Source organism: Ammospiza nelsoni, chromosome 2, assembly GCF_027579445.1.
Source record: "Ammospiza nelsoni isolate bAmmNel1 chromosome 2, bAmmNel1.pri, whole genome shotgun sequence".
Lineage (NCBI taxonomy): Eukaryota > Metazoa > Chordata > Aves > Passeriformes > Passerellidae > Ammospiza > Ammospiza nelsoni.
In genome coordinates this window covers 54,917,089-55,205,446 of record NC_080634.1, presented here as the reverse complement: position 1 = coordinate 55,205,446, position 288,358 = coordinate 54,917,089, and the positions used below count along the sequence as shown (strand labels likewise).

Sequence of the window (288,358 nt, the reverse complement as noted above, 5' to 3'; positions counted from 1 at the left end):
CAGCTCAGCAAGCTGCAAAACATCAGCAACTTCAAAGAATCAGGGGCTGCTGTTGGTTTGCTGTGTTCAGTGGGAGTGCTTAGTCTGCTCCAAGGATCAGGCCTGTTCCTGTGACAAGAGCCCACCAACCCCATCAAACCTGCACATTCCCAACTCCCTTTTTGTATCTCCTGGGTTTTTTGAAGCTGCAGCAGCAGAAAGAAAAGGGTGCTGGGGAATGCCTGTGTCTTCTGGGTTAGTAAGCCTGTTTGAGGAAGTGAGAGCCACGTTAACCTTTACAGTCCCTGTAGAGACGTGCTGACCTCTGCCAGCTGCCTGTGGCACCAAGCTGCTCTTTGTCAGCTCTTGTGCTCTTTGCTGTGTCTTGGAAGGTCCCTGCTGGGGAGTTCCCCATGTCCCTGGTGCAATGCAGACATCAAATTGCAGGTGCCACCAGTTCTCCCTGCAGATGCCAGGGAGGGAAGTAGAAGCACATAGGTCCCAGTAGCCGATCCCATGAGGATTTCCATGTGACAAGAAGTAACAGCAGTGAATCCCTGGTGGCAGCTGTGGTAAAGGCCTGAGGAAGTTGGGGAGTGTATCTCCAAGGCAGGGTGAGCTGCTGGGCAGGTGTCTGTCTCACTGAGGTGAGAGGTGCAGTGGAGAAGAACAGCTGGTGCTGCAGAGCTGACTGCTCACCCTGCTCGGGAAGATGCTCCAAGTGGTGATCGCACACAGAATCATAGAGTGGTTTGGGCTGAAAGGGACCTCTGAAGGTCATCTAGTCTGACTCCGCTGCAGTGAACAGGGACATCTTCAACTAGATCAGGTAAATGTTTCCATCCACATGGATTTGAGCAACCTGTGCTATTGGAGGCAGTCCCTGCCCATGTTAGGTGTGTTGAATCCAGGTGATCTTTAAGGTCCCTTCCAACCTCACCGTCCTGTGATTCTATGTCCAGCAGTCATGCACTGCAGGCACATGCAGAGTGCTTGGGCTGTTACACATCCTGAAATATGTTTGTTTAAGGGTTCAGCCTGTTCACCATGGTTCAATGCAAAAATTATTTCAATCTTCCATCCTGGCATGAAATTTTTTCTTACCACAGCCTGCCCTTGCAGGTGTTGTGCAGCAGTGCTGAGTGCTTTGTGTCCAGAGTGAATCATCTGGGATGGAAAGCATGGCACACACATGGGGCTGTCTGGCATGCAGCTTTAGGCCCCACTGTTCAATTTCATGCTACATAATCCTCTGCCCTGGTGCTGCAGAGCTGCAAGGAGGCTCTGACACACACCAGCACTTCACCTGTTTGCTGATGGTGCCACACTGGAAAAGCTTTTTAGGAGAAACCACCTGCAGTGCCACCTTGGGTTTTTGGAAGCTGTTGAACATTACGTCCACATTGCCAGGAAAACACATGGCCCAAATTTACAAGCTTAATAATCACTTTAGCCCTCAACCACGACTGATAGTGGCTTATCTTCTCAGGCTCATCTACATTGCCTACTAAATGATAATCCTAATAACAGCCCTAATTATGTTTCTGCCCAGAATATTTGTAGATAACCTTAACTCTTGATCTGTTTAATCTAGTTTTCCAGGTGGCAACAGATTTTAAAACAGGTTTTTAAAAAAGATATGACTATTACATTTCTAATAATAGGACAGTGTGATCTCAACATTGCCTGTTATTTAGTGACACATGGTATAATCAGTTGACAGTGGTGGTTGTGAACACAAACTCCTAAATACAAATTCATTTTTAAGTTATTATCCATCTGTCTTGCCTGATTTAACTCTTTGCATATTGAATTAAATATCTTTTTGTTTTTTCTGAAATATTCTTATTTAAGATACTTTTGGTCTTTTAGATTCCTTGCTTTGAAGCTCTCCCCCCGAGGAACCACTCAGCATTCCTGGGGAACTCATATCTTTTTCATCCCAGATCTTTAATCTCTTACAAGAGCATCTGAAGCAGAGCCACGTTCTCATGGGTTCAGCCCTCACTCTCCAGAGGTTCTCTGCATCCCAGGTCATAACAGGAGCCATAAAAACGTTTTGAGGTCTAAGAAAAATGCTGTATAGGGAGACCTAGGTCTGTTTATCCAAACTAAGGCTTAACTGCAACCTGGTTTTTGGAGAATAATCATAATAGATACTGTTGTTCCTTGGGAGGGCAAAACATCACATGGAAAGGGCTTTTGATTTGGTTGAAAATTCAGGCCAGTGTACAGATATAGAAATCAAAAACCTTCAGATCATAAAGGCCAAGGAGACAAATAAGGTTAACCAGTGGAACAAGATATGGAAAGATATGGAAGATATGGAAAGAAGTGATGGTTTTGCCATTTCTACATATTATTCTGAAAAATAAGCATTTAACCAGACCCAAGCATTGAACTACCTAAGGATGAGGAGGTTATACTTCCATAGGCTATTTCAAAAAAGGTTTTTTCTCATTTTTAGAATCTCAGAATCTCTTATCTAGGTGCAACATGCTGATATAGTACTGTCTAAGACTGAACAAACTCCATTTCCATCCTTTGAGCTGGTATACTCCTTCTTTGTATGATTTAGAGTCACATGATAATAACAATTGATGGTGTTTTTCTTTCTCTAAAACACACAGTACACATTACTGTACCACTCTTTCTCCCTGCCCTGCACCCAAATTCCTTCCACAAAACACTGCCATGTTGTGCAAAACTGACCAGCCCAGACTGGCTGCTGGAAAGGGTGATAATGAGTTTAATTTCTGCAACTTTTCTGTACCTTAGCATGCCTCTGAGCCCTCCTGCTATCCCATATTGAGTTAACAAACTGCTTTGAGGTCTGTTGTAGACTCATCTGTCTTGTGGGATCTGGATTAATCTCCTTCAGAAGTGGCATGTGCAGATCTGTGTTGGAGGTTACCTTTGTTCAGTCCTTCAGGTTGAGGAAGGTTTTGAACAGTTTGTATTAAATGATTGGAAATTAAATCCTCTTCATGCACCTCCCTTGAACATGGAAAAGGAATTGCTTTTGTATTTGCTCTACTTCAGTGTCAATTTGTAAAGCTTGTTACATTACGTTCTTAAACAGAAGGAAATTTCATTTCACATGAAGTTTTTTATCTGGCCCCAGCCTGATGTTCAATTCATTAAACAGCCCTCCCAGAAAAAAAATCTCAGAAACCCTATTCTAAAGAATTTTAGTGTGAACCACTTAAGCATCAGTGCAGATGCTGAAGGAAGTGCTTTCAGTTACTTCTGCTCTGTCTGTGCCTTAGAGAACCTGTAGTTTTTAAACTTGTCCCAACAGCTCAAGCAGGCTAAGGCAGAACTCTTATTGGCTCATGCCTCTCTCAACATACTGACTTACTATGTGTTAGTTTGGGGTTATGAAGTAGTATTTGTCAAGGCACTTGAAATTTTTGTGACAGATTTTGAGGGGCAACTAAATCATAATGTGTAATCATCTGTAGGTTATTACAACTACATACTAGTCCTTAAAGCCACAGAAATTTTGGTGGCTTCAGTAAAAGTTTTCAGTGCCCAGAAGCTGATCAGCAGATCAAATGAAAGATTTAAGCATGTGAGCAATAGGAGTGTGACAAGGTCTCAGATCCCTTAGGGACTCTGCTAGCGACAGAGTGAGAGCTGGTCTTTGCACCACAGACCACAGCATCTCAAAATTGAGCAGCTCCTTCAGAAGTGAAAGTTTTTATGTCTGTAACTGAGGCAGTTGTGGCAGAGCTGAGACAACCTCCTCTCAAGTCTCATGCTGTACTCCCAGGCCATATATTTTCCTATGAAGGTGGAAGTCACAAGTTCTCAGCTAATATCAATGAGAATAGGTGGCTGGGGTGATGATGAAGAAGCACAGATGACCCTGTGGACATTCCATTCCTCCCAGCAGAAGGTTTATTCCAGTAAATTCCATTACCTTAGATTTGTCCAGACATGATAAGCCCCTATCAGTTAACATTTAAGAAAATCTCTATTTTCTCTTTTAGGGAAGAAAAGAAGTAAGCATTCTGTTTCAAATATGACCTTCATTGCAGAGCTGCATTCTCTGTTTCTGTGCCTTTTGTTTTGTTTCCAGTGTTGGTATCTCCATTAACACACTAGGTGCAGGTCTGATAGACAGCTGCTATTCTTGGTCCTGTTGACACATTTCACTGTAGTAAAATGACAGTCACAGCTGTGACTTCTTACAAGAAAATGGCCTAAATATAAAATAAGGGTTGGGTCAGTAAAACCACAACAGTTAAAAAGCGGCAAGGACTAATAGCTTGACTGGAAACAGGTCTAGTCTTGGTGCAACAAATGAAAGAGGTTGCTGCTGCTGCTGCTTTCCCTGTCTTCCAAATAAGTATAGAGTCAGACTTTCCAAGAAAAGGTTTCTCTTCAAGGAGTGAGTCTGTCAGCCCTCCCCAGGTGCCTTCAGGCACCTGCAGACTTGTTTCCTGTATGTGCCTAAGCAGAGTGCAGAAACAGGCTGAGTTATGGCAGGAAGATAACAAAGTGACTATGTGCACCCACAGTTTTGCTCTCTTTTTATGAGAAGTTAGTCACACTTTACAGTAGAGTGCATTATTCATTAATAGATAAAGAAATGATTCTTACACCTTTTAATAAATGACTAATTTTGTAGAGTCCAACACGTTCTGAGTCACTTATCAGAAGAACTTTCAACCAGCTTTAACACTCTCTCTGTCTGTAAAACTGCCTTAAAGTCTTCCTGTTCATGTCTGCAGCACTGTTTATGAACCATTCTATTCTCATATCTAAAAGAGAGGCCAAAAAACATTGACAACCTAGTGGCAACAAGTGGTTTTTACGCAGGCTTCAACATCGTGGGTCCTTGAATTCTGTATCCACCCCTGCTAGTGACTCACTGAATAGTGCTGTCTGAGGAGTCATTTCATTTTCCATGGGCCCCCAACATCAGTGATCTGGGGATCCATTACAAGGTGTACAAAATTCCTTCAATATAAATAAAGGCTTGAACTTGGGGCTGTGGTGAAAATTCCTGGTTTTTTTGAGGATATTGTAGAGCTGTTTTACAAAGTGAATCTACTAGTCTAACACTCTTCAGCTCTAACTCAAACCTAAATAGTAAAGCTGTTCTCCCATTTACCACATGTCACAGAAATTTTGGATACTGCGAGGAGTTTGCTGTGACTATGGCACAGGAAAAAACTGGATGTAGGATTCTCCTTCTGCTCCAGTCCTTCTGCTTAAATATTAGACATTTGCAAAGGCTGTAGGTTCTCCACATATTAATCTCTGATATAATATACTGTGGAGGGGGAGAAACAAGGGCAAGGGATTTCGAGGTAAAGCTGAAGAGAAGCACCACAGGACACAGAGCCTTGATAAGTCATGTAGCTTGCTCCCACACCACCACCACACCAGAATGGAAGTCCTTGTCTTTCCTTGCAATTGTTGCCCTAAGCCATTCCCCAAAACCTTTCAGGTCCAGGTGTGTGAACACTGCCCCATGCAACCCCTTATTTTAAAAGGGGAGCCAGGTAAAATCTCAGCAGGTGCAAGGCACAGGCTGGATCTGGTCCTCGTGGAGCAGTGTGTAACACCACAGGGGCTTGCTGGGTCTCCATCTGCACAAACAACCTGAAGGAAGGGTGCACCAAATGAGCAGCCAGACCTTTGTCAGCAGGGTGAAAGCTGTCATAGTACCTTGTTCCTGAGCTGTATTAGCAACAGGTCCTCAAAATGGCCAAGGTCAAATCTTTCTCCAACAGTTCAGCTCTGGCCAAACTTACAACAATGACAGATGCACAGCACATAGCTTTGAGGTGCCCTGAATGCTGAGGGTACCATTGGGAGCAGCCTCGAGTCCAGGGCTGGCTACAAACACACAGCAGTGAGTGACCCAGCCTCCTCACCTGGCAGCCACCTCCTCCTGCACAAGGTTCTCCTGCTGCTGACCAGGGGCAAGAGCACAGTGAGCCCTGCAGGGTCTTACCCCACCACTCAGGAGTGTATTCTTCCTTTTAAGAGCAGAGACTCACTATGGGAGATCAGAACCAAACAGGAAAAAAAGCCTAACCAAAAACCAAAACCAAACAACCAAACAACCAAACAGCCAACCAAACAAAAAAAACAAAACAAAAAAAAAAACAAAAAAAAAACAAAAAAAAAAAAAAAAAAACCACAAAAAAAAAACAACCCCCCCCCCAAAAAAAAAAAAACCAAAAAAAAACCCACAAAAAACCCAAACCAACCAAAAAACCAAAGACTTATGCTTTGTAAGAGACATAAATAGCCTGCTTTATGTAAGCTTCCTCAGCAGTGTGGGAACTTCTCTGCCTTATCCTATCTCTGCTGTGTATCTTCTCTTTGCAGCAGACGATTAGCAGAATAGCCAAGATTTATGCAATTTTTCTAAAAAAGTAAGAATTATTTGAGAGGAATTTCCACCCCATTATGTAGTGTAACAACCTGTATCCTAGTGCCTGTGTGACATTTCCTGTTCTGCTCAACCTTAATGCAGCCATTCAGGCTGGTGCCAGTAAAGTGACATTGCAAACACATGGCAAGAAAGATGGAGGGATTGTCCTGTGGAAAGTGTGGGCTCATGTGGAGCCTGGTTTTCAGGTTAAGGTACTGTTATGTGCCTTACTTTGAGCACAGGGATTGGCCTAGAGGATCTCCAGAGGTTCCTAACAAATTCAAAGATTCAGTGATGATTCTGTGATCAGGAAAAGTCTGCCAAACACTGGGAAAACAGGTAAAATGGACAATTTGCCCCATGCTGGTTTTGTGACTTTACCCCTTAGTTGTTGGTGTTTTGCTGGTGTGTGTTTTAAGGCTTTGGGGGAGTTGGTTTTGTTTTGCTTCATTTTTTTTTTTTTTGCTAAAAATAAAATGAAGTGAAACATTTGGTTTCTGATTGAGCTCAATGTTTTTTTTCAAAAAGAAAATGAAATATTTCAGTCTTTTATTTTGCCAAGAAAGACTTGAAAATATTGGGTTTGGCTTTAGCTGTGTTCTGCCATTGGACTCCAGAATCAATTATTTGCATAGCCCTAAGTGTAAGGTAAACCTCATCAATCTCCATAAAGTGAAGAAACTTAACAACCAAATCTTTTCAATGAAAGGATACATTTACTGTCAGAGGTGCCATACATTAAGATTATTTTCCAGCATTTAAGAATCCTCAAATTCTGCAAAGCATGTGAAAACTGATAGCGGAAGGCAAAGGAGCTCATGTGCTGTAATAACATAAACTACAAATATAACCTCTGGAACTAAATATGTCCCTTTGGATGTTTTCTTCCTGAGGCTGCATCTGCTGCTAAGAGAGAAGTAAATAGGAATCTCCAGTAACAAATGTATCCCTGACACAATCTTTGAGTTAGGATCAGAGGGATGAAATAAGATTTTGGCTGAGGCCTAATGCCATGGACTGTCTTTAAAAAGGTCTGAAAGTGGAGGTGAAGTGCAGAGCTTCTACTTTGGATAAAAGAGTGGCTTGAGAGCAAGAAGCTTTGCTATGACATGAGTTGCAAACCAGTCAATTGATTATTGGCTGGGATCATCCCAACCCTAGTCCCTGGGAAAGCACGGGAGCAAATTATTTGTAAGGCATATCCAGACATAGAGAGAAAGAGAGAAGGATTACTGACCTGGGATCTTGATCATGGAATTATCATCACTTGATAGAGAATAATAGAATATCCTAAGTTGGAGGGGACTCACAAGGGTCATCAAAGCCAAACTCCTGGCTCTGCACCGGATGACCACAATTCGTGTCCCTGGACATGGCTTCCAGGAGAAGCCCCAGTACCAAGGGCAAATCGTGCCTGACCTGTCTGATTCTGTTCTTTGATGAGATTACTTGCTCAGAAAACAAAATCCTGTTAGCAAGGCTTTAAATGCACTGTCCCATAGCACCATTGTGCTCAAATTGGGAAGGTCTGGATGTGGAGGGTGGATCACAAAGCTGGTGAAAAAAAAATCTATCTGGGCTTTCCCACTGAAATAATAAAAGCCAGTAGCTTGAACTGATCACCAGTGACATTCTTCAGTGTTTGATAAAGGGCCTGATACTGTTTGATATCTTTATTAATAGCATGCATGATGGAACAGAGTGAACCCACAGCAACTACACCAACAACACCAAAGTGGGGAGAGGAAATAGAAAGTAGGGCTCCTGTTCAATGATGTGTCAGCAAGCTCATGAAGCAAGCTGGCAGCAACCTCATGAAGTTTAATGAAGATGAGTGCAAATGTGCAAAAATCCCAACCAGCACTATGGGTTGTGGACAAACTGCCTGGAAAGCAGCTCTACAGACAGCAGCCTGGGGGTCCAGGAGGACAAGTTTGGGTGAAGAAGGTCAGGAGGATCCTGAGCTGTATCAGCAGATGCCAGCTGGTTCAGGGAAATTATTTTCCTCAACATTTCGTGCTTGTTAAACCACTTCTGTAGAACTGGATCAGATTGTCCGAAGAGCCTGGGGAAATCTACATCCTTGGATATAATCACATCTTGGCTTACAGGACACCCCACCCTGAAATCTAGCTTAGAAATTGGCTCCCCTTTCAGTACAGGGCTGGATGAGGTCACTGCAGTGGTCTCTATCATTCAATCTTTTTTCTATCAATGTCTACTTAGCTTTTCAGTCAGGTATTGTTGTTTGAACTCCAGTTACAGTATTGTTTCAAATGGCTGGTGGTTTTTGAGGATGAAGTGCTCACAGATGCAGAGGGTAAGCAACAGATTCTTCATTGTGTAGGATTATTCTTGCCTAGAAGAGTACTGAATGCCTGAGTACAGGCTTTAGCTGCCTTAAAGACTGAGAAAAGTGCACCAAAGGTGGTGAAAGGCATTCTGGACCAGCTTGAGGAGGTTTAAATCATCACTTCCCACTGCCTGGGAAAGAGCTCTCTTCACCAGGTTATCTGCTACTCTTGGTTTAGGCACTGGGAGTGAAACCAAGAGGTCTCTAGGAAACTGAGGCACTTCCAGCCCACATGATTGTTGGATCAGGCCTTTAGTGCCATCTGAATGACACATATCTGAAGTGCTCAGATGAGTAGCAAATGAAGCATATTTTAGCACAGTACTGCAAAAATGTCAGTGACACTTGATATTCTCATCTGTCAAGCAAAAAGAAAAATCAGCAATAGCTCTTGAGAAAAAAATGCTCTTTTATATCTACTAAAAAACCCAAATGCCTGTGCTTTATATCACCAAAACTAATTTTCCTTGGTTTTAAAGTGTTAAAAAGAATTCTAAGACTTTAGCTCACAAAGAAATTAATAATTTTCTTTTTAATAAGCAGTTATGGCATTAGTCATCTCTTCTGATTCACAATGAAAGCTACAGGGCGCAGTGGGATGTATTTACCCAGAGAGGTGTTGAATTTTGTCAGACATGTAGACTTTCTAAAGTATTATTACTTTAAGTTTTATATGTGAAAGAAGAAAGGCACAAAGGCTTCAAAACTGGAAATGCCTGCGTGCAGCCCAACAAATGGTGTGTCAGAAAGAAAATTCTCCAGAAAGTCCTGGCCCTTCTTGCGTCAAAGGTCTTTTGTGGGTTTTTCTGCATATTTGTACCTCCTTTAAAACTTCCATGAATGACAGCTCTGGCCCTCCTTCTCTTGGCAGGAGCCTCCTAGAGGATGTCTCTCAGCCACGGCTCATCAGGATAATTGTCCTTGTTTTCCTGTGCTTTCTCTCTAGCTGCTACAGGTTGCTCAGTGTTCACTTTCCTGGCTGTGCAAGAGTTCAGTGTTGGCCACACGGATGAGTTCTATTCAAATAACTCCCAGTAGGACATGTAACTCCTGGGAGCCAGGTTTAAAGACTCTATGAAGGCACACCCTCCCACCTTCTTTCAGGGGTGCCATAACCCCCAGATTCAGTACCTCCATCAGGATATTTGCAAAGGGCCAGGGTGCTGGTCCACTTGCAGGAGGTCTGGATCATGTTGTGATGAGGATCTGTAGCAGACCTATCTTTATGAGCTCTCTGATTTCTTGCTGATGCATTGAGAGGAGTTTCTAAACCCAAAATTTAGCCCAGACAACACCAACTTTTACTCATATTATGTGTAAGTTTGTGTGTACCACTATCATCCCTTAACTTAACATGGTACCTCTGAAGCTAAATTGCCCTTTTCCATCTATGTGTGGTTTTGAAGAGGAATAAAAAAATTCCTTCCACCTGTAGATAGTATGGAAAAACAGCTGAATGAAAACTACTCACAAGACTTAATTGTCTGAAGGAAAGGAAACCTGTGTAAATGAAGTAAATTCTAAAGCACAGTTCATGTTGCAATGAATTTGGGTTTTTTGTATTGTTTGCTTTAAAGGAGAGAGTGGTACCCTCTGAATTAATATACTTTAAACACTACAGATCAGAGCTCAAATTAAGAAAGAGGCTGGACTGGATTGCAGCTAAGAAGTAAATCCCTGATTAAGTCAAGTTAGCAAATCACCTTTAAAACAGTATACATCTGTATAATGCCTCAAACATTCAAGGTGTAAACCTTCAGTTTTACTCTTGTACTGTTAGTCTTAAATTGACCCAGTTTTTTCTCTTTTTCTTTTTCTTTTTCTTTTTCTTTTTCTTTTTCTTTTTCTTTTTCTTTTTCTTTTTCTTTTTCTTTTTCTTTTTCTTTTTCTTTTTCTTTTTCTTTTTCTTTTTCTTTTTTTCTTCCTTCTTTCCTTTTACTTCTTTTTCCTTCTCCCTTACCTGTGTTAAATTTTTTTTAAGGCTTGCCTGTATTACCATGCAGACATTTTAGCTGGTTAGTCAGTTGAAAATCCGCACCTGAAATTTTGGAGTAGTTCAACAGCTGGCAAAGAAGTTTAATGCTTATAAAAATGAAAGAGCAACAGCACTGGCCTGACTCATACCCTGTAGGAGTAGGTGCTAGCATAAACCTCCCTACATATATCTGCTGGTTCATCTCTGGCCTTTTAACAAGCTGCAGCCTGTATTAACTCATTGCGGTGCAGTAATTGCAAGCTTTGGTAAGGCAGTCTTTCTTTTCCTGGCGGAAATCAGCTTTTTCAGCAACTACTGAACTGAATTTTTACCATCAGCAGTTTTTGTTATTGTATACTGCTTGAGCCAAAATATGACAGATTTTCTGTTAAAAATTACTGCATGTGTTAGTAAATGTATAGCTCACCACCCCCCTGCTAGGTTTGGGGTGGATGTGGTATTTGCAGGCAGTGTGTTCCCTTGCAGGCAGTATGTTCCCCACCCCTCTAGTCTCTGCTGCGCCCTAGAGACGCAGCCTGACTTGTGACAGAAGCTCTGTCTCAGGAATCTGATCAAAAGTGAATTTCTGCCCAACCATGCTGTAGATGGGAACACACAGGTGCAAGGAAAGGAGCGCTCTGCCGAGCCTCTGCCCTGCTGGTGCTGCAGCAGGCACTGGCAGATGGCTCTCAGCTGCCCTCTCCCCATGCAGAGGGCTCTGGGTGTCAGGGCATGCCAGGTCAGTCGTTATGTTTGGCTTGAACCTATATTCTTCCTCTTGCTGGCACTGACCAGCAAGGAGTATCTATTGTGGATACCGCCGTGCTGCTCTGGTCTGTGTCCAAGAGACAAAAACAGGAGGAGGACCAGAAATCCTGTGCTTTGCTTTGAAAGTTCCTCCATGGTTGCGTTTCCTCTCCAACAGGGCCCTAGAGGAGATGAGATGAGCATATGTTTATGTTTCCCAGTTATTTTCTGAAATGGTCTTCACTGGAATGTTCATTCCAGCTTCGTTAATGAATTTTTATTTTGCTACTCAATGTGTTCAAAGTAATTTTCCCTCCTCCCCCTTCCTGTTTTCCCTTTTTTTTTTTTTTTTTAATTTCTTTTGTGGTGCAAACACAAGTTTTTGTAATTACTGAGACAATTCAAAAGTTTAGTCTTTCTACTTGACTTCCTAAGTCCCTGTAGGACCGGTCTAGAGTGTGGAAATCCACAGGTTTGAGAAAACAGGTGTAACAAAGGATGCTTGTTTAGGGCACTGTGGGGTTCAGGAAGATCAAGGGCCCAGATCACTAACAGGAGTGAGGTAACTAAATGGTTTTAACAGCCTTGTCTATGGAGCTGTGCAGCACCACAGTATGTAATGGGAGACAGAGTGGCAGAATCTTGTCCAAAGTCACCTAAGATACTTCTGAGTTTGTGAACCATTCATGTACTTAAAAAATCCCAAACAAACAAACATGCAAAGGCCTGGAATGGTTCTTAGCAGATCTGTGAACAGCCTGCTTCAGCATTACCTCGATTTTCTCATACTGATAACATCTACAAGAACAGGGTGTTGGAAATGAGAGCAGATCATTTTTCAAAAAGAAAAAAAATACATTCATTAATTTGCAAGTGATATAGCTTTTTTTGGTACTTTCCCTTCAAATTAAAAACACTTGTCAGGCATATTTCCAGCATGGCATGAGGTGAATTAGTAGCAAGATTATGATGAACATAAAGAAAACACTGTCAGGTTCAATTCTGCTCTATATTTGGGGCTTGGGAAAAAAAAAGCCAACAAAACAAGGCACCAAAACCAATGGAAAGATTTATGGCTGGTTTGTTTTTCAACTTTAACAAAAATGGTTAAGGAAAATCATACTGGGGCTCTGTGCTGGTGCAGAGGCTCCCCAGCAATGGGATGAGGTCCTCCTGGAATGCAGACCACTGCAAAGTCTACGTGACACAGCACAGGCTCAGTAGCTATGGCTTCCTCTGGCATTACCTCTCCTTCCCTTTCCCAAAAAATAGCTCCATAGGCACCTGTCTGAAAAACATCTTAAAAAAGCTGCTTGGCTAGCAGCCACCTTCTCCTCTGGGAGGAGCAAAGGAGAAGGTAGGGGGAGTTTTACAGTGAAATTTAAGTGTAAGGTTTGAGTGCTTGTTAATAACAATCAAACCAGCCGTAATACGAGCTGCGAGTGCACTGTGCAGGCAGACCTGCCCATGATATGTAACCTCTGAGCAAGCCCCCAGAAAGCAGCATGGTCTGCTGGGGACAGCCTCAGGTGACAACAGCCCAGGGTTTGCAGCAGCAAAATGTTTCTCTCATCAGCAGATACTGGTATGTTAAACCTAGCCCTCCCAGTGTTTATGAGAAGCAGAGGAGAAAGCTGGTGAGGAGAAAAACCCTCCACCGCTTTGGAGAGACCACACTCAGCCTCCTGAAGCGTTTTTCTGTGTAAAAATAGTGGCTGATCGCTTGGGTTGTGTAAGTGGGTCAAGCTATACTATTCAAGTCCAATTTTAATGAGCTGAGCCCTCGCAGTCAGTCAGTCAGTCCATGGCCATCCTGTAATCAGTCATGGTTATTTTAAAAGCCGACAGCTCTGGTGGGGCAGAGGCAGACATCAATTCAGCCACTGTACCTTTCCCAGCCCTGGCCAAGCATCCCAAGGTGGGCCAGGAATGCACTAATTAAAAGAAAATACAGCAGCCTCCAAACTCAGAATGCTACAAAAAGGACATTAAAGAATCCACTGCATAACCATAAGTGAGCAATTTAAAAGACAAATTCAGAGTCCTAGGGCGGAGAGAGCCAAATGTTCCTTTTCCTGTCATCAAATGTTATTTACTCTAATGTGCAAACAATGAACAGAAGCTTTTTTCCCCTTCAGAACTGTGTAAATTACTGTTTAAAAGAGTTTTTCAGGGCTGCTGATCAAGTCCATACACAGAGTTAGAATACAGCCCACCACACTGCAGCATTTATTCCTCTTAGTACCTGAAGCCCTTCTTCAGTGAAATCCACAAACTAGACTTGTTATTTGTCAAAGAGAGCCTTTTGTCTTCTCAGCACGCACCATCAATCTGATCCTTTAAAGATTGCATGCACCAGTCAATTCACCACCCTGAAAGTGTATTCAGAAGAGCTTAGCAATAGGAGTAAATAAGATGTTTTGCTCAAGCTGTTAATTATGTCCAGGACAGGCTAGGAAATTCTTCACGATAATCGTCAATATTGAGTGCTTGAAAAATAGCTGCTCAGGATACTCTCCTGCAATTATCACCAATGTATGTGAATGAGAATCATGTATGCCAACAGACACCCCATTACTTGACAAATCAAGACATTAAAAATCAGCTCAGTGAGATGCAATTTTGCTTGTCTGGCTCATACTTCACGTATTATGGTGAACAGTCTCGAAATAATAATAATGAAGAATATGATCTGTTGTGTTACCACTCTGAAGGTCACTTGAAAGCACTTATTTCATGCAAGGTTGCTAATAGAATGTGTTTATACTCTGTTGCAGACTCAACAATATCAAGGCTATCATATTTTGGATGGTGTTTTAATGGCAGCAAAGAGTTTTATTTTATAGCAGAAGCACTTTAAAAACGTGACAAAAACTCAGTGACCTCTGATTTTCTTCTTGAACATTCTGCATTTTTAAGGTTACATGCTGATTTCTTTTAAGCCAAGAGAAAAGCTCTTTGACTTTCACAGGTGACCTCTTTCCACATTTTTAGGGTACGCTGGGGGATCCTAGGTATTTGTACTACATCATACTTCTCTGAAATAATAATTATATTGTTATATATCCAGTCTTGCATCTGATTCTGTGTGAAAAAACTAGTGCCTGTCTGAGGAGGGAGTTGTTGGGAAGATCTCTGGAATAATGTGAAACAAGCATGACAATTCTGATGTTTTCTATATACTGCAGTTCAGGACACCTTATTTGGCTGCAGTTCAGAGCATTCAGACACTGGTTTTTTGATTGTTTTGATTACAACAATTCACACCACACCATTTAATCATCCACAGGCTCCTACACAAACTGGGCTGCAAGCTTGCTGTAACTTTTCTGTAAGTTTGCTCAAGAACCCCTGCAGTGCTCAAAACTGTCCCTGCAGCAGAGCTCAGCTGCCGTGGCAGCTTTCTCGGCCTGGCTGCAGACATGCTGCTTGGGAGGCACGAAGGGCAAGGGGTGGGAAGGCAGAAGAGGGGCCCAGCAGGAGCAGCGATGGCTGTAACAGAGCTATAGAAATGTTGGGTGTGACCAAGGGAGCTGAGGGCTGCACAACCCCTCTGAGACAAACTGAATGTTCCCAGTAAGGAAAGCCACATACTAGAGAGGAGAAAGCAGTCTGCTGTGGTTGGGCTGAGGGTCTCCTGTGGAAAAACCCAAGGGGGAATTTAGTCTGCCTGTCAAGAGTACAAAATTTTGACACTACTGCCCATGGTTTATGCTGCTGCAAGCAAGTTGAGGTTGCAGTGGAAAGAGGCCACGATGATATCTGTGATAACCACCTGAAGGGCGTAGTAAGTAGCCTGCTAAAAGTCTTATGTCTGTTAATTTTGTGTCCAATTCATTTTGCAATAGGCCTAATGGGCCATTATTAGGAACTTGTGAATGAGAGAAATCTGGGGTGCAGGCCACCCCAAACAGAGGTACTGCCAGAAATCTGAGTCAAGGACAGGACTTGTCTAAGCCCAAATTTCCATTTGTAACAAATTGCCACAGGAACTTTCTACAGAACTGGAGGCAGCTCAGGCATTACTCTCTTGTAACCCAGATGCTCTCCTGCACCCTAAAATGAAGCTCATGGATCCTAAGTCCTACTTGAGGACTGGATAATCTGGGTACTCTACTTGGGCAATCCCATTATAATGATGAAACAGGTTCAGGAAGAGGAAAAAACACAAACTATGAAAAAAGTTTTCCCCACAGGCTAAATTTCAGCTTGCTCTCCTTTATTACAAAACTTTTGCTTGGTAATCTATCTTATTTGGAGGATTATCTCCTATATAGCTCTTAAATTAAATCATTGTCTCTGAGATTTGCTGAATAATCTACTCCACTTAATAGTTTTTAAGAATTACAAATAGAATACCCTACTGAATTTCATTTGGCAGAAGAGTTCATGCACATGGTATGAATTTCCCTTTCTTTAAACTATATCTGAAGCAAGACAATAGTTGAGGAATTGCAAGAAAATAAGATTTAGGTCTAATCTACATGGGGAAATGACCAACAGATTACATGATTCCATGATGGTTCCCTAGGTAGACATTATGTTCTGAAATAGAAGGGAATTTATGCTGGAATAATTACTCCACTCTGATTCTAAAATTTAGTAGAAAAGGTCAAATATTCAGGGCTAGATACTCTTTGTTGTTCTTGTATTTCTTGTGCCCTCTAAGGATTTGGATAAGGGGAATTTCTTCCTATTACAATTATAAGGAATTATCTTGTATAAATAGCAGTTAATTGGTCAGGGCTTTGCAAGCCAAAGAAAGGTTAAGCTCTCTTTCATAAAAACTTCAGCGAGATACAGAAGGAATGAATGTGCATCCCTTGGTGACTGCCTGCTGTTGTCTGCTTGCTTCCTAAATGTAGTCATATGGTTGCCTGCAATATCCTTCCAGAATATTTAGAAATATTTTGGTCAGGGGAATGGAAGGACAGAAGATTTTTTTAGTGACTCCCACAGGAGGCAGTGGGGTGGGCTGTGTGTGGCTACAGCTTTCTACTCCAGAATAAATTGTCCCAATGCACACAAAGCATTCTTATCTGATGAATAATTGCAAGCAGGATTGTATGTTACCAGGTTGGAAGGACTGTTGGATTTTGGCTTTGTTTTTCACTGGATATTCAAAGGGCTTTTAACTCTAGTTGCATTGATTTCTTCAAGTTAGAAGACCCTCTTGCCCTATTTTAGCAACTCTCTTAAAGATGGAAGGTGCATGGGGGGCCTGTTCTCTATGGTGTGATGTGGAGCGTTCCTGTGGAAGAGCAGGGTTTGTGTGAAGTAGCCTGGCCTTATCCTGACACCAAGAGTGGGACCACCTTGGCAGACAGAGGAGGCAAGCAGATATGTCTGTATTTGGTCTCCTGACTCCTATTCCAGGGCTTACAACATGATATTGGTATAATAATGGTGTTCTGCTCTCCTCCTGCTGTCTCATGCTCTGCTTCATGACATCTGTCCTTGAAAACAATAATTGTTGTACAGTAGAGCTGAAATAAAAGTCAAGGTAAAGTCTGCAGGTAGAGATACGTTCTCTTATTGGACAAACAATGTAGCTTGAAAAAGCCAACAGGCTGTCAGATAGACAAGAGGTTTTTCAGGCTTTATAGAGAAGCAGCAAATTTCAAAGCTGAATAGGGATTGTGAACAAATGCCCTGAGTGTAAGCAGGTATTTTTCAGAGGATTGGAAAGGAGGTTGTTGGGATCTGTAAAGTAGACTTAATTTTAGCAGGAAAAGAGAGACAGTCTCCTCATTTATGCCTATGGGACAGGGAGAATGTGGTGAGGAGAGGAACTTATGAAATGTTGTAAAAGCAGTATCTCCAACAAATCCACAGTATTCAATACCCAATGAAGTTATGAATCTCTATTCCCAGGCTTAGTAGGAAGTGGGATTTGAGGTCAGAATGAGTCTGCTATGAATGAAGAACAGAGATCTAGAAACAAAAGTGTGCACCAGCAGAAGCTTATGCAGAAAAGGAAATTTAAATTAAATTACTTTTAAACCAGTTTTTACTGGAAGATCTTTATGGTAGAAACACTCCCTGAAATATATTCCCTCTGTTAAAAAGGGCTCTGTGGGAACAAACTTTTTACATTTCAAAGGATAGTTGATGTTTCAAATTTTTTTTGCTTTTTGGGAATGGAAGATGAGAAAATGACAAAAAGAATAAACCATTTAGAAGACAATGTTGAAAAGAGAAAAATAATGCTTCTGGTCAGAATAAGTTTTGGGAAAAAATTAAAATGCTATGTTTTTCTGGGACTTAGGACATCTGAAAAGTTCTTAATACAAAATAGAAAAGTTGCTTTGAAATGGAAAATAAAATTTCATCTCAAAAAGGCTGAATAGGAATGCATTTGACTGATGGCTTCTGACAAATTTTTTGAAAATAACTTGCATGCAAAAAACCAAAATTTTCAAAAAAAAAGAGGTTGTCTTAATGCAAGCAGCAATTTCCAGTGAGAGACATTTCACTGTAGAACCAGATTAGCTCATGAAATTTAAATCTCAGCCTCCTGATTGACAGGGGCTGGTTTGGAGAGCAGGCACGAGGGTCCTGGGCTCAGTCCCCCCGCTCGCCGCTGTCAGCTGCCCACAATAGCAGGGCACGGCGCAGTTATAAATACACACGGAGATGCCTGCAGCCCACCCCACCTCCTGGCAGCACAGTTGCCAGCACTCACAAGTGCAGACAAGTGTGACCAAAGCTCCATGGACAAATTAAATTATCTCCACAGCTGGCGCGGGGAAAAGCCGCGTGTAGCGCATGGTGGGGGGGTTACATCCCAGCCACGGCCCTGGGCTGCTCCCAGCGCTTTCCATGGCTCTGAGGAACACACAGCCCTGAGACAAACAGCTCTTGTGCCCGCAGCAGGCAGATGCAAAACGGCAGCAGAGGCTGCAGATGAGTGAGTTGGAGGGATGGCAATGACCACGCAGAGCCCTTTGCTCCAGCTGTCGTGGTCAAACACGGCACTCGCCTTGCCACCGTCATTTTTTGTCAGGGGCCTTTTTATATTTAGCCTTTTTAAATGTATCTGTTAATTAATGGCCAATAAAAACATGTGCTACCACCACTGGGCCAAGCAATTCAGCAGCTAAGTGGTTTTCAAGTTTCTCTCCATGTATTTTTGCTGATTAGAGTAAGTGAATCATCTGTTCAGGCTTAACTATTCAACCAGTATAGCCTTCCAATCATTCCCTAATTTCTGGGAATTTGTTGATTATTTTTAAGGATTACAGGAATGTTCTTTCCTGTAGGTTGTTCCTACCCTGGATTTTTACATGTACAACAGTTGCTCTTAATGAAGTGTAATCAGTCACTCAAGTCATGCAGTATTTGTCCTTCTTTAGAAAAATGGCATTAAATACATTTATATATTAAGCCATTAAATACATTGATATATTTTCACTAGAAATAACATTTCTTTGAAACAGTAATATTTGAAAACCTAATCTCTGAAACTCTTGAAATTTACAAGAAGGCTCTGACATTGCTATGGCATAAAAATACCATGATATTGCACAGCCAACTACTTTGGTTTCCTTTCCTTTTCATCCTTCTCCCAGGATTCCTGCTGCTGTTTGAGGCCACAGCCATGAGCCCCTCATTCTGTCTTGAACTTTGTGGTTTGTACTTCAGTTTGAGATACAAGAGAAAAGGGAGGGGAGCATCCATAAGCAATTTTCACCACTTCATACAAGAAGAGCTCATGAAGGACATGAATAAGGACAGCTTCTGTTCCCTGAGCCATAGATAGCTGGAATTTGGGAGAGTACATCTGAGAAAGTGCCTTCATATTTTCCACTTTGGCTGAGGAACTGTGGGTTGCAGTAGCAGGGATGGGGTGCTGAGGAAGAGGGAGCTGTGGTCAGGGCATGTATGGCTCAATACTGCCTTACATTTTACATGCTACAATTAACAGATGATACTGAATGAAAACATCACCAAAACTTCTCCTATTGGTTTGACACACTTCTCACCATCCTCACTAGTGAGTAAAACCTTCTGGAATATCACAGTTGGCTGGTCCCCTTTTGAGGGGATAAATCAAAACAAACAAGTGCCAAAATGAAATGCTAAACCAGACCTTGAAATTTTGGAAAATCTCCCTGATGAGGCTACTTCACTTCACTGCTGTTTCTCGGTGAATGTAGGGCATTGCCTACTCTTATGTTTTCCATAATGTACATTGTGGGAGAGATGTAGAGGGAGGAGATATATAACAAAATTGCAGCAAAGGCAACTTTTCCCTGGTGACAGCTGCAGCAGTAGTGCACCCACACAAGAGGGGACCAGCATTGAGAGAATCTCTCTGAGCTACCAATAATCCATTTCTTAGCCTTGGTGCTGCCTGGCATCTGCTGCTACTTATTTACAACTGGGGAGGTGCTTAAGTAACCAGAACAATAACAATCAGCCTTTAGGGGGCATAGATGCTATGAGTGTCCTTCTGCATTCAGAGGTCAGAGAAATTATTGTCTTGAAAAATCCTAGAAACCCTTTGTTGCTGCCTGTCCCAAGGAGAAGATTCCCAGCCTATATCCATCACAGCCTTCTCTGTCCAGACTGCCTTTGTGGTCAGGCAGACATGCTGCAGCCTGGTCAGCATTCCTGCACGCACTCATTGCATTGGTATTTTACACAGCTGATAAAAAATATTTATACTCCAAAGACTTTTGGGGAAGGCCATATCCAGTCTCCTTGCTGGTTGTGGTGAATCTTTCGCAACTCACTGTCCGGCAGCAACTTGTAAAATTATGTTTTCATTGCCAAGCTCCTTGCCACTGGAGTAGTGCATTTAACCTTTTTGGACTTTTTTAGGATCATTGTGGTGAAATAAGTGATGGGGCAACATTCTGATTAAAAGAAGATGAAACACATAGGTGATACTGCAACTGATTAGCAGAATTTTGCAAAATATCTCTCTGAAGTGTTCAAATTGTGCTTATAAAACACAAACCCCAGCATCATGGCATCAAAGAGTGTTTGAAAGCATCACGGCACTCAGCTAATGCAGTATCAGCTTTCCCACTGCACAGCTCTCAGTGTTAGCCTCACTTTTGGACTCATCCATCCAATGCAGCATCTGGTTCTGTGTGGTCCTGAACTCTCTTAACCCCAGAGGCTCAGGCCCACAGAGATTGCAGCGATAAGATGCGGCTGAGCTCACATGCCTGGGGAGAGCAAGCAGGAAGAAATGTGAGCTCCCGTCCAAGCAAGCCTGCCTGTCCTCCTGTGCTAGGGGGGAAAGTGAGAGGCAGTATTCACTTGGACAGAGTTCAAGTATTTCTGCTGGGAAATAAACCCACAGCACTGTTGAAAGGTGTAAGTCTGCCTGCTACCTCAACAGCTGGGCCAGCTGAGTTGGAGCTCTTGCAGTGCAGTGCAGTCAGTGATCTGTCTGGCTAAACTAAATTTCACTGCTAATCTTCTTGACCTCAGACATCTTGCCTTTCTTAATCCCAGTTTAAAATACACCTGTCTACCCAGCCCTGGAAGAAAGCACAATGCAAACCAAGACACAAGGGAAGCTTCCTAAGCTGTGGCTGCCAATGGAGAGGACAAGTTAAGTTTACTTCTTCCAGGAAAATTATTAGTACAATTCAGGAGAAAGTTCTTGTTTCCAAAGCTTTGAGATGCATCTCTATTGCCATCATATTGTCTTTGGCTGTTGGACAGTGGAATGGGCTGTTTTTATTTCTCAGCAACTTTGGCCTTGACCTGCCTGCACTGTAGGAGCCAAAAATGTAGATGGGTCCTCCTACTTTCTGAGTGTGGTACAAGTGAAGTCCCTAAGGATCTGAGTCTTTGATGCAGAAGTCTCCAAGGTTATTTTAGCATCCTGCAGGAGCTTTTGTGGCTTCTGGTATGAGGAGGCTGGAAGAGATGTCCTTGTGCTTGCTTCAGTTCCAAGTGGCTTACCACAGCTGCTGGCAGCAGCATGAAGTGGCCAGAGCTTCCCTCCAAGCACTCCATTTCTCATTGATTTCTAGAAATTGAAAGAATGAAGGGTCAAGTCATATTTAGAAAACAGATATTTGCAATAAAACCTGCCTAGCACTTGATGGGTGATCAAAGAGGGAGAGAAGGGGCTGCTGGAGAGGCCAATGGTTCTGGTTTTGCCACGTTCACGCCATTGTATCCCGGGTTTGATGTAGCAGTTCTTCAGGAGTAAACCCCAATGTGAGAGGAATGCAGTGCCAGACTGGGAGCTGGGTTGTGCCCAGGAGAGCTAAGGGATGAGAAATGAGGGTCTCACTTGCCTTCAGCCCACTGCCACCCAGATGACTTTCACAACATCTGCTTCACCCTGCCCTGCACCAGGGAGCTGTCTGGCCCAGGTTGTGCAACCCCTGGTCACACAGCCCCAGCACACACAGGTCACAAACACCCCTGGGGTTGTCCCAGACACAGATTGCTCAAGTGCCACTGGCTCTACGTGCAGATGCTTCAACCAGCTTGAGAAAGACACAAGATGTCTAAATACAGGAAAACAGCAGGATGCTTTTCCCTCCCTTGATTTCTTTCACAAGTCACAGCAGGAGTTCAGACCAGAGGTAGAAAGTGACATGTCCATCCCTCCCATCCAGACCAATCTAGTTTGACGGAGGGTGCCATCATTTTGCCTCTTTGTTTGTACATGACATTTGTGAAGGTGATTTTCACATCTATAGGTGATGCAAGAATTTTCTCTTCCTACGGCTCCAGAAGTTCATATGTAAGATGAAAGAGAATGAAAAAAAAAATAAAAATGTGCATATCCCCACACACACACAGGGGCAAAACAAACACCAGTGTTAAAGTCTTACAAAGATACATACAGACAAACTTGATCCTCAGAACCAAGCTCAGAAGATGGACACAGGTAGATTTCCCAAGCTGTCAGAGTACTAAAGGATCAGATTATTAGGTGTCAGCACACGTGGTACAGAGGATGGTGCCAATTCTTCTGGAAATGGACAAGCTTGCATGACAGACCCATTTTTGGGTTTGTGATGCTGGTCTCCTCTGCAGACTGCATGCACAGGGCTATGCAGTATCCCTTCATGGGCTTCTCCCTTTCTCTAGGACAACCTGTAAAGAATATGTTTGTTCATCTTCAAATGCTGGGATTTCTTGGGCAGTTGATTAGCAAGGGAAGGTACTGTGAAATCTGTAGTTCATGGGCTGAATTGCCTGTGAAGGCTGTAAGTCTCTGTCATATGGAGCCAGCTCCATTGGTGTAAGTCACATCAGAAATACTGCAAGGGTGGACTGTCTCCCAGTGTTGGAAAAACAGAAAGCAGAAAAACAGAAATGAAGACAAAACAAGTACATGAACATAACATAAAACAAAACAAAAAACAAACAACAAACAACAAAAACCCAACCAATCAACCAAATAAAAAACCCACCAAATCCAAACAAAAACCCTAACAATGACAACAACAGTAAATTAAAGTTTAAGAAAACAAACAAACAAAAAACCTCCCCATATCTATTTGGGCTGTCATCAGAAAGACGATGAAAATGTTAAGTAATTCAGGGAAATTTAAATTTCCCCAAATTTGCTACTAATAATTGGTCATGCTCATTGCTGTAACACATCAAACCTGGATGTGCAGTGCTGTGGACCCTATAGCTCCCAAGATTTGCTGCTGTTGGACAGCAAGCTTGTATCTCTGACCCTCAGTGCCTCTGGAGGCACCCTCTGGCCCTGAGAAGCACTGCAGATCCTTTTGCACTTTTTGCCCTTCCATCAGCCATAGGGTATCAAGGAGTTGGATAAGTCCATGGGCTTCTCTGAGAAGAGACAAATTCCCAACAGGATGGAGGGCAGGGTAGGGATCAGACTTAAAAGAGCACTGCATCTTTGCCATGAGGAGGAGTGTGATACAAGGCTAAGGAGGTAGGGATGCAATTTTCCCCATATACGGTCCAAATAGCTTTGGGAATTTGAGTTGTATGAAGTTGGCATTTCAGGGCACTAAAAAGGCTTCTCAGATGAGGCTGTGCTGTATGAAGTTCATATGTGACCTAAGGTGCCCTGGGGTTAAAAAAACAAATTAGCTGATGGAATTTTAGGTCCAGGTGCATCTGGCAGGTGCCTAGTTAGGGCTGGCACGTACATGCTGTCATTTATGTACATGGCAGCTACGAGCATTAGGCCACAGAGCAATTTCTGTGAGGTCTGGCTTGACGACATAAGAGGGTTTTGCAGGATGGTACAAGTTCAGTGGTGAATCAGGCAGTCTGAACTTGCAGACTGAAAGGCTGTGTGGTCATGAGAGCAGGCAGAGGTGGGGATGCAGCATGTAACCCAAAAACATGCTGTGTGTCTGTCACCAGCAGTAGGAAGGCTGTGTGGGTGCCATCGCCCTGTCATCCCCACAGCTCTGTCACTCTCAGCTGCTTGGGCCACAACTGCATAGAAGCTGGGGTGGGGAGGCGATGGGGAGAGGAGGGAGGAAGCCCAGGCTGCATGCCCAGTGCCGCTGTGCAGTTGGAGCCCAGCATTGCTGTGTGCCCTGTCCCTGCCCAGCCACGGCGGGAGCTCGTCCCCAGCGCTGTCTGCAGTGTGTGCTGGAAAATGGTCGCTGCTGCTGATCCCTGACATGTGTCTTACTCTTCCTGTTAGCATTTGCTGCAGAACGTTTGAACCAGAACAGCCCCACAAGCAGATCATAAAGCTCTTTTTTTTCCCAGCCCAGAAGCTGATTTGTCTTTGCTGAATGAACTGCTGTAACCTCGGTGTTGCCCTGGAGAGAATTCCTCTGTATTTTGCCTTGCAAATAATTCACATGAGTTGACACAAAGTTCTAATCTGAGTGCAGTATGCAGCATTTGGTACAGTATGTGGTTCCTTGCTAAGCACTATTGCATGTACATGTCTGGGATCAATTATTTTCATTGAAACAAGGGAAGCCGTGTGATGAGTAAACCTCTAAGTATGACATTTTATTCCCACACTTGGTGGATATATACAACAAAATATATTGCAAAAGAGCACTTTAAAAGCATCCTTTAATGTCAAACCCACCAACCTCTTATTTTGTCTTTGGAAAAAGAACTATGGTGGATAATAATGCCTTCCCTCAACTCACAATACCTAAACTTTAGGGGCAAAAAGAGCTCTCCCTCCAGAGCAAACTCCAGTTCCAAAGAGTGACTTTGTTGCTGTCATTTTTCTTTCTTCATATTCCAGTCAAAGCTACAGGCTCTAGCGAGTGTGGGGTCTCTGTCATGCCAAGCAGGGTGAGCACACATACTGGAAAACAAACCCTACACCCCTGCAATTGCTACCCTAAAACACTGGTGACATGAAACTCTGGCACACCCCTGTTCCAAGATATGGGATGAAAGGAGCATTGACCTTTTCAAACAGCCCGCTGTCATGCAGAGGTTTCATGAAAGTGGGCACCATGAACCCACTTACATCTCATTTCTCCCAGAAATGAGAAATGTGAAATGGGAATGAAAGGGAACATGTTCCCATGCCCATGATGCCCAGCACCATCCCACTCCTCAGGGACAGGGGCCAGGGAGCCTCCTCCTGCCCCTGCTCCCAGGGGGATCCTGCCTGGCCACTGAGGATTTTCTGAGGAGCCGGAGCTCCTTGCCTTGCTAGGTGTGCAAGGCATGAGCCCCAGGTGCCATCAAAAGTTCCTGCCTTTCCTCTCCTTCCAGTTTGTCAGGCTGAGTGATCCAGGGTGTATTTTTGAAGCATTAAAGCCATAAGAGGCTTAAAGTGATAAAGGATTTGGCTAGGATTTAAGTATGTTTAAGCCTTTGAATAGGATCAAGCTGTGTGCAAGGTACCAGCAGCCTGTGCAGGCACATGATCTTATCTCTGCTGCCCTCATTATTATAACCCTCTTCATGCTGATAGTGTTATAATAAGTGTAATATGAATAAACAGAAAGAAATATCACTTCACCAGGAAACAAGTCCTCTGCTTTATTGTATCCATGGCACCTATTAACACCTCTATCCCAGGAACTCACTGAGATGTGTGTTCATACACCAAAAGACATTTTTCACTTCTGACTTTGCACTCCTTACAAGAAATTCATTCTTTCCAAAGAGTTCCAAAAGCCGGAAACTATCCAGTTGGTTACAGTTAGGACTCTGAGATGCTATGGACCAGCCCTTGAAAAAAATATGACTAATTCACTAATCTGCTCCCATGAATAAATTTGAGATGTAAAATCCCACTTAGCAGCTGGCTCTCTGTCCCTGGGTAGCTCTAGAGCTGGTCATGTTTTGTGTGTAAAACAACAAGTCAGATAAAACCAAGCTGAGATCAAGAAATTCCATTTCTATTACATCTTGGTGGTGAGAAGTTGGCAAGGGGCCTTGGACTGATTTTACAGGCCAAAGAATGGCAGATATCATTTATTCCCTGCCTGCTCTGAGCTGAAAGCATCTTCTCCTGCAGTGCTGCAACCCCCTTGACTGCCTTTTGCCAGGGTTGTGCTCTTCTCAGCTGAAGCTGTCCCACTGTCCAGACACTGAAGGGGCAGAGGGCAGGGGAGGGTGGCTCCAAGCACATGGCTAAGGCACAGTCCAAAGGAAAAGCATACCTGCATATTTGTGCTCAAGAACCAAAACAAACATCCCTTAGGAAGTCAATTTAACTGCAGTCTTACCGGTCCTGACAAGATCTGCTCACAAGAACCATTTTTCTTCTGTCTCCCCCTTAGACCTCTACATGAATTATTAACCATATATGAGATGTCTTGCTCTTTGCTCTTCTTGTTGTGTTCCACAGAACCATGAGATGCTCAGCTGTCTCCAGAGCCATGATGCTGTGCACCTTTCAGCATGTTTACAAATACAGAGGCAGCAACATGCTTGTAGTCAGGGCTACTCTGTTTTGAAACTGAGATCCAAATCAATACAAATCCCAGCACACTGGAAAAGCTAATGCTTATGGTGGCAAGGAAAGGCCAAGAAAGGTCCATAATCAGCTAGAGGAAAGAGGAGATGGAGCTCCTCCTAATTTTATGCCTGGGAAGAGGACAGAAAAGCCACTGGTGTTGCCATAGCATCATAGGATCATTTAGGGTGGGAAAGATTTTCAAGATTGTTCAGTCCATTAACTCAGCACTGACAAGCCACTTCTAAACCTGTCCCTCAGTGTCACATCTGCACATCTTTTAAATGTGTCCAGGGATGGTGACCTCATGACTTCCCTGGGCAGCTTGTGCCAATGCTTGACAATCCTAATATCCTACCTGAAACTCCTCTGGAACAACTCAGGGCTGTTTCCTCTTGTCGGGGAACAGCTGCAGTAAGGCATGGCAGGAGGTTCCTAATTACAGATAGAGTCTCTGTCCTTCTAGGAATTTGTGTCTAATTGCCTTGGGTGGATCCCAGAGACATTGCCCAAGAAATGAACCAACAAATACCCTCAAAGGTGTTGGCTGCCTACTCTGTTATAGTATTCTTCCTTAAATCTAGAGTTCTGTGGCTGTTCATCCAAGGGATAAGAAACTCAGGACATACCCTCACTGTGACTTACATTTGGCTTCAAATCCATTTCTCTCTTTTTAATTCTCCTCAGCCATCTCTCTTGTAAGAGACCTCAGAAGCATACCTCTCTGACTTAAATATTTATCAATAAAGAATAACTATTCAATATTTAAACATTAACTGAGAGATGAGGACAGAAAATCCATAGGATGTGTAGACTGTCAGCTGGGGACCAGGGTCTGCTTCAGTGATTACTGAAATATTATATATTCAGTAAATTACTCCAGAAATAGACACCAGGATCAGTAACTGAAAGTGTTCCCCAGGTGGTTGTTGCCACATTGCTCAAGGAAGCAGCCAAGGCAGGTTCAAAATTTTCCAGGCAGACAGAGGTAGTAAACCTGGAGAAGCCCAAAGTACCCTGGAGTATGAACAGAAAAAGAAGTATCAGTTTCTTTTAACTATTAGAAATACACTAATTTCTTCATTTCACTAAATGGTACCACAGACACAGCACTGCTGAAGCACTCTCATGAACTGATGGAATTGAAGGGTTTGATGTGACCTTAGTTTGCTTTACTGGGTCAGACCCAGTGGCCTGCATCTGTGAAGAGCACTGGCTTTTTCAGTGACCACCAGTTCACAAAAATCCATTTGTGCTGCTGTAATCACCTCGCAGGAGTATCTACAAGGAGCTAACAAGTGCATTTCTGGCTGCCTGCCTGTGGGCTGGTATGTGATGAGCTCTGTGAATGAAAGCTCCAGAGACAGCAGGCAGCATCATCACACTGCAGTTGTAATTCCCACATGTGCAGGGCTTGCTCCAAAACCTCTTAAAATTAATGGAAAAGATTGCACCCTTATTAACTTGGCACAGAAACAAAGTTTGAGGCAGAGCAGTGAAGTGACTGCATACCAAGGTGAGCTGAGGTGAAAATTGCAGGAAAGTAGCCAATTACTTGCTGTCCTGTCGATACAGGGCATGATTATACCTTACATTTAATTCTCTAGTTGCACTGAGCCTTACTTCATTTAAAGTAATTAGTTTCTTATTATAAAGCAGCACTCAGATATTACAGAGAAAATCCCCCTCTCTGAGCTTGCAGCAAGGGAATGAACTCCTAACTCCCCCAGAATAACGCAAGCCTGACCTCAGCCATGCATGGAGCCTTCACAAAGGAGAGTTCCAGGCCTTCAAGCACATTCACCTGGCAGAGCATTAGACTTTCCCAGACCCCGGGTGGCTCCAGTAGTGCCCAGCTGGCAGGAGGAGCAGTGGCCCAGGATGTTTTGGTCTATCTGCATCCCTGTCCCTGCACAGCACACTGCAGCATCCCCTGGGAATGGTGAATTTCAGACCCATGCAAAATCATGGCCAAAGTTCCTGATGAATAGAGTTTTCACAGACTCTGGGCACCTTATGGCCCAGTGGATTTCTTGCCCCAGCCACATAGCTGGGGAAATGTCCCTGGTGTTAGCTAAGACAAATTTTCATTGGGTTAATGGCACAAAAACAGGTGTGTGGTGAAAAGAGGGGAAGATCTAAAGGATGGTGCTGCATGTCCAGCTCTCCAGTGCAGTGTTAGCACAGCAGGGCAGTGTGATGCCTTGCCATGATGGTGATCCTGCCATGGACAAACAGATGGTGTTCTCCAGGAGTTGGCCATCCTGAATCCATGCTGCATGAAGGGTTTGGACAAGGGAATTGTGTGGATTTTACCTACATTTGTTGACCATGCTGATGATCTCCTTCTCTTACATTGCATGGCTGGACAGGAGCTCACTGTGCACCCCACTGCTCCCCTCAAGTGCAGGGAGATTTTGTCCTTGACTTCAGTGACATCACGAAGTGGGGAGCTGTGCATGTGTTTGTGCTCATCAGGGAGAGGAGCAGGCAAATCCTCTGCTATTTGTATGGGTGAAGATATACAGCAAAGATTCCTCTTAGCTAATGGAATACACCCTGCTAGGTTTTTCAGTAAGAACTTCTGATTTTAGGAATAGCTGCTGTACCATCTTCTACTCTAGCAGATAAATAACTCTTTTTTGCTAAGGTTGATACATAATCTTAGAAAATTTACAGGCATGTGTGTGTCTCTCCTGTCTCCATAATGCGTGAATCCAGTGGTTTCATTCTTCCCTTTAGATGAGAATTATCATGAAGGGAGGTGATGGATGATAAACTCATTCTTGTCTGGACATCAGAGAATCAGAGAATCCCCACAGGCAAGCAGTGCTGGCAGGAATGTTAGTGCCACGGATGTGTGAGATGGTCCACGCCTGGTTAGTGACATGGATGTGTGAGATGGCCCGGGCTATCTCCTCCCTCTCTCTGGGCAGCCATTTTGAATTTGAAAAGGTAATTTCAAATGCATAGATCTCAAAGTGATCTTAAACCCTGACTGCTTGTTGGGGTGAGGTTTTTTGTTTTTTGCTCTGTGTAAGAGGTTTCTGTGTAACGCGATGTTACTGATGAAAACACCACTGAAAACTTAGCAATTTAGACATCCCATTTAGATAGAGATGTGTGTACTTAGACAGGGCCAGCTCCAAAATGTTTTCACTTTCCCCCCTTCAGTTGTGAAACAAGAGCCTCAATCTCTTCTAAAGGTTGGCAAACAGCCCTTGTCCAAAGAGCACTACATCACATATTTAACTGGTGCACGTGACAGTGAGCAGGGCCCGAGGGTCACCCTCCCAAGGGACCCTGTGATGTGCCAGTGCCCATGGGAGAGCAGGGCTGCGCTGCTCGCTTACCTCAGTTCATAGAACAGGGAAAGCTCATGGCATTGGAGGTTCCCACTTTATGGAGATTCGGCTGGGCACCCTGTGAGCCATGAAAGAGACAGACAAACTGCCTTCTGCCGACTTTGTGCCTGAGAAATGACACAACAGGTCTACTGCAGAAGCTCTGTAGGACAAATTATGTGTGTTATATACTGATACTGGCTTGGAAAGAAAGGGCAAGATAGAGCTGTGGACCAGGCTCACCAGAGGTGTGAGAGCCAGTTCAATCAGCTTCAGCTTGGCCAACAGTGTGCTTTCCACATGGCAGCTCTGAAAAGTAGACAAGGGCACATGAATGTCTGATAAGCTGGCTGGGCCCCACAAGTTTAGGATATTGATTTTTTACATCACTTGGCAGGGGGTCCGGCCATAAAAATATTGCTAGTAGCAGAAATCCAGAATACAGAGACCTCTACCCATCTGCCTTCTGTGGTCTGAAGGACAAGAAGAAATGGGGTTGTTTTCTTTCCCCAATCTCTGAACTAGTGTGTTTGCTCCATGCTATTCTTCTGGTCTCCTAAATTATCAGAATAAGCACTCTTAAAACCATATAAGCAAGTCCCCACTTTGCCGTGCTGTTGTCATCTCTAGCATTTGTTGCTATCTATTCATTAAGGCACATCCTCTTAATAAAAACATCCAAGAAACCAGCTTTTGTTTGCTGATTATGCATTCGGGGATTCCAGATTTATAGCATTCATTTACCTTAATTGAAGTTTATGACGAGTACAAATTTTCTGCTGAAAGGAAAAGACAAAAGAACAGAATGGTATAGGACAGAGTTCATACAGAGATAAAGCGATGGTTGTGTCATTTGTTTTGGAGGGTATGTTTGCTATTAAGCTGAAGTATAAAGTAAGGTACATTGATTTACAGGAAATAGCTCACTTACACACATATTAGACATTTACAAACCCTACTTCAGAAGCCCCTGAATACTGATAAGCCTTTGTGATTTCAGCCAAGTATGTCATCAATAACATCAGTGTCTGTTTATAAACATTTTTTCCCTGATTCAGGTAGTCAAAGTTCAGGAAAATATTTGTCTTTGGTCTCTGCAAATGAATGGCTTGAAATTCAGTGAATTTGTCCTCTTCAAAGGGAACCGAAGGAACCCAGTCCTGTTTCCTAGAAGAGCCTCAGAGGAGCAGGAGAACCAATGTGATTTCCAGAGAAGTGGCACCCTTCTTTCTGTTTTTGCCATTTCATGGAAAAAATAATTATTTCCTCTTATTGTGTCTTTGCATCTTGGAAGCTTTGCAAAGTGCTTTTTTGACCTCATGGATTAGTTGTGGAAGAGTTATATGTATGACTTGAAAGAATGCACTAGTAGATAAAATACCTTCCTATAATTAACACAAAAAATTTGGACCTGGCTAGTCCCCATCTGATTGCTGGCATTGAGACCTTTTTCCTGAAATGCCTTTGGCTCCACTTGAAGGTCCTGATTTAGCAAATCATTTAAGCACATGCTGCTGTGAAGTGGATGTGCTTAAGTGTTGCTGAAGTGCAAGCCTACTTGGGTGAGGTTTTGCTCATCCTTCTGTGTGTAAGACTGCAGAAAGAAAATCTGGCTTTTTTTCTGTTTTGTGCACTGGGAGAGTAAAGCACCTTCAGCAAGCAGGTGGTGTCCCTGTTACATTTCAACACAGAGAACACAGGGTAATAGTACTTGGCACCAAGGCAAAACACAAGTAAATATCATGTGGTGCATCTATCTGCTACTCTAAAGCAAACATTAGGAAATGAAAAGGGTAAATAATTATGCCCAAGAGGGCAGAGCAAGGCCCACCACAATAGGGACTTCCTCTGCTCAGAGGCAGCCGCTGGCTCTGCAGGGTTTCCTTCTGAGCTGGCTGCCCTCCATCCCTCCCTGCACGGGGCAGAGGCCCAGAAATACCCATTTTCTCTGTTGGCTCTGTAAGCAGCATGGGAACACTTTTCCCACCGGGGACAGGATGCTAATTTATTTGCTCTGCTGAGTTTCCACACCTGATTCCCACCCTGCTGTTCTGTGCTCACCTTCCAACTTCTGGTGAAGCAAAAATTACTCCCCTCTGCGCCCATCCTGAAGAAATTTGGCTGGCACCAGCAAAAATCCCAGCAGAACCAGTGGTAACCAGTGGCTCTTTTGTGGACAGCTTTTGTTTTGTGGCAGCTAATGCTCTAGAGAAGTGACCTCTCCTCAATGCTGTGGTTATGTTGGAGTTTCTCCTGACAGTGGAATCTCATCCTGACAAAGTGAAAAATGGGGTTAACATCAGGAGCATGTTATATACCTGGTTGCTGCTGGTTTTATCACTACAAACTCTGAGGTGCTGCAGGTGTAGACGCATGATAGTTTCTCCAGCTAGCCCTCCTTGTCACGGCCAGGAAAGGAACAGAGAGGTGCCAGGGGGTCTGACAGCAATGCAGGGGACACAGAGCTCACAGCCACGCTGCTCTGGCACCACCCGAATGTCTCCTGCCACAGCAACACTTGCTTCACCTGCAAGTGAATGAGAGCGGGCACAACAGCCACAGCCGCTGAGGATCTCCTCTGGATGCCCGTGAGCTATGAGCCGGGCTTTCCCCAAAACCTGAGTGCTTCTGTGCCTAAGCTTTTCATCTTGTATCACAGAATTACGCATATTTTCACTACCCGTGTTGGTGCCTCATCCTCGTTGAGTAGCACAAGCTATTTCCCTCTTACTGCCCAAAAAAGGGGCAGGGGAGGGAGGGAGGGAAGGAGGATAAAGGAGGGGAGAATTTGTGGTCTCTTAGCTTGCCCTCCTGTCAATCGATCAGCAGCAATTCCTTTTAGATAATAGCACACAAATTTTCTGTGCAGCTCAGCTGCTGCTCTGCCTCTGTGAGAATCTGCTGGGACCAAGCTCGAAATCAGCGAGTTAATGAGCTGTGAGAGCCAAGGAGAAGGGGGAGAGGAGAGAGGGAGGGGGGACAGGGACAGAGGGAGGTAAGTCTGAATATCCAGCTCCTGCTGCAGCTCCGCTGGGAGTTAGGTGCTCTCGTAAGCTGCACCTACAGCATCCCAGCTCTAGAGCCATGAACGGGGACCCGCCGTGGCAGCACAGCAGCTGGGTAGGAGCAGGCAAGGCTGAGAAAAGAGGCAAAGCACTCGCAGTACCTGCTGTAGCCACATCCTGCCGAGGTCTGCCTGAGGTCTGCCTCTCCCCACCGCCTTGTTTTACCTCTTCAGACCATCACTTCGTGTTTAAATGCCTCCATTCTAAAGCAGATGCGACTTTGCATCTATGTATCTATATATGTATAGCTCTATGTGATACATACCTACATGAATTGGAATGTGCAGAAGTGATGCAGCTTTTGACAAGCAGTTTTGTGCCCAGTCCCACCTCTGTCATGAGGAGACGATTTTTGTGACATTAAAGGTTTGCAAAATGTTATCTCGGGGTCCCAGCAGGGATGGCCCCCCATGAAATGACAGCAGCTCCCCAGGAGGCACAGGGGCATCACCTGGATGCCCTGCTGTCCATGGCTTGGTTGTGTATAAGGGACACCAGATTTTGGAGATCACCTCCCCCATTTTTCAGGCAGCACAAAAGAAACGCAGAGTTTGTTGCTTTCTCAGCTTCATAACAAAGCTATCCAGTTCTAAAATTATCAGAGTGAAATGGAGGCTTGCTTAATATGTGTGTGGGTGTTAATGGAGAGAGAACCGCTCTTATAACTGCCTTAAAAGCTATTTCATAAAATAGTGTCATTGTCAGGGACTTTAAACATACAGGATTAATATCTTAACTGACTGTGCCTCATTTTGTATTATCTCAAGGACAAATTTATAAGATGATACACACTATTTAGTCTTTATAATGCTTGCATCTGTAACTGCCATGCTTTGGGTGAATTTTACCATCATTGCTACTTACAGAAACATATTAACTTGCCATAAACAACTAAAAATAAATTAATCACATTCACAAGTATGTTAAGGAGTTAGCTACTATATATAAACTGCCGAAAGCAACCTGAAATCTATATGAAATGAGGCAAATATTGCTTAAATAACACATGTATAAATCAGCTTAATTTAAAGCATCATTGAAACTACTAATGCTATTTTGACTTGTAACATAAGGTTGTGTGTTTTATTAAAATTCTTCTACTGAAAAGACATAGATTTAAAAAAATGTTACAATTATTGTATGGATTTTCCATTTATTGACATTTCATTTTATGAATTGGAATTGGATTTTTAGGACATCTATCAATTTTAATAGGTAACCTCAATGTGTTAAGAAGAAAAAGTAAAAAATGCTGATTATAGGATGTCTTAAACCACAGTATTTTTTAGAAATGTTTCATGCCTGTTACTTTTCTATGCACATCATAGGGATTCCTTGGCTTCTCCAAGCAGAGTTCTCACAGTATGGGATGCTTGAGGGAAAAGAGACCTTTTCTATGAATGGACAGAGAAAGCTGTCAGCTTGTTTAGTCTTGCAAATTGAAGGCAAAGAGTAGATATGTTTGTTGCCTGAGAATGTATTAGAGTAAAATTCTCTTTCACTGAATGGAAAATATTGGCATAGAAATAAATACAAGCCTGTTAAAGAGGAGAGAATTGACAGATGTGTGCAGCCAGAGATCCTGTTTCTCATGTAGTGACACTTACCTAAGGAAGAGTACAAAAATGTACCCATTCTAAGCTATCCCCAACACTCCTCAAACATTTTGAAATATTATGGAAATCAAGAAGGGTATCAGAAAGCTCTGAGATTAAAGAGGGAATGCGATGCCCCAGTTTTCTCAGAAAGGTGAGGTACGCTATTCTTGTCTCCACAGTTCACCACAGCACCAGACACATCTCTACTTTCTCTTGGCAGCAGTTCTCCAGAGCCCCAAAGGGAAGAGCAGTCACTTTTCTGGCCTGAAGGAGCTGGGTGGTTCTACAGGAAATGCATCAACGTTCCTGACAGTGGGAGGTGAACAAAGGGAGGGAAGATGCAGCAGGACTGATGCACGCCCTGTGGTTGATTAGCTGTTCAATATTTAAGATACTGGATTCCCTCTGAAGGGTCTTTCTGATCCATAGTGCTGGACCTAGGCACTGGCTCCATCCCCACTAAGGACAACAGGCACCAATTTATCCACGACTGCAATGTATATGCTGGGAGTTGAAATAAACTGCCTTTGAGGTTATGGATCAAACTGAGCCTGTTGTGGCTCAGTTGTGCCTGTGGTGACATTCCTGTCACCAGTGTCCTCTGGAAGACACTTGCACACATTGCTGGGGAAGACTGTATAAACTTTGAAAAGAACACTGGAGAGGAGATCTACTGGTAAATGGTGTCAGAAGAAGGCATGCCCTTGCTGCAGACACAGCTCCTCATTTTCATGCCTTGGTACCCTTTCCTGCACAGACTCATCCCTCCCTGTGTGACACAGACCCTGCTCCATCACTGCTGCCTTCTGACTTTTTGGGGAATGGCCTCCAAACCAATTTTCTCTGCTTAAGTTTGGACTACACCAAAAAGGTGTAGCTGATTCATGATTGTAGGTGCACACGCCATGAGAAGGAGAGGCACCTCCAGGAAACTGTGGTTAATTTGGGAGTTTCATTCTTCTCTTTCTTCACTGTTGGGATGTTAAGGCAATTACACCCCTAATTTACCAGCTGCACTTGGTGTGCTAATTGTAATGAGGATGACTCAGGCAGAGTAACATTGAAGGTGTTATCAGCTGTCAATCATATGTCACTTTGGTGGCAACTTTTATAGCTGAAATGGCTCCAGCCAGACAAGGACTTATGTTCCAGGCTGCTCTAAAGACTGGCTTGCAGAAGGTCTGCTTAAACCTCATGTTGCCACATTGCTCCCTCTCCTCTCCCCACTTTGGGCAAGGCCTTAGCCCCACTGAGCAAGCTGCTGTGTCTGCTAGTCCTGTTTTGCACCCTAGTCCCATCCCTGTAAATGAACATTAATTAATTGCTGGAAATTATTTCCAAGTGTAGAATTGTTGCATTGCAGTTGTCTCAGGTTTGAATTGCTTTTGTCTTTTTCATGACATGATGGTTTTGTTGCACCAAGAGTGCTTTGCAAAGTAGCTTTTAGGTGACCACAACCTTTTATGCCTGAAGCTCTCAACAATTTGAAGATAATGATAGACTTAACTTCACAAAAGTTATAGGTAAAACATCTCCTTGAAAAAGTCCACATTGTCTGAATGATACAAAAAGGGCAGAGAATAAGAAAAAGGCAGTTGTTCACCTTTTCAAAGCTATGCCTTCTAAATGGTCTTCCATCTTTCTGTCCTTTACCTCTGGTTTTGTATGTATTGGTGTTGTCTAAGCCTTGCTTTGAACTCACAGACTTTCTTTACAGTCTGCATCAATCATCTGGGAGAAATCTGCTCAAACACAGAAGACTCAGAAATCTGAGCTCTTGTGGAAGGCCAAGGCAAGAGATTTGGAAGGTAAGCAAGGAACTGGCACACTGAGGGAGAGTTGAGGTTAGACACTGATAGCAGCAATAGCTACCCTCATCTAAAAATACCTTGTAAGATTACATTGAGCCTGAGGCCCCTGTGTGAGAGCTATTGTCATGTGAAAACCATGTCTGTGGCTTTCAAGGCAAGTGTATTTGTTGTTTTGCAAAACGTTCATCTAAAGAGCTTTTCTATCTTCTCCTGTTGCCTCATGCTCTCAACTTCCATCATGTTTTTGTTCTTTCCAATGTTTAATGTTTATCTTCCTTTGCAAAAATAGAAGTCAGACGGGAAACCATCTTTTCTGGGCATTCCCACAGTGCATGTTTGCATTTTAGCAGTATCTCAACAGCACGGTGTTCTTAAGATAACCTGAAATCACAAGGGTTGTGCAGGTAGCAATCACAATACTGTGCACAGCTGTGCCTGACTATTCTGAGCAAAAATTAGCAGTGCAGATACAAAACAGTCTTACTGAAAGTACAAAGGTTAGATAGCAACTTTACCCCAACAAATACATGCAGTCCTGCCTCCTGTAATCTGTAGGTTAAAGGAGTCACAGAGTCATAGAATGGACTGGGTTGGAAGTGACCTTTGAGATAATTTAATTCCAATCCCCCTGCCATAGGTTCCATCCAACCTGGTCTTGAACACCTTCAGGGATGGAGGACCCAGAATTTCACTGAGCCAACTGTTGCACCCTCACTGTGAAGAATATTTTCTTAATATCTAAACCTACTCTCTTTCAGTTTGAAACCATTCCCTCTTGTCCTGTCACTAAATGCTCTTGTGAAAAGTCCCCTTCCTTGCTTGCAAGGTCCCTCAAGGTGCTGAAAGGTCTCAGTTAGGTCCCCCCAAAGCCTTCTTTTTTCCAGGCAAATCTACCCCAATTCTCTCAGCCTTCCCCATAGGAGAGGGGCTCCATTCCTCTAATCATCTTCATGGCCCTCCTCTGGACTCACTCCAAGAGGTCCATGTCCCTCCTGTGCTGGGGACCCCAGGGCTGGGTGCAGCATTCCAGGTGGGGTCCCATGAGAGCAGGGGGGCAGAATTCCCTCCCTCACCCTGCTGACCACACTGCTTTGGGTACACCCTGGACACTTTTGGCTTTTTGGTCTGGGAGTGCCCATGGCTGGGTTGTGTCCAGCCTCTCCCCTGCCAGCACTTCAGGTCTTTCTGGGAAGAGCTGGTCTGGATGTGTTCATGCCCCAGCCTGTGTAGATGCTGGAGGTTGCCCCAAGCCAGGTGCAGCACCCTGCACTCAGCCTTGTGGAACCTCATGAGGTTTCCCGGGGCCCCCAGGGGTTGTCCAGGTCCCTCTGGATGGCATCCCATCCTTCAGTGTGTCAGCTTTACCAGCCTGCTTGATGCCATCTGCAAATTTGCTGAGGGTGCACTCAATAATGACATCCTGGGGTGGGGATCTCTTTCTCTGCTGTCCAACCACAGTGAATTTCAGGCTATATTTTACAGTCCTTGGGTAAAAGGAGAGAAAGACATCAGTTTCCAAGAAAGTCTTTAATCTGAAAATGTTTCAAAAGCCTCTGAAAACCTTCATGTAATCTGACAAATTGCAGCACCTCCAGAGGGTTTGCTCAACTTGAAACATTTCCTTTTTTTTTATTTATTTATGTCATGGTGTGTAAAGGTGATAAAAGTGCCTCCCTTCCCCTTGCTGAAATGAAAGGTATCCAGTTTCTCCAGTGCTGATGTTCTGACAGGTCGAATAGCAAGGGAAAAGGAATTGAGGAGTGTTTGTTTGTTTGTTTGTTTGTTTGTTTGTCAGATTTTTTCTTACCTGCATGAGGGCTGGGACTGCATTTAAAGAGACACCATCAAATTTAGATGATAGAAATGCTCTACAATAGAAAGAAATGACAGAAATATCAGTGGTGAGGGGATTTATTGCTGGGGCCAGCCCATCTCTGGATGGGTCTTAATTAACATATGCAGATGGAAGATTTCTGTAGGGGAGAAAGATGTTAATGCAAGCCTGTGCCACAAACCAGGAGTCAAGCATCCTCTTTTACAACCTCTGGCTTGTGTCCAGCCTTTAACCTCCCAAATTCCTGCAGATTCTCTGTGTGGAGACCAGCAATGCCTGGCTCTGGCTGAGACTTGGATAGCTTTTTTGGACAACTTTGCTCAGCAGCACTGATGCCTGCAAAAATCCCTGCCTCAAGGTTTTCCACTGGAACCACTCTTTCCTGGTGTCTTGTTTTCTGATAAATTAGAGCTAAGCAAACAGCAGCCAAAACAGATTTAAAGGAGCCCCAATATAAACAGGAACATTTTGCTGCTGTTTTCACTTGGCTGGACCAAACACAGCTGCCTGTTGGACTGGGTAAATAGGGAGCAGGGTAGTATTACACTTCACCTCTTTATCAGGGTTCAAGGCAAACCTTTCTCTCCTTTTTTCCCCTATGTTGTGCATATTTTGGAGTTCTTTTTGTAAGTCAGTTTTATTTTAAGTTTCAGTTTGGGTTTCTGGAAAATGATCTAGCTGAAGCTGATTGTGAAATTACTCCCTAGCAAAAGGCAAACAGGAATCATGCAGAAATGCTGACAGTGGGAAGAAGTTTGCACCAAAAAAAAAATATCTGTTTTTTAGGGGATTATCCTTTGGTTACTGATTATGTGCTTGCATGTTTTAACATTCTCTGTATTACAAATAAACTGGAGTTGCAAGTCTTCCATCCTGGACCAGATCTAAAGTTGAGCTGACTCCCCTCCTGCTTACAATTGTCCTGGAGAAGGGCCAAGCAGGGTGGCCAGGATTTCATGGAGGGGAGTGGTAGGAGATCCACCTTCACACCAGCTCCCAGCTCCGTTACAGGCTGGAGATTTTCTAAACATGAAGTATATTATGTCTTGCAAAAGACATACATTTGAATAAACAAAGTTTGTTCACCGTGACAAACTTCTGATATTCACCTTGCACGTGCTCAATGGTGTTTAAAACCTCCATGTTTCTGATTCCCCAAGGTTGATTACACACAACACACAAAATGCTTCTCTTTCTCACTAATGATTTTCCCACCTTATAACATCAGTGGATGTATTTACTGGATTTACATACTCTGACATTACAGCACATTCATTCAAAGGGAAAAGTACTTATAGAATAGCCTTACATGCTAAATTAAATCATCTTTCTCAGGTACTAGATACAAAGAGATGGTCCCTGGCTGTAACTGCTCACATTTTGGGCAGACAAGGTTAAAGACGAGGGGGCATAGATATTGTTTTCAAAAATTACAGATTGAGCAGCCCCCATCAGCCCATACAGGAAGGCCTGGTAAAAGCAGAAATTTGCTTTTATAATAAAGTATCCTTTTGTGTACAACAAATTTTCTCTTTAACACACAGCAGGTCTGTTTCGTAACAGCTTGTAGGAGCACCATATATTTCCTTTCTGGATTATTTTCATTATCACTACAACCCACAATGATTTGCAGCAGGGCAAAACCACAAATCAGTTTTCCTTTCTTGCAATTTTTGTCTGACAAGATAGTTTGGTGTAGAAGGAGACTCATTTGCATCACATCTTCCCTCTGCCTTCCCCTGCTGAGCATCCCAGTGTCTCAGTCTCACCGAGCCCTCAGTAATTTTGCTGACTCCTGTTAACTCTGCCATGCTCTGAGCATTCATCCTCCCCAAAAGGCCACACTCCTGCTCCTCTTTCTTCTCTCTGCATGGGGCTGCTCCTGCTGTTTAATGATCTCTAGCAATAAGCAGGGAAGGCAGGAGAGTGCAGGGAATGCCAGATCAGATCAGATCCATGTCTGTGTGTCCTGGCTCTCTGGGCACAGCACACAAGCCTTGGTGTCCCTCAAGGCCCACTGTCCATGTAATGCCCCACACAGATATTACAGAATTAGGGGGGTTAGAGGAGACATCCTGGCTTATTTTCTTTAGAATCTGTTTATTGATCTATTGTTCATTACTTTTTTCTCCAGTCCCTTTGCATCTTATGGTACTGTCCATCTTCACAACCTCCAGCAGCAACAAGTTCCCAAATTTCTCTATTTGCCATGTAAATTTTTTCTTGATACTTTCTGTTACAAATTCATTCAAATTTCATTGACTGCCCACACTTCTGCTATTGATGGAGAGGTGAACAAGAGCTTTTTATTCCCCTTACAGTCCCCTTCATGTTTTGTAAGCTTCTGTCATATCCTTCCTCAGCCTTCTCTTCTCCAAATCGAGGCAATCCAGCCTTTTCAGTTTCTCTTCATGTGCAGTTTGCTCCATGCTCCTCATCATTTTAATTGCCATTCTCTATAGCTTTTTTTTATTCTACTGCATCCTCTTTCAGATGTGGAGAACACAAATTCATCTGTGTGAGATCCAAGGGTGCACCAAGGTCTTACAGGATGGCTGTCCCCACCCCAGTATGAGATGTAGGTTCATTCTACTGAAAACAAAACAATTAACCAAAACAAAACAAAAACAAATTAAAAGCAAAAACAAAACAAGTACAGCCAGCCTGAGAAGGTCATCAACATTCTATAATGTCTGTAAGTAAAAGCAGTGCTGAAGAAGAAATAGAAAAGCCACTAAAAAATGAAGATGCAGCCTAAAGAGCACAGAAGGAAGATGGTGCTTAGAGCAATCAGAGATTTGCTATTGAGGCATTAGGGAAGGCACTCCTTGGCACAGTGCCATGTGGTAAAGAAATCCCAGGCAGCTCCGGGGGGCAGGGATTCGAGGGATAGAAAACAGGAGAAAGGGCTTGAGCAACTTCTGGATTTAATTTCCCCCTTCTTCCCCCTGGAAGAGGGGGAAATGAAAGCAAAACCTTCTCTTCTACGTTTTGTGGCTGTTAAAAGAAGCAAATAAACAAAAACAGAAAATAAAAACAAAACAAAGGAAAAGGTCAAAAAGAAAGCCTATTTTCAAGAGAATACACTTTAATGGTCTTCAAAATAAAGAAGTTAGAGGAAAACCCACCCTGAACCTGATTTTTAACAGTGAAAAGTAACTGATTGAAAGTAGTAACAACTGAGAGTGGAGCTACTTAAATTTAGATTACCACCAGGTAAATTCCCAGTGCAAATGCCTATGATTTTATGAAAGCAATCCAATTAGTCACAAGTGACTGGGACTAAGGATTAAAATCAGCCACGATGGGAAAAGGCTGAAAGATACAATCTGCAATTTGTGGTAGAAGATGATGCTCCTAGAAAAGGGCATAAAGGCAAAGAGGCTTCACAAGGGAAGGGAGGTAAAAGAGGGAAACTGCATTAGCAATAAAAGAAGGGAGTCAGAGTGACAAGATAATGAAAGTCAGATGATTCTGATACAGAAAAGATAAGGGCAGAAGAGAAGAAAATAGGAAAAGGGTGTATAATGTAAAAAAACTCTTCAGTTAGGCAAGAGATTTTGAGTATTTATAAGGACAATCTAGGTGAGGGTAAATATCTGTGCTATCTCTACTCCCATCCCTCATCTCTACTCCCATGACCAGCTTATCAATGTGTTTGTAGGATGAACCAGCAGTATAAGCGGCTGGAGAAAGTCAGTCCTGCCCCTAATATACAAGAAACAATTATTTAGACAGCAGACACAGCTCTCAGTGAAAAATTTCATCTGGCTAGGTGGAAAATGAAGAAATATTCTCTTTCAATAAACATGAACAGCAACAAAAATACAAGCAAAACCTTAAAGCTGCAATTACTGTGGGTGAATTCTTGGACAGGGCCAAAACTGTGGCTCTGTAGGTGTTTATAAGCCTGGAATTGTCCTCCATGGGCACATATCCATGCTTTAGACCCAAGCTAGCTTCTGAATAATTTGATGCTAGGCTGCTTGTTCTGGCTTTAGGACCTCATTTGGTATTTAAGCATGCAACTATTCTTACCACTTTACTACCTCATAATCTTTGCTAAATGGCGTTTCAGATGAGGGCAGAGATCTGGCATCCATCTACAACACTGCCGGAGAGGCAGAGTAAGAGGGGCAGGTGAGCGAATTCAATCTCCTGCTGCAAGCAGGTGCAAGGGGATGCAGGAGGAGGGCCGGGCAGAGCCCTCTCCTTGCCTTTCTCCTGCACCTTGTGGCTGGATAGCAGGGCACAAGGAGAGAGGAAAGATTCAGATTAGACTGCCAGCATCAGGGCAATAAAATATCTGCCTGTTCAGAGCTGCGGTTTTGGATGCGAAGCGCAGCAGAGAAGCCCATTCCTCCCACGTGTGTGTGTGCCCAGGCTCCTCCCGCCCCGCCGGGAGCGGAGCCTGTTCCTGACTCCAGCCGAGAGCTTACAGCACCCGGGGTGGGGGAACTGAAGCACAGAGATTAAGTGACCTCCCCACCAGTGGTGACAACCACGAAAAAACCCAGATTTCCTGCTTTGCTGTTTCCACCACAGGCTCTGCAAAGCTCTCCCTTGCTTGTCCCCCTGCTCCAAGCAAACCTCTCCACATCATCAGCAAACAATGGCATCAGGGTTGCTGGGGCTCAGGCAGGGCGATTTCCATCTGTTCTTCTCACTTCCCTTTCTCTTCCCACAGACCTCACTAACTTCTAGTGCCGGTGCCAAAAGCAGAAAGGGTCCCACTGGCCGAGTGGATCCCTATTGCCTCTCCCAGGCATCCTCCAAGGCTCTCCAGAGCCCCTCCATCTTCTGCACAGGGACAGGGGACAGGCACAGACCCACCTGTGTCCATCACCTGCAGGCTCCATCATACAGCCTGTGGCACTGCAAATGGGAACAAGGATCCTGCCAGCTGCGGGTTTTGGGGCTTATGGAAAGGTGAACGTGGCTCTGGTGTTTTCTAAAGGAAGGGGGTTTTCTTTGTGCTTGACATGTGAACATCTGCAATGCACTGTGCTGATGTTTCTGACATAGATAGGCCTGTCTGAACTTTCATTACCTGAAACATGAAAAGCCTTTATTCTTGCCTGCCATTTCTAGCACATGGCAGGATCCTTCACTCCACAGTGATCACTGGCTCCCCGTTAATTTCTCCTCTCTGTTTCACTGCTCAGTGAGCATCCTCTGATCTTGCCGCTCACTTGCCCTCCCCACCTCTCTGAAATGCTGGCAGTGAGTGCCCTGCTGCCCACAGAAACACCTTTCCCTCCTTCCCTGTGTCCTGGCAGCCTCTGCACAGTCCCTGTCCCCCCCAGACAGGCTGCAGCCACCTCCTTTATCTGAGCTTGCCAGCCTTTCCTCTGCCTCTCACTCTGCCATCAAGGTCTAGAGCAGCTTCCTGTCATGTTTTCTGAGCCAATTGTATCTTAATTTCTGCCTCAAGTAATCTCTCTCTCCTGTGAGCATTTTCCATGTCATGTCTTTCTCCAAACTGTATCTTTCCTTGCTCCTGTCCCTCACACTTCCTCTGATTCTAGGGAATCTCTTCTTTACTAACCCGTGATTTTAGGGTTTTCTGTTCTCAGGAGCTGGGATCTACAGGCAATGAGATACAAACTGCCAAACCAAATTGCTTTCCACCTTCTGATTAAAGTATTTAAGCTAACTCTTGCTCTGTTGCATTTGAAGTGTACACTGCATGCATTGTTTTCTCCTGCTTTCTTTCTCCATCAGGATTTTTGGACCAAAACCTGCTTTTGATCATTGCTGCAGTTAAGACTTTTCACAAGGAATCAGCCACAGGCAACGCATTTATCCACAGCTTAACTCTAACATAACAATGTGTATATAGGAGAGTCAGAAAGGATTTGCAAATGTTCTGTATTATGTCTTGAAACTAGAAAGAATGAGTATCATATAAAAATGTGGATCTAAATTCAGAGCACTCCATGTATTTCCACTTGCATAGCAAAAATCAGGATATACTGTGAAGATTGAGCTTTAAATATGTGGACTATTGAAAAGTATGGTTTAGAAAGCAGATAAATGGAAAAGAGGTGTGCTGGGGCATTTCCATGTTCTGTGCTCTTTTAACACCAAGCAGCATCAATATCAAAGTTACACAGTTTATTATTAAATTTGTCTCTTTTTTCTTTTAGGAGGGGATAAAAAATTTAGTGAATGATTAGTTTTAATCTATTAAATCTGAGGTTAATGGGAGATTCTCTCAAAGGGTGAACATTGGCCAATATACATGTATACATTTTTGCTCATGTTTTTAACACACTGAAATGCAGAAAGGAACATTTTTTTTCTACTGGTTTGTTAAAATCTCACTGTCAGTGGTCTTCTCCATGGAGAGAGCGGGATTTGGAGTTTTCCTCTATGTACATTTTCTGGATTCAGCCCTTGACCAGAAGAATGTTATTTCTCTGTCTTCGGTTGCAGCCAGAAAAAACTCAGGTGTGATGGTAGACTCTTAAAGGTTATTTCAGGATTGTACCTCTGCTGAGAGACCAAACTTCAAACAAATGCAGCCTTTCATGTGCCTGTGGGATGGAGGTCACGAGAACAGACGTGTGCACGTGTCCCCTTCCTTTAAATTCACCTGCTGAATTTGAAATATATCCATGCAGTAGGATTACTTGCGTGCTGAATTGTGTGTAGAAACTTCTACAGCTTTGGGAACTCAATGGAACAACAAACTGAAAAAATCAGGCAGTCCCATGCTTTACCCTCTGCTGCTCCACCCACTTCAGTCACCTGTCACAGAGCTCTGAGCTGATTCTGGTTTCCATTTAGGCAACACTTGTAGCAGCTTTTCTGGACCAAGAAGGTGACTACAGAAAATGTATCCAGGGTAAGTGCATGCGGGAAGAGAAAAACTTTCTGCTTCTGTAAATCTCAGTACCCAAACAGCACATTTTAAATCCACTGCATTTCTGCATCCAGAAAATCAGTAAAATCAATCTCAGAAATGCTGGTGCTGCTCAGGAGCGTGCACTTGCTTGCCTGGTGAAAAAATATGACATCAGGGGATGGGAGAAATAAATGCCTACTAAATCATGTAAGTCATCTCTGCTCAGGAATTTGGGGTTTGCACTGCCTGTTGGGTTTTTCAGGGGGAGGAGACAGAGGCAATTAGGGGGTGTCAGCCTCAATTTTGCTGTACCAACTCCTGTTGCTGTGGCTGCAGTCAGGGTGAGCACCTGTTGAATGAGGAGTGTGGAGCAGCAGGCTGTTCATGAGCTGGGCTCCAGGCTGGCACTTGCAGAACTTAGGTCTCATGGCATCCTGGATGTGCTGAGGAGGATATTGCTCAAAAATATCTGGGAAAGGTTGCAGCCTACACATGCTGTCCAGAAAAATACAGACAGGAGTGTGTGTATGTACCTGGCTGGGTAAGTGCCCATCAAATTATTTTGTTTCTGCTGGGATTGTGGAATTTAAGGGTATTTTAGGCCATGCTGGAATCTCTAGTTACTTAAAGCTATGCCAACCCAAACAAACTCAGTTTCCAGTTTGCAGATAGCTGTCTCCAAACTGGTCACCACTGTGGTGTCTGTGGGGGGAGATAAGCAATTCCACAGCACAGTTAATCTCTTCCAGGCAATTTTCTTGACCTGATCACAAAAGCATCACTCTGAGCACCAAGTCCTGTGCTCCTGACATCAGTGTGAGTCCTCAACAAGAGATGTCTTTTGGCCTCAAGCACCTGTTGGACTCCAAGTAAAGTACATGTTTACATTCCCGTGAAGTCATTTGGTCTTAATCATATGCTGAAGAGTTTTGCAGAGTTTAGCCAAAGTTTGGGTGTTTGGCGGTAACTGTAAAGACTTACAACAGAAAGTCAGAAAAAACCAATCAACTGCTCTTCACATAACATTAACCCCCTAATTAATTTACAAATCTACCTGACAGATGCAATTTTTATTTTCAGCTGTTTTACTTGTGATCTCTTGAGCTGTTTTGTTTCCTGTAGCCTGAGTAAATATTTGACTTTGTCCTCTAAGTCACTGCATACCATCGTCTAACCTAATAAAACCTTTTATTTCATTAGCACCAGTTTATCTAATGTTCCAGACTAATTGAGAGTGGATTTCCAAGAAGAAAAAGGAAGAACATGTTCACAACCACAGACACCTCCTCACCTGTTTATGAAAGACAACACGGCTCTGCAGGACAGAAAAAAATACCGGTAAAAAATACTACATCTCACCTTTCTGCAATTTTCTCAGTCCATATCAATTCCCCGAAGTAGAAGCCAGGTCATTCATTCAGTGTTTACATAAAAATGTGAGCTTGAAAGGAAGGTCACTATTTTCCTCTGCCCATTAGGGATTACTGGAACAGACTCTGCACTTCCCTGTGTGGAAATCACCTCTCTTCCCGGGCTCTGCCTTAGCAATCAGAGGGGGGAGGTGCTGCTTCCAAAAGTCCACGTTGTTCTTATGCTGGGGGCCCCAGAGCTGGACACAGCACTCCAGGTGGCATTTCACAAGAGCAGATTAAAGGGGCACAATCAACTCCCTCACCCTCCTGGCCAGGATGCTTTTGATGCAGCACTGGGTATGCTTGGCAGTTTTCTGTCCTTTTGCCATTCTGGATATAGAAACATAAAACTCAAAGGACTTTCTAAACTGATCATGTTTAATTAGAAATCTGACACATTGTTATCACTACTGTGATATTCCTGACTGCTGCCAAGAAGGCCTGGGGAAGAGGGTCAACAGAAATTCGTGTATTTTATAAAATAACCAAATGTTGCATGAGTGTGTTCAAGTAGAAAATATTACTGCTGTGAGAAGCCATCCAGTCTGTTCTGCTTGGGTAGACTGGAGCACCAGACCTGAGGCACAGGTTTCTCTCTGAGCCAAAGCTGGGGATGGATCTTCACAGGGATGAAGTTTTGTTGTTTCTACAGCATTTAGGTGTGAGGCAGCAGGGCCACCAGATCCAAAGGCAGAAGGGTTGAAGCGTCAATGTGGGTTGACAGATTTCTGACTGAACGGCTGCTGAAGTGAAGGTTTTATTTCACCTTCACAAATCAAATAGCTTATCTGGTAATTTTCCTGTTCTTTTGAGCTGAGGAGGAGATGGACAGCCCTATCCCAAGCTGTGAATTGCACTCAGGACAGAGGTAATGGAGGCTGCAGAGAACCTGTCCTTTGTGTACAGGGGCAAGTCTCTCCTGCTGAACTAGGCAGGTGTCCTCAGAGAACACCTTGCTCTGAGGACACCTGGGAAGGGCTGGAGAGGGCAGATGCGCTCTACAGTCTCTCCAGTGGGGCCTTGGGAGCTGGATGTGTGACCAAGGCTTCTCACCTGTGTCCAGATTTTAAAACCACTGGATGCAGTAATTCATGATTAGAAATGTTGCACTTGGACAGTTTCTACAACAGAGGGTACAAGGAGAATCAAGAAACTGGGATGGCCATGCAGAACTGCTACAGACAGCCAGGAAAAGACCATTAAGGATTTCCCTGTAACTTGGTCCTTCTGAGGAGCATTTTTTGAGACATTTCTAAGGGAGAAGATCTTTAAGAGCTTAGCCAGTTTTTTAAGAGTCATTCTCTGAAAATCATTCATAAATTCCTATTAAAAGTTCATGAAGCTGCCAGGCTACAAACAAGGATACCAAAACACTAAGGAAAAAAGGAAAAATTATTAGAATAAAATATATGCCCTCTTCTGACTTTCTGATCTTTCAAGGTCAACTGCAAATCCAAAGAATGATCTCATGTCCTGCCTCTACAGCCTGGCACTGCTGCCAGGACCCCTCTCAGAGCCAAGACTCAACAGAGTTTCAGCCCCATGCGCTGCCCCTGCAAAACTTGCCCTCACCCAGCAAATGTGTCATGGCTGGCCAGGGATCGGCACAGGATGCACCCAGACAGCTCAATTTTCTTCCCTTTTCACTTTCTCCGTGACTCCTGGAATGTGTTTGCACATGGTGGAAAAAATGCAGAGAGGAGGGAGAAGCAGCCAGGAACATCACCCTCCCTGCTGGCGCTCAGCTCTGGGGTTGGTGGCTTGTGCCAGCATTGGTAGCCAAAAAAGCTGGAGGAGACCCTGATGCCTGGAGCACAGATTAGATTAATTTTTGGGGGTAATCCTTTACTTTTAAATTAAAAAGAAAAATGTATAATCTGCACAAACTCAGTTAACACAGGCTTGCAGTGAGAGGCGAAATCTGTTTTGATCAGAAAACTGGCTTGTAATGAGTACAAAATTTTTCACAAACTTTCAAACCCATCTTTTCCTCCCCTTTTTCATTAATGGGCATCTTTTATCCTGTCCTAAGCAACAGCAACCAGACTAATTAGTTTAATGAGTACAACAAATGGTTTTATTGACAAAAAAGGACCCTTTGAAATATACATTACATTCACAGAGGATTAAATTACACCCTATTATCCATTTTCCATAAAATAAAGATTACTTTGATAAATCACAACTAATGTTATCTTTGGCTGATAAGAACTCAGTACTTATTTGTGTGGCTTCTATAAATAGTGTGTTCTGATTATTTTTCCTCCCTAAAATAGTCAATGATACAGTCTGCCAGGCATTTTCCTGCAATTTGACAATGCCACATCTGTGAACAAAACAGCAAGTGAAAGCTTCATTGTCTGAATATGAAACATGCAACAGTCTCTTTCTTTTTCACCAGCTCCTCTGCAGTAATCTATCAAACACCTTTCAGCCATATCTTGCTCCATCAAGGTTTTCTTATTACTAAAGCAAAGAAGTCAAAACAAACTCCTTTTGTTAAGAGCAAAGCCTTTGTGGTTCATCTTTCCATTGTATGCAAAGTCAGCGTGACAACTGTAGCATGAGGGGGTTGTGCCCTCATTTAGGCCTTAATGCACACAGGATATGCACAGTAATGTACAAAAGCGTGCATTTTCAGGTGTAAAGGGCTCCTTTGGGCTTTGCCTTTCCTTAGCTTTGCACCAGAGGATTCTGCAGATTGCTGGAAATCTACCGGCACCATCTCCAGGTGGGTAAACAGTTGGTGGAGGACCAAGCCAGGAACAATGTCCTGTGTTTATTCAGACCTGCATTAGCACTGCACAAAGTGGCTCTTTACTGAAGGAAGGAGATAGTTAGGACATTGAAAAAGGATCTTTGTGTGCCAAAAGTTTTACCCACCTTTTGAGCATTTGGTAACAATGCGCACCAGGAAGGGACATCCCCACTGGATCACAGCTCAGCCACCTCGCTGGGCAACCAACAGCTTAGCACAGCACAGCAGCACACCAGCACCTTTAAAAACTTCCAAGGAGTTTGATTCTGAAAAGCTGAAGCCCATTTCCTACTGTGTAGTGGACCACCAGAGAGATCTGCCCTGCCACATGAATGGCATTGCCTCTCCTACCCCTCAGGACAAATATCCAAGTTCAAATTATATTAATTTCCCATTTTTTGAAATTCTTTCAAGAAACACATTTGTTCTGAGTTCAACTACTGCTTTGTATGCACTGGCTGACTCAAAGCATCTCATTTTACTGTAAATATTCAAGGGTTAGAACTCGTGTAGCAGTTGCTGGATCGGCTTGAAATAAAGTTTGTAAAGTTCTTAAGACTGGTGGGGAAAAGATGTAGCAGTTCTGGAAATCTTTAACAAGTAAATTCAATATGTGAGTCGAATATACAATTTTTGAAAATCCTCTGAACTTCTCAAATATAACATCAATTTAACATCCATTTGCAGCATCTAACCCTAGCTGGGCCATTTTGGATGGGTGTTCTCATCATAAGCAAACGTCTCTTTTCCCACATTCTCCCTCAGAAGCAGGTGGCAGTAAATTTCAAATAAACCCACACCCATGTCTGTGTTCCTTTCTGGAGGGTGTGTTTTGTTAATGGAAATATGTCTAACCTCTCTGTTTAATTTTCAAAATTTTATAAGTGTCCCACCCCCTGGGTTGCCCACAAAGTGATTCAGCAAGCCAAGCAAAGGGATCAAAGAACAGTTACATTTTTTTTAAGCGAATGGAAAAGTTTAGCAGTTCTGAAAGTATTTTCCCTGAACACATATTTCAAAACATTAATAAAAATAATTACAGCTGAGTCTAACAGACAAAATGCAGGGCTAGAGTAATAAATTTTAGAGAACAGGGAGGAGCACTCTGAAGTGCCGCAAAACAAATAGATTATTGCCTTTCCAAACCCCTGCAAACTTCTCTTTTCCTGTAATAGAAAATAAAAAATCACCATGGCTGGGCTGCTGCTTGCTTGCTGTAAGTAAAACAACTTTAATATTGTATTTCCTCAGTGGTGTGCACATTTATAAAGCAGGAAGGAGGAATTTGTACATGTAGGAGTGAACGCATAGGAATTGCCACCAGCACCGACCAATCACCTTGGGTCCAACCCAAGCCCAACTCTTTATCTTGATGCTCACTGGATACTCTGTGGGTGATAAAGTCCTGGGAACCTGATTCTGTTTCAGGGGCTCATATATTGGAATCAAAGATAAGGTCCTGATGTAACAAATGGAGGAAGATCCAGACCTTGGAGGTCTCAGAGACCCCTTATGTACGTGCCACAGGGCCACACTCCTCCTTGCTTATTCCATCTCCTGCCTCTCATATTTTGTGTTGATTTATGCACAGCTGCTGAACTCAAAAGAGAACAAGCAGACCTGCCCCATCTCCTACTACACAACAGTCAGAGGGCTGGGTGCTTGCCAGGAAGATGGGATATGTTGATTCCCAACTCCTTTGGCCCAGAACCCAGCTCTCCTACTTCCCAGGAAAGTGCTCTTTGTACCAGACAACACATCTGTTCTCAGAACGGGGCTGTCAGGGTGTCACAGGCAGGGAGTGCTGCCTGCTGTGGGCAGTGTGCAAACCCCTCTCTTTTCCCACCTTCCCCCCTCACTGCCCAGCACAGAGTGGGGAGTTTGCTCTCTCCAGGAAAAGCCACGTCCCTCCAGGAAAAGTGACAAGGACCAACAGCAGAAGGGCTGACTGACTCAGCCCAGCACGGGAGCATCTCTTCTGGCATGGGATGCTCAAGTCAGAGCTGCAGTAACTGGTCTGAAAACAGACCAGGTACCAACACCCAGAGAGATTTCATTTACTGCAGTGGATCCTCTAGCTGATTAGGGGACTGCAGCTTCAACGTTCCTAGTGTGGAAATCCGGGGAATTTGTAAAATAAAAGGGTCAGAAATGCCAAGATGGAAAAGGCAGGTCAAAATCTAATCACATTTTCCTTCCTACTCATAGGAAGGCAAGCAAGAGAAAGTAAAAACATGGAAGACAGAGTCAGTAAGTCAAATATTTTTATTTATGCCCTTTCTTATTTGTGACTATTGGTCATTAACTTTAATTGCACAGACCAAAATTAGCAATTGACTTTAATTTTCCTAAACTACAACTTTTATAGCTTTTGCATTTTTACCAAGAGAAGACAAAATAATGAGTAAGTCTCTACATAGAATCAAAGATAGGAAGCAACTTGTTACTAATCCTCATGCAGGCTACTGATTATTGGAGGCTAAGGTCGAGCGTTATTTCAGGAGAAAATTCACTCTTATGAGTATGCTCTCAAGCTAATTTATAGTCCTTTCACAACTGATGTAATTTTATATATTAGATAATAATTACAGGCATATTAAGCAATATTAACATTATTAAACAACAGTGAACAGCCACCTGAAGGTATAATATGGCAATGCAAAATCTCAGTAATATAAAGAGACTTACCTGGTAATTTTCCATTAGAGCTTTTCTAAGCTTCTGGAATTTTTTGTCTTATAGGTCTAGAGATTTTAAACAGATTAAATTTAACATTCATATTTACAGAAAGATTTATGCCTGGCCCAAGAACTCCAGGGACACTTACACTTTCTATACCAACAAATTACTCCCATTTGGAAAAGGAGCTATTGCTTTATTGTGGCATTACCACAGAAGCTGCTTTCTGAGTGCACTGAATGCATTTTGTGCAATGAGTCCTCCAAAAGGCTAAAATGTATTGCTGCTGCTCTTTATATCTTGCTCTTTTGCAAGCATACACTAAGCTGCAGACTTGGCTGCCACTAAGTATGTATTTTATATGTGGACTATTACTACTAATAAAAATAAAATAAGTTATTCAATATGAATGACTGCTCCTCTCCCTCTTGATGTACATAAAAGAAGCCACATATAATGTGAGACTAAACTCAGGCAACTGTAATAACTCTGTGGCACTCCTACAGTAACAAAGAGAAGAAAAAGCAAAATGCTTCCAACAAAACAGTTTGCTTAAATTATCCTTTAAATGAAACAAAAAACCTAGTCACAAATCCATTTTACTAACTTTTTGTTTCCTGAAGGTTTCTCTTTCAACAATAAAAAAAAAAAAGTAATTATGTTTAAGGAATTGGCATACAATTATCACAAGACCCAAAGGAGAACAAATATCCTACTTATTTTCCTCTTTTCCTGGAAGCAGGAGTCCCCTAAATCATAACTCTGTAATATCAGAGCTTCTACACAGGCAAGCTTCAGCTTGCCCCAAAGGAGGAAGGAAATGAAAGCTTCACTTATGGCTTTCTATGCATCAGACTGGGACTTGTACACTCCTCAGCTCTCCTACAAAATCCCAAGTCATGCAAACCATGAAAATCTCTTGGTGGATTATGAACTGAGTAAATACTTGCACTAGAGCAGATGGATTTTTTCCGTATAATAAAACAAACAAAACAAAAATCATGTACACGTGAGGGAGGAATGGCCATACTGCTGTACAAACCACTTTCCTAACCTACATTGTTACTGGTCCCAGCCTTAGGAGATCAGCATGTTTCAGCTGATACAAGGATTCTCACTGAAAACAATTGCACTAAACCAAAACTCTTCCAGTAAAACAGAATTATAAAAATAATTTAAATCATTAACTTCCAGGTTATGTACAAGCATGTAGTTCAAACATTTCTTTTCCTGACAGAAAACACCAGATAATATATTGCAAAAACACCACACAAATTTTGCCTCAAAGATTTTATCAACAGGATTTGCAAAAGAGCATCAAGTACTCTGAAATGATTTATGAGCTGCAAAGTGATGCATGAGTCATTCAAAGTGTATCAGTTGTATTAAAATTTCAGTTATCGGTCTTTACTGATGGCAGGCTGAGAAAAAGAGTGAGAGAACAGACAATAGAGCAAATAAAAATATTTGTGAGGTCATAACAGACACTGGTTAAACCTGTAGTTGAAAGGATTATGTACAGCAAGGAAAAAAGCTTTTCTCCTTTTTCAAAGAGATTGCACATTGTCAAGGTCCACTTCCATCAGAGAAATACATTAAAATAATTTTCAATCTATATTCTATTTTCTGGCCTATTGAAAGTATTCAAAGACACAGGAAAGACTAGACTTCTGCGAAGCAGATTAAAGAGAACTGCATTCCTACATATTTTAACTGTACAGTTACACATCCAAATTCAAAGCAGAAAAATAATTCAATGCAAATACTCAAGAAATACAGAATTATGGATTCTGATTAATCTGGGGGACGCAAGACTATGACAGGAGTGCCTGAACTTGATGAGGAGATCTGTGTAGGATGGTCTCTGGATCCTTGTATTCATTTGAAGGATCCATCACAGCTGCATATAACTCACTGTAAGCCCTGCAGACGAGTTCTGTTGACTGTTTTATTATCTGCTCTCTAAAAACCAAAACAAAATAACATAATTTGCAACTTGTAGGGAATATAACTGTAGTACAAATAAGGAATTAAAGATATACATTAAAAATTACATTAAAAATAAGCATTAAAAATTTAAAAAAAGAGGGCTCTTTCTCTCATTGTATCATACACAGATAAACTCACATCTATGACCTGATAACCATGACAGGAGTTTCTTTATTTCTACAGTCAAGCAAAAGCTAATAGAAGGATTTAATTTGCAAACATCCGTTTCCCACCTGCACTCACCTGTATCCTTTAAAAGACTGATAAACTTAGTGATCTATCTTCTACCTCCAGTGGCTTCTCACTGTGTTTGTAAATACACACTTCTTTTTCATCTATTAGCAAATATATTATATTTGCTTTATCTTGGCAGCAAGATTCCATTATGATTCCACAATCAGACAAAAAGTAGTGATAGTGGTCAGAGATTTAAAACACAACCTTTTACCAACAATGCTATGAAGTCTGTGTCCGATTATTTTCTCTTGAGATAAACGAGGAAGAACACAGAGACTGAATGCTAAATTTAACTGGAAAGTTTAATATTTTTTAAAGACAACCTAATATTTTTATTTTACATTGCCCATTGAATCAGTTTACTTTAATCATCATGGTGATGGTGCTTACAGTAGCAGATTAATTTTTATTTATTAGGAACAGCAGCTGCAACTATTTTACAGCCAAACCCATGCAATGGGAACTCCAGCAGAAGCTGAAGAAACCAAGGTAACCAGAGATTCAGCCCTGCTGTAATACACAGCAGAGAAACAAAGACAACAAAATTGCATCCACTAAAATCAGGGCTCAATTCACAGACTGTTGGGAATAGACAAGTTAAAGAAATTTCAAAGATCAAATACAAAAGTCTTAGTCTTTACAGGAAACATTAAGGAACAGAAGCTATGAGAAAGCAGATTAGAAGATCAAACCTGCATTTTATTCTGACATACAGTATCCAGTTTTTTTAAATACAGCCTCAACTGCCAGTACTACTAGGTCATTAGAATACCTGAAAAATAGACTGTCCTTATAATAGCAAATTCAAACCCACTATTATAAGGGAAACATATTCAGGGTGTTCAGGTAAGACAACTATCTCTGACCTCAGCTTGGGATCACTAAGGTACTGTAACATGACAATCTTTTATGAAAGCATTGCACACTGAATTTGTGCAGAACTAATGCACCAAATGAAAAAATAAAAAAGTTTGTTAAAATATTCAGAGAACAGAACAGAATCACATGTGTTGTTCAATCAAATAATGTCAGTGTCATTAATCAGTACATTAGGATTTCAGTTGCCATAACAACGTGATACATTTATTACTAACACAAATGGCAGCACTTGCTAAAATTAGTAATTCCAGCATTCAGTTTCTGTGATCCAACACAAATGAAAAGATCTTTTCAAGACCAACAACCATATGAATACATAGCTTAAGGCTTTTTAAATGAGTGAAGGAATTTGAAAGACAAGAGCATGCACTGGTAATGTTGGAAGGAATGTTCTTCACAGTTGCAAAGCTTAAATGACATTGCCCATGAGTATATAATACACTGGTCCCTCATCAAAGCATGTGGTCTGATTCTGAGAACCAAAGCCCTCACAGGTTACAGATCTCCATTATCTGATTTCAGAACAATGTCTTCAAAAGTGAAAATTTCAATTACTATAGAGAGGGATTAAAATTATAGCATTGGTAAAATGTTTTGCTTGAATTTTGAGAAAATTCAGAATTTTCAAGGCTTACTTACTATCAAAAATATTGACTATCAACACTGATTCTACAAGCACCTCTGGAAATGGGTATTTAAATTTCAGAAGGATTGCTTGTGTTTTAAGCTAGTTGTTTGAAGGCTAATGGGCTAACCGATTTGTTTTCATTCTGAGCAGAACTTGACCTACAGCACTGATCATAGCAGGTTAATAAACTTCTGCATGTTAGCTGAGTTGAAGCAGCTGTAGCAAGCACTCTCACAAAAGGCTTCCCTCTTACCTCTCAACTGTCCCCTGCTGCAAGATGATATGAATTCAGCTTAACATGTGCTGAGAGGCTTAAAAAGCTTATCAATGGGATAGGCTAAGAGTGCCTACATAACTACTTTATCTTGGTTCCTCTGACAGAAGGATTGATTAAGTTCAAGTAATTTCACTGTGCCAGAGTCATTATGGTAGCATAGAGTCTACCTCTTAAAATTGCCTCTGTGTTAGCAATGAAAAGTTAAGGCTTTCAAAATACATTTACTCTCATTACAATTCTTAAATAGACCTACATTTAAGAAAATATATCAAGAGCTAAAATACAGGTTTAATGCCCTGACACTGAGAAGTAGAAATTGTGATGTTTCAATGGCATACTGGTCAAGCTACTCTGTTTGATCTGTACAGAGAGTAGAGCTCTCCCACAACAGGGTCAGCTCTGCAGCTGAGCTGTGGGAATGGTAAATCTGGCAGAGACACTCAATGCCAGCTGAAAACCACCAGCATTCCCTGTGGCCTGCCATTGCTCTACCTGTATGGTGTGACACTGCAAATCTTTGGATGAAGAGAACCTGAGCAATGCAGCACAACAACCTGGCAGCTGGACTAGTTGATCACTGTAGGTCATTCCAAACAAACTGTTCTATTCAATTCCCAACAATAATTATTTTTCCCTTGACACATCACTTTTTAGTTGCAAGCTGCTGTAATACAACCCCAGTGAGGACAAGCACTAATAATGAAACTCCAAATACTGTTGCATTATGTAAAATGTGATGTACTTGTCTCAGTTTCTGGTATATTTGGTTACCTGCATTCTTCACAAAGTGTGAAAAATAATGTCAAGGAAAGTTTTTGATCAGTGCAACATATAATTCTCGAGTTTAAGTACCACAGAAAGTCTTCATGTGGTTCACATTTAATTGGAAAGAAATTCGTGGCACTTTCCCTAGCCTTAGGGTTCAGTTATAGTCAAAAAACAAAGTAAGAGATAAATAATAAAGTTCTTACTTCCATACTTCAAAGAAGAAATCTCTAAAAAAATACATTAGGTGAAAAGTAAAATAATCTCAGCAAAATATTCAATGAGACAGAATGCCAATATTCTACAGCAGAAGACAACAAAGGTGAAAACTCTAGAACTGACAAAGCAGTGGGATAAAAGAAAACTTGGAGAATTATATATTTCACCTGTCTTTGGAAAGCTTACAAAATAGTTCTAAACCAATTTACAACTAAGTTGACAAAAAACCGCTGACACAGCAGAGTATGTTCAAAATGTAATTCATCTTGATGGTGTCTCTTAAATCAAAGGTAACTACTTCAGAAAGTTACAGAATTAGATACTCTTCACTGCCTGTTCAAAAAGAGGAGAGTCAGAGCACAAATGAATTGTGACCTGAAGGACAATGCAAATAGTATCACCACCGATAACTTGAATTCTCATCATGATTCACTAAAACCTAATCAAATTCATCTTTGTGATTGCGATCATTATTCAGGCATAACAGAAATTCAGAGGCAAGGTACTTACTTCACAGTGGCACTCAGAAGGAAATTCAGCTGGGACATGAACAGACTATCTGGAGCAGACAGATAGCGATCAAACTGAGCCTGCGAGAGGAGAATATGGGATCAACATTGCTATGGGATCAACACCTTGCTATTACACAAAAATAGGTAAAACCACAATTTCTGAAAACATCACTGATTACATTAAAAGACAAAACTTAATTGTCCAAAACAAATTACTGATTTCAGTGCTTCTGCCACCAAAATTTTGTTTCTGACTCAGAGGCATATGAGTGGAGGACAAATAATGAGAATCCAGCTTCTATAATTATCCATCTAAGCTTCCTATGCATGTGGTGCAGGTACTTATACATCACTGAAGATCACACCGAGTCTATTCGATGCAGAGGGAATACAAGACAGCTTCAGAGCTATCTTCTATCAATTCTGTTCCAAATTAGACATGTTGCTTGATTCTTTTTGCATGTTTCTTTTTACTTTTTGGCAGGGAGTTGCTGCTTATGCTTGGAAAAATAAAAAGCAAATCCTTCACTTCAGGCTTCTTGAACTGCTTCTAAGCCTACTTCTCTTTCTCACAGAATATAGTGATAAGAAGAGCAGTGCTTTGATTCTAAGAAAAAAACATTACTCCCATCTTCAACAGTCAATTAGAAAAATTGTGACTGCCCCATTCCTGGCAGTGTTCATGGCCAGGCTGGATGGGATTTTGAGCAACTTGGTCCAGTGGAAAGTATTCCTGGCCCGTGGCAGGAATGCTGGAAGAAGATGGTCCTTAAGGTCAGCTCCCACCCAAACCATTCTGTGACTGTGTGGTCAAATGGGTGACTACTGAGAAGATAAAACCTTCTTCTCACAGGTGAAACTACAAGGAATACTGAACACATTATACACTAAGAAGCATTTAAATTAGATAGTGAGAGAAAAAATTCTTATCAGAAATGTCATCAAATATTGAACAGATTAACCAAAAAAACGTGTATAAAATCCTTGGAATTACTCACTAAGACAAGGCCCTAAGTAAGCTTATCCAGTGATGGCAACCTTCCTGTTCATTCATTCACTGAATGAATATTCTCAAGCTGGTAAATCCTAAAATCCCCATCAATCCATCATTCAAAACATAGACAAAAATGAGTAATGAAGTCACAATTCTTACAAAATAATTTTTTGGGATTTTCTGTCCTTGTTTGGAAAGCAAGGGAGCTTTTGCTGAGAGGGGTGTGAACTTAACAAGCACCCCATTTGCAAGCATGCATGAGCAACTCAGAAGGCTGGAACCTGAAAAACTTTCAAGCATAAATGGGAGAGTGAATCTGCCTGCAAGTACTCCCCCCGGTTTAAATTCTGAGAAGCCAATAGATTTGGCTGATAGATGGGATTTATGCGGGTTTGATTTCAGCATACTTGGTTCCATTCTGGTTAAAGTGTGTTCACAGAAGATGATGTTAAGTAATGAAAAAAATAAACAGCTGGATTCTTGTCTTAACTATTCAAGGGAAATTATTATGTACTACTACAGATAATAGTGCTACTTATGTATAATTTAAAGAGAAGGTCCCCAGGCTGCAGCCTTTAAATTTGTTGTTAGTCTACAAGACCATGATAAATAGAAGATATTTTAAATGCAAAATTCCTAAGTTTTAATAAAAATGCATGCTGATATGAGTAAACCATTGAGTGCTCTGTGCCAGAGCCCTGTTCATCCAATCAGCTTGGGAATTACTGGTTTAAATCCTGAACAGAAAAAAAATGGGTTACACTATCATAGTTGGGATGCATTCAACATACAAATTTTTTAAAAAATCTTTTAAACTCTCTTTTGTTTCCATGGGTGTGTACATACACTGTTGTATGAGCAGGTCTTTACTGTTAAACTTTTAGAATAAAGCTAAATTTGGCTAAGGAGGAAGAGTGAGACATTATACATTATTGCCTACTAAACTGTGGTATTGCTATCTCTATGCAAAACAGCCTTCACACACTCTAAGAAAAAATATCAGCTGATAATTTGCTTTAAAATACATTGTAGCTTTCAACTTAAAAAACCCGTAACTGTGACATATACCCAGAATCTAACTTCTGAGTAAAGCTGAACTATTTGCATAAAATCAAAGCCTTAGGACTAAGATTATAAATGATAGCAGAACCTGTATTTCAAAGCATAGAGGCAAAAAAAGAAACTTTGGTGATTAAAACTAATTAGAGCTAAGTATTTGCTTTTAGCAATTTAAGATGACTCATGGGACAGCATTCTTCTAAGTAAAGATCTGCTTCTCAAGGCTTAGAAAATAATATTCTACTACGACCTCTTCAGAAATAATTTATGTATTTATTACTTCAAGTGGTCAAATTACTACAAATGAAGAAAGTATTCCCAGACATGCAATTCATCTATTCCTAAAGACTAGGACTGATTAGATGAATATCTTCTACAGATGAATATCTTCTAATCACATAATTAACAGTATTCTTTACCATGTCACAGCTATCACCACCATAATATAAAAGTTATAAACGCTTACCATTGCAACCTTCAGGGACACGGAATCCATACTTGACAAATTTGAAAGAGGACCCTAAGAATCCATAAGCAAACAAGGGGATAAAAAAAGGTCATACTAGAATATAGAAAAAGATAAATAATAAAGTCTACAATCGATTCAGTAGTTAATTTTTATTTGGTCCTGCTACAGGATCTTAATGTTTGGAAACTATCACAATTTCAGTACTGAAATGCTGTTAACAGCTCATTTGTATTCTACCATTCCCTTAAATTAAAAGCTGAGAATACGGAATTCTCAATATGTCCTTTCAAAACCTTTTCTTCCTTCTTCACCATTAAATAAAGCAAAAAATAGCCTTCCACAAGGTCTAGAATTAAAACTGAACTGCAAACTGGTTACATCCCCTTGAAAATCAGGACTTAAGAGACAACAACCTTGCTCTATCTATCTGTTCTTGGACCATGAAGAATTCAGACCTGCTTCCCAGTAAACCTTCTGTACTGGTATGGCAGTACAATGCACAAACGCTGCTTAACCCCCTAGGAAATTCTGCAACATCACCACCTCTGCAGCCAGGCAGCTGTACAGAGAGAAATGAAAATTGCTACATCCCATTAACAACCTGCTCTAGTCAACTTGAAATTGGTTTTAAAACAGGAGCTAGGCTTGTGAATAGAAAACCAAGTTGAGTTATTAATCAGATTATTTACACATTTATTTATTCATCTTTATGTATAAAAATCTGTTGAGTTAAGGCACTTTATGCAAAATTATTAGCGGAATAAACAACATAAAGCTTTCCAACAGAGTTCTGCTTTCTCCAGAAAACACTATTTTTTAAAATCTACAAAAGATCACAAAAGGACATAAGCACAGCTGAAGGGAAGAAGGGCTGTATTAACACCTACCACACTGCAACTGTGCTTCACAAGAAAGGGAGAGCGTGAGCTCTGAATTCCAGTTTTCAGCTCCTCTAAGAAATCTCAAGTTTTCACTTTGAGAATCTCACTGTCTTGATACTAGAATAGCTACAGCAACAAATAAGAGCGAAAGAAAAAACTATTTCAAACTACTACTAAACTCATCTGCCACTTTTCCACAGAAGAAAAAAAGCAGCAATTACCAAATGCATGCAGCTATCTATGGACTCCATGCATGGAAGCAATGAAGAAGCTGAATGCTGCTTACACACACAGCAAGTCTAACATGTCCTAGGTGCCATGGGAGTGTTGGTATTCAGACCCAGAGTGTACAAGACAGGACTGTTGCACACCAACTCTGCTAGGCCTCCTGAATACACAGTGAAAAAAGCTGTAGCTGCAAGGTGCCTGTGTCTGATAGTCCTGGTCCCATGTGAAAAACAAACATTACCAAACCTTTGCTTTCAGAGGAAGGTCCATTTGCAAAAACAATAGTGCCAAAATTCTACTAGTTGGCAAGTGTGTGGTACCCCCTTTAACATGTAAATTCTGTAAGCTCACCTGCTCTGGTTTGTGCTGCTGCAGAGCGTTATAAATGTAACTCAGACCAGCTCTCGTTAGCACGTAGGAAGCTTGCTCATTTATGAGTGTATCTAAATGAGCTTCAATCTGAAATGTTAAGCATAAGGTATTTATAAAGAGCGTGTGAGAATATTAAATGTAACAAGTTCTGGGGTTAAAACGTCTAGAAACACAAATAAGAAGAAAAAAAATAAATAAGGAGAGTGATCAACAAACCAGGAAATACTACAAATACATACAGCGTAATTATTTTATCCATTTAACATCTTTCATATTACAAGCAACTAATAATAAAAATGCAGAGAATTCTTTCATGTCTGACTAATAAAAGAACCTATTTTTTTGTATTTGTAAATACAACACCACCAAAAATGAAGACTGTAGCCTTGATCTTAAAAATTCCTATATAATTTTATTTTGCTATAATTCTCTGAAAGTATGTTTTAAAAAACATTCCATTCTTATTGAAAATACTGACAATAACATGGCAGTTTTACAATAAACCAGAAACAGTCTTTCACAAGGAAAATAAAACTGAAACTAAATCATACTCAGAATTCAATACTGATAAACATGTATTTGAAAAAAAGTCAACTGAAAGAACAATAGACAACGATATTACAGTTATCTGCATTGTTTTAATTATCTTCATATGAAAAAACTTGTAAGAGTATTTTACATTCTTAATATAACCTTTACTTTGCAGGAAAACCTAATGCCTAAATCTAGTCACAGCAGCAGCAATCATTTTTCAGTTTGAGCAATCTCAGACATTTGGTTATATATACATTATTACTCCATTTTACAGATAACTACCCCACAAACTTTTCTTCCAATCCTAAAGAAAAGAAAAATATATTAAAGTCTAGTAAAAGGTAAGATTCTTTTGTCTGATACTTAGAGAGTTCACCTTTTTACTTCCTAAAATTGTTTAGAAGAATACACTTTACTTTTTAAATCAGAAGGGAAATCTTAATATTTCAATTTGTAGTTTTTAACTGTCTTAGCGAGTTATTTTTCTATGAAAAGCATTTCTCCTATTAAATATGCCATTCTAACTCCACTTCAATAACCTACTTATGTATAATCTTAAAGATTTTTTTCAGTCTGTTCCTGTATTTGTAAAATGTTTGAAGAAAGTAAATGGTATTAAAAGTGTAAGCTTCAGCTCTACTGCTTTTCTGAAGAATAAATCAATTGCAACATTTACTGTGAAAGGAACTCTGATAAAAGAAATTAGAAATACCCAGCCAGTTTGGTGAGGTTGTCTGTTTGCTTGTTTCAGAGCTAAAAGTGCTAGAAATTCTGATTAAGATTAGAAAGTGAAAAATGGCTCTCAGCCAATCCTTGCTGATCCCTTCAAATAAGAATTTGTGACTTTTTTCAAGCCCCTCAGCTCCCAAGGCTCTCCTGAGATAAATTGCAGACATATTCATGTAGCAAAATATAAATGGGCAGTGGCCAAGTTTTTTTAAGTCAATAGTTTCTAAATTTTGACTTCCATTTCAAAACTGCACTACATATGAACTACTATCCCAGGATGTGAGGGGAAACCAAACAAATGAGAAAAGAGAGGCAGAAAGCAGGACTGAAGCAGTAACTTCAGCTACACAATATCCTACTACAAAATAGATGATGATCTTACAGTAGATGATGAACTAACTGCTATGTTATGGAACTAACTGCTAATATGATGGAATATAGTCAGCCATTTGGCTGTGATTACAATTTCCATTTGCTTCTTCTCATACAGTTTGCAGATAAATATTAGAATGATTATGATAATGAAAATATTCACTGGTCTGGGTTTATCTGCAACTAAACCAAACAAACCCAAATCTTGTACTAATTTTTTGTCTTGCTTAAAATGAAACATGCTATCTGCTCATGGTCTCTGATAAGAAGCCCTCTTAGTCCATTTCCCTGATTTTGATAATGTTGGCTTTGGGCTGATTTTAAGATAAATATATTCACAGCACAACTTACAGTGTGCAAAAATCAGGAATGAATTAATTTTATTTTGGGGGTGCTAAAGCTTACCTGAAACTGCAACATCTCTAGACGTTTGTCAGTGAATTCAAAGAGAGCCAGAGTAGTCTTCATCATGTAAAGTGAATTTACCATGTAGGTTGCCATATCAGCTGTGCCCAAATTACTAGCAGACATAGTACACATCTGTAACAGTGGATCTAGCACACAAGACAGAACCTAAAACAGCAAACACACAGAAAGGAGGGAGGGGAGGGAGGAAATCATGTCACACGAGGCTTCTAACCTCATTCTGTCTCTTATCACATATTTATTCCCCAAAGTAGAATAAAGAGGAATGAGAGTTTCCAACTGTGAAAGCAGTTTTCTACTGGATTTGTCAGCAGGTGATCACCTACCACAGAGATGGGGAAAGTATAAAAACCTGACAAGAACAGATTCCAGCCTAGCAGGAGGAAGAATAACCCAGATTAGATAATTGGTAATTGTGCAATCTTGAGGGTGTATTTACTTAATGGAGTAGTAATTGGATAACTGAATTTAGATACTGTGTCAAGAGTAGCACTCCATACTCAGCTGTAATTATCCATATTGTTAGTCACCCTGTTATGCACATTACAAACTCTGGTTTGACAGAGAGCTCCAAAATGGGACCAGACAAAAAGATTCATGCTCCATCTACCTTTGTGTACTGAAGCTAACTTACACATTCTTTTTTTGCCCCTCTCCCTCCTCTTCACACACACAAAGCAGTCAAACATTCTTGTACCTGCACAAAGTCAGCCTGACGGGCATCCAGTGGAATAACAGATGAGTCATGAGATGCCAGAACCTCCCGGAGCAAGTTAAGTGTCTGATTTAGAGCAGAGCTTGGGCCAAGATCGGGAGGTGGGAGCTCAACCTGAAAAACAAGATTATTTGTTTGTCAGGACTTTTATTAATCTCATTTACAGCAAATACCATCCAGTCCGTCAGCACAAATGCAATGAGCTAATAACAAAATTACATATAGGAATACAGAAAAGAACTTTAATTTGTCACTGGACAAATCCAGCACATTTCAGACAATAACTGCCGGCAGCTTTCAGTACAACCATATAATTCAGTGCCAAACAAGCAACACTGAATTTCTCATTTCATTCAGACTATACCTACTTCACCATTTGGAGAAACCCAAACTCTACTCATTTAGGCAGTGAAAAAAAATACTTTTACTAGATTAGGTGCCAAAGAGTAGCCACCTTGTTGGCACCACCGAGTTCACTTTAAGCAGGACCTCCTGCAAACACTTCACAATGTAGTGCAGGCAGAGCTCTGGGAGATGAGAGCCATGCTGCAGCAGTTCTTGACAAGACTGCACAGCTCCTGTGATACTGAGTATGAGAGCTGCAGTCACAAATGCAACAGTCTCAATCCTCATCAAGCTCACACCTTGTCTACTGCCAGTACACAAATGAACTTCACACAGGCTAACTCATGTAGACCTATATGAACAGCAAAGAGACTACACAAACTGACGTGCTGGCTTATGCAAAGGTAAGAAGCAGGTAATGCAGATGTTTAAAAAAATAAAGAAACAAAGTTTGTATATAATAGATAAAAAATATAAACTTTCCAAGTCAAATTATGAAAATTGGACCCCTAAATGGACTGAAACACTATACTGTTTTTAACCCAGGCTTATATACTTTAGCCCTTTCTTTGAAACAGGCAGATACTCATTAAACACTTAACAAAACATTTGTAAAAGATCTAGCACCTCTTTTTCCCAACACTCATTTCTTAGGTTCTACTCCAAACATAGCTGCATCTTTTTGTCTCCAATGCTGCCTCAAACTGGCTTTCTGCTGCCTCCAATCCCTATCACCTCATTTCCTTCTGCAAACAATCCACTTCCACCTTCTTCTGTTCTGCCCATGCAAGGGCAAACACAGATGTGGCTGGATCATGTGGGAGTAAGGAGACCCTCAGCAATACAAAGTAAGGTAAGACTTAAAGGCATTATCTCTCCAGAAGGAGGTAGGAAGAAGTTAGTTTGGATGGGACTGGCCCATGTGAATCAGTCTGGGAGTCTGGCTGGGAGTCTGGCCACAGCAGAGCAATGCAGCATGCACTTCTGCAGCGCTCATAAGGCTCCAGCTCTAAAGAAAAGGCAGCAGCTTTGGATGGCTCCAAGTCCTGGGCAACATGTTCCATACCTTACCAGATGAGAAATACTGATACATGGCATAGTAATATGGATGCTTGAGTCAAGGGGCAGAGGCTAATGGCCAAAGAAACCAAGGAGAGCACAGCAAATATCTTTAGAGCAGAACATAAGAGTCTTCTGGAAATGAATCTATACCTGATGAACATGCAAGCAAAGAAAGAAAAAAAACATCGCTCTCTTTGAAACCAGGCCAAACTTCACACTTGGGCTCTGAAACATTTGAGATACCATACATGTCCCAACACTGTTACCAAGACAGATTTAATGAAAACTTTTTTCATCCTTCTGAATGGAAAATGTTCCTCTATTCTCACTTTCCAAAAGAGAGTATAATGAACTCAAAGAACGAATGGAAAACTAATACTAATAGGTTCAGAGAACAGTTGTTCAGTCCAAGCAATCTTGAAAGCATGAAACAAATATTCTAGCAATAAAGTAACAGTAAGAGGCAGTCCAAAAAGAGGCACTTACTCAGTGCTGATCAGCAGTAAAGTTTACTGAAATTTACAGCACTGAATGACTTTTTCTTTCTTCTTGTTAATATTAGGGCTGTTGATTGTTTCCTGAACACCCCATTCTCAGCCTTGAACTGGACTGTGTTCAGCAATATTTTTGCATTATTTTGAGACTAGAGTTTGATGGAGGTTTCACTTCCAACACGCACATAGATCATGGCAATTATAATTCCAGGCTGCTTTGCACAGAATTTTTGTCTCCTGAGGTAGCTAGTACTCAGAAGCTCTTAAATTAGCTTCATCTTTCACTTCGTTGTTCCTTTACTGTCCACTGTCTTCTAGGTAAGCGCAAGGAACAATAAAATGGAAGAAGTAAATATGGCAAGGAAAAAAGATTCATTTTAGATCACTAAATTTTATTTGGGTTACCCTGAAATTCCTGACTACTGCAATAGAGACAATATATCAGTAAGTAGAAAAAGAATCAAAGTAGTGCTATATTAATTTTGAAAATTCTAACTTTTGACAGATGAATACAAAGTGAGGGCTTTTTTTTTACAAAATCAAAAAAGAAGATTTAAAAACTGACACTTCAAATTTATACAGGAACCTACGGACTCCAACTCATGAGCACTAATAACTATTCTAATAAAAAAATAATTGATGCCCTGAATGTTTTACAGGCACTAAGAGATCATTATAATTTATCCCATTTCCAGAAAAATAGGTTTCAAATACATGCTGAGTTCTACTTTTGAAGTATCTCTTTCAGATGCAAGCTAGACAGCAGCTAACTAAAACATGATTAGGGAAGTTCTGCAGCAGCAAGTTCAACTGCATTAAAACATACTCTAACACAGTATTAAGTCTCTAATTTGTTTTGACTATCAGTTCAGTCATACAGAAATTATGCCAAACAGCTCTTCAGCCTTTCAAAAAACTGAAGAAATTGTCCATTTTTAAAATCTAACATACAAAACTGAAATGAATTCTGAAATGGGTACTGAAAGTTGTACGTAAGCTTTAGTCAAAAATTTTTATCTTCTTTTCTGCATATTAATCAGTGGGGAACAGATACTACCAAGCCAGTAATCTTCCTCCAAACCTATAACAGAGCAGGTTCCTCTGTCTATAAGAGCAAGTAGCTCAAAGGATGTCTTATAGAATTTTACAAACACCAAAGGAAAATACAGAAAAAAGAAAAGGCAGCATCAACAATTGAGAAGTGTGCATGTATGTTGTTTCCCTTTTTCATTTACATTAAAGGTTTCATTTTAAAAAAGGGCAAATTTTCTTCTGAAAATACTGCACAGTTGATCAGAACTTTATATACTGCAGTACTTTAACATTAGAAAGTTAACAGTTACAATGCTCAGGAAGGGAATGGAATACCTCCCACACAAGGAGAGGCTGTGTTCTGCCTGGAGAAGAGAAGGCTCAGGGGGGATGTTGTAAATGTGTATAAATATGTGAAGTGAGGGATCAAGATGGAGCCAGATGCTTCTCAGTGCTGTCCAGTAACAGGTCAAGAGGCAATGGGCACAGATTAGGACACAGGAAAACAATTTTTTACTGTGAGGTTAGTCAAGCACTGGAGACAACTGCACAGTGAGGTTTTAGAGTCTGTACTCTGTGATATTAAAACTTCAGCTAGAGCAAGTCCTGGGGAACCTGCTCTAGCTGACGGTCTGTGTCATGAGCAAGATGGCCGGACGAGATGGTTTCTAGTTTCCTGCTGAACTCATCCATTCTTTATTTCTGTGATACTACTACCAAATAAAACAAAATGGTAATTTAAAACACAGAACTCCACAGAGAAAGCCCTACTTACAAGTCTCAAATGGAAGGTTAGTGGCTTTTATAAGAGCCTAATCAGCTTTAAATACAGTCTTTTAAAAAAACCCACTGCCTGGGTCCAAAGTACTACAGAGGAGAACCTTGCAAAAATGTTATGAATTTTTCATGCTGTCAGTTAACACCGAGCAGCATCAACTGCAGAGTCCATTCTCCTCAGCTGAGACAATATTCACCACCACTCCAAGAAACCTGAGCGCGTGTCATATCAGAGAAGTTGTTTTAAGATTTTCTGGTCCTATTAGGATCCTACAGAGGTCAACAAAGTAGAATGCCTAATGGCATGCTTTTCTTTTCAGCTATCAAGCTGGTCTTGGAGAAAAAGATAACTAGGTTTTGCTTTGTTCTCATGGATCCATTTAAAAGCACAATAGCATTCAGAACACAACCATAATAATCAGTCTTATTCAATCTGCCCCACATCTGATTTCCCAGAAACCTAATAGGTTTCATTCTGGCAGGAATCAAATTATGAAGGACAAGTTTACAACTATTCCCATGCAACGTTTTAATATCTCTCTCACTGACAAACTTAAAAGATAATGCAATCACAGCATTTAATTAGCATACATCTACTCTAAAAAGAAGAGCATTAAGGAATAACAATCCCAAAACTTAATTTGGGATACTCTACTAATAGTCTTCTAACAGCTCAGACAGCAGATGACTGGAGTTTGGCACAATCTTCATTAGTGCCCTTATGATAATTCTCATTCCATTTTATTAAATGTTTGCAATTATTCTTTCCTTTAATAATTGTTCTGGAACACTAGCGAAACCAAAGGAAGGACATGTGGGTTTGAAAATTCCCACTCTCCTAATTTAACAGGTGGTCCAATAAAACATGCTGACATCAGTTGGTCTAACACACTTGTTAAAATGCCTCACCAATGGATTCATGATATTAAATAACTCCCATACTGAGGGGACTGCAAGAGCAGTCCATCCACTCCACTCCATTAGGTACTCTGAACTTTACTTCCAGTTTCATTGGAACAGTTTCTGTCATTCTGATGATTATTTTCATTTACTGTTTTCTCCTGGATTTATAATCTTCTGTAAAGAGGTCATCTGTAATGGGCTGTTCTTAGAATCAGACAACGAGTAACACAAGCAGAATCCTGAATTCCTATACATTTGTTTTATAAGCACAGAGTGATAAGAAACATGGAAAAGGATACATAAGGACTTTAATGATAATTCTGATCCACTTCACTAGCACTCTTGGTAGACCCATGGCTGGGTCCAAAAAAGCTAAAAAGTAACAAATACAGACACAATTTTTCAGCATAAGGACCCCAATACTGGCAAAAAAACATTCTAGTTCAACCAAGATCCAGAACAAATCAATTGCTACCAGAACTAGAAAGTACTGGCAAGAATGCCCAACACTGGCTCTGAAGGGTAAGAACCACTAAGGCAAAGGAGAGACAGCATCTGCAGTGAGCTGATGCACCAAACCTTCAGTGACACAGGAGGAGGCTGGCGATGCACAGCTTCTGTAGGATGTCAACAACGAGCTCTACAGCAGCCTGAGAGTCTCAAAGCCAGGAATGGCATTTTAAACCCTAAAAAAAAAAGTGGCTTTGCAACAACTGTTACCAATCTTTGTAACAGGTTCCAAGAAGTGTCAGAACCAAAGAGACTCCTGCATTTCTTTGATAACAATGGATCTGCTTTCCAGCAGTCTGCTGAATATTTCTGTCACAGGGATTTCAGCTCAAACAGAGTTACCTGAGAAGCCAGAATGAGAACACCATAAAAAAAGCTTTCTCAGAACAAACAGTTTGAAGTTTAGAGCTGCTGACTATTTTATTTTCAGATTCCAACCAGGATGCTTGAGATTTTCTTACGTAATGAAAAAAAGTTCATAGCAAAGTGCTTCTGGGCAAACCAGTAAGTATTCTGAAGTAACCAGGGATTTCCCTCTATCATTTATACCGATGGCTTGACAACCAAGAGAGAAAATCCTGATCTAAGACTGCCTAAAAGCTTCCATACACCTCCACACTAGTGACACTCCTTATGTAATATGGGACTCTTCTCAAAAATAGATGTGAAGAAGAAGCTATTTTCTTGTCCTAGAAAGAACAGCCTGAAGTCTCAGTTTCCCACTGTGATTTAGAAATTAAATCCCAGGCAGATTGAAGACAATGCTCAACTCAGGATAATCAATAATCTAGGGAATTAAATTGTCTGTGGCGATGAGGACATACAATTACCACCCTGTCATTTGCATTCTAAGGCTGGAATCTTGAGGAGTTAGCATATTTAATGAAACCTGCTTTGTCTAAAAAATGTTCCAAACTAGCTATACTTAAGTGAAAGATTTGCTTAAATCATATTCTGGTCTATCAACTACTAGATACAATGTAGATATTAAAAAAGAGAATTATCAGCAACAACAGATTACATTGAGGAAATATTACTGTTAAAATTGTCTACTTGACAGGCTATTCACCATTTTCCAATAATCTAAACAGAAGAGGCACCTAAACATATAGAAATAGAAGTATTTTTACTTCAGAATATTCCATTTGCATATTAATGTATTTCCAAAATTATTCAAATTACCTTAAGGATCATATTTTAATCAAAGTATTGGACAATTGTTATTCTTTGAAACAGGCTTATCAATGCCTTAAGATGCATAATCTAAATTGAAGTAAGAAACCATAATTCCCAGACTGTTCGAGTGGAAAATAATTTACTAATTTTCCCAGCGAATATTCTCTAGCTGCACAACATGAACAGCAATGAAGCTTCTGTAACTGCCTATGTAAGCACAAAAGGTCTATCTTCCAGGGGGTAATCTTCTCTGAAAATAAAAAAATTATCTGGAAGCAATTGCATTACATTCATAACAGGCAAGAAGCTGGAAAAAGGCTGGGATGTGAAGAAAATCCTAATACATATACACAATTTTGGTCAGAACATGCATTAAAAAAAGCACGGTAAAAAGCAACCTTCAGTTTCTTCAAAATGTAAAGGCATTGTGACATTCACTACTAAATTTACAAAGACAAATGAAAAGGCATAAAACCTGCTATCTGTACACTAACACAAAAACTAAGTAACAAGAGAATTAAATTTATGATAAAAGAAACATCTTTATCACATGGAAAATAATGTTTCTCTAAGTGTAATCAGTCTATAAATTTTGTACTTTTTATGAAGAAAAACTAATTTCAGTCATGAAGAGATAAGACATCATTCTATCAATTCAGTAATCCACTCACAAAGGGTAATAATATGAGGTGCTACGGAGGACTATCAAAAGCTCAGTTACAAGGACTACACATTAGAACAGGAAGACTTCTTCTCAGACATAGAGTTACCTCACATTTAACCTCACATTTATTAACAGATTAATAAATAATTGTGGAAGCCTTCGTTACCCATATATCTAACAGTCCTCTAAATCTCTTTAAGCTTTTGACCTCAATTATATTCTGAGGAAAGATCTTCATAGGGCACAAAGGCAATGTAATATTGTCGACATTTCAGATTTGATTTATAAATGTGTTTCTGAGAAAGAGCAATATTATGATCTTTCCCCATTACATGGTAGGCTCGCTATGTCATTCATTACTTGTAATAAAACACCACTGAAGGTGGCAGGGCAATCACTGCCTTCATTTAGGGCCAGTAAAAGCAAATTTGACTACTTTATAAAACAATGACAGCATCTAGAACCAGTTACATCCAGACTGGGGGCTAAGGGAAGGGGAACTAGAAGGGCAAAGAGGAATACACAACCTTCTCACAGTGACAACAGAAAGAACACACACTGTTGACTAGGGGATCATAATTCCTTTATCATCCTTCTTCTGATTTCTACACATTTCCAAGCTGAAAACAGTGTATCACCCAAAACAACACCTCACAGACTGTGAGTTACACAAGTAGGAAAATCATGCTGGATCTTAATTAAGTATAGATGTAATACTCAACAGGATAAATAAATAAGAGATGAATAAAGAGATGTTTTCAAGCCAAGAATTTTTTTTTTAAGCACTTTGTAAGCAAAGAGCAGTCACACATTTTTGCTATGGTCCATCACTGATTTCTTTTCATATATGGAAAATTTACACAACTTTATTCTAGCTTACGTATTAGGAAATAAAATGTTTTTTGGTAAATTCATGTTGTCCTTGTCCATTGCATGCTTTAGGAACAGCTTTAGCTGATCCTTGAAGAAGCATTAATAGCAAAGGAACTATAAGATCCTGCATTCAAATGGAAATACCTGACAGCAACAATGCATTAAGAAGACTTTAGCAGTATGGACTGTGGGTGGTAGCAGCTAAGGAGTAACCAGTGAACAAATGAAACCACTGAAAGGGGTCACTGGGGTATCTGGGATAGAAGAGGAGGAACAACTGCTTCTTTGAGAAAGTCATTCCCCATCTCCTGCAGAAAGACAGGAAATTAGGACCAGACAAACTGTGCTGAATGAGAAAATTCATTTGGAATCACAGAATAATAATGAGAAAACTCAGAAAACCTAACTGAGTGGCCACCAAATTACAAGTCTGCACAAAGAATAGTTTCTGGAAAATGAAGATTTTTTTTCCATTTTTTTGTAGGTTAAATAATTAAGAAATGCATTTACAAATGTTACAGCAATCTTCACGTGATTTTATAATAGACAGAAAAGCCAAATTTATTTTTTTTTTACTTAGCTTATCATTTTGGGATATACCTTGAAACTTCAAAAAAGGAATGATGCACAATTAACTAGTGATCTGATGATGCATTAATACAAATGATACAGCTTAATCGCCTGACTTTGCTCTATTGCACTTAAGAAAATTTCCTACTTTTGTTTCTTCTTGTAGATTTTAAAAATATGTAAACTGTTCTGCCAAAGAATGTTGCTAACCACAGGATTTTAGACACTTATCTACAAAACCTCCACCATTATTAGAATTAAAATATAAACAGCAAGTTTGTAATGTAGTTCTATGACTAAAATATTGAAAATACAAGATTTCAACTTTAGGAAAAGCTGACATATAAACCAGCTATTTACCTAGTAATCTTACTAGACAAAAGGGAAATGCAAGCATGTTTTGAAACATGAAAGATGTACAATTTTAAAACAAACCTTGTCCATTAGTTTACTTGCATGAAGACTCAGGCTATTAAAGAATATTTTCTTGCTCAACAAATGCATTTCTTCAATTGTTGTCAACAGTGTGGCTGCATTGTTTCCTACAATACCACTGAAAAAAAAAATTAAAACTATTTAATGAATCTAAAGGGGAAACAACATGATAGTCAGACACTTAAATATGATTTTAAAAAATATTATTTTCAAAGTTTAAAATTTAGAACAAATAATTACAGGGAACAATTCTCCATAGTGGCTAAGAGATAAGCTGACTGTAAGAACAAGCATCATCAAGTATGTCATTAAGCAAATATTAAACACAGGCTATCAAACTGGCACACTTTTTTGTAGAGCACTAAAATTTACCAGATTTTTGCTTTCTTATGCAATAAATCTACTTCTGTTATCAAAAACAAATTACACAACAAAAAGGGTTAACAATATTCTATCATACTGCCTGTTAGGCATAGCATTACCTCTCTCATTTCTGCACTGGGATGCTGGGTAACCCCAAAACTGTAAGAATTAATGCCTTGCTATTCTGAGTGTTAAACTATCACACTTAGCACAGACACCACATAGGCCTCAAATGGCACTACAGGACTATGCTCCTCTCACAGATATCAACCTCCCTCTGGCTATAGGAATTGCACTTTTAAGTCCCAAACTGTCAGTGAAAATTCATTGGGTCATAATAGGACTAAACCTCTATCTCAATTTTCAGATTGCAATCTTGTGTTTAATACATAATTTTTCAAACTGATTTTTCCTTTTATTAGTAAGATGCACCTTCCCTACGCAGAGGAAATTATTCAGCTAGTAGAAGGTACTTCAGTGGTCTTTAAACATTGTGCTGTTAACAAGACAGAAACCAACAGATAAGACTGACTAAGATCTTCCATTTTAACATCATATTTTCAATTGCACCAAGCTTCATAACCATGGGGAAATGCTAATTTTGGAGATAGAAAAACAAGACCAAAATATTCCAGGATTTTTGTACAATAAAATTAAGAATAGGCATTACATGTGTTCTACAATAGTCCTGCCACCACAGTTGAGGAATTTAAATAAGCTGGGAAGTGCCCAAGAACCACTTATCCCAGTCTGCCCAACATCTGAAGTATTTTCAGATAGAGAAGCTCAACTAGTAATATTAATGCTTCAAATTCTCAGCAGTTCAGTCCAGGGCTGTGGAGGGAGATTTTTCTCCTACTGCTCCTTCTAACCAACATGAACTACAGCATATGCCACAACATATAAATGATATATAAATTAGCAGCTCTGGCTTTCCTCCAGTTCCTGTATTCCTAGTGGTCTCTAAGAGGTTGGAAGATGATCAGCACATCTTCAACAGTGAGATAAGGGAGTACATAATTAGGGAAAAAAAGTTATCAAAACACAACTATTTAAAACAAAACAAAACAAAAACATCAACAAAAAACAAACAAACCCAAAAAAATCCCAAAAATCTGAAGAAATTTTATTTAGTAACATTTGCTCAAAGGGGACTTTGTCATATGAAATGTTGTGGAGAGTTTTTTTGTACACTATTTGAATCTACACAGAACAATGAAGAAACAGTTATTGTGCCAAATTTATGCTGTATTCCAAAGCAGTTTTGATATGAATTGAGGAATGGCAATGGGTAAATGGTTTCTGCTTATTATTCCATATGTTTCTACTTGATGTCATAGTGGAGAGCAGCAACTAAGCAACAAAAGTACTCTTCCTAGCAGGTTTGTTCTTACATATACAATTAGGGGGAAAAGGCATTTTTAACGTATTTTGTAATTTTGCATACCTGATTGTATGGTGGTAGAACTTGAGCAAATTAGAAATCTTGTACAGTAAAACTGCTCCTGGCTCGGCAACAATCACCTGCTCAATTCTAACCTGTAGCAGGAACAAATACAAACATTCTTCTGGTCATAAATTCTGAAAGCCAGCCTTCTATGACTTTATAGGCAATATATCTCTGATTTTTGAAAAATAAATTCAGTTAGAAATAAATTTTAAAAGAGAATGTCCAGTTAACTTTAATGTTTGGCTTGAACTGAAGTGCTTCTGGGCTGCCAAGCATCTGGGCAGAAAACACAAAGGTATATGCACACTTAAAAAAAGAAAACCTACAAATCCAAAAACCCTTCCAAAAATCCTACAGTCCCTACAGACTTCTGATGTTATTGGAAATTTAAAAATACTGAGAGAATTTTATGGATTAATACCAATACATACATACTACGGAGTCTTCCCCAGCACTGAATAGCAAGAATAGCTGCAATGCTGCAGAATCATTAAACTACAGCAGTAGATTTCTACCATCATGCAGAAATTCAGAACACCAAAATATGAGGTATTTTGCCTAAGAAACAAATTTTACCTGGATGAATAAATTCTTCCCTGAAAGGAGAGCATATATATCTCCTACCAGTATTTAGTTAGAAATATTTATAACTGATAACCCGCTATGTTGATTGTTCATCTCAACCAGGATATGCAGGCTACACAACAAAATGGTGCTGAGTGTCTTTACAGTTGGACAGCTGATGTCTTGTCTCCTTTGTCCCCTTGGTACACACAGTCTCAATCCAGTCCAATAGAAAGCTGCTCCAGGGTCAATCTTTGTGCACTTGCGAAGCAGAGCAGACAGTGACTTATACCTGCACTGCTCTCCCACGTGCCTGAGTGTGAAAGGGCTACACACAAATCAGCAGCCACCACCCACTCTACCAAGTTATTTTCTGTTCAATAGAACACAGTGTGCTGCAGTCCCTTCTTAGAGCCAGCTGGAGGGAGAACCAACCAAGATTATGTTCTCTCAATCCTTTCAGTTTGCATCTAATTCACAGCCCACCAGCAAATAACTCTTATTCACAATATTCAATGCACAAAGTTTATTTCAACACAAAGGTGAACTTTGCTCTTCAATGTGTTTGTATATACAGAGGTCTATATACAAATATATGTCTCCAGTGTCACCTAAAAGTGTCTCCAGTGTTACCTGTGGGCATGAATACTGAGTACATTCTAGTTGTACAGCAAAAGAGAATAAGGCAGGCAGGGGAAAAAGAGGGAAAACAACACATTAACAAAAAAAAAAGGAGTAACTGAAAGTAAATAAAATAATTAAAAAGTGAACAAGAGAACAGGCAGAAGAAAATGGAAAAAAAAAGATTTTAGGATCACGAGAGAAAAATAAAAATTAAAAAGACAAAGTGGGAAAAGAAGAACTGCTGCTTCCCATATAGAAGTCTTCACTGCACTGGAGAGCCAAAATTTGCAAGTGATACAACCTAATCTGTTTGGGGAAGCTTTGGATTCAGAGCTCTTACTATTTTTCAGTCCGATATGTCCTGTTCTTAGCTGACCATAAAAGACTACCTGCAGTCCACATAGGGCATCAAAGACATTTTGCTTTGAACTCATCTTAAATGTTATGGAAAAGCTGAGGAGTTTAATATAAATGTTTTTTAGGATTCTCCTACCTCCAACTGAAATGAGAGGCCTGTGCTAAGATTTACCACTAGGGAGTATTCAAGAGTCACTTAAGTGCCTAAAACACAAATCAACTATCAGTAAGAAATGTGGGCAATTTAGACTGCATGTAAGCATAACCATTCTACAATATATTGTAGAAAAGACTCCTCCAAACTGAATCAGTTACTGTTGTTCCTCTGAACATGGGGGCTTGTAATTATCTAATTACCTATTATGCATTGTCTCAAGGCTCTTCTGCTTGGAGGCTTCTCAGGCAGGATTTTTTCTACTTTTTTTTTTTTTTTCCTTTCCCGTCAGGAAACAATAAGTGTTTCATACTTTTTACTGGAAAGTCAAGACTGTCAGCGAATTAATGTAAGTTGCATTCTATTAAAATACAGAATACAATGGGAAGTCTTTAATTGTTCTTTTAGGATTTTTTTTACTAGCACAGTAACTAACCAACAACAATATTTCAGGGGATTATTTCTAAAGAGACTACCAGCATTAAGTGTAAAGAGTTTGGCAACTGAAATTAAAGTTACTGTATATTTAACTATAAAAATCATAAGCACTCAGATCAACACCAAAACTTCCTCTGACTTACACAGGAGTTTCATTCCTAATTACTTTGCTGGCATGCACAGAAATACTGAACTCAAACATCAGCATTCAGTATTAACAGAACTGATTCAAGAGTACAGAAAGTTTGGAAATATCTTCCAAAAAAACAAAGCTGTGGTGACTGTCCTATTAGGACAGGCGTCTTCCAACAGACCAAAAACAAAAAGGTTGTGAAGGATGATCATAATTCTGTAGCAACAGGCACAAAACTGAAATACAAGAGATTCTGTCTGAACATCTGGGAACACTTTTTATTTTACTGTGCAGGTAGGTGGCTGAGCACTGGCATATGCTGCCCAGCGAGGCTGTGGAGCCTCCATCCTTGAAGTATTTAAAAGTCACAAGGACATAGTCCTGGGCAACCAGCTCTAGGTGGTCCAGTCTCAATTGGGAGTTTGGACCAAGTGACCTCCAAATGCTCTTTCTAATCTCAATTCTTCTGTAATTCTCTGACTTTCTAAATGGCACTTTTTTGAATTTTACCTCTCTCCAGACCTTATCCTTTTCTTATCACAAACTTATGTGCAATATCCAAAAACTAGCTGCTCACATTTGAAACTGAGTATTTGTCAAGTGGATACGGTTGTTATAGTTACAGAATCCTAAGAGAAATTTATTATAATCATATTGAGGCAGAGTAGCTTTTGCTTTAAACCACCTGGATTTATACACTGCACAGTCAGGCAATAATTGGTATCAGCTTCATCACTTTGATTACTTCAGTGCTTAAGTGAAGCACATACAATAGACAAGTCAGGCAATCATTTGATGGATCATCATTAACGATTTCTATCACATATGTCCCCTAAACTTACTAAGGCTGTAGTCTGAAAAAAAGACAAGTATAGAAAGATGTGACAAATACAAAAAACTGAGGTAGCATAAAGATGGTAATTAGGAAACAATTTTTCATGGTGTCTTTAAAATACAAGAGCAGGAGTTATTAAAACAAACCCAAAAAAAACACCCCACAAACCACAAAAGGAACTGGCTTTTCACACTAGAGCTGAAATGTTCACTTCCCTCCTGAACGATACGTTGTGAATATCAATAGTTTATATCAATTTGACATGTTCATGCAAGTAAACATCTACTGAAATCTATTATATACAAAGAAGTTATGGCTCAGTAAGTCCTTAGCATATTCACAAACAGGCAAGGAAACTATCCTACAGAAGTCTGGCACAACTACACAACCTGTACACTCTTCCCTAAGCATAATGATGACTATGAAAAACATGTTAGTAAATTACATGGATTTTTCATTTGACTACTACCACCACAACAGCTATTCCCATACACTTACCAAAAAGCTGTAATTTTATACATCAGTACTCCTCAACATAGGAAAAGTAAACCAAAATCAAGACTCAAATTTAGCATCCTAGTATCCCTCCTTATATGACTATTATAAACCAGACATCTATGAACAAAGGAATCTTTAATTTGAGAAAAAATCCTTCAGAAGTCAACAATCTAATTCTTAACCAAGGGCAATGAAAATACACTGAAGAGATGGGAGCACAAGTTCCGAAAAAACATGACAGAACAGCTTTTGTATTTAGAGTGCTAAGGAAAACAAAATACTTCACCTTTAGAGGCCTGCAGACACCTTCTGTGATGTGCCCAACTACTTCTTGAATATTTTCTTCCACACCTATAGTTAATGCAAACACATGCTAAGATTATGCAAATGTAATTCTCTTTTCTTCAGATTATAAAACAAATAAACAAATGTAGGAGGTACTCCTCCATAAAAAGCATTATGAACTGTGTGTTCTTTTCTCCACACAGCTAGTTCACACCTCCACTGTACCTCCAATCTAACCATTAAGAAATAGCTGCACGGCAAAACAGTCCTGGAGTCATTACCTTTTGCTGTGCAATTGCTTCCTAGGGCAACACAGTGCGTGGGAATCTGAGGTAGAAGCAGCAAGGGGAAGAATAAATGATTTAGCAAGAAGCTATCTCAGTAAGGCTCAATATTAGCACTTCATGAAATTAAACTAGAAAAACACCCAAAAAACCACCAGGCTGGTGAGACACTCGAGGAGCAGCAGCACAGCCCGTTTGCAAGGCCTGACTGGCAAACACACGTGTCTGTCAGCGCTGCTTACTGACGAGCTCGTGGTGCTGCTACTAATGAAGTGACATGTGTACCTCCATCCACACTGCTGCGTGCTGCAGCGCTGGCAAACGCTTCCTCCCCAGCAGCAATTGAAACTCATCTTCCACAGAACTATGTACAAAGGAGAATATTGCCCTATCTTAGCACGAAACACAAATGAATTGTTGCATGGCAACCAGTGCTGTCATAAATCAATCAAGCTGAAAGCAACAGATCTTCAAGCTCTCACTTCAGTAACAACTCAGAACAGATTTATGGAGAAAGCAATACTTTAATTCTAATTTAAAACTTGTCAACAGGAGTTCATCTTCAGATGGGACCCATGCAATGAAAGTAAACAAACTGACTGTGACATGTGACAGAAATCAGGTGACCCGAAGCTATATTTTGCTTATTTCAGAGTGAGACAGATTAACTCAGAGAGTAAAAATAATGAAAGATCAGAGATCTGTGCCAATGCCTCTTTACACCAAGTTACATGAAAAGCCATATAAGCAGTAACAACTGAATTCAGTGTGGTGGCTGTAAGAATTTCAACATACTGAATTGGTAAGGTAATAAAAATACACTTATATACTTGAGTACTGATATCAAGGCAAAAAGCAAGTTTACAAACCACAGCGTGCGCGCTCTTTTACCTAATGGCTAGCTCCCAGATAGACCTTAACAATTGACACATTTTTAGTAGGAACAGTCACACTTCACTTGTACTGCTCATCAATGTAACAAGTACCTAGCACATATTTGCAATAGTGTATCTAGACCAGATTGACTTAAAAACAAGTTGTTTGGTATGAAAATTTTAGCTCAAAAAATATACAAGCTCGAATACTAAAGGACATGGAATAAAAATTTTGAGATACCACATGCTTGTGCCTTCGCATGTATTTTCATGTCCAATTAGAATTCTGGATTCCGAAAGCAGTGAAATCTTCCAGCAGAATGGGTTATATAAGTGGTGCAAGTTTGACATAAAAGAACTACAGAATAAACAATTCTCAAAGGTCCAAAATAAGTTTTAGAATACAGCTCATAACTAAAGATACACTTCCAACTCCTTGCTACACCATATATAATTTTTCTCTGACTGTCCTTCTATAAAAGGAGAGATCTTTTTTTTGACTTTGTTTAGCTTCTGTTCTCCATCTGGGTTCCTGTAACTCCACAAAGAATGGGTTTCCACTGCATCTCTTAAAATGCCTGCAATTCTCAATTCCTTGCAAGAGAAGATTTCTCTTGGGAGGCTCCTGCTAGCTATTGAATACCTAAACTCTGAAGAGGAAAACCAGGTGCTTTATGCTTGTCCAGCAAAAGAGTTAAACTTCTCTGAATGTGTTTTCAGCACTTAAAATTTTAATAGCGTTTTCGGTCAGGTTAATCTGAAACAGCTAATTTTTGCAAGCTTAACATTTTAAAACTTTTCAAAAAACCATCCTTGCACACTCTGCTTATGGGCTACATAGTTTGGTCACTTTAAAGTAAAAACTGGGACAGAAACGTTTCTCAAAAAAAGAAGTTCCACATGTACAATCTGAATTCAGTACAGACAGACACACCTGAAGGAAAATAACAGAAGTGGTTCCATCTGTAAAAAACTACTAAAGTTGAAATTGAAGTGAAAACATATGACTGACCTAACTTCAGACAGCCAAGTAGGTGTTTTATCTATGGCAGTTGCTTGGGCTCCCTCTATGGGGGAATGGAAAAAATCCCAGTTTGTGATGAAAGTCTCCAGAAATGCTTACATTAGATCTCAAATTTTGTTAGGAAGCACTGCACTCTGAAGATGCATATCTCTATCCTTATCTCGAACTGCAAATAAACGAGATGTCCACTTGTTAAATAGCAACTTGAAATTAACTCCATTTTTACTCTAGTCTGCACAGCCAGACACCTAAAGACTGCACAACAGCACAGAAAATTCAGCTTGAGTTTTTTAGTACCAGAGATGCTGTTCTAACTACCAACTCAGGACCTGAATTTATAAAGAATAGATAATCTCAGGGTACTTTGGGGTTGCACTGCCCATAACTGTTTCTTGTTAAATCCAGTGGTATCCTATTAAGTACTGTTTTGTCTTACAGACCTTATCACATCACTATCCTTGTCATCAAAAAAATTTCCCCCAAAACACAGAGGAATAGTTACAGACAGCATCTCCTAAGCTCCCAGTTTGTTGCTCCCAGCATGAAAGGAAGAATTCCTCTTCATATTTCTTGAAAACTGTGCAACAGTGATAGCAGACCCACTCCAGGAGAGCTTAGGAAAACATATTTTTCCTTCAGACTGAAATACTGAATCTCTTGTTTATACCAGTCTTTCCAGAAAAAGGTTTTGTCCTGGTGACTTTTTGTTGAAAATCTCTCCCCCAAATATTTATATTCTCTATATTATCAAGTATCTTGCTCTGTGGCTGAAATGCTCTAAATATATCTCATTCAATGGTCATACCACCTCAGGCCAACATCCTGTCAGGAGGCCAAAGAACTTCACAGTTAAGCAAAGCACTACACAAAGAAGTGGAAGAATTTCAGAACAAAGCACAGCAGCAGAAGCCCAGCCCACAGCAGAACCAGACACATTTACACACTCCATGTAAATGGAGCTTGTCCTGAAGGGCTCCTCAGTTACAGCAGAAGCATTGGTCAGTCATCTACAAAGAACTGCCATGTCTTTTTCTCTACCATAAAACCATCATGAGGTCTGCTTTCCTGTCTCCCTGAAATACTGTCAGCAAACAGTATTCAATTCACTTCCACAGTACACTGTAACTGTACCTAAAAACCAGCATTCCTCCAGTTTGATTTACAACAGTTCCTGAACATCCTCCTTTTTTCATATAACAATAATAAGGGAAGGCAATTAATACTTACAGCAGTAAGGAAAATCAGAATACATATTCACTTTAAAACCCAGAGTAGGATTGAGACATACAATCTGAAGAGCTCATCAGATATTTATCACATATAAGTTCTTACAATGAGTTTGTTACAACTGAGTACACATGCTAATTTATAAAAAAATATCTTTGAAACTATGGTGGCAAATCATACTAAAGCTTCTACAGGATAAAAGTCTTTAAAGTATAGCTTCAATCTACTGAAAACAAAGCAAAGAGGCTGAAGACTAAGCATGAGAATTTGCAGTTCTGAACTGAAGGAGAGTTTTCATATTAAAAAGCTCCACCTATTTGTGAGTGGCTTATGTTAACCTCCATAAATCTGGAATGACGTTAAATGACAGATGAAAATTCCATTTTCCCTGTAGAACAAAGAGACTCGCAGAAACAAGGAATTATATTTTTAAAAAGAAAAACTAAACAAAAGAGTAAAGGCATAATGAAAATCCTCAACATAACATGCAATGTTTTCAAAGAGATATGTATTCATATAAATGACAAAAAAATTCTGAACTCTCAACTACATCCTAAAATGTCCCTTTGTAAATCTAATGTAAATCTATTGTAAGTACAGTAAAATAAAATGAGTGCATTTTGAAACACTATTCTTTTGTTACAGGCCCTCTTTTGGTAGAATGCAACCACCAGCTATTCTGAGATTATTTTTAGGAAAATTTAAACTCAGACTTGTAACTGAAGCTCAGCCTAAGAAATCAGTCACACTTTCTTATCACAGACTTACTATCACTTCACAATTTATGTTTTAAAACCGGTACTACCTTGAATAGTCACAAGCTTTAACATAGCTTCTAAGTGTTCTTTTTCAGATGCTGTAGCTTGATGCAACCAGGCCAGCATGTCTCCTACATACCTACACAAAGACGGAAATTTCTGTAATTTAGTGGTTTATGGTGTCAGGAATTCAAAATGCCAACAAAATAAGGATTATTTCATTACATTCTTGTTAGTACTGTACCTCAGAGGATCGTGAGAGTGCATTTCAATAGGGCGGGGAGTACCTCCCAGACCTCCTCTAGTAAGAGCATCTATAAAGCCACGGACCACAGCACTCCTTCTAGCTGTCCCAAACTCATCCAACGTGTATCTGTTATTGAAACATGAAAACAGGTTAAAAAAACCCCCCAGTCTGCCTCACCACAGTTGATTAGTTCAGCCTCACAGCTAATTCAAGTAAACATTTTTATAGTTCTAGAAATCTTGCATCAATGCTTCTACTATAAAGCATTCAAAACCATGTGATGATGTAAGAATTTCTATCATCCTGCTCTGTCTATGGTACATCTGACAAATAGGAGAAAAGAAGACAAATTTTATGTTGTCACCTGCCTGTCTGCTCTAGAGCAAATGTGTAGGATGAGGTAGGATAAGACATGACTTCTGATATTGCAGACAGGTGCTGCAATATATAGTCTTTTATATATATATATATATATATATATACACACACATATATATACATATACACACACACACACAAATATACACTGTCCTTTTCTTCTTTCTTGGTTGGATAGCTCTTAGTTTCCACGCTAAATTAATTACCTGTCAGATCATTATTTGTGGAGTTTTTCTACTGAATTTGAACATTTTTTCTAGTATGCCTCCTCTGGTACCATTGCAAAATAGACTGAAAGAAGTACTTGACATTGTGTTTCCCACACAGGAGCATTGGCAGAGGCCACAGTCTTTCCAGGATCAGGTTAATATTACTGAAGAAAGAAAAGGGCGTGAGAGAAGAAAGCGAAGTGACTGCTTCTGCAGTGTCCTGCAGGGCATCAGGCACTGCATTGCCAGCCAGGAAAGGGAGGGGATTGTCTCACTCTGCTCTGCACTGAGGCAGCCTCACTTCAAGTGCTGGGGGCAGTTTTGGGTGCCACAATATAAAGAAGACATAAAGATGTTAGAGTTTGTTCAAAAGAGAGCCACAAGGATGATGAAGGGCCTGGAGGGGAAGCTGCATGAGGAGTGGCTGACATCACTTGGTGTGTTCATCCTGGAGGAGACTGAGGGGAGACCTCACTGCAGTTACAGCTTCCTCATGAGGGGAAGAGACAGGCACTGATCTCTTCTCTGTGGTGACCAGTGACAGGATCCAAGGGAATGGCCAGAAATTGTGTCAGGCAAGGTTTTGGATGGATATTAAAGAAAAAATTCTTCACCCAGAGCATGGCTGGGCACTGGAAGAGGTTCCCCAGCAGAACTGATCACAGCATCGAACCTGACAGAGCTCAGGAAGTGTTTGGACAATGCTCTCAGGCACATACTGTCACTCTTGGGGATGGTGCTTTGCAGAGCCAGGAGCTGGACTTCATGATCCTTGTGGGTCTCTTCCAACTCAGCATACTCCATGATCTTCTTGATTCCTCTCAACAGACACTAAAGAGAACTGCTCCTTGACTCTCCCATTCCCTTACCCCCAGAATTAAATACATGAAAACTCAGCTTTTCAATTTTTGTACACATAAGCATATTTGACAGGTGTGGGACTCCTGTTTGCGTAAGATCCAGCTGACTGACAGACACAGCAATTTATTGCACTGCAACACAAGGCTTCTACCTTCTAGGCTACCACATGGCTAAGGGGAACAGACTTATATTCATCTGACAGTTGTTCACTGATTTTAATCAAAGCAAATGTAGCTGGATATTTAATGGATGAACAATTATAGCCCAGAATGTATTATCTCAAATGGCTTGCTGGTGGTAGAGGAGGTGCTGATAACTACACATGGCTAATTTTTAGAGCAGGCTACCTTTCTGTTGACATTGAGGCATGAAAGCAAGTGAAGGATGGGAAATGAAAGCTGGTAACATCCCAGTTATATCTGCAAGCCACAGAACACTTCTATTTTTTTAAAACTAATTTAAGTTTGTATGTTTGAAGAACATACAAACTAAAAAGGAGAGAAAGAAAATACACATTACAATTTATTTTTCCAATGTAACTGAAAATTGTCAATGAGTGAGCATGGTGTCACTTACCAATGACACTCAGCAGAGGTATATATATATAAAATAATACTAATAAAAATAATTTTATTCACTGACTTATTTAAGTCTGCACTTAATAAGCAGTACATTCACTTTTAATAGATGTAGAAAACAAAATATAAAAGAAAACAATACATGGCTTCAAAAATGTTTGGCATTAATTCAATTAGATTTCTACTCTGCTATAAAAAGTCAGAGGGAACCTTCAGTTTTGTTCTTTTCAATCCTAATTATTCTATTAAAGAGGTGAGGAAAGAGCATACTGAAAAATCTGGAAATTTCTGTTGGAAGTGTTTTTCCTCATACACTGTACTTGCTAAGCTGGAGAGTAAATATCTGCAATTGACAGAAGTCTAACAAAAATTCTAATAAATTAACTACTTACAAAAATAATGCAACTAAAAGTAGAATAGATCTAGCATCTGACAACTGCCCACTATCTAGAAGGAGCAGTACTGGAGTGAAAAATCTCAAGCATCTCTAAAAACCAGTTTGCCCTTTTTTTCCTCTCTAACAAGCAGCTATACAATAGATCATTAAATATACAGCCATGAAACAGATCTTGTGATCATTATTAGTTCTGAAAACAGCATTCAAAATGATAATTTTGTTTTAAAAAGGAAACTACTAATTTTCCCTTTGCTCTCAGTAGAACAGGGTATAACCATTATAAAACGCTGCATGTTAAAAAATTTGGCAATAACTATTATTTACACTAGAACACAATATTTACTACTATGTTATTACACATATTCATGTTCAGAGAAGAAAACATTTGGATGTTTTTCAACCCAGCTTTAATGTTTAAAATATACAGTAATGATCACTGGGGAAAGAAGAAAAAAAGAAACCTTTTTAAACCTGTGTGGATGATGGAAGAGGAACACTGCTTTCAGCTATGTCTCCGTGCATTTTCTAGGAAACAGTTCTCAATTTTTCTGTTAGAGCCAGGAAGTGAAAACCTTTTTGAAATGTTTCTTTTACATCCCCTACTGACTGCAGTTCCAAAAAGTCCATCCATAGTGTAGTCCTTCTGACACTTTTAGTTGGTAAGTCAATATAAGGAAACAAGAATTTGTAGAGTTGGTTCTAAACTCTCATCCTTCTCCATCTTACTCACTTTCACCCAAGTGAATCACAATCTTTATCAGAAGCAAGGACTGTGATTTGGAGGGAAAGTGTTTAGTTCACACAAGAGTGCTAATACACAAAAAAAACTAATTAAAATTATTTTCTCCTGTGACTTAATTTCTACATTATGAACTCAGCAATTTGTTACTTAAAGGTATACAAAAATTTTTGTAAGGGAATAAACTAAATCTTGAGATTTAAAATGTAAAGCACCAGTGCTGCAATTTTGATAATATGCTGTAGCAAGTAATTAAGCTTGATAATCTAAGATGAGAGACACGTGTCTGCATCATCTACAGTAACAGGGTTTTTTGCCCTTTTGGCGGAGGAAAGGTCTTAGCAATCAAATTCTATCTTTGTTAATACTATTACTGTGTTTGTGACAGAAGTGTCAGAAAAAAAATAATTATCTTTTGCAGACTCATTTTAAACTGGCCAGCAGTGGATTTATGCACAAGATGGGGTTTTCTTCCCTTGAAGTAAGAAAGCAAAACAATGATTTTATGAAGTTTCAAAGTATCATAATTCAACGAAGTATTTATTACAGAAAATAAAACTGTATCTAAAAAGAATCCTATAAAATGTTGCGAACATCATAGTGACTGATCTTTTGGAGCTATAAAGAGGGTGTAGGGGAGAGAATGCAAGAGACTGCAATTCCCAGCTATGGCCTGAAGTACTGCAACACACCATCCAACAGCTGGGGAGGATGTGGAAGCGACACCACTTCTCCCTCATGTTAGCCATGAGAGCTGACTGAGCATGTCCAGATCTGAGCTTTCTCTCACACTGACAGCACTTTTCAGGTCCACATCCCCCATGCACTTTTCCTGTGAAGGGTTCCAAGAAACTTTACAGCATCATGTACCTACACCTTCACACTGACACTCCTAAAGACCGGGATGCTCCTTTGAAAGGCTGCCCTGGATATCTGTGGCTGAAAGCAATTTTTCAATGGTAGCAAAATGTGATGAATGCATTAAAAAAAAAAAATAAAAACAAAACAAACCAACCAAACAAACAAAAACCAACGAAAACCAAAAGCCCAAACCCCAAAGAAGTGCAAATAACCTCTTCAGAGATGGTTACCCCAATAAACAGTTCTTACAGTGCCACCTGGTGGCTCACTCTCCTAAGTACCATTTCATTTACTTCAGCAAATTCAGAATAACAGGAGTATTTTACACAGATACAGAAATATAAATACCTCTATACTTTAGAGGTCCATATGTAGAATTTTTTAATAGATTACTGTATAACTCATAATGGAAGACATTCTTACTACCACAGGCACTTCAGTAAGAGCTAATTAGCCTTTACCAATTTTTTACTTTGGGGACTCAAAAGATACAATCACATGTTTTGAACAGGATTTTTTTACTTCAGAAAAATCCTAGAATGAGAGCACAGGAATTCACAATTAATTTAAATTAAAACAGTCTGACATTTTACTTTAATTAGAAACTTTTAAGTTAGAAAAGTCCAATGACATTTCCTGTATCATAATTACGTCAAAAAGACTTCTGAAATTTAAAACAGTCAAAATACCATGTTTTATAACTTAAGTTTCTGGGTAGTTTTGAATTTGGCACAGGAACAAAGTGCCACCAGTCTTGGCACTGTAATTCATGCCCGTCTTTAAGTTTTATAAGCTCAAAATACCAGCTTCTGTTAGAGATAACAAACACTTACTTGTACAGGACAGGTCTATCTTGTAAGGCTTCCATGGCTTGAGCAAGAACTGGAGAAATGTCACATGATTCTTGTGTCAATGTCCTGCATTCATCTATAAGATACCAACACAAAAGCACATTCTTTACCCTGTAATACATTTTATACAAGCTGTCAAACGAGAAAACAAGTTAAAAACTCATAGGCTTTTCATTTTGAAGACTTCAGAATATGCTACCTGGGCTAGTTAGTGTTAATACAATTAAAATCCCCCGCAAACAGTACTGTAAAATGCATGTCCATCACCAATTTCAACAATAAAAATGATTAAAGGAAGCTTACTATTTTTTCATGCCCACATACAAATGTTGACTCATTCAACCTTCAGAATTTTATTGGGCTCCTTTATAACTGTTTACCACACTTCAGGTAAAGTATTAAGAAAAAATGGAGCAACTAGTTAGGCAAGCTGTTTGTTTTGTCATTTCATTCTGTTATTTTTTCTTTCATCAAAATAACTATATAATCTTTTATATTCCAGGCAAGAATGTGGAAATCATATAAACTAGATCAAACATTGACAGAAAAATTATGACTTTTCATAAGGGTGTAACCACAACTATTATTTGAGGTTTCAGCATCCACTGAAGAACAGCTAATGAATATAAAAATCACACTGCACCAATTTTTCCCCATGAATCTTATTGTCAGTGACACAGTCTTTTGCTTTTGAGAAGAGCAATTATATTTGATGTATTTGAGGCTATCAAGGTGTTGGATGACTACAACCAGAGTACATATAAAAAAAAAAAGCCTACTATCATTCAAAAGAGCATCCTGACAACAGGATTTTTTCTTTTCTAAAAGTAACCCACCACCCCTCCCACTAAACTAGATCCTACTATCAAATCATTAAAACCAACAACTTCCCTCTAACTCACAAGAAAATGAAATTCAATACAATTAAAATTTTGTTTGGACTACCAAACTGTAGTAGTTTTCTTTGTGGAAAACCATCTACTAAAAACACAAATAAATAATCCACTTTTATAATAATGAAATTGACCCAAAAACCTAGAGAATTGCCAATTAACAGTTTGGCTCCCTAAGAAGGAAACCAAAATGTTAATATATCTTGGAAGGGGTTTGTGCTAAGTTCAATGCACATGAAGGAATTATAGGAATCATCATCATAATAATCATAAACATAAAAACATTCTTAGTCCTACTTTGAGTCCATCTGTAAAGTCGTTCATAAGATGTCTCTTGCAGTAAAGCCATCTGTTCCATAATTTCCAAGCTACAAGACAAATAAAATGTTTATTTACAAATTCTATTTTAGACAGTACTAGCAAAGGCACTTCAAGTAAAATTCAACATACCATTATTAAAATTTTGAGTATTTAAAATTTTTTTTGGTGAAATATTCTGCATATTTCTGTATATATTCTGTCATATGAAGCAAAGAATGAGAGTTTGTTTTAACTTCTGCTTTTAATTGTAAATGATTCTCTTGCACTCATTTAAGTAGGACTCACCCTGCCCTTTGCTGATTTGTTCGGAGGAGAATCTTGACATCATCATGAATTTGCTTTACTCGTCCCAGAGCCTTGAAAAAATCCTAAATAAATTGAAAAACAAAATACAAGCAGTGTTTAAAAGCAGTAATTTCTATTCAAATCTCTAGCACTCTATACTCCCTCTTTCAAAAAAAAAAAAAAAACAAAAAGCACTTGAGACATGTTTTTAACCCGTCTTGACCTGTCCTGTAAAGTATGTGTTTTTCACACTCATTAACTCTAGGGAGATATTTGAGGACACCACTATGCATTACATCACTGTCTCCCATTACTGTTAGAAACTACGGAGCAAAATGAAACATTGTAAAGTACAATGATTGCAGATCGATATTTTTTGTACTCATGAAATGGGATAACTATTTCTTTAAAAAAAATTAAAAAAAAAAAAACATTTGCAATTGACTAGACTAAGGTTTTCCACAACAACATTTCTCTGTGGAGTAAATCAACAGCAGCAGTGAAAAAAAAAAAAGAAACAAACCTAAAGCCTAGAAGACAAGTACATATAGCTAAAAAGGTTACTTTGTTAGTTTCAGAGTGCAAATAGAAAGCCAGTAACATTTTCAAACAGGCCTTCCTATGAAGACATATTTAAAATGCCTTGGAGGAGACCGGCATTTCAGATATAACTGTTTGTTACATCTTTTCTGATTTGAACAGTTTGCTCAGGAACGTTCATTCTGGTTCAAGTCACATAAAAATAGACATATTCTAAGTAAAAGAGGCCAGCAATTTAATCTACTGCCTTACATCAACTGTGTTAAAGACCATGATTATAAAAACCCAAAGCACTCTTGTCGCAGACATTTCTCCACAGAAATCCTTTATTTCACATTTCTGTCTCTTCGGGAGCCAGAGGCCCCCGAAGAGAAGGTAAACAATTATTATCAGCTGCTGTGGAATGCAATAGGATTCACCTTGATTGGCTCATTTTCTATGTTTATAATTAAGGGCCAATCATCAGTTCAAGCCAGGGGACTGAATCCTTGGCCACAACTTTGTTGTGGGTTCTTTTCTATCTATTCTTAGCTTAGCTAGCAGCTCTGAAAACCTTTCTCTATATTCTATTAGTATAGTAATAATGTATTATATATCATATATTAATAAATTCAGCCTTCTGATCAAGATACAAGATTCACCGTCTCTCTCTCACCAGCAGCGACCCACTCAGGCCGCTGTAATACACTCTTCCTTTGGGATAAAAGAAAATTTCCAACCTGCAAGTCTGACCAAAGGTGTTTTGAGGACATTAGTTGACTCTATCCTAGGGGAAATGCACACACATGATGTTAATGAAGTCTACCAACCAAAGCAGAAGAACTGTTTTATCTCAGTTACTTATGCACGTTTTTAGATTAAGTTCCAAAAGGACCTCGCTGGCTGCAAACTAACCACACAGTAACTGGCACAGCGCTGCTGTCATTGCTCCCTGCAATAGGTGCTTCCTAGAAACCTGAATATTCTTTCCTGGCAATAGTAGTACAAAAGCATACAGCAATTACTCAAGTGCACAATTATTTAGCACATTCTATTTATGCTTTCATTAGCACTGTTTATGGTTATCAGTTCCATGTTTTTAACAGTGCTTTTAATGCAAACAGGATGCCTGTGAAAATGAGATAAATCTGGACTACCTGCTGATAAACTACATGAAGCTTTCCATGCAACTACAATGATAAAAAAGTCTATTTGGTATACTCAATTCTTTCATTATTCAGTTTGCTTTTACTGTAGAACAATTTTCCTTTTACTGTGTCTTCTTATTCAAACCATGTCATATTCCAAAACCTATTTTAGAAGGTGGCTAAAGTGAATCGGCACCTAGTACCTTAGCAACCAAATAACATTGAGGGATAGCCTGAGCTCCTACTGCCTCAAGTCACTGAATACCTATATACATGAATATGCAAAATGTACACACACATGCACAGTGGCAGTACTAGAGAGCTGCAAGCTTCTCATCTGCTTTGAGTGCATGAAGTTTTAAAATGTCTTCACTGAAAATTCAGACTTCATAAAGGTCTTTTTGAAGTGTAGAACCATATGAAAACTACTTTGCCTCAAACTGATTACATGAGAGCTCACTTGCCTCAAACTCATTACATCATTACACAACCTAGAATTTAATGATGGTTTTCTGTCTCTTTACTTGAATCTTTCATCACACATTTTAAACTCATCAGAAATTCACCATTCTCTAAAAAGGTACATTCTTCCATAAAAAATTAAATTGCAAATGGAAAATAATATCTCATGTACAATTCAGTTAGGGCATTTCTACATTTTAGTTCAGGGTGAAGATTTTAATGTTCATTGAGCTACCTCAGTAATTGGCTCATCTTTTGTGCCTCGAAGCAGATTCATTTCATCCGGTGTCAGCTGGAATTTTGCTATGAATGCATCTGCAACTTGTGCTTTCATTTCTAATCTCTGACTGTAATAAAACAAAGTGAAGAGGATATCAGCTTTTTATGCTTATCTCAAAGACTTATTTTTCATATTTATACCTTCCAAAATACAACCAGCACCAGAAATTATTATTATTAAATTATAATAGCACATTCTTGCCATCAAACACTTGAGTTTCTTTTTCACATAAGACTTTCTATTAAGATTACACATATTATTCAGTAAAGACAATATAGAGGTATTTTAACACATTTGAAAATTACTAAGTTCTTCAAAATAATATTTCTTCAGCATTTGCACCATAAGTTATCTAATCCAGATACTTTGTGCTTGCACATTTGTAATGCTTGCAGTTATTACCTTTCAAATTCACTAAGGAAAGGAAAAGCCTATAGCATCCAAAATTACAAAATTAACCTTACATTAACCTACTTTTCTGCAAACCAGATCCATTTCTTTGTAACACCATGCAGTTGGTATATCAATTTACTAATGTCACAAGCAATCAAAATGCAATGGCTAATTCTCTTGTTTCTGAAATAAACACAGCCAGGATGCAATATGCAAACACCATCACATAGGCAGCATTTTCCTGCACATGTTTTGTCACACTCCTTACAACCACAGGAGGACCCAAATGGAATGGACTGGGATTCCTGTAGCAACAGAAAATTTGCTTGAACTGTGGTTTGAGCACACAGTATTCCTGGAAATAAAGGAACTTTTTCAGGACATTGAGAAGGCACCAATTAGTTATTTGCAGAAGAATAAAGCTCAATTCCATTAAGATCATTTCATCTTTCAATGTGATATAATTACTACAAGACAAATACATCATTATTACAGGGTGGTAAGAGGGGCAAGTATACTTCTATATACTGTACAATTAAATTTCCTTGCAAGATCAAAGCTTGAAAAGAAAGCTTTCACTTACTCCTTCTCTACTATCCAACTCGTGTCTGAACTTCATTCAGCTACTGATTACGGAAAACTGGCTTCCCTTCTGTAGACATGGATGACTTTCCTACCCTGCAGTTCCACAAAATCTTTTAGAGATCAGATTAAATTTTTGCAATTGTCAATGCTCTAGCACATTGAACAATGAGAGTGAAAGCAATATAAAATCCAACAGTACTTTAACAGTAAAATCTATGAAATCAAAGATGAAAGTAAGCCAATACTTCTAAGTTACACGACAGAGACCTAATCAAAAAGGAAAACCAAAAACTCATATGCTTTAATATCACATCTTGAATTGATAATTCAGGCTTCACTGGGGTCCTAGGCAACTATAATGATTTTATCTTTACATTGACAGTTTTGCAATGCTTAAAATAAAACTATTTAATTTTCTCTAGGTAAACTCTACAATTCGAAATTTTGAGTCTTCATGAAGCCAAATGTTTCTCAGGGAAGGTACAAGAGTAATGCAGGATCATTTTAACCAACTCTACAGGCAGATGCGTCCATGAAAAGTCCAGGCATTTTCCAACACAGTGGAAGGGGAATGGAACAAGACAATTTGGAACAAATTCAGTAAATTTTCAGCCAGAAGATTTATATGGTGAAATCTGAAGAGAGCAAGTCATCCTGTAAGAGGCAAAAAGACAAGTGGTCTACAGAATGTACAAGAAAGAGACAAGAAGATATTAACAAAAGAGTATTTTAAAATCAGTATTAAGCCTGTGAGAGATGTTTTGAGGGTAACTATGAAATTCTCACAACAGATGAAAGATGGGGCAGGTCTGCTCTGCACTAATATACTCACTGCAGTGATGTGTAAGCCATGCTACTCAGGCTGCCTCAGCCAGCCCTGCTCATCCCTGACCTGTACTGACCTTCCAGGACCATTGTTCACAGCATCATGTACTGAATGAGATCAGGGAACAAATCTGGCAGGAAAAAATCCAGAAGTTCTTACTTCTTGGGGGTGGAGATTACATGCATTTTCTAATTCAGTTTACCACAGCCTGTGCTAAGGGACTGGGGTGTGCCAGCACCAGAAGCTGTCACAGGCAAGAGGCACTGACCTCACTGCTGCTACAAAACTCTCACAAAAACTACACTTCAGAACTCCTCTGGAGCATAAGAAGAGCTCATTTCAATCATCAGTTACAACTACTAATAATAATCAAAATTATAAATATTATGAGTCAAGAAAAACCTAGAGGCATCTCAAATGGCTCAAGATGGCTACTCAAATTGAAAATCAGCCAAGGACACTTAAAAAATTTAACACAATGATGCTGCTTTCAACAAAGCATTCCTCTTTCACACTTTTTGCTGAGCAAGTCTAATGCCTCACCATCACCACCACTGTATTTTGTTTAAACAACAGAAAATGTAAATCAGAGAATTAAATAAATTAGTCTCAATTTAATATAAATCCACAAAGCTGAAAATAGACAGGACTACCCCTCCCTTTAGGTAAGAGACAATCACTTTAGCAAATAGATGAGAGAAGGCAAATGCTAGGTGTTCTTTGGGTTCAACTGAAATAAAGCTTCCACAAAGAGAGGAGCAGATACAATGCTGAGAAACTTTTCTGTTCTTTGAGCCTGTGTATCTCCTAAGTCCATAAACTTTAAGGTGCTCTTACAGAAGATTTCCATTTATTATTTTCTGTTCTTCAGATTTTTTGAATCTATACTTCCATTAAACTGTGGATGGGAGGAAATCTGATTTTAAGAAGTGTAGCATACTGGGCATAATGGTTTTCTCCATTTTCAGGTGGAAGTAGGGTTGTGGTAGAACAAGAAACAGCGTTAGGAACTGTCTAAACAGCATGCTCATGAGTCAGTCCTGGAACTCTGTGCCCTGTTTTACTCCTTCTTCATAAAAAAAAGAATTATCTTGCTAACCAATATCTCTCCTTCTGCAAGTCCTCAGTCTTTACAATCCTCCCTCAATTTTTGCTGCTATGGAGAACAAGGTGTGATCAAACACTGTACTTTAAAGCCATTCCCATCTCTGGCTGTGTCTTGGGCTAAGGCATGGCATGGCATAACTGCACACTGACAGACTCTATGCACTCCTAATATAATTAACTTTTATAATACAGAGTCAATACATTAAACTCAAGTACACTGGGCAAGCTAAGCTTCACAATGTACACAGAAAATAACAACCTCAAGGTGGCAGCAATGTTTCATCCACTTTTCTCAGGACTGTGATTGGAAAGTGGTGACAAATATCTCTCCTAAACAAAAGCATGTGTCTGAATTTTGATAAAGCTGTTTCTGTTGGGCTCTTTACAAAGCACACAGGATTTCAAAGAGCTGCTCCGTTTCAGAACCCAGGTTAGCCAGTTCTGCTTGAGATGACTGTGAAAGTTGCCTTTATTATCAATCTGCACAAGAAAGAGACTCTATAGCCTAGATGATGGATTAGGAAAAAAATATGTAAATTGTTCATACCTTTGATTTTTGCCTGGCAGTGTACAGTATTACTGAGACCAATACACTCAGATTTGTATTCATTTTTTTTCATATATATTTATTTATGCATTTATTTCCTCACATACAAGCTAGCAGATATTTAACTAGAATTTAATCTATCTTGCTAAGGGAGGGCAATGGATTAAAATGTCACTCAAGGTTGCTCAATCATTTTACTACAGTAAGTGCCTAACAAAACCCAATGCAGGTAACAACAAAAGTCAGTGTAAGTCTGTCTTACATATAACCCACAGCAGTCGGTACCTGTGTGCAGACAACAGGACATTTCAAGACTCACTGGCCTTTCTGTAGATATAACAATTTCTAAATTCTAAGCAGTCCAGTACAACTGAGGAAAGGCCATACCATGTTGTTGTTCCAATTTTTTTTTTTTTCTTTTAACACAGTTAATCCTGCATAAATGAATGAAACTAACAGCTTATGGGAACCCTGCACTAATGCAAAAGGGGAAGTGCCAAGTGTTGGTAGAATTTAGAACTTGGGCAAAGGACAGGATTCCAACAAAGAGCAATTCCCCCAGTTTTAATCGTTACCAGGGAGACAGAATTCTTTTGCAAGAGAACTCAAAAGGCTGGGAAAACTATGCACTTCATGCACTTTTCCCTTGAACCAAATACAAATGTGCACTGTTCGTTAGGATTATCACCTCGACAGCTCAAAAATGAGGTGGAGAAGAAGCAGACTTTTCCAAAGTTTAATTTTATCTTGCGAGCACATACAGCATAAAAGTCTGCTAGTTTCTTCTACTCAGGATGAATCAGAGCAGTCATTCTGAAATTACTTTCAATTTGCAGTACTGAGGATTCAACACATTTTTAAAGCCTCAGGACAATGGAGTATTTCTAACTCATAAGTAAGTAACACTCATGTTTAACAGACTTGTATAAATCTGCAGAATTATTTTTCTGTCATGTGAAAGGCAAATAAACAAGATTATGTAACAAAACAGCTATACACAAGCATTAGAAAACCATTCTTAAGAGTAAGGAGAGGTGTAAAAGCGCATTTGTAAATGTTGAGAACAAATGTTTTGTTCTGCATTTTATCTGTCAAACACATCTCTTACTGAAGAAGAACTGAAATACTGTGAGGAGGTATTCAGTGACCCATTCCATCATTATGAATTATTATGAAATATTCTCCTTACTTAAAAAATAGGAAGACGTAAAAAACCCCAGTGAATTGTCTAATGTTTCCAGGATACAAGAAAATACCAATAGTAATAGTAATAGCAAAGAAGGCTTTAGTGAGACCTCATCTGGAAAACAGATCACAATCTGTGTGCAAGAACAATGGATTCCCATTAGGCCACAGCTAGCAGGATCATCATGGAAATGGAAAAACTAATTTATCACAGAAGACGAAGGCAGCTCTTAAGACAATGGACAAGATGAGAAAACAGTCAATTTATATCCAATAATTAGGTTGGAAATCAGGGAAAGGCTTTTACTGGAAAGAATGAGCCTCTGGCTAAGTGTTCCATGAATAGTAAAGCACACAACATGCAAAAATACTGCACTAGTTATGTGTTGAATAGTTGATGAGTTTACCAAAGTCATCATGCAAAGAATAGGCAGCAGTGGGAGAGTGGACTTGAACTCAGAAGGTTTCTCTCATCTGTAACACCTATCTGAAGACAGCCTGCAATGCTGCAGCCCTGCCATCTCACACAGTCTGTGATAAAAAAATAAATTAGGAAAATTTGAAAAGGCTGAATCAAAAGTTAGGCAACAAATCTGCACTGAAATTATTATAATCTTACCAAACAGATTACCAAACACTAGAATAAAAAAGCTTACATGATGCAAATAAATTAAAGAAATTCCATCATTTTCTACTTTTGTACTGGTAAGACTTTTTCTAAATATGATGGGTATGCATCTATGGAATATTTTGGACAAAATTTTCATATGCAGAGCTTTGTAGAGATCATGTGATATATACAGATATAGATATGTGAACACACACAGTAAATCACTGTTTGGCAATGGTTAAGATCCATGATCCATGGTTTGTAAGTTGATCTCACAGATTAAGTTTAAAAGGAGTGTGTTTCCAATGAACACATTCTTTTCCATCTTGTAGAGATGAGCTATTTCATATTTCTATACCAAACAGACTGGTATCTTCAGTTTATCTTTTAAAAATCTGATATAAAGTCACTTGAAAGGGGCCTGCTTGGTCTAGCTTCAAATTTGCCATCAAATTCAGCAACGTTGCCAAAGGCATGGAAATTACACACTGTTCTCTACATCCACCTGGAATAAAATCAAAAGAAATGAGCTTAAGCTGCAGCAAAAGGAGAACTAAATCAGATAGTAGGAAAACAATAAAACCAAAATCAATTTCCAGTGAAGACCACAAGCTCTCTGGTCCTTCTGTTCCTGGGTTTTTCTTCCCAGAGCAGATCACACAAACATCAGTCAGAAATGATACCATGTAACTGATTCTGCCCTTCTGGTGAATGTTTCTCGACCTGTAAAACCACGCTTCATTTCATACTGACCAAGAGTACTTCATGTCTCAAATGAGTTGCCAGGAAGAAAAGCTGGCAAGAAAATAAGGTTTTGCACGCTCTCTGCTGGTCATGGCTAGAATGTGACAAACTAGTTTTGGGTTTTTTCTTTCAGACCCATTTTAGCTGGTTTTATTCCTCTGCTATACCTTGTCATCTATGTTTTACTTTGCTACAAATCAGGATAGAAAATGAGCCTCGGAACTTCAAGTCTTCACCCTCTCCCACATGGAACTATAATTCAGTTCAGGCAATCACTGTTTTTCTCATGAAGCACACGTGTGGGAATAAATGTAAATACAAGTTTCAAAAGATCAACACATTAAATAGATCTCATCAATGCAAACCACCAGATCACCATTTTTCTTAGCATGGGCTGGTAAAAGCAAACCTCTCTAATCTGCCCCAAATAGTGCTGAACTTGTTGCCTAAGTTCCAAATTGATTATGACAAAAAAGATATTTGTTAGAAAAGGAAAAAGGCACCACCAAGAGACAAGGATGAGAGATCAGTAGTGTAGCACACTGAAGCAGACTCACTTGTAAACATTTTTCCTAAGACTTCTAAGCTTGTATTGAGCACAGAGGTGACAGTCAAATAATTGACTAATTCCAAGAATGGTGTTTGTTATGTTTTAAAAAAAGATCAAGCCTCAATGTAATGCGATTCAACTAAAACAAACTGAAGTGCGCACTTACATTCCTGTCTGGGAATCATATTTAATTGTCTTTTAAAAAAGAAAACAATGTAATTGGCTTTTTTTGTAATTGATATAACTAACAAAGATTCTGACATCAAACTACAAATTTCACTCTGTTTAAGAATGCAATTAAGAGAGCATAACAAAATAAGATAGCTTGTAAAGGTGTTTAAGTGCAAAATTGCCACAAAAGCTCTGAACCAGTAGCCTGACTCAAGAAATATCTGTCTGAGCCATTTCCATTCTTTCATAATGGTTTTCAGAGCATTGTGGTTTTTACTTTTAGAACACTAGTTCTAGCCCTCAAAAAGTTTTATATTTCTGCAGACTTATTTTCAGTGAAGCCACTGAGCATATACACACACTTACATAACTGCTCTTAATTTTATAAGTATTAATATTGCAAGTATTACCTTCTAGTCTCTTTTCTCAATTGTTACATTGATGACTCTAACTTGTGGCTAACCTCAAAAACAGCACATCTTGCACAACATCTTATTATTAAGTGGCTGGTAGCCAGAGAACCAACAAGTCACAGGAAGCTATTATTAAATTTAACTTCAAGGAGCAAGCAAGATCCTTTTTCTGTCAGCCTACTAGTAATAACAATCAAACAAACCCACATCTTTTAAAGCACAACAGATGATCATTGTTTGAAAACACAGTAATCTCATTATACGTAAAAACCTAATGCAACCTGAAAGCAATATTAGTGTGCTCAAGTAGAAGTGGAAGTGGATTTTTAACAATTACTAGAAATTGCCTGAATTAACTCAGTTTTTCTTTATTATAGAAGCTTGTTATTAAATTGAACACTCTATTCAAGACTCTATGTTACTGAGAAGCAATAACTTAACCTTTTGTTATGAAGAGGCAGATGGGCTGGATGTCTGGACTACTTTATTTCACACTACATGGTTCTATTAAGTTATGGTAAGTCTCAGTTTTAAAGAAAAAAGGAAAAAAAAAATCTCATTTCCTATGCCAAGCAGATACCATAATTTAAATAGTGTGACGGAAAACTGCTTCCAATGTAGTTTTAACTAGACTTCATAGAAGAAATAAATTCAGAATAAGCAACCTAACTGACCAAAGAAATGACATATTCACAAATATAAAAATGCAATTGCATTAATTACTTTTAAAATTTGTTATCTAAATAAGACCCTACATTTAGCATTTATGCCAAAGCAGGTCTAAAGCTCACAAACTAAGTAACAAGAAAAAAAATGCTGCAAAGAAAAACCCAAGAATGTGTAAGTTTTAACCTAAATCTGAGACAAAAATCTAATTTTCTATCCCAAATATTTACCCAGATATGTTAAATTCACACATTTCACCAACACAGGAAGTCCCAAAGTGCTCACCAGGACTACCTACAGGAAACACCAGGTGAGCAGCTCAACCTTCAAACCACAAATCTGAGAGACCAGGACAACCAACAAGAGTTCAGGTAAGAAGCTTTGAAAACCAAAAACCATCTTGAACTACAACTAATTATATAGATGATAACAGAGTGACAAAACTGCTTATTATAGAAACCTAGTACCCACACAGAGCCACTGAGACAGCCATTCCTTTTTAAGTACAGCAAAAAAAAAGGAAAATAATCTAAATCCCTAGTTAACATTTATACATTAAATGCATCTGGAAGTCTACAGTCTCCCTTCAGCTTCAGATCACTGAATAAAATCCTAACATTTTTCCAGCTACAAAAACATGGTCAGCTAAAGTAAATCACATAAATGCTAAGCCTAATAGAAAAACATAATAGAACAGGTCCAATTTTCATCTCTGCATTTCAACCAGACACCATTTTGGGACAACCCTCAGAGGACAGAGAAACCATGTCCTTCCAGTTTCACCACTTATTTATTGGCTAAAAAAGATCACATTAAGTTGAAGGCATCAGCAATTTCAGACCTGTACTTTTTCAGAGGCCAGATTTCAGGTGTTCGAGAATCCCCTAACATCTGGCAGCAGATGCCTCTTCATATGGCTGATGTAAACCAAAGGAATACATCAGAACAAACAGTCCTTTAACAAGTTAAAAGAACTAATTACTAAAATGTCCCAAATGGAACTAAACAGTCTTCACAATTTTTCATACATTTAGGGAGGGAAAAATTCTACTTTGCTAATATAATGGTATTAAGAATCTTCCATAACTATCAGACTGTAAAAGTCACAAGTACTTTCTGGCTTCTGCTCATGAGTACTTAACGGTACACTTAAAAAACAAACCTCCAAACTTTTTCCTACATGTGCCCTCCAAGGTCACAGATGCTTAGAAGAAAAGATTACTTCCTAAACATTTTTCCTCTTCACACTAGGGGGATGTTCTGTCTTTTAAAGGAATTAGCAGAAAGTCTTTTAAGTAAACTATAGTGCAAATAAGGACTATGTTGTGGAGGCACTGATGCACAGTCTGCATAATCTCCTTTAATTGAGGAATTTAAGGCCAATTAGACATATACCTCTTGGGACTGGTCTTGGTATCCCTTATTCTGCTTCAGAACAAGGAATCAAAGCAGCTTTCCTTGTCTTGAGACTACAAAATATATGACCACTTCTCTACTATTTCACATATGCATATTCAAAATGATGTATTTTTTAAGACTTCTGCTAACTTACTTTAAGTGTCTTTACCAAATTCTTCACTTTATATGAAACAGCATTGCATTTTATGCAGTTGTTCTGCATTCAATGTCAAAAATATGTACAGATTTTCTACTGACACTCATATCATAAACCTACTGATTTTGAAAGCTCACCGAGAGCAATCCAAAACCATAATTTCCACTAGAAACTTAGTACTGCAAAATAATTATTTCTGACCTCCAGTGAACTGTATATAATTTTCTGAAGAAAGCTCATAAAGCAAGGGGACTCATTCTTCTACACTGAGAAAACCTGAAGCTATAAAACCATACATCCTAGCCAAAAAACAATAGACTGCTTGAATCAGTCATTGGTTATTATCCCCTTCTCAGGAATAAAAAATACTGAAAAGTGAAAAATACAAATATTTTCTTCCATGGGAGGCTGGAGAACCAATGGAAAAAGTGATCTGTGCTAGGCTCATAAAACAGCACTCCTGTATTTTACAGTCACTTTTAAATATGGCAGAGTAGGTTAGAATCCAACTTTGCACTTCCTCATACAGCGCCTTAAAAAAAGAGATTTCCACTGGATACAAAACATTAATAACAAGGAGCCTGTCAAACTGATGGGAAATTGAGTTGGTCCATATCTGTTATGACACAATATAACTTACATTATCAACATACTTCACGCAAAGCACATCCATATTTAGCATGTGCTACCACTGTAAATTATTGTTTTCCCTAAAAAGCCAGTTTTTATTGAAACAAGCAATAATACACATTCTTACCTTTTTGGATAATTTGCCAGTAATCAAGGAGTGCAATTGAGCTAAAAACACATATGGTATTGAAAATAATCCCGAAGTCATAAATCAAATTGTCAGAGTTACATCTACAAGAAAATTCTATCAAATAAACAAGGTAGTATACATACTTTTCTGCCTGGAGTTTTGTGGTTTTTACAATCAAGTCCTGGGTTTGTTCCTTTGCTGCCTAGAATATAATTAGAATTGTTAAGCATGTGAAAAACACAAACATAATTAATTGTATTAAACAATGTTTAAAATAGGTAATGCTTTTGAAGCTTTCTGAGTATAAGCAATTTAAATGAGTATATTCTTTGAAATAAAAGGCCTTCTTGAAACAAGTATTCATTAACTATCCCTATGTCCAGGCAGTAAAATAAATAAATTTGTATCCTTATCCATATTTATTTTCATGTTTATATACATATATATTCACACAGTTTATTTTGAATTTATATTTAATAGAGAAATGCCATAAATATTAGTGAAATAGTTCTGACTATTTTCTTTGCCCATCAACTGTAAATCATTTGCTGTCACAAAATAAAAAAATGAAACAAATACCTTTGGATGCTAAAGAGCCCAGCACCAGTGTCCACTCAGACTTTTCTTTAGAAAAGACAATGAACACAGCTCTGCTAGTTCAAGCAAGCCCAGCTCTACAGTCCAACAGCTTATAGAGCTGCATGGACCAAGGACAATTACTAGGAAAAATAACTTTATATCTTTACTGAAAAGATGGTCAGGCATTGGAGCAGGCTGCTCAGGGAGGTGGCTGAGTCACAGTCCCTGGAGGTATTTAAAAGATGTGCAGGCGTAGCACTGAGGGACAGGGGATGGTGGTGGACTTGGCAATGCTGGGCTGGACTCAATGATCTCAGAAGTCTTTCCCAATCTAAATGACTCTAGCAGTCTAACTCAGGAAATTCAACACAGCCCTAAATATTGAGTGATGGCAGTGCAAGGGAATCCAAGCAGAAACAATTCTGCATCAGACAGCAACTGCAGAACTAAAAGGATTGCTGCAACTAAAAACTTCTGAAACTTATTGCTCTGTGAAAAGCTAAAAGACAGCTGGATTTTTTGGCTTCATGCTGGATGCCACCAGTGAACCCTTATGCAGAAAAACTGAGACAATTTAACAAAAAAAAAATCCTAAAATCAAAATGCATTCAGTATAGAATAATACTGCAAGTGAAGAGGTGGAATGGCAATAAAGACATTTTGTGAATATTTCAATACTGCATTACAGCCAAATTACAGCTTGCCAAATTGAAGATGCCAGTCTTGAGACCCCTGCAAGGTTTAACAAAAGTATCTATTCACACTGAATCATTTCAGCCTTTTTATCTGCCACTCCATTAGCTGTAACAGAAAAGCAGTAAAGGTACAGAAATGCTTTGAAAGGTGAAAGTAGGACTGTAACAATTCATGTCCAAATTAATTGCAAATTTCAATAAACAAAGAAGAGGAAATTTGCTTTCTTTCCAGTACTTTCTGGGCAGAAGTACTGATGACCATGAACAATGCCAACAGTAGGACAGCAGAAAAGAAGAAAATGCATTTTTTCTGAATCTAGCTAGATATACCAGGAAGCCAGTGTTTACATAAGTGCATTCAAATACATGCCAGATACTGTCAATATTTTATGTATTAAATATAAGACTTTACATCTAACCCAACTAGGTAACTGTCAGACATGCTAGAGAAATCAGAAAGTTGGTATTTGGTGTTTCTTCTATATCCAAAACAGAAATATTTTTCTCTTCCTCCCCACCTCAGTATTTTAGTTAAAATTTCATTATACTTCAACCCCAGTGAATTCCATTTTAGCACTTGCTCCTTCTCTCTCTTTCAGCCACTGTATTTCTCAAGTCACTGTCCTAAAATCAGATGTGACAATATATGGCTATTTGGATCAGATGTTACTACACACTTACAAAATAACAAAGCTAAAAAGCTTTTTGGCTTATCCAAATATATTCCTTTTCATGTCCTGCATTTGTTCTGCTTTTTTAATATACTGGTCTCTTTGCACACTTTTCTGCATTATATGCCCCAAATCCTCCTTTTTCTTCCTTCTATTTGCTCTACTTAGCTCATTTCTGTCTTCTTACTCTTCTTATTTATATATTGAGCACATGCCTGCAAGTCTTCCTGTCCTACTACAGATAAAGCACCAGAGTATTTCATAACTGAGAGCTGGTTCATGAGCTTATATTAACTTTACACTCATACAAAGAAAATATGGATTGAATCAAGACAAGTTATGAGTTCTACAGGGCTCTAGAGGAAACCTCCTGTGGGGCACAGAACAAAACTACCTATTGACTTTAACAGTAAAAGAAATCTCTGCAGGGTGGCTCTACTCTGGGAAAAGAAAAAAAAGTCACAGACAACAGTTACACTTCATGATCTAAAGACAGAAAAGAGCAAAAATCTGCATGGACACTTGACTCATTTCCACATCTAAAGAGCTAGTCCAACAGTTCCTGAACTGCACTAGGGAATATATCCACATTAACAATGTTCAAAGAGATCTGAGACCTCTGAGGCGCATTACCCAGTTCCTTCCAAAACTGAAATTTAAGCACTGCAGTTGGCTACGCTGCACTCTCACATCTTTTGGTACAAGTTCATCAGGCTACAAGCATTTCAACAATGCTGTGAAACCTATTTATCTAAGTAGGACGACATCTAATATCCACAAACACACACATATGGAGAGGAAAACAACTGTTTTCACAGGATTTTTTTTGGTGAAGGATTCTTATTCACATGCTGTAACTTATGTGCTGTATTGGGAACAGGCTTGGTTTGGCAAAACATATACAGTTCAGCATCCATAAGCCATTTATATGCATCACTGCACTGAATTTTGAACTTGTACCCTAAAATCAAGCCAGACTTAGTAATGCACCATAAAACACAAATGTCCTGCACTCCCCAGCCCCGTCAGGAATATTACAGATTCAGGATTAAGGCAAAACAGAATTGGTTTTGTTGCATATCAGCATTCTGAGACACTGTTAAGAGACAAAACCAATACACTGAAAATGCACACCAGATCTGCCTCCCTCTTTGAATTACCAGATACTTTCCTATGAATATACTTGAAGTGTTCGCATGAACACATAATTCAAGAGACACAGTCAATACAAAAGCCATTTTAAATAAAAATACACATATTAACCTTAATCTCACACACATCCAATCTAATAAAATATTTTCTCTCCACTGATGCACACATGGATTTCACATTGCTGTTATCAAAATAAGTATATAGCTGCATTTTGAACTGCAGTTTGGAATAAATTAAAATTACTTCCTTGATACATTTTTCTAAACATGTAAGAAGCAGCATATTAATATCCTAGAGTAACATAACATGCATACCATGGAAACATCTTGCTGCTGCTCTTAATCCTCAAAAATAACTCTTTGTCCTTTTAAAAGGACGTAGTCACACCTCAAAAGGAGAAATATTCAAAGCACTTTCATTTATATATTACCTTCAAACGACTGGACATGTCTTCACAGCAGCTGCTCATTGCTTGCACATCTTCATTTATACTCTCAAGTTCCTAAGTAAGTTCAAATAACAGTAACTGTGTTTTTAATCAGAAATGCTGTGTCCAGGCCCAGCTTCCCCCCACAATTAGATGCCCCATTTCAAGGTACATTGTTGCTCAAGGCTCCCTGTTAGTCAGCGCAGAGTAATGCAACCCTAAATATCAAGCAACACTCAGGACTTGGATGTGTTTGTTTCATTTGTTGGAAGTCTTGCATTGGATGTTTCAATGTTACTGTACAAATATATCTGTCCTGGAAAGTTAAAATCTCTTTTCATACTTTTTTTCTTTTTTTAAACTTTAAATCGCATAGCAGTACTCTAGTAAAATAGCTAGTCATGCTGCAAAAACATTACCTCTTTAACTTGCTTGAATATGTGCACAAACTCTTCATTGATGGCCAAGCTTCTTCGTTCAATGTCTCCACGCAGGTTCCTCCGGGTGCGTAAACTGTTTTCCACAAAAAAGGTCGAGAGAGCCTTGAGTGCTTCCAGCATCTCCTAGAAAATAAAGAACGACCTTCAGTTTGCATGCAGTTACAAAGAAGCAGGTTAAATACTCTGTACTCACTGCAAGTTCATGGTCTTATTAAAAATAAAGCAAACCTAATAAATGGTTTTAGAGGAAAAGCTACCTTAACACACTCCACATCAGTTGGCAAACAACTAAAATAACTGCTGAGCCTTTCTTCTTCTCTGATAACAAAAAAAGTTTGTCCACAATTTTGCAGTAGCTTTAACCAATAAGACTATTTTCTGTAAATGAATGACCCATCCACAGCAAGAAAACATTTAAATTACACAAAACTTGAGAAATGCCCTTCCGAGGCAAGTAATACAAACCTCCCTACGATCTGAAGGGATAAAATAGGAGCGTGGCATGTTGCTGGAGAAGCGAAAACTAATTTTATTCTCAGTTAATGCTGCAAAGGACCGCCCGCAGCCCCGCAGCGGAACTGAGCCTACGGCAGGACTCGCCTCCCCGCCGCGAAGCCTGTCGGGGCCCGCGGCCCCTGACGGCTCATCCGGCCCCCACCCCGTCCCGCCGCCACCGCCTGACCCACCTTGTCATTGTCCAGACGCGTCTCCAGGATCTTGTTGAGCTTGCGGGACAGCGGGTTGGTGCCGGGAGCTGCCGGGAGCCCCGGGGTGGGGGCGGCGGGCGGCGGCGGCGGCGCGGCGGTATCGGCCATGGCTGCGGCCCTGCCCGGCCACAGCGGCGCCACGCGGAACGGCTCCGGCGGAAACGCGCTCCGAGCATTGGGTTCCGGCCTAATGCAGGCCGGCTGAGGGGCCAGGCCTCGCCTGGTGCAAGGTGGCACTCGGGGTTTTTCTGGTTCTTCGTTTCTTTTTTATTGATAAAATAACAATACATTAAAATCAAAATATTAATAATTAAAAGTAATTTACTCACTAAATAAAGGATTTTGAGTGGATGACAGAGGGCTCACTTCATGAGAGCAGATAGCTGTATTTATTTCACAAAACAAGCGCTTTAATTATGAGCACAGCTAGAAAGAAAAAAATAAAAGAGATCTCTGTTGTAACAGCAGTGGCTGTAATATGTGTTAAAATGAGGAGGCTGTCTTGTTTCTGCTGTGCATTTACTGACACAGAGGTGACCTCACAAGGTCTTCTCACAGCTCCAGAGCACAAAATCAGAGTCAATGAAGTTGAAAAAGATCTCTGGGATCATCGAGCCCAACCTGTGGCCTGACAGCACCATGTCAGCCAGACCATGGTACTGAGTCCACATCCACTGCGAAAAATGCGTATTTTATGATTGGCTTTTTGCAAATATTAAAATGAATATTATATGTGTTGTGTTAGAAAGTAATGGTGTATTAATTCTCTTAAGTACTGTGTTAAATATAGTTTTAGGTTATAAAAATTGTTAAAATAGAAACTAATCTATGTAAGATGCTTTGTTTAAAAGAAAGGACTTGCAGCGAGATAGCTGCCATAGGACACCTAAATCTTTCAGAGAAAAAGAATTTATTGCCCTCTTATCAGAAGAAACTAACTTCTTCCCGCCTCGAAGGCACTGGTAGGATTCAGAGGAAGATGTTGACGATGACCAGACAGAATCCTGTGTTTGAATGGAATTTATGCATCATGTATGAAGTGTATGAATATGCAACAGGCTATTGCTTTTAAGGGTTAATCCTTTGTTAACCAGGGTCCTTTTTCAGGCTTGTGATGCCCAGAAAAAGGTACCCGGATGTCCGTAACTTTGTGTCTATTGTCTCATATTGTCCTAATTGAGTTTATCCAGATTATTATTACTCTAATTGTGTTACTATTTTTTTAAACCATTTTATTACTATTAAACTTTTAAAAAATTTAAAAACAAGTGATTGGCGTTTTTCACATCCACTCTTTCATTAAGCACCTCCAGGGATGGGGACTCCACCACCTCCCTGGGCAGCCCATTCCAATGCCCAGTGACCCTCTCTGCAAAGAAATACCTCCTAAGGTCCAACCTAAACCACCCCTGGTGCAGCTTAAGACTGTGACATCTTGCATTATCACTTGTCCCTTCTGAAATGCTGAGGTGCAGCAGAGGTATGTCTGTGAGCTTTTCCAAAGGACAGAAAGCAGGTACACAGATCAGGGTAAGATGCCATGGAGAGAGGATGACTAACAGTGCACATATATTATATAATCTGAAAAATGTGTATTTTATGACTGGCTTTTTGCAAATATTAAAATTAATATTATGTGTGTTATGTTAGAAAATTATGCTGTATTAAATTTTTTTAGAAGTGTGTTAAATATAGTTTTAACGTAATGTTAAAATAGAGACTATGTTATGTAAGATACTTTTTTTTAAAGAGAGGACTTGCACCAGATAGAACCACAGGACACTTACATTTTTCAGAGAAAAAGAATTTATGGTCTCTTATCAAGTTCTTCCTGCCTCACTCAGTCCTGAAGATGCCGTTAGGATTCAGAGGAAGAAGCTGACACTGACCAGACAGAATCCTTTGTTTGAATGGAATTTATGCATCATGTATGAGGTGTATGATTATGCAACAGGGTATTACTTTTAAGGGTTAATCCTCTGTTAATGGGTGTCCTTTTTTGGGCTTATTTTGCCCAGAAAAGAGGTACCCTGTCTGTAACTCTTTGTTTTTATTGTCTCGTATTGTCCTAAATCCTAATTGTCCAAATTTTTATTATTCTTATTATATTACTACTTTTATAACCATTTTATTACTATTAAATTTTTAAAATTCTAAAAACAAGTGATTGGCATTTTTCACATTTAAGAAGACATGTGTTCCACCATGGTATTAGTTGTGAAAACAACATCACCTTTCCATTTGTCCGATGGTGTGTGCTCAAAACCCAAAGATTCAAGCAATTCAAGCTTAACTCTTCAGGAGTTTGTGGATTTCACATTGCTCTTCTGAAGACCCTTCCTGAAAATAACTGCAAGCAAGTCCAGTAGACATTGCCTTTTTGCCCAAGGTGGAGCACTGAGCTTCTGAATTCATTAATTATTTGTTCTTTTAGTCTGAGTCATTTACCTCAAGGAAAAACTGTGTGACCAGAGCCCTTGAAATCTAAGTGTGATGGAGACAGTGATAGGATATTTTGCTATTTAATTTTTGTTTGTTTGTTTTTTTGCTTCCTCACATGGATCCTCCACATAAAAGGACAGCTTTTCTGAACAGCCATGTAGTGCCTTGTTTCTATTCTTGGCTAGTCAGCAAGAAGGATTTCAAGCATTTTCAGACATGTTGTTTTCCTTAGTTTCTGTTTCTCATCCACCCTATTACACTGATATTATCTCCTTCTAGATGTCCTTTAGTTCTGACTAAGCTTCCAGGAGCCAGGATCTCCCTTCTCCATGTCAGAAGAGATAAAACAGCCTGCAGTCATCACAGGTGTAAGCAATTAATATTTAACATGTCAAGAAAATCCTATAATTAGAAAGATCCCCTCCCACCTATAAGCTGGATGTTGTTAGCTGTTTGAACAACGCTTCAAATGTTGTTAACCTGATGGATGAGTTGACAGAGTGAAGGCACACCTTGAAGTCAGAAAGGCTCCAACATCTGAAACACAAGTGTCAGATAAGTCACAACCATTGCCAAGTCTTGTCCAACAAGTTATACCACAAACATACAAGGAGCCAGAAAGAATTCCCTCTATCAGTTGATACATGCATTCTCTTTTGAAGCAACCAGTTCTGTTTTCAGATGCTTCTTCATGGGTGTGCATTTCTTCAAGAATGTGTTTCCCGAGCCAGAATGCTTCTAGCTAATGTAAAACATTGGGCTGACAGGAACCAATGGAGTTTTGAAACAGCATGTGTTCATCTATGCATGTGTTCTTTTGAAAAAATGAGAAGAAATAATCAAGGGAGCACTTTTTTACCTCTCACAAGTCTAAAAGCTGTTTGTATGAGGATACCAGTGCTTATATCTTGTTCATCTTTTAGGAATATTAGATGCAGCTCTAGAAAGAAATCCTCTCTTTTTCTGATACGAATAATTTCTGAAGGATAGATTTTTCCTCAGAACAGATTTTTTAAACAGAAATGTAAATGTGACTGCAATTTGTAAATGTGTGCCATGTCTTATATTCATCGCAAAAGTGGGTTTGGCATGACAATCTTACCAGTCTGCTTGCCCATCAGCAAACATCTGGTTAAATCAATTGGATGTACACTGTGGGATAAAATGCTTGGATTTTGTGATCTGTAACTCCCAGAAGGTACTTTGATTTCAGTGATCAGTTTCTGTGTGTCAATGGTAGACAGATTGTGTAGTGTGTGTAATTTACACCACTGCAAGTTCCCTTACCAAAGCTTGACAAAGCTTGACAAAGCAGAACTACAGGTGTCAGTAAAGAAAGGCCTGGCACAGGGTGTTCTGTTAATTTGTTTAGTTCCTTACTGTGGTGGTTTCTGGTTTTGTGGGCTTTCCCTCTCAGACAGCAAAACTGTTTGACAGCTGTTACCGCTGTGCAGCTGGTGAAAGTGCTCACAAACCACTCATTTGGTGCACAGAAAGGAGCACGGTTCAGCCTGCAGAATAAGGTGTGGTCAGGAATGCCACCTGCTGTCTACCTCGCCAAAGCTAGTAAGTGCTGCTGTACTTTCCAATGCTTGGGAGTACATGTGCTTTCTGAAGAAAAAGGCAAAAAAAGGTTTGTAGTAGCAATCTGAATTTGTTCCACAACAGGCTAAGTAGCAATAAAACTTCAGTGGATTAATTGGTTGACTGGGGTCAAAGACATGGCTGGATGTATTTCCCTATCCTGTGACAAAAGAGGAGTGACAGAGCAAGACATAAAGAAAATATTTTCTGAAACACAAAGAAGAAGGAATAGGTCTGGTTATGGGTGTTGTCATGGACAAATGAAAGTGAGAAAGGAAAATTTCTGTGATTAAGGAAAAATAAAATGTACAAATACATTAAAAGAAAGGAGGGAGGGAGGGAGGGAGGGAGGGAGGGAGGGAGGGAGGAAGGAAGGAAGGAAGGAAGGAAGGAAGGAAGGAAGGAAGGAAGGAAGGAAGGAAGGAAGGAAGGAAGGAAGGAAGGAAGGAAGGAAGGAAGGAAGGAAGGAAGGAAGGAAGGAAGGAAGGAAGGAAGGAAGGAAGGAAGGAAGGAAGGAAGGAAGGAAGGAAGGAAGGAAGGAAGGAAGGAAGGAAGGAAGGAAGGAAGGAAGGAAGGAAGGAAGGAAGGAAGGAAGGAAGGAAGGAAGGAAGGAAGGAAGGAAGGAAGGAAGGAAGGAAGGAAGGAAGGAAGGAAGGAAGGAAGGAAGGAAGGAAGGAAGGAAGGAAGGAAGGAAGGAAGGAAGGAAGGAAGGAAGGAAGGAAGGAAGGAAGGAAGGAAGGAAGGAAGGAAGGAAGGAAGGAAGGAAGGAAGGAAGGAAGGAAGGAAGGAAGGAAGGAAGGAAGGAAGGAAGGAAGGGCTAATGCAGAACTTGCCTCAGTATGATGCACAGAGCACATAGGAATGGGAAGCATTATGTAGTCAGGGATGTGAAAGGTTGCATAGGAAATGCCCATTATTAGTATCTATTATACTGTTTTCTTACAGTACAAAAGATAAAAAGAATTTGACAGTGCTATTTTGCATACAATTTATATGTCCTCAGTGAAGAAGAATATCTGAAGGAAGCTGGCCATGATATATTGCTGCTCAGCTATGTCAGCCCTTTGAAACTATTTGCAGCCCTTTATGCTTACATCCCTATAGATGACCAAGTGAGTGGAATTTGGCTCTGCCAGGCTCTCCACTGCACACAGCATACTCCAAAAGCAATCCACCACTGCCTTATAATCTTCACTAGTTCTCTGCCATGAAATTATTCCTTGGCCTTCTCTAGTATTTTGATGTCTTTTTGTGCTAAGGTTGGACTAGAAAATCCAACAAATAGGCAGGAGCACATGAAAATGTTCTGTCTTTAAGTCAATTAGAGCTGGGTTTTTTAATGATTTATTTTCTTAGAGGCTAATATTGTAGAATCTTTTCACCAGACCAAACCAATCAATTTCCTGAGCTAACCTTTTTTCAAAAAATTCAGACATTACTGACATCATCTGGAAATTGAAAATATGACTCTGCGAATGATTTGGCCAAAGGTCACCCTGACAGCAACATGTAGTCATGTAGTCTGTGTCCCTTGAAGGTCCAGGAGAATGTACAGTTCTGAAGTTTTAGGTTAGCTCATGCTATCTCGCTTGAGGATTTATTGTTGTGCCTCACACTCAGCAGTAGTGACTCTAATATATGTCATGCTGAATCAGCCACCTGGCTGAGGAGCTATAAAACTTCTGTTTGTTATAACTCACTGAAAAGATAACACTAGCAGTACAGTGTGCACTTTAATACATACCAAACCCATGAAATCTTCCTGTTCATCTCCTGCTAAAAAAACTCAACCATTGATTTCAAGGGAAGCACTGTATCAGCAAAACTAATAGGGTTTAGCCTAAATTTATTTGATTCTAGAACACTGCAGAATAAAGGACCTTTCTAAGCAGATGGCTGTCCAAACTATGTGGCCACATCCCTGGCAAGGTCAATTACATTGGTCATGGCAGTGCTACTCACTTCATTGAGGGCCCAAATTTCACCTAAAAAAAAAAAAGAAACAAATGATTTAGATCATGGAGCCATGAGAACAAATATCTGCTTGTGGCTAATGAACTGCATCATCTTAGTGAGACCACATCTCTGTGGCTGAAGTATAAAGCTTATCTTCCTTTGCATATGCTCACTAGTATGCCTACCATGACAATAACAATATAGCAAAAAAAAAAGAGAATATTTTTGCAAAAAGAAAATACAGGCAGGACACATGGCTAATTATAATGATGTGTGCCAGGCCTGCTGACCTATCTCTTCAAGCAATGACTGTCTGCTGGCAAAAGGTCTGTGGAATGTGTTCTGTTTTATAGGTGAAATAAAAATAACCCCAAACAACTGAACAAAAATTACAACTATTCACCATCAGACAAAAAAAGAGTATCCTTCATTATGTCCTGATCTCAGCTGAAATCAATGTCTAGCAAAGAAAATCTAGAGAATGAAACCTAAATTACTGGGCAGTGCCCTCAGATCAACTGAATACCAAAAGGCTCTCTATGAGATCATAGCAGGGTCATGATGTGGCTCATGACAAGCCAAAGGTAGACCTAATAAATTGCAAGAATGACTGCATTAGAAAAATACCTTTGGAGTCAGTACATCAGCAACACAAGCATTGACAAAGACTGCTGCAAACTTTCACTCCAACTGCTGTATTTTAATCCAGACCTGTGGGTCAAACATCCGTGTCTTATGGATCTCTGTCAAATCTCTTAGTGTTTTCCTCCTTTGATTTTTCTGGTATGTTTCTTGTGAACAGGCTCTTCTTGTGAAGAGCATTGTCTAGGTCAGGAGCCTAGCCAAACAATAGCTTAAGGCATTGCCTTAAGCCCCCCCGTCAGCATTTTTGTTATTCCCAGAACCGAATCACTATGGTCACTTTGTTTTCAGAGTTCAAGTTACTGAAGATGTGTGATAAATGTAGCATATATTTCTGTCATTCAGGATTTGTACAGGACTCCAAGATAGTATAACTCCACTTGGCAGGACAAGAGATGCATAAACGTAGAATGAAATGCATTTTTGCAGCCCTTCTTTTCCTCCTTTTTTAATTACATTGACTGGCTGGTCTGTGTTTTGAAGCCGATTTGAATTTTCCAAAGCTCCTTTTAAACTCCTGCTATTCAGCTTCTGCCCTCTTGCCCTTTTTGCAGCCATACACATACTTCCACGCAGGCAGGGTAGTATGACACTCTTCTCTCAGCTCCTTGAATGTTTTTTACCATAGTCAGTATCCAAAGTACAGTCCTTAGTGTTAGTAACTGCTCTGCTGGATCTGGTAGCTATTCATTAGAATGTAGTTGCATAAGATGATAGAATTCTCACCTTTCTAGCCCAGCAAATCCTGCACAAATGTTGTAGTGGCATTGAACAGACAAGATTATATGATCAGGGACATCTGGCATGCAGAAACTCCCTTTTAAATTACAGCTAACAATTTTGTCAGGCAAAAGTGTGTCTGGAGCCTTGAGCACACAAGGAGCTCTTGAGGGTAAAAGATGTAGTGGGACATGAAGCAAAAATTGTACAGCTTCACCACAGAAGCCATTGTCTTCTGAAAGAGCACTTGAGGGATGTTGCTAGTAAAAGTTGCAAAAAGCATGTTGATGATCACAGCAATTTTCATAGCAGTAATACAACATCAACCTAATTTTACAGGTATGGTGTCATAAATAGCTTTTCCTAGTGCTCGTAACAATTCTGTTTGGGTGACTTTAATGGAACTTTATTGCTACTTCAGGAGAAATAAGTTTCCAAAATGCCAGAAGTTGCACTCTCAGACATCTGTCAGGAGCCTAGCCAAACAGCTTCCCTGCAACTCCGGTGTGGAGCTACCTGGTGCATTTGGATTTGATTCTTTCTGTAAAGTTGACTCAGAAATGTCATCTGGGCTTGCCTCAACCATTCATCTTTGTGCGTCAGCTCACAGAGCCCTTCCAAAGCCTTGGCGAGATGCCATCACCCTCAGAGATGCTGGAGAGCTGCTGTGTATAAAAATAACTTATTACTTAATGCCTGACACTGGCTGCAGTCACCGCTGTTGGCTGCAAATTGCAAACAGTTTCTATGCAAAGATCTGCTCACCTCCAGATGAAATACATTTAAACCTTCAGTTTCTTGCTAAAATGACCTGGCATCCCTTTCTGGTGGTCATTTCTGCCTTCATGGCATTATTACAGAACTAGCATCCCCATAACTGATGCACTGGAAACAAGTAATTGTGTCCACAAGGGCAGGCAAGTGTTATTTCAAAACTTTGGTATATGTGGCTCATATTTATCCATTTACAATCTGAAATAGTGGGGATAGAGTGAGTCTCTGCCAAGAACTGGCAGCCTGATGGTGAGCTAGTGTGTCCTGGGGTCACCAGTGGGCTGCAGGACATCGGGGGGAGCATGGTGATGGGCTGGGTGGTACTGGTGTCGCTCTGTGGCTACACTGGAAGAAAAAAACATTTTGTGTTTGCTGCTTAGATGAGAGTTTTGACAAAGCAGGAGTTCTGTGTTGGCATCTACTGCAGCTGACTTGGTTGGTGAGGCTGGGTGTACAGAATGGTGTCAACAGCTTTGTGAAGCACTCACATTCCCTGGCAGAAACTCAAGGAGCATTTCCAGCAACCTCCAATTACAGTACTAATTACAAGAGATTATCAAGTTCCCCAGAACAGACCCCAAGCTCCCTTTTGCATGCAAACTAGCAGCAACTCTCTTGTCCACGCAGGTAAAGCTCTCTTCAGAGTATCATCAGTCTGAATGTGCATCACTCATCACTGTCAAGTTTCTTTAAACAATGCCATCTTAAAATATTGTTGTGCATGCAGAGCACATGCCTGTCAAAAAGCAAATGTCATGTTGAGTGAACTGCTAGTCTAGAGGTTTTGAAAGGATATTTTTATGTTAATTTTGATGATTAGAGGCTTCTTTCTGCTTCTGTCCCATACATGTCCTTTTATATGATAAAGTCTAGAGTATTAATAATATATGCAAGGTAATATCTCAAAGAAAAGCATCAGGTGCTTTAACCAGATTGCAGTGCTGAATGACAAAATGAACATATTTGTGCCTCACTGAAGAAAGCTTATGACAAGAAATGCCCATGCTGGCCCGGAGCCAGACTTTCCTTTTAATGGTCAAAAAGCAGATGATTTTGTTGCGGTGTAATTGCTGATCCATTGCTGATATAGTGATATAGGGAACTCTTAAGTGCCCTGAATCTATTCTTGCTCTCTTCGACTTAAATATCTGAACACTTGCAGACAAAATTAAGGACTTTTAGAGAGACACATCTCAACAATCTTCTAACACCTAAAAAGTCAGAGGTAGACCCCATAGCTAACCATCTACCAGAGCATGGAAAGAAAGACACTCTCAGAATGCAATTCATCCTCAGATTCCTACCCAGTCTTCTTATCTGCATAGAAAACTTGTGCACTGGACTGTTGAGTAGACAATTTTTTTACCCCTATTTGTCTGACAGTGACTTTTGACTTCTCTGTGAATAATTCTAAGAGTATGACCCAGCTTCAGTACTGTGGAAATGAAATACTGTGTTTGAATCCTGGTGTAACCCCAAGTTCTCCTTATACTTATGGGGAAAGGGGTCAAAAACCCAGGAGGTTTGATGTTACAATTAAAAAATAAAATGTCTTCTTTTCACAGCCAAATGATCTAGTTGGTGCCGTAGGCATGTGACATATCATGCAGATGTTTATCATTTTGGATGACATCTCATGGACTTGCCAATTGAAAAGGTAGAACTGCCCAAGGGTTCATTTAATTTTTGCACCTGAATCAGAAAAAATGTTTACATTTTCATTCATAAATCAATGCTGCAGTCCAGTTCATACCTGCTACTTCTGTTCTCTCTTCTCCTGTGCCTCTCCTCTTCATTTGTCACCTTCTCTCCACCTTCCCATGCAAATCTGTCTCTCAGAAGTATGTGTTTCACTCTATCACAGACATGCCCACTTGGAATGCATTACTCACCTTCTCAGATACCAATATTTATCTAAATTTCTTTTAGTGTGATGGGATTTGGACACAATTTCTGTCAGAAGTGGAAATATGCCAGCATACTACCACAAGGATACTGGCTTATGTCTGATTCATTGAGTAGCTATTTTACAAGTGACTTGAGTATGAGCAGGAACACATATGTTGAGATCCATTTTCCAAAGTGTCAGGCACTGTCTTGAGGATATACCTAAGTTCTTGGTGATTCATGGACAGAATTTCTGTGTTTTATGAGGTTGAGCCAAAGTTCCTTTATTTTTTTTCAGTCACTGAAGTTAACAGAAGCCCTCATGGATGGGTATTGCAGCATAAATTAACTTCAGTTGAAGAAACAAGATGGTTGCAAAGGAAGAAGAAAGTAAATTCTTACTGCATCAATAAGAGAGGAAGTATTCATTGCTTTTGAGAATTTGAAAGAAGAGGATAAGAATTAATTCCCTTTTTGTCGCTGCCTCAACCGTATTCGGCCTCATTTTTCTGCAAATGTCTAAAGACTCAAGCAATGGGCAGTTGTTTAACATGCAGAGCTAGCACTGAGTCCTCTCTACTCAAATATGGAAATGGCTTAGCAAATATCTAGTTTCTCTAAGGCCAGCTTATGGTATATACTTGAGTAAAGAATTTTTTCCTTAAAAAAAAAAAGTCCTTGTTTTAATGGGTAATTTCCCTTGAAAATGGTAAACTGCAAATTAAATGCAAAAAGCAATTAATTATTGAAATTGTAATATCCTTGTAAAGGTTAAGAGGTAATATAAATGAAGTTCCTGTGAGCACATTAATGGAATTACTATCTTCCCCCTTATAAGTGGTAACTGTAACGACCTTGCTAATTAGCTTTTTCATCAGGAAAAGGAATATTGAAATATGCAGTTATACTGCAAAAGCACAATCTATGAGTAGGTTATTTGGTTACAATATAATATCGAGAGAACACTCTGAGTGCTGAACCTTCCCAGAGATGGTTAAGAGATCTTCCCACACCATGTATGGGAGAGGAGTGAAGTCCCCACAAACCAAGAGGAGATGATTAGTGACCTCCTGTGGCAATTAGACATGCCTGAGTCTATGGGCCCTGATGATCCACCCCAGAGTAGCGAGGGAACTCGTGAAAAGGACTTGCCAAACCACTCTCAATCACCCAGCAGTCCTGGTTAAATGTGGAAGTTCCAGCTGACTGAAAATTAGCAAACTTTACACACATCTACAAGAAGTGTTGGAAGAACACTCTGGGGAACTTCAGGCCTATCAGCCTGATCTTGGCACCAGGAAAGGTTATGGAAGAGATATCCTGGATGCCATTACATGGCCATGCAGGACAACCAGGGGATCAAGCCCAGCCTACATGGATTTACAAAAGGCAGATCCTACTTGATCAGCCTGGGCTCCTGTATCTATGCCTATATATGTATTATAGAGATGTATAAGTAATCCATATATCTGTCTTATAAATGCACATATATACTCATGTGGGTATATGAATGCTATATACATACTGGATTTACTAAGCACAAGACTTTTGGAGAGTTGTAAAAAAAGGAGCTTGTTTCTTCCCCCGCTGAGAACATGTTTTGGACATTGATACACCTGGAAGTGAGTTCTGTTTGGGTTTCAGCTGACAAGAACTGGCATTACAATTCTTCTGTGAATGAATGTCTGTGAGATTTCAGGAGTTCCAGGTTTGTGGAGTCCCTGAGTTCTGTACAACCCTCGGGGTGTGATGGGGAGGGGGGGAAATGAGCTTCCATTTGGAAAATGAATTGGCCATTGTCCCCGACTAGAGGATTTTCAGCTTTCCTTTCTAAAAACCCCAGAAATCATTAGCCATATCCTTGGGAATGTGATCTAATAGGGTGACCTAGATGCAAGTGATTGCTGGAACTCACAGGGGGAGGCAGCTCTGCTCCAGTTCTGTGGAAGAAGGCTGGGGGAGGAACAGGACGCTGCCTTGAGCCCCTTTTTCAGATACGCCCAGTTTAACCAAACCGCTAAAAGTCACCTTTGGGTTCTGCAAAGGCACCTTAGAAGCCTCAGGACAGTGGCCCGGGGCGGTTACAAATCCCAGAGCTTTTATGGAGAACAGAAGCACGCTCTGCTCTCTGCCCCCGCTTTTCACACACACGCCCTTCCCCGGCTGCAGCCGCACCAAACGCTGCGGAGGGGCCAGCGCAGAACCTGCGCCGGTCCCGCGGGGCCGGGCGGTGCGAGACCTCCAGCCCGGGCTCGGCCGTGCCCAGCCCTGCTCCGGGAAGGTGCGAGACCCCCAGCCCGGGCTCGGCCGGCCCCAGCTCTGCTCCGGGAAGGTGCGAGACCCCCAGCCCGGGCTCGGCCGGCCCCAGCTCTGCTCCGGGAAGGTGCGAGACTCCCAGCCCGGGCTCGGCCCTGCCCAGCCCTGTTCCGGGAAGGTGCGAGACCCCCAGCCCGGGCTCGGCCGTGCCCAGCCCTGCTCCGGGAAGGTGCGAGACCCCCAGCCCCGGGCTAGGCCCTGCCCAGCCCTGCTCCGGGAAGGTGCGAGACCCCCAGCCCGGGCTCGGCCGTGCCCAGCCCTGCTCCGGGAAGGTGCGAGACCCCCAGCCCGGGCTCGGCCGCTCCCCGCACTGCTCCGGCCCCGCCGCCCACCGAGTGTCACTGTCGAGCAGCGCAGCGCAGCGCTCGCCGCCCCGGGCACCGTCGCCGGGCCCTGCGCGCAAACTGTGGCCTCCTGCGGAAAGCTGGTCACAGACTGAGGCTTTAAAGGGAAAAGAAAAATCTTCTTTCTGTTGCACGTATCGTTAAACAAACCCATGTGTCCAAACGCGCCCGCCGCTCAGTGCGAGGAAGCGCCGCGGCGAGACCCGCTCTTAATGCTTTCCCCGCATCTTTGCCAGCATCAGAAGGCAGACAGGTGTCCCCCTCGTAAGTAACACGACACTATTACATTATTTGTATTGGGTCTACATGCACAGAGAGCAGGCTGCCAGTAGATAAGCATTTCTTACTGTGAAATCACTCGTTCATCATCCAGATGTCCCTTATTTTAAAAAGTCCAGTTAAGAATAGTGGAAATTCAGGATTGAAACTAGCCATGTTTTTCGTGAGTTTGTGCAGGGCTAAGACAATTCCCTGGTAAAAGAGGACGAGTCTGGGACCTGTAATCTCAGATCTCAGTCACTTTGGCCATGTTTGCAAGGGCAGAACAGGCATTCCTCCCTTCAGCCGAGGGGCTGGTGCAGAATAAACTTCCTTGGCCTCTCCCACAGCCACCAGGCTTGTCAAGAACAGGACACAAAAGAGAAAAATCAATAGCTGTAGCTACTATTTTAGAGCCTTGCAAAATGTAGAGCATCTGGTGGCTTTTATATAATAGATGATAAGTAATAAGTTCATAAAGATGAAACAACATACGGAGAGTTTATGGCAAATAATAAAGATTGTTTTCCTCTTTTGTTTTGCATTGACATGTTATTTTTATGTGCACCCAGAGATTAAAATACTGATGTTAGCAACAACAGTCTCGTTTAAAACAACTGTCTTTCAGAAATATGGCAAGTTTTGTTATAGATTGTTAGTAAGAGAATTCACAAAATTCATCACTATTAGAACCACCAGAAAAATAAGTGTTGATGATAGGATAGTATTAAAATAGAAGTGGAGAGAGGATCTTTTGGTAGAGCTATGTTTATTGGCCAAGATTTAGGTCTGGATGGGACAGCTCAAAACCCCAGGTGTCTAGTTTCACCCACCGTAGAAAAAATGCAATTTGTTTGACTTGGACACCATACGTATGGACAGGATCTGATCACTTGAATTTGTTTTCTTACCTTCCTCTGAAAAATTTTCAGGTGTTCGAGTTCAGGTTCTCTTTTCCTGTCTATTTAGTTGATTTTTTTTTTTCCTAGCTGCTGCAAGATTGGACATAATTTCAGGCAAATGTACTAATTATCAGGTTATTTCTCTAACAGTACTTGTCTGTTTGGTTTTCAGTGACTGCATTTGAATAATTGGGTTGACTTTGTGTTGCTCCCAGTACATAGCCTCAAGTCTATTTTTGTACCTATACCTTCCTTTTTGATTTAAAATCAAGTACAGACATGACCTGAAGATCCAGTTTTGTGAGATGCTCGGAACCATGTTGGTGTGATCACTTTCCTGCAGACCACAGAACTGAAAACAGATGGTGACCTGAAATATTAAACTTTTTGGTTTGTTTTCTGGTCAAAGAATGAAGAATGAGGTGGAGGTTTGGTAGCTGCTTCATTTTCCTTTGGGTTCAGGAACATACATATTCCCCTATGGCATATTATGTTGTCTTACGAGTCATACTGTAGTGAAAGAGTCTGTGGTTGAGTCTGTGATGTGTATATTAGCCAGGATTGATTTAGGTACAGTGACAGGATTTTCTGTCTTTATTCTGCCATGCTGATTAGCTCCATCAAGTCTGTAGTGCCCCAGCTGTAATAGCAGCTTAGTCAATGGATTGAGAAGAAGAAAAATGGTAAAATCTATAAGTACTTTTCCATCTCCCTGCTAGGGTAGTTTTCTGACAATTCAGTCTGACTTCAATGGTTGCAGCAGAGGGTAATCTGCAGCTCAGGTTCCTGTGACCAATTATGAAGATTTCTCACAAGTGGATCCTTTTAAAATTCAAAACACCAGGACCAATTTTAAAACTAGCTGCTATTTCAGTATAGACAAGACCATGGGGACCATGTGTTTTGGTATTGCTATATTCTGAGGAGGTATCTGCTTTTGTGGTTGCGAGAAAGACTGTGAATCCTAAAGCACAATGTAATAGCTCCCCTTTTCTTTTGAACAGGTTAGACTGGGATAGAAATAGTTCAGCTAACTTTCAAGTAAAGTACTTCCATGCACAATGATCCTGAAATGGCAATCAAATGTTGATACAGTTGAAGCATGATGAGTTTTAAACATTAGGAGAAAATGGAATGAGAGTTTGGATGTTACCTTATATACACAATGTGTTTAATTTGTTCCTAATCAAAACAAAACTTCCTGGACAGAAAATGAATTATGAAATAAAGCTTATTTCCCTGCAAGCGACTAAGCCGTGCAGCCAGCTTGTGGGGGCATTCAGAGACAGTTGGCAAAATGAGATGCTTCAGGAGAGATGCAGAATTCAATGTACAGTTTCCATGAGGGAATGCAGAATGGCAGCAGCTCAGGGAGTGAACGTACAGGCCATATAAGGCAAATAAATGAACTGCTGTAGAGATGCCATTAGCAAAGCAAACACTGACTTGGGGACCTTGGCATATACCATGGAAGAGATAAATTGCATGAATAAATTCATGCTTGTTTGCTTCTCCCTAGGCTTCCAATGCCAATTTTAACTGAGAAACAGTTTCCATGTGTGAAACAGAAGTTTTTCCACAGTCATTTTAATGCCAGGCAATTTCTACCCATGTCTGATCCCAACACATGCCTAATTTAGACATATTTATCACAGTTTCATTATAACCCAGGCCTTTGGCTAAGAAAAGAATGACAGACCTCAGTCTTTAAACAATTAAACAGCTATTTAATAACAGTACTCAATTCTTCTCTTGCCTTACACCGAGAGCAGAGTTCCATTGACACAGTATTGGCTTAGTATCCCTGTCATTTCAGGCATGGGTAAAATGAATAGCAGGGGGTAGAACACGACACTGAGCCAAGTGAAGGCATGTGAGCAGTGAACAAGGAGTGTCTACGCTCTCCAAAACGTGCACAGCTCCTTGCAGAAGTGCAGACCTGAGAGCTCCTGCATGCTTGGGGGTGGAGGCACAGCACCGGGCGGGAAGGTGATTTGAGGGGAGGATGCTGGAATGGTATGCTGTGGAGCAGGCTCCAGCTCTCAGCTTGGGAAAGTCATATCAGCTCCCTTTCTGTCAGACACCCCGTGGGCACATCCACTTTCATGTTTTGGTGTGGATCAAGGGCATGCTTTTGAAGTGAATCTCCAGATCAACCTCACTTACCACGTTTTATTTTGCCCAGCAGAGGTGAGTACACAGAGTGGATCCAGATAGCAATATAGCAGAAGACAGGTGCCAGGAGTGCATCAGATGCACTCTGAGTTCTCATGGGGCCCTCAGTTCACAGACCCAACCTAGAGTGAAACTGAAGAAAAAGCTGTGGAAAAGTGTGAACATAATTTAGGCCCTCAACACGATGAGATCCAACACCAGATTGATCTACATTACTTGCTAATATAGATGTACAGTAGGTGGATGTAGCCTAGGGGTAGTCAGCTGTGGGTACGGCTGCTTTGGGGTTATGCCTTCATTGTCCTCCTTGTGGAGTATTTTATTGCATATATTCTATCATTCAGCCTACATTTAACCCACTTCTTTGATTTTTTGAAGCACATTTCCTTAAATACACTTGAAATGTTAGGGTGGAAAACTTGATCATGCTAGATACTTTCCAATCCATTTCTTATCCCTTGAGAAAGTATGCATTTTCAGTAATATTCTGATTTTAAGACTTTGCATTACAGGGAAAAAAATGGAAGTCTAATTTTAAAAATACAATAAAGTGGCTTTGTAATTCAATTCTGAAAATAGCTGCTGTTACTATTAAATGGTGTAAATGCAGACTGAGTGCAATAAACCTCACTTCCATTTTGCATTAATAATATTAATGAATGGTGTTTAAATTACACGCCAGGACTGTAAAAGAAACATTACCAAAGAGATTTTGCATGTCTGGTGCTGACATAATTTAAACCTGTCATAAAATTGTCTTGTATCTGAGAAATATATTCACGTTTCTGGGCGTAGAGGAAAAAACAGAATTGGAAATGTCTTTTTCTCCCAGAGGCTCGCTGTGCAGAAGGCAAAAGCTCCTCAAAACTTTCCCACTTAAGACACTTTGGGAAAGGGCTGAAGCTGCTGTCTCTCCGCTTGACCTAACCCATCCGGGAGGAGCTGCTTGGTACTGTGATCACATTTACTCTCGCTGTAGACCAACTCGGGAACTGTTGCGATCAAAATGCTGGATCAGCAGCTCGCATGCAGAGACAGACACAGTTCTTATCACACGCACACCATCAGGAGATTAGCCCATATTTTCCCATGTAAGGACTGCAGCCTTCCCCCTTTCCTTCCAATACTCCTTCTCCGCTGTCTTTCCCCCCTCTCGTCTCCTGCTCTTTCCCCCTCTCCGTGCCCGGCTTCACCGCCCCTTGCACCCCGCACTGAGCGGCCGAGCCCGGCGACGCCGCAGCGCTCCCCGCCCCCGCACCAGCCCGGCGCCGGGACCACCGCTCCGGCCCCGGACCCGAGCCCCTCCCGTGGCAGTGCAGGGCGGGCTCGGGAAGCGGGACCCAGCCTCGCAGCGACCCCGCGGGCCGGGACCACCGCCCCGCCCCGCCCCGCGAGGGCTCGGGGACGCGCCCCCGCTCTCCCGCTCGCCGCTGCCGCCCGGCCCCTCGCCCCCGGCCCCGGCCGCGGCCCCGCAACTGCGCCGAGCGCGGCGGGTCCCGCCCGGGGAGGCGGTGGCGGGGAAGGGGGAGGAGAGGCGGCGGAGAGCGCTGCCTCCCGAGGAACCGAACGGGGGGAGAGAGGAGCGCGCGGAGGAAAGGACGGGCCGGGCTGGGGAGGGTCCCGCTCCCGGTCCCGCCCGCCTGGAGCACCCGCGTCGCCTCCGCGCCGGGACCGCGGTAGAGTCGCTCGGGGCGGCCACCGCCCGCCGGCCCCGCGCCCATGTGCTCCCGGCAGCCGCGGCGGGAGCCTCCACGCCCGGCGTGTCCGTAAGTAGCCCTTCGCTCCCCGGCACCGCGCCTGCCCCCATCCTGGCACTCTTGGACCCTTCGCCGCTCCTGCTCCTTCCAGACACCGGCTCTCCGGCACTCCATGCGCGGCTGAATCCCCTGCCCCTCACGGACCCCCTGCAGCCCCTTCCTTTCTCTAACCGCTGCCCTCCGTCGCTCCCGGTACGTTCATGAGTCCGGATCCTCCAGCCTTCAGAACGTCCTTTCCCTCCCCGACCCCTCCCTACCCTGCACTGCCACATCCCCTGCATCCGCGGACCCTCTCTCCCTCCTGCGTTCCCTTTCCCCGCTCTGACACCCAGCCTGGCCGCATCCTTGCCCGTTGCACCGGACCCTCTAGATTCCCTTCCCTGTTCGGATTCCCAGCCCTCACATCCTTCCTCTCCCGGGCCCCCGTCTTTCCCCTATCTCCCTGACACCCCGGACCGCTTTCCCTTCCCGGCCCCGCAGCTTCCCGGCTCTCCGTCCTCTTGGGTACTGGGATTCCCCACACTCTCGGCACCTCTGCCTTTCCAGCCCGTCCCCGGCTGCATCAACTTTCCCTCCCATTCTGCTCCTGTTGGACCCCCTGTCCCTACAGTCCTTTCTCCTCCCGCGTCTCTCGGATCCCCTGTGCCTCCCAGGTCCCCTGCACCCCCGCCCGGCACTCCCCCACCGTGCCGGCTCCGCGGGCGCTGCGCCCGCTCGCCCGCAGCTTTTCCCTGGCATCACCCCGACGAGTTTTGGTTCCCGGCCGCCGCCTTCCCTCGGGGGAAGCCGTATCTCTCGGCCGCCCCCTCCTACCCCTGGAGGGCGGGGAGCGGGGTTTCGGGGCCGGAGGGGTGAGCCCGCCTCCCGGGAGAGCGCCCAGGCTGTGAGCTGGCGGGCTCCAGGGAGCCCAAGCTGCTGCCTCGTTGGAGCCGCAGGATTTGCCGGGTCATACCCTGGGACTCTCCATGTTGTCCCCTATTTCCAGATGCACCTCCTCCTGCGATTCAGGGAATGGTCTCCCCTAAGTGCTGTGACCCACTTTGGCTTAGACTTTTGGTGCCACGCCAAGACACAGACAGTTCCTTCTCTAGGTGATGCTTCTGAAGAAATGGTGTCCCCCCCATGCCTCTGTGGCAAGTTTTTATCCCCAGGGGGTTTTGGCAGTTTGCAGGTTGAAAGACATTTCAACGGGTAGATAGGTGAACTCTTCTTCAGTAGCAGTATAGGCCTTTTTAATATTACAGAAGAAACTTCCTTTTCTTAGTGTTTTAAAAGTAAACAAAACTTTTGTGTAGTGCACATGGCTAATTTCACATACAGACTTTTTCTAAGTTCCCTCCTTGTGCTGAAGTAGTATTCATTTTATTGCCTTTTCATGAATTGGATTCACTGATTGGCGTCTAATCACGCTTAGAAGAAAAAGCCCCTGTAAATAGCTATCAGAATTAATTTGGCAGCAACTGTGAGAAATGATCATAAATTTACAAATGCAGTTAGAATAATGATCCAACATGAATTTAACTAGAAATACATCCCCAGCCTCTGGGAACAGCATGTAGGTTTCTGTGTCAGTCAAATGCACTTGGGCACACGGATACTGAGCTGAGAGGCTGGGAGCTGTCTGAGAAGGATACAAAGGGGTTATGGCCCCTGGGTTTGAACTGGGAAGAGCTGGGCTGAATGCAAGCAGGAATATTAAGAGAGACCTCTGTGTTTTAACTGTGTGCCCCTTGAGGTTGTGTAGAGGTGAATCCAAAAGATGTGGCAATGTCTTCACTTACCAGAAGACCACCTGGAGTTCAGGTTCCTGGCACTTTGGGACATCAAGTAATAAAAGGCTCTTTTTGCACAGGGATGTCAAACAACTTGGAGTGCTGGGAAAAATGTCATCTCATATCACTTCTTTTGGGGGTGTGTTAATAAATTTTACCTGTATCTCAAGAGTCTGAGCTTGAAATGCCTTAGCTGCTGTGGGTGGTTTTGCACTGAAGCTGCAGGACCATCTATAAAGTGAGGTATGTTCTTGAGACATTGTAGGAGGAAGGTCTAGCTAACTAAGGATAAGAAAAACCTTATCTGTTTTTTCTATCAGTACTGGAAAGATCGGGACTTAGAGTGGAGAAAAGTGAGGCAAGTACACAGGAGACCCCTGAAGGTGGCTGCAGAGCATTCCTGGAAGTGCACAGCAGCCTGTTCCAGCTGGGCTGCTGGCTGCCACCATCACACTGACCACAGAAGCTGGTGTCACTGAGAACGATTGTAGGGTCTGCTTGCAAGGGTGGGACAGAAAAGTGACATGACTTATTCAGAAGTCTCCTAGGAAGGAAAAGCATTCTGGCAGACAAATATTCTTTTCTAATGTCAGCATTACTGAACTTGTATTTTCCTCCTTTTTTGTGTTTTGTTATTTAATTAGGGACCTTTGACTTCATGATGGGAGGAAATATACCCCCGGCTCTCAGGATCCAAGCTTCTCCCAGTGTGAGGATTTGTCAAGGCTGAGAGATTCCGGATTATCCATAAAGCTCCTCTAAAATACACAGTTACTTTTGTGTCTTCCCGTCTTGAGGGGTCTTGGAACAGATACAAAGATGGCCTCCAGCCTCACCTGTGCTGGCATCGTCTGGGCCTTCCTCTCCTTCCTCTGTGCTGCTGCCTCCTGTGTTGGCTTCTTCATGCCCTACTGGCTCTTGGGGTCCCAGCTGGAGAAGTCTGTTTCCTTCGGCACTTTCCGGAGGTGTTCTTACCCGGTGCGGGACGAGAGCCGCCAGATGACCGTGATGGTGGAGCAGTGTGGCCGCTATGCCTCCTTCCAGGCCATCCCGAGCGCCGAGTGGAGGATCTGCACCGTGGTGACGGGCCTGGGCTGCGGGCTGCTGCTCCTGGTGGCCCTGACAGCGCTCATGGGCTGTTGTGTGTCCGAGCTCATCTCCAGGACTGTGGGCAGGGTGGCAGGAGGCATCCAGTTCCTGGGGGGTAAGTGCTCTTGTGGTGAGGGGATGGGGATGTCCAGGCTGTTTGTTTGCTCGTGTGGAGACTCTTCTGGTGCTTTGGGAAGAGAAGGGGGCCATTCAAACCTTCTCCTAGAAGGGAGACCACTTGGCTCCCTCAAGGGCTGAGCTGCTTATGTGGCTGCCTGAATGTGGCCCAAAGACACAGTGGCCCATGGTCTCTTGTGCTCAAGTCTCTGTTTGGTCATTATGTGACCTTTGAGAGCTGCGTGGCAAGTTGACTTCTGTGAGCCAGCATCTTCTCAGCAGTTTTGTGGACTGTAGTCTCCAGCACAGCATAGCTGAGTTGGAGGTACCTGGAGAAGCATGTGGGCTACAGATCCACATGAAGCATTGTGGTTTGGCAGAAGAGAGGCTGTGTTGTGTGAGAACAACTTCTCTTTCTCCTTTTTACCCCTATTACTGGCAGAGCTCCCTCCAACTCTGCTCTCTGCAGCTGCATGTATCTGGCAACAAGCTTTGGCCCAGGTTTGAAGTGTGGACTGTTTATCCCTTGTGGAGGTGGCCCACCATCTCCTGGGAGGAGCCCTGTTGGCCTGGCTGACCCATGCCGCCTGCTGATGGTGCCACAGGTTTGTTGGCTCCATGGGCTAGACAGCGTGTGGGAGAATTACCTCTGCTCCTTTTTCCAACTTGTAATTGTGTGGCGTCTTTGTAACTGTAAGAGTATTTGAAGGGTATGAGACAATAAGTAGGATCCACAAGCATGCTTTTTACAGGGCACTTTTCCCAGTAAATCATCACCCTCTTGTCATTGGTGACATGCGGATCAGTGGCACTCACTTTTGCCTGATGCAAGCGCTCCACCACACACACGCACTTGCCCCCATAAGGTAACGTGTTTCTCTGAGCTTTGGGTGCTGAGGCAGTGCAGGTGCCAGCCTTTTTGGGTGCCCTGCAGTGTCTGGTCCCAGCCAGGCTCCCTGGCTCATCCCCCAAAGGAGTGGACTCTTAGTGAAACTCCTGTTTCTCTCCCCTCCAAACAGGCTCTTGCCCTGCAAGGGCAGTCTGGTTACATACCACGACTGCAGCTTATAAGGAAGCACAAGACAAAAACTCCACTAACTGTCCAGCTGGGTGAGGACAGCTGAGGCTGGGAAAGGGCCCTGTGCCAAGCATTCAGCCAGACGATACCAGTGTAACTCCCTCCTGGCCGCAGGAAGTCTTGTCTCCAAATTTTTGAGTAGTTTCCGCACTTTGGAGCAAGCTGACCCTATCACTTTACCCTTCCCTCAGCTTTGTGACCCACAGGCATTCCCGTGTTCAATCTGTCTGACAGTTTGAAAGTGCAGCAGCTGCTGGAGAGTTAACTCTGCTGGGAGCTGTGGTTTTTGAAACCTGCTCCATTATACAGTTCCAGCCAGGCAGTTGGGGGTGGAGGAGGTTCTCAGTTCGGTGACAATCTGCAAGCCCGCTTTGTCTGACTGTTTTCACTTAGAGCCGTCACAGGATTTAACCACCCCCTCTTTCCAACTGCTGTCTCGGCTCATCTGGTTTTAATTTGCATTTGGCCCCTTTCTCGTGACCACGCTCCCCCGTGTGCCTGTGGAGCAGGGCTGGCAGGCCAGCTCACAGCTGTTTGCCTACAGCCACCCCAGCAAACACAACAGCTCCAGCGCTGGGCACGTGGCCAGGGATGCAGGAGGAACCCTGCTCCCCATGATGCTGCTGTGGGCTGAAGTCATGCACCCTTCTCTGAGGCAGGATGTGGCTCCTGGAGAAGGAGGTGAGAGGTTCCTTTCAGAGCACACCATGGCAACCTCTTGTGCTTGTCCAAGCTGACCAGGCAGCATCCCGTCCTGCCTGGAAGGGCATGAGCAGCTAGTGCTTCTTCTCAGTAGGTGGCAGTTCAAAGAAACATGAACCTGTGATATGAAATGAAAATTGCCAACAACTTTGCTTACAGTTCAGAAATTAGTTACGCAGCATGTCTAATTTTCCCCTCTACTGGCTTTTATGGTTGTCTCGCATTTCATTCAGCACTGCTGGAAGTGTGTAAGAAGAGACCAAAGTGAGGACTGTCATTTTTTAACCTGCTTAAAACATACCTGTGGGGGCACAACGGAGAGGCCAGGTGGTGAAAGCCAGTAATATGGATAAACTAAAGGGACATATTAGAGTAAAGAGGAGTTTCTTAATCCCTCATCAGATGCTTAGCTGCTATAAATCAGTGTAGGTTAATTGTTTAAATAACATGACTACATTTAGTCAGTTGTCTGACTTAGGCCCTATAATTATTATTTTGTTTTATGTCAAGATAGTCGTGAGCTGTTCACCTTATTTACAAACAGGGAATGCCAGCTCTTTGTTCCCTGTAATGCAGTGGTAGGTGTAGTTCTGTACCACGATGTGGGCTTTGAATGTGGCTTGGTGGCAGTTCAGTTGTTGTCATTTTAGCTGGTCTCCACATAGACATCTAATCAAATAAAACCCTTATAAATGTTGGGTTGTTTTTTTGTTGTTGTTATTGTTGTTGTTTTTTTTTTAAATTGTGAAGTAGAACTCCTACCTAGCTTTATGTAAGGAAAAGCCTAGGAAAATAAGCAGCCACTGAGTGATGCTATTAATTCATCCTCTGTGTTAGGACAGGGAGGGTGGATAAACAGTTTCACTTTGTTTGAGGCATCTGCACCCATACCCTGCTTGTGCTCTTGCTCCAATGGCAGAGGATGAGTGTTGGAATAAACCATATTTCTCTTGAAGTTAGAAACCAGCATAAAGACAGGTTCAGTGTAGCTAGTTTATGGCTTTACTTGTGCTCCTTTTGTTTAGGATCCAAGTAAGTTTCTCAACATGATTTAAAAACACAGACTTGAGGAGGAGATAAGCCAACAAATAATGGATTATTATGGAGGCCCAAGAGCAGAGAAGATATACAAGCCACTAATGCTGTGGTGAGCCAAAGCTAAAACTTAGTCCAACACTAGAAGCATTTTTACTGCTGTGAAGACGTGGCAGAGAAGTTTGCTTACCAGAGGTGGTAGGCAAGCAGCCTGATCCTTTTCTTCTAGCGCTGTGAAGGAGGAATAACTCCAAGTAGGTCAGTGGAATAACACCTGTAAAAAAGTAATGCAGCTTGTGTTAGCTAAATGGTGCCAAGGTTTTATAGCTGGGATTTCCCCAAGTTGCATGTGGCAGCTCAAGGGAGTGAATTATTCATGAGTCCTTTTACCATAAATCTGCTCTTCTGATAAAAGTTGAGTGGCAGAACCTGCAAGAAATTGCAGATCTAGGCAGAGTCAGAAGGGCTCTTTGGATATTGCTTGTTCCTATGTATTTAGTCTGTATTTGCTATTTCAGATGATCCTGGCTACAGAGTATACATGTATTTTAAGGTGACTCTGGGACGAAACATGTTGAGTTTCTATTCCTACTAGAAAGATTGCATCGTAGACTTCTCCCCCCATTTGTAGTTGTGGGAGCCGCTTCCTTTCCCATACATGATCACGTGGCAGCTCTGTAGCCATTACAGCAACTGCTTGCATGAAAAATGACGCTTTTAGCTTTTTCTAAGACAATTTGGTGGTGGGTGACAAGAAATGTCCAACTCCCCAAGGCTAGCCTTTGGTGCAGTGGATGTCAGTCCACAGCTGGAAAACTGCTGCTGTGGTCTCTCAGACCATGCCTCCTGGGCATCTCTCTTGGACTGATTCAAAGAAATGACAGCTGAGGTGGAAGTTATGCTGTCTGTAACCTCTTGAGGGCACAGTCATGTAGATTGATACAGTCTTCACTGATAACATTAAGTGCAGTGTTTCCAGCTGGTTTCCTTTGTGTGTTTGGAAGGCTGAGGCATATATAGTGTAGCTAGAACAGATTGTAGCTTTAACCATAACTATTGAGGATATGACAGCAGGGAGTGAAGTTTAACAAATCTATTGCAAATTGGAGTCTGTAATTATTGATCCTCTTTTCATTGTGCCATGGCAAGTCAATTCCACCTAAATGGAGGAACTAGAAATTTAAAGGTAGGTAGCTCAGATATGACATACTAATTTGGTGAATAGTTTCACTCTCTAAATGCAGAGCAATGATTTTAAGAACATAGCAATATTTTTAAGAACATAATGAACTTAAAGGTTAGCCAGTTTTATGAGAGGCAGTGGATCAAAAGGCACAAGTACTGCAAGGATGGTCAATTTAAAGAGCATTACGCTGGCAAGATGAAGCTTTTCATTAAAGTGGTCAGCACGTGGGAATGAAACCTTCACTAGCTCAGAACTCCCTTTTGCTGGGTAGAACAGCTAAACCAAGCTCAGGGTATGGATCTGTGGGAACAAAGCATGGAATAATCTGAGACACCCCTCTGAACCTGACACTATGACCCTGATTCTGAGTGCCTTGTGAGAAGTGAAGCCTTTCCATGATTATGGAGTAGCCATGTGGCTGTCAGCACCTGGCATGTTTACTGTCATCTTTAGTATTCATTGATTGCACTCTAATGAAGCACAAGTTTTTCTACTCCCTTCATTAAATGAACAAAGTTTTCAGCAGGATCTACTCTTCCTCTCCTTATTTCTCTGTCTTGTTTCCCTTGTGTCTCATGGAAGTGCTGAAACTCCTGAAACTATGGTCCTTGAAATTGTTGGTTAGAAAACCTGGAGGTCTCTTGGAGCAGGGGGTGGTGAAATACGCATTTTTTAATTTGAGAAAAAGGGGACACAGTTCCTAACAACCTCTAATTTTGTCTCAGAAAATAAAATGTGTCCTTATGAGAAATAAGCTCTCAGGAGTACATGAAATTGCTGAAGAATCCTTCTCCAAGTGTTGTGTGCCAACAGAGGCCATCATAGTTTCCATCACCAATAAGGTGCTCAGGGCAGGTGTTTGCTGGGTGCAGAGGGCAGTGGAATATGGACTGATCCCTCAAGATGAGGAGAATGTAGAGTGTGGGGTGATGTTTTGGTTCTGTGTTGTCTGTGATGAAATCTCAGAGAAAACCTTTGCAATTTTGGGCTAAAGATTCTAAGGAGACAGGTCCAAACAAAATCTGCAAAGTTAATGGCAAACTAATGGCCAAATCTGACTTTGTGGGTGAGATGATACTGAAGTGTAAGGGATGAGGAGGAAAAAACACTAGGTCGTGGGGTCATGTAGAGAAGCTCTTCCTCAAAGGATTTGCTTGGAGAAACAGTTAATAAGAAGAAGCTTTTGGGAGAGATGAAGTCACTGAAACAAAGTTGTATTTCAAGAAGCGTGGCTGGCAGTTAAAGACAGCTCTGAAGTTCAAGTGGAACAAAACAGTCTTGGTTCTGAGGCAGGCTAAGAAAGGGGCTCTGGGGAGAGTAGTTCCAGTTGACTACAGGAACCAGAAACTTCTGGGAAAGGTTTTTGTGCAGGTGGAGGAAAAGGCACTGACCAGTAACCATTATTCCGTCTGACAGCTCAAGTGAGGCTTTCTGCTTTCTGCCTGGAAGACTCAGATCAGCATAATTTGCTCCCTATAGGGAGAAAATGTAACTGAGAAAAGCCTTGTGGGAACAGGGAAGATCTGAGATGGTCAAGGGACTTCTGTCAAGAAAACAGTGACCCCACACACTTTTGTGATTCCCCCAAGCAATTTCATCCTTTCCCCCATATATATATTCTTGCCATCTCTTCCTGCAATTTGCATCTGAAATAAAATAAAGATTAAAAAAAAAAAAAGAGGCAAAAATGTCCTGTTCTTTCATTCTCTTCAGCCTAAAAATATTTTTTGAAAGGCTAACTTTTGGGGGAGAGGCAAGGCAGGGTCATTGCTTCTGTCAGGCTCTTCTTGACCTACAAGTTAGCTGTTTGGGGCTGTTTGTCACACCTTCTTTTCATTGCATGCAAAACTTCAGTGGCTTTGCTGTGCCCCTGTAAACACATGATGGGGCAATCCTCATCCTAGACAAAGACCAGCTGCAGGCTGGGTATGATTCCAGCATATGTGTGCACATTTAGACAGTGCAAGAGAGGCAAATGAAAGGACAAGAAGCCTCACCAAGGTAACAGAAGAAGAGAAAATAAAAGTGACACTCTTAAACGTTGCTAGTGAGTGATTGTGTGTCATGTCATAGGCTCCTTGATTCAGCAATAATAAAGTCAGCAGAGAACACTGTGACTGCTTAGTCTGAGGTCTGCAGCAGCGTGGGTCATAGGACAGCCTTCACATAATTTCAGTTTGAGCTAGAATGTATCTCTGAGAAAAAAAATCTTCTGGTCTGAATTTAATTAAGTTTGAGAAAAGCCTGATCCCCATAAGTTATTCCAGTGGTGAATTACTCTGACTGCTTTTCTTCCAGATCATTAATGCAAATGTTAAAAATGTAGCACCAAGAATATATCATTGCAACATTATGCTTTCTCAAGGAATATTTTGTCTTTTTTTTTTCTTTTAAGATCCGACACTTAGGTTGCTTTTAATCCATTTAAGCTGCACTTTGTTGTGGTTTCTTTACCAGAACAACCTGTATGGAAGCTGCTTTGTAGCTGGTGTGTTTCACACTAGTTCTTTCTCCAGTTTTCTTTAGCAATCTACCAAAGGATTAAATGCAGTGTATAGTTTTGCAGCTTCATCCCTTTTCAGCTAGACTTTGACTTGCTAAACTGAATCCTCTGACTGCTTGTGCCAATGTTCAATCTTTGCTTCTCAGCACTACAAGGCACCTTCACATACTGTGGCACAGCTAGAGTCAAATTCTTGGATTTAGATTTGGAGTCCAGAATAAGTAAGGCAGGGAAGTTCAGGACAAGGGAATTTGGACAGTGAAATTATCTTAAAGATTCTGTAGCATATGTTTTATTCAAGATAAGCCAGCTCTCTCTCTCTGCTGCGTTCAGATAGGAGTTAAAATATGAAACAAATTCAGGATTGAAGCCTGAATGTAATATATGAACCAATGCAATGTATGCCCTCTTTCAGTTTATAAAGGACATTGTGTAGATTCCTACTCCCTTAATTAGGTAGGGACTTGCATTACTTGAATCTTTCCTGAATGCATGGGCCATCAGGTCTGACTGATAGGGAATACAACTACTTACCTGAAAGAGGTAAAGAAAGGTGCAGACTTAGATTCTGTACATTTTCAAGAGATTATACTGTTTTGCATGGTTGCCTTCACCTTGGTCACAGAAGTTGCTATAGCAAAGCTGCTGCCTTGCTAAAGGCTGCTGCCCTGACAGATCTAACAGCACAGGTTTTTGTGAGATTTTCCCTAAAGTCCCACTGAAGAAAACATGGTTAACAAAGTTTGCAATTTAGGCTAACAATGACCATTTTAACAAAACAGGTTAGCAAGGAAGGATCAGTAATAAACATTACTGGTCCTAAGGTGCAGAATCAGTAGCTCTGAGGAGGCCATCCCTACCAGCAAGGTCACAAGCAGTACAGACCAGGCTGCTGAAACAGAGGGGATGTAACTTGAAGAAGACAAATGATGTGGAGAGTAGCCTTCATACCTAGCTGTCTTAGCTTTTAATTCTGTTCTCAACTACTTCAGATAACTCTTCTTGTGTTTCAAAATCTTCCTTAAAAAAGCATCAGGTCCCTTACAGGCTGCAAATTTTTGTGTGTCCTTTGAAGTCAGTGACACTTAGTACAAATTACATCACTATTTCTATTCTAGGATTATTGGATTTGACATTAGTCTAAAACAGGTGTGGTTCTCATGATGACTTTCTTGTTGAAGAGCTACCCCACTGAATTAACTTGTTTATACTGAAGTGTTTTGAATACATATACATTTTGGTTTTTTAAAAAATTACATTAATCCTAATATAAATTTTGACTAAATACAGAGGAAGAAAAAGCCCCATGCAGAGTTTCAGCCTGGAGCAAATTCTGCAAGTAAGATTTTAGGTGTTTTGGAACCACATTTAAAATGGAAATTCTGATGTATTAAAAAAAAAAAAGATATTGCGAAAATACTGGGAAGAATCTCTTTACTTCTCTTGTTGTCTTAATGTTGAATGTTTTGAATATTGCTGCAGCTGTGTTGCGTTTAAGCAGAATTTTGCATTAAGAACAGAATTTTTGATCTAAAGAAGTCCCACGGTGCTGTTTTATTTATCTGTAGAATGAAGTTCAGTCGTCCTGCTTTTTTATTAGAAAGAAACAATGGTGCTCAGCACTTCTGTGACACTTTTCATTTCAAAAGGTTTTGCTTGTGTAACCTAATGGAACTTCAGAAAATGTGAGGCAGGGGACCAAATAATTTATTTTGCTGGTGTGGAGTCAGAGTAAATTCAGATGTACCTCTTTTCAGGTCCTTTACATTGGTGTTGATTAGAGAAGAACCTGGGTTGGAGTTAGCAATTTTGTTTCTGCATTGAAAGATCTGGCTTATTTTGCTTCCTGAGATATTTCAATGGATATTTGAATATTGCTGGCAACTGCATTTAGGCATCAAAATGTTTCAATATTTTCCAGTGCGAGTGAAGTCATAGGGCCTACAGACAGGACAGAATTGTTCTCAATGGTGTAGTTTCCAGGATTTTGTCCAGTCTGGTGTTAAATGTTTATGTAATTTGTATTTTTTTTCTTATTTCTCTTAGGAAACTCAGTTTACCATGCATTCCACATGGATTTTTTTTTCCACAGTATTCAACCTGTGTTTTCTCTTCCTTGCTCACATCCTTTTATTTCTCCAATACACATTTTTGCCTTCTAAGGACTTTGGCTTCACAAAGTAAAATAAGGCAGTTTTCAAACTCCATCATTTCAAGGAAGTGAGGAGTAGAACTCGAGAGCAGCCAATGTATTGATTCCATGCAGCAAGCAATTAGGAAGGAATGTGGGGTAATTAATAAACACAGGGTGTATTTGTACAACCAAAACTGCAACCACAGCTGCTTAGCTTGTGGTGACCATCATGTTGGCTGGGTTCCTGCTCAAGGATTTCCTTTGGCTCTGTGGAACACCTTTGTTGACTTCAGTGATGTTAAGCTTTTTATGCTGTGCAAGTGAAGTCCTAAGTGACATTCAGATCATATGAAGAGGGCCTTAAGTCACAGAGAACCAAGAAAGGATCCTCTCCTTGTTTTTGGGATGACTCTGCCACCACAAGACATCACAGGACAGAGGGGCAATATTGCATTTGACAGATCCCTTCTAGAAGCTGTCCTGCATCTTCTCAGGCATGAAAAATTGGGCATGGTCACTGCACCCTGACAATGCTGGTGATAAGGCTGATTCACTGGGCTTGATTAGATCTCCTCTTTTGCTTGTTCCCCTGTCAGTCCCCTGATGTCACAGGTACATCTGAGAACAGAGGCAGACTTTTTCCCCCCTCCAGACTGGCTTTTCCTTAGAGCCTGACCTGTTGAAATCAGCAGCAGTATTCCGCAATGGAGCCCAGGGGAAGAGAGGATCTGGAGCTCAGTGCCGTTGCTACTTGTTGTGACTAGAGGGATTTGGAGGAGGTTGCTGCTGTGTGACAGTGCAGAGACCTTCCTGGGATACCATATTCTACCTAATTCCCCAGGTATAGAATATTAATTGCATCAGGACTAACACCTTAGCACAAAACTCCTTCTTGAGAGGATTGCTGTACCATGAGCTGAGTCCACATTTTCTCGCATAAGCCTGATAAGCCCCAATCTTTCATGAGGACTGACCACGTTGAATTGATTTTCAGGTACAGTTCTTTACTAGGAGAACAGACTTGTGTAAGCTTGGCAGTAGTTTGTAGGAATATGAAGAAGAATTATAATGAATGAAAACCTAAACAATAACTTATTAGAAATCATTGTTATTTTATCTTGTAGCAGAATCCAAAGAGCTTCAGAGAGAATTAAGCAGATGTCCTAGGTTGACAAGCAAGTGAGTTTTTCAGGAAGTTGTAGCCAAACCAATACAGAAAATACAGAATTTTGATAAACACAATATAGTTTCTATAGTAATGTAAAGATGCGACCCTTTTTTTTGTAAGCTGTCAGTTCAGTTGTCTTGCATTGTTTCCCAATAAAGATGCCTTTGTAATATAAATTTGTATTGTTAATTTGAGAAGAACAGTTTTCTAATAAATGCAAAGTGAGAAAGTACTGAGATAAAGCCATGAATGGTCAATCTGGAATAACAGAAACTGCTTCTGAAATACAGCACCTTGTGAAAGGATATGAAACCTGCTAACATAGCAATGTATGAGAAATGGCCTTACAACTTCTGAGGAGTGCACTGCCTGACTTCTTCACAAGTCCAGGGTTTTGTCCAAGTCTGCAGACAAATGAAAGCCTATTTATGAATACTTTTAATTTTTTTTTTTAATTGAGAGCAAACTTGATATTCAGAGCATCACAAGTCATTCAGGTCAGGCACAATACAGCTGAATGCCAGTCACTGAGAATGGTTACTAGGATGTACTAAAAAGTGCTTTGTGTTGGGGAATTTATAGAAACCAGGGTAGAGTGATGTTGAGGGACCTTTTGAGTGTATCTGTGAGAGGAAATTTATTTGTTTCAAAATTTGCTCTGATTTGGCCCAGGTGCTGCTACGTGACTACGAGCTTTGAATGTCATTTGGAGATGAGTACAATCTGTCTGGCAAATTTGTACAAACATTCCCACGTGTACCATGTTGCTTCTGTTATGGTTGTTGTTATAATGCATGAAACTCTTGAAATCCTTTGTGATAGGGGAAAGGCAGAGGCAGGTGCTGCTCCAAAAAAGTCCTCACTGAAACAAAGTCAAATGGGGAAATTAGGGAGATTTGGGTTAATTTTATTTTTACTATTATAAGAACTGATGCTGACCCATTTCTTGTGTGCTTTGTGGAGGAGTAAGTAAAGGGAGACCTCTAAATGTTGGCTTAGTAACAAGTGACAAATGTATTACTTTCAGGGGTAAAGTTCAGATGACCTTTATTCCCTTAAAAGCTCTTTTACTTCAGCTGTATCCTCAGAAAGGTATGAGCAGAGGACGGAGCAGTCAGAGGCCAGGGCATGTGCAGGTAGGGAAGCAGGGCATGGAAAGGGTTGTGAGAGGAGAGGAGCTTCACCTCCTTGTAAAACTCCATTTGCCATACCTGCAGGCAGATGGATTCTTCGGTACTGCTGACTTCCAGAGGGTATTTCAGATGTGGCAAGGGTTCTGCACAAGAAAATCAGAAACTTAAGGCTTCTGTGATATAGTGTGTTTTAGATTTCAAGGAATTCTGTTAGCTTTCAAGTTCTTTTTCTGGCACAGCAGTGAAAACATGATGAATGGTACTAAATACTGGCATAAAACTCTTTACAGCCAAGACAAGCCCTGAAACTATTGCAGGCACATTCTGCAAAATCAAGAGGTCATGGTAAAAGTCATGGCATTTTTATGAGAAATCCTTTTAAAAGAAACACAATGGCTGGCTTTGGAGAGCTTTGTTCAGTACTGGAAATCTCTCTTGCTAGAAACTTTCTCTCCAGAAAGTATTCCACCTTCACCAGCAGACCATTTAAAGGAGAATCTGGCCAATTGGGCCAGGCTACAAGTTCAAGCAGGTTGCAATGTTAAAATTCATCAGTGAGGTAAAGGCGCAGACTCTGGGCCTCTCTGTGTTGTCCAGGGCTAAGACTACTGATAAGCCCCTGAACAACTGAAGTAATGAGTGTAGCGAAGCTACACTATTACTTTTTCCAACAAAGATGGGCTGTAGAGCTTTTTTGTCCCATATCCTTAACCCAGAGTTTGAGGGATTACTCCCTCAATGAATGCAAGTAGTTCTGTTTGGGAGATCGGGCTTTTCTTATTACAATTTCAGAATAATGTTGTTATAATAATTAAGAAGTAAAATGATTCCTTCACAAGCTGCAGTGGAGTGATGCTTTGGCAACTGTTCTCCATGTGAGCACCGTGGAACAGAGTCCCTCTCCTTTGCTGGCATCATCTTCTATTTCTTATTCCCCTCTATTGACTTCATTGCCCAGGCTGTGGAAAGGGACACCATGACTGAAGATAGTTTATGCTGAGCCCGTAACAGCTCTGATTAGCTTGTTCCTCTTTTCCATAACAATTTGCAATAAAAACTGTCAGGAAAGAACCGTGCAAGGGCTGGGACAAGCCATATAGTGGAGATGGCAAATTCCATTTCATGCCACTAAGCCAGAGATCCGGTGCTAAGAACACAGGAAGCTGGGAAAATAAATACTGTAACTTTTCATCTCATGCATAAGAATTGCAGTCTGTTTTGATCTAGTGATAGAAAAAAGTCATTCTGCTTATCTCATCTAACATAGTGGCTAGTCTGATTACAAGCTTCTCTACTTGGCACTTTTTTAAATTCAATTTGGCTGCCTGTGCCCTTGGCACACAGTGGGTTTCATTAAATTTCACAGCAGTTAGTTTTCATTCCCTCTGTGACACCTTTTTATCAACATTTGACTCTAGTGTAATTTCAAGCAATTGTGCTTTTTTTTTTCTGAAGTGCTTGTACCATAATAATTTGGCAGAGCAGGTGGGGGAAGACAATTCAGACACTGTTGCAAATCTCTGTACAAAAGTAATATATGAGAAGCCAGGTCAGCTTGCAAGTGTTTTTCACGTATGACAGCAAAAATGAGCTGCTTCCCTTTCTGTATCATTAAAGACTGTCAAAGTGCAGTTAAAGAGCTTGCTGTAAGAGGCAAATTTTATTTCCTTCAAACTAATCACAGCTTCATTTTAAAAGCAGACCTAGTGGACTGTTGCTGGATTGATGACCCAAGGTTGTTAGACAAGCCTGCAACCCAGACTGCTTAGCAAGTCTGTGTGAGTTTCCTTATCAAAAACAGATGAAGAGGTTGGTATGGTAGGAAGGTGTGTGTGTATATGGGCATAGGAATACAGACAGCAAGTGCAGCATTTTTTCCCTTTTAGTGTTGGATGCTCAGTTTTTGGTAGGTGGGGTGAGGCAAGACAAGCACCCCAGCACGGGCCTGGCATCTCTTGTCTCCCATGCAGGGCGACGTTTTCTCCAGACAGATACTGGGCAGATTTTTACAGCTATGAGTGGTTTTGCCAAAGTATAAGTGGTTTTCAGGTGCACTCTAAAAGGTCTTTATTTGCAGAGTGTAATGCTAGCCCTTTTTCATTCTGCCAAGCTGAACTTCCAAAAATAATGTGTTATGGTTTCTCAGTAAAATTTTAAAAAGTACCTAATTAAAAATTAATTCAAAGTGAAGCTTAAAAGTTCTTAAAAGTGAGCTCTGCATTCTGAGATGACTCAGAGACCAACAGATCTGCACCTCACTGCCAAGGCAAGGGCAGCCAAGCTTGGGAAACCATAAATTATTTTCAGAATGAGACTTTCAATTGAGGAAACTTTTCCTTATGCCATTTAGAAGGTGTTGGTTCTTGTCCTTTCAGTTTTACTAATTGAATGTCTTGCTTTCCTCCTGGAGACCCTAAGGTCTCTGCGGTGCCCCTGTAGGCAAAGGGTTTCCAAATGTACACAGTCTTGAGCATCCTGAAACAAGTCAGTTTTTTCTTAAACACCTCAGGAAAACTGGGGATTATGGACAGCTCCCCACCTTCTTTGTAGGAGAGACCTTTGTGCTCTGTACTTGTGGTGGGAGAATATCTGCTGGGAATTTTCCTCAAGGTACCCCCCTTCCATGGCGGTTCCCCATGTGATGGGACTGGTCAATCCCACTGGCACAACACTTTTTGGTGGATAGGCTGACTGTAGTTCACATCTCAGTCAGTGTCTTGAGTTCCCTGAGAAGGAGGAGGCTTGGCTGTTCCAAGAAAGCAAGGGGATCTTTGTGGCAGTGACTCCAAGCATCCCCTGTGTCTCTGAAGGGCAGTGGCTGCTGCAGGGTCTGTCTGCTCCAGCTGCCCCTTCGGACCCATGAGCCGTGTACCCAGCCAGTGCAAATTGTCACAGTGCCATTGAAATCAGCCCTGACTTGGGTCTGGCTGGAAAAGATGGCCTCACCCTTTCTTCTGGGAATGGCCTTTCCAGAGCACAGTTTTCAGTGCATGAACCTCTGGCTACGGACTGAAAGCTCATTTTGGTTTTTCCAGGTTGGCTGAGTACATTGGTTGGCTGGTTTATGGATGAAGGTGTAGCTCATAGTTTCTGTGAGCTTTTTTCCCTACTAAGCTGAATATAAGAATACAAATTATTCTTTGTTTTAGCATGAAGCCTTGAAGTACAGAATCTTGGTGTTTCCAGCACAAAATGTGCCAGTGTAAGTAGCAGACCTAATACAGTGTAGCAGACTGTTCAGCAATAAAATTGCTCTGGGGGAAGTTTCTTCCTCTTCCACAAAATTAATGAGCATTTCATATCTTGAAGTCTGGAGATTCCTATAAATTTTATACCTAGCATAATGGTAGAGGTTTAAACCACAGAAATCGCATTATGATTATGATCTAATTATGCAAGACACAGGATTTTTGATCCCTGTATGGGCCATTCACTTAAGAGGGGACTCAATGATCCTTGTGTGTCCCTTCCAACTTAGCAAATGGTTGTTATTCTGTGATTCTGTGATTGGTTTTTTTTTGGACATCAATATTTTGAGAGAATTTTTTTTTTACCAATGTGGCCAGTGGCAGCTCTGAAGGAGTAAATAGCAGAAATATTATTTGAGAATTAAAATTAATGCATATCTTAGAAGAGTTATATCTTCATGTTTTTGTCTTAGAGGACTTTAATAGAAGGCCACATCCTTTTGCTTCAAGATGATGCATTTCATTATCAGTGCTGATGATCACTTGACCCTGTAGGCCTAGAGAGAAACAAGAGTGCCAATGCCACGTGGATCCTGACAGATGTCTCTGAGTACTTACAGGCCTTAATATATATGCAATCTATGGATATTTGAAAACTGATGAACATTTCAAAACCTGAGTTTAAGTTATACTTGGTATTTCAGTGGTGTCAAGGCAAAATTAATCAGAGCTCAAAAGATATGCACTCTTACTGACATGCTAGTGACAGTGAAAATATAAACCACTGGGAAGTATCCTGCTGAAAGACAGACTCTAAACTGGATTTTGGAAGAGGATCTGCAAAACTGGCTTACTGCCATGGACAGACTCTGAGGTGGTGTCTAATAGTGTTGCTGGCATTTAGTGACTAAGGTACCAGCTTAAATGACTCAGGGCTCTGACAAGTTATATGTCCTGTAATAAGTCACTGCAAATCTTCTTACTTGTGAAACATTAACATATTAAATATGCAAACTAATCTCTTGAAACAGTTCAGATAAGCAGCATTTTTAAATGTACTCAATCAAGTGCTTTTCAGCCAATGAAGCTCAGCAAGCAAATGCTTTCATCTCAGTGGCTCTCATGAGAATGGTCAAAATTTATACCTGGTCGTGATTTTAGGCTGTGTGACTCTCTGTCTTTGTAGTAAAAATAAGAGAGCAGAATGAATTTTTTTCCCTATTAGTTTTGTTTGTCTTTGTTTTAAATAGGTCAGCAATAACCTTTATAAATTTCAAAAGATGTTAATTCAGCCTCTGTGAAAGCTGTTAGGATCCAGTTTGAAAAGCATCAGATCAAATAGGATGCCTTTTCAGAAATCATGCTTTCTATTTGTTACATGAAATAGAACCTAAATGAGGGATTAGCAGTGGTTTTGCTTTAATAGCACCAAGTACCTGTAGGAAAATATGACAGACTCTGTGTCTGCAGAAGGGTGTCTCTCTTTCCCAACAGAAGGATGGTGTAGCCTGTCTGTCTGTTGTGAAGCTGGCCATCATTTTTAGGTGGAGAGGAACCCTCAGATAATTGTTTAATTAGTTTTGAAACTACAAATCTTTTGCCATACTTTTGTTCTGGAAAAAATATCCAGTGAACATGGCAAAAGTAAATAATAAAGAGAATCTGCACAGAATCAGCTGCCACTGCAAACACTAAAACCAAAGCTAAAGAAGATCCAGGAGGGTATGAAGTTTGGGGTGGAGGGGGGGTTGGACTTAATTTGTTTCTTCCCCCCCTAACTTTTTATATTTTTCTGCTTGCTCTTTGTGAGAATTGTCTTAATTTAGACTTTGGCAAGAGCATAACAATCTCCTCTACTTTCACTAGCCTCTGAATTCAGAACTTAGTGACCTGTGTACTGATCCATTGGCACAGTGACTTGGATTTTATCTAACATCTGGAAACCATTCATGTCTCTCTCATGAAATCTCTTTGATTCCTCTTCACATTTCCCCCTTCTCCTCCCAGGACACTCTTTGAAGTACTTTATGCCATATCCAGCAAGCATTCCTTAGTATGCTACTAAGGAAGTGGTGGCATACTAAGATGGTATGGTTGCTTTTGTTCCCATTTAAATCCAGACTACTTAGATTCTCTTTAAAATATCAGAGATTTTTCTTAACCTCTGAAGACACAAGGACACAAGGACAATGGAGAGTCTTCTGTCGTTCAAACATGGTGAGAGGTGCTGTTTCCAAACTGGGAATATGAGTCCACTTTGAAAATAGACTGGGATTGCTGCAAACCAAAGGGACTGGTAGTGTGGTTTTCAGAGATCTTGAACAGTGGATAAGTGAGAATGGGAAGCAACTGTTGCCACAGGACTATGATTTCAGCAGTTCTGAATGTGAATTCACAAGTTGCAATCAGATTTTTTTATTGCAGTCTACCTTCAAGTACTCACAAAGACAGAGACAGGTGCATCTTTAATGAAGCTAATCAGTCTATGAGGTGGATGAGTTGGGCAAAACAGGATGGAAAAATAGGAGAGATTTGAGGGAGAATAAGACTGCATAATTATTTTTTTCCTTCACTATTTGAGTACACAGTTTGATGTAATCTCTGGCAAAGCTGATTGACAGAATTCTATATTGTAAGTTATAGAAGTATCTTTCTGGAAAATCTTTATCTTCTTAGTACCTCAGCACAGATGCAAGGAATAATCTTCCCTTTTACGGTTAGGAGGCTAGAAACTTATTGGAGGTTATATTTACAGAAGTGTTGAATGGAGGCCTTCCAAGTCTTAGGTTCAAGCATAGCCACTGACCCAGCTGTCATGTGCTGCTTCCTTACAGTAGTTCATGACTAAAGGATTATCTGCCTGGCATTTTTGAGGCAGATGGAAATTTATACTGTGTGCAGCCTGAGCTGATGGTGACTTTGCAGTGTTGGTCACAAGCTAAGGCAGACTGTTTCTCAAGGCAATTTACCCTGTTGAGCTCCTTGCTGCCTTAATTAAATGGCTTTGTGTAGTCCAGCTGTGCAGAAGGCATATCCCATCTGAAAGACACAGCTAATTTTCTTTCCTTTGTGAAGCTTTTCTTGCAATGATGAATACTATCCCATGGTTCAAAAGAGGTCATGGCTTCTTTTATGTACAAAGATTATATATGCTTGTTTAGACGACTGGTTTTCAACTTTTCCTGTCTGGTTGACTCGCTAGACGGCTGGAAAGCATGGCTGAACTTGCTGCGCTTAGTTACCTTGTGACACCTTCTGTGGTCTTGGCTTACTCCCACTGAGAGACTATTTTAGAAAATAAAACATTTTCCATGGATATATTTGTAGGTTGGAGCTGCTTTGTTATGTGTGAGTTTTTTTAAGGACATTTTATTTTCCCTGTGTACAAAGAATGGTAGTCCTGTAAACTTCTGGCCAGAAAAACAAGCAAACATGCAAGCAAGGAATAGATCTGCCAAACAGATCAGGAAGGAGATTTTGGATCAGAGACCTCGTAGGGCCTTTAAGTAGTTGTCTTATGTATCTGTAAAATATACAATACCTGCACTTTTATTCTGTTATGTAGATATGTATTTGGAGGGTTAAGGCAATGTGGATTATACATTCTTTCAAAAGCTTTGTTCGGGTATTTTGTCCCACTTTCTAACTGGATCTTTCACAGGAGCGATGAATAGCTCTGCAGATTACCTGGCACTGAACAAACAATACTTTGCAGCAGGCTACACAGCGTCATATCTACAAAGAAAGAAACATTTAAGACCAGTGGTGGACTGGGGCACCTGATGGGAAATCAGTGCTTGGAAGCTGATGGAGAATTTACCATTTGTAGGAGTGGGACCTTGATACACGGAGCCACACAGTGACTTGGAGTCTACATGTGATAGCTGAAGAAGGACCAAGGCATTGATACATCTCACTGCAGAAACTACAAGAAACCCTGTGTAGCTGGGCCTGCCAGGCAAGACCTAGCACAGCTAAAGTGACCCTCTGGCATGTCCCAGTGATTGGATCTCTGTGGGGCTGTGGCTGCAAAGAACAGGGGAAGCTCTTTTACATTCTGTGAAATAAGATAAAGTGCCAAACAACAGAGTTTTGTGATAATGTGATTGCAAGATTAATTGGCACATGCATTAGCAAAGGACACAGAAAATTTGCATTTGCCTGTGAGAAGAGTGAGTCAGAAAGACTTTGTACCTGTTTCCTATTATACATGTGTCACACGTATTTAATATTTTTAGTTTAATACTTCACTTCATTGTTTTCTTGATTATTTTAATTTTCTGAACTACTTCAGTGTGAAAACATATCACAGAAGACGCTGATACTTTTTATTTATGTAAGATGCTTAAATTATACTTCTGAAGTTACTTACCCAGCGTTTTATTTATCTCACAGTCATAATTATTTAGTGCCTCCTCCATCTGCTTTTATTTAATTATGACTGTATAGACAGCAGCCACAAAGATAAGCCTCTTCAGGTTGATCTGTTGCACAGAGAGCTTTCTGTACACTGTAATGAGCCTGCTTGACACCTGGCAATTAAACAGAATAGACTTTTTTTTTTGCTATTCAGGAGAGTTGGCGTGATATCAGGCATGCAGTGATGTGACTTGGTTCTCACATGTGGGGCAGACTCTCCCTGGCAGTACGAAAAGGACAGGTGAAATAAATTAGAGAGTTGCCAGCTGCTTTAAACAGCCCTGTTCAGCTCCATAACCGGGTCTTGTCAAATGTCTGGAATTTGATACATTTTTGTTTGAATGTCTTCTTCAGCCTTTTCAGCTGTTGCCAGAGAGAACCTCCTACTGAACTTCTTGCTGCTTAAAATTCAAGAGTGCTTTCAACTCCCCCTCTAAGGCAGGGTTTGTTACAGAATAAAGATATTCCTTATCATGCTACTTATTTAATATATCCTTTTTGATCCTGTAAAGAGTGGTGGAGAGACTGGAGTCTGTGTATGCCCATTGGCTAAAATTACACTCTTCCACACCTGTTTATTGCTAGGACAATATCATTGATTCCCATGGGATTTCCCCAGGTTCACTGCTCGTGTAACCAAAATCCAGATATGCACCTGCCTGTTTTCTGGGCACATAGGCACAACCCCGGTTCCCTTTGCAAAGGAATGGTTTTGACCAGTGTGGGTGATTTCTCTTTAGCCTTGAGTGTATCTTAACTCTTCATGGGTGTGACTTGGATCTACAGTTGCTAAGGTCAATGAAAATAAAAGTTTAATTAAAAGTTAATTGACAGTTTTATCACTAAAAATATATGCATTGTGTGTACACAAAAGTAATAGTTTGCCTTTCCTTTTCATTATTATACCTTTCGTTCTGTGAGCAATGTCCTTTAAATTAGTGTTGTGACTTTGAGCCGCTATCGATTTCCAAAACTGCATTTATTTTGTACTTTAAAGAGGCAAACATAGTAATTAATCTAACAGTAGGATAAAATCTGTTTATTTTGATCCAAACATTGGAAAAATTTTTTGAACTTAACCTTAAAACAATGATGAATCGGCCTTATTTCTCAGTGGTTTCTAATGTGACTTGGATCTGCTCTGCCTTAATCCTCATCATGCCATTCAGCTACCCACTGTGAAATAAAAAAGGCAGCTCCCAGAGGGAAAGACAGCAAAAATTGCTTTCAAAACTTGCTTTTTAAAAATAATTTGCAAGAAATTATAACTTTTTTTGAAAGGCTTTTTTTAATGCTCCTTTCTTCTTGGTCACATTTTTCTGGTGTTTTTATTAGCAAACGAGTGCTGCTTCACTCATCCCAGTAATAAGAGTATTTCAGCCCAGATTCATAGCTACAAATACACACTGGCCACTACTCACAGACCTTGTGCAACTTCCTGGATGCATGAAGGGAGAGCAATGGACATTGTCTACCTTGATTTTAGCAATGATTTTGACGCTGTCCCTCACAACATCCTCATAGGCAAACCCAGGAAGTGTGGACTGGATGATTGGACAGGGAGGTGGATTCTAAATGGCAGGTCCCTGAGGCTCATAATCTGAGGCACAGGATCTAGTTGGAGGCCTGTTATGTGTGGTGTCCCCCAGGTTAAATTGTGTGCCCAATATTGTTTCACCTACTCATCAATAACTTGGGTGAATGCATAGATGCCTTTTCGGAAAGTTCTGACACAAAGCTGGGAGGAGTGGCCCTTCAGCGACCCTCCACAAATTGGAGAGCTGGGCAGAGATGAACTGTCTGGAGTTCAGCAAAGGCAAATGCAGGGTCCTACACCTGGGGAGGAGTCACCCCATGCACCAGGACAGGATGGGGGCTGACCTGCTGGAAGGCAGCTCTGTGGAGAAAGACAGCAAGCTGTCAAAGAGCAGCATCTCCTTGTGGCCAAGAAGGTCAATTGGATCTTGGGGCACCTTAGGAAGAGCATTGCCAGCAGGTCGAAGGAGGTTGTCTTGCTGCTCTACTCAGCCCTGCTGTGTCCAGTTTGGGGTGCTGTGTCCAGTTCTGGGCTCCTTGGCACACTGGAGACAGGGAGCTCCTGGAGCAGGTCCAGGGGAGGGCAACAAAGATGATGAAGGAACTGGAGCATCTCTCTTGTGAGGAAAGGCTGAGGGAGCTGGGCCTGTTCAGCCTCAAGTGACAGCTGAGAGAGGACCCCATCTATATTTAAGAACCTGAAGGAAATATGAGGATGGAACCAGGCTCTTCTCAGTGGTGCTGAGCACTAAGACAAGAGGCAACGGGCAGAAACCAATGAACAGGAGGTTCAACCTGAATATAAGGAAGAATTTCCTTAGTTTGCTGGTGTCTGAGCACTGGAACAGATTGTCCAGAGAGGCTGTGGAGTCTCCCTCACTGGAGATATTCAAGAACTGCCTGGACACAATTCAGTAAAATTTGCTCAAGGATGATCCTGATTGACCATGGAGTTTACACCAGATGAGCCACTGTGGTCCCTTCCAACATTACCAATTCTGTGATTCTATGAGATGAAGGGAGCTTCTGGAAAGTAATTGAAGCCTGGATACCCCAAAGACACCATATTGATCAGCCTGGAATTTTGGGTCTTCTGCTGTTTCACTTCAGTCTTTCCCAAAGTGGCTAAAGACATCTTTTCTTTGACATAATTTGAATCCCTTTCTTTGCACTGATCAGCAATGTCACCTGCTGGTTTTGTACTTGTGTGCATCAGATTACAATGTATGTTTTAGTAATTTCTGTCCTCTTCAAGAGGTAAGCCCTTGGTGCTTCCTAGTACACTTTGGAAAAATATTATGGGCATCTAGTTCTCATGTTGTTTTCTTTTTCAAGCCATTTATTGCTTGAAATACCAGTGCAATAAATAGCAAGCTCAGTAGTCAGACAGGAAATTCCTCAAAACTTGTACCTTATGTTCTGATCAGTTTGAGCCAGCATGACCAGATGCAGGGGGGCATCCTGCAGGTCATCCTGATCCTGCAGCCCACCAGCTTTCCACCGCCCTACCACATCAGGAACTGTGCTGCCTAAAAATTGACTTGGAAAAAAAAGAGTTATTTTTAGCTGGATCAATTCCCCTGTTTGATTCCCAGCATGGCTGCATAAATGTTTGTGCTGGCACAATTGAAAGGATGCTGTGAGAGTAGGAATGAGCAGTCCCAGATCAGAGGAGGAGGATGCCAGGAACTGCATGCACCACCAAAATATTGTCTGTGCACTTGGAACCTTGAGGCGTGACCTTAATTGGAGCATCTGTGGAGACCTAAAAGGGCTAGTATGTAGCACTATATGTAAATGCAGGTGATGATGAATGTGGAAAGTGAATGTTTTCTGCCAGAACACTTGAGAAGCAGCGGTTGGAGTTATAGAGCAAGAAGTTTTAACAGAGCCTTGCTGAACCTGAGGCTTTTTTTTTTTTACATGATCGTCACAGAAACAGCAGGGTTGTCTCTCATTGCCAGATTTTCCTAAGTACACACTGCAAGTGAGAAATACATGTGATAAACAAGGTTAGGTGCTTAATTGCTTAGAAAGGAAATAACTTCTATTACATTTTATTTTTTCAATGGCAGCTTTTAGGTTCTCTACCCTGTAGCCTCTGTGACCAAATCCTTAGTCACAGCTCCAGGCTGCAGAACATTGTCATTATTCAGTGGTTAATGCAGAGATTTCAGTAATCCTCAGGGGGTAGGTTAAAAAAAAATGAAAAAAAGGAAGAAAGAAGCTTCCTGCTGATGAGATTTCCAAAGTCAGAGTTTATGCACTGTATATTTAATGAGCACAGGTGAAGCAATTTTATTGTTTCTTTCCAGGATTGTATGAACCTCGTATTCAGGAGTTCTTTTCAGTGGGGTTCCTGTACCCAACATTTAAACAGTACTTTCTGGAGGGAAGCAAATAGATCTGAAATTTCAAGTAATGGATCTTTCTAATGCAGTTTTTCAGGATTAATTTTGCATGTAATCATGATGCAGTTTGGCTTCCCCAGCAACACCGAATGCTGTAATACATCACTGTGCTTTTCTCTGAGAGCTGATTGTTACTTAATTCCTGCAGCCAGGTTATGAAAATTTGAGGCTTTTTCTTTTCAAAGTATACTCTCATAAAAAAGGCATTTTTCAGAGCCACATCAGCTGAAGTGTTTTTGTTATTATGCTTGGGTGCTTTATGGTGCTGTTAGCATCCTCCTAACATACTATACCAAAATGATCCATTATGCCATGTTAGTAGCTTCGCTATTTAATCTGCCTTGCATGTGTTTTCTTGTATTTTAAACTTGGTCTTCTAAATGTAACCATCTTCTCTTTGTGGGTGTAAAACCCACAAAGAACATGTTCACTGTGGATTGCAATAGCTAACGTTTTTTGTTTACAAAAGGAAGAATGGCAGGGGTATCTATGTTCCCAGGGACTTTGATCCTCTGGAATCTTTCTGTTTGCAAATAATGGAGCAGGAGGTGTCAGCAGCTCCAGAAATCTTACCAAGTTACAAAGAATTGCACTGTTTTCCCAGAGTGAATGGAATCCATGCGGTATGTTATTTGAGCACTGCCAATTAAGATGACTATTCCATGTGTCTGCAAACATAGGACCCCCTTGCAGAGACCCAGTGGATTTCAAATCTCTCCCTTAAGATGCCTTGCAGTGTTATTTCTTTACACATCTCTTCTTTGGTCTGCTCTATATTTGCTTGCTTGAAGTCCAGTCTGATGTCTGACTCTGGCAGGTAACTATATAATTTTCAGAAGAATAAAAATATCAAAGCCACAATACCAAAATGACAGCGAAGTTCAGTGTGCTCTATTTTAGCCTTCTCCTCCCATTTCTAATTTGCAATGGGCTGCTGAAGTTAGCCTCTACCGCATGGCTGCCCATTGTGAAGCTGGTGCCCACAATCACTTGCTTTTTCTATGGAACCAGTGGGGCACAAGGGGAATTTCATGATCTCAGTGACAGTGATAACAATGCAGAGTCAGATCCCGACATTCAGGAAAGCTGGTGTTGAAACTTGGCAGTGAAACAAAAAGAGCCCAGTCTTAAACCTCTGTGATAAATTATCCTAGCACTTAGAATTAAATGTGGAGTTGTTTTTAAAACATGCAGGGTGTCTTACACTGGAGTGGGTCATTCTGAAATATTCTATTTCAGAATAGTTACTTGATATTTGTGTATCCTGTACTTCAACAAGGGTTGCACAAGCAGTTTTAAACACTTCATGATAATGTCTTAAAGCATGCCATAAACATAGCAGAGCAGCTTCTTTACAGGCAATGACTTTCCAAAAACAGTATCTCACTACTCTGAAAGGCTGTTCTAGACCCTTGGTCCTTTGGTGGTTGGAAGTCTTCTCCTAATCTTCAGAATGAATTTATGTATTCTTAATACAAACTTGTTTGCTCTTGGGCCAATGTTGAACCTTAGGTTATATATTGTTTTCCCCCTCTGCTCTAAGCTGCTCTGATGTATTTATATAAACAGTAATTTCAGCTCAAATTTAACTTCCCTTGTTTCCTTCTGTTCTTTTTTGTTTAAAATCATGGGTAGTTTCACCTCCTCTTTTGAGACAGGGTTTGCAGTCGTCTGTCTCACTCTGTTAGTCCTTGACAATCCTGCACAAGTTTGTTGCTCCTGTTATTAATTTTTGCATCCCTCGGTTTTTCAGGTGAATGTTTTCAGCCATCGGTTGGGGTGCTCTATGCAGTGAAGGGAGATAAGCCTCTCCAGTAGGAGCTTGGTCCCACCTGTGTCACATCCCATCTATATTAAGAGTGAATATATAGTTTGGGGGTGCTTCTGGTCAGTGTAGAGAGAGCCTGGACAATTAGCTCAAATAAAATGCTTCAGTTTTAGCTAAAGTTTGATGAGATGAATCCTGCTGCCTCTGGACAACCTTATTTGGTAGCAGTCAGTCTCTTGCAAGACCGGGGGATGATCTATGAGTACACCCATGTCACACATGGATATGATTCTCCTCCTTCAAGCTGGCTTCATAGGGCATGAAAACACCTTGCAATCTTTTTAAGAATCAGTTCAATGACACCATGGCATAATGGTTTATCATCTGTTATGCTCCACTGCACTGAGTACATCCCATAGGACAACTCTAGACAGAGGTGGTTGCCTGCTGTCCATGTGGAAGGTCTGTTCCCCTGATTGATTATCCTTCTGCTTTTCACACTTCAGATCATCCCTGCATAAGAGAGCTCTGCCTGATGAATGCTAATATTGGCATTACAGGTTGTGCCTTATTTAACTTCCGGCTCACATTACTAATTTTCTTACGTCAGTTTAAGATCTTCACTGGATGGCCCCGTGTCTGTACATTTAAATGATAGGAAACTGTGAACTTGCTCTCATGGATAGTGACAGCATCCTTTGTTCACTAATAAGGCTTGGCAATTAATTGTGAAACTTGTGTCTGCACAATAAATTATTCAGCACACGTGTGGCATGTAAGCCCCATGTTCTGGATTCAGTAGATCTTTCTTTGAGTCTCACTCCATAGGCATAAAATTATGCCATGAATGAAAGAATGCTTGAAAAAAGGACTCAAGTGTGATGCCTTGCCAATGTAGTTTGTTAATGTCTGAACAAGTGTAGTTGAGTTTCAATTATTTATGATAATATCTTCTAGCCTGCCAATAAAATAGTGTAATAGGTTTTTGAAAAGTAATGAATTCCTACAAATATGAGATCTTGTTACTAACATAAATTAAAACTCTGCTGAGAAGTGGGATGAGTACTACCCTTGAGGGTAAAGGGGTTGTTGAGTTCTTTAAATGTGTGGATTTGCAAAATGAGAATTAATGAGCTGTTATTATTTATAGAAGCAACATCTGATCAGTGTTTCCTCATAATTCATACCTCCCAAAACCTGGATTTACTTTGCTTTGTCTCAGCTAAAGGCTTTAGACTCAGCAATATTTCTTCTACAGAAACAAGATTCAGCAGTATTTTAAACAGGTTCTCCATTTTATGTTAGAATAATTACTCCTGATTTATGTTCTGCTTTGCATACAATGGGTCCAGTCCCTACTTAAAATTCTTGTAGTCCCATTCATGTGAAAGAGTCTTTTAACAGTTCAGAGGCAGAACAAGGCAGCTGAGGAGATGCCTGAGACCTGGACTCAGACCAGAGACTTCCTTTGTGGTCCTGACCAAGACTCCTAGGGTGCATTCATCCACCTGCAAGACAAGATAGCTGGATACCTGATCTGTCTCTACACTCAAAGGAGAGAACAGATCATCAATCAGAGGCTACTATTTATACCCTAAATAGTTGTCCTAGATGATGAAGGCTTTATCATTTGTCTGTGCTGTGGTATTTGGTGCTCTGCTTCATGGTGCTCTTTCATGAGTGCCAGAAACTTGCCTGAAAGTCACTCAGCTTTGGTGGTGATTCCTCACTGAGAATTATTTCTTAAGTAATAGAGAAATTTTTAAATGCATTTTTTGTGTAAGTATCTTTGATAACATTTGGCTTATGGTAGGTAATTCCTAGCACAGCTGCAATTGCATCTTGTCTGTATTGCTGTATCTGTAGTGCTTATCTATACTGCTATCCCTATATAAATAAAGGAGCCATGCCAGTGAGTTTGGCACCAGGAAGAAGTGGAAGGTGGTACACCATGACATACACTTTTATATGCTATGTCTGCATCATCAGTGCTATCCCAGCACCTCTGGCTATGTTTTGTACTGTCTGAGAGAGTGAAGTACCTGAATCACAAAGCTCCACCACTTCAGAGTCCTCCTTTAGTGCTGATTTCTAAGCTTTAGCCTCTGTGAATATTTCTGGTCCATAATCTTATTACCTAAACACTCCTATATTGAACAGTCTGAGTCACTTATCATGCTGTAAACTAATTTATTCCAGTCTCTTCTGAATGTGTTTGCTTTTGTGTTCTGGTGGATAGAAATATCTCTGTGCTTTCTGCCTCTCACTGCTGGCATCTCATCTATTTCTGCCACTTCCCAGGCTGGCTGGTATTCTCAGAGAGCTGCTGTTTCCTTCACTGAAAACAACCCATATTTCTCTCTGCATTTCCTGGCTTGTTCCTAGTTCTACTTTTGCTCTCCTTTTAATTTTCTCTTTAGTCTTAAGTATATTTTCTTTCTGTATCCCCAAGATGATATTTAGTGGTTTCCTTGATGGTTCAGTTCTCTGTTCGTATGCCATATTACAATAACCCTAACTCAGATATGTAGGTGTCTTTTCCTATTATTACCATTATTATGTCTGCCACATTCATTACCAACTGGCAGCCACAAGCTTTACATACTAAATAGTTTTCCCCTCAAATACCCTTTACTTCTCCTCTCTCAAGTTTATTTTCCTCTCAGTGTATGGGACAAATTACGTGTGTAACTACATTAATGACAATGGGAGCTATGAGTGTAAATCTCCCTTGTGCTGAAAGGAGAATGGGCCCCCAAGTCTCCTGTCATCTAGGATGCATCCTCGTGGGCTTTCTCAGTGCTTCCCCTTTGGGGTTTCCCGTCCTCTCCCCCTGGCACAGAATATGCAGCTTGCAGGGAAAAATGTGGCACAAGTCATGGTGAATTAAGCAGATATCAAAATCCCTAGTGAAGAATGGGTAAGCTATGCTGAAAAAGTGCAGAAAACAGACAGGCACTAAGGAGGATGAATGCAAGCTCTGCCTTGAATAATTAAATGAAACATAAATAAAACAGTGACATGATTTGTTTCCCCACTTACCTCATGAATAGGAGACACCAGTTTTCATTCTTCCTTACTGGAAGGGAAGCATCAAGTTCAGTGATGTTACTCCTGATTTGCAGTGAAGAAAGTGAAAAAAAAGGCTTCATTTTGAGAGATGATATTGAGGGAGTTGTTGGAGAATAATGAAGCTACTGAACTGACTAAAGTCTCCTGTTACAGCCTGGTATATATCAGGGCAGAACTCACACTTTGCCTTTATGATAAATTAGTATTTATTCTGGAGCAAATATATCTATTATGGTACTAATATGTTTCATGAGTGAGATGGGAGACTGAACCATGACAGAAAGAAAACTGCAAGAAAGTTAATTTATTTGGCATGGTAAAGAAGGCTATTCTGTGAGGTATAGCAGATTATAATATAAGAAATAGTGTCATGTGGCAATGTTAGTAGTGTGCTTTAACATAACTGAAGCAAAAAACCTGGCCACACTGAAGTATATCTTGAAGGGTTTTTTAATGTGTTTTTCTTCAGAGATCATAAACAAGCCACTGAATATTGCTTTTTGCACATGGTGGAAGGCAATAAGTTGTCCCATTGGTTTCAGTAGAATGAGATGGCTTTTTGTGCAGGCACCACTGTTATTATTCTTTATTAATTTGCTTGACATCCAAACAGGACTTCAGACAGACACAGCAAGGTTTTTACCCTGAGGAGCAAAAGAGTGTAATTAATCCTAGCAGTGATTTTAACAGGACATTTCAGGCACTGAAAATTACATCTTGGTTTTAGAACCAGATGTAGAGGAGAGGTATGGACTGATTCTGCAAACTTGTGGTGTCTGATTCACAGAGCCCAAACTTTTTCCCTCCCCTGTCAGCATCTTTATTACTCTATGGTCCATTGATGCTTTGCATTTGGGCTTTGACATGCAGGAAGGGAGGAGTGCTGGAGCTGTACAGTTGCAGTTAGGCACTCCAGATGTCCCTCTAGGAAATACACAGGAGTCACCAGCTCATGGTGGAGCTGTTCCCTCCTGGTGCTTGGCTTGACTGAGATGTAGCTGTTGTGTAGGTTGTGTATTCAAAGACAATCTCCTTGCTCAGCAGAAGATTGGGGAAAGCTGCCTAATGCCACATCTGGACAGCAGAACACTCAAGTTCCTAAATATTTTCAGTGTTTTTCAGTGAGACCTAGTGGACTATTACTGTCATATGTGAGTTATTTTTAATAGTGCCATGGTTCTAATTTTTATTTATTCAAGACAAATTCAATCCTGGAATAAGCAAGGGCAGCTCAGCTCCAAGGCAAACCTTAGGGTCAAATATGAAGTAAGGCTCTAAAAATACACATTTGGCAAGAGGATGGGTACTAGTATGTGAGAAGAGGGCATGACAGAGCTTTTAAACCCTTTGTGGGGTTTATTATAATTCTCTTCATACCTGTGCTTGTAGTTATATGTCTGTGTAAGGATTCACATCCATTTAAGTGGATGGATACTTGAGCCTAGAAAGTACCATTTATGAGTCAATGGCAGTTCACAGGTGATGCACCATTAATATTTTACTTGATTGAAGCAATTTTGAACACTGAATTAGAGAAATTAAGACTTTACTCAATCTAAAACTAGTTTAATTGGCTTTTTTGGTTTAAATTTTTCTAATTGAAAATGTAACATTACAATCTGCATTAAAATTACAATAATCATAACAATGATATCCAGATTTTATGTGGCATATGTATTTCTTATTAGTGGTAGTTTCCAGTTATGATGATAATGTGTGAAATAATTTCCATGGGCTCATGTACTTGCTATAAAAATATAAGTTCAGCCCATAGTCTTTAGTGAACACTTTGTTATGAAGAATCTATAAAAAAATGGCCACTTGGGAAGCAATTACTAATAATTACAGAATCCTTCATCACTGCTTTTGATCTTTTGCCTGCATGGATCTAAACCCCTAATATTCACGTTGCTGACAGTACAGCACAGTTCAACAATAGCTTTGATGCCAATAGGAACAAAAGGGCTTTTTAAAAATATTCAATTCAGCAATTACTGTCACAGCTCTACTCCTTAAATGCAACTGTGTGTGTTCTTTGCAGTTAATGAATTCATATTACCTTTCAGAATTCACAATCCTTTTCCCAGCACTTTTAGTTTTAAGGTGTGAATTGTATCAATAGTGATATCCATCATCACTAGGTGCTTGCTCTGTGGGTGGATGGTGCTCTGTGTGTGCAATGTGTACAATTACTTTTGAACTGTAGACAAGATAATAGTCAGGCCATTTCATGCCTTAGGCCAGGGACATCTGCCAAGCATATAGTGTACTCTATCAATAGGTCTTCAATCTTTTGCATCCCATGAAATTAATTTTTCCTGGGGCTATAGATAATTTGTCTTGTCTAATGAAAGTACAGCTATTTCACCAACAACAGACAATAATTCTGGAAGCTTGTATTATAGAAAATACTTGTCTTCTTTTTAAATGTGAGAAGCTGATTTGTTCAGTGAAAATAGTTCAATTTTCTTGAGAATGATGAAAATAAAACATAGGATGTGTCAAACACACAAACACCTTCTGCTAAGGCAAAGGTATTTAGAATAAGTCTGGAATGTAAAGACATATGGGATATATGGGATATATTTCTATGACTTGTGTCACACACATAAATCATGTAAGGTGAAATATAGCCACCATCGTTCACTCACTACACCGAAGAACTACAAAATCCTGGATATGGAGAAGGTGAATAAGGGCTAAACAGTCAGTGTTTCATCCTGGGGAAGGATAAACATCCCTCAGATGGACTGCTTGGGAGACATGTTCAAAACCACCAGAAGAAGGTGATTCTCTGTATAACAGGCAATGAACCCATGGGTTTCCCTGCCAAAGGGTGTTACGAATGCGAAAGTTCAAGAAGAGACTGAAAAGGAATACTTGAAAGAGAGATTTACAAAGGATCATTAAGCAGGTGAAGTACATGAGGTTTAGAAAACCTGCTCAGTTGAAAAGAGCAAGAAGCTGAGATGGTGTATGTGGGGAAATGTTGTAAATATTCTTCCATTTCTTAATTTGCAATGGATGTGGCTTATGGCTCTGCTGGAGGCTGGAAGTGGGCTAGGCAGACCCTTTGTTTGAACAAAATACATCCTCATGTAAACCGTGGCAGTGGGGTAGAAGGTAGCAATTGCAGGCAACACCCTGAACAAAGGCAGGCATCTCTTAATGCCTGCCCTGGAAAGATGAGAGTATTGGAAATCAGTTGAAGTCATGCATGTCTGGGGCCTTCAGGAACAGGCCCTGAGATCTGTCTGGCTTGGCAGTCCTTTCTTATCCTTTTAAAGCCTTTAAGTCATTTATTTCCAGAGGATTTTGAGTGCCTGCTATGGCAGCTGGAAGTTTGCCACTGTTGTTTTGCATCTATATCTCTGGGGATTTGCTGGATGTTTTGGTTGAGTCAATTCCACTTTAAATACACTTCAAATTTTAAATGGTGATGCCCGTAGCAGATTCAGTCAGCAACAACATAAACAAATAGGGCTCCTTCATCTCTGCTCAGACTCTTGTGCCACAATTCCCAATATGTTTCAAGAGCATGAAGTGGCTGTAGAGTTTCAATGACCTCACTTATCTCCTTCTGTCAGCTTAAACATGAAAAACTCCTTAATAAATCATGTAATTGCAAGTTACACAGAGATAGCAGTCTGAAACTTGCAGTATTAGGGTTCTACCTGTAATTTGCTTCCCTTGAAGCCAAAAAATTATGCCTTGTGTTCCCACTGCTCCCCTACTTTGTCTTTTGCATTCACAACCCTTGTGGACTTTACAGAGGATTGTGAGCTTCCTTCTACATTAATCAGTGCAAGTTTTCAGTCTCCAATGAATCAGCTTTTACCATGTAGTGTTTCCACTGCAGGGCGCTTTGCTTCTCTTTTGGAAATTTCTTGAAGAAGAGCTGGGATACTAAAAAGCCTGCCTATATTCACAAGTGAATCAGTTGGTTTAACAAAAGATATTGTATCTTCCTGAATACTTTGTCTTTTAGAGATCCTTCAATGGTCTCTACTATAGCAGAACTATGTTGAGAAATAGCCAGTGGAGCAGGAAAGCTATCAATAGTTTATTAAAAAACACAGTAACTATTTTGATCACAGAATGAGTTCCCATTTTTATGAAGTTTGCATAATTTGGAAATAACTTTAAGTGACCTTTAGAGTAAAAGATAGATATCTACATTTTGCATTTTCCTTCTTGTACAGAATACTGATAGATAGCCTTGTCTAAGAAAATAATTTGAAATAATAATATATTCATGAGCAGACATGTCTTGGAGCAAAAGTGTTTACAGATAAGTTAATACCTTCATGTGTCTTGGTTTTATTTAATATATACATTTTAGACCTGACCCTCTGTACTTTGCAGAAGAGAGCTCTAGTTTTGCAGGGAGGCAAGGCCATATCCTGACTTGATGAAGTAAGTATGGGACCAGGTCCTGCCACAGGACCTGCCAGGCAGCACGGAGTTAGTGCAGCCCTGAGTGAGACCCATGCTACAGAACACCCTGGTGAGAGCCTTCCTGGGCTGTGACCATCTGAAACCTCCTTTGCCTTCTTCATCCTGCTAATATGTTATTATGTGATATCTGACTGCTTTTGGCATGCTCATCACCCTACTGAGTGCCTACAGGAATTATACTTGCCTTTATTCCCCCACAAACTCAGCAAAAAGTAGATTAATGCACTCTCTGTTCCTCCTACTTTTCCTCCTACTCACTCATTTGCTTCAGGCACCAATAAACTCAGCAATTATAAGAGCAGCAGCAGCAGCAGCAGCTTCCAAACAATGGATTTGGCCAATAAGAAAGGCATTCTTCAAACCTGCACTCTGCTGCTCAGCCCAGAGTCAGAACAAAGCCTGCACCTCCCAGCAGCAAGGAAGGCAAATGTGCTAAAAGAGAGGCTTGCAAACACTCTTCCCTTCCTCCCTTGCCAAAGGTAAATACTGAACTAGTTTGCAAACCCAGCTGGGGGTGAGGAGCTGTTTTCCCCAATGTGTTTAAAAAATGAGCTTCACTTTCCTTTGCCTGGGACAGCACCTCCAGATGAATAATTGTGAAGCAAAAGTCTTGGGAAAATTTAATAAGAAATGAAAACTTGATGGGGAGCACTGGCTGCCCACACAGGGGGCTCTGTATTTAACATTGCACTGAGGGTGTTTCATCCCCAGCCTCAGATTTCAGTGTCACTCTTGGTAACATTTCATTAGCTGCAGCAGGGAGAATGCTGCAAGAACTGACACATTATACTAAGCCAAAGCTTTCTAATTTGCTTATGTGAATAAATTAGGGACTTCACTGGCTTACATTTTATTATGAGGTACAAACTACTCTTTGAATAGTTATTACCTTTCTCAGGTGAGTCAGCATCAGAAGACAGCAAAATTGAGGTCCTTTTTTGCAGACCTCAACAAAGTCTGCTGGATCTCACCATCAGGGGCAAAAGGATCTGCAGTGGTCACCAGCCCTTGTTCCTTTCTCAAAGTTGGGGGAAATTGAGTTTTCCTTTCATAATAAATTACATGCCAGCTTAGAACCTACCAAGATTTATAAGACCAGAATCTGGCCTTGGCTGGCTTCAATGTGGCAGCACTTAACATGCATCTAAGGACAGAGCATAGTTCACCTTTCAATGAGTCTCCTTCCCTGTCTGTTGACAGGCAGTGTTTTGGATTTAAGATGAAGTTGCAAAGCCAGAGTGGAGACCTTATTGAACATTCCTTCTTTTATTTTTTTTTTGTTTTTTCCCCTTAATCAGAACCAACACCAATAAATGTCACTCACACTAAACGTTTCTGTATTTCTGCCTCCTGGATGGGAACTTGTGGGACCCTTTGCTTTGATAGTCACTCTGCATCTGAGTCATATTTTGAGCTTCTCAACCAGCAGGTCTGTTCAATTACTATGGCTTTTTCTGAAGGACAAAGGGGTGTCCCTGTTGGCACTCTTTTATAGAGCTTGCCCTGTGGACTGTATTTCCTTTGTGTCTGCAAAAATGCCACAGAGCAGATGAGAGGTGTGCCTTCTGCAGTTTAAAAAAAATTAATTAAAATAGTATTGCCAATTGAGAAAGTCAGTGAGGACTTTGACCTTTAGAATAAGCACTGCCAGAAATAAAATAAAGTGTCAGGGTGTTGTAAGAATTAAGTGTATTACTGAGTCTAGTGGGAAGGAATCCAGCATCTTAAATGGAGGGCGCTGGAGTCTCTTGTTGATTGCAAATGACACTGCAATGCAAATCATGAGTGATGTTTCAGGCTATTCTCTTCCCCTCTTCCTTCTCCAGTGATCTCTGTGTGCTCACTTTATCAAAGAAGGAGTTAAGTCTCCCATAGATGCAAAGTGACCCACACAGACAAGCCAAGCGTGAACCCACAAAATTCTGAATAGCTGAAATCTGCTGAACAATAGGAGGAGAGATCATCCTAGGAATCTAATATTTGACCAATGTAAGGCAGTGCTTGTAAAGGCAAGTGTCTGTAGGATGGTGGGGGGAGGGAAGCAGAATAATAATTGGAAAAGGAGTATATTAGGACAGTTTTTGTGTCTTAATATTTCCCTCCTTCTGCCTCTCAGAAGACTTTGAAGGTGATGCAGTGTCTCTGCTCCATTTCTTGTATAGACAGGATGAAGGATTTGTTATTTTAAGAATGTGGACTTTGTCAACCTCTGAGTCCACATTATACAGTGTGAGGATCAGCTATCTTTCTCTTTGTTTATACCAGGCCATGAAAGGCAACACTGGCTGATGAATGCTCCCTAGGATCCTAAGGCTCATAGCTGATGTTCCAAGAGTACCCAAAGAACAAAATAGGATATAAATCCCTTCTAAAACAAATGTAAGAGGAAATGTAACTCTTCTGCAGGAAGGGAATTTTCATTTCACCCATGTGTGACAGGAGGTCTGTTAAGTAACCAACATGCTTAGAGCTTTGAAAAGTAGTGTAACATGGTCTCTGTGGACAATTACACTTCACTTTAAACACATGAATTACCAGTAGAATAGGAAGGAGAATATATCTGAGGCCAAATGTCTCCATAAACCATCGTAATAACCAGGAGGCTGATCCTTTCTGTCTCTCATTTGGACTTTCTTCCACTGCCCATTCTGCATTGCAATGCTCATTATAAGCTGAAATTTTACTTTTAAACCACCAGCAATCATTTTGCTAAAAAGCTGAGCCATTTATATTTTCTAAGCCTGTCCTCACGGGTATCAGAACAATACTGTGAAGAATAAAAAGAGCAATTGCCATGACTCTTCTTTGAGAGGGGTGAGTGTTAACAACCTATCTGCCCCAGGGGCTCAGTTGCAATTGGAACTAAGGGACTCAGTGGTTGGGTACTCCTCTGATCTGCACAAGGCCGTGTGGCAAAGATGGCAAGGGCTGAGATCAGGAATTTGTGGCTCTCCAGACAGACCTCCTTCCACTGTGACCTTGAAAATTCAGAATTCCAAATCCCTCTCCTCATATGCATTATTTAATAAAGAAGAACCTTTTCTTAAATATTCAAAAAGCCAGACACCTTGCATTTCTTCCCTCTCTTCTACTGTCTTTGTGATTCTCTCTCAAGAGCTGAGCCTATTTAAGTTTCCTATAATGAAGCATATTGTAAAAGTTTATTACAACAGAATTTAATGCTGGGAAGCAGAAGTCTGCAGGCTGAAACATTATATCAAAGGTAACCTTTGATAGAAAATTTTGCAGACATGGTAAATTTAATCCAACTCAAGTATTTAACTCTTCACATTATATTTCTCATATCTCTCTAAGGTGGGGAGAAAAGAGGCTTGATTTCCCTCCTATCTTGCATAATTATTTATAGTTCTGCAAAGTGGATACAAAGTTCTTCAGAATCCCAGTGGCAGGATTTTCCATGCAATGTCTGGAGAAGCTGAGAAGTGCAGAAGGGATCAAGCAACAGAGAATTGGGGGTAAAATTCTCCATTCTGTTGCCTTAACACAGGTGTTTAGCATCATTTGAGATGCCCTAAAGAACCTTACCTGGCCTCCAGCTGCCACTCCAGAATTGCATGGATTTCCCACAGATTTTACGTCACATGTGCCAAGTCTGGGATCTGAGATACCCTAGGGAATTCTGCATGGCACCAAATGCTTATGTTTAGGCAGTTGACTCAAGTTCTAATTAACTTGACTGCCTGATTCTGGCTGAATTCACTGAGATGAAAGAAATTTGAAGTTTGTTATAGGCAGTCTGCGTATAGCCTTTAGTTCTTGCTCAGTGGAAAACCAACTGACTTGACTTCCATCACATAGGCTAACCCATTTGGTAGTACTTTGGGCATCTTTTGGACCTTGCTGAATTAGATGTGAGCTCAGAGAAGGAGAACACAAGCTCAAGCGAAATCTTTAGAAACCTCCTGTAGACTTCCTTGCCTTGCCTTGCCTTTGCCAGTTGCATGTGATACAAGCCCAAGTGTTGGAGAAAGGATTGCCTGAAAATCAGGATTTCTTTCGTTATTAATCAGCTCCTGGATGCTTGTGATTAAATCTTTTCACAGCTTGGTACCTCAGCATCCTCTTCAATAGCTGGGGGTCATGACACTGACATCCATTCTCATGAGCATTGACAGGTTATGGAAAAGACTGATATCATCTGATTTTGGGAAAAACTGAAGACAGTTTGTTAGTATACTGGGATATCTCATGGAGAAACTAGATCCTGTGCCTTCCCAGCTTCAGGATCATGCTATGGATGGATGCAAAATCTTCTCCTCTAGCAAGGAAATACTGCATTCTGTAACTCTAGCAACAAATTGTGGCATCTGACTTGAAATAAAACCAGAAAAGAAGCATGGAAATTCTCTGAGGTATGATTGTTACTGATCCCCATCACAGTTGTTATAAAGCTTGATCTAGCATATATAATAATCTGACACTGATCTAGTGAAGTCCTTGCGCACTTTGAACAAGTATTTAATTTTCTCTGTTGCTTATACTTTGGTTCAGTCCTTTACTACTTATATTTTCTCCTAATTACCTAGGAAACCTATTGTGTTTCTTCTAGTACTTAGAAATTCTTCCGCTGACTATTTTCATGATCTATAGTGCACAATCTGAGCTCCGGGTGACAAATCACCTAGAGAGGGAGCCTAAGACTTCCCATGGCCAAGTGAGTGCAAATTATCTAGTCCTAGAGCAATCAGTTCTTCCATCAAAAAGGACATTGATCCCCACCACTGTCAGGAATACTCACTATGTTTATGTAAAGCCAAGCTCAGTTTTCACACAGCATTTGACCTTGGCTCCTTATGGTGATGTTTATAATCTTCAGTAGGTATGAAGTTAAAACACTCTCTTAGGCTGTCTAATATGATTCTACAAAAATTACTCTAAAATTGGGAAGCTATTTTAAGAAATGGAAATACCCTTTTTGAAGGTAATTTGAACCATTTTGCATCATGCCATGAGACTGACATCAATCTCAGTGCAGGGAAATTATTAAAAAATCCCCAGGAAAATATTGTTCTTTTCTATTACATTGTCTGATATTTCTGGTAATATATTTAGGAGGTGAATTGAAACAACACTCTGTGGGTTTCATTACTCCAGCTCCCCAGTGGATTTTTTTTTCTGAGTTCAAGGCTCAGAAAAAAAATTTGTTTCTGACTAAACAATTTCCCTGTTTAGTCTTCTAAAATGTTTTCAATTGTAGAGTTCCCTGGACTCTTGGTTCTCTCGGTGTGTTGGTGGTAGATAGGTTTCACAGCTAATTCTCCTTTAAGTGGAAAGAAGGCCATTTCCAGGCTCAAGGGCAGCTCCTACTTATATGTTTAATTTAGTTGAATGACTTCAATTTCAATGTTAAATTTAATATACTTGTATTAATATTCTTAATTCTTTCACATGATTTGGAATCTTGTCCTCATATGGACTCACCTATGTGTGATCCCAGAAAAATTCTGCACACAGCCTTGTTCAGACTTAGCAGCATGCCTCTTTGTAGCATGAAGCTGAGGGAGGGACTGGATCAGGTTAGATAGCAGGAGAGAAAGGGAATGGTGGGAGGCGTACCCCAGTAAAGCATGCACCAGCATGTGCCCGTTGTGTATGGACACATGTTCTGGGTTTGCACAGCACCCTTTCTTGGGGCTGGTAACATCAGTAATTGGTATTGTGATGGGGGCTGTGAAGGATATCTGATGAAGCTTTCCTAGGGGATAACTCATTTTTCAAGAAAAGGGTACAAAAAGGTATTACTTTGTTACAGGAAATTCATTATACAAGACGATGGGCATGGGGTTGATAGCCACCTCCCGCAGAGCAGTAATCCTTTGTCTTTAGGATACATGGGTGTGCCATTGTCATAGCCTCTTGTAACAGGGATGATATTCAGCAAGTGAACAGGGCTCCACTGAGCCACTGGAAAGCTGCATTTGATGTGCAAATGAACAGGCCTGTTCAATAGGGTACACATGTCCCAAGTGTGAGTACATGAAACTCCACTTAATGCCTGCCAGAGCCTGCAAATAACACAGTGTATCAGATAAGGACTGGGACCCCTTGGGGGACTGCTTATCTTAATGTCACTAGCAGGAATAAATTGAGTTTTCAGTCTGGAAAAGCCTTTCATTCAAAGTGAGCAGCTTTGACATGTGCTGTAGCCCTGATTAGGGAATAAACTCATGAACCAAAGGTTGAAAATTATCATACCTAACCAGAAAGAGCAGGAAGAAGCTTTCTGGTATATCCTAAATGCCTGTGTCCCTGAAAACAAGGATTTTAGCAAAAAAACCCAAACAAAATATTCCCATGTAATCTTTTCCTCGCAAAGGTACAATAAAAATATCTTTGCACTTGCACAGCATTGTGGAGGAAAGAGAAAGAAGTGAGATTTCATCCCACTAAAAGACACAGAAATGTCCTGTATGTGTCTATTTCTTGCCAAACTGTGAAACTCAAACTGTTACTGTTTCCAAAGAGGCTTTGTACCTGCCAAAGATCTACCAGAACATCCTAAAATTAAGCCAGAGTGACAGATCATGTCTATACAAAGAGCATAAAACTTCAGATGCTATGCCTTGAGCTCCAGTACAACATAAACAGGCCTAAGTGAAGTGGCTTAGTACAATGGCAAAAATCAGATAATGCCATTAGAAGGAACAACTTTATGTGAAACCAAAATAATTCAGATTATGTAGTCTGCTTCTGCTCAAGACAGGGTAAAGACAAACAACCTTGATTTTAACAGAACTGCTTGGAGAAAAATAAAGGACTACTCAGTCTGAATAGAAGTGAAGAAATCTGTGAAACAAAATAAAACTAATCTTTCTCCCCTGAATACAGGAACTGAAAGAGTCTGTTCTTGAAAACATCTATTTTTCTGTACTCAGAGGCTGTGTCAAATAATTTCCTAGTGGTAGACAGATCAAATTCCAGCTATGTTAAGGGGTACTTGAAAGAGTAGAAACATTTGAAGTGAAATACCTAGAGTTGGATCCAGGAGGGTCAGGACTAATTTGTGAATCATCAAAAGGCCCAAAGGCAACCTGCATATAAGTGCTCAATTTTGTGCTTTAGTTTGTCATCATCATAAAAATTGATTCTTCTGTGCTGCATGACTAATATTTATAGGCAAGACTTACTGATGGAATGGGGGTTATAATAAAACCTTTTGTCTGCCCAGGTAAGATAAGGCTCGTGCACAAATTTACCGTGCTCTCACTGCTCTGTGGTAACTCTCCTCAGAGCCTCTCCACTGGTGGGATTTATTGCACATATAAAAGTATAGATCTTGCTTAAGCCTACTGCTGTAGACTCACTTGAGGATCAGTCTGCATCCAAGAAAACTATTTCACATCAAAGCATTTTCAGACTTCCCCAGTCTAGGTGCTGAGTTTTGCTACTGGTGGATTATTTTGGCATAGGAGTGACTGGAAAGAGATTTTTGGCCTGTAATGGCCAAAGGTTACTTATTATAAAGATAAAATTTTGTTAACCACAGGGATAGAGAAGATACAGCCTGAAAATTAGAGAATTAGTTTTATGTAAAAGCATCCAATTAAATAAAAGGTAAAATACAGTGTAATTTACTAGGATAGTGGAAGAGAAAAATAGAGAAGTTGTAAAAGGGAATAAAAGTGATACATACAGGAATTCTAGCAAAAAATGGCTTTTATTTTATGGATGCAATCACCTTACATAATTAAATGTGGCTTCCCAGGCAGGGGTCAGTCTTCATTCATGCCACCATCACAGAGGTGAGGAAATGATTTCCCTAGGGAAGGCACTGCAAATGACAGCAGAAAAAAACCTGTGAAAAATTATAAAATGTGCAAGCACTGCACTGTCTTTCACTATGGTTTAACCCATTCCTGTACACCCAGCAATAAACCATGCTGCTTTGAAGTATTCTTCTCTCTTTTGTCTTTATGATACAAACCATGCCAAAACCCAGCAGGTACAGTGGACCAAAGGGATTTTCTTTGAGCCACGTCTCATGATGCTGTGGTTAAATGCAATGATTGTACAGAATCTTGATTCTACAGGGCTGGCTGCCATTTGTTGCACAAATGTCTTATTCCTCTTTCTTCCTTCCACCCCTGCTGTGAGCACTAGTGGAAGAGGCAGAAAGCAGGGCAGTGCAGAAAGGCCCCACTGTGCTCCTTGTTCTGGAGATGGGTTAGCTCTCCAGTGAGTATTCCAGAGCTTGCTGTTTCAAAGTCAGGCTTCTCTGAGGCATGCTGAGTGCTCTTATCCACTACCCATGACATGCCCTGACTCAGCTGGAATGCAAAATATGCTTGTTGGGAGTTGCAAGAAGTCTGTGCCAACATTGTGGGGTTTATCATTTAGCTCTCTGGTTAATGTTCTTTTGTAGAAATTTTTCAGTTCTCTTTTACTATGATTTGATGCTGATTGCTGGGAAAATAATTATTTGAGTGCTGATGCTCTGTGCTAGGCTGATAGCACATGTGACACAGATTCAAAGCCTCTTAGATGTGACTCTTTTACTGGACTGCCTGGACCTCTGGAGGATGAAAGTGTTATGATTTGAAGAGATTTGTCTTTCTCCCAAGTTATTCCTGTCTGCTTCTTGCCTATCCTCATAATTATATCTGGCACTTGATTGAGATGGAAGAAGATGAGCAGCCAGATGTTGCATCTCCCTCATGCCTTTTGGGCTATTTAAAACCTCACTCACATTTTAAACCCTCCTGCACTCGTTTTACACTGCAAAAATTCACCACAGACGGTGTGATGGGAATCTGGCCCCTGATGTCTTCATGCTGGTGGGGTGATTCAGGAAAGAACGACGCCCCTGTGACAGCCTTTGCAGAAAGAGGGACTTTGGAGTACTTGCTGCCCCTCTCAAGGGTGAGGTTGTCCCTACCATGCATTTCCTTACCTGTTCCCTTCTCACCTTTCCCCTGTGTCCAGAGATGTGACCACCTACGTAGTGCTGTGGGGCTTGGTGAGAAGAGGGAGATGCAGTTTTTAGGGGCACAGATGGGCAGCAGGTCTGCAGAGCTGCCCCTTTAGGGTTGTGTGGTGGTTGGACAGCTGAAAGCTCCACCTCAAAGGCTTCTGTCTTAACAGTGCTGCCATTAACTAGCACTGACTTGTGCTAAGCTTATGTCTGTACTCTCATAAGCATTATGCCCCTGTACCCCAGTTTTCAAAGGTGCTGAATGAGCTCAGGTAACCAATTCATTCTTACAAGTCATGGGACATGTTTTCTCACACTCTTCCAGCCTGTGTTTGCACCTGTCAATAGATCTAAGTTGTGATACAGCATTTGGGAAAATGCCTTTTGCAGAGCAGAAGTTATTTACCCAGCCCTGGAATATTTTACTTGACTGAGGCAGTCTTTGATCTTTTGTTCTGGGGCTTTAAGAGTTGCACATCCAGTCTCCAGCAGAATGGTAGCCAGAGCCTTTTGTAGGTAATCTCCTTTAAATGCCAAGTCACTTTGGCTACCTCAGGGTCTGAAGATTTCTCGTTTATAAATTACATGATTTTCCTGAGAAGTGGATTCACATTTTAATCTGCATTTGAGCATCTACCTTGCAAATCCATTTAAGCAGCTTAAATTATTTGGCAAGGCAGTGGAACCCCAAAGTGTGAGTTAGCTTTCCCAAGGAAGATTTTTCACTCATGCAAATTTGGGTTTCAAATACCACCAGCAGAAAAGCAGAGCAAAGAAGAAGGAACCCAACCACCTAAACAGAGATTTCTCATTACACCTGGTTGGCTTTGTTTTTCAGATTGTGAATGAACCTCCAAATCAATGCACAGAAACACTTCCACACTGGTAGTCACCTATTGTATAACGAATGTACCATAATTCATTTAGAAAAATGAAAATACTGGAGGGCCTCAGGCAGCCAATTAAAAATTTTTCCTAAGTTCAGATAATGCCTCAAGATCTATTTTTATACCTGCTGACAAATTAGGCCTATACTTTTTTCCTTCCTGAATATAATTCTTGCACAGTTAAGCACACAGTAACTTTCCATTGCTTTGCTCTGATGTTTTACTGTTTCAAGAGTTAAAATACAGCAATTCACAAAGAAATGGAACGAAGACAGGTAGCCAGATAGGTGCATTATTCTTCTGCAGTCAGATGCCTCATGAATCACTGCCCTTGTAACAATTTTAATTAACTCAATATATTTCCCATCAGGAATTTAAAACAAACAACCATTTCAGAGGGAGTTACTGACTGTGCACCTCTCACAAACAGCAATATGCATACAGAAGAAGGAAGAGTTTAGAGAAACTGCTTTAAGTGTTGTGTCTCTAGAGCTGCCTCTTTCACAGCTCCCTTTCTACCTCCAGCTCCTACCTATGCAGCATCACTAATTTACCTTGACAATTGACACTCGTTGTGTTTCCAGCAACAAAATCTGTAGTGACACAGTGACTTAGCGTTTCTGTGTTTGCTGGGAGTGCAAAGGGAATTGTGCCGTGTGCTGCTGCCTGACCCTCATTATGTATTGCATCTGTTCTGGCTGGGTGCTGAGAGAAGTGCTAATTCCTATCTCGCCATCTGCCTCAAATTGTCGTAGTCCTTCAAAGCTGTAGACACATTTTGTGTTGTTCCATACGATTTGTGCATCTAATTGGGACTCTGAGAACCTTTTGGGTCGTGTGTCCTGGCTGTAAGGTAGAAGGTAGCTCAGGAGGGTGTGCAGCCTCTCACATGCTCTATGGGTAGCTGGGTGCCAAGTCCTTCTGATGTCTCTTTGGAGGGAGAGAGGCTTTGGGTTGGTGCTGTACGCAGCATGGGGTCCTGCTCATGGAGAGGCACAGAGGGACAGCGTGTGCTGGAGTCCAGAAGCCATCCCATGTCACCTGGCACCTCAGAAGCACCATCAGTCCTGCCACCTTTGCATTTTCTTTAATAACCTCAGGGAAAGGAATATCTGCTCTGGAAACACGGTTCCAGAGTTTAGGCTTGAGGAAATGGTGAGAGAAAGAGGAGGAGAAATCCCTCTGCTTCAAACTTCAGCTTTAATTACTGCCTGTCCCCTGCATGACTTCCACCCCTGTGGCTGGCACGGGCTTCAAACAATGGCTATGGGTGAAGCCTCCAAAGTTAAATCTACATCACCATTACGCAGGAAGCCCTGGTGAGAGCAGCTCCCACACTGAGGGCAGTGGAGGGGTATATGAGCAAGCAGCCCACCCCTATCTGTCTGTCTGTCCACCCTCCATCCATCCATCCATCCATCCATCCATCCATCCATCCATCCATCCATCCATCCATCCTTGCTGTCACCATCACTACCTCTGGGAGCTCACTGCTTCTAGCCCAGCCCTTCAGTGAAGGCACCATGGAGAAACAGCCAGCAGCAAGCAGAGAGTATTTTTTATTTTACGTCATCTCAGGAGAATCTCCTTCAGCACTGGACACCGCTGCAGGGCCAAGTTGTCAGCAGCTTGATGGGACACAGATGTGGCACAGGGAGGTCTGATCTGCCTTAGTCTGTCCCAGGAGCAATCCCATTTATCTTCTCTCTGACCTGGTCTGGCACACAGGGTCTGACCTTACCTGGCACCTGCTTATCTTGGCAGCTGCCACCAGCGTGGGAGTGCCCCGAGGGCACAGCACCTGGGCAATAGAAAGGAGATGCTGCAGAAAGTGACTGTAAGCCTTTATGTGGACACTCTGACTTGGGAAATCCCTGAGCTACCAACTCTTGTTAGAGGATGTAAAGCTATGTTTTCTGCACAAATATCTCAGTATGTTTTGTCTGGAGTCATACTACTCTGCCAGCATTCTCCTCTGGCCCATCTCACGGGTTCCTGGGCTGGATGATCTTTCCATCCTGACTTGGCCAGGGATAGAAATTTGCTCTGCACCTGGCATTTCCCAGCAAAGCAAATAATAGCTAATGAGCTCACTGCTGACATTAAACATTTCAGAAGGTATTTTTAAAAATAATTCTGTTTGTTTATAATTATAGATATAAAAATGATAATTCTGTTTGCTTCCAAAGGAAATAAAGCTATGAAAGCAACTGCGTGGACTTTACACAGGGACCTCTGAGAGAATGAATTTGTAGGCTGCAAATTTATAGATGGGTTTTTATTGGCTTTATCAGTTAAGTTACAAATAAAAGCTTTGACATGCATAAATGCCATCATGCATGTGTAAAACCAGTGAGAAAATTCTCAAAAATCCAATAATTGACAAATGCACTAGGCCACACACGTATAGCTGAGTTACTTATATTAAACATATTGAATGACCTAACTTTGAGAAGATCAACAGATGCATGAGGTTGTCTGAGTTTTTCCTGATGGAGAATAAGTGTGAAGTGTCAGGATGCAAGGGTGAGAGGTGTCCTCCATGGAGAGTGGCTCCGTGCCACCAGGACTGTGTTATTTACTGTTACAGGGACCACTGAGCATGGGGAGAGGCACGGATACCCTCTGTGGGACATGCTGGCACAGCCCAGCACAGCTGCTGCCATTACCCCTGCCAAGCTGTCCAGCTGGACATCAGGAGGCTTTTCCCCCTTCCCTCTGGGAATAATTAAGATTTTTCCTAGAGCAGGCCTGGTGAGGAAGTGAGTTTGCCACAGGTCATTTGGAAGCACTTGCTAATGACCTCCTTGTTTCCAGTGCTGAATGCTAATTTACATTATAAATTTCACTCGATGGCTGTGCTTTCTGCCAGAAATGCTGACTAAGATGCCATGAGGTGAAGCTGTTGGAGCTATCTGCTAAAGGCTGCACTAATCAGGAAAGAAAGGGATAAAAATTCTGATTAGAAGTGACATCATTTTACTTAATGTAATTTTTAAAATGCTTTTAAGGACAGCATCACACTGAAGCGTCATATAGTATCTGCATCTTAAAGCTAAGTTAAAAAAACCTTGCATATAATATCCAGATCTAATCTTACCCTGCCAGCCAGCAAGTTTCCAGGAAAAGGAGTGAGGATCTGTAATTTAATAGCATTCAGTATAATTAGCAACTGATGCCAAGAGAAGAAAATGTAGAATTAGCTGTACTAACTTTGAAGGGCCTGAAACAAAGGGGGAATATGCATGAATAGCTGGAGATTCCTCAGATAATAGTAATGTCATAAATTTAGAATATTATAACATACTTTCTAAAGCGAAGTAATTTCATATTCCAAGTAGAGAGCAAATACAAAGAGCTTTCCCAAAGCATGCTGTAGATTAATGAATTTCAAACAGCAACATCAAAGTAAATCTAACAATAACACTGCCACAAATAAAAAATATGATGGGAAGCTGTTAAAATATAAAGACAAAGGGCCAATTTTTTCTCACATTATCCTGGTGTAAATCCAGCGTAACTTTGTAAATCTCCTCTGCGACTCTGGGTTAGAGATGGGAGTGACAAAGAACAGAATTTGATTCATGCTTACATTAAAAGAGTATAGAGCCATGAAAGAAAAAAGCCTGAGGGTTTTTAGGAGATGAGAGATCTTGAAAGCAGGGAGAGAAATGCTCTGGAGGAAATGGTCGGAAAGGCAGGGCTGTCTTTTGCTATAGTGTGTTGTTATCCCAGTGTGTTGTAGGATCCCCATCCACATTCCAGTGAATGCTGATCTGCAAAGCACAGGAGGAGACGCTCCAGAAACGCAGCGGATCAAAAGGGACCTGAAGAGACAGGTAACTTGTGTGGGGCTTGGAAACAGCCAGGGCTGGGGGAGAATGTAAAGCACCCTTAGGAGCACGGCTTTGCTCCTAGAGAAGGAGGTCGCCTCCAAGAACAGCTGTCTCCTGGGCCATCTCTGTGCATGCTGCCTGTGCCAGCGTGCAGAGCTGGAGGTGGAGGGGGCTCGGGCTGGCCAGGGTGCAAAGTCACACGAGGCAGCTGTGGTGCACAGCCCCTCTGACTGGGGCAGCCCACGGGTGACAGAACTGCAGCCACGTCAGTGGCGAAGGCAGAGACCTCCAGGCTGGGACTTCACCAAGGGAAGCAGACAGGGGAGGTTACCTGACCCATCATCACCAAGGCACCTTCTGTTTCCAGTGTCAACCACTTTGAACCAGCTGCAGCTTTACCCTCAGGTGGCTGAGCAAATGGATGATCTCCCTCTGCTGCAAGGCAGATTAAAGGGGAATCACTGGGTCATATGCTGCCACTGCTGCCTCCAAGACTCTCACCTCTCCCCAGGCAGTGGGAAGGAAATGATGGAAGTGACTTATGCATCCCCAGAGTCATCAGTAATGCATGAGACACCTGAACATTGCAGCTGAAATGAATAAATATGCACATGCATCCACTTACTGGGGTGACTTAGCAAATGCATTCTGACAGTAAGATACTGAAGCCTGCACACAATGAACATAACTAAATATTTTTGCTGGAAGCTGTTCAATTGTTACCATCAGGGAAAGCACGGTTAAGGCTGATATGTCCTCTCCCTTCTGTTGGCTTTATTCTCCCTTCTAGTGCTTCTGCCATAACAAGCACTTAGACACGTACATAAAAAAAGGCTGGGTAATGATAGGACTTGGCAGGACATGTTATTTGGGTTCTGCAGCAACCTACTGAAGTGCCACTTGTCAGGTTGCTATTCAGCCTGAAGAGATCAGGCAGTCAGTGTATCACATAGCAAAGGATTGCTAAAAAATAGAGAGGACTTGTGTCAAACTCGGAGGAAGTATTGATTGAAGCCAGAAGCGGAGTTAGTGCTTCCTTCAGTGTTTCTAATCTGTCTAAATGACCTGCACAAAGAAGCCAGCTGCAGACTTCTTATGTTTGCTCTTACCTGTGAGTGAAGAGCAGACAGCAAAAAAAAAAAAAAAAAAATCAAAGGCATGTCAGATGTGCTGTGAAACTGGGTCACTGCACAGCAAATGGAATTTTATGTGAAAATATGAAGAAAATGATGGGTAAAAACATGAAACACATTAACCTAATGAGAACAGCTCACAAAGCAAAGCCTTTGGAGTAGCAGTTGCTTGGTTTACCAAAAGAGCTGAACATTTGAGAAGTCAGTTTCCAGGAAATAAATCAAATCTTGAGACACTGCTAAGATATCTGACTACTCTTCAGTACAGGAGCATTGTTTTCATCATATGGGCTATGGTCAGGGGGTGGATAAGGAGGATATGGCACCTGCTCAGATTTCCTTGGATTTCCTCAGATTTCCTAGTTTTCAGCTGATGTAGCTGATCTTCCAAAGCTGAAGAAAACTGAATTTAGTCCTTTTTCTGGCAAGAGCTTGTGTCCATCAAGGCAAAGGGAGAGGACCCTGTGAGGCCTTGGGAGAAATCTCATTACAAAGGCAGTGGAGAATTTTAAAGCATCCGTTTTAAAAGTTCTGGTAATATCCAATGTAGTACTTGATCTAACAAAGAGCTCCTTGTAAAAGCTGTCAGCTGCTCCAGGGGACCGGGAGGAGGAAATATGGCAGATCTGGAGCAGGCAGATTTCCCTGGTACACAGTGGGAGGTTTGGGGATGCTGCATGCACTCCTTGATATGAATAGGCAGTTGCAGGTCAAAAAGTTCTTTGGGATTTGACTGAGGAATGCCAGATGGAAAACTGGGGAGATCAGTTTTAAATGGAAAACTGTGGAAACTTATTTTTTGTCCTTGTTATTTCCAGATCATGGCATTTAAGTTCAGGAGTAACTCCAGGACATTTCTTCCAAGTGGGTGGGACACTGCATGCCAAGTTTCAGCAGTAATGGGGAGGATGAGTTTGGAACACACCTGCACATTCCTCTTCTTTAGTCCGGTGCCAGAGGACTGCTGGGGTGGGATGTAGTGTTGGGCCAGAGGGTGGCGAGGGTGTTAAAAGTAACAATCTGTATGACCTAAAGTGGTAGCAGCCCCCAGCAGGTAGGGAAAGAAGGAGAGGTGCTGTGTACTGGTTGTCTTCACCACAAAACTAGGTCTCTGTGCACATACAAACAGAATAAAACATATTTTCAGCTGGCATTCCAAGCTAAAGCCATCGAGGTAGAAACACACTGGTGTTACTCAGTAAATCATAAGTTGCCTTCTTGGAAGAAATAGAGCGTTAAATAGAAAAGCTAAGTGAACTCCGATGAACCAAATGGCCTAGGCTTGTTCCATCATTTTTTATTAATTGCACTAGGTGGCTCATTTTGTGTCTTTCAGAGTAGATCTGAATGCTCTGCTCTTTCTCTGAATTGTCACTTAGGCTCTGATTACTGGAGCCTAAAGTGATGGTGACAAACTACCCTCCCCAGGTGCTCTCTGGTAGAGAGGTTTAGGAGAAGAGGGACCGCATGGATACAGAATATGCAGAAGCCACCAGAGTGATGTACAGATAGAGGCTTGAGAGGACATAGGGTTTACTGCTCTGGAGGAACACAGTGAGGCTGTTGGGATGAAAACCAGCTCCTCTGATAAACCACTGTGCCTGAAATAGGTCTCCACTGCTGCCTTTTTCTGTATCGCTTCCTCCTGAGGGCTAGATGGCTTTCAGATAGATTTTTACCCAGACATGGGGGTAAGTGGGTGGGGGACAGACAGCAAATGTCCTTTGCTGAAAGCCTGAGCTCAGAATTCCCCTTGTCTTTATTTTAAAAGAGGCTTTTTGGCATCAATTTTAGGTGAACAAGTTTTTCCTCAGCCTTCAGCTTCTTTTTTGTGCTCACCTCAGATGCCACTGAGCCACCACAGCAATGACAGTTCATCCTTTAGATGGAGGATGCCAGTTGCCAATGCAGAGTATTGATTTCTGCTGATTGCTAATGAGTAGGTGGGACCGTAACTTTACCTGGAGAAATTGAGCTGATTCAGGAAACTGGAAGTGTTACTCAGGCCGTTGGAAATTTCCTAGCTAGCATTTGGCTGTGAGCTTCTTTGGGACAGGCAATTCCCTAGGGAAAACGTCTCACCCTCTCTTTGCCTTGGTCTCTGAAGCAGGTTTGCATGAGACTGGTACCTCACCCTAGCCTAGGGCAGGGAATTCAAAGGAGGGGATCAGCCCTACATCAGAATATGAAACTATGTGACATATTTGTATTTTTAAAGCAGCTGCTTCTGATCTGTTGGAAGTTCATCTGCCTTCAGAATAGTATTTACATGGATAATGTAGTGCACCTCCAAGGGTAGGCAGGCAGCCACCTCCCATTCAAACTGATTTTCATGGATATTATATCTGCACCAACAGTTAGCTTTAAATCCCAAACTCCTGATCTGTGTAATTTCTGTCTGGTCTTGAAAGAAAAAGGAAAAAAAAAAGAAAAGTCTGGTTAATGCAAGATGCAAGCAGGACAAGAAATCCCTCTCTATGAGTTCTAAGCAGTGGATCCTCTGTCATCCCTTGAGATTTATTCAGCTAAATTTTTCTATTTTGATGTATCTCCTCTGCTTTGATATATTTTTCTCCCTGTCAGCAAGTCACATCTTAAGCAATACAGATACTTGGCAATTAAACAGCATTTTGAAGAGTCAGTTTCCCCCCTCCTCTCTCTCCAGTCTTCATCTGGTATTATGCTTGCAAAGTCAGTGGCAACTGGAAAACTAATCCTGTTAACCTCACTGTAGGATTTCTGAAATTAACTTTCTAGAGAGAAGAAGAATCTTACTTCTTACTGCATGTTGAGACTTCAGAATTACTCCCTTGAGCCATACTGCTTTCATATCTCCATAATGGATGCTGTTTAAAACTTAAGACAAGTATTCGTGTTAACAATAGTCAAAAATCATATAAGGGTGTTGTCATATGGTCATGTGGGATAAGATTAGTGCTCCAGCTGATCAGTATCCATCTTCACCTGCTCTAAAGGAGCTTTTAAATCGATTATCTGTGCAACCTGATCTAGTGGGAGGTGTCCCTGCCCATGACAGTGGGGACTGGGATCAATTTCCTAACATTCTATGATAACCATCAAGTTTTTCTAGTTTTTGACTTGATAACAAAAATGAAGTGTGATCTAGCATCAAATTGATTTTCCAAGTCTCTTCTAAAGGGATGAACAGCTCAAAAAGGTGTCCTCTATTTAGTCTAGGGATTTTTCCACACAGCTATGTTATTCTGTCTCTTGTGTGAAAAAAATAAAGTTACATAAGAAAGCTTGTTTGGATTAATTTAGAAATCATACATACAAAAGACCTTCTTTCAGCTCATTTTGTGGCTCAGTTTACTAAGTTTTAAGGAGGTGAGATGACTTTGCCAAGAGCACACAGGGCCCTAATATGTCAGCTTTGATGAGCTCTCTGGTCCTGGTGGGTGTAGAGGTGTTATGGATGCTTCAGGCTGTGGAAGAGCAGCTGAGCTGCCTCTCTGTGCTGAGAAGGCAGGATTGCCTGTACAAAAACTCTGTCTCAACATGCTGCAGCCTTCTGCTTTGTTTTATCCAAAGGTGAGAGATATTTATGAGTCACATGGCTCATGACATGGCAGATGTATGGCCAAGGTATGGGTGACCTTGTGCTGGGGAGGAGTCTTTGCAGCAAGCTCCATGTTCCTGGGCTGGTACCTGAGTGTCTGCAGCCTGCTCTCTGTGGCAGGGGCACAGGAATGCAAGGTGGCTTGTAAATAAATTACATCACTTGCATGGTATGAAAGCTGGCTGAAAATGTTTTGTATTCCTTTCCTTTCCTGGAGGCTCCTAGATGTGCAGGATAGCTGTGCAGGGGCCTGGTTGTTGTTGTAGTTGTTGCTGCAGGGCCTTAAGTTTGCTGATAACATATGTTAAATTCGACTTACAAGGAGATGCACCAAAGGGGGTTGGCAGTGTGAAACTGTAATTAAGACTCCACAGAATTTGGGCTTCTGGGGCATGTAAGTTAACACAGGGAAAACCTGGTTTGACTTTAATGGAAAAATACCTATGGTGAACAAAGAAAAACTTGTAATTGGTTCATCAGAAATCTCTGCATTGTGGAGATTTTTAGTTTTATTCATATGTTTTGAAATAAAAGGTTTGTCAGGTGAGACAGGCTTCTCAGTCAGTGACAGCATTCAGCATTCATGGAGAAGATGGCTTTGCTCTTCAACATCTTCCATAGCTAAATGCCATTCATCTCTTATATGAAGGACAAGGGACACGTGGATCACTGAATCCAGCCCTCTGACCTCGAAAGCAGCCCTATGGTGTGCCAGCAGCACTGGCCCCAGTGGAACCTGTTCTCTTACCATCCCTCCAGCATTCCTTGGCAGCACTGGTTCCTCAGCATGGCAAAGGAGGAGAAAGCTCTCAGTATGCTTTTATAGGGCTTTCTGGGGCAGGACAGCCGCTCACTGGGACCCAGATGCATCCCTGCTGCCCTCTCTAGCCCACTTACGCTGCCAGGTAGTGCAGGAGTCTGGGCAGAGCCCTGGAGCATGGTAACCACTCACAGCTGGAGGAGGAAAAGAGTTTAAATTGCTGAATCACACCACATGCTCCCATTTCCGTGCAAGGGAGAGGTAGGGAAAGAGCTTGCTCTTGCCATCAGATATGCCATCTGCCCTTAATAACCTATGATCAACTCATTTTTTATCCTCTTCTGTACGTAGTGTGGCACTGGGAAACGATCACAGATCTGATGTTAATACACAAATAGTCAGCAAGCTAGTTAATCACAGCATTCAGAAGGCTCTGGGCCTGCCTTGCTGTTTGGCAGAGATAAATTAGGGCATGCAAGTGATATAAAACCATATCTTAACATTATTAAAACCTGATCCCACATTTCAGAAGTCATTCTACCACTTACAGTTCCAATAGAAGGCGGAAGTCTGTTTTCCATTCTTTGTATTGAATATGCATACATACGTGTATGAGTAATTGATGCTGCTGGCAGTTTTTCTATTAATAAAGCTACTGTATATCAATAGAAGTGATTAATAGCTGCTTTGTCCCCACATTACATTAGATCATTCAGTGCAGGGCATATAGATCCTTCCCCTGTGTCTCTAGGAAAGCAAAACAGCCTGGTCTCTTTAAAAGAGGACACAGCAGTTCAGGGGGGATGCAGCTTGTGGGGCTGCTGGGCACCTGAACCTGCAGGAGAGGCTGCAGCAGATCTTTTGTCTGCAGCTCTGTCATTGGTGTCTTTGCAAACTCCCCTGCAAACTTTTCTGGGAGAGGTCTCTGTCTCTGTAGCCCCCAAATCTTGTGGGTACAGTGGAGGAATGAGCTTACAGAGAAGCTTATTGGAGTTTGAATTGTGCTTTCTAAGGAAGACCGCTGCTACATGACTGGTTCAGTCCAAGTCCCCTACACAACCCTTTGCAAACTGCTTTGCCCAGAGGGCTTTGTGACAAAGGTCACAAAAGGAAACCCTTTTCATGACCCTTTTATGCAATGATGATATATGCATTAGTAAAGAAATCTTCCAGGAGATCTTTGGTTTCTTTCAATAGCAACCATGCTAAGTGTTGATATTTTGGACGTTCAGAAAGGGTTCCTCCCTGCAAGTAATTCAGCATGCAAGCCAGCACAAAACCAGCATATCTTTCAAGTCCCACAAACACACCTTAAATTCCAAACACATGGCCAAGACCCAGATAGACATCAGGTAAGAACCATTCAATGTCTTTATTGCATTTAGGCTTTGAGTTGAGCTGGCCTTTTGTGTGACATGAGTTGCCTGAAGAGTGTATAGGAATTCAAAGGATGCAACTGCATATCTGTATTAAATCATTTTCTTATCAGGGTACCAGTACATAAGCTATCATATCTCAGCATACTGAATTCTTTACTTTCCTGATTCTCAATGCATTTGCTCTGAAAAGGGTTTGTTTGTTGCAGCAGAGTTGGTGGCAGGTATTGTGGTCTAATCCCACTGGATGAAGGGATTTACTTCTTCCTCAACTTAGAAGCAAGGGGCCCTAGTAGTGAAAGAGCTTTTATGAGCTTTTGGATGATGCTGGGGTGAGTTAGCTTTTGCCTTTAGTAGCCTACACCTTATCACACAGTTGTGAAGAGAATAGCATATCTGCAAGAGCCAGTAGTTTTAAAGATAGAGCTCTTCTGAGCAGGAGCCAGGGGCACAGAGTCACTTCCACAGCAGTACTGTCCTGCCTGCTCATCCCCATGGCCCGTCAGCCAGAAAGGAAAGCTGGTCCCAGCTGCAGCCTGTGTTTACTTCTGTACCTGCTCACGGCATTCAGGTACCTTTTTCTGGCCCCGGAGGACCGTGATACTCTGATGCACCCCAGGGCATTGCCATGGAGAGAAGAGCACATGCAGAGCTGGCTAGGGTGGGAGAGGTGGCTTGGGAGCTGCAGAACCATTTATTTAATCTACACCCCAAGTAGCTATTATAAACCCTGAGCTATGTTCTAAGGCTGGAAAGCATCAGGCTTTTTTTACTGCAGCAATTAAAAATACCTAAGCATAAACTCATGACCTCTGAGAGGTTTTTTTTTTAAGCAATGTGCTTACCACTTTGCAGTTTTGGGAGTTGGCCCAAAAATCTCTCTGAGGCAAGACCAGAATAGCATCCTTATAAACACATGTGAATTGGAAGGGATTATAAGGATTAATGAATGCTCATAGCTCTCCTTAGGTAGACACCGACTTTCAAATCTGAACCAAACTACAGTTTTTAGAGTGAGTAATTCTGAAAACTTAATGTTACCTTCCAAACAGCATTCCCTCCAGTGCTGTTGTTCACTAGTTGATAATCTTCTGTAAAGCTTTATGCTTGGGAACACTTCTCTGTGAGAGCCCAAACCACAGTCCTTCCTAGTTTTAATGGCAGTTGTGCCATTGATGTCAGCTGGCTTTGGGTCTGGCCCTAAATGCTTATAACATTGAATTATGTGGCAACTGTGCATTTTCCATTATCTCAGCAACAACAGAGAGGTCTCCCACTGCTTATTAGAGAAAGGTGGGCTCCATAGAAAAGTAAGTGAGGTAAAGCCTCTCAATAGTCCACTGCTGCTACTTTCGTTATAGGAAATGTTTCCTTAAAATTGCTATGCTGCTGGTGTCGCCCATTCTCCGATCACTGCCTGACAATATTAATAAGGCAGTGACAAAGTTGTGTCAGAAAGTTCCAGCTCTGACTTTATTTACCCTTGAGGGCAGATACAATCTCAGGAAGAGCTTTGAATCCTATTATGGCAAACTATGGCTGCAGTGGCAGGCTGATGAGATAGAGAAACCCACACTTCCTTGTCTGGAAGCATTATTAATAATGTTTCTGAGGGTGGTTCAGTTATTTTCTAGTTTTTCTCAGATGTAAGGCCACCTGCTATATGTATTTAATATAAATACTCTGCTTGGGATGTCCTTCATAGCAGATAAGAGAGATTACTGTAAATGATTGGAAGGGGTTACTTCTGTCTCTGGGCCCAAACAAAACCTGTGACTCCAGGGATCACAGGCCAGGAATGCAGCAGATTTGTTACCTATGGTCACTCCAACATGGGGCAGAGAATGCTGACTCTGCTCTGCTCCACTTTTGATGTGAGTGGAAGTTGCTTGCATCAAACTGCAACAAAGGATGCTGCAACCTTGGTGGGACCACAGCAGCCCACTGCTGGACAATGATGCTTTTGACAAATCGGCGGCAAGGCAATTGTTTCCAGCAACAGCAGCCCCCACAAAACTGGATAATGAGATTTTTTTTTTCCAGGCAGGCCCCACAAGAAATTTGTTTGCTCAGGAAACAAAGATGCCTAGCAGGACTTTTAAGTCTGTAAATGAGACCGTGTCTCTTCTTTTCATAGTTACAGCATGGCTAGCCCTGTCATCTTTGATAACAACACCAAAAGGACTATTTGCTTAGAAAACAAGCCCTCATTGTTCAGGAAATTACCATTGAAATTTATTTTATTAAGTCTCTTCTGTTTGGCTGACCATGGTGTGGGAGCACTGGAATGCATACAGAGCAGAAAGACTGCTGAAGTCTAAATCAGACTTTAATAAGGGAATGCCATGTTTCATTTAAAAGATTCACATCACCTTCCTTTTTGTGCCATCGAGTGAAAATAAAAATAGGGCTATAACTACATCACTGCCTCCACTCCATATTAACTGTGAGATCTCTCACATTTCTTTCCACACCTTTTTCCACTCCTCCCTAGCTTTGCTGCTTGCTTAGCAGGCTGTCAGGATCCCAGCGCCCTCTCAAATGAGCAGATGACTAGCTCTGGTCCTTGTTCATTATGGGGTGACAAGCTTAAGGAAGAAATACCTACAACATGGAAAGTTTCGTGCCTCAGGGTGTCAGCCTGATGTGGTTGGGTGGAAAATGAGGTGGCCTGAGCTTCCCCACTCTCCCTGGAGCGTGAAATTGGACAGAGACTGACTCTGACAGATGCTCACCCTCTTTGGGATCTTATTGCTGCTCTCAGACCCATCCTGTCACATTGCTGCATTATGCTCTTACAAACTAATGTCAAGTCTTGCTTCTCCTTAGAGTGTTTGACAAACATTTTGGCCCAAATCCTTCTTTTTATTACCCCTAAACATTTTCTTTTTTTCATTCTTGTATCCTATGCCCTTTTTTTCTAATTCTAAATTTTTTGCTTTAGGCAGTTCTTCCACATATGTTCTTTCCCATACTTGTTAATTCCTTTTTCCTTAATATCTTCCTTGGGATCAAGCCAGTTGATCCCCAAAGGACATTCATTTCCTTGGCCTTCCCTGAATTCCTAATGACACTTTTGGTCCAAACCAAACTTTATAGAACCTCCATAGGGCTCCCAGGATTTCAGAGAGGCTCCATGTACCCATTGGCATGGATTTGGATAATGGGGACTTTAGACTATAGTTTCTTCAGGTAGGGATTTTTAGTCTCTAAATTCTTGTGTCTGCTAAATCCCTGGACCTCAGGCTAAATGGTGTTGCTTGGTTGCATCAGTGATACTTAGGACCCCTAGAGTAGGTCCTAGGGTGATTTTTGAGAAAGCTTATTTTTGCAGCTGTGAAAAATAGAGCAGTGGGGACAACCAGTGGCCCAGAGCTTCAGTTCCATCCCTACCCCTTTCTCTTATAGGATTGCAACTATATTTGGTCTTCAGGAGGCTGTTACAGTCATTACTAGAATTGAACACCAATCCTGAAGCTAGTATCAGTGTATTGTTAAGTGGCAATCATGAAACTGTAAAACTGAAATGAAACTCCTGTGTTACTGAATTTAGTCTTTAACCACAGGTCATCACATTATACACAACTTTACCTAGAAGGGTAGGTGTTTTAGTTTGAGGTGTTTTAGTTTGAGATAGCAGTTTGCCTTCTTAAACTGGGAAAGTACATCACAGAGAATGTTGCATTCAGGACAGGATTTTGCCTTTTGAACATGAAACTGTGATTATAAAGGATCTCTCATCCCAGAGACATCACTGCTAGCTCTGAGAGTGGTGGGCCCACGTTCTTCTTTGCCTCAGCGGGCTCATTCTTGGCCCCTCTGTTGGGCAGCATAAGCTTTCATAGATTTGCATTGCCAGACATCCTAGGTACATCCTGCAGCTGGAAGTTAACTTGGACAGGAAAAAAAAAACCCCGACAAGAAAAAGAGGAATATTTTCTGACTTAATATGATGAGCCCCACCATGCAGCAATATTAATTCTAGAGCCAGAATCTTGCCACAGCTGGAGAGAAGAGCCAGGAGAGTTCCAGAATACCTCTTCTAAGCAGTCTGGATTTATGCCAGGTTAAAGTGACTCTCCTCTGCAGCCTTAAAATTGCCTCTTTTGCTTGCCTTCACAAGAGGCAAGAATGAACCAGCTGCACTTCACTATGCTCTATCTGATGAAGCCTTTTTCATGCTTTTCATAGAAGTAGGCAGCATTGTTCTGAGTGAAAGAGAAGCACAGTTTAATGGGAAAAATAAAGGCTGAGCACTTGATAGTTAAAGTGACAGCTATTGGTGTGGGCAGGCACTTGCTGGATGCTGCACATTTGTCTTTGGCCCAGGCAGGAGAGAGGAGTGAAGAAGTTATTCTCTGAAGTTCTCTGATTATAAAGATCTCTTCTTCTGGAATAGCTGTGAAGATATATCCATAACAAGAAGCCATATTCTGCTTAAACTGCTTTAAGCTAGGACAGTTCGCAATTAGCCATACTCCAGCTTTTAATAAACACTTATCAGAAATATTTCATGGTAATTTTTGATCAGATACATGCAAATATTCAGTATCAGCCTTCAATGGAAACTTCAGAAGCTTTACCACTAAAGCTGCTCAGTGGGTCTGAATTCATCTGTAGGCAGACTGATCAAAAGTAAACTGCTGTTGGCATCTAAATATAAAAGATTCAGTTTGTAACTGATCATGGTCCTTTGTAAAGCCAGATGAATGGGAATTATTTTAAAGGCTTTAAGCATCTTTTTATTTCTTATCTTGTTTATTAATATTTTCTGTGGCAAGATGCTCAAGCAAAGCACAGGATTAATCTGACCAATTTATCACTTTCCGCTATGGTGTTTATTTATTGTACACAAAAGTCCATGGATGTGCCAAACAACATATTTTTTAGTGAATATAGGTTCCATTAATAATCTTCTGGTGTGCATAGCCAAAGGGCCGACCCTCAGGAATCAGTATAAACCACCAAAAACCACTGCTTCATCAGCATGAAGTATACAGCAGCTAATGCAGCTTTGTAATAATGGACCATCATAACAATCTTTGAAATGGAATGATCCCAGTAAGGACTGACATCTGTTATAATTATTGGTACTTAAGTAAAAGCACATATGGGAGCCACCGTACTTAAAAGGATGAAATAAAAGTTCAGTCTAGAAGTTATTCGCCAATCCAAGGTTTCCTGGAATTAGCACAAATTATAAAATATGTTTGATCCTGCCTCAGAACAAGGTCTGGTCATTGCATGTTTGATACCTTCCAGCTAAAGGTTATGATTCTGTGGAGTCAGTGTAAAATATAATGGAGCAGATGAGCACTTCACCTGGCAGATCAAAAGGGCAGAAAAGTGACACCAGGCAGTGCTATCAACAAAAAACAAGATACAGGCAAAAGCACTTTCTGTTTCATTGTCCCTTATCTCCTGCTGGAAATTTTTCCTACTTTGTAGTCCCTCCTCTTCTGTATTTCACACATGCTGTACTGATTTGCTGATTTGTAGTTGTGGCACTTTTATTACCCTTAACAACACCCTTGAGTGAAGCTCACACAGGCATCACTTCCCAAACAAACACACTTGTGGAAATGGAATAATGCAGTGGACAAGTGCTTATTCTCCACTTCGAAGAGCTGTGGCTGTTGCATGTCACCTTCATGGTTTTGAGTTATTCTTTCTCTCCTTTTACTTGCATTCCAAGCAATGTCTCCTGCTTTCTTTTCCAGGTAATGTCTGAGCGTTATGCTTCTTAATTGCAAAGCACCATGTATTTGTTGGTTTCTCACGGGCAAATAGATGGAAAGTGAAAACACATTCATGAGGTGGTGCCAAGCATGGGATGCTTCACTGCTGGATTTAAATGTAATGCTCTTTACAGAAAGAAAATGCTGCTACCATACAGCTGATGCATGCAAGGAAAATCAGCTTGTAAAAACAAAATTAAAAGAACTATGACACATTTTCCTTTCCCCCTTCTTCTCTCTATTAATATGTACTTTTTCTATTTAATGTCTTTACCAATAGCATGAGCGTTTCTTGCTTTTCTCCCTCATCACATCTTTGAATAACCAATACAAGTTGTATTAGTGTAAACCCTATTTGCTGGCTTTGCAAAACAACAACTTTTCTCATACACTGTCCTTATGTTGACAGACCTTGGAGTGTTAAAATTCTGTTCTTTCATTTCAAAGTTTTTTCCCTAGCTGCTTTGTGTTGCAGCCCTGTGCCCGTGGCTGCAATAGGTGCTTTTGTGTCTGCTGTGGAGTTGTTAGTGCTGGTGCTTACTCTGCTGTCTTTCTGGTGAAATCGATGGTTTCAGGTCCTCTTTGATCTGTTTTAATTACAGAGGAGCATGAAAACAATGTTAATTGTTTAGTTTCTGACTCCAGTTCTTGTCCTCAGATACACATTTCTCCCATATTGACTCTGTGAATGCAAACACAAGGGTTTTATCCACTGCTGGACCGTGCCCTTGCCAGCTCCTGTGAACCAGATTTGAACAGCAGCTTGTTCTGCTCAGTCATGTGCTGACAGGTGGAAAACCAGGCTCCTTATTTCAGAATTGCTTCCTGTTAGGTGTGAAACCTGAGCAAATAATTCTCTTTCAAAAGGAAAAGCTGATATTATTTTCTGGATGTTTAGACCCACTGTGTAGGTATTAGTCTCTCTGTTATGGGCAATATTAATAATTGACAGAGGGCAGGAAATGCAAACAGAGTTAATCTTAGCATCATACATTTATTTAACAACAACATATACATTTTTAATGGCATTGTGGATTTTTAAGTAGGGGAAAAAATGTGCATTCTCTCACTGGGGTGTGATTGAGGTCTTACATTCCTATGTGGGAGAAAAAGGTCAGACCTGACCTTGAGGCATTTAAACACAATCTTAAATAGCCATGATTGTATTGAAACCTAGTAATTCTTTTAAAAGTATCTTCAAAGGGAACTGTGATACGATGCAATCACTGGAATATATTTCTTGTAGATCTCTGAATTGCTATCTAAACACATAACAAGCAAGATAGCAGCTCAGAAAATCTTTATTAAGTACCCTATTATTTGAGGGGCAGGTCATAGACTGTACTACCATTTACTAGATTGAATAGCTTTTGGGAAAGTATACTGGCAAAAACTTCCAAGCTAACTCCCAAAGCCAAACATGATATAAGAGCTACTCTATTGTAGACTCTACCCCGTTATTCAGAAATAATCAGTCTTGAATCTCTAAGTGCCTCAAATATGTTTGAAAATACAGGCCACAGTAAGTTTTTCTTATCAGGTTTGAACAGGCCCTTTTTGGGCTAAGTGCTCTCCAGCCCAAACTGTTTCACACAATCTTTTTAACTGGATTCAGAGAGTCCCCATCTACAGCTGTTGCCCCATCCTTGTGATATTGATGGTGTTTGTGAAACTACAGAGCAAACTGAGCCAGGGAACTGGCCTGGCTGAAGAAAAACAAAAACAAAACCAAAAACAAACAAAAAAAAAAAAAACCCCAAAAAAACCCAAACCAAAACCAGGAAGGAGGAAAAAAATAAAGGCCATGGGATTCCCTGCATTTGCCATCTGTGTGGCACACAAATCACTGGAGATAGAGGAAACAAACTGCCCTTTGGCTTAAATGACAATTGCTGCAAGCTGTCTAACCTCAGCCTCAGGGTGCAGCCCTTCAGTGATGACACAGTTTCATTGGACATCTTAGAACATACATTCCCTGATCTAAACTTGCTAAAATGGCCTGGGGCAGAGCTTCTGCACTCATGGAGATGTGGTCAAGCTGTGTTCCTTGGCAGGTCAGCTGGAGGTCACTGTTGCAGTGCTCACCAACAGCAATTGTCTCTAAAAGGGTTACTAAATCGCATTTAACATCTTTCTAGCTGAGAAGACACCTGACCATTATCTCCAAGATGACCCTAGAGAAGTTCAACCTTTTATCTTGCATTTTAGCTAATTTGTTCGTAAAACAGATGCAAAAACATTTGCCTGCCTCCAATATCACAGGCATAGCAAGCAATGGTGGCTGGGCGCTTTCTGAGGAAGCAAATTCATTTTATCAGAATCAGATGTGAGAAGCTTTTTCTCAGGTCTTTGATCTGAATCACTTGACTTTGGGACATCAGTTGCAACCTTCAAACCAACAAAGAAACTCTAACCAACCTGTCTGCTGCCTGCTGTAGAGAAGGAGTGCTTAGAGGTTTGGTGTTGGCATTTCATGATTTTTCAAGGGTCACTACTGAGATAATTCTAAAGGAGGACAGGAAACAGTTTTGAAATCCCAGGAATTTTTGAGGATGGGCAAACTTGTTTCTAGATCATACCTCTGAACAGACAAAAGCTTGGGGAGGGATAGGAATTTTAAGTGCAGTGAGGGATATAAGTGATAATAAGTGTTAACACATACACAAAGGTTTTGTTTTCCCCGTCAGATCATCTTTGGCCAGGAGATATAACAAAAAACTTACTGCATACTTTGGCATGGAAATATTTGTGTACGTGTGGGCAGAAGCTGAAGTTGCCTGCAGGTGACTATGGGTGGTAGCTTGTGTGTATCTTGTGGTGGTTGTCCTAGACAAAGTCCTTTGGGGATCAGGGGCTTTCCCAGCTGGAGGGAGGCTGTCAGGGCTCAGATGGGAACTATTACACAGTGGCATGTGGTACAGATGCTTCCAGCTCAGCTTCACAAGGGCTGTTTCTGCCAAGCCTTCCTCCCACAAATAAGCCTTCAATTAGTCAATTGTTTCATTGGATTTCAAGGAAGGACATTTTCAGGCAGGTGAGAGCAGGCTAAGATGAGGTCTTGTGCCTTCTCTCTGTTTTGCCCAGACACAGAATAGCATCATGGCTTCAGGACCCGTAAAACTGCTCTAGTGCCAGGTTGTGTTTGAGTTTAACATGCCTTCTTTCTAACTAACTCAAAGGCCTGCAGCATTACTGAGCTTAAGGACATTGCTTCAGTGATGTGGCTGTAAGGGCTTCCAGATCAGAGCAGACCTGTAGTCTGCTCAGCCCATACTGCAAGTAGAAGAGCTCAGCAATATGTGTACCAGTCTGTTAGATATCCTTTAAACATCTCTCTATGTTACAAGATGGAATAAGATTGCATCTAACATCATTGCCTTGAAGGATTTGTGCCCCTGCAGTGACAAAATAGTCTTACTCAGACAGGTGAGGTCTCACAGAGAATCCTCACAGAGCCCAAAACCAGAAATCCAACCCCTCTAAACTCTCAGCCACAACTGTCTCTGCTTAAGCAGGATTGTCAGCATAATTTTAAAACAAGATAAAGAACAAATGGAGGCACCTTCTGAATTAGTGAATAGAGAACTCTCTATAAAGTCCTGCCATTGTTCCTGAGAAGAATTATTTTGTCCACTCCCAGTTTTGCTTAAGGAGAGATATCAAAGGAAGGAGTGAAAAAAAGACAAGCTATTATAGCATGAGCACTTTCATTGCCCTTCATTCAGAACACTGAAATCTGTAGGAATATTGTGTATGTATCTGGCAGCAGAATTGTACCTCATCATTTGTGGCTTCTCTGTTGTGTTATTTCTTTTTCTCACTTTGAACTCCTCCAGTTCTTTTAAGCTCTTGAATAGATGTGGTGACACAATGGCTTTCCATGCCCCCTGCCACTGCCATGATCCCTCTGACAATTTTGTCTCCTGAACCCCCTCTGTACCCTCAGTCCAAATTTTAAATCATGTGCTGACTGCAACTCTTTCAGCTGTGTTTGGTGGAATTTTACTGCTTTGGAGTCATGTTAAATATGATATATAGCTCAATCTACACTGCCCACAAAAGGTAATTGTTCAATTTTATTTTTATGGTGCTTCAATTTACAGCAGGTAGTTAGATTTTGTATAGGTTTATGCATTTCAGATGGCAAAGCCCCATCATTTTAGTGCAAAACTTTCATGTACCCACCTGCAGACTGTATTTTAAAAAGCCTGGCAATTTTTTGTTCGGGGTTCTGGGACAACTGTGTTACTTCCGGTGGTTTAATATGATGTGGGATTAATTATACCCTATGGATGACTCTGCAGCTTTTGTCTTTGTGTCTGAAAATAATGTTTTAGAGGTGTCCAGCCACATGAAGCAGGGGGGAAACATTCTCTACATTATTACTTTGCCATTCTTTAGCAATAGACTGGCCTTTGCTGTGTTGTAATGGTTCTGCAGCTTCAGGAATTGGATGTGAACTTCTCCTTGTGATGGGCTGTTTTTTTCTCTCAAAATTGTATTACTGGGGTCCTATGTTACAGGTATATTGTGAGCCTAAGGAGCATTCCAGCCAATGAACACCATGACATGTCACACTTAATTCAAGCAGATTAAGCTTATGAGACACTAAAAGAAAAATAAGGTGTTGACTTTAGTGGGAGACTTGGATGATAATCATCTAGGTTAGATGGCAAATCTGCAGAAGGTGAAGCAGTTTGGCTTTCACAGGAGACTTCACAATGTTGTTTAATTTAATGGTATTCCCCTAAGCCATAAATGCTAGAATAAGAGTCTGTGGGGTGTTTCTTCTTGTCTTCTCCATCCCAAAGCCTTATGTCTTTGTGTACTGGCCCACTTCAATATTACACAGGAGTCTGTTCTGATGCTGTAAGTGAATTTCATCTAATATCCTCTCACCATAATGGTCAGTGCATCTGAAAATACTTCTGGATGCTACGTATTGGTGCTAAAGGGAAGATCACTTCAAATCTTTATCAGTTGGGAGCATGTGTGTCGTACAAAATATCTCATGCTTTTTCTTCCCATACCTTGGATGTTGCTGAAAGGCTAGCATAAATAATTTCTTCAGTGCTAGCTGTTGCTCTTGCCTCTGTATCATTAATAAATTCAATAACCAACATCTCCAGCACAGAAATTGTGGGCATCCTGCTGTTAATCTTTTGCTACAGTAAAAGCAAGCTGACTATCTTTGATCCTGGTCTCTTAGACACTTTCCAATGTGTGATGAAATTTTACCTCTCATCCCATGACTACTCATTTTTAGTAAGTCTCTAGAGAGGGGCTTGGTCAAAAGCTTTTGCAAGTTTCAATAAATGGCCTCTGGTTGGTTGCTAGGGGACAGGGTGTTTCAGCTCTCCTGATGAAAAGTGCAAAATGCAAGAGTATTTGCAGGCCAAGCTTTCTTAGCCCCCCATCTGCAGGAGGGGCATTAATCTCAGCTGCCTTTAACTTCTACATGCTAGCTGCCTAAGCTGAGTTAGCTACCTAGGCTATGTCTTCAGTCACTGTAGAGAGAAAAAAGAACCTCCAAAGGGCAGTTAATTTCCTCCTAAAGAGGTGTCTTTAGAGGTTTCATTTGACAAGATGCTAACTTCAATGACAGACCTGGTTTAAATAGTTTCTGCTCCTGAATTTGCAATTTCCATCCCTTTGGATGTGCTGGTACACGTGTTGCTGAGACCATGCTAGAAGAGGGAAATGGAATGGATTTTTTTCATTTTTAACCTCACAAGAGACTCTTGTGGAAATTAAGGATATGGTTTTGCAAGCCTGCTGAGCTGATTTAATATCTGATTGACGCTGAAAGGTGAAGATCTGGGTCATCTTCCCTCTGCCTCTCTGACAGGTCTGGTCCTCCCTTACATGTCCAGTTTGTTTCCATCGTCTCTCTATGTCAGCACAAAGCTCCTGTGCTTGCATGATGAACTTGCCAGGGAAACCATCAAATGGAATATGGGCACTACCAAACTTCATAATTTCTTTAGATGCACTGTGACCTTGATTTTGTTGTTGTTGCACCCACCAGAATGACAGCACTGGTGGTCACAGAAGAGAGCATGGAGTAGTGTGTGTTTTCATGGATACAAAATGACTCATGGATCCAGACCCTTCATAGTCACTGGATGACAGTCAAGGTTATATCATGCTTTGCAGCAGGTTGCCCAAGGCTGTAGACAGATATTCAAAACCTGATTGGACACTGTCCTGGACTACTTGGTCTAGTTGGCCCTTATTCAGCACGGCATTTGGGCTAAATAATTTCAAGAAGTGCTTTCCAACATCAACTGTGCAATTATTCCTTGATTAGGGACTGCTCCACAAAAAAGGCTCTTTTTACACTTGTCACATCAGTTGTTTAAAAGCATGGTCCCATAAATAGCTGCAATGGAAGGATTAAGAAGTGGCAAACTGGACCACAAAAGTGTGAAAAATTTGCTTTAGAGGAAATGGAAAATCTTACAAACAGTTTTGGCTGTTGCAGTCAGCATCTAGTTGAGCAACCTTTATAATAGTCTGGAGAAATTTTGTTCACTCCAGGCACTGATTGAAGCAGGAGGCTTGATGAGTAGCTTAGATTGAGTGGCTAACTTTCAGATGACTAAAGTTTGTCAAGATGAGTGTTACTGTAAGCTGCTGCTTGTTATTGCTACTCGAGACCCAGAATGCAGCAGTTGTGAAGGGTTGCCTGGAATAGCCTCAGAGGGCTCAGGAAAAGCCTTTCATAAAATGGTAAAATAATTTCACTCCTGAGCTTGGTTTTTTTTGGATGTTAATGTAATGCTTGGAAAACTTGTCTGATCACTGCACTTTCCTGATTTCCTGTCTCAAACTGATTTAAGTGGGGACTCCATTAGGAAATCAGAAATTATGTGGTAATTTGGTGTGCTCAGAGCCTCTTTACTTATTTAAAGAGAATTAAGGCAATGAGGGAGCCATCCATTATTTATTGGTAGCTCTTAAGAAAGCACTATGGTAGATGCTGTTGCAAACAGACATATCATGTGATTGAAAAATTAAAGTCTGTGGGTGACAGTTTCTGAAAATTGTTTCAGTCTTTCTGAACAAAACCTTTCCAAGCTTTGACAGCCTTGAAAAGATTGCTTTGGAAACTCTTTCTAAATTGTATGAAATGGTATTTTCAGATGGCACAAAAAAACCACATAAATTCCTCTACATCCTAAGGTGCCCTGATGTTGTACATCCTTCTTAAATGAGGAAGGCCAGAAGGATGGTAACCCACCTGGTAAATAACCTAGCTGTCATGCAGCCTTCAGGGATGAACTGTGTCCCTGATTCAGTGGCAGAACCTATTGCCTTACCTCCTACCATCTTTGTGACTTGCTGATCACCAGGTACTTCCTAAAAGCAGAACCTCCTCAGGGAGGCTGCAGGTGTGGTGAGTCAGAGTGGAGGAGGGATCCAAGAAGAGGTACCCTTTCCTTATCTATATGCAGAAATCTCAATCCCAACTTTTCTTGCCTTCTTGCCAAACCAGAGGCTTATTAGAATCTGACCATGTGTTATTGTCTAATGACAAAAACCTACTCACAAATTACCTTTCTTATACTTAGGATACTTAATATCAGAGGGAGGTGGAATGCATCATGTATTTATGACATGATGTCAAACTGATAACCAATGGCCCTAGAAACAGACTAAGTTACAAAGATACTTAGGCTAAAATATTAGGTTAGGGAGACTCGTTTTTCCTAGCTTTGAATGCTCGCAGCATTATGATTATGTCTGAAATATGATGTCTAGATACACTCTAGAAGAAGAAGAAGGTGCTCCTGGGCTCTAATTCATCTGGCTAATTTTAATCATCTTGCTTTGGTGCAGAAACTCTGGTTTGTGCACCAAAAAGTTTCTGTCAGTTGACTGCAAGGGAAGACCAGGTGAGCACATCCATATGGAACTGAGTCCTCCCCTGGTGTACAGCAACTGCAGCATATGTGTGTGTGTGTGTGTGTGTGTGTGTGTGTGTGTGTGTGTGTATTCTACCTTTCTCTCTGTGTGTGAAAAGTTTTCCGTAAAAATCAGATTGTTGCAGCACAACATATGTAATAAAAACTTGAATTCAGCTGGACTTCAGGAAATGAGAAAATCAGTGTGTGACTAGAGGAAAAACATGAAGGAGACATTACTGGTTTAATAGCACCAAGACTAAATATAACTGCTGGCCTGTTCTTTAGACTTCTGGAAAATAGGTCCAGTCTGCTGTTCCTATGAGTATTTCACTAAAGAATGCAAACCCCTTGCCAGGTGAGATATTTGCTTTTAAGTTTCTGCACAATATGGAGCCATTCAAGCTCATATTCTAGTCTGCTATTTGTATATGTTGCAATACTTCCCACTTTTTCTAAGTGTCCTACCAATGTGCAGAAAGGTCAGTACGTGCAGCCTTGAGCCAGCTGAATATTCTCCATCTGTATTTGGAAATCACAGAACTGCTGTGTCTCTACATAATTAGTTCAAGCATGGTGCCAGACTAATAGGACTACATAGCTTCCAGATTGCATCTGACTGGCTTGGAGAGATGGAGACATCAGAAAGTTAAGCATGTACTCTGTTGGACTGAGGAATGTCTGAGTGATATCAAAGACTTTTTTTTTTTGGCTGTTGCTGAGTGTTGTGCAAAAGAACTAAATGAAAACAGTCACTGGAGTGGATGAGGTCTGCTTTCTCTGTAAAGTTGTGGCCCAGCACTGAAGTCTTCAATGAAGAACTGAAATCCTTAGAGGAGATTGGAATTTTGCTACTGGGTTCTTTCCTGCTGTAAATATCACTAACTCTGCTTTGTAAAGGCAGTCTTCATTGTTATGCAGTATTAGTACCTGACTAAAACTGGAAACTTGTAACAAACAGGAAATCAAAGCACATAAACCTGAGGTACCTTTTTAGTTTCTGTGTGATTTTGAAGGACCAGTTGTTCTGCACCAGCTCTGGAAATGCTTCAGTTTGACTTAATGTGTATCAATACAAAAAACAATCACTCTTAGAAAGTATCTGGTTTCTATTGGCACAAAAAAAAAAAAATGAACTAACTGTTGTGGGATTTTTTAATATGGTTTTGGCTTTTTTTCTATTTTCACAAAACCTGGGTATTTTTCACCCATAACAAACAAATGAATATGTTTAGCATTTCTCCAAATGCTTTTACTGTCTGTTTATTTCCTAACTTTTCCCATGAAAATGGAGCTGATGACCCAATTCCCACCCCCCAGTCAGAGATTCCTATGAAGAGTGCCTTGGACCTTCCTAAAGTTTGGCCTGTAGGAAACATTTTAAAAATGATGAATCTGCAAATTCTGCAGAAAGGAGCAGTTAGTGAATAGTCAGAGGGTCTCACGATCCGGTGCCTCTCTTCTCTCTTCAACCCTTTGTATGGACATCATCTGTAGTCTTGTGAGCATGCATCCATGGCCTTCAGCAGCATCCCCCAGAAAAAGTAATTATTATATTTAGGCAATATACCTGGGAAGCAATTTGCTGATGCTGTGAATGAACAGTAAAGAATCTCATGTTACTGGCCATTGGGTCTGAAGGCTTCTTCACCTGTTCCCATTCTTGACTGTACAAGATCTGTAAAGGGAGGGGACATCTTTAATTCTGCATCTTCATAACCTACAGGAGGAAAATAAGGAGCAGAGGAGTTTCTTAATCCCTTGCAAGAGCTTGTGTTCCAAGCTGTAGTCTCAGCCAATGCACATATATTTTAATTCATTTTAAAAGGTCATTTCTACTAATGAACTTCCTCAGAAATTTCCCTCTTGCTTTCCAGTGTAGACCCATGAGATTAAAGTCCTTGTGCATGGCATGAAAGATGGGACCTGGTTTAATTGTAATGTGTTGTTTGCTGACCATTAAATAAAGATGAAATAAATTGTCCATTTCCTGTCTCCAAGGCTGGTTGTTTGAGCATATTACTCATCTGGGGAGAGTGCACTGTACTGCCAAGGCTGAGAGCACATACATTTATCATTAGTAACAGCACAGGGATGAGATGCTTTAGCCTTGTCTTTTGTTTATGAGATTAACTTGTTTTCAACATTGTGAATTCATTGTTAGGGAGCAATTCCATACTCAGTCGTTTAAGAGCTGAATATCATTTTTCCTCATGTAGAATGCAAGTTCCTGTCCTGAGCAGTATACTTTCTAGATTTTACAGTTGTTATTTACTACTGAAATGGTGTATCAAGCCTAAATATAGGGGGAGGCAACATCTTTTCACTATGGAAGTAGGTTCATGCTCTCTTTGCTCTCTTCCCTTGGCTCTATTTTGTTTGCCAGTGAGAATATTTCCTCTGCAGAGTTTATGGACTCAGGCACCTTTAATCCAAAACCTGACATTGCCATAATGTCATAAATGTCATAAAACCCTAAATCAAAGGCTTTTGGTATTTGGAGGTGTGGAGTCTTTTTAATCTCCTCTGATCCTTGCCCCTACTGTGAAGTCTGTTTATTTGGGTGTCAAATATGGATTGAAATGCATTATATTGTTAACCCTTTGGGTTTAAATGGTGATAGGCTTGTTACCTGCAATGACCGGATGGAGAGATGGAACAAGGGAGTGATGCAAATTAAAGTGATCAATTATTCTGCCTTGTCTGGTGTGGAGTCATGATGTAGACTTGGCTTTGTTCAGTGCATAAGGAGATTCCATGGAGACTTCTTAAAAGTGAGGTATGGGCAGGTGCAGGTGAAAAGGAACAAGGAAAATTTCACTACAATCTTGATGCACTGGGGTCATAACTCACCATCTGACTTGAGGTCAGAACTCACCTCCAGCAGTTAGAGGTCCTGCAGAAGCCAACTTCCAAAGGCATCTGTGGTTTGGATCCATGTGCCTTTACCAGCCACACTGCTGTGAATCCATGGCAGCCAGAGGTCATTCTTAGCCTTGTATTGCCAAAGAGGCCCTTGGGGAACATGTTGCCTTTCAGCTGCTGCAAAGAAGAGGACTTGTGTCTTCCAGGTGCTTGTGCCCATCTTGCTACAGGTTCCACACTTCCCAGAACGGCCTGGTTTCTCTGTGACAGAGAAGAGAGCAGTCCCTTGCAGGCAGTGATGCTTTCATTCCCAGTCTCACAGAGGACAGTGCAAACTGCTGGTGATACAGGAGAGGAAACCAATCTTCAGAGTGAGGAGGGAATGCAGAGGCTGCCTTGAGTCTGAATGGCCTCACACCAATCACACCACTGGACGGTGAATATTACATTTATTTCTGTGTAACAAAGGATCCAAATTCTTACTGCTTCTGGGGAAAAGGTTGGAGGCAGCTCCAGGGCACTATGTGAAAGGAAATAAAAAATCAGTTGTAAATTATTGCAACTCAGTGGAAAAAAGAAAAAAACCAAAACAAAACCCCAGACCATTGCCTTTTATTAAAATGCTAAATCAACAAGAAAGAACGTAGGTGATTTGTCAAGGTGGAATCCACATTCCTTACAACATCCAAACTCTCTTTCATTAGAATGCTAGTATTCTGATCAAATGATTTTGCTTTTATTAATAAGGTTTTATGCAAATGAACCCCCAAAGTGCTAGTTCCTGCTCACAAGGAATCCTATCTGCATGGAAGTGGAGTAGTTGTGTAACTCTCCTTCTCAAGGTGAACACAATTAAATGTAAAAATCCTAACAGACCCAGGGCCCTCAAATCTCTTTATACAGCCACGGTGATAATTGATAATATTTAATGCTCTGACAGACTTTCATCTGACTTAGTGCTGTTGAAAGACAGCACTAAGGCAAACACAAGCATACACAGCTGATCACAAACAGCAAAAAGAAAGTTCAACTAAGATGTTCAACAATAGGCAATTCCAAGCATAGAAAAAGCATAGTTTTTAAATATTTTAATGTCAGCTGCACAATCAATAGTTTTCATATATTATGTATACTGTTTCATTGCACTTTCTGTTTTTGTTAATTCCCAGCTCTCCATAATGCTTTGGAACACCTTCAGCAGACATTCACTCATTTTTAAGGAAGATTGCCTCAGTGATTGCACCTTCATGGAAAGAAGGGGAGAGGAGAGGAGAGGAGAGGAGAGGAGAGGAGAGGAGAGGAGAGGAGAGGAGAGGAGAGGAGAGGAGAGGAGAGGAGAGGAGAGGAGAGGAGAGGAGAGGAGAGGAGAGGAGAGGAGAGGAGAGGAGAGGAGAGGAGAGGAGAGGAGAGGAGAGGAGAGGAGAGGAGAGGAGAGGAGAGGAGAGGAGAGGAGAGGAGAGGAGAGGAGAGGAGAGGAGAGGAGAGGAGAGGAGAGGAGAGGAGGGCAAAGTGTGGGCAGCAATGGGAACCTCTGTAGCCAAGTAGATTTTTTGGGAAGAGAAAGAAAATATTTAATGGAAGCTTTCATGTTGCTGGTTATGAAGCATATTGAAATGGAATATAGGTATAATATAGTATAATACTGGACACATGTGGAGGGGGCATGATCTGTGTGGCTGATGGCTGGAGGAGAGACAGACCAACTGTACCACAGAGGGAACCCAGAAGATGCTGAGCCTGAAGAAGTATTAAGGCTTCCTGGAGCTCCTTCAGAGCTTTACTGAGAATACCACAGCCACTGGAAGAATCAAAGAGTACCAGAAAGTTCTTTGGAGCTAAGAGGGAGATGGGTTAAACCTCTTCAAGAACTGGTATTTTGTTTTTTTCATTAAAAATGGTTGACTGTTCAGTCTTGGAAGCATAATTACAATGCAGGGGCTGGGATGGCTCAATCCAGATTCTGTGTGGGAGAAAGATGCCAGGGCATACACACTCTCACTTGGACTGTGGCTTCCACAGGTTGTGGATATTGTGTTTTATGTTGGTTCTCTTTCCCCTCCTTCCCTAATAACATGGCCCAGAATGTGAAAGAAAAAAAAAAAAGTAGAGTTTAATAAAATTTGTAATATGTGCTAAAATTTACTGAATAGCTTCTATATAAGTAGAAGGCTAAGTAGGTAGGACTTTTCCGCCTGGAAAAGAGGTTACTGAAAAGGTTATGTGAAAGACTTAAAAAAAGTAAAAGAAAGAAAAGTGAATAACAGGCTCTCCTATTCATTAGAAAAACTGAAGGGCATCAAAAAGTTTTAGCAGGCAGTGAGTTCAAAACAAACAAAAGGAGGTGTTTCTATACCCAGGTAGTGAGAAACGTACATAGCATTGCTTAAAATGCTGAACTGTCTCTTTTATGAGAGTAATTCATGGCAGGAAAATCCCCCAAGGGCTGTTGAGTATAAGAGCATTGCCTCTGGCTCAGAAAGTCCTTGAGCTGCAGAGTCTGCAAGCCTGGAGGAATGATCTGGAGAGGGGTCTGTAACAGACTTGCTCTGTTCTTCTCCGATGGACAGATGGGAAACTAGGGGGGTCTTTGACGTGACCCAATAAATCCCTCATTTTGGTCTTACAGATCAGGAGGATCTTCTATCCCACTGCATCTGTTTCAACGACCCATCTGTAGGAGGGTCATCTCAAAATCTTTCCAAATATTCTTCCTCTTCTTCACATGAACGTTGCTGCTTGCTGGTTTAACCATATGGATTGCACGCTGCTCTGGCTGTGGCCTGGAAGGCTGGTGAGCACAAAGGAACAGAATCCAATGTTTATGCTTTTAAAGTATGTTTGGAGTCATTTTAAAGCACATTTTTTCTTTATTGTCTCTTTTTTTCCGTCCCAGTCACAAACCCACAGCCGTACACAGTGAGCTGAGTGCACTGGGTTTAATTGTCTGTGTTTGTGCTATGGGAAGCCATGGAAAGGTAAAGACAGCACAAGCTGCCATGGGAAATTCTTGGGTGTTTTCCAGAGAGTATTGCAAGGACTGTCAGCCCCTGATATGAAGATAGCCACCTCAGAGCTGCTCTAATTTATGCTTATTTTTCTTCAGGCTTTGGAAAACAAATACCAGGAGAGCAGCACACTCCAATTATGCCCTTGATGCACTCCTTATCCTGAGGACCATAAGCATGACAGCCTTTATTCTCTTTGCTCCTCGTGTCTGCTCCTTAAGAAGGCACAGCAAAAGGGAGAGAGGGAAGAAGGGAGGGGAGCCCTACATAGGTAGTAGAAGGGTGATTTCTCCTGGTTTTAAATACCTTTGGGATTTTTCTTTCTTCTTGGATTTTCATATTTCTAAAAATGCAGCATCTTAGTGGTTAGCAAAGCTCACTTATTTTGTCAGAGTAGGATGAAATTTCAAGCATAATAGAGAATCAAGCCTGCTAGACTGCTGCAGGCAGATTGGTCAGGGAGATTTCCAGAGCTGCTTTGTCTTGTCATTTGGAATTCCTCCATTCTCACCATCATCAAATCATTCTCTGTATCCCACATCCTCTATTCTATTTCACATCGGCAAAATGAACAAGATATACCATGTTTACAAAACTAAGATATCAACTGGGGACTGACTGATATGTGATTTCCTTCCTCACCACCTTCTCCCTCACTCTCAGAAATGTTTATGCTTTCATTCCTCCCCAGCCTGCCAGGAGCAGCCACTAAAGCATTTAAATGATGAGTCTGTAGCCGGGGAGGGCAAGAGGGTGGTCTCCTAAGCATGGCTGGGAGTTATTAGCCCAGGTTAATTACGAGGGGAATTTATGTTGTGGGCATCAATCAAGGCTAAGACACATAAGATTCTGCTGTATAAACTGGCCTGTGCCCAAACTGCATAAGATGACTTTTGTCTTAATATTATTACCATGATTTGCTAGCTGAATGTATAGCTCAAACATATTCTGAAAATGGGAAACTCTGGCAAAAACCATCAAATATTCCATGACTGTGAATGTCAGTCTGCATATCGAATGGAATAAACTTGGACTGCCTGGGGTTAGTGATAAATTATAACAATTTGGAGCTGATGGGATAAGGTCCAGCAATGGATTGTAACATGTTGCCTTTGCTTAGGGTTACTGAATCATGTCAAGGAATTATGGAGTTAAGGATAATATGCATGAGCCAGTTTCGCTGGTGGGACTGAGGCAATGTTCTAGACAAAAGCAGGTTTGTAGTACTGGTATTTCCTTTATTAAACCAGAAACTCTTTTAAAACTTGCAAACATCTAAGAATTACTCCCTGCTGGGTCTGACTTCTTGAGAAGGCTGTATTTGTCAAATAAAAGTGATTGGGAGGTCCATGGTAATAAATAGTGTATGTAACTTTTCCATACTGGATACAATAGAACCAGACGCAAAGAGCACTGCAAAACATAAAATGTTTAGAGAAAAATTAGTTGGTGCCCAGGCTAAAAATGCAACCTGGCCTCATCATCCCCTGTCATTTCCCTTGTCTCCCAGTTCACCACAAGAATCAGCTTACAGTTCATCCGCAGCTTTCCTCTTGGGCTCTGTGGAAAGCATCCTGTTTGGCTCAAGCTTAGGGGAGGTGAGAGACAGTGGGTTGGCTCTCAACCCATCCTAGACAGACAAGGGTGTGTGGGATCTGGGCTGGACTTCCTTCCTTATGTATTTAAGCACCTGCCCGGGTGCAGTGGCATTGAATGCCTGTCCCCACTGAGGCCACCACAGCTGCGATGCTGGGCCAGGTGGGATTGCAGGTGGGCTTCAACCCTCTGGCCATGTGCTCATTGAACTGGCTGCAAACTTTGGCTGAGGGAACGCCTCTGGAATGTGAAATTAGGTAAAATTATTTAATGACAACCAAAACCTCTTCATGAAACTCAGTGAGCTGCAGCTTAACAGTTATAGTGACCAAATATATTTTAAGAAGAAGTCTGAAGAAAATCAGACTATTAAATGTTACACAAACTCACCCTTTACTTGGTAAAACCACACTGTTTAAACTTGCTCTAGCACTTCTATGGCCACAAGATGCAGAGTGCCCAGCCATGGGCTGCTGGAAGAGTCTCCTGTGACACACACACAGTGACTGTGACCTGTGGTGGCAGTGATGGCTCCCTGCCCCAGTGTCCCCAGTGTCCCTGGGGCAGGACACTGCCCCGATAACCCACAGTCTTTGGGCTGCCTGGCACTCCAGGAGCCCCAGTCACCAGCCCACGTGCCAAGAGCTCCACATCCTGCCTACCAGCAGCACAGAGTGGAAAATCTGCTGAATGCCTGCCTGGCTCAACCGGCTTTTCCTATTAACATTCCTCCAGCACAAACCCCGTCAAGTGCCACGGAGCTGGGGGTGGGTGAGTGATGGAACCCAGGACATTCCTCTGGCTGCCCTGGAGGGCTCGAGCCCCTGCCCAGGGGGCTCAGAGACCTTGGCACAGAGCCCAAGACCCCTGTGCCTTTGATTTAGCCCTTGGGAAAAACAATTACCAACCTTATATGAAGGACTACAAGCCACAACAGTTTAAGTAGAATGATAGTGAATTTATCACAGGGTGAAAAATAGATTTTTGGGGTTTTTAGAATGCGGGTTCAGGGGACAAGAGGAGGAATCTGGGTGTGTCCAGCCTTTCTCCTTCTTCTTCTTGACCTGCATCTTCTGCTGTGATGTTGGCACTTTTAGATTGGTTTAGAGTAGAAGCTCACTGTCTAACATAGGTGATAGGTATTGGACAGTAATTGTAAACATTGTATACGTAGTTTTTAGTACAAAAAGATAACACCACCTCTGAGGTGGGCAGAATGCCTGGACTGTCTTGCTGAGCAGACCTCAGCAGGGCAGGAGAAAGAATTTTATAGATAAAATACAATAAACAACCTTTTGAGACAAAGAACTGAAGAGCTCTGACTCCTTCTTCGAGATCGGGGCTGGGAAAAGAGACTTTCTGACGTATCTCGGGGTCACTCTGACCAGCTAGAGATCCCGAGAGGTGGGAAGAGGGGAAGGGGGAGCCCAGACATTGCTTTTGTGATGAGACAGCAGTAATCTGGGACAACAGGATGTCCCCTGGTGGCAGGGACATCCTCTGCTGCTGCTGGCAGAGGACGGGAGCAAAGGCAAGGGGAGGAAATCAGGCGCAAGGGGAAAGTGAAGTCAGGGAAGAGGGAAAGCTAGGGATATAGAGCCCACAGGTATCTTGTATGTTTTCTATCTCTGTTCCTCACCCTTGCCACCCCTGGACACCGTTACTCATAAGGATCATACACTGAACCCCACCCTGGTGCTGTGGCCTGAGGGAGACCAGAGAGAAGGGCCAAAGGCTTTAGAAACAGCCCCATAAGGAGCACCACAGGTGTGTGGGGAGGCACAGGGCTCTCCCCTCTGGCAGGAACAACATGTGATGAACTGACCACCCCCATTCCCCTTCTCCTTGTGCTGCTGGGGTGGGAGGTAGAGCTGAGATGGAGGAGGAGTAGGGGAAGGGTGTTTCTAAGATTTATTTTACTTCTCATTATCCTGCTCTATTTGTAAGTAATAAATTCAATTAATATTCCCATTTTGAGCCTCTTTTACCTGTGATGGTATTTGGTGAGGGATCTCTCCTGAACAACCCACAACCCTTTGTTGTAGTTTCTCTCCCCTGTCCACTTGTGGAGGGGAGTGATAGAGTGGCTTTGATGAGTGGCCTGATATCCAGCCAGGGTCAGACCACTGCACCTTCCTCTGAAGAAAGAAAAAGAAGTGGATACCAGTGTGGTAATCAGGGAAAACTTCATTCCCTCAGGGCCAGCAGCTCTCCTGTGGATGGAGATGAGGTTTATACCATATGAATACTGTGCAGCAAGGTCGAAGGTTGTAGATATGTTGATAGCTATAAATTTTATGGGAGAATTTTTCCCAGCAGTTTTATGGTGGAAAGCTCAATACTTCTGCTTTTGCTGGAGCATTGCAGAGTGAGCTCTGTGCATCAAGACTGACATTCCCAAGTGGGCCATAATCTGCTCTCACGTAAATAAATAGTATGCAGCTGTCACAAAAGCTTTCATGGATTCAGGGCAGAAAAAGAGAGGATGAAGATATGTGGCCATTAAAATACGTAATTTTCAAGTGAGCCTGATGTCCTGTGGAGCTGACCCAGAGTGTTTTCTTGTTAGGAAGAGCAAAGCCAGCCAGCTGGATGCTTTCCTTTCAACAAACTAAGTAACTTCTCCTGCTGAACTGATGCTCTCTGGTGCCCTGTGCCTGCATGCTGAAGGTGAATCAGGCAATGTCTAGTGTGTCATTGTAACACAAAGCTTCAAACCATGAGTCTTTTCAACTTCCTCTAGCCAATGAATTGACTGATTCCCTCTTGTCCTGCTTTGCTCTGTGATGCCCATCAAATATGACTTTTCCTATACTATTTGTAAAATCTGTACTAACCCTGTGGTAGGTAAGAAGAACACACCTACAATTAATTGATCAGCTTTTAAAATATTTGAAACCCAATAACAAATAAATAAGCTTAAGGGACTAAAGACAAATGATCAAGAATGCATTTGTCTGAAGGTTTTTGCCAGTTTGCAGCTGGCAATTTTGGTGGCTGTGGTTTTAGACAGAACAAATGTGGATTCTGCCTTGGTTAACATACAATGCAATACTAATGTAATTCCAATTACAGATAAACATCTTAATTAAAAACTGAGGAAAGCATGCTTTGATATTTTCTAAAAAGTAGGATTGGAATGTAATCGGAGTCTTTGCAAATGCAATAGGAAATAACAGCTAATCTTGATGTTCTGACAAATTCCTCATAGAAACAGCATTTATTTTTAAACAGCAGACCCCTTCTGCACAGGAGTAGTTCTGTCTTCAGAAAAACTGCCTACCATCTTGACAAGAGAAATCAGTGTTTGTACTCAAACACAAGACATATGATTGTTTAGTATGTACCTGTACTGAAACACAAGACATATCATTGTTTAGTATGCCCTGAAATGAAGATTGTGTTTTCTAAAAGAAGGCTAATAGGCTTGTCTGTCTAATTATTGAAATTTGGCAAATGCTTTACCCAAAAAGGCTGTTGTGGTCACACAGTCATTTAATTTTTGCTTGCTTCTCACACATACCTGTTATTCAGTGATAGGTGAATTTGGACACAATACAGGCAGAGTTTCTGAGTTCCTTGCTGCTCTCTGGGTTGGCTGAGTGAAGACAGGAGGATCCTAACAAGGTCCTGCTGGAGACAGTGGGGGTCAAACAGCAGTCAGGTGTAACATTTGGCCAGGAGGTTTCCTGAGTATCACAGGCCACATCCTCAGGTGCTGCAAATACAGCAAATCACTGAGCTCAGCGGCCTGTGTTGGCTTCTCCTAGGATGTTCAGGTGCTGCTTTTCTTCCACTGTCTACAGTGGCTTTTTATGCATCAAAAGGCTCTGAATCAGACCTCTAAGTAGTATGGAGGATGAAAAGTACAATGAATTTAGGAGCAGCTACCCAGGAAGCTAACTTAGCAATAAGAACTTGATAATAAAGTGCTCAATGAGAAAGGGAACTGAAATTTGAGAGTAGTAACACGCCAACAATGGAGCACAAAGGAAATGTTTGAGGCTTTCAGATGTCCCAGCTGATTTTTGATGCTGAAAAGATATCAGATAGTTGGAGCTAGCTGCACACTGGAGACTGGTGTGAAACATGCTGCAAAGTCTGTCTTCCAGCTGAAAAAACAGCCAAGCTATTACAAGGCAATCTGGCTAGCATTATACCTTTTAATATATTTCCAGACTAGGTTCTGAAATCCCCAGAGGATCATGAGCCTCCAAGGTCATCAGGGTTTTGACCTTTCTTTCATTGCCATAGCAACCAAAGCTGTCTTTAGTGTTTAAATTAGTTAATCAATTGCAGTTTTTGATTTATTCTCATTGGCAGCAGCCATCCTTGGAAGTTATTTCTCGACTAATATGTGCTTTTATCACAGGAGGGTATTCTCACACTCCAGTTTAATAAGACCCTTTGATAGAGGAATTGACTTCATCATTTGAATTCAGTACCTCATCTAGAGCCAACTAGTATGAATTACTGTTATAGTTTAGTGTTGGTGATTTGGTTTTTTCTGCCTAGAATCATCTTAATTCTGGTTTACATTCCCTTAGAAGGAGATGAGGGTGACAGTTGGAAAAAAGCACAGGTTCTAATTGCTTCCATTTTATAGAACACTCCACCTTTCCACTGTATGTGAATGAAATTGCAGTGCAGAATTAAGTTAATCACTTCAAACAACTCTTTTGAATGAGATCAAAATATGAACTGTTGCCTGTTTAACTGTCATGTTCTGATAATCCCTGATTCTTCTGATATGGCATGGAATAAGGGATTAAGGTCAAGGTCATCAACTGAAAAGCCCTGAGATTCAGGACTATACATTGTATTTACTGTATGGGTTTGGGTATATTGCTCCAGCCCTTGGCAATGTACTTCCTTAAATTGTAACATGTAGCTAGCACTTACTCTGTGCTCATATGGAATCAGAATGTGTAAGTGGTTTTTCTGTTTGAAATGGCACCTTCTTCTCTATTTCTTCTGCTGTTAAACAGATACTTCTGCAGAGGTGCAGGTGCTCAGTTCTGCCTGGCTTAAGAGAGGCATGGGCTTGCAGGGATGAGAAGGGACCTCTGGAGATCTCTAGCCCAAGCCCCTGCTCAAAACAATTCCTGCAGGTTGTTCAGGCTGTGTCCAGGTGAGTTTTAAATACCTTCAAGAATGGAGATCTCATAGCCCCAGGGCAGCCCTTAGCATGACACTGCCTCACCTCTGCAGAGATGTATTTCTGAGGGCTGCACTCTCCCAGCAATACTCATTTGTACAGTAATATATTTTAATAGTTTTGCAGTTAAACCTGCTTTGTCTCCTTGGTCAATTGGTGAAGTCAGGCTTTGGCTGTGCACATTCTGAGAAATGCATGCTCTCTGCAGAAGCTCAGTATTTAAAGCAGTTTCCAAATACTGGTCCAGTTCTGATCTGCAGGTAGGGTTTTCTTTCTCTTCTACTCATTGGTAGCAGCTTTAAGAATGACAAGCATGGAGAAAGCTGGGAATTCCATGATGAACTACTAGAAAACAAAGATAATGTCTTCTCTCTGTTTTGGCAAGTGCCCACAGCTAGAGTCCTGGATGTCAAGGCCAACCATATTTGGTTGAAACACTGAACACATGCTTCTTGTAATGCCTATCAACAACATCTATTATTCATTGGTGTTTCGAGAAAGTCATAGAATTTGCGGTGCCAAAGCCCACGTGTTGCTGAATGGTGAAAAAGTTTTCACTAATGCAGAGTGGAGCGTACTGTTTGCAGAGCAAAAATATAATCCCTGCAGTCCAGCATGGTGATGCTTTCTGCTGCCTTAAACCGGTGGCCCCTGGGGACACGTTTGTCTGGGCTGGCTTCTGACAACATGACCTCATCATTATGCTAAACCCATGTTCTTCCTGTCTTTACACAAATAGTCTTACAATCCAAATGAGCACACTCTTTGTTATTTTAAAGAGTGGCTGGTACCAAAGCGAATCATTTTTCTTTTGATTAGCATTTTCAAAGGATAACCTTCGTGAATTTTCCACAGAGGCTGCTGCTTCTGCTGCTCAGTGCATCTGGTTGAGTTTTCATCATTTAGCAATTCTTGGCCTCAAAATGCTGTTGTTCCTGGGACTTCTTGAAAGCTGTGACATGACGGCTGGTGGGGACAATGCCTTTTTTCTGATGTGTGCTCATTGCAGGATAGGATTCATGTTTTACATCCGCTGTTTATTGCCAAGGCAGCTGCTGCTGAGGGAAAGGTGAAACCAAACAAGAGGAGTGTTTGTAATATGCAATGGCAGCACATCTCTGAAAGGCACGGGACTAAGTGTCAGCTCAGGGAATCAATAAAATCAAAATAATTTTTATATGCTTGCTTATGGCCTTGGACATATTTCCCTGTAACTCCAAGAGGACTTTAATTTGTCTAAGTGTTGATGCAACTGTGACCAAGAAGTTGAGGTTTTGCCATATATATCAGGCACTATCAAGTGAATTGACAAGCACCATATTTGCAGTTTCTCTGGACCAACACTATCCATTTGCAGAGGGATTAATTAGTTATGGTGCTCAGAGAAAGGATTTCCACAGTTACTTCAGGAATGTATTGCTTAATGTAAAATAAATTAAGAGGGAGAGGGTATGTAGATTAGGATGCAGCTTGCTCTTTTATAATATTTAAGCTGATTGCAGGGATTCAGAATAGTTCAAGTATCATTTTGGCACCAGTCCTGAGTTAATATGATCCTATTTTCTGACCCAGGCCCTTTGTGAAGGCAGCAGAACAAGGCAGAAGGTGCTGGCCCTGTGCCAGACACGGCATGGTCAGGGGCTGACAGTGACCCTCGCTGCTCTGATCTGCACTGGGAGCAGCAGAGGCACAGTTTTGGTTGGAGCTGGGATTTCTCGGGGCCACTGGGAGCTGTTTAAAAAGTAACTACCAAAACAAGAGACTGTGGTGGTCTCTCCATAAAAAAGAGGTTAAACAAGAAGATTTAAGAAGACAGGGTCACGGCACCTCAGAGGAGGTTTGTGTTGGACTTTTGAACACCTTCTTGATACTTTGGTCTGACATGGACTGCATCTCCTTCTGTGGCAACACCAGGGCACCACAAGTGTGCATGGAATAAGGTATTCAGACCTTGGTCCTTTAGGAAATCTTTTACATTATTGGGCAGCAGCACTTCTGGTGAGACTGAAAGTTTTGTGTGAAAACTGCCTAACAAGGAAAGCAGGGTGAGAGAAACCTTGCAAACAAAAAATAGGATTTAGTGGCTTCTCATTTACAATAACTGGCTGAAAAGCCACAGGATGTTATCTGAAAAGTCAAACTGAGGAAACATTACTGAATGAAGAAATCTGTGTTAACAAGTATATGCAAACTGCACAAAGCAGAGTTTGCCTTTGATGTCCATGTTATCTGTTAATTGTGTGCAGATAAGGAGTGATTGTCTCACATTGATTGCAAGTTGTACTTCCTTTCATTATCCATATTATCCATGAAACTTTGCTACTTGGCTCTCTTTTTTTTTTTTTTCTTTTTTTTTCTTTTTTTTTTTTTTTTTTTCTCTGCACTTTGCTTTTCTTAGCTTTCTCTGCTTTCCCCTAGTTGTTCTTTATTTAAAGAAATTGCAGAGACTTCCTATTTCTGTCTTGCCATCTGGTCTAACTCCACAGTGGCTTTCCTGCTAGATCACTGCCACTGGAACAGCATAGCAGGTATATACCATTTCAGGCACATACATCTTCCAGAAGCAGCTGTTACAACAGTGGGTTTTGCTTGAAAATCGAATTTCAGAGTCAATTAGGATGATAGTTGCTTGGACCCAGGATATTTAAAAGTGAAGCACAATTAGACCAATATCCTTTTCAGATTTTTGGGGATTTATTTAAAGGAGAGGATTCTAATCCTTAAACCTATTATTCTCTCTTAATTTTAAGTATAAGAATTTAATAATATAATTTTCTCCTTTCCTATTTTACATAGAAGCTCTGCTTTCCCGTATAGACTGCCTTCCCTTGCTGACACAGTATTCATCACTGTTTATCCAAGTGTCTTCCTTCATGTGACTAATAATTTCCATGTGTTTTCCTTTCCACCTTCTCCCTAAGATCAGCGGGCTATTCAGTGACATCATTGTGCAAGTAATAGGAAGAGGTTCTGTTTGGGTAGTGGTTCCTTTTTTTCTAATCCTTGTTTTTGGTTGTTTATTCCTCCTCTTCTAGTTAGGGCTTTCATTTTTCTCCTTCTTGTTCAATTTGCTTTAATACCCTTCAACATCCTCAGTCATTCTCAGTATACCTCCACCTCCCAAATAAGCCAGGATCTGAGATGATTAATCATGGCATAGCAGTTTATTTTCTCTAAGGTATACATAGCTGAGTAAGATTTAATGGGCTTCAAAGGACAAACTCAGGAAAACAGCAGGACATTTCAATTATCTCTTTGGAGAGACAGAGGAATTGTCAGGAAAGCGAGAACAGTGATACAGATAGATATTGCAGTGAGGGGAGAGGATTTGCTTGTACAAGGCATTAGCAGGGGACTCCCCTGCTGTCTGACACCTGACAGCAGGGGTTGCTGCTGAAAGCCTGTTTTTAAGACTCACTGTAGCCATGCTGCTCTCTTCATCCAGGGTTGTTTCTAAGCAAGTGAAAGCTCAAAACAAATTGACTTTTCCAAATTACTTGAGCATGGTGTTTCTTGTTGATTAATGAAAGCCCAGCAGCCAGTGAACCAGATGATGACAAAATTAGGTCCATGCATCACTCAGTCCAGTTTGTGCAAGCCTCTGCCCCAAGCAGCGTCCCTCCTACCCCTTCCCCCCACCAAGTAGCTGCTGCGTTGAAAAGCATGACTTTTAGTCATCCTTAAAGTATTTGGGAGCTTGCCCTGAGACTGCTGAAGACGTTTTCAGGATGAGGGTCACCAAGGGGGGGATGGTGAGAGCCCAAACCAGGAGTTACCCTCAATGCCAGAGGGGTGCAAGCTCTTCTGTTCCCTGGGAAAGCTAAACCATTCCCTGGGGGGCTGGTTTCTGTCCTACTTGTGGAAACTTTTATTAAATATGCAGTACTTAAATAGCTGTTGCACTAGGTAGAAAAATATGAGTTTCCCCTCCCAAGCAGTCTCTCTCACTCTTTGTCTCACTGAATAGTTATTTCTTCCATGCAAGCCAAGCCCAGGGACTCACAAGGGATGACCCCAACACAGAACAGAAGAGGCCAGGAGGGAACAGAATCTGCTGCTGAGGTGCCCCTTGTTGAATGTGTGAACTGATTGGCTGTTGGCCCTACTCTTGTGTGAATCTGCCAAAAAATGAGCTTTTTTTTATTCAGAGTGTTGACACAGAAATAAATTTGTTTGGGATTTTTAGTTTTATTGACAAATACTAAAAATACCCCAACAAACCATATATTTTACTTCACTAGATTTATTGTAATTTTTTAACAAGTCAATGATGTTTTCATTTTTGATTCAGGGGCCAATTATCACATAACCCTGCTAGAAATAATTGCTCAATATTTTTTTCTCTCTTGCTGCACTTTGATTGCAGAACTGTTTCATTTTCTATTTTGGTGCTTTACTTACTTGACAAAACCACCTTCATTTTATAGCTTAATGCTGTTGGACAACACTATCATCTGCTTTTTCATTTTGTAACACTGTTCAGCGCTAGATTCATGTACATAATGTATACACTGTGTAACAGCAAATAAATTTCATGGGGTTTGCTGGAGGAAAGGTAATACAGTATTTGAGAGCCTTGTTCCCTGGAGAAAGGAAACTGTAATTGTTTCCAGAATGCGCTTGCCCGATGACTTTTGAGCTTCACTGTCCGTGGGACTGAGCTCCCACTCTCCACTGCCTTCCCGAGCAGGCTGAGTTCAGCCTGGGGAAGGTCTGTGGCACAACCCCTGTCTCCAGCTGGGAAAGAGAGCTCAGCCCTGGAGCTGCTGCCTGGGGAAGGGCTGGGAGTTTACAGGTGGGTGGTGGCAGCTCCCCCAGTTTCTCTTTGGGGCAGCAGCATTGCCTTGTATGCCTGCAGCAGTTCATGCAGAGCTGTGAACATCAGGGCTTTGGGACTGGCTTCCCTCCACTCTGGCCTCATGCCTGTAGTCCCTTCTCTGCTACTCTGAGTATTAGTAGCTGCTGGAGTTTGGTGGATTTGACCTAACAACACGTTATAGCCACAAGAACACACTCCATCCATCAAATACCTCGAGGGGGAATTGCTGAGTTTGTGAGGCGTGCTGTTCTAATCCCCACAGCCTGCAGTGGTTTGGGTAAAGGACGCTCACCACAAATCACAGTCACAGGTGGTTTTTTCTGAAATCCAGAGGTCATAACCCATGGCCAGTAATTTCAAAAGTAAGCAGTGATTATGGTGCCTCACGGCTGGTGGGATCTCCTCAGGAAAGGCTGATTTCAGAGTCTGAGCACTTGATGCCAGGCCTGGCTTCAGCTGAAGCGTGTTAAGCCCCCCTCATTTCATTAGTGATGCCTGATGCAGCATGTGTGTCCAGACAGGCTCTGGGGGAGCAGCTCTGCTCCTCACCAATTAGTCATTGGAACAGAAACCAGGCCACCATTCCATGTTCATTAATTCTGGATCTTTGCACAGCAAAATCACCTGGCTGTACCAGGGGGATCCAGGACAGGATGATCATATTCCCACTGAATTTGCCAAGGTGCACACTGAGCTTTGTGCTGGCTGTTGGGTGACAGATGGCATGTGGTCCAGCATGAAGTTGCTTTAGGTCCTTTGACACAAAGTCTTCAAGTAAAAAGTAATGCTTTCAAAATTTTAGTCCAATTAGAATAAATGAAGTGAATTTTACCTGCTTTTTTATAGTGTGTGACTGTTTCAATTCTTGCTCTGGTACCAGGCACCTTAAAACTAAATAAAGAGTCTTGTAGACCCATGCCCACGTGTAATCCCACACAGTACTTCAAATCCTGAATACACCAGCAGCACCCCGTAACCACAATTCATGCTCTTTGCATAAATTTTCCTTCTGCTCTCCTTTTCCCAGCTTCGTGTTTTTGTCATTTGCTGAACAGATTGAGGCTTCAGACAAATAGCTTTCCAACAATAACTAGAGGTGGTAGCAGCCATGTCAAGGATATTATAAAATCCTGCTCTCTGTGCTATTTTGCTTAATCTTGACGACACAGCCAAGGGAACCAAGCACGGAACAGAAGGGATGTAAAATCACCTAAGTCAGTAGAATGACAGATAGCAGGCTTTGTCCTCTTGCAGATCTTTATGAATGCTTAACATTATGGCTAGGTTTGGATTAAATAGCATTTCAACCAAAATATTGCATTTGGGTCTTTCAAACACTGAGTCATTTGAAAGATGGGAGAACATTTAATCTTACACCCACACAGACATCTTCATTTCCAAAACAGGATCTCTCCTGACGTTTAATGACTCTCCAGTCTGTGTTGAAACTGAATGCTGAAAGGAAAATACATCAGTCAGCAAGGGAATGCTAAAACTTTCTCTGTATTCGTTCAAACCTCATTGTCAGCATCTCTGGATTTTGAGGGTTTATACATGCTAAGTATTCTGGACAATATTCTTTATAGCCTCCAAATCTTTCCTATCCATTATTTTTTTAAACACCTTGTTTGTTTGTTTGTTTTTGTTTTTTGGGTTTTTTGGGTTTTTTGTTTGTTTGTTTGTTTTTGTTTGTTTTTTGTTTTTTGAGTCCCACATCAATATTTTGCTAGCTAGTTCTTTACTGACCAGAGTAAAATACTCTGATTTTCCACAAGCTGTTTCTCAGCCTGTCCTGGAGTACTGATTTCCTTCATGTCTGATCCCTTTCAATAAGTCATTTATGCCTCTTGAACTTGACTCAGGCTGGAAAAGAGAATGAAAAACTGAAGTTCTGGAAACTGCTTCCTGTGTCTCCTATGAGTTCTCCTTCATAGATGCAGTTAATTTCTGTTGTACTTGACATATCAAGTGGTTCTAACTGATTTCCTGTTTCAATGGGAAACTTTTCTCAAGTACATTTTTCATGATCTGTGGAGATTTTGTGTGAATGTTGTAGTGTCACTTAGTCACTGTTAAGGCAGACAGTTGTCAGCAAAGTAAAGGGATGGTTTTGGATGAACTCCGATTATAAATAATTTTGAGCCTGGTTGATTATGTCACTTCTTTAAGAGACTTGGCAGTGTCTGAAGGTGTCCATAGACCTCATGAGGATTAAATTATCCTCTGCAGCCTTTGGCAGTGCTGGGACAGAGCTCTCCTGAAACTGTCCCCAAATAATCATCTCACTTTCATATGGCAGCAGACCAAGAAGCCAAGAGCTACAGAGACTCACAGTAAGACCTAGTTGAAGCAGGCAGCCATCAGCTGGGAAGTTCACACGATGTTATTTTACCTTCTGAGTGATGCTGTGTATGTGCCTAAGAGAATGGCAACCTTCAGGGGAAAAAAAGAGGTCCAAGGCATAGAGGTGGCAGCTGCCTGGGCTTGAGGTGTCTGCTCTGGAGACCTACTTGAATATCTGCCAGCAGAATGAGCCACCTTACAAGGTTTTATAATGTGTGTTTGCCTATTCTGGCAAGCCTGACATTAAAATGGCATTTGTGGATTTGAGAGCCCCTGGGGTGAGTGAAGTTGCAGAGGCTGTAACCCAATCCTGAGGAATTACCACTAAATCCACCCCCTCTGTGACCCTAAAACCCCATTCATACAGCTGCAGGCTGGCTCAGCTGAGGCTGTTCTGCTGCTCAAGCCTCCCTCCATCCAGGTGTCTTACTGTCACTGGGGAGGGTCACACAACTGTTTCTGCCAAGTGAAATAACACAGTGAGTCTCTGCCTTCCTCTAACCATTATTTGTGTCTCACTGAGTCCTGGAGAAATGAGTTTAACTTTTCCTGTGGGGAGACATGAGACCCAGCAGCAGATGTTTTTTTTTCCCCAGCAGTTTGATCCCTGCAGTTTTTTTTTTCTGAAAAGGGAAGTTTTCTCTTTATTTTCTTTATATTAGTTTTCATTGCCCATGTTTTCCTTTTGTTAGTGAAAAGAAAAGAAGAGCTGATAGGAATTTAGAGCAGAGGGTGAAGTGGTAGATGAAGTATTTTCACTAGCTGCAACTCACTTTGAAATATGGTTTGTAATGTTACCAGCATCCATGTGTACAGAAGAACAATGAATGATTTTGTCCTTTCTGTTCTTTGGCACTGACCCACTATAGCTCCTTTCAAATCCAGGTTTTTAAAGACAAGGCTGCCTTGGAGAAAGGCCTTTGATGCACAGGCATAGGCCCCTGTGCTGTGCTGGGAGCTGCTGGTTTGTTATGACCCTGGTAAGAAAGGTGCTCAGGCTCTGCAAAGAATCACTTCAGGTGCCATTTGGTGGATCCAACAGGACAAAGGCAGTAGCATAAATAACCCTGGCTGCTGTGAGATGCCAGGGATGCTGAGCTGTGTGTGCAGTGTGGAGCTCCAGTCCAGGTGCAGCACTCCAGGCAGACCCTGTCTCTGCAGTGCTCACCCCGTTTTAGTAATTTCAGCTCTTCCAGGGTGTTCTTACAAGAAAACAACTCCATTCATCATTTCCAGTGCCAAACAGAGAGAGGATGCTCACGTGAGAGCTGGTTGCTGCACAGTGAGATAAAGGCAAGGCCACACAGGTGTGTAATCACTGGCACAGCGTGGGAGCTGCCTCTGGGATCCCCCATCATCACCACTCAGCTGAGTCTGCCCTGCACCAAGGCAGAGATGCAGCACAACACAGGTCTGAAATAAGTCTGCACTCCTCCTCGTGCATGGCTTTGTCAAAAGGTTCTCATTCAAAAGAGATAATCGTCATAATGGTATTTCAGCGAAAGCATTGCTCTCTGCACTGTCATGTCTTGGCTAATACCCCATCTAGTTCTCTAGTGGGTTCTTGTGGTGGATTAGCTGAAGTTTCATCTCTTCTTTAGAAAGAGTATATCATTGTCAATATGTTTAGTTTCTCTGAAAAATCAAACCATTTAATGTGCAAAAGATAGTCTTTATAATTTATTTCTTGAAATAAAATCAGGGATGAAAAATACTGAAATAAAACAATGCAAAATTTCAGATTTTTTAATCCTATAAAATTTCATTACATTGAAAGTCACAGATTTTTAATAGATTCAAATTCTTCTGAATAAGTGACAAAAAACTATTGAACTTGTTATTGATATAGTTTGACATGATAGTTGTTTTGTTCAGTTGCTCTTTTTGTATAATTTCTTAGAAAGAGATTTTTGAGAGGGGGAGAGAACAAAAGAGGATGAGGGAGGAAGGTGGGGGAGGAAGAGAGGAAGAAAAAAGAAAAGAAAAAGAAAAGAAAAGAGAAAAGAAAAGGTATTCCAGCCATAACTATTCCAGTTTCCCTTGTTGGCCTACAGTGCCTGGTTTAATTTTCTTCAAATAAAAAAAAATGGTAGAAGAATTGCTATGCTGAAGCTGAGGACACATCTTTTTGACTTTAATCATCTTCAGCACATTATGCCTGTAACTGCTTGTACCTGCTGCTCAGTAATTGCATTATTCAAATCTGAACTTTATGTCTGACTTTCCTTCCAAAGTTTGTCAGAAACGATCACATTCAGAATTTCAAGTATAATTTTTTTTTTTACTAAAATGTTGATTAAGAAGACTGGCCCAATTTCCAAGTTAAAATATGAAGTGTTCACTTTTTTGCTCTATTTAGAGCCATTACAAGAAGAACAAAATTAGAAAGATCTGCAAGAGTGATTGGCCTCATTTATTAATTGCTTCCACTCATGTATCCCTGCCTCTTTCCCCAGCTACCCAGGGGTGTTTCCTTTACTTCTCACACCCATGGAATTTTCTAAACAGCCCACAAGCTTTTGGCTCCTCTAGTTTCTCCTAAATGCTTACTTGTTTCACAGTGCTCTTGGGGCCACAGTTAAGCAATAGTGACATTCAGGTGGGTATTATTCCCATCTGAGCAAGGGTAAGACAGCTTTATTTTCTTATCTCTCACCTGGCTTGTTCATTGGTGTGTGATTTTTGGTTCCATTGCTTAAATAGTTCAAGGCAGCATAAATGAAAGTCAACAAACTAAAGGCATGTTTCAGTCAGTGTATGAATATTGGTGATACCAGAGCTGAAATTGTGGTTGGTTTAAAGCACAGAAAGTTGAATGCTCAGGAATCAAGGTTAAATTCTCCTTCATACATTTTTTATAAGCCCATATAATCTCTTGACTTCTCTTCCTTTTTTTGGATAAGATTAATTTTGATCTCTGAGCAAAGAAGTAAAATGATCTGTCATTGGTATTTCTTGTGCCTGGCACATCCATCATGGCATACTGGCAAAAATGATTTGTCTCTTCTGAAATCTACTGGTTACAACAGAAACCTAGTGTATGTCAGGTTTATAGCAGGAGCTCTGTAAAGCTCTGTGTAATTAGTGGGGGCTTAAAAAAGTTAAAACTAGATGGTCTAACAGTTTTTTAAGTAAGGCTAATTCTTTCCTAAAGTTGTTCTTTCTTTTCCTTTCATGTTTTGAATTGCAGAAATTGTGGGGATGGGGAGGCAGGGCATCTGAAAGCCTTCTTAACTTTTAAAAGATTAAAGAATCTTCCACTTGCACTGCTCCTTGTGATGCCGGTAGAATTACTATATTTGGGGCAAAGATAGAGCTGTGGCCCAAAGGCTTGGAAGTTTGAGAAAAATACAGGCTTCTTACTTGCTCATTAAGCATTTTCTTTTCTTATCTACAAATATATGCAGATAAGCTGCTAATTATGTGGACCCATCTGTTGTATTTAAAGTGTGATAAATGTAGATCCTAAGTTTAAAGCTTCGTAGAAGCTTATTATATTTCAAGACCTTCTTTTTAGAGTATGAATTTGATAGTACTATATGCATATAGAACAAACTTTAAAAGTGTATGGAGGTCTGCATGTTTTCTGTCAGATGACTGTGAACTGTATTTTCTCTCCTTTTTGGGAGTGTCCATGACAAAGAATTTTACTCACTCTGGCCACACCTTCTACCATTTTGGAGGCATCAGCTCCTAGCACATCTGTTTAACACTGTGGGGTAGAAGTGCTTTCCTTCTTTCTTCAGCAGAGACTGTTAATGTGCTAGAGAAGATCTTTTAGCTGAGCATTTCTACAAATCTGTTTGCCGTGTCTCATTTGTGTGTCTTTTGTGACATTTTGTGGCACAAGCCTTGGAAAGGAGAGGGAAACGGAAAGCTTCTTAGAATCCTGCCTGATGATTAGCGGGTAGAATTGTGATCCCCTTTGCAGCTGGATTGTCAGAAATTTACTATAACTTGTCTTTCAGATTTTGCAGCAGGATTAAAATAAAATGAGTTGGGGAGATCCTGGTGATGCATTGCTACATGAATGGGAAAGTCCCGGGTTTCTAGTGCCCTATTTTTTCTCTTCCAGTTCAAAGCAAACCCACGTGGCACATGGCTTGCTTAAGGAACACAACTAAGCATTCACATTTTTCTCTTGAATGTTTATTTGGAATTATGGATTGCTTGTATGACAGCTCTGGTGAGGAGACCCCTGAGATAGCACAGTGGGTTTTCCTCACTCCTTGCTCTGCCTCCCAGCACAGTCCAGACTCTGTCAGGCTTCTTGTCTCTCAGAATCATCCTTGGAGAGCAGAATGACAAGAAGACAGGCATATTTACAGGCTTGCAGTTGCCTCTAGTGGTGTGCTGCTTTATGGAGATGCCAAATACATTACAGCCGTTGATAAGAATGTCCCTTAGCCAATGTTAGAAAACACCAGACGTCTTTCAAAGAAGGGAAGTGGCCATTTTTCAAGAAAGGTGAAGCAACAATAAATAAGGATGGGAGAAATAAACCTGTGTTTCAGTCAGAATGGGTGGCTTCAGCCATGAGCAGCAGGAGAGAACTACAGGAGCATTGCAGCAAAGTGAAATGGTGCCTTCCTGTTCCATTGCTCTGTGTTAGAGACAGCTGACTGAGGGGCTACAGACCAGCAGGGAGCTGGTTTGCATTCAATCACTCAGCCTGTGACAAGGCCCTTCAATGTGGATGCTGAAGCAGTCATTGCATGGCTCTGTCCTCAGTTCTGCTGCAGATCAATTGACTCTGCAGGTCAATTGACTTGACCTGTGTCAAGTAAGGACACAGACTGACATGAGTGACTTGACATCTACTTCTTCAGAGAAGTGTTTCCTTAACAGTACCTCATACTGCATACTTGCTTGTACACAATAGTATTTATGAGTATTAGACAGAAAGCTTGCTGAGGGTGTCTTTCCTACTGAAAAATAGGAATTGGTAGGATTTGGCTGTGAAATCTCTAATGTCCTTTTTATTTTTCTCAGTCCATTTGTAGTGATGGAAACTATTGTTTGCATTGATTTTTATTATATCACTCCTTTTCTTGAAAATATTTGAGTGCTGAAGCAACTCCGAACACATCACAACTCACATTCCTCAAAAAAAAAAAAAATGTGGCTGAATTAAAGCTTAGCTCAGATTCAGAATGCGAAGCCCTTGAACATTTCTGATGCACAAGCTTAAAAAATGCAAACCTCACCCAATAGTGAGTTGTCAAGCATCAGAGAGGTCTAAGGAGCATTCTGGGAATCTTTGATTGTCCTCAGTTGTTGACATTGCATTGGTTACTACATAACTGTTTGGTCATAGAGAAATATTCTCCATGGAATTTAGCCTGCAGCAAGGTAGTGTCCCTTCAATTCTCATGGTTACTGGAAGTGAAGCTTCACAGACAGGTTAAAAGATTTGACAGGAGGAAGATTTGACAGAAGATAGGTAATGTCTATTGAAAGCAAGTCCTGCTATATCATCCAGGTGCCATCAGGATGTGTAACCAAGTCTGAGCAGCTTCAGTCTGGCAGAGAGCAGCTATTAAAGCTACAAAGAAGTGTAATTGATTTATATTTTGCATATTGACTGCTTCACTTTCCAGGATACACCTTCCTATACTGATGCTGTCACAGTCCATATGCCAACAGCAGTAACACCCTCAGCTTCCCTCCTTGTGGATGGAGCAACAGAAGGGTAACTAATACAATTTGACATCCAGGCTGAGAAACTCCAGCATCTGCTGCAAAAACTGGCTCACATATTTTGAAAAGGTTCAGCAGAGGTTCTCCCCCCTCCCCCTGTCTGAGGGGGTTATGTAAAAGACTTTTTAATATTAAAATATTTCCTTTTTTCTATGTGGTCTTTAAAATAAAGCCTCTGGGGCTGTTAATATCTCTGATGTTATAGCTTTGAAGACTGCATAAAATGATTTTAAAGGAGAAGCTTTTAAAGGACTCGTCCATTTCTAACACTGGCAATCAATCTAGTTTATAGCTCTAGATATAAGTGGAAACTTTGATATAACACAAGTTAAAGGCAAAAGATTTTACATGACAGTTTGAAAAGACACATTTCTAAGCGCTGAACTTTCATTTGTTAGGATTTCATTTAGTGCAGGATGCTCTCTAAAACTGCTGCTGTCTCACTGCATTTGGCTGCAGACTATAGAGTGTAAAGGATCTTCTTTCTTTTATGTAGCTAATTCAGTAAAAAGAAAAAAATGAGCTAATTCTACCTAGTGAGGAGTCCACAAGATTTTCAGCACATTAGCTCCGGTGTCAGCCTAGAAGGAGAAACTAGGCACGTTAAGCAATATTTTTTTAAAAAAACCTAGAAAGAAATGTCTGATTAAAATGCAAAAGGTGTTTAAATTTACTTTAGTCTGTAGGGACTTACTTATGTGTTGAAGATACTATACTAGGGGAGGAAACATCCTATTTTGCAACATGCTTTCCTTATTTTCATTTCTTGGAATTCAAAATATTCTCGTACTTTGAATGATAAGATTTTGTCTCCATATTTGCAAAAAAAAAAAAAAAAAGGAGCATGGGTTAAATGAAAGGTGAGCATTGGGTGGTGGTTGTGACACTTTTGTGCTGTACATGAGAGAGATCAATTGATGCTAAGAAGAGAGGAATCAGTCAGGTAAGAGGTGCTAATCTGACTGAAGGGACACTTACCCCTGGAAAAGAAAATTTAAGCCTTTGTTATGAGATCCTGGAATTCTCATGTCCTGTAAACTTACTTGAGGCATGGCCTTGCAGAGGGGGAACTTTCACCCTCATTTTAGGGCAGTGGTTTGATCTTCATTCTAAGGTACATTTTAGAATGAAAAGGGGGAAAGTTTATTTTTTGGCAATTGACATATTCCCATATAAAATAATTTAATTAAATCTATTTTATTCCACCATCTATAATTGCATTTCACATCTCAGTTCCAAGGTTATTATAGCAGCATGAGTACCATCAGCACAGAAGGATTAGATGATGGATTTCTTATTTCCAGATCAATATGAATCTTCTGGTATTGTTGAACTAAACAGGGTACTCTTCCAGCATCTTTTCTGTCCTTCCCCACCACTTCTTTAACTTTTTCCTTATTTACATTTCACCATAGATGATAATGTTGACGTACTTATTTTCCTTAGAGACATTTTTGGGGGTTTCAATTGCATTATTCTAAAGAAAGAAATATGACTCAAGTTGACTGCAACTTTCTCGGTGGAAAGGATATTATAATATGAATTCCATATCTCTACATCTTTGTATCTACACAGCTGTACAGCTATCACTTATGTCTCTTATATTCTCTTTGGTCTGAAATGGTATTTTATGTTTGTGATACTACCTCTGTTTAGACTACTTATTTCCTTCAATGTCTTTGTATAATTTCTGCCATTTACATAGTTCTTAGACTCTTCCCTTTTTTTTACATTACAAGGCACTCTTTTTTATGCCTTTGTAACATCATGTACAAGGAAGGCTATATACCTATCAGATGTGACAATTAATGCATTACAAATATCCACACTGATTAAACAAGTTTTCTGGCTTCCAGATGTATATGGAATATTCAAGGCTGAGTGGAACAGGGCTCTGACAACCCTGATCTAGTTGAGAATGTCTCTGCTTATTGCAGGGGGTTGGATCAGATGACCTTTAAAGGTCACTTTCAACCCAAACTATTCTATGATTCTATAAATCTGATTCCATAACATTTAAGCCATTATTCAAGTCCTTCAAAGAAAAGATATTAATAGGGATGATACTGTAACCACCCTTTTTTTTTAAAGGCAAGCAGTCAAAATACAGTCTATTGCCATTTTTACAGCTGTTTATATTTGATCTGCTTCACTGATTTATATTTGTGTAATACAGAATGACAAAAACTCTACTTTGTAAGAATTGCCAAAGAAGTAGTTTACAGCAAGCCAAATAAGGTGTAGTGAGAGCACATGAAAAGCGTGTATTTCTTAGCTGAACTTGTAATCCCTCCTCCAAGTTTACATCTCGTCTAACCTTGTGATTTAAAACAACTACAATTTATCTGAAACACATATGGCAAAATCCTTACCTTTAAAAAGAGACCTGAGTCTTTTCCCTTCCCCAAGTGTAAGCCTGGATGCATTTATGAATGAGATGGGAAAATTTGAGAGAACAATGAAGGCCAGTGAAACAATAAAAATCTCCCCTTCCTGTCTTCCAGTTCTTGGGATGAGCCTTTCTGATGAGGAGACCAGCAGTGTTTGCAGTGCCCTGTGGGGTCCTGATCTAAACCCTCCCCTCACATGTGCCTGGCTTAAGCCAGAGAATGGTCACATCCATCCATGTCCCAGCATTTCACAAAAGGACACAGCAAAAGTCACATACAGAAGGTGAAATCTGGAAGGCCTCACAGTCCTGTGATACCCATCTGCAGGAACATGCATCTGCAGACAGCCATGGATGGAGTTGTTGGGTGTGTTCGGCTGATGATAGACACCTGTTCCAGGACAAAAGTCAGGCATCCTGGCAGGTTTAATTACCCAAAAGGCCCAGTGCTGATAGAGTATCTCTCAGAGTGAGGAAAACCAAAGGGGAGAGCTGAGACAAATTAGCAGGGCAGAGTAGTAAAGAATGCTGTCACATGTATGAGCCATTGAAATAATGTTTTTATGGTGGTGATTAGCTCAATGGCCTTGTAGCTCTTGTGCAGAATGAGCACAGCAGAGCAGGGAAGGGGCGTTCCTCTGGCTCTTCTCTCCCCTTGCCTTCAGGAGCCAGCCACTGTCTGGTGCAGCCCTTGGAGTGTTGATTTGATTCATGGCATCCAGCATGTCACCCAGGTTTTATACTGTGTCAAGGGAACCATAATCCTCTGTTTAAAGCACTTGTGAAGAAAGGCTTCATGTAAGTCAGGCACTCTGTTGCATTAGGGAATGTTTATTGTTACTCTGATGGAGTACTTTCAGGTATCATAACTTGTGTCAGACCTGAGCTCTGAGCAGGGAGGCATAAATATCCAGGAGAAGGCTGTTCCTGCTGAACAGGCTGTTCCTGCTGAATCCTCTTGAGCAGGATTTGGCAGCACGTGTGCATAACATTGGTGGGCATCCTCTCCCGCAGGACTTCTGGGGTGATGTGAGGACACAGAGAGATTTGCCAACATGAGTGTTCGTCTCAGCACACCATTTGGAAAGATGCAGGAAGGAAAAGGAGGAAAATGGAGAAGACTTGCCCAACTGTAGAAGTTTTAGGAGGATGGAGATGCCAATCTAACCTTGTGTTGTCATTCCTGGCAGTCGCTTCAGCAGACCCAGATTTGGACCATTCACTTAGAAAAACCCAATTTACAGTCAATACTGAGGAAGCCATACTTCAGAGATTAAGAAAGGCCTTTTTTCTCACCTCTGCATGTATTAAAGTCATGTGAGACTGAGCAAAGAGCAGAAATAGAAAATATAACCTGTCTCTCAACACTGAATAATTCACATGATTTATTTAGCATCTTCTTTGCCAAGTCAGAAAACAGCACATTATTACTCTTTTTTTAAATCTGAAATAGTGGTGCTTGCCTTGCTATCTCAGAGCAGCCATGCAGTGTGCACCAAATATAACAAGACCTGTTTTTCCAGATGTGTTCAGCTTAACATGAAACAGAGACTGGCTCTTTGTTTTCCTAATGTGCTGGTGTACGCTTTGCTTTCAAAGGGGAATGGACTTTGAGCCAGGCGAGTTACTCACCCATAGATGGAGCAGGGTTAATGTTCAGATGAAAATAATTATGATTTCAGTAGATCAAATTTCTCAGGGTATGAAATAATACACTGGGCAAAAGCTATAATTCACATAGCACAGTCACCCACTAATGACATTTCTAGGTTGTTTCTGACTGATTTCAAGACACTGTGCCATAAAATCTTAATGCATTTTATGAGAATAAGCGTGTGTTTTATATGTAATGATCAGCAAGCTCCAGGGCATGAATGGAGCAGTAAGGAGCTTTCTTACAGCATTTTTGTTGTATGATTTAATGTGCCTTAGATTTATTTTTCTCAGCTGACATTTCTAAATGATAAGCATTTTTTTCTGCCTGGTAGTGTGGCTGGAAACAAAATCACGCTGAATATAATATAATTCTGTATTGTACAAATGCAGTTAATACTCCATTACAAGAAAAAACATTCTCAGAATTTTTTTATGTGCAACAATATTCAACTGCTCAATACACCAGGAGATCTTGCACAAAGAGAGTCCTGTGATGAAGGTTTTGATTGTTCCTGGATAAAAAGCAGCCAGCCCTACAGATTTCATAATGACTCATAATAGAGCAGTGAATAGCAACTTAGCTGTTGGGGTCTTTGAAGAAGCTCATGGCTTGAATTTTTGTGTGCATTAGAAATATTTTCCTCCATTTTGATGGAGTTAAAGAGCAGTGAGTTAGGCATAATTGATCTTCTATTATCAGTGAAAAGTACTCCTGAATTAACAGAGTTTTAAGGAGTTGTTGAGCAGGCTTCTGGACAGCTGGTTCCACCAGGACCATGCAGAGTTGGTGCTGGAGAGAGCAGCATGGCCCATGTGGAAAGGTTTCAGGCTTCGGAAGGGTGGGTGGTGTGGGCATCCAAAATGCAGCACTCCTGCATCCTGATGTGGGGTTTATTTAACAGCATGATTAATCCTGTGAGTACTCCTATGGGACAAGTGTGTTTTGCTTAACCTTCAGAGAAAAAAAGTCCCCATAATTTCCTATGGGTTTCTTGACTCTGCATTAATCTACTAAATAGACACTTCTGTTTGTGCTCATCTCTTGTTCCCATGTACCCACTGGAAGCTCCCTCACAACCTCTCCTCTCCATCACGTCTTGTCTTTGCTAGCTCACGCCAGTTATCTCACATCTCACAGAATCATGGAATCATGGAATAAGCTGAGCTGGAAGGGACCTATAAGGATGATCGAGTTCTACTCATGGCCTTGCACAGCACCATTCCAAAGAGTCACACCACGTGCCTGAGAGTATTGGCCAAATGCTTCTGTCAGGGTTGCTATTCAGATCACAAACCCTACATTTCCTAGTTCACAAACATTCCTATTTACAAGCATCTTTTTGGCTCTTGTCCCTATCACTCCTCCTCAAACTGTACCAGTTTTCTGTGAATTTTCACACCTGGTTAAGGCTATTCTGAAGAACAGCTTTCTTCCTAAAATTGCCCAGCAAGCCCACCTAGCTTGTGAGCTGGCCTGACTGACCAGTCCCAGCAGCCTGCAACTCTCAGGAAATGGAAAAAATAAGATGAAGCTCATTGTCCCTCAGTCACTGATCACAACCCCAGCTGTGATAATTAAAGATGACTTAGGCCTGGGCCCAGTCCAAGCAAATCTGATTTAGGACTGGATTGCTCTGGCGAAATTCAGGTGTGTTTCTCCCTCTCCCCTGTCTCAAAACACTAGCTCTTGCTTTAGCTAAAATATTTTACTCAGTGCTTTTAAATGCTGAAAAGGTAAAACATGGGTGCTTCCCTGTGTAAGGTACTCATACTGGATCCAGCCCATGTAATAATAATTATTTTTTTATTGCTCTCTGAACTTAATATTAAATGGGAATATCAGCTCTCTACCAAAATAAGCATATCCAGGACTTTAATAAAGCTGGATTTCCATAATCCTTGTGCTGGTCATTGTGGAATATAATGGTCTAATTAAGCTGTGCGTTGCACCTTTCTACTCTTTTGTGTCAATCTCTCACCAAGCTCTGGATTAATTTGACTGTTTACATGCTATAAATCCCACAGGGGGTTTTCCTTTTGTGGAACTTTGATGTTAATGCAAACGAGCCAGCACGTCCTGAAAAGTCAAGGCTGTTTAATTTTTTTGAGATATCACAACATGGTGGTTTTGGTGGTTAAACCAGTTATTTTATTTGAAAAACTTAGAAAAACTTGCAGCTGTGACATGGTAGCTCAGAGGCTCCTGCTTTAATGAGAGGAATGCAGATGTCTGTTGTTCAAAGCATGAGATAATCATCAGTGTCTGAACAAATTCAAACTGATATCAGCTTTTACCCATTTTATTATGCAATTTCCTCTTATTCCATCTGTCATTCATATTACAAAAAGGAGATGTGTTTATAAAACAGAGGATTTACATACTTCCTGGAAATAAAACCTCAATAACCAGACCCTGCAATCTGGTTTCCACAACCATTGATAAGAACCATTGTGATCTCTTTCTTAATGCAGGCATGATCCAATGCACATTAAAATGTCCTTGGCGTCCAGCTTATTCCCACTGAACCCTCAAAGCCACTGCAGTATAAATAGTGGCCCCACAGTATTTCCCCTTATAGCTCTAATTAATTAAGTTGCATAGCAAGAACCCCTCACAGCATTTTTCACGTCTAGAAAAGGAAAGTATGGTACAATGCAATTTTTAATGTGCTGAAGAAGTTCAAAGGGAAGAAAACCAAGATCCATTAATGAAACACTTTAGTGTTCCCAAGGCTTCTTCTGCTTCTTCCCACATCATTGTTGCCAGTATATTACTTAGTGTGGGCTGCATATGATGGAGAGAGAGCATAGAAATGAAGGAACATCGATTAAACCCGTTCTTCCCCCTGTAATGCTTTAAATCTTCTGATGCCATCTCAATAGCTGCAAAAACCCAGCCCATTTCTGTGCTGAAGAACCCTGAAACATATCCAGACACAGGCACTGGACAGTCCTGGGTCTTGATCCTGCTGGCAGGGCAAAGAGGGAATGTTTTCACCCATCTCTGGACTGGTACATGGTCCTTGGGGCAGCATGAGGCTGCTGCAGGGGGTTAAAGTTCACCAACAGCCTGAGTGATAACAAAGACTCAATTCTCTGCTGGAAGTTCAAGACAGAAAAGGGGGAGGGCAGGGAAGAAAAAGAGAGTGGGTTGTTAGGAGCAGTTCATTCATTAATAAACTTCTGGGGGAGGACAAGTGGGACCTGGCTGTGCATTGGTGTTCTGCTTTGAGACCAAGCGTCTTCCTCTTCCATTACAAAGATCTAAGGCTTATTGTTTAATGCAGTAATAAATATTGCATTAAAATAATTGGCAAAGTAATGCCAATAAATAATGCATTTCTCCCAGGAGTTTAGCTGAAAATGTAACGCAGCCCCTGCACACATCACAGCATTTGCTGTAATTGGTCACACAGCCATTGTTCCTCATCGGCTCTGTTTTCTCTGACCTGCCTTTAATGCAGTGGTTTGACCCAATTTTTCTCTGAGTGTCAAATGGCTACCTTGGTTTCACAAGGCAGGGAGCAGGGCTGCCCACCAGGCACGTCCCATCCTGGCACAGCCCACAGAGTGCTGCCTTTTAGGAAAGGTGCTGCTGTGCTCCACATCCATAAGTGGATTGTGATAATCTCCTTGACTATAAAGTTGATACTAAGCAGCAGCATTAACTCTTCTTTTTCTGGTAAGGTGAGGAAGGAGACCCACAAATAAACTTTTTGAATCTTTGTCTCCTGACATAAGCATTTCATTTGCTCCCCAATGAATGCAATATTCTCCCCAGAAGCTGAAATAAATTTTACTTTATAATGATGTCACACTTTTGCTACTCTCTGTCTCTAGCTTCTTCCATCTGTATTAAATCAGTCACACTGGCCAACCTGTACTGGGTCACCTAAGATATTTCTGCACAGAAACTGAGGTAAAATAGATTTATTAAAATAAAAAAGCAACCTTGTGATGATTTTCTTTTACTGAGGGGAAAAGAGAGTTTTCATGACTCTGCTAAGGCAATGTCTTAAGCATTTCATTTCTTGCTGAAGAGCCCCTGTGGCTGATGCCACCTCCCCATTCAGGGGCTGAGTCAGCCTGCCTCTGGACACCTCCACCTTGGAATGTCATAGCCATCTAGTCTCCCATGTCCCCTGTAACAGCTGGGAAAGACAAGCAGAAACTGTGTGAGTACAAGGGGACATAGAAATCCCTCTTGACTCCACAGGTTCTGCATGTAGTCAGCCGCTCTCCAATGTCCTTAGACATGGAGATATCTATGAAATGCAGAAATAATGTTGGCTGTTAAATATAAGGGCTTTATTTGCCCCATGAAAACTGAGCTGTAGTAACCCCATGGAAGGCACTTAGTCTGTCACAAATACAAAACATTTTGACTTGCCCTGACCTTCTCTTGTCTCTCTCCCATTGTTCCTGCAGGCAGCTTGCTCCTACCTTCTGATTTAAAGTGGTCTTTTAGTAATATACCATGCCACCTTTCTCTCCTCCCGTCAAAAGGCATCAGTATTCTGGGTCTACCTGTAAAATCATCATCTGTCAGAGGAAGGAGGTGTGGCTGCAGGATCTGTAACCTGTACCAGGATCAGTGATAACAGATAAAGGGCTGCCCCTGATTTCAAATGCTGGAGGAAAAAATTCATGCATAGCATTCTCCAAAGCAAAATGGCTTCTTAAAACTAGCAAGCTTCCAACTGAGGCAATTCCAGCCCAGAGAACCCTTCAGAAAAGAATATAAACACATATTTCTCTGTCCCCACTTTTCATGGGCCCTGCTGGAAGGAGAATTCCATTGATGTTTATTTGCAGCATTCAGCTTCTGCATTTGAGAGGCATTTTGACTGACAGAGAAAAGCAAAAAGAGACAGATGTACTCACTGGGGAAGGCTTATATATAATTGAACATGTAAACATTTGCAAACCATTGTTATTTTTTACAATTGTATGAATAACATTTCCCTTGACTTGTGCTCATAGGCCTGTCAGGAGTTATGTAAAGCTGGGTACAAAGCAGCTGCCCGTGATTCAGTGCACCACAGGCTCTAGGCATGCAGTGTGTCACTGCTGGTGTTTTGTGCACCCCTGCCTCGAGGTACTGCATCAGAGCAAGGGGGGTGCATCACTACAAAGGGAGTGTCAAAGGCACCTTTGGCCACGGCTCTGTGGAGCAAAAAGGAGCTGTACCTACTGCAAGGACTTTCTGTTGTAAACTGTCTGCCCAACTCCTTTTTATGATGTGAAGGGTCAATAAAATAAGTTGTTTATGTTCCTACACCCTTCTGCCTATGGAAAATACCCCAAACCAGCTGAATTAGTGTCACTTGAGTGGCAGGTAATGATAGAGAGTCCTCAGAAGACATTTCTTGGGATAGTTTGTAAGGAATTAGAAAACATTTCCCTTGCCCAAATTTGCAGAGGACTTTTTTAGTGCCTGATGTAGTAGATCTATTTGATTCTTTTCAGCAGCATATTTTCAGTACTACTGCTTGCTGGAAGGAGTTTCCACAAAAATGAGATTTGGAGGAATTGTCACGCCCCTCCCCCCCAGTCAGAGTAAATGAGTTCTGAGTTTTGATAATGCTCTTTGTGAGTACAGTGGCCATGCTCAAAAGGAATATTGCAAGGAGAACACCCTTCTTACCCTGGGAGTTAAGCTCTCTTCAGTGGCATACATCGCTCACCATGGCAATGGGAATTGAATTTTCCACTCTCTGAGCTCTCCTGGATACTTAAACCAGCCTCATGTAATACTATTGTGGCCGGTGTCATTGCACCACTGAAAACTAAATGAATGAATAAATTAGAGCCCTGGCGTTTGGGATTGCTGAATTGCATCCAAGCTTTTTATTGCAGCCGTGAGCTCCTTGTGGGCTGACAGACGGGATGGTGCTTATTAGGCAGTTAGGCAGATCATTGTAACCAGCAAACGGGAGAAGTGCGGGAGCAGGGCAATACATCAGGGAACTGAGACAGGATTATCTCTTAAGAAACCCCTTTCCAACACCAATTGCCTTTTGACTGCAGGGCCCCTTCTTATAACACAACAGTTTATTCTTCCTTATTGATGCAAGTAATCTAAGTTTATGGCTCCTGTCACAATCTTTTCCTCCTTGGCCTTTTAACTGCCTTGAATATAGAAGCTATTCCCATCTTCTCGAAAGTTTGTGCTCCTTCAGCTTTCAGCTTTCATCCTGCTCCTATTTTGTACGTTTCTGAATTTCCCTCAATGTCACATTTTCAGCACTCAGTTCCCTCTTTTGTCTCATTTCTGCGCAGTTGTCTCCAAGGCTTTTTCTCAGCCCCACTTACTGTGTTTCTCCACAGCCGCTCTCAGCCGTGGGCAGCACTGCAGGTCCCCTCAGCTCTGCTCATCTCTCCAGGACTTGGTCAGGTGCCAGAGCTCTGTTCAGACACCCTTTGTTCCCTTGATGTGTCCACATTAGGCTCCCAACCTGTGTTTGTGGTTGCATGGAGGGTTCCAAGCAGGTTTGATAATTTGCTTAAGGTGATTTACTGGTACTTGAGAGGGAGTGGCCCTTTGCTCTTGGCATGGCACTTACATTATCCATCAGTATGCCAACTTGGAGAGTTAATACCAGCAGAATAATAACCCTGTAAAAAGTTGTAATAATAATAAACCTGTAAAAAGCTTCTGGCTGATGTGGCTCCCTGAGCTGGCTGATGTTAGTTTGAAATTGCGTGGGGGAAAGGGGAGAAAGGGAATAAGAAGATATAGCTAGGATTGTGTAAGCGTATCTAGCTATTCTTTTCAGAAATGGCATGATGTAAGATCCTCTGTGATAGGAAATTTATCCCAAAGTCATATTTTGTGGCCCATTAACCAGTATAGGAGCAGGCTGCTGTGGGGAGGAGGAGCAGCAGTCCTGTTGGGTGCCCCTTGTGTTGTCAGCTGTGCCTGTTAGTGGTGCAGTGCATGTGGTGAGCTGGAGCACCTGGAGTTCAACCCAGAGAGAGAGAATCCTGGCTGCTCAGCTCTCCACGTGGCCACAGCAAGTGGCACTGAGCAATTCCTGAAGGCAGTGGCGAGCTGTCATGCTCCAGAGGAGGCTGCTGTGCCTGGGGATGCCATTGGTGTTTGTTGTGCTGCTTGTTCTCACAGTGTGGTGTTTGTGTGGTGGGGAACGAGAGGCAAGCTGAGTCTTTTTCTCCTCAGTGGAAGTGAAAGGTCAATGTGACAGGACACAAGACTGTCATGTAGTGTTGGGAAGCAACCTTGCTTTAGTGTGTATATATACACGAAAAGAATCTTCTAGAAGAGCTCTTAAGTGCAGATGTATTTTCCTGGTGAGCCAGAGATACAAGCCTCCATTTAACTGCACCCCTGAAATCACACCAGAGCAAGCCATTTGGCTGTGGAACAGTTGCCCCAGGAAAGTCATAAACCTTTATTACTTGGAGACCTTTGCAATTGGACTGGACACACCATGGTGTTCAGCACAGATTAAAGCAATGTGCTTCAGGGAGCAAAGCGCAGCAGACTACCTCAGGGAATGAGCCACCCCTTGGGAGCAGGGGGCTGGATGCAAATTGTACATTTCCATCTCCAGTTTCTGCAAATCTGCTGCATGTTAGACTCAGACACCTGAAACAACAATCATCTGCTGCAGAGTACTGTGGCACAATCTTTGGTTTTTGTTACTGTAAATTGGATTAAGTATCATTTCCAAACTCTCATTTCTGACCCTGTGTTGTCTTGTCTTCAGGAAGCATAAAATGCTTATTTTCTACAAAGCAGAAAATGCCGTGTAAATGCTTGAGGCAGTATCCTGTTGGGACAGGTGAGGAAGAAGTGATGATGGGAGTGTTGTGAGCAGAAGGGCGCAGACAAGGAGGAGTAAGCCTTTCAAACCATCCCTCAGTGACAGCCAGGTGGGAAGATGGCCTTATTCTGGTTCCTGTTGTTGATCCTGTTGAAGTTACCCTGTCACTGCCAACAGGTTTTTCAGGTGGGAATATCCAGACTGTGGGCACCCCAATCTCGTCATGAACAGATTTTATGTAAAGGCTGTTTCCACAATCATCTTAACCAAAAGTAGCAGGTATTTATACTTTAAAATTTAGTTGCTGTTTCTGCCTGCAAACTGGAAAAAGTTTCTCATCTATTATTTATGCTTATTTCATTTTTTAAAAGGAAACAAATCATAAATAATGAGTTAGAGCATTGAATCTTCAAGTGACACTTTGGCATGGTTTCCCAGGAGCATGTTGCTCCCAAATGAGGTATGTAGGTGCTGAGATTATCATAAGTGGAGGGGTGCACAAAATGGAAAAGATATTGTGGACTTTGCTCATTCCTGGAAACACAGGATTTGTCAGCAAGCTGGATTATACCTGCTTATCACATCCTCTGGCCACTCCCTATGGCTTCTGTGAGAGAAACACTTAGCGGTATCTCAGCCTCTTCAGATCACAGCTGGATCTGCTGGGTTAAATGGCTAATTGAAGGTGAGTGCTTCAGTGTGCATTAGTCAAACCCTGTAGTTAAAATGGCAGATCATTTCCTCGTAGCTGCATGCAAAGGCAAATGTCTCTGTTTCTCTTGCTCGTTGCCATCCCCACAGCCAGCTACGAAGGGCTGCTGATTTAATTGCATAATCTACAGGGCTCAGTGGCAGGGCTCTAACTTAACTGTAACTAAGGAATTCATACTACACAGACTTTTATTCTAGGTCATTCCCCATTTGTGTTGAGCCACATGGGGATAACTGAAGATGCTGCAGACCTAGAAGTCTGCTGGAATCTCAGACTGTGTAATTTGCTGTGGCCATTAAGACATTAGCTAAGGAGATGTGTCATATAGTGAATATTGCTTAGTGTTGGTGCCAGGAGCTGAACCTTCAGGTTCTGCAGCCCATATCACAGTCTGTCAAAGTAGCTTCTCTGTGAGCAAGGGCTGTGGTGAGCTATACCCATGAAAAGTTGGGTTTGTTTATTTGCTTGCTGTTGCGATTTGTAAATCTTTTTAACACCTTCTCTCAAGGTCTCAAAGCAACACACAGAGGCAAGAAATCCTTGCCTTTGGAACTATTATCCATCTTCCTTACGTAGGGAAGAGAAGGCTTCAAGAGGCAATATGAGTAACACAGGGGTTTCACAGAAGTCCCTGGTAGGGACAGAAATTGGCTGTAACCCCTGGGACCCCCCCAGGTTTCTGTAGTGATCTTGGTAATGTTTCTCAGTCATTATAGTTGCAGCTTTTTTCTTTAAAAAGTAGTACCATGTCAGTTAAAGGCAAAAATAAAGTAGATCACCAGGACCTTATCTACGTATATTCAACCCTATGTTTCTGCTGAGTTACTCACACTGCTCTTTAAATCCTAACAGCAGAGAGATGGTCAGAGCTGTTTTGCTGTCCTCCAGAGCCTTGACCTGAGCACTAGCAGTGTCTGGAAGTTGCACCAGAAAGGCAGCACAGGCAGGGTGTAATGTCCTCCTTGAGCCTTGACCCTTTCTGCTTGGTTACTGTGAAAAGCCTACAGACGAATATTCATTCATTTGTATTCAACCTGGCTTTCAGACCCCCTTTCTTGTCTGCAGCTGACAGGATGTCACGAGGAAGTGACACAGCAGTGACACTCCATGTGTCATGGTCCACTTCTATTTGAACTTGATTTTTATGTAGTAATGAATCAAGCCACAGGAGTCCAGTCTGGGAAAAAAAGTGTCCCAAGGAAGCAAGCTGAAGCTAGAAAGTTTTTCAGTCCATTTGGAAATAGGAATGCATTACAATGCACTTTTTCCCTCCACAGCAGCCCCCGGTATTCTCTCAAGGTAGACTGGGTACAAAAGGGGTTTTGAATTATTTATTAGTGTGCCTCTGTCAGACGTAATGAGGGCTATAAAGTATGTAAGAGTTTATAATTGGCTATCTGCAAGAAGTAATCCTAAGGGGGCTGTGTAAGGATCAAATAAATTATGCTTCATTATAGTAGTTATGCCAAGGATATTAGAAAATTGTTTTTGGTTGGAGGAAGAAAACTAAGGAGAAGCAGAAAAAGAAAACTTTGTTACTTCCCAGATCCACTGCTGTCAAAGATTTTGCAGTCTGGGGGAAGATTTCAGTATTTCTCTTTAAAATTCCTGATGTGTTCAAGATGCTAAATAAGCAGTTGCCAAGATACTAGTACAAATAATGCATAAATGGAGTTTATCTAAATTGTTTTATTAATAAACTTCACTGAAGTCTCCCATGCAGTTAAGCAGGAATCCCAATTCCCCATTATCCGCCATTGGCACATCAGCTTTCAGAAATGAAACTTTTATCTCTTCCTCTCAGGGGGACAAGATACTTGCCCCGCCCCCTCCTCCTTCCCAGAATCTAATTATTGTTCTGATAATTCAAAACAAGGATTCTGTGGCAGTAAAAGAGACAGGAGGAAAATAAAAAGATGAACCACTGGTCCTGGAAGCTGTGATGGTATCGTTTGAAAATGCATATTTATGTTTTAGAAAAGCCAGGAGTAAAGGGATCTCCATGTTTCTATTTTAGTTATAGGGCTCTTCTAATGCTTTTGGATACAATTTTTGTAACAATAGAGGTACCCCTGGAGCACATGAGTTGGACAAGGAAAAGTCTTGTCAGACCCAGGAGGGAGGGAATATCCCTTCCCTTAAAGCAGTTGCTTGGTATTATTCTAGTTTTAAATAAAGTCAAAGGACAACAGGGTTTCTCTCATGTTAAAATATACTTGGTTTTCATGATTTCCAGCAATGAAAATTATTCATGCTTTTGTATATTAAGTGTAATACTTTCACAAGTCTAAAACCTTATGAGGCCATGGTTGCTCCAGTCCCTGTCCAAGCCATAAAGGAAGCTTGTGTTTTGAAATGCTTTAGCAGACCAGTGTTCTGTATGGACAGCATTGTGTGAAAACTGTGGAAAGCAGGAGGCAGCTGCTGGGACCTGGAGCAGCAGAGGGATTGCAGCCTCTCTAAGTGGCTGAGCTCAGCCTGCACACCAAAAGCTGCTCTCCAGCTCCAGTCGGGGGCTGTTTGCTGAATACATAACTCTGTCAAACAGCTTTGGCTTGGGATTGCTTGCAGGTGGTTTTTATTTGCATCACAGAAATCATAGGATGCTCATTTGATATCTGAGATAAAAATTGTGGGGACTCAAGCAGAAACCAGCGGCACAAGTGGTCAGTGAGGAGCTGGATGGGTCACAGAAGTCAGCTGGTTCTGAAAGAAGAATGCGAACAATAGCCAGGGTATGAGGAGAATTGAAAATAAGGGGCTTTTCCTCTTTGAAGACTTTATAAATAGCCTAAGTAGCATTATTAGTGGCTCCTGCAGCCATCTAACATTCACCACATAGCCTGTTCATTTTCTGCTTCAATTTTTTTCCTAAATTCTCTCTCAATCCTTGTAGGAGGTCCAGCCAATTCTGATATTGCTCCTTAGCATTCCCTACTCCTAGGTCCAAATGAAAATTCATGTCTTGTTTCTAGGAATTGCATGCTCCATTCACTAAGTATTAATCCATTAAGCCAATGATCTTGTAAATTGGAGCAGAACTACTGAGTGCTGGCGATGGTATCAAAGCATTGATTGGTTTTTACCAAGGACAGCCTTTATAGTGAAGGGTTTCTAGAAGAGTCTTCCACTGATCATAAAGCATTATTTCTAAAAAGTTTTTAGGAAGAAGGGACGAAGATGAGATCCAAGAGTCACATAGTTCATATTAGGGTTTTGCTAGTTGGTATTATCACCCCCTTCAAGGTCTTAATTTCGTTTAACTCTCCTTTTGGGTTCTCTCCATTGAAAGCAACAGGTTTAATTCATTTTTCAACTGCTGTCATAGTACTCTGGCATGGCTTTTTGTTTTTTGAAGGGAAAATTCCAAGAGACTGTGAAGCCAGCAGCCACAGAAATCTGCTGGGAAGGAGAAAGAGGCTGTATGGAATAGCCAGTTCTAGCAGGAAAGAAAAGGAATAAACTGGGCCTGCTTAACTTGTTTTAGAGAAAGGTGGTGCAAAGAGGGAAGAAAATGAAATGGTTTCTCAGAGTCCCAGTAGGGGTTTAGCAGAGTCCATGGCTTAAGGAGTGAACTGGAATTTCCACAGGAAGACACTGGTTAGACAATGTGAAAAGCTTCTGTAGCAGACACAGAGCCACAAGAACAGAATGTTTTAAAAGGTGGTGGGATCTCCATTGTGAGTGGCCTCTTAAGAACAGATTCAACAAACAGATCTTTTGGAAGGTACAAGTAGAGCTTATCCTGACTTTGAGGGCGAAAGATGATTTAAATAACTACTTCATGTCCCTTCCAGCCCTAGTTTATTAACTAAACTTTACTGAACTAATTTCAAAATTATTTCAAAGGTGGGCTGATGAGAAGGGAGAAGCACACACTTCTACTCAGTTCTTCCCTCTCACACGCTGGTTTTCATTAACAGAAAGAGTCAGGTTTGTTTGAGATGTTGGTAAGGTTGTCCATATGGATTCTCTCTGAAAAAGATAAGTGACAGTGCCAATTTTTTCTGAGCTGCAGATGTGCAATATATTTGTAACAAACTGCAGCTCCTATCCAAAATCATATTTATCACATTTTGTGACAAACTGAAAAATGGGATCCATTTGAGGAAAATTGACTCGATAGAGTGCTTCTTCTCTCTGCAAATTGGGTCAGTTATTGAGTTTGAATGCCTTTGGATAGGAAGCATAGAGAAGCTGTGTTTTTTATTTGTTTTTAAAAATAAAAATATCTTTTTTTTTCTTGGATATGTCTCATGATGCAAGCTTTTCAGCATGTGAAAATCATGCAGAACAAAACAGTCTAACAGTATGAAATTTTGAGTGTCACACAGTTCCAACTGGACTTGTGTTGAATCTTACTGTCCCTCTTACTGAAAACAAAGTAGCTGAGATTGGGCTAATAGTTGGTTTTAGTTTAATTGAGGAAGCCAATCGATTTCACATGGAGTCTATTATTGCTTAGATTTAACTCCATTTCTTTTGATTTCCCACTGCAATTCAGCACAAAGGCAAACAGCACTGAATGCACCTTTGTTCATGCATAGATTAATTCATGTGCTTAGCTGCTGGCTCTGCAAGTAGCCTTGTGAATGTAAAGGGTATTTAAAAAGCTGCTAAAAAATGCTGCAGCTACAGCAGCAAACAGTAAATGAAACTGACCTCTTCTCCACCAGCTCCCTTGTATTTTACAGCACTTTGCTGAGCATTATCCATCAGCAGTGGATACACTGTACAGATAGAAATGCAGTTGATGGCTGCAGGCCTGTGTATCAACTGCGCTGCTGGTGTGAACATTTTTGCAGAATAGAAGACTTAAACCTGTGAAGCACCAGTGAGAAAAGCATAAAATGAAAAGTGATTCTCAGCTGTGCTTGATGATTGCCACTGACTTTTACAGCATTATTTGTCGTACTCTATTTCCTATCTAGATAAGTGATTTCATTTGATTTGAGGTGTCTTAGAGACTATCTAGTAGAAATGCGGAGCCATTCAGTTTTTACTGCAGGTGTAGATTTCCTAGTAGCATGTATGAACTTCCTTGGAAAGTACTCTGTGGTTTGCCAGAGGGTCTGCAGAGGGTGTACTGAAAATATGACTTTAAAGTCTTGAGTACAGTTAAAGTTTTACTGAGATGTGCAGTGGTTGATCTTCTGTTAATCCATGGACAGCTCAAGTGAAATAAAACCAACCAAAAAACTACTTTTAAATAGCAAAGGCCTGGTATGCAGTATTCTCCCACTGGATACAGGCTTTGCATCCATTCAAGTTTCCCTGTGACTTTAAGGATATGCCACCAAAGTGAAGGAATTGGCTGGACGTCTTTTGTTGCTTTATTCATCATCTACAAACAATTCCTTTTTAATAAATTAGTGAACTAATAGACATGGAAAAGCAATTATTTGGTTTAGTCCATTACTGAAGATTTCCAAAAGCAGTGGAATCACTGGAGTAGTGCTCTAGAGTCAGGGTGTTGCAGACTTAGTCCTTAGTCTAAACAGATTCTGTTGAAAATATATGGGGATGCCTGTCCATTTATCCATTTTTCTTCTTAGGCGCCTTCACTGATGCAGGATATATTTCCTTCATTCCTTTCTTACAGTCTTTCATGAGATGAGTTCACATACTGGGAAATCCTTCAAGCATAGAGCTTCTGAAAAGTTCTGTCTAGTTTTTTGGCTAGTCTCTGTTTGCTATTGAAATTCATATTAATGAAAGGAATATGCCTTATCTACTATGACTACACGAAGAGTTATGCATTTTGGGAAGTTAGTTATTAAACTATCTTTTATTAATTACACTAGGCACCCTTGTGTTTCTAATGGAATGATTTCTATTTAAATACATTATGCCATATGCCATATGCTGATCTAGACTCTTTGAACTGTCAAGCATTTGATTCTGAGTCACAAAACGACAGGGTGAGCACACGGATGGGTTGTCACATAAAGAAGTCTGATGGCATGTGATAACGCTCAGGCTTCTTCTTTTTTTTTTTTTTTTGCCATAAAGCTTATAATGTACAAGCATTGATCATGGCTTGCCAAACAGAAATGAGCTGACAGTTAAACTCCAGAGTGTTTTCTGGAGCTCTTCAAGCGTTTCAGTTCCACTCTGCAGACTCACTCTGCCTTTAACTGGACCATGTCACATCCTTTTCAGAACAATTGGTGTCAATCATTTTACTGTGTGACAGACTCTGGGAGAAATGGCACAGAGACTTGCCAAAGCTAGTTCTGATTGGTAGCAACTGAGGCAGACCAAGGCCATTTTGAAGCAGCAACTTTTTTCAATACAAATTGCTTTCTTTTAAAGTTAAGCATACAGGTTTACACTCAGGAGAAACACAGTTTTTCCTCTGATTTTTCCTTCTCCCTTAAAATTCAGGTAATTTCCCATAAAGGAAGAGAATTGATGACAGGAATTGAGATATTTGCATCTTCAGGACAGAATTAGGGCAGAAGGATAGAAGATAAGGGATAAAGAAAAGTGTAAGTAACTTTGGGCCAGGTTCATACACTTTATAAAGGTGTTTACAGTACAGCTATTTCCCCTTGAGGTAGGTTTCAAAGCTCACATTAAGATCAATAGATATCCAGGATGGAACTCATTAGGCTAAATCTAGATGCCTTGCACTGTTAGAGATACCCTAGGGTCTGCAAAATCTTTGTGTGGGCTGGCAGGTATGACAGAGGACTTAGGGGAACCTTGCACTGCTCTGGAGAGGCAGCTAAAGGAGTGAGATGCTGAACAGCAATTAAACTGGCAGAAGGTGACGTATTTGGGTGGCTGAATCCCACTCTGGGTTTGTACTGCCAATGGAGCACAAATCAAGTCACTGACCTACACGTGCCTAGTGCCATTTGAGATGCCTTTGGCTACTCCACCTCCAGCTGCTAATCCAGATGCATGGGCTTTCCCTGCTGCCTCTATGTCATATCTGCCAGTCCCATGTGAATGTCTTTGCTGTCTTAAGAGTTATGTGATCTTACATGTGTCCTAGTCACATAAACACAGTCCTATGTTTATGCATTCTTTAGGATAAGAAAAAATGTCTAGACTCCCCCGTTTGGACTGACAAAGATCTCAACTCAATTGCCAGTGCAGAGGCATCTGCACAGGTTTGATATGCCCTGTGCCACCTGAGGCACCTAGAAAGGAAGCGTCTCTGGGTGGGGGAATTTTCCTCTCTGAGCCTGAAGCACCTCTGTAGCAAGGAGCACCTTTGATCAAGCAAAAAACAAAGTGAAGTGATGTTTAATCTGTCAGAAAACTCCCATCTGCACCCTCCATTGCCCCATGCTGTGTCACAGTGAAATGAGGGGTGTAACCCTCCCGTGACACAGCACTCTGCTGGATGCTGGGACACATTTGTAATACCTTTTTTAGGCTTCCTCTGCCACTGGCACCCCTTTCCAAGAGCTCTGGAAGGTAGGTGGCATTTCCTCACTGTGCCTGTTTGCTGAGGCTGGGAGCCAAGCAGGTGCCAGGCAGTGCATGCTCATGGTGTGGAGTAACCCAGAGGAACACAGAAAGTCTCAGGAAAGGTGTGGGGCTTGACAGTCAGGAAAAGGGGGGCTAAGTAAAGTCAAATGGTGTGAACTAAAACCTGGAGCCCAGAACCAGAAGAGAAAGGGTGGTGGGGTATGGCAGAAAACCCTATTTCCATCACTTTCAAGACTGAGCAGTGTTATTGGAAGCAAGATCTGCAAGCTGAAATTTGTAGCATTTTATTCCTTCTGGTTTGTGTTGTTCTCATGCTTCATTTTGCTTTGTGTATTAAGAGTCCCTCTAATGTCCTGCTACAGGAAGGCTGTGGCAGAAAAACCTTGACCTTGAGTGAAACCCTGAACTGACTTGTGGTCTCCCATGTCATGACCCTTGAAGGAGAAATGGGAGGAAATTTGGTGCAGCATAGAATTATGTCTCTGTTTGTGCCTCCATTGCCTGGACACTGGGACAAGTGGCACGAGTCCCTTATGAATTCATTCACATCTGTGAATTCACAGGATTGTACCCTCTCTCAAATGAGGCACTTTAAGCTCAGGGTCAATAAAGATCCAGTCAAATGTCTCATGTTTAGTGGCTACTAACTAAAGAAGAAACTTTTGCCCAAAATGTTGATCTTGTGTTTAATCCTAATAAAAGCCCATTTCAGCTCCATGTCTGGGTTTCCTGAGTGACAGATACTAACAGCAATGGAAGGGATTGGTGTGATAACATTTTTCTAAGAGAAGAACAACAGAGAGACCAAAGAGCAAAGTGATGGTGCTGAGAGAAGGTGGAAGTGTCACCCTAAAGAAGGGGTGTTCCAGGTGAAGTGCTGGGAGCTGCCAGTATAAAGACACTGATGGAATTGAGGCTGGACTCCCACGGGCATGGGAGCCAGGCTGCCTGCAGCTGGCACAGCCTTGCTCCCCTCTTTCTTCTGATGGCTTCTGCTGTTCTGCCCAGGCTCTGGAGTTTGTCTCAATCTGTTCTCTCTTCTATCACTCCATTGCTGCTTGGTGTCAGCTCCCAGAGGGCTCTTTGAACAGGGACTTTAGAAGCTGTGTCTACTGGAGTATTTCGCATCCCAGTTTTTAACCAATTCTTCTTTAAGCTCATTGTTGGCTAAGGTATGTCTGAAAGCAACAGACAACTTCAGGTGCCAGCTCCATTTTACTTTCACACTCTGGAGTCACTTTTATAGGAGATAAATGCTTCAAAATCATTACAGTGAGGTGAGTTTTTAAATCACAAGAAACAGAGAGTCAAAGTCCGTGCTGCATCTAAAAATTGGTTTTGTTTTGCTTGTCAAGATTACTGTACCTTCAAGTGACAGATGGGAATATGAAAACTTTCTATCATCTTTGAACATTCAGGCTGGCTAATAGAGAAAAAATGTGAAAGGAAGAATCATCATTAAAATGGTCTTGAAAGTGATGACTTCCAAATTATTGTCTGTCAGCTTCTCCATATGGCCTGAATATCTGTCAGATGAACAGTATGCATTTAAAAATCCTTACAAAACAAACAAAACAAAAAGGCAAGTTTTCTTTTTGGTCAGATCTGAAAATAAAAGGGTAGAAAATAGATAAGAGGGGAGAAAAATGAGGAAGATAATTTGAAGTAGATATTTATCACTAAAAAGTGACTGTACAAAAAGAAACCTTCAGTCTGGTTTCATTTTTATTTGCAGTACATGTATCACGTCTGGCCCATTCCTTTTATTTTTCTAAGTGAAAATACAAATTGGATTTTTACAAGGCCCACTAAAGGGCTCTTTCCTTCTTCAGAGGCTTCCCAGGGTCCCTGTTACAGCAGCGCAGACACCTCTAACTGCTGGGCAAGGAGGCATTTATGGTGCCCAGCAGTCGCTTTCACTGCATTCATAGGGTGTAACTGTCTGGAGCTGAGGATATACAAAAAATGAGTGCATGTAAAAAGCTCTTAACAAGCCCATAATCAAGGAAAGCCACCAAGGGTTCAGTTACCATTTTAAAGTGCATTTTGCAGCAGCAAGCATCTGAGGCTGAGTCCAAAGCTAAGTGCCTCATTCAATGCCATCACCACCTCTCTTTATTCATCAAACTGATGGCTGTCATCATCAGACTTAGCTGAATCATGTGCTTAGATTCACTCACCCTAGGCAAGGGAGAAGGAAGGAGACTATCGAAGGTTTGTCTTTATTTAACAGATTTTGGGGGATGCAATCTTCAAATGGACTGACAGAATAACCAAGAATGAGCCATTTAGCAATCAGGGAATGCTGTGCGCTCAACAAGTGAGAGGAAGAGCTGTGAAACAGGATTTTCAGCTATGAATGGTCAGGAGAGTTGCAATTAATTTATGATGTGATGTCTACATGGATTGTTTAAGGCACATCAGGTCCTTGAGTGGAGGCTCCCATTGAAGCCTCAGCAGCAATCTGAGGACAGCCCACCACAGGGATTTGCATGTTTCCTTTGTTGTGCACTGGCTTCTGCTGATAGGTCTTGGTGTTTATGAGTGCAGACATTTTGCCCACAGCAAAATCTGGTTAATGTCTCTTGGATTTTTAATCCTTCTGTATTTGTTGTTCAAGACTTGCTCATATCCAGGATATTCTTGGAGATATTAACAGTGCTTAATATTTTACCTCTTGGAGTAAGCTGTTTGCTGCATGCCACAAATCATTTCTTTATCACTTCAAAGATGAGACCTAGATCTGTGCCAAGCCAGTAATGTAATTACTGTCCCTTCCCTGCTGCATCCACCATATGCAGAACCTATTATGTGTAATTATTTTCAATCACAAACACCACTCCAGACAGTCAAGATCATCTTTCAAGTGCTAAGTGTTACTAAAATATGATCATGCATTATATTCACAGCAAGAGTGACAGGGAAAGCAGGCTGGAAGGAACAAGGATTACTCTGGATGGTTTAATATTAAGGCATCCACTGTCTGACCCCCTGGTTTGCAGTTTTACAATCTGTAGGCTTGGGCAGCTCCTCACTTAGGCTGGTTTTAGATCACTTTTGAAGGGATCCATCATTCTGCATGGACCGCACAAAGAGCCTAGGGGCTGTCTGGGACCCTCTTAAGTACTGAAGCCAAGGTCTTGATTCCAGCTTTGGATTGCCAAGGCTGGTTGTGCTCAGTCAGCCCTGCATGTCTGTCCCCATGCCTTGGGGACATTGAGCCAGATGCAGCATTCACAATAGCAGTGTTTCACAGAGCAGGGCAAGGAGCCTGTTTCATTCCCAAATATGGAACCTCTCCAGAAAAGCTGGTCTGTGACAGTGCCAACACCTCCACTGGTACATTGTACATCATCTAAAACAGCTGCCAAGTGCCACCAGCACCTCCACTTGCTGACCCATCCCACTGATTGGGTCCCTCCCAGCTCCAGGCTGCAGCCCCTTTTGTGAAGGTGCCATTTAGGGATCTGCACATTTCCTTCCCCTTTCAATTTCTTTTCACAACTGTAGTGGATAATGGAAGATGACAGAGGATGGTAATTACAGCCGATTGTTGGTTTTGGTTTTCTTCCTTTATAAAAAAATGGTTATAGGCATCCTAAGCATTTTAAGCAGCTGTAAAGATGGGTGTGGTATCCTGGGTAGCATAGCTGGGTAAATGCAATAACTGTAGAGCAGGCCAGAATGTGACTTTTGAGCTAAACTAGTAACTGCTCTTTACTGAAGCTGCAAAATTAGCTTAATGATTTCCACTGGGTTTGCAGCCCTTAGATTCAACTCGGATCTTTCACTGAATGTTGCAGCTGTTCAGCAGGATCTACATCCTCTGTGATTAAATAAACTGGCTGTGAGCATGTATGAATTATTAGTGGTAATGGTATGCAGCCTTTTTGCTTTTGCAGGATCTGATCCCCACAGTTGCTTACAAACAGGAATGGGTTGATTAGAAGGGAAGGAAGGGACTGAGGGGATTTTGTCCAAGTCCTATTCACACCATAGGCACACTCCACACTTTCAGTGCACACAATAAGGGACCCTAAATGCCAGTTCTCAGCTTCAGTGCCCATGCAGACCAAGGCAGCATCAGCCCTGCTGAAGTCATGTAGAATCCTGCTGAAAGCAATGGGACATGACACACACATGCTCAAGATAAAAATATACCTCAGGGCATAAAGCAAAGTATGTGAAACCTTTTCTTGCTGACTAGCAGGCTCTAAATCTTTGTGGAAGTCTTATGCTGATGGCAAATCCCTGAGCCTGGCCTGAGCCTTGCCTGCAAGAAGTACTGGAGGACACAAGTGTTGTGTCAAGACACAAATCCACAGCAGGTCTATATGCACCACAAAGGGGGACTGTCTGAAGGTCAGACAAAACCACCAGAAAACCAGTGATATCAAAGGACATGTCAGAGCTACAGCTTCAAGTCTTGTGGCCAGTGGGTACCTGTGACAAAACAAATATTTATATAAGCCTTTTTGCCAGATGGGAGCTCCTGACACTCTGCTGGTCTCTGAAAGGTGTTGTGTTCACTCAATGAAGTGTGTGAGCTTGCCCATGGCTTTATACCTTGTCCTTTGCCTATAAGCATGCTTACAAAGCACCACTCGTGCTTTGGGGTCATGTGGCAGCACCAGCAATAGGCTGCAGGTTCCCACTTGATCTCGTCATCGCAGTCAGAGCAGGCTGTGAGAGGAAAAGAAGCTGCACTGCTTGGTGACTGGGTACTTCACAAGTGAAACTCAGTGCTGATAAAGCCCCTACCCAGCTGGAGAGCCAGCTGTCACTGGGATAAGAAGGCTTTCTGACATAGTTTTCCCTTATTTGGTTTATCTCTTAATAGGAGGCACAGCTAATGGTGAGGCTCAGTGGTGGGTGCTGTGGGCTGGTTGTTAGACAGTGTTGGAATGCCTTTAAGGGCCAGCATCCATGTGTGAGCTCCTTTGGAGCAATTCAACATTACAGTATATTGCATTGCTAAGGAATTTTTGACTGAATCCCAGAATTTATTTTCAGTGAAACTGGGCTTTGAACTTACAGACATGGGTGTACAGAAATGGGAAAAGAGGGGGCTTAATAGGGAAGGAGATAAATCGCCAAGGTTTGTGATCACTGATCCACTGTAGCATCAGAGGCAGAAAGAGCAAACAGGTACTCATGTTTGGGAAAGGATGAGCTGTGTTTGGAGAGTGGCAGTGGGAAGTGCTGTGAGCAATACTCGTGGGAAAAAACCCAGACAACAACCTGTTGCTGCAACAAAACCTAAAGAGAGCTGAAAACAAACAGTCTGTGAATGCAGTGGGCACTAGACACTCTTGCCACCTGAGGAGAGTAATTGGCAAGGGCTGAGAAAGAGCCTGTTCTGGGTTTGGAGGAGCAGCATTGTTATGCTAATAATCCTTTCACTTGCCTGCAGTGCTGCTGTTGTGTGCTCCTGGAAGAGCTGGGCAGGAGGCTTTCCCAGGACCTGTTTGTGGGGAAGGGCTGGCTGCAGTTTAATCTGGTCCAAGGCCGGCGGGTGCAAGGCTGCCGTCCCTCCTACCCCCTGCATACACCTCCCTGCCCTTTGAGCATTTGCAAGGTCTCCCAGAGTGTCTGTTCAGGTGCACAGGTTGGGTGCAAACAGCCCAGCCGGGGCAGTTCACTTTGGGCAGAGCAGCTCCCAAGCTGTGGCTGCCTGGGCTGGCACTGGGCACCACGAGCAGGGCGGGATGGGGTCAGAACCACGGCAGCACTGGCTGGGGCTGCCACAGTGCACTGGTCTGTGAAGTGACTCTGGCATCCAGGCGCTCTTCTCCCTTCCCCGGCCATTGTCATAATCAGTGGTGATGTTCCTCCTTGCCCTGTGTGGTCCTGCCCCTTCCTAGCACACCACCCGTGCTGTCTGTGCTTCACAACACCTTTCTTGCTTTAACAGTTCAAGAGAGAATCAGCAGGGGCTTTTTTGAGAGCCTTAGGTTGTCTTTAACAAAAGTAGACCCAGTTTTGGCCTAAATTCTCTTGTCTGAGAAACATCCTTTCTGAGAATTTAATTAGAAGTGACTCTCATTTACATGGATTCTACCAGCTGCCCTTAGCTCTACAGCCCTAGGGAAAAGAAATGAAATGATACTGTGAAAGATATTAGTGAGGACATTAGAAGCAACCATACCCAGATCAGGCAGAGTTCTGAAAATACCTCGCATTCAAATGTCCTTAATTGCTTTTCTCCTGTCACAGCTGCTGTGTGAATGCTCTATCTGAGAGAGGGCTGCCTCAGGGATTTCTTTTTCATTATGTGATGTAGATATGGAGACAGGAGCAGGCAATGACTGCTCAACAAGGGAAGGAAGAAGTAGGCTTGAGCAGCAAGAAGAAAATTGAACTTCGTGGAGGAAGATCCAGGAAGCTAATATTGGGCTTAAACCAGGGGCAGGTGTGCTTGGAGGGGCAGCAGAGAAGCTGCTGAGCTACTTTGCTAACAGCCAAGATGCTAAAAGCATTAAACATCTTTTGAAGAAAGATAAGATACCACTTCTGGACTTCAGGGCCTTGCTCAGGTGTGTCTTTGAGCAAATCAAGAACATAATGAAATGATTTCCATATCTTACAGGAACATCAGCAATATGAGAAGCTTAGGAATCTTGAGAAGGAAAACAGTAGAAAGGAATGGCAAGTTCCAGGCCCTGAGCCATCATCCCTCTCAGGACTCCTGTTAGACAGGTGTGATGTCCGCAGTTACTGTCACAACACCCAGGGCTTTCCTGTCCTGGGACCACGGCCGCAGAAGTGCTTTGCCAGGGAACGCTGCTCCTTATCATCAGGAGAGGAGGAGCAAAATTATGTGAGGTTGAGAGGTATGGCCAAAGGCAGCAAGTGACAGCTGTAGGGCTTGAACCTTATGCTCTGCCTCGCAGGTAAAAGGAACCCCTGCAAACCTTGGGAGGGCTTGCTTGGCTTTACAGCCTGTGAAGTGTCAGGTGCTCCTAGCCCATTATCTACACCCTGATTTGTTTCCAATCTCATCAGTAATATCTGACGCAAAGGAGACAACATTTAAACGTTGTAGCATACATTGAAATGTTCTCTCTAGGCTGTCTGTGTAAAATGCTTTGCCAGCTGCGTTGGCCTTTTGGCAGCTGCTGCAGTGACAGCTGAGAATGTAATATGATAAAAATGCCACTTCTGCAAAACGGTCATGGTGCATGGGAGCATTGCTGATTCCCTGTGATGTCTTGTGAAGGGACAGGATTTGCCAAAACATGTCTGTTTGGAGCAGCACCAGGGCTGGAGAAAGCGAAGTGTCTTGTGAATGTTAAACCAAGTTAAACCAACATGATAACATGTAAACGACTCAAGACCTCAGTTTTTTCCACTGAATGAATCAGGAAAACTTTGTGGTCTGTGTACCTGTGGTATGCATTGATCAAGTGGTATGAAACCATTACTCCCTTGCTTTTGAAAGAGTGAAAAACAAAGAAAAATGGCAACAGATTAGCACAACTGACAGTTTTCCTGATGGAACCTAGGTGGACCCTGATTGATTGTTGTTTTAATTAATCAAAAGCAATCAGCTTGTAAATGGTGGCATTAATACACTTCTATTTAACCACATGTTGTGTATTCCAAATGCATTTTAAGCTATTCTGGAGAGTAGAAGAGAAATCTAAAAGCTTCAGAAGCTGAGCATGGCTTCTGATGCTGAACTACTCAGACTGGCTCCATCCCACAGACCACCTCTAAAACACTGCAGCAGAAGGCAGCACTCCAAATGCTTTTTGGCTATTTTTAGGAGAAGAAGAGACTTCATTTTCTCTGGGATTCCCTAATTGCAGTTTGACACTTTGATTCCCAAGTGGCAGCCCGTGTTTAAGCTAATGGCAATTCCTTGTATAAACTTTAATTTCCTTTTCTCTCCATAGGTTTGTTGATCGGCTCTGGTTGTGCCCTCTATCCTCTTGGCTGGGACAGTGAAGAAGTCAGACAAACCTGTGGAAACCTTTCCAACCAGTTTGAATTGGGTGAGTCATCACCAGAGCATCTCAGCCACTTTAGACTCTTCTATGTGTTGGCCACAAAAGCAAACTAGGATTTTAAAAGCACAGGCTTGGGGAAGCAACCTACCAGTGTGTGGTAGGCTAATCATACTGAATAATTCTGGAATGGTGCCAAGGCAGGGGATTTCAGATGGATCTCTGGAAATATTTTCCAAAAGAACATTATAAAAGAAAATGTATGTATTTATGTATGTATGTGTGCATATTTTAAGAAATAAATCAGATTTAATGGTCTTGCAATATGGGAGCTAACGCTCCTGGAGGTCTTGACAGGGTAGACAGAGGCATACTGTCACAGCTCACATCAAGGTAATTCTCCATGAGTGCAATTGGCTGTCTTTGAATTCTGGGATGTTTATGGCCTTCTAACACAAGCCTGAGGTGTATTTGTATGTGACTCACATACTTAGGAAGCTGGCAAATAACACTTGCACCCTATGTTGCCCTCTCCCAAACAAGCTACTTGTCTTACTGCTGCTGACTGCTCTGTGCCTGGAATGAGAGCCAGGGATGCAGCCACATGAGGCTCACACCTGTGCTTTCTCTGCAGGGCTCTAGAAAACAAGGGAACAGCAGCAACCTAAGGACTAAGCAATGTGGATGATCAGGATCTGATGTGTGAATGCACATCTGAGTCCTTGTTTAGTTGGAAGGATCAATACACTTGCTGACACCCTTCTCTCTAACTATTCCCTGATCCCGTGCCACTTGAGGAAGAGGGGGATCTGCAATTCTCCTGAAGGAATAGGAGGGACTGAGCACCTTGACTCCCCACAGACTTGAGAGCTTTTGCTCCTAAGCATACAGAGCTCCCCATTTCCAGCTCTTGAAAGCTAAACCTTAGATAAGGTTTACCTTTCCATAAGTGTGCATGCAGGACTTGTGCAGGGCCTGACAGTAATCCCAGTGCAAGGAATAGTAGATAAAAATGGTCTAATGGGTTAAAGGCAAACCTGCTGCACCATTTCTTGATTTTACACTCATGTTCCTGTCAGATTTCAGGATTAAGGGGATTTGTTTCCATCTCAAAGGTATTTCTTGTCAAGATGTGCAGTAGAATTGAGGTTGAAAGATTAAAAATTATTGCTTTGGGAGAGGTGCTCCAGGCCACTCCCCCTACAGAATTCCTGTGGTGTTTTGAGTGCATTTGATCTGGCTGGGGACCAGAAATTCTCATAACCAGTATTAGCACCCATCACTACAGTGCCACTGATGTCTTATCAGTGTCTATGGTGTTGCTCAGAGGGTGTTTAATGTACTCTAGAAGCTTTACCTTGTTATTCTGAACCCTAATTTCCTTCTGTGCTGTTGATATTAAATTTGCTCTTCAGCAAAGTATAAAAAGTTCCTGCAAATTTTTATTCACCTAGTAATAGAAGGATTTAGACACAGAGGAGAGAGAAAATAAGAACAGAAATATGTAGTTAACTAGCAGGGAAAAAAAATGTTCCAGAATTAGATTCCCAGCTCCATTGAAAGATGTGTCAAAGGATGTAGTAGAAAGACTGGGCAAACCTCTGTGGTAACTGTTGCAGGGAAGATTCAGGTTCATCCCTGCCCATGGCCAATCCTGTGTGGAAGCCTGAAGTAGTTCCTGGCCAGCCCATTGAGCAAGTGCACCCTTTGAAAGGCCAGCTAGCACTTCACTGGTGCATGCTGATTCCTGCTCTGCCATGCCAAGCTCTGCCTCTGGGGCTCTAGCTTGTGTCCCATGCTTGTTCCCAGGTGCAGAACAGTATTACCTTCCAGTTTTTTCTCTGCAGAGTCACAGAAGGTGGGTGTTGTGACAGTATGAGCTTCTTCAAAGCACTTGGGCAGTTACAAACTGTTACACTTAAACACTGTCATGTCCACAGTCAGAGCAGTCTCTCAGACCACCTTCACTGTCTCAGTCTTGACTCATGAGTCAGATATTTGCATAAATTGAGTCACTCTGCCTTAAAAGTCAGTGAAGAAACCAATGTGAAAAATGTCATCTGGCAGCTCTCCTTCCAGGTACACGTAAGGACCATGAAAAGTCTCTGTGTGTTTTGTGGGGCTGGAGCACACAGCCCCAGCGTGACACGTGCCTAGACTTGACAGCAGTGCTGGTCTCACTGATCTGCTGCAATCGTGTGTCAACACATTAATTAACAGATCATAATGAGAGCTGAAATTTGCTGCAGTGATTTCTGCTAGGCAGCCCTGCCACTAAAACATCTCCTGTCCACTTACATTGGCAGTTAACTTAAATGCTTGGCTATGATTTTTTCTTACTTAATGTCAGTGTCTGTTTGATAGTGTGTTATCAAAACCATCTGTAAAGAAGAGGTTCTGTCCGAGGGCCATTTATTAACCATGCTGCTGGTCTTCCATAAATACCTCTTGGTTGGTGATAACCCCAACCCTCTAGGTCTCTTCTGAATCATTAGGGACTGGCATACTCATTATAGCCTACAGGCCTAAAATGATGTTTCAAAGACTTAATCTTACTAAGTCTCAAGACAAATTTAAGTAATTATTGCTTTCATTTGAATATTTAATTTGATTAAGCTGCAATGATATGCTTTTTGTTCCTGAGCCTGTGAAATGGTTTGTCTGAAGAACCATGTGGCATTCAAAATCCACTCTCAGAAAATCTGAGCTGCTGTGAGCCCTGCACTGGTTTGCTAATGGTAGAAAGGGTGATGATGGGAGTGCTGGTCCTGCACCCCCTGCTGCTGTGGGTGCCAGAGAGGATAATTCAGCTCCTGGTTGCTCTCAAAGAAGATGTGTTCACAGGAATGCTGATCAGCAGACAGCATTCAGCCTTCTCTTCCAGGATGGCAAAACAAGTGCTGCAGCCTGGGCTACAGGGAACATGTGTGAGCAGTTGGGAGAGGGTCAAAATTCAACAGGTTTGACCAGAGAGTCAGCAAAGGAGGGGGTTCAGCACTGATGCTTGTTCTAGACTTAGAAAAAATCAGGGGGGGAAATGGTTGAGGTTGAAGGCAGAAAATAAAAGCCAGGAGCTGCAATCTGTATTATAGGAGGATGAAGAGGAACAAGAGGCAGGTACAGATGAGGGACTGCAAGAACTGTCTTGAGAAGCAGCTGAATTGTGCCCTGTGATATTTAATGTCAACCAGAAATATACTAGAATAAATAATTAAATGAAAACTTTTGCTTAACGAAAGCATGACAAACTCCTGCCCCCACAGCATGCTCATAACTAGAGAGAATAAATAAATAGCAATGCTAAGAACCCAGGAAAAAAAAAAGGCTAATCTTTAGTGGGTGTGCTAGATAAGAAATGCCATGTCTTCAGGCACTCTGAAAAGGCCTTAGACTAATAGGCACTCCAAATAGTGCTGAGATGGCCCATATTGTGAAGAGGGCACCCCTCCTTCCACCTCTGCCAAACCCACACATTTCTGTGTAGATTCCAAAGTAGTATTTAAAAAGGCTGCAGGAAAAATAACTTTTAATTAATGCCTTTAATTTAAGTGGATTTGAGTATTCTTTTCTCAAAAACCTGAGCTGACAGTGTAAAATACCCAGCAGTTTACTGCTCTCTTTAAAAACTGATATTTATTTGATTTTTATTAAGTGAACTATGTCCAAAGGATTCACTTAAACACTGATATATTTAATTGGGCTATTTTTTTTCAATCAAATAAAAGTGGTTGTATAGCTCCATCTCTGACAAAGAGGAGTTATTCTTCAAATGAAGATACCCTGCCAAGGACAACTCCATTTCTTGATTAAATTACATTCAATAGCTGAGCTGTTTTGCAAAGGGGGATGGGGAATAAGCTGCATAAGCAGACACCATAAAGACCTCCATAAAGAGGATGGTGTACCTGTAGAGGGGCTTGCTCACTGCTCTTCCCTAGAAGTATGGTTTTGCCATCATGAAAAGAAGCCCATTGATAGATTAGGCCTTTGACAAATGACCTCTTACAAATACTGTTGAGAGGTCAAGGCCATGATAGGTCTGTGCTGTGGTGCTCTGCTTGTAGTTCCCAGCTTCCCAGCAGTCAGCATGATCTCTATAAGGGTCCTGAAGCCCCACTCCCTTTTGCAGCATCCCATCTGGATCACAGATCACACAGGAGCAGATTTCTCACTGAAACACTAGATTATGAACAGGAGAAATCTTCTACCACTGTTTTAGGGTGTTAACTCCTAGAAATAGGGCAATACAAATAAACAGGGGCAAGAAAAAAAAGAGATGTTTATGTTTTAAAGCAGCACAGTTGCTTGCTCATTGACCGAGTCAAAGGCTGTACTCTAATTTGGCAACGGGCTAACAGTGCATGAGGTGGAGACTGGAGTAGGAACTGAGCAGTGCTCAGAGGGACTGCCTTTCACTGAGGATGCATCAAAACCACCCTGATCTCTTGTCACCATGCAAACTGTTACTGTTAGGTTGCATTATTCTGGATTTGCCTGTGGGCCCATTCAGGGCAGCAGTGATGTGGCACAGCAGGATGGAGCTGCTGACTGAAGGGTGTAAAAGTGAGTCAGATCTACGAAATCCCTGGGCCTGCAAAAGGAATTAGCCGGCAATTTCCCAAAAGTAACCGTCATTAGGGCATATCATATAGCACACATTCAATTTTGCTGAGCTGGAGGCACTAATACCATTTTATTTTCATTTCTAAATGTTATACACAAGAAAAACAGATGGAAAAGGAGTGTTTTATCAGGAAATTCATTAAAGTGAGGGACTCTGCATTAAGGTGAAAGTATGCACAAAAGTGAAGACTGCACTAGAGATTTGCAAAAGCTTCCACATTCTGCATATTTAAGCTGTGTGAAAAAAATCTTCTGAACTTGCATGACTGTTTTAAAGGGGCAATGTGAGTGTACATGTGTGAACACATTTGTATTGGTTTTGAAAGTCTAAAATCAACGTGAGACTGAATTTTTTTTCCATTGATTTCCCTGGGTGTGCATGTGGAAACTGTTTAGTTTTACGTGCTGATGTCTGTTGTGATGGGTGCAGAGGCAGCCAAGTTGCACAGGAGGTCCCAGAGAGGTTATGGCATGCTCAATTTAACTCACAAAATCGAGCCTCAGCTCAATCTGGTGAAGCAGCACTACAAGACCAATACTTAAGAGCCCAAACAGAAAAATGTTTATCTTGAGTAAGATTCACTTATTGAAACATAAATGATTCATGTCATCATAAGCCACCAGCTGCCACTTCCCAACCACCAGATGTATGAAGTGATGCTAGGTACTTATTAGCCAGGGAGAGTGAAGACATGAAATTTAAGATAAACTCCATTTTTAATGGAACTTTTTTTAACTACTTGGCAGATATTTTTTCTTTCTTTGACAAAATACAGTAGCTTTATCTCTTCCTTCATGGTCAGAGACATCCTTGACCTGGGGTCAGCTGCAGCAGCAACCAAAGCTGATAGCTCCAAACAGACAACTTCGCTTGCTGTCTGTGGACTGCTGTGAAAGGGCACACCTGGCCAAAGTCACTATCTAGAGAGAAGCTTAAAAGCCTGGCTCCCATCCTGAGCTAACCAAGCAGCTGGATTGGCCTCAGAAGCTCTCAGGAACTTCTCTCGTGATGGATATTTGTTTCAAAAATCATTATTATTAAGGTTCCATTTTGCTACTTTTAGAGGGATTGAAATATCTTAAAGAAAACCATTGCCTTGATAATTACTTTTGCTGTGGAAATGTTAGAGTAAATGATCTTTAAAGCACTTTCCAAGCAAACAGTGAAGCTACTAAAACAGCATAAAAAGAAAGCAGAAAGTAGTGTGGATGTAAAAAAGGCTTTGTATACTATTTAATTTGTCTTAGGTGGCATCATTTCAGCATCTGGCTGAGTGTTGACATCGAGTGCTAAAGTGTCAAGAAAAGGATTCAGAAGGGAGGACAATTTGTTAGTACCCTATTAAAAGCAAAACATTCAAAGGTGTTTTTCTATAAGCAGTCTATCTGAAAAAGGCATTTTTCTTGTTTGCAGATTGTCTGCAAACAGCACGGGGATTTCACACATTCATTTTTTGACTGGGGCTGAGCACAACCTTTACAAGCATACTTGAGCTGCAGCTGCTGAGTTCTTAGATAAATGACTGAGTAAACTACGTGCTAGTAAAGGAAGTATTCCATCAAGAAACATTTCCTCTTTAGTGCTACCCAAACAACTTCCATTCTTAAATCTTTGTAAGCTTTTGGTGACTTTATCAAGGTCCACATATATTCTGTCTAACGTAAGGAGAAACTACTTACAAGAGCACAAAGTGGCAAGTCAAGGGGGAATCGCTTCAAACTGAAACAGTAGGTTTAGATATTAGGAAGAAATTCTTTACTGTGAGAGTGGTGAGGAGGAACAGGTTGCTCAGAGAAGCTGTGGATGCCCCATCCCTGGCCGTGTTCAAGGCCAGGCTGGATGATCTGAGCACCCTGCTCTAGTGGAAGTTGTCCCTGCCCACGACAAAGGGTGTGGAACTAGGTGATCTTTAAGGTCCCTTGCGCGAGGGCGTACGTGCCCCTAAGTCCGGCTAGCTGGGAAGGAGACGGCCGACACCCTCACCGCATCTGAGGCCAGCCCCCCTTGGCGTCGTGGCCTTGGGCTGGGCTGGATCGCGGACTTGGATTACTTGCGCTGGATGAGACGAATAAGGGAGCGACCACTCACTGGGGGTTAACGTCGGTTTATTGAAGGGCGCTGGCAACAGCAGTAGCAACCAACAGTTGGAAAAGACCCCAGCAAATAGCCCCGAACTGGGGGAGAGGCAAGGTTTTAAAGGGAAGGGGTGGAGAAGGGAGGGAAGCCCAGCTAACCAATGGGGGAACATAAAGGGAGGTACTTAACACAACTGACACATGAACATATCCAATAAACACAAGGTTAAGGAGGAGCCTCGGGACACCAGCCAACCACAACCCCCAGAGAGAAGAAAGTTCTCGAAAGCTAGGAGGGGTGGGGGGTGATTGACTGGGTCCAGGGAGGAGGAAAAACTTACTTATAAGGCAGAATATGGGAGGGGAAGTTACATAACTTAAGTGATTGACAACTGAGGGAGAAGGGGTAACCATAGCAACATAACTGTAAGAGGAGTGTGGCGGGAAAACTGGAGGGGGAAGAACCATTTTACAAAGAACAGGGGGGAAACAATACATAAAATATGGGAGCAAAACAAGAAATTTGAAAACACACTGCAACAGTCCCTTCCAGCCCTGTCCACTCTATCATTCCATGATAAGGCACATACCTTTGTTGCCAGAATTAGACATGGTCATGCAAGAACCTTCTGCAGTCAGTAGACATTAGCAGCAGCATCCAGAGAGGGACTCAGACCACCTGGAGCAACTACTTGGTACTCTTTATTATTCAAAAAGTGCAACTGAACTGGTTGTTTGGAATCCCTTCCCAGTTAAAAGGAAGAAAAATAGGAGCTACCAGAGCAGGGTTCATCTGCTGTACTTTACATGTTTACTTTAAGAGGAAATACAACACAAGTGACTTTTTTTCTTCCTACTCTCTGAAGTGAGTCTGGGGTACTAGTCCAGTGTGAATCTTGGCATTGTGTGTGTTCAGAGAGGGGGGAAATGGATTTCACTTCTGCACTAGGTGAGCTTTCTGCTGACTTCTTGCAGGTGGCTGGGAAAGCTCCTCTTAGCAGCACATAAGCTGTTTGCTCCTGGGAATTTGAGATTTGTAACTGACACTGGGTATAGGTTTCTCCATCATTGCTCCATGAAATGCACACCTACAGCACATTCGAGGTTTGATTAAACAAAATTATGTGATCTTATAAAGAAAGGAGGATTTGATCATTTATATGTGTCTACATACAGCAAAACTAAAAAATTTCAATTTGGCTTTTTTTCCTCACTTTTTACCCTTCAGAACTTTATGAAATTTTATGCATTTAGTTAAAGACTAATTCTAAGTAACCAAAATAAAAATATACATGCATTTAAAAATCATATTTTTTTAAAAAGATAAATCCATTGAGAAACTCATATCTGCAACAGAAAAAGTAACCAGCTCCACTGCATTCATTATTTTGTATCAGGCTGTTTGCTGGGCTGCAGTTTTGCCTTATATAGTGTTCTTTCTTTGTTTCACATAACTACTTTAATTCTTTCTGGAGGCATTCCAAGTTTCAACTTCTTTTCCTGCTTTTGCAGCTGATTTCACATGACAGTTTTTCATTGTTACTGTGTCAAGAAAAAGATCTTCAGCTATTTATCTTGGCTTTGTTTCAAAATAGGTTTAACTTCTTATTAATTAGCTGATTATCTTTTACATTCATTTATGTCTTTCAAATTTCCAAATCCCAGTATGTCCCTTAGCATCACACTTTTTTCTTTTTTTTTTTTTTTTTTCTGACTACTTTTCCAACACTCTGATTGGTGATGTGAATTCACATTCTCTATAGTACTGTACTCTCTTGTGAATCTGTTAATTAGAATTCCTGCACAACTTCTTGGAAGTAAGAATTGTAGGTTTTATTTTTGAAGGTATATAATTCGTTCTCTACAGTCTGGCTAATTCTGAAACCTTTTCTCCTTCAACTTGGAAAATAGGCTGTACTTAAGGTTAATTGATTAGAATTTGCCAAGTACTCCAGACTGCAAGTCCAGGATAGTCTTAAAATTAACAGCAAAAAAGGTACAAATATTTAAGATACTAAGTCTTGCAATTAACAGGTTTGCATCCAAGACACTTTCATATTCAGGATATTTTTTCATAAGTGGCAATTATTGGTTATTTTAGATTAAACCATATGTTATTTCCAAGACCTTGATAACTATATGTGATAATTATTTATAAGACATCATGAATAGAAATCCTGGTAAAATTACATTTTGGCAACTGGATCCTGGCACAGCTCCATGGTAGATCAAGTATCTACGTATTTTCTGTTGCCAAATTTTACTTACTCCCAAATTTTTCTTAGTCTTTATTTGCCTATATATTCAAGAGGAGGGGGGAAGCAAGGGGATGCATATCCTGGCCTCAAGGATCACATTTAGAAATCAGGAAAAGACATGGAAGTGCTTTTTAGTAAGCCCATTCATCACTGCAAAAGTACCTTTCCATATTTACTGATATCTTTTGGTTTAGTAAATACTGTCTTATGGTCCATGGGACTGTTTTCTGTAAATCTCCTTTTGATAGTGTCCTTGCTCTCCATAATTTTTGTCCTCTGTCCTCAGGGAACATGATTTTTCTCAATCCTCTTAAGAAAGAGTGGAATGTTTCCAGTCTTTAATTTCTTTATTTGCTTGAAAAATGGCCATCCATGCCTATAGCTGCAAGCTCCATTATTCTGTTATTTCAGTGCTCATCCTGACACTTTCTTGCTGCCAATCCCAGTAAAACAAAGGTGAAAACAAAGTTCTTAATGGCTGGCTACAAACTTGTCTGAGCCAACTTGGACAGTCCTGCTTCACTGAACAACTAAGAGCTCAAATTATTTATGCTCTCTTAAAAAAAAAAATTAAAAAATCTAGAATTAACAAAGTGCTGAAGTGCTGAAGCCACAGCTTCTCCCTCAATAGTGACCTGTCAGGTGTAGACTGATTTGTTTAAAGCAACACCAGTTCTCTGCAGAAAAGCAAGCTGCTGTGATACTTGTCATCTCTATCAACTAGAAAAGCACTTCAGCTGCTGGGAATTTACTTTGGCACAATCTTAGGAGCAAGAACATGTGCGTATTGATGCTCGCACCTCCACACCCTCAATGGATGTAGACTCCTCTACCTATGTGTATCTATATCTATATATCTATATCTATATCTATATCAATATATCAATATATCAATATATCAATATATCAATATATCAATATATCAATATATCTATATATCTATATATCTATATATCTATATATCTATATATCTATATATCTATATGTGTATTCCAATACATCTTTCAGGGAAACAACAGAGCTTTTGTGCCTTTCTGTGTGTGTGAAAATTGACATGCTTTCAACAACTGTTTTAAATCTATCAAGTATTTAGGTAGTGTTGCTTCTCATTTTAGAACTTTGACATTAAAAAAAAAGGGAAATTGCAGTACTGGATTTCTAATCTTTTATATGACAGGCTTCATGAATGCAAACTGCTCCATTTGATGGTTGAATTTAAGCCCCAGTTCTGCAAATCTCTTCAACATTTGCTTACCACTGAAACACAACTAGTCCTGCTGGTGTCAGTGCAGTAATAGCTTCTCAACTCTGCTTTTTATAAAGCTTTCTGTTACTTTTAAAATGAGTGTTTTATATCTATGTGAAGCAGAAGTAATTTTACAAAAACTGCAACCCAATTATGGATAACCAACAATCTTTCTTTAGGATGCAGTAGACTAAAATAGGCCATACATGTGGTAAAATGAGAACACCAAAGCAGAAACAATAACTCTACAATGTTTTCCTCCTTGTGTAATATAGTGATAAAATGCCTGTCATTCTTTCATTTTGACACATGGCTATGCAATGTAGGCATTCATTGCAATGGGTACCTTTGAGATGGATTATCTCTGGTCCTTTATCTATCCTTAACTATACTTGCAATGAAAAGTATGGGTAAGTCCTATACCCTCAGACACCTGCCCTGCTGCAGGCTCCTTTTCAGCACAGCAGTTTGAAATTCTGTTCTGCTCAGCATCATCTGAGTACAGATCAAGCTATTCTTTCCAAGGCTTCCCATTGCTCTTGACATGGGCTGGAAATAATGGCCAGGTTTATTGCTGTGTTATTATTGCTCTAAGGTCAAGCTCCCAGCTCTTTCATCCATTCTCCTGCTCTCTCCCGTTCTTTCATTTGCTCATGTTGACCCAACTCACACTTGTGAACTGCATTGCATTTGTTAGATCAAGAGGCTGCCTGCCTGCCGTGCCTCAGAGCATTAAGTAGGGCAGTGGTCCTTTGGGTCCTTTCCCTGGGGAATGGATCATGGGCTGGAGAAATAAATGTTATTCTCTTCAGCCAAGAGTGAATGTGTGTGTTGTATCTGTTGAACACATCTCTGGCACTGATTCAACAGTTCTTTCTTCTTAATATGTACACACATGCTCTCTCCCACTGCTGAGGCACAAAAGTTGAAATCACACCGTATAAAAAGGTCAAATTTACTTCATTCTGTCCTGCTTAGGTTACAGCTTCGGGCAGTGCCACCAGATGAATCTTCAAGCTCTTTTTGAACTAGTATTTTGACATTTTCTCTACCTGGAAACATCATGAGGAGAAAAATTTACTTTCTCAAGCTGCAACTACAATTCTCTAGTTTTTGGAATATTTCACAGTTTAAAAAGACCTATCAGATGAAGTCCATCTCATCACAAGAAATGCTGTAGCATACCCTACTCTGGTATAAACATAATAATTTTCAAAGTGATCCAGTGAGTTTAAATTTCTGGTGTAGGCTTAATTCTGTTTTTGAAATTCCCAGCAGAAGCTCAGGACAGGGTGTGTACACAGCCAAAGCAATAGGTGGCCCAGAGACAGGTCTCTCCACAGACTGCTGAGTGACTGGGCAAGTGTCAGCGTCAGGGACAGGCACTTGACAGCTCTCCAGGGTGTCTGGTGGCCTTCTCTTCAGGAAGTCAGATCTCTGTGCAGTCTTCTGTAGGGAAGGCAAGAATGGTGCTGTCTACAGAGCACAACTAGATGACAAAACAAATAAATTTCTCTGTCTGCTCCAGCACATTAAGGAGAGAGGCTAGTGAGCTCAAGCCAAGGCCACAAGTCCTCAAGTCCTCTTGGTCACATCAGGATCTTTGTTTCACTGGACATTTTAAAAATAAAAATTTGTGAGGGTTATGAAGAATAAAAAATGAAACAAGTATTATGCTTCCTGCTGAGGTGTCAGCCTGAGATCTTCAAAGTGACCAGGAGCATAAGTGTTGCCTCCCACTAATATCTCCTTACAAAGCCTGCCAGACAATATCCTGCAGACAGTGGTGGTGCTGTCTGCCTTGAGGCATGCGAATGCCTTGGACATATTAAGATGAGCAGACATTTTGTGTTTCTTGTGCCTGAGGCAGGATTAGCTGAGTTGATAATTGCCTGAACCTCAAGCCTGGCCCTCAGGGATGCCATTGGGATAGAATACCAGCATGACACCTATTTCTAGATAGAAACTCTGTTAATACCTTCTGTTCTCTGAAGGGAAGGATGGTTTCTGCTGCTTTTGGGAAGGCTGGGAAAGAAGTGTTACATTGCTGCTTGTGTCTTACTGAGAGCACTCACTGCTCAAAGCAGGGTGATGTCACCCAAGGTGTCAACAACACAGAAAGAACCACAGTGCTAACAAGTCCCAAGCACTCAAAAAAGACAAAGATGATGCAGCCCAAGTGAAAATGGATTTTGAGATGGATTTAAATCCTGAGGAGTAGCAACAGCCATCTCCTTGCTTTTGGAGATCTCTAAAGAGGCTTCCTCCGTGCTGCAGCTGCTGTTTTCCTGATCTCCTCCCCTACTGCAGGCACAGTGCCTCAAAGAGAAGTAATCACTTTATGGTCCACTATGGGATTCCCCAGCACCATTTACTGTTGATGAGTTTGACTGTATAAAGATGCTCAGGCCGTTAAATGGATTGAAAGCCATATTGTGACCCTCATTAGACAGAAGATCAGTGAATTTTTCAGTAATGGGTTGTGACCTCAGGTGGGGGTAGGGAAATTTGTCTATTTTTTTATTTCTGGGCTTTGTGCTTCCATTCCCACAGCAGCCCCCATACAGGTGTTCCCCTGATGCTGCTCTCCTTTGGGGATGGTCAGGGTTGATGCCTGTGTGAGGCGATGTGACCAGGTCCCCCATGCCCTGGGTTAGGATCTCCCAGCAGTTCTCAGCTGCATCCGGCTTCCAATTCCCGCACTGCAGTGGCAAAGCCTGATTACACCCCGCGTTCCCTGTTGGAGATGGGCACACAAGTGGGCTGAAGTCTCAGAAAAGTGTTTTTCTGGGCGGGCAGAAGGGGAGGGTGGTGGTGGCAGCGCTTTCCCCCCATCTAACGCTGACCCTTGTCCCTGTGTTTGCCTTGCAGGGACCTGCCACATCGGCTGGGCCTACTACTGCACGGGCGGGGGCGCGGCGGCCGCCATGCTGGTGTGCACCTGGCTCGCCTGCTTCTCGGGCAAGAAGCAGAAGCAATACCCCTACTGAACCGGCCCCGGGCAGGGGCCCTGCCGGGCTCGCCCAGGTCTGCTGGACAACAGCGACGGACAAGGAATTTTCAAGTGCTTTCTCTTGGGAGCAGGACGCGGGCGGCCCCAGGTTGGTGGGGAGGTGCAAAGCCACCCGACTGGGCTGGGCAGGGCAGGGACCGGCTCTCTCACCCGAGCCTGCTCAGGGTCTGCTCCACAAAAATATAAGCAAGGAAAAATCTGCTTTGGCAAACGGTGAAATTCTGCATGCACCAATTACTGGACAGGCTGGTGAGGGGTGGCAGCGCCCGTGTGCTGGGGTTGCGCCTGGCAGCCCCTCAGCGCAGCGCTCCCAAAGCACACACGCACGCACACACAGATGTTGACCATGGCACAAAATAGGTAGAGGGGGAAACTCTTTTTTGGTGTGATTCTTCTTTCTTTTCCTTTTGTTTTCTCTCTTTTTTTTTTTTTTTTTTTTTTTTTTACTTCTCGCTGGTGGTTTAAGACTTGGTGTTGCAACAGTTTTTAATCTATACATTAAACTTAATAAAAGGACCAATAAGCCACTTTATCGGTATTTTGTATAATCTCTACACATTTTTCTTCCCCAAACATTTATCCACTGCTTATTCAGCCCTATATAACTTTTATTAAGACTCTGTGTTTTCAGCATTATTACCAAATGCAACATAATTACTTGGCATATGTACCCTTACTATAGTACTTTTTATGAAATGCAGTAAATGGACATTTTCATGTCCATTGGAAATTCCACTCGTGGTACTTTAGAGCTCTGTTGGTTATGTACAACTAACAGCAAACTTCTTCCAGACATAGATTTCTGTTGCTGTTATGTTTAGCTCATTGATGTTGTATTGTGCTGTACCATGTTTATTATTTCAATATTCATTTTTGTAAAATGTATATATAATATGTGCTATTTTATGTTTGTATTTGAAAAAAATCTCTGTAAATAAATTTTTCCTTGATCAATACTTGCAATGTATGGTTGTGCCAGTAGATGAAACAGTTCCTATCCCAACTCTCCACTGGAAAACTCAGAAATACTCAGGACTTTTATAACCATGCTGTATCCTTTTACCCCATAAAACACAGACACATTTCGCGTTCAGTTACACTGCCTGAGGATAGAATTCTACTGCCACTGGAGACATTCTGGCATATTCCACATTTTTTTCTGCTCCTGTCAGGTGTTCTGAAGGATTTCAGCAAGACTTTCCCCATTGTGTCTTGGCTGCTGCAGACTCAGAATTTCACACAAAACTGTATATCCCAATTCAGCCAACTGAAATAAGCCTTTTCTTCCTTAATACCAGTAGCTCTGATCAAATACCTACCAGGCAGCATTCTCTGCACAGGACATTGGCACTGTACCTAAAAAACATCTTTTATTTTCTTTATTTAAAGCAATGTGAACTTAATTTATAAGTTCATAACCAATTTATTTAATCATAACTAAAATAATGTTATTCCTTTTCAAATTTGTTTTTCTGATCCCGTTTCCCCAGTATTATATTTCTGTTGAGTATATTTAGGTTACCATCTAGGTTTCAGCTGCAGTTCTGGTGGTTAATAACACAGCTGAACAAATCTGGCATCATGTCAGTGCTTTGTACATTGCACTGGGCAGATTTTCAGAGGAATGTGGAAATAGCAATGTCAGCTTACAGTGATCAATCCTGATATCACTCAATGGAATTTTATTGAGTTTTATTATAAGCTAAGCACTATTTATTTGCTTTATGGTGCTGCGCAGTGAAAACAAAATTGTACCTTAACACTCCCAGATTAGCCCATAATAGCCCCATCTCATCTGATTGCGCTTCTGCTGAGGAGCACACCAGCCATGCTCTGGGGGTTTGGCTCCCTGCATGCTCTTCCCACAGCACCAGCAGAAGCAGGAGCTCTTCCCTCCAGATTCCAGGTTTTAAGGCTCATCCCTTCTTATGAGCCCTCAGGACCATACCCAACCCTCCTGCAGGAGGTCAGCAGCACCCCATATATCTTCACAGTAGGTATCAAATGTACTTGTTAGAGTTGTGGATCGATGCTTTATTAAAATTGAAGGAGATATAAACACAATTTTGACTGTGGCTCCCCTGACTGCAGTCAGATCTTTGGCAGGTGTATCTCAATCAAAAAATTCTGCCTTTGTACACTGTGTTACTGTGGAAACATGCCTTTCCTTCCACTGAAAATGTGCTTGGCTATAAAAAGTTTCTGTGACCTGGCTATAAATATGTGTGTTACTATTCCACATTTGACTCTTGCAAGGTTATATCCTGGACTGTGCATTGTGAAGAGCACTTTGACTTTTTTTAGATTCTTCCTATGCTTGGGTTCAGGCTTGATTTATCATGACAAACTGGAACTATGCAGTTACTTCATGAAGAAAATTAGGATTTTGTTGCCATGCAATACCATTATAGCATGACTGAATTTGTATACAGTCTCCTTTTTGAAATTTGGGCTTGAATAAAATGTCAATTTTTAATAATCAAGCCAATGACATATGCTGCACCTGCTTTGAAGCTGTTTATCATATAGCCTTCAGCTGCTGTATATGAATAAAGCAATCACAGCCTAATTAGGTTTGTCCATATTTGTGCATTTTGGTTCTGATATCCATTTTGCACTAGAATATAAATACCATTTTTTATCATGGTTATCAAGCCTCACAGCTACAAACTCTAATAACTGAACTGGCAAAAGATTGTTTTCGATTTCTCAGTCTGGAGTGTCAATGAAATATTTACAGTATTTACCATGTTTAATTTTCCATTTATTTGTTCTTGAAGATGAAGAGCTTGGCCTTGCATTTGTCTAAACAAAAGAGATAAGCTTGCACACAGTCCTAGGACACTGAATTTTCCCCCTGCCATTGCTGGCAATTGTATTCCATAATCCTGTTCGTAAATTTATCAAGCTGTATTTTAGAACTGTTTAAGCAGTTTTCCCCCAACAAGCACATTTCAAAATTTATTTCAAAATCTCATTCTTTGGGTGATTATACACTTCCTGTGTCCCAGACCACTCAGAGCTGTTAGTCCACTTCCAAAAAATACTCTGGGAGCTGCAAGTTTCCTCTGCCACTCCCTACTAACACAGGAGCTATATATATGTAGAAAAAAAGTCCTGTAATTGCAGACTACTGTTCATTATCAGAAGCTGTTTTAGGACAACAGGATAATTCAAGGTAGGAAACAACCACAGAACATCTGTGGTCTAACCTCCTACCCAAGGCAGGGTCAGTCATATGTTGCCTAGGAGTTTATCTCACCCAATTTTGAAAACCTCATAGGATGGAGATCATCTCTGAGCAGCCTGTGCCACAGCCTGACTGTCCCAAGAGGGAATGACTTTTCCTTATAATTGATCACTTTTTTCAATTAATGAAGACTGTCCCCCATCCTCCCACTGAGAATAATTGAGAAGAGCTCACCTCCATCTCCTGCCACCCCCCTGTGGGTGCTGGGTGGCTCCTCTTGTGTTACTGTGTGCCCCCACAGCCATCCTTTCACCAGGCTCAGTAAGTCCTGGCCTACATCACTGCAGGGCCCTTTTCCTTCACCTGTGCAAGACTTGGCATTTCTCCTGGTTGAATTTCATAAGATTCCTGTTGTGCCATTCCTGCAGAGTGTCTCAGCCCTATGGCTGGCAGCCCTACATCTCAGTATATTGCCAGATCCCCCCAGCTTGGTGTCATCTGAAAACTTGGTGAGAACACACTCTTTCACTGGTAAAGCCATTGGACAGGAGAAGTTCCAGAATAGAAATGTAGATACCCCACTCACTGCAGGCATCCAGGTCCAAACAGGGAACATGACCCTCTGAGCCTCATCATCTAATCAGGCTTTACCTTTCCCATCATATTAGCCCAAATTTGGTGCAAAAAACCTGTAAGCCTGTGTCAAAAGCCTTGTTAGAATCCCTGCAAACATCCACTGCTCTTCCCTCGGTCACAAATCCAGTCAATACACCACAGTGAGTCAGAGGGGCTTGTTTGGAATAAATATAATCTGTCTGGAAAGGCACTTCATACATAAGCTGTAGTGCGGCAAGAGAAGGTGGAAGAACTTGATGCAACTTTATGTTCATTAGTTAAGTCTTTGGGAATGACTGTGGGAGCACATTCCCCCACCCAAATCCCAGAGAGCTGGGGACTTTCCCTATGCATCTTAATGTGCACTGCCAGACTCCAGACTCCAGTCCTGAGCACTAACACAGCATTTCCTGAGAGGAAAAATGCAAATTGTGTCGTTCAAGCATTAAGTCAGTCATGTCTGCATAAATATGAGGCATGTGAAGGCCTGTCTGGAGTTTTAGAGAGCATTAAGCTATTCCTATCAAAAAAGTAATTGCTTTTCAAGACAACAATATTAACAAACAAATTTTTACTATATGCCATAGAGTTAGCTCTCTCCCCAAAACACAAATATATGTCTATGACAAAAATCCCCAGCCCTTAAAAATGTTTTGAAATTATAACTCCTGAGGCAATTTAACCCCTCTATTTCCTTTTTCTTGAGGGAAAATCCAGGAATCAGTTGTAACTGCAATTTATCTGTCATTCACTGAAGTAGTCTGTGAAATATATCAAACTGACTGACAAGACAGATAATCTGTACATTAACATAAGCATTAATTTTTCTCTACATACTTAACCTTTCAGAGAGACAATGGTGAAATTAGATATGTCTTTTTTTAGAAGTGACATTTAAGTGTAATCCCTTAAGAAGACAGGATTTTAACTATCTGCTTTTGAGTATTAAGTGTTTTTATTATTATTCTTGAAATAATGATGGATCAGAGAAAAAAAAGAAAATTTTGAAACAGTTTCAAACTCACTTGTCTTAGTGACAGAAGGATGATTATTAGGCTAACATATAAATAGATGGCCTTTTTCATGTTCCTCACCAAGAAACAGAATGTTCATTGAAATTTAAATGGATATTTTAGCTGAATAAAGACAGGCTCTGACTCCTTCTGTGGACAATTTTAAGACCTTTTAGTCTGCTAGAAGTATCTGCTGTGAATGTCAGTATGTTGGGTACATATTCTATGTTATGCCAAGCATATTAAATTAGGTAAATGGAAAATGATAGGAATTCTGAAAGGAACATATGGCACAGCTTCATCATATATATCTACATCACCAGGGCCCAGAGCATTGCTGCCTGATTTCCTGGCTGTCTAAGAGCAAATGAACTATAAGTAACTCTGCTCTGAGCATCTTCCATCACACAGAGACATCTCATGACCCTCAAATAGCTCCTCAGCAGGTGCTGTGGCCCGTACTGACCGTCACCAGATGCACAATCATCTGTAAATGTGCACCAAGGCTGATTGTCTCCCCAGGGCTAATAAATCAATTTGGCTTGGAGGCAATGCTAGGGCACAGAAAAGCCCCATCTCACCCGAAGCCTAAGCCAAGGGTGGGTCTGTGTTAGCAGTCAGAAAGCTGCTCTTGCCTTGGGGGTGGGAGGAAAGTTTGCTGTCACCATGGAATGCTCCTGTCTGCAGTGAGACTTGGCAGCCCAAGGAGTGAGTCTGTGAGTCTGTGGCCATTCAGGCAACTTTACAGACATTTTTCTCACAGGACACACATGGAAGCCAGTGCCTGGGTTCCCAAGAGAGCACATTAAGGACAAAGAGTGCTCCCATCTAGCTTGTCCCACCTGTGCACAGCTCCTGCAGCAGCCCTTGTGTGAGACCTCTGCACCAGCACCAACTTCAGGACTGAAGCCAAGGTGGTTTGTGTGCTCCATGTGCATTTGCCAACTGCATGGAGCCCTGCTCTGCATGCATGAATTTCTTCATCCTCTTTTCATTCTCCAGGAGCTAGAGGTAACTTTGGTTATCCTCATATCAGCCAGTGAAATCAGTATTTAAGTACATTTAAGAAAGAAATAAAGTATATTTGTTTGGCTTGTAGACAGTCATGGTGTGAACACTTCTGCTCTAGCTCATCACCAAAGAACTGAGTATTTCATCAAGTAATGAGCAGCCAATTTCTACACAGGTGTGGGTGATTTTCTACAAATTACTCTGCTGCTAAGCCCAAGAATTTTATCTTGTTCCTTAAACCTCTGCCAGATGTGACCACTTTTCAAAACCTTGGGCTTATGACAGCATGGGATAAAGCTTTAACTTTCTCTGCTTAAGGGAAAGCAAGCTCTTCATGTGAATACTTTCTTCCCTGTTAAGGATTTCGTTCATTCCAATAGACATGGGCCAAACTTCATGACCCTGGCCCAAAAATTATAGGAGCCTATGGCAAATACTCCACTGACTTAACTCAGGCATGATTCAATGGGAAAAATGCAGTAGCTACTCTTTATCTGGCTTTATATTATGCTTTGGTAAAGTGTCCATCTTTTTCCCTATGGAAAACATACAGACACACATTTTATAAACAAAAAATCCCCATATCTCCTTGGTTTTGTACTTATCTAAATGTTTCTTGTGATCTGAGAATTAACTAAAACAAGATTCTACAAAAGAAAAACCTATGTGACATGTAATATTGGCAATTAGTGTTTATTTAGGAGTTATGTTTTCAAATATCAGAAGCTCTTAATAAAATAATGTTTTGTACTTATTTTTCAGATAAAGAAACTGCTGTATTTGGACAATAAAGCATCTATTTTTTTGCAAAGGAAGCCAGCTGTGCATCCTTATCTTGCCTGTTCCAGAACAAGAAAAAGCAAAATGGATTAATAAATATAAAGAACTTTTCAAAACATATAACGTAAAATCTGCTGTTGATGTCAGGCTGCAGTTCTTTGCTGATATTACTAGACTGGGTGGGTCCAAAGGGACTCTTTCTACTGCCAAATGGAATTGACAACAAATAAAAAGTAGAAACATGGCCTTGTACTGGGGGGCTTACTGATTACCCCACTACAGGGTGGTAGTAGATGTTCCTTACTGTGACTTACTACAGTTCAGTAACTCTCCATTTAAAGTATTTGGGTTATTCTCTTCCATATTACAGTAACAACAGTGTCAGTGAAATTTCTATTTGATCACCACCTAGGAAAAATATTTCCCAATTTATCAGTAGGGCCCAAGTCCTACCCTGAACTAAAGTAACTCCACCTTACAGCAAGAGTAAAGGAATTTCTTTCACTCAGTGGTAGTATCTTTTGGTAGGGAAAAGAAATCTCAATTAAAACCCAACCTAGAATTAGGATAGTACATTTGAAATTATGAAGTGCTTCTTGCCTGGAGCTCTGTGGCTATATTAAGAATTGCAGTGTGAGATATTTGTTTTCAAGTAGCTGTCAACATATCATTTGTTTTCTACACTTCTGGGATTAATACCTAATTATGGTGCAGACAGAAATTAAAAAGACATTAGAGTGCCTTGCTACACCTACCTGTCTCTCTGGCTAAGATCCGAGCTTGCAGAAGCTGCTTCCCCCTGCTCCCTCCTGTTGGCTTCAGCAGGTCCTGGTGCCTGACAGCCATGTAGGAAATGCCTCCTCTCAAAGGCATGCTTTGTGATCAGGGTATCTGCTGCTGCTCTCCACATCACACTCCCCAGGCCTCTGCTACAGCTTGCTGCTGCATGGCATGGCTGTCACCTCGGGAGGGTTTCAAGCTGTTTCTCACTAACTGATCAGAGTACTTTGTTGTGGGATAATCCATTAGTTTAATAGATTATTATGTTTAATTTCCAGAGCATTTCTTACACCCCACTCTCTTGAAGACCATTGAACAACAGTGACCTAATAGTTGTTATTACTAATGTCTATTCTATTTTTTTCAAGTTCTGGGGCAACAATACTAGGAGAAGTCACACTGTGGGCAACAGGTCCATCTGTGGTAAGATGGAAGAAGTTAACTTTTCAGAAATAGCACGTAGAAAGTAAAGGCAGCCATGCCCAGATGTGCAGTGACATTTCAAAGAGGAATAACATTAAATGTTTAGCTCTGCAATGAAATATTAATCAATCTGCATTTGCTGTCTATGTGTAGCAGTGGTATTCACCTCTCCCTGAAGAGTTACTCTGTGTTTGTGATGTACTGGTGAGCAGTTCCATGGCTCCTCAGTCTTTCGTTACGCCTGCTCATACTGTCAATATCAAGGAATGTGAATTATAGGGCAGATTTCTGGGGCAGCCTGACTCTCAAGGAGGATCTGAAAGATATTTTAGCTAATGGAGTGAGATTACCAAAGCATACCTTTCCCGGAGCTGATTTTGTGTGACCTGTGACTTGCAGTGTAGCTATGCTTAACTTGCAGTTATGAAACCAGCAATCAGAGACCTAACAGATGACTAGATAAAAGCTGTTGAAAAATTATAGCTGTCAGCAAGTAATATAAGCTGAAAACTTGTTTTTTAAGCAATTTTGATATGAAAATTTAGGCACTTGAATGAAAATAACGGTATAGAAATTCCAAACATACATCAGCAGCGTTGATAGTTGGATTTTCAGTAACGTCTGCTCCAGGTAATAGATGTGGTTTTGTTTCCAGCTTATCCAATATTAGGAAGATTGATGTCTAATTAAATGCTTATTAAGCCTTGCACCTCTCCATTTTTCCTTCTTCTCCATTTTTTACTCCTACAAGACATTGACCTTCCTGGTGGAAGCCACTGTATTCAGACATATTCTGTCGCTCCATACCTGGACATTTCAGGACCCTTTTAATTTTTTAAAAAGGCAAATGCTTTTTACAAAAGATCCAGCAACCTGTTTCATATGCAGCTTCTTTTGGGATTCAGAGTAAAACTCATGTGAATGCAGCCCTCAGTGCTGGGTACTTCACTGGCCTACATAATTAGGAAACATTGCTGCCTGAACCTTGTTCAGACAGATGATTTCAACAGTCAAGAAGTAAATGTACTTAGAAGCAAAGCCTTCTGTTCCTTTTTCATTGCCTCTCAGACAGCCGGACCGTTCAGAGCTGCCTCAGCACAATTACAAAATGTTCTGAGCTGCTTGGAGCCATTTCAGTCAATCTGAACATTTATTTCCTTTCATGGCAGTGCAGAGAGAAGGTGCTGACAGACCCTAAATACATTGCTTGAGCTATTCAGCAATTCACAATCCAGCTTCTGGGGCAGGTGGTTTTAAGCTGTCCAGTGTTTTAAGGAGCACAGGTATTGCTCCCTCATGCTGATACTTTAACCAGCTACCACACTGTGGATGGGGAGAGATCTCAGGAGCAGTGGTAAACTGGAGATCTTCTTTTTCTCCTTTGCATCATGGGCCCAAAGAGAGGCCAGGGTGCCTGACACCCGGTGACTGAACATATAAGATGAACATATAAAAAAGTGATTGATAACTCTTCTGCACACTTTGGATAGCATTTCTGACAACAGCTGAACTGGAAAGGTGATAGCCTTGGACTCTGCCACCCTAACTGCCCTGACTGCCAGCTCACCTTCAGGACACCATTAAAAGACGTCATCCTGCCCATAAGGTGGAAACATTTGCCATATTAGCAGTATTTTTTTTTTCCTGCCTGCTTACGTCTAGGAAAAAGAAACACTCCTATGTTGCTTAGGCTAGATTGTATTAAAAATTCCTGCCCCTCCTCCAAAAATCAAGTAAGGCTGACAAATGTCCTGAAGACCTTTTTAATGCCTAAGAGGCATGCATTGTGGCAACTGTTTACTGTCTCTTGAATAATGGAATCTGTGATAAGCCATTTGTTTTGTAGGGAAACAATGTCGCCTCAAGTAGCTGAAGGATATGGTAGCAACTTTCCCACATTGTCAGCTATGTCAGTTCCCTTTTATCTTTTGGCTTCTTAGTACACTCCTGTGTTAAAAATTAGTACAAGTTAAACAGAAAGGGGCCACAAAACATGTTAAACATGCTCCTGCAATGCTTCGAGGATGTAGCTGTTAACTTTACCAATATAAAATCTAAAATCTGGTAGGAACCTATGCCTTTTGCACAGGATATGAGAACTGGCTTTTGAATGATAGGCCCCATTGCATTATTATTCCTACTGCCTGTGGATGTTTCCTTTCTGGGAACTGACAGAACTTGAGTTTTCTTAAGGAGGCTTTGGATTATAGGCACAGCATGGGCTCTTTCTTCTGAGCCACGTCTAACGAAGAAAATCAAGGAATTCTTGAGTGTCATCTGATCTCAGTTCAGGACTAAACCTCCAAAAATCTCCGTAACACTGGGAGATTCCGTAGCTTTTTTTTGATTTGTGGATCAACTGCCTGTGGAGAAGGGCATCTAAAAATAGCTGAGCGATGAAGGGACATGCAGGGGAGCTTTAGCAATGGAGGAGCAACCTGAGGGAGGCAAGAAGAAAATTGGACTGTCTTCTGAAGTGTTACTGCTGCTGACAAAGTACCCACTTATTCTTAGCATCCTACAGTTCAGCACAAAAGGGCTGAACTTAGAGGGAAGCAACAAATTTATCATATCAATATATCTTATACACTCAGCTATGCTAAATTAAAACCACTAAATGAACAATACTGACAGTCCTCTGAGCAGTGGCTCATGGCCTTGGGCATGTGCACTCTGAGAACTGAGATAAACTAGCCTTGGCATTCCTAGAGGACCAGAGCGTGAAAAACTGAAAGTGAGCACAGACTGACAGAAGCCCCAGGGTATCAGGATCTACACACACCTTACTAGCATAGTCAGGGAAATGTGCACAAAGGGGAGATCTTGCGCAACTGAAGCTGGAGAGGCAGGCTGATCTGGGGATGGTTTTGGTCCCAGGGTAGCCAGGTGTGCCCACCTGTCTCCCACCTGGAGAGCATGATGTCACCCTTTTCACTTCTCACCCTTTTCACTGCGTCACCAGAGCCACCCAGCTCCTGCCCTGCACCTTTACAGGGCATGGGACTCTGCTGGGTCTGGTTCACAACGGCTTTCCTTCTGTCTCACCTATCCCAGGCAGTCCATGCTAAAAGCAGCTCTGTCTGGGCTAGAAAAGCCCTATGCCTTCACACAGGGCACAGAGGACGTGCAGCAAGGCAACCTACCTCACTGAGCAGCTCTTAGCATTGCCACACCATGGCACCATGCAAAACGACCCCAAAAGGGAGGCAGAGGAGCCAACTGAATTAATGCCATTAATGAAGCTCAGGCATCTTTCTTGGCACTCATGTCATCAAATGCAGACTTTTTCCATTGGCAGGTCTCAGTGGACTTTGAGAAGGTGCCTAGTGGCTCTCCCCATTTGAGAGGCAGGGAAAAAGAAGCAAACACTCATGTAACATTGCCAAGAGCTGCCTGTGCAAGCCAAAGGCAGAAACAGACCTATGAACCAGGGTCTATCAAACTGCCTTTTCTGTGAAGCATCACTGCTTCCTGGTGGGGTCTTCACCTGCATCTTCCAGGTTTTATGAACATTCCTTGACGAACAGCTTCTGAAGATTTCCTTCTATTACAATGTTCCTCAGAGGAGGGAAATTTCCTTCCAGGTGATGTCTGGCTTGACACCACTTCTCTTCCTGGATGTGGTTGCTATGACAGCTGCTCATGGTTTGGCAAATCCTCATCCTGCCAGTCCTCTGCAAAGAGAACTCTTGCATATCTTGTGTTCTCTGGGAAATCAAAATATGTTCCTGTTTTTAGTCTTTTAATCTTCTCACGTCTGTGTCTCCTTTTGTTTGGAATCAGTAATGTTAAAGCAGACTTGTACTGCCAATATTTTAACAGCAGGTTTCAGAAAAAATAGCCCCACCTCAGCCAATGACAGATTTAGAGTGCTGTATTGCTTAGGTTGCTGAGAAGAGAGGCTGGGGAATATTCTTTTATGGTTTGCCTTTGAAACAAAAGCTCTTACACATAAAAATCAGCAAGTCAACATTATTTAGCAAATAAATGCAGCTTGAGTGCTCTTAACTGGAAGTAGTTACCATAAACCTTCCTTCTAAGAAATCTGCTGGGCATTTTTCTGATGCTGTGAACTGGAGTTCTGGGTGGACTGGCAGAATGCCTGTGTGTGCAGGAGTGGCCACTCAAAGGTGTTGAGAAAAGTCATTTTATCAAATGTTACAGCTCACAGGGATATGTATTCTTTCACTGTCCCCTGTTGCCATCGTGAAGCACATGAACACACATAACACATGGGCATAATCTTTGTTTAAATTCTTGTCAGCTCTGGTCTGCACATCTCTGTGCTGTTAAATGAATTAAACTCAGATTCCCCTTGCCCCCTGACTTATCTACATTGATTTGCATGTTAATAACTCTCCTTCCTTCAGTCAGTTTGTTCTACCCTCTTCTTGATTTTCTCTCCATGGTAACTTTGATTGAGTTCCTTGCCCTCAGCTCACAGTACAGGGAAGAAACTGAAGCAAGGTGATGCAGGGGAGCAGGTGGCTCTGGTGGCTGTTTGCTTTCACCACCTTTTCACTGGTCAAAGCCACGATGAGCAAGCTGACTGGGTGCCTGCCAGGGATGGATACTGTTCTACCCATTTTTGCTTCTCAGAATCCTGGTTTTCAATATGCACTCGGGTGGTGTTTTGCATGTATTTATGTTTTGCTCATCCCTGAACCCTGATGACTCCCCCAGTTCTGTAACTCTTACCTCCCCATTCTCAACAAAGTTTAGGTTTTAGCTTAGATCTCAGCCTATCCTGACTGAGGAAGCCAGCTGAGAGAATGACCAAGTGTAGAAATACCCATTCACTCACACTTAAGACTTCCAGAAGCTGTAAGACAAAATGCCCCCTCTAAACCAACAGCTTTGTCCTGCAAGCAACCAGTCAGCTGTGCAAGGACCATTCTGTCTATCTGCTGGCAACTTGTGTGGGTAGTCTGAGTCTGAGCAGGTCTCCTTTTGGGAGGAAGCTTTCCAGTGCCAAAGAGGAGCAGGCTGGCTGAGCGCCACAGCCCCCAGCAAGATCTGTGAAAAACATGCAGCTACTGGTCCACTGAATCTGGTCCCTTGTGTTTTCGCACATTGCTTCATTGGCCCAGGGCACGCTTTCAGAACGTGTGTTTGGGGCAGGAGGGAAGCTGCTGCCATTGTGGTACAGTTTCAGCTGAGTTTTCTCAAGTTCCTGGTGGACTGCCAAGGACTATGAGGCTTAATTTGCCACCTTTGAGTTTCTCTCCCCTCAGGATCTTCCCATCTGCTGCATTTCATGTTGCCCAGGTAAAGCTATGCTTGCCAGCCTTCCCTTTCCAAAAATATTGCAGAGTTTGTTTTGGTTCCTCCAGATTGTGCTGGCTTTGACTCCACATACTGACTCATGGTCCTGCTGGTCACCTCTATCTGATTCCAAAGTTTTCATTATTTTCTGCTCTTTTCAGCTCTGTGCAGACACAGTTGCCTCACAAAATGTAGCAATCTGCTAATATGGCCACTGTAGAGATCAGTATTTATATTTGGTAACATCACTCATCAGTGCAGTATTTTTTCAGTAAAAGAAGTCTAAAAAAGAAAGATCATCAGTTGTTCCCATGTTTTTTTTCTCCCCATAGACTACAGAGAAAAATATTCCACTGAGATTTCATAAGCAAGCAAACTGAACTACATGCTTGTTTTGTTTTTTTTTTAATTATTTTTATTTTGCATCCATTTCCCAGGCTCTCAGATTAAAAAATATCTGACACATATTCTGATATGTAATTTGCTGAGTGATTTTAAGTGGCCCTAGAATTGTGCACAATGGAACTGAGAACCTGAACATGAGACAGAGTGGAATTAGCTTTATCCTGAGTCCTCCTTGCAGAAAGTAAAAGAAAGCAAAGTCTCATTTACAGCATTTTCTTCATGTATTCCTGGGAGTCCTTGCACATGAAAAAGGCCAAGTTAGCTGATAGGACCTCAGTGGATCAGCTGCATCTGATCAGCTTAAAACAGAGGCCCTTTGACAAACCTCACGTTGTAGCTACATCTGAGGCTGTAGCCTCAGTTTAGGGCAAGCACAGCTCTCACTTCAAAGTTTGTTCACTGGGATGGCAGGCAGCAGGAACCAAATCTGTGAGCCCAGCAGCTGGAATTGTGTGGTTTAGCCAAGTGCCACCAGCTGGTCGCTCACTCTACTGCCCCCACCTTGGTGGGATGGAGGTCGAGAATTGGAAAAAGGTAAAATTCATGGCTTGAGATTAGACCAGTTTAGTAATTGAAATAAAGTATAAAAAATTACATTGAGGTTGGTGATGATGATGAGAAGAAGAGAGAGAAAGAGAAATGAATAAACCCCAAAAGACAAGTAATGTACAGTAAAATTACTTACCACCCACTTACCAATGTCCAGTCAGGCAGGCCCTGAGCAGCAATCAGCCCTTTCCCAACAACTCCCCCAGTCTGTATATTGGGCATGGCATTCCAAGGTATGGAATGTCTTTTTGGCCAGTCTGGGTCACCTGTCCTGGCCATGCTCCCTCCCAGCCTCTCGTGCACCTGGCCACTGGCAGAGCATAGGACACTGAGATGTCCTTGGCTTAGGGTGAGCACTTCTCAGCAACAACCAAAATACCAGATAAAACCAGCATTGTTTTCATGCAAAACCAAAAACTCAGCACCATACCAGCTACTAGGAAGAAAATTAGCTCTATTCCTGCCAAGACCAGTACAGATGGATGGGGTGACATCTTGCCCCATGTGCACAGTACACATATGAAACCTTGCAGACCCCTTATCTGTTTCTTGCCGGAGGATCAGAGGCCTTCAAATTAAACAAACCCCACAGATTAAAACCCCATCCCTTGGAAGATTGCCAGACCCCATTCTGTACTCCAATTACTCTTTTTCCTTCAAGCTGGCCTTGTTGCACACATTCATTATTCATTCCCTTGGTCCCAGTTGTGCATGCAGCTGGTGAGGCTTAGCAGCCACCTGGGCCAAACCTGGCCACTGCTTCCAGTGCCTACTCCATGTTCCCTGCACCATGTCCACATCCCAGTGCTGGCTCTGCATGGGGTGGGATGGCTGCCACATGCTGTCATCCTCCTGTCCTTGCTGGGTGCTCCTGGGGTACCCACCCATCGATTGTACCAAAGCACAGATTGAACACGGCAGGCGCCAGAGCTTTGGGTAATTGCACCCCAAGGCTACAAAATTCTCTGACAGCAAATCACTCTGCCAAACACAGGCTGCAGCATTTCTCCCTGCTGAAGCATGTCAGGCAGCACAGTTGGCATTCATGCCCTTTCAATCTGACAACACCATGTCAGCCCAGGAGGGGCAAAGCTGTTTTATGAAGACGTCTGCTGCCTTTTCAGCTGCCAGCAAATACAAGGATTGGGATTCTTTGCCCTTCCCCTCATTCACTGTCAGCTCTTTCTTGGATCATGCTTTTGCTCAGAATTTACTGCAATTCAGGTGTCACTATATTCCATCTCTGGCCTACCCAGGTTTCAAACAGAGCAAAACTTTATTGCTCAGTATTATAGACTTACTTGTCCTATGTGAACATGAGAAAAAAAGAGAGAGTAAGAGACAGGTCCATGGAGTTCTGGTTCCAGGTGGCTGGCTCCCAAGTGGAGATAAGTCTTTCTGATCAATCCCTAGCTGATATGTTTAATTCACCCTGCTTCAGCATTGTTGGTCATTTTTCTTTGCCTCTGCCTTGTAAGGGTCATAGCCAACATATAATCTTTATGAAGAGTGAACACTATGCCTGTGGTATTACCCAGATTGCCAGAAATGGATTAATGGTCATTTTCATGAGTATTTTCTGTGTCACAGTTAATGTGAACACTCCCAGGTCAGCAGAGTTTCATCATCAGACATCATGGTGTTTCTTTGCTGTCAGAAACTGCCTGGACATCCAAGGTAGAAAAGCAATGCAGAGGCCTAGTGATGAGAAGGAGAAACAGAAACTGAGGACCTGAAAAGAGCCTGGAGATGTATCTGTGAACAGTGAGCTTTTGGTGTCTGTTCTGTGGATAGTGTCCAAGAGATTGAAAAATAAATATCTTTAACAATGGCTGGAGTAGGGACAGTCATTCCTTACGGCTTTTTTATTAGGACACAAACAATATTTCAAACAATGGCAGCATTGCCAAGGACTCATAGTAAAACCAGAAGGATCTGATACTGCTGTCTGTCAAACATTTCCATATACCAGATGAACACTGGGCTGTGCTCTAAATGTGTTCTGCACTTTTCAGGAAATACTCAAGCGTGTCCAACATAAATTTGCTGAAGCTGTGTGAAGAGCAAGTTTTTTAAAACTCAGATGTACAATTCTTGTCACTTCTCCAGTTTTTCTTTCTTTTCTGTTCCCGGTTAACCAAGAATGCAGCAACGATTCCTTTAGTGGCCATGCCTGTGTCTGTGCAGGAAGAGGACCAGGGACTCTCCACCGTGCTTTGGAGTATGGTGAGATCAGGTTTGTGTGGCTATGGCAGGGCATGTCCTGTCTCCATAGAGGCTCTGTGGCTGCAGGTGGGATTCACCTCCACGGCAGGCTGATCTCCAGCCTTACCAAGTCACCAAGGGTCTCTCAATCTGCCTCAAGTTTTCCTGGCAGCCTTTGATGCACACCAAAAGGAAGGAAATCTGGGTGTTGCAGGTAAGAGAAGAAAGTGCCGTGGAGGCCTTTGTGTCAGCTTGGAAATAAAACATACTAATTCTCATTCAGACACATCATACAGTTTGTATTTGTCACCCTTAGGAGTTAAACAAAGATGAAAATATTCAGACTCATGGCAGTAGGTAAACCCAGAGAGTCTGGACTTCAGAGATGGGTAGGCTGGCAAAATGCCTGCAGTTTCAATCTTACTTCACTCTGTCTGCATGGTTAGGGATTAATCTCCATACTATAGCTTTTCAACCTAGGAGCAGGAAATGTTGGTCACCTGTGTCAGAGACGTGTTCATGTTGGGCTTTTGTGGAAAAGATTCACGGAATATTCTGAGTTGGAAGGACCCACAAGGATCACTGAGTCCAAATCTTAAGTAGGTGCTCATACAGGGATTGACCCCCCAACCCTGGTGTTATTAGCACCATGCTCTGACCAGCTGAGCTCATCTCATAGACCTAGGGGTGAGGGTTTATATGTGACCTAAGGCTGAGCATGAAATAAAACTGGCTTTGCTATATGCTCCCACTTGAAATATTGGTATTAGAGCCATGATGTTTTGGAAGCAAGTTGTTTTTTTTTTTCCCTCTTTGTTTTTCTTGACGTGGAGACTGAAGGGCTATAACACTGCCATGGCCTTGACCTATCTCTGAACAAGGGGACTTTGGTTTTCTGTAACCTCTCATTGGAGAATGCAAAGCATTCAGTGCGTTGGCATCAAAGGCTTGGCAGCAAGGAAGGAGCCAAACAGTTTGGTTTGCTTAGTTCTGCTTTAGTCTGATCTGGCTCCCACAGAGAGAAACAGATTAATGGAAGAAGTTTTCTACCTCAACACTTTTGGGTAAATAATTAGCACCGAAGTGGCTGCCTGTGCCCCAGTGTCTGAGAGCTTTCTGCCTCCACATAGCTGTCCAAGCTCTGTATTGACCCCAATGTGCCCAGCAAGGACAGGCACATTTCTCCCTTTTCCCTGCTCCTGTGCAATTTTGCTACCACACCACAAATCCTTCAAACTGGAGACATGGCACTTGCTGACTCAGTGTGGCGGCAGCCCACACTGAAAGAAATATATTGATGAAAAGGAATTCCATAGCCTGTGCAAAAAGGTGTTAAGCCCTTGAGAAGGCCCTGCTCTGTCTGCAGTCCCAGGCTCTAATATGGAATCATGGCATGGTTCGGGTTGGAAGGGACCTTTAACATCATTCAGTTCCAACCCCACTGCCATGGGTAGGGACACCTTCCACCAGACCAAGTTGCTCAAAACCCCATTTAGTCTGGCCTTGGAACGCTTCCAGGGATGGGGAATCAATGACTTCTCTGAGCAACCTCTGCCACTGTATCACCACTTTCAGAGTGAAGACTTTCTTCCTAATATCTTGTCTAACGCTACCCTCTTTCAGTTTATAGCCATTCTCCTTTTTTCCTATCACTACATGTCCTTGCAAATATCTTGGGATTTGTTCAGATGGGCAGAGAAAATCCCATTTCCCTGCCTTAGTACAAGTGTACGATAAACACAGCATTTTTAAGGACTGAAAAACCTCAGAAGAAAGTGTTACCTGACAAGCTGTCCCAGCTGGCGCCTGTGCAGCCTCGGAGATGTGCCACGGGAGCAGGAGGCTTGCTCACACTTTATTCCTAAACATCCTCCATAGTCCTTTCAAAAAAACATTCAATGTGAAGAGGCTTTTCCTCCATGCAAACTCTAATGTATGGCAGTGACAGTAATCTATTATGTAGATTTTATGGATCACTTATACAAATTAAAGTGAAACTTCAGCCTTGACTGGGGTTTAAAATAGACTCTGAAATAATACAGCAATAACAGCCATAAAAACAACAGCAGCAATAATAGTGAGCAGATAAAAAATTATTCCTTTAAGTTCCTCCTCTCTACAAGTACTGGATAATAAAAAGGTATTTTTAGCCTGAAAATTATTTAATAGAGTTTAGTCTTTATTCTTTATAGTTTCAAATATATTAGTAAGGTTCATAGAGTTCTACAGCATTTTAAACACAGCAAACCCACATTTTCTTCTGAGCCATCAGGTTACTCTTGTATGAAAATAACTATTTTAGATTCATGTTTTTCAGTTTGTTGAAACACATCATCCTGCAGAGGAAAATGTCTCTTTTTAGTAATGCAGTGTATTAGAAGTCTCTCAGAAGGGAATTCTTGGCACAGAAGTTTCACTGGCAGTGTAAGAAACCTACTGAAGTATGAATTCATTTTGTGGTGACTATAGTTAGGACTCCCCTTTTTTTGAACAACCTGAATCTCATGGAGAGTTGCCTCATGCTCAAAACAAAACACTGAGTATTTTTTATCTAACTACTTTAGCCAGTGATGCTAAGAAACATTTACAAATTACTTTATGTGCAAAGTATTCTTGTATCACCTGAAAGCAGCCATCTGTCTTTCTTCTGTTTTTCCCCAGTGAAGACATTAAAAAAAATTATTCAGTTTACACCAGGCCTGTTTCTCCTTTGCTTTCTGACTGATGCACTTTTCTGAAATGGCAGGCAAATCCTCACAGCACAAGTGGTAGCATTCTGTGAAAAGTCATGAGTGAACTCCCCCCCAAATCAGAGCAACTGGACCTTTCAGAGGACTTGAAACATGTAATGCCTCTGCCTCTCCTCCCAACTGTTGTCACCTTTTCCATGCTTATGGGTGACATGTGGCAAGAGGCACACAAGGATGGGTTCCTGCCTCCCCCCTAACAGAAATATTCCACAATTTTATTTTGAGGATTCCTTGCTTTTTCCACTTCACAAAAATATTCTAGAATAATTCTTAATTGGAATTAAATTAAGAATATAAAATACCATTTGTACTCAAAGGTGTAAAAAAATTGGAGGCATCACTGACTGCATATGTACATTTTCTTTTCATCTTTTTTTTTTTTTGTTGGTGTTTTTGTTTTTGTTTTTTGGATTTTTGTTATTGTTGTTTGGGGGGTGTTCTTTTTTTGTGATTTGTTTTGGGAGATTTGGGATTTTTTTTTTTTGTTAAATCAGCTGGATATTTATTAGCTCAGCAAAGACATCCTAATGCTTTGAAATTCCTAAATATTTTAAAGATATTTCCTCCCATTCAAAGAACTGACATGCTTGAATTCTTACCAAGTAAAGATGGATGGGTTCATTAGGAAAAGCCCACAAGATGGGATGGGAGAGGTCAGGCTGGAAAAGGTGGATGCCTTCTCTTAGAGGCAGGACCCTGAAACCTGGCAATCCAAAATTGGTGGCAAAGTAAGCCTGTGAAACAGAGCACACAGCAGGGCTAGGCACAGCCAAAATAACTTAGTTGCCATGGCATGAAGAGTAAACATTACTGTGATTTTCTGATGGCACGTCTGCAGCTCCCCTGCCTTTTGTTGCTTGATGTGCTTTCCTACAGCTGAAACACAATAGAGAGAATTGGTTGGAGTATCCACCTTGATTAATAACCTCTTTTCTCAGCAAAACTATTGTTGGGCACATTCACCAACTAATCTTTATTATAGCTGGATGCTGCAGAAGGATATAATCATTCCTAACTGCAAGTGCTTATAGGTAAACTGAGACAGTCCATAGTCCTCAGCATTGCAGCCACTCCTGCAAATTAGAGGCTTTTGATTCATGCAGTTAGAGTCAGATGCCTCAGAGTAGGAATAATATCACTTAATAGTGAGGGTCTGAGTGATAGATGCTTACACCTTAGATAATCTTTTTTGATGTGAATGAAGAGAAATAGGAATTTTAAGGGCTTGATTCTAATTTATCTCCTTAGGCTGAAATTAAATTATTCCAGATCTATACTCCTTGGGAGTGCATGTTTCTAAAAGAGCTTGATTGAGTTTATCAGATTAACTCTGTACCCATGAAAAAACCTAGGCCAATGTCCCCACGGCTGACATGTGCTTGCCTGTACCCTTTTCCTGTGGGCTCCTCGACATGATTTTCATTTATGCCAACCCACACTCTCTCAGTCTTTGCCCAGGCACAGCCCTGTGACTGACATGTTCATAGGGATATTGTCATTGGGAGGGCTGAAACAGGGATGAGAGCCTTAGCAAAGCAAAGAGAGTGTACCTGCATGGACATGGGCATACCAGGCTACTTGGACTTGGGATCTATGCATATTTCTGTCCAGTTTCACCTATGGGCCTAGGGCTAACTTTTTATGTGCTTGGATTTCTTGAAAACACAGCTAAAATTGTGACAGCCCTGCATGTCATTGGGTTTTGTGTGCTGAGCTCCATTTCCCTGTGTGGGGGTCTTTGAGACTGTGGCATGTGCTCCTCCAAGAGCAATGGTGACCTGCCATCCTCTCCTGAACTCCCCATCACCTGAGCAATGTGGGGCATGAAAGATTCCCAGTGGCATCCTATGGCTGTGCTGAGTGCTTGTGGCATCCCAGTGGATCTGACCATCATCCTCCCCTGGTCAGGCTCTAGCCCTGGCTTTGCCACGGAAACAATTTGGTGTCTTCAGCAGATGGCATCAGGTGCTTGAAGCAGGCAAACAGGCACTGGCTGCTTCCACGGGTCTCATTGCAGTTGTCTCTCAAAAACCATCATCAGCTTCAGTTCTGAAGGATGACATCAATATACCTTAGAAATGCTGAGGTGCTGTTATTTCAGACTGCTCTGGCTGCTCCTGCTCTCTGAGCACACGGGATCCTCTCAGGACTCCTCTCAGCAAATTCCCTGGGCTGTCTTTTCTAAGATATGCAAAGGAGCACATTTTAATTTCTCACTATTTTTCTCAACTGCCTTCATTTGACATCATGAGGCAGGAGGAATAGAAGTTCTGGCACCATGTTACCCATTGTCTTTTACCTCCTTTATCCAGTGCTGAGACACCATTTTGGGGTTCACTCCAGCTCCTGCTGTTTTGTCATCTCCTTCTTCCAAAGCACCTGATCATAGCTATCAGGCAGGAAAGGAAGCACTCATTGTTCCAGTGGTTGAAATTGAGGTAGTTATCATTCTGACTGCCTTCAATCTCCTCCTTTTAATTAGTTGCTCCTTCTCAGCCTCTAGATGCATGGACTTTACATGGGCTTCTGCCTTCACTTGTACCTAATTAGTCTCTATTGATGTTTACTCTTTGCTGTTAGAAGGTGTTTGGCCTTTGAACACCCTTCCTTGGGTGTCACATTTTAATTTATGCTTCTGTTTGCTGATTTTATTTGAATAAGAATTGTACATATTCAAGGAGTTTTATTGGGCTGGTGTTGAGCAGCTGCAACTCACACAGAAAGCATTGTGCATCTGCCAGCATGAAAAGTGATATGTACAATGACGTGTGGTATGCAAAGGTTTCAACTAAATACTCTGATTAAGGTTTGATGTTACAAGAAGATGCTCCTCTATAGACATTTTAAAGTCCCTTTTCTCCTTGCTTTTGTGTGTAAACTAAAAGCACATTCCTGATGACAACAGGAGTCACTAAAGAACACAAATCTGGTGTTCCCTTCTCAAGCTATACATACTTTTAACAACTCCCATGCTGCAGCAAGAGATTTCTCATCCACTGCTTGGCAGCACACACTTTGCACTGCCATGGTTTAGCTAATTAGCTGTCAGCATACTCAGAGTCCACATTTACAGCTTTATTACCAGAATGAAAGCCACATGAATCTTCTTTTTTTTGGTGTTTTCTTTTTTTGTTTTTCTTCTAATATAAGGCCTTCAGACCTTTTGGATTTTCTATTTTTATCGTATTTTCCACAGTTCTGTGTGAGCGATTTTTGCTTGATGTCTGTAAAGTTCAAATGTATACCACCTGCCTACATTAGTCATCACCGTTTCTCTGTCAAAATTCAGTGGTCCTAAGTGACTACTGCCAAAGTAAATAGAAAATGTAACTGGAGAAGTAGAACACACTGTAGTATATGTTGGTTTTGCCTTTTTTTGAGATTACTCTGAGAGCAGTCGTGCTGAGTGAGGGCATTTTGTTCTTTTCTTCTTTTGTTTTGTAGGCTTACCAGTCCTGCTGTTATAAAGGATTTTAATGCAAACATTTACATTTCAGCTAGTTATGGCTATTTTCAATCCTTTTCAAGCTTGTGCACACAATGAACTGCTTGGCAGTAAGACTATACAATAAGCTTCTTTCCAATAAGTGCTTTACACTTGTACATTTTTAGGAGAATACTGCTCCTTGCTGTCTTATCTGTGCCAGAGGACCCCATGAAAACCTGTGTTTATTATGGTCCATTCCTCAATGCTTCTGTCCTCTGAGGTTACTCCAGATATGAAGCTTCATCTTATTCTGCCTCAAGATAGAAGGGAAATGTGTGCCATGCTGAAGTTCATGGCAGAGTTCCTGTTGATGTCAAGGAGGCCAGGTTTTCATTCAGAGAGATTTGGCATCAGCTTCACTGGGGAAGTGTCAACATGTACTGCACTGATAATATTCTTATTTTGTCAGTGCCAAAACGTACACCCACTCTATGTCCAAACAGGAGAAGAACCCAGATGGTGCCATGTCACACTGCCATCCAGATCCATTTCAAAAGAGTTTTAGTGCCAGCTCTGATCAGTGTGTTTTACTCTAAATTACTATAAATGCTCTGGTAGACAGATCCTAGGATATATAGCACACTTAACAAGATATGTATAATAATTATTTGCAGTTGAAACAACTGGCCAAATTCCTTCCTTCCTTCCTTCCTTCCTTCCTTCCTTCCTTCCTTCCTTCCTTCCTTCCTTCCTTCCTTCCTTCCTTCCTTCCTTCCTTCCTTCCTTCCTTCCTTCCTTCCTTCCTTCCTTCCTTCCTTCCGACACTTCCTTCCGACACTTCCTTCCGACACTTCCTTCTGACACTTCCTTCCGACACTTCCTTCCGACACTTCCTTCCGACACTTCCTTCCTTCCTTCCTTCCTTCCTTCCTTCCTTCCTTCCTTCCTTCCTTCCTTCCTTCCTTCCTTCCTTCCTTCCTTCCTTCCTTCCGACACTTCCTTCCGACACTTCCTTCCGACACTTCCTTCCGACACTTCCTTCCGACACTTCCTTCCTTCCTTCCGACACTTCCTTCCGACACTTCCTTCCGACACTTCCTTCCTTCCTTCCTTCCTTCCTTCCTTCCTTCCTTCCTTCCTTCCTTCCTTCCTTCCGACACTTCCTTCCTTCCGACACTTCCTTCCTTCCGACACTTCCTTCCTTCCGACACTTCCTTCCTTCCTTCCGACACTTCCTTCCTTCCTTCCGACACTTCCTTCCTTCCGACACTTCCTTCCTTCTGACACTTCCTTCCTTCCTTCCTTCCTTCCTTCCTTCCTTCCTTCCTTCCTTCCTTCCTTCCTTCCTTCCTTCCGACACTTCCTTCCTTCCTTCCGACACTTCCTTCCGACACTTCCTTCCGACACTTCCTTCCGACACTTCCTTCCGACACTTCCTTCCGACACTTCCTTCCTTCCGACACTTCCTTCCGACACTTCCTTCCTTCCTTCCTTCCTTCCTTCCTTCCTTCCTTCCTTCCGACACTTCCTTCCTTCCTTCCTTCCTTCCTTCCGACACTTCCTTCCTTCCTTCCTTCCTTCCTTCCTTCCTTCCTTCCTTCCTTCCTTCCTTCCTTCCTTCCTTCCGACACTTCCTTCCGACACTTCCTTCCGACACTTCCTTCCGACACTTCCTTCCGACACTTCCTTCCTTCCTTCCTTCCTTCCTTCCTTCCTTCCTTCCTTCCTTCCTTCCGACACTTCCTTCCGACACTTCCTTCCGACACTTCCTTCCGACACTTCCTTCCGACACTTCCTTCCGACACTTCCTTCCTTCCTTCCTTCCGACACTTTCTTCCTTCCGACACTTCCTTCCTTCCTTCCGACACTTCCTTCCTTCCTTCCTTCCTTCCTTCCTTCCTTCCTTCCTTCCTTCCTTCCTTCCTTCCTTCCTTCCTTCCGACACTTCCTTCCGACACTTCCTTCCGACACTTCCTTCCTTCCTTCCGACACTTCCTTCCTTCCTTCCTTCCGACACTTCCTTCCGACACTTCCTTCCTTCCTTCCTTCCTTCCTTCCTTCCTTCCTTCCTTCCGACACTTCCTTCCTTCCGACACTTCCTTCCTTCCTTCCTTCCTTCCTTCCTTCCTTCCTTCCTTCCTTCCTTCCTTCCTTCCTTCCTTCCTTCCTTCCTTCCTTCCTTCCTTCCTTCCTTCCTTCCGACACTTCCTTCCGACACTTCCTTCCGACACTTCCTTCCGACACTTCCTTCCGACACTTCCTTCCTTCCTTCCTTCCTTCCTTCCTTCCTTCCTTCCTTCCTTCCTTCCGACACTTCCTTCCGACACTTCCTTCCGACACTTCCTTCCGACACTTCCTTCCGACACTTCCTTCCTTCCTTCCGACACTTCCTTCCTTCCTTCCGACACTTCCTTCCTTCCTTCCTTCCTTCCTTCCTTCCTTCCTTCCTTCCTTCCTTCCTTCCTTCCTTCCTTCCTTCCTTCCTTCCTTCCGACACTTCCTTCCGACACTTCCTTCCGACACTTCCTTCCTTCCTTCCTTCCTTCCTTCCTTCCTTCCTTCCTTCCTTCCTTCCTTCCTTCCTTCCGACACTTCCTTCCGACACTTCCTTCCGACACTTCCTTCCGACACTTCCTTCCGACACTTCCTTCCTTCCGACACTTTCTTCCTTCCGACACTTCCTTCCTTCCTTCCGACGCTTCCTTCCTTCCTTCCTTCCTTCCTTCCTTCCTTCCTTCCTTCCTTCCTTCCTTCCTTCCTTCCTTCCTTCCTTCCTTCCGACACTTCCTTCCGACACTTCCTTCCGACACTTCCTTCCTTCCTTCCGACACTTCCTTCCTTCCTTCCTTCCTTCCGACACTTCCTTCCGACACTTCCTTCCGACACTTCCTTCCGACACTTCCTCCCTCCCTCCCTCCCTCCCTCCCTTGCAGAGGCACAGGTTTGCATTTCTTCCCCTGTCCTTGTTGCCTCTGTAGGAAAATGGATATCGACCTGAGCAGAAGGAGAGCTTTTAGACCAGAGTTGTTTTTACTTCACTGCTTAATGAAACTTAAAAAGCAATTACAATTAAATTACAATTGATTAGAGTTGAGCATGAGATTCTAAACCATAAAAATAAACAAGCTTTCTCTGAAAATCTGTAGTCCCTAATGAAACCTAGCTGTATCTTTTTTCATTCTTACATAATTTCATAATAAAATAGAAGAAAATGCAAAGAACTTCCTGAAGTTTCATTTTAGCTTGCATTACTGACCATGATGAAGTTCACAGACCAGATCCTGCTTTAACTGAATCCAGGGCAAATCCAAAGCAATTCCATTTATTCTGATAGATTTATTTAGAAAAGCACTGCCTGACCTTCCAGCATCATGTTTAAACAGTGTGCAGCCAAAGCAAATTCAAACTCCCCTGCAAGCTATGGTGTTATTTGAAATTTTTCACATATTTTTTTGCCTGTGTGCAAAATAGATCACCATGTTCCCAACACTTAATAATCTTGGGTTTTTGAAAGAATGCTCTGCACCTAATTAAATACTTTCATCATTTTTTGGATGTAAACCATAATCTATATTGTCAAGGCTTGATATGTGCTATGTATGTTCATATTGTATGCTAAATCTATTATATCTATGTTGCTTTTACTACTCTTAGAACCATTCTCAGCATCTTCTTGTAGCATACATGGCTGGGGGAGGTGAAGAGTCCCCTTTTGGCAAAAGTAATGCATCTTTCATCCTTGGATCCTGGCCAAGGGCTACGTAGCCTTGTGATTAATACATTAGCTGCATATTTACAAGGTAGAAAATTCCCCTTCTGCTGAGCTTGTGCTCTTGCTGATATTAGTATTTTCCATCTCTTGCTGTTGATTATGGTTTTCCATTTCATTCCTGTAACAAAAATGAGACAAAAAATGCTCAGACATATCTCCAAATATTTAATACAGCCAAATTATTTTAAGTAGAAAGATGGGTCTGACATTTTATCACATTATGGAAACACAGGAGCCCTATTATACACAAGAGAAGCATCTTACTTACAGCTTTGAAGTATGATTTCCAGAAACATGAAACAATTTCTCCATGTTTCATCTCTCAGCTTTTTTTGGTAATGAGCAAAATCTCGGTAAAATTTCCAGTCCTGTAAAATCAAACATTCGACACTAAAGAAGTGAGGGAACCTAAAATATTATTGTGAATACCTGGCCTGATTCCTTGTAGGTCTTCTTTTTTTCTTAGCACACTCTCAGGTGTGCAGCTGAACTTGTAGGACTCTGTAATTTTTGCCAGTAGCCCCAGTTACCCCCAGACCCTCACCCAGTTTGCTTCAACAACAGCTCCTTTCTAACAGCATTTCATCCATTACATTTCATCCAGCCAAGTACTTATTTTCCTAACTTGGCTTCTTGTTTTCATATGTAAAATGTTTTGGATTGGATATGTATTTGCTGACATCTCTGTAGGAGGTGGTAAATTGTTGACATTAAATACCAAGACAATTATTTTTGCTTATGGAAAACTGTCTAATGTCTGTTGCAGCAAGGCAGCAATATTTTTCTGTAGGAGTATTGTCACTTTTAATAAGCACCCTAGTGGTTTATTTTTCAGTGTGACATCTGTCTCTTTTCCTTCTTCCATTGAACTTATGTATCGTCTGCACATAATGTTTGATTATTCATTTTCTTGCTTGTTTTTTGCCACTACCTTTCTGAAAATTTACTCAGTTATGAAAGGAAGTTCTTTAATGTCTCTTTCATTAATTGTTGTTATTTATACTTTCTTCCCCCATGTCTTCTGTTGTAATTCAGGAGGGGAAAGCAGACTGAAAACCTGTAAGTAGATTTGCTGCCTATCAGCATTTTCAAACCCCAGATCTGGACCAGGGTATAATTTTCCCAAAAATCTTGGGAGCTTCTTTCAGGGCCTTGAAGATGAACTGAGAGCCTGAAATCCACAGAATCAGGGTCAGAGGGTCAGAGGAAATTTGAAGTAAAGCCAAATCCTTGTTGTACCGTGTGGGTCTATGCTAAATCTGGATTACATTAACGATGTTTGGCAAGGTAGACCTGCTCTGAATAGTTAATTTCCAATCTCTTTTAGTCCATTGAACCAGTAATTGCCTTAGGTACAAGATACAGTATTAGTAATTCACATTTGGTCCCTCAACTCCCATAAGGACAATCTCAAGCTCTCAGTAAATGCCTCAGTACAAGACCTGTGCTATAATTGCAGGCTCTCATTTCTTAGTGCACATCTTGACCTGCAGGATAGCTGTGCATCCTCCACATTTCTCTCTCTGACTGTTTGCTGGAGCAATTTAATGCAAGGCTGCAAGCACTACCTGTATATACAATTTAAGTAGGTCAACTTCTCTAGAAAAGTGCTGAGTTCTCTAGTGGTTGGAAGCAATAATCACTATTCATGAGCCTTGCCTATCACTCAAAGGTCTTGTTTAGATCAGACAGATCTATCGTGTCAGCTTCTCTGCAAAGACATAAAAAGCACCTCTCCCAAAGACTTTGTAACCAGAATTTTAGAGTAGGTAAAATAATGAAAGGAGAAGGGGAAAGATGGGAAAAAGCAACAGTGAGCAGCTTGAGACATCATTTAGTAGAATGTTTAAGATATATGGCTTTTCTTTAGATGTACTGTTTTTGTGATGTGTGAAGCCAAATTGTGCTGATACAATGCACCTTTTGTAGAGCACAGTACATGAAAAACTGCTGTTATTTTCAAGAAACTAAGGGATTTCTTGATCTATGTGGTTTTAGGTCTTTCTGACTGGGGGTTATGGCTCTCTACCCTTTAGGCATGGCAGAGAATCTCCTTCCCAGGTAGAGCAGGGAGCCAAAGCTCTTTCCCTCATGAGGACAGGGCAGAGTAATAAGAAATGTACCAGTGGCTCAGTTCTTCCTATGAGCCTGATCTGTTGGGACAAGAAGATGATAGGGACCTGTAGGAGGCCAACCTTGACCACTCTAATGCTTCTGCATAGATCCATGAAGTTTCCAAGCTACTTTAATTTATGATCTGGTCCTTAATAGTTGATATTATCAATGAGGATGCTGATGATGGTGACTGTGAATGTGAAATGTTGCTTGAGTTGCAAACAACACTCCTTAAAAACAAATATCTGTATAACTAGCTCATGCATTAAA

The 288,358-nt window shown here is 41.4% G+C and overlaps 2 protein-coding genes across 3 annotated transcripts; one reads left to right on the top strand and one right to left on the bottom strand.

Moving 5' to 3' along the window:
* Positions 1-51,233: 51,233 nt before the first annotated feature.
* Positions 51,234-106,592, bottom strand: COG6 (component of oligomeric golgi complex 6). Of its 2 annotated transcripts, none has more exons than XM_059493768.1 (19): positions 106,452-106,592; positions 105,745-105,888; positions 105,329-105,400; positions 101,945-102,003; positions 91,645-91,756; positions 89,281-89,363; positions 88,972-89,042; positions 87,764-87,857; positions 82,905-83,033; positions 82,708-82,799; positions 78,494-78,558; positions 74,602-74,693; positions 72,792-72,909; positions 63,933-64,064; positions 63,215-63,382; positions 61,154-61,261; positions 59,691-59,744; positions 57,170-57,249; positions 51,234-53,627 (listed from the first exon to the last, which is right to left on the bottom strand). In XM_059493768.1, exons 1-19 carry the CDS (start codon positions 106,578-106,580, stop codon positions 53,480-53,482), a joined length of 1,950 nt encoding a protein of 649 aa, XP_059349751.1. In that variant the 5' UTR covers positions 106,581-106,592; the 3' UTR covers positions 51,234-53,479. The 2 variants fall into 2 exon arrangements, with proteins under 2 accessions (XP_059349751.1, XP_059349752.1); XM_059493769.1 differs by lacking the exon at positions 106,452-106,592 and adding an exon at positions 106,231-106,405.
* Positions 106,593-124,023: 17,431 nt separating this feature from the next.
* On the top strand, positions 124,024-260,744 carry LHFPL6 (LHFPL tetraspan subfamily member 6). Its single transcript, XM_059465829.1, has 4 exons — positions 124,024-124,238; positions 126,646-127,205; positions 246,522-246,620; positions 259,647-260,744. Exons 2-4 carry the CDS (start codon positions 126,821-126,823, stop codon positions 259,763-259,765), a joined length of 603 nt encoding a protein of 200 aa, XP_059321812.1. The 5' UTR covers positions 124,024-124,238; positions 126,646-126,820; the 3' UTR covers positions 259,766-260,744.
* The last annotated feature ends 27,614 nt before the right edge of the window (positions 260,745-288,358 follow it).

What these genes read in the sequence shown, in the direction of transcription:
- COG6 (XM_059493768.1), bottom strand. Translation starts at nt 106,580, where the DNA reads ATGGCCGATACCGCCGCGCCGCCGCCGCCGCCCGCCGCCCCCACCCCG. An exon ending in ACATGTCCAGTCGTTTGAAG is followed by an intron (nt 102,004 to 105,328) that starts GTAATATATAAA and finishes ATTATATTCTAG; the next exon opens with GCAGCAAAGGAACAAACCCA. An exon ending in TTCTACCACCATACAATCAG is followed by an intron (nt 72,910 to 74,601) that starts GTATGCAAAATT and finishes TTTTTTTTTCAG; the next exon opens with TGGTATTGTAGGAAACAATG.
- LHFPL6 (XM_059465829.1), top strand. Translation starts at nt 126,821, where the DNA reads ATGGCCTCCAGCCTCACCTGTGCTGGCATCGTCTGGGCCTTCCTCTCC. An exon ending in AGGCATCCAGTTCCTGGGGG is followed by an intron (nt 127,206 to 246,521) that starts GTAAGTGCTCTT and finishes TTCTCTCCATAG; the next exon opens with GTTTGTTGATCGGCTCTGGT. An exon ending in TTCCAACCAGTTTGAATTGG is followed by an intron (nt 246,621 to 259,646) that starts GTGAGTCATCAC and finishes TTTGCCTTGCAG; the next exon opens with GGACCTGCCACATCGGCTGG.